This window comes from Drosophila takahashii, chromosome X (genome assembly GCF_030179915.1).
Source record: "Drosophila takahashii strain IR98-3 E-12201 chromosome X, DtakHiC1v2, whole genome shotgun sequence".
Classification (NCBI taxonomy): Eukaryota; Metazoa; Arthropoda; class Insecta; order Diptera; family Drosophilidae; genus Drosophila; species Drosophila takahashii.
The window spans coordinates 13,963,070-14,236,979 of NC_091683.1; the positions used below are offsets into that span (position 1 = coordinate 13,963,070).

Genomic DNA, 273,910 nt, shown 5'->3' on the forward strand with positions numbered 1-273,910 from the left:
TTTAATTTTTTTATAAGGGGGTACCCCATGATTTTTTGCGAAAAATTAAAAATGAATAAATTGTCAAGGTTTAAATGCCAATCGTTAGGAAATTTAATAACGAGTTCAGAAAGGTATGACAATCCATACTTTGAATCAGTATTTGCTTTGTTATAGCGAAAAAACTGCAACGTTTTAGCGAAAAAACGGGTTTGGTTTTTTTTTTGGAAATTCGCGATTTCAGTTTTTGACAAAAATTGGAATTTTTTCTTTTGGTTTTTTTGCTGTAACTTGGGCAAAAATGGTCCTACACCAAAAATTCATACTGTTTTGAACAGATAACAAAATTTGCTATAAATCCATAAAACTTTCCGTGTAATTTTGGAAAAATAAAATTTTCGCCAATTTTTAATTTTTTTATAAGGGGGTACCCCATGATTTTTTGCGAAAAATTAAAAATGAATAAATTGTCAAGGTTTAAATGCCAATCGTTAGGAAATTTAATAACGAGTTCAGAAAGGTATGACAATCCATACTTTGAATCAGTATTTGCTTTGTTATAGCGAAAAAACTGCAACGTTTTAGCGAAAAAACGGGTTTGGTTTTTTTTTTGGAAATTCGCGATTTCAGTTTTTGACAAAAATTGGAATTTTTTCTTTTGGTTTTTTTGCTGTAACTTGGGCAAAAATGGTCCTACACCAAAAATTCATACAGTTTTGAACAGATAACAAAATTTGCTATAAATCCATAAAACTTTCCGTGTAATTTTGGAAAAATAAAATTTTCGCCAATTTTTAATTTTTTTATAAGGGGGTACCCCATGATTTTTTGCGAAAAATTAAAAATGAATAAATTGTCAAGGTTTAAATGCCAATCGTTAGGAAATTTAATAACGAGTTCAGAAAGGTATGACAATCCATACTTTGAATCAGTATTTGCTTTGTTATAGCGAAAAAACTGCAACGTTTTAGCGAAAAAACGGGTTTGGTTTTTTTTTTGGAAATTCGCGATTTCAGTTTTTGACAAAAATTGGAATTTTTTCTTATGGTTTTTTTGCTGTAACTTGGCCAAAAATGGTCCTACACCAAAAATTCATACTGTTTTGAACAGATAACAAAATTTGCTATAAATCCATTAAACTTTCCGTGTAATTTTGGAAAAATAAAATTTTCGCCAATTTTTAATTTTTTTATAAGGGGGTACCCCATGATTTTTTGCGAAAAATTAAAAATGAATAAATTGTCAAGGTTTAAATGCCAATCGTTAGGAAATTTAATAACGAGTTCAGAAAGGTATGACAATCCATACTTTGAATCAGTATTTGCTTTGTTATAGCGAAAAAACTGCAACGTTTTAGCGAAAAAACGGGTTTGGTTTTTTTTTTGGAAATTCGCGATTTCAGTTTTTGACAAAAATTGGAATTTTTTCTTATGGTTTTTTTGCTGTAACTTGGCCAAAAATGGTCCTACACCAAAAATTCATACTGTTTTGAACAGATAACAAAATTTGCTATAAATCCATTAAACTTTCCGTGTAATTTTGGAAAAATAAAATTTTCGCCAATTTTTAATTTTTTTATAAGGGGGTACCCCATGATTTTTTGCGAAAAATTAAAAATGAATAAATTGTCAAGGTTTAAATGCCAATCGTTAGGAAATTTAATAACGAGTTCAGAAAGGTATGACAATCCATACTTTGAATCAGTATTTGCTTTGTTATAGCGAAAAAACTGCAACGTTTTAGCGAAAAAACGGGTTTGGTTTTTTTTTTGGAAATTCGCGATTTCAGTTTTTGACAAAAATTGGAATTTTTTCTTATGGTTTTTTTGCTGTAACTTGGCCAAAAATGGTCCTACACCAAAAATTCATACTGTTTTGAACAGATAACAAAATTTGCTATAAATCCATAAAACTTTCCGTGTAATTTTGGAAAAATAAAATTTTCGCCAATTTTTAATTTTTTTATAAGGGGGTACCCCATGATTTTTTGCGAAAAATTAAAAATGAATAAATTGTCAAGGTTTAAATGCCAATCGTTAGGAAATTTAATAACGAGTTCAGAAAGGTATGACAATCCATACTTTGAATCAGTATTTGCTTTGTTATAGCGAAAAAACTGCAACGTTTTAGCGAAAAAACGGGTTTGGTTTTTTTTTTGGAAATTCGCGATTTCAGTTTTTGACAAAAATTGGAATTTTTTCTTTTGGTTTTTTTGCTGTAACTTGGGCAAAAATGGTCCTACACCAAAAATTCATACAGTTTTGAACAGATAACAAAATTTGCTATAAATCCATAAAACTTTCCGTGTAATTTTGGAAAAATAAAATTTTCGCCAATTTTTAATTTTTTTATAAGGGGGTACCCCATGATTTTTTGCGAAAAATTAAAAATGAATAAATTGTCAAGGTTTAAATGCCAATCGTTAGGAAATTTAATAACGAGTTCAGAAAGGTATGACAATCCATACTTTGAATCAGTATTTGCTTTGTTATAGCGAAAAAACTGCAACGTTTTAGCGAAAAAACGGGTTTGGTTTTTTTTTGGAAATTCGCGATTTCAGTTTTTGACAAAAATTGGAATTTTTTCTTATGGTTTTTTTGCTGTAACTTGGCCAAAAATGGTCCTACACCAAAAATTCATACTGTTTTGAACAGATAACAAAATTTGCTATAAATCCATTAAACTTTCCGTGTAATTTTGGAAAAATAAAATTTTCGCCAATTTTTAATTTTTTTATAAGGGGGTACCCCATGAATTTTTGCGAAAAATTAAAAATGAATAAATTGTCAAGGTTTAAATGCCAATCGTTAGGAAATTTAATAACGAGTTCAGAAAGGTATGACAATCCATACTTTGAATCAGTATTTGCTTTGTTATAGCGAAAAAACTGCAACGTTTTAGCGAAAAAACGGGTTTGGTTTTTTTTTTGGAAATTCGCGATTTCAGTTTTTGACAAAAATTGGAATTTTTTCTTATGGTTTTTTTGCTGTAACTTGGCCAAAAATGGTCCTACACCAAAAATTCATACTGTTTTGAACAGATAACAAAATTTGCTATAAATCCATAAAACTTTCCGTGTAATTTTGGAAAAATAAAATTTTCGCCAATTTTTAATTTTTTTATAAGGGGGTACCCCATGATTTTTTGCGAAAAATTAAAAATGAATAAATTGTCAAGGTTTAAATGCCAATCGTTAGGAAATTTAATAACGAGTTCAGAAAGGTATGACAATCCATACTTTGAATCAGTATTTGCTTTGTTATAGCGAAAAAACTGCAACGTTTTAGCGAAAAAACGGGTTTGGTTTTTTTTTTGGAAATTCGCGATTTCAGTTTTTGACAAAAATTGGAATTTTTTCTTTTGGTTTTTTTGCTGTAACTTGGGCAAAAATGGTCCTACACCAAAAATTCATACAGTTTTGAACAGATAACAAAATTTGCTATAAATCCATAAAACTTTCCGTGTAATTTTGGAAAAATAAAATTTTCGCCAATTTTTAATTTTTTTATAAGGGGGTACCCCATGATTTTTTGCGAAAAATTAAAAATGAATAAATTGTCAAGGTTTAAATGCCAATCGTTAGGAAATTTAATAACGAGTTCAGAAAGGTATGACAATCCATACTTTGAATCAGTATTTGCTTTGTTATAGCGAAAAAACTGCAACGTTTTAGCGAAAAAACCGGTTTGGTTTTTTTTTTGGAAATTCGCGATTTCAGTTTTTGACAAAAATTGGAATTTTTTCTTATGGTTTTTTTGCTGTAACTTGGCCAAAAATGGTCCTACACCAAAAATTCATACTGTTTTGAACAGATAACAAAATTTGCTATAAATCCATTAAACTTTCCGTGTAATTTTGGAAAAATAAAATTTTCGCCAATTTTTAATTTTTTTATAAGGGGGTACCCCATGAATTTTTGCGAAAAATTAAAAATGAATAAATTGTCAAGGTTTAAATACCAATCGTTAGGAAATTTAATAACGAGTTCAGAAAGGTATGACAATCCATACTTTGAATCAGTATTTGCTTTGTTATAGCGAAAAAACTGCAACGTTTTAGCGAAAAAACGGGTTTGGTTTTTTTTTTTGGAAATTCGCGATTTCAGTTTTTGACAAAAATTGGAATTTTTTCTTATGGTTTTTTTGCTGTAACTTGGCCAAAAATGGTCCTACACCAAAAATTCATACTGTTTTGAACAGATAACAAAATTTGCTATAAATCCATTAAACTTTCCGTGTAATTTTGGAAAAATAAAATTTTCGCCAATTTTTAATTTTTTTATAAGGGGGTACCCCATGATTTTTTGCGAAAAATTAAAAATGAATAAATTGTCAAGGTTTAAATGCCAATCGTTAGGAAATTTAATAACGAGTTCAGAAAGGTATGACAATCCATACTTTGAATCAGTATTTGCTTTGTTATAGCGAAAAAACTGCAACGTTTTAGCGAAAAAACGGGTTTGGTTTTTTTTTTGGAAATTCGCGATTTCAGTTTTTGACAAAAATTGGAATTTTTTCTTATGGTTTTTTTGCTGTAACTTGGCCAAAAATGGTCCTACACCAAAAATTCATACTGTTTTGAACAGATAACAAAATTTGCTATAAATCCATAAAACTTTCCGTGTAATTTTGGAAAAATAAAATTTTCGCCAATTTTTAATTTTTTTATAAGGGGGTACCCCATGATTTTTTGCGAAAAATTAAAAATGAATAAATTGTCAAGGTTTAAATGCCAATCGTTAGGAAATTTAATAACGAGTTCAGAAAGGTATGACAATCCATACTTTGAATCAGTATTTGCTTTGTTATAGCGAAAAAACTGCAACGTTTTAGCGAAAAAACGGGTTTGGTTTTTTTTTGGAAATTCGCGATTTCAGTTTTTGACAAAAATTGGAATTTTTTCTTATGGTTTTTTTGCTGTAACTTGGCCAAAAATGGTCCTACACCAAAAATTCATACTGTTTTGAACAGATAACAAAATTTGCTATAAATCCATTAAACTTTCCGTGTAATTTTGGAAAAATAAAATTTTCGCCAATTTTTAATTTTTTTATAAGGGGGTACCCCATGAATTTTTGCGAAAAATTAAAAATGAATAAATTGTCAAGGTTTAAATGCCAATCGTTAGGAAATTTAATAACGAGTTCAGAAAGGTATGACAATCCATACTTTGAATCAGTATTTGCTTTGTTATAGCGAAAAAACTGCAACGTTTTAGCGAAAAAACGGGTTTGGTTTTTTTTTTGGAAATTCGCGATTTCAGTTTTTGACAAAAATTGGAATTTTTTCTTATGGTTTTTTTGCTGTAACTTGGCCAAAAATGGTCCTACACCAAAAATTCATACTGTTTTGAACAGATAACAAAATTTGCTATAAATCCATAAAACTTTCCGTGTAATTTTGGAAAAATAAAATTTTCGCCAATTTTTAATTTTTTTATAAGGGGGTACCCCATGATTTTTTGCGAAAAATTAAAAATGAATAAATTGTCAAGGTTTAAATGCCAATCGTTAGGAAATTTAATAACGAGTTCAGAAAGGTATGACAATCCATACTTTGAATCAGTATTTGCTTTGTTATAGCGAAAAAACTGCAACGTTTTAGCGAAAAAACGGGTTTGGTTTTTTTTTTGGAAATTCGCGATTTCAGTTTTTGACAAAAATTGGAATTTTTTCTTTTGGTTTTTTTGCTGTAACTTGGGCAAAAATGGTCCTACACCAAAAATTCATACAGTTTTGAACAGATAACAAAATTTGCTATAAATCCATAAAACTTTCCGTGTAATTTTGGAAAAATAAAATTTTCGCCAATTTTTAATTTTTTTATAAGGGGGTACCCCATGATTTTTTGCGAAAAATTAAAAATGAATAAATTGTCAAGGTTTAAATGCCAATCGTTAGGAAATTTAATAACGAGTTCAGAAAGGTATGACAATCCATACTTTGAATCAGTATTTGCTTTGTTATAGCGAAAAAACTGCAACGTTTTAGCGAAAAAACCGGTTTGGTTTTTTTTTTGGAAATTCGCGATTTCAGTTTTTGACAAAAATTGGAATTTTTTCTTATGGTTTTTTTGCTGTAACTTGGCCAAAAATGGTCCTACACCAAAAATTCATACTGTTTTGAACAGATAACAAAATTTGCTATAAATCCATTAAACTTTCCGTGTAATTTTGGAAAAATAAAATTTTCGCCAATTTTTAATTTTTTTATAAGGGGGTACCCCATGAATTTTTGCGAAAAATTAAAAATGAATAAATTGTCAAGGTTTAAATACCAATCGTTAGGAAATTTAATAACGAGTTCAGAAAGGTATGACAATCCATACTTTGAATCAGTATTTGCTTTGTTATAGCGAAAAAACTGCAACGTTTTAGCGAAAAAACGGGTTTGGTTTTTTTTTTTGGAAATTCGCGATTTCAGTTTTTGACAAAAATTGGAATTTTTTCTTATGGTTTTTTTGCTGTAACTTGGCCAAAAATGGTCCTACACCAAAAATTCATACTGTTTTGAACAGATAACAAAATTTGCTATAAATCCATTAAACTTTCCGTGTAATTTTGGAAAAATAAAATTTTCGCCAATTTTTAATTTTTTTATAAGGGGGTACCCCATGATTTTTTGCGAAAAATTAAAAATGAATAAATTGTCAAGGTTTAAATGCCAATCGTTAGGAAATTTAATAACGAGTTCAGAAAGGTATGACAATCCATACTTTGAATCAGTATTTGCTTTGTTATAGCGAAAAAACTGCAACGTTTTAGCGAAAAAAACGGGTTTGGTTTTTTTTTGGAAATTCGCGATTTCAGTTTTTGACAAAAATTGGAATTTTTTCTTATGGTTTTTTTGCTGTAACTTGGCCAAAAATGGTCCTACACCAAAAATTCATACTGTTTTGAACAGATAACAAAATTTGCTATAAATCCATAAAACTTTCCGTGTAATTTTGGAAAAATAAAATTTTCGCCAATTTTTAATTTTTTTATAAGGGGGTACCCCATGATTTTTTGCGAAAAATTAAAAATGAATAAATTGTCAAGGTTTAAATGCCAATCGTTAGGAAATTTAATAACGAGTTCAGAAAGGTATGACAATCCATACTTTGAATCAGTATTTGCTTTGTTATAGCGAAAAAACTGCAACGTTTTAGCGAAAAAACGGGTTTGGTTTTTTTTTTGGAAATTCGCGATTTCAGTTTTTGACAAAAATTGGAATTTTTTCTTATGGTTTTTTTGCTGTAACTTGGCCAAAAATGGTCCTACACCAAAAATTCATACTGTTTTGAACAGATAACAAAATTTGCTATAAATCCATTAAACTTTCCGTGTAATTTTGGAAAAATAAAATTTTCGCCAATTTTTAATTTTTTTATAAGGGGGTACCCCATGAATTTTTGCGAAAAATTAAAAATGAATAAATTGTCAAGGTTTAAATGCCAATCGTTAGGAAATTTAATAACGAGTTCAGAAAGGTATGACAATCCATACTTTGAATCAGTATTTGCTTTGTTATAGCGAAAAAACTGCAACGTTTTAGCGAAAAAACGGGTTTGGTTTTTTTTTTGGAAATTCGCGATTTCAGTTTTTGACAAAAATTGGAATTTTTTCTTATGGTTTTTTTGCTGTAACTTGGCCAAAAATGGTCCTACACCAAAAATTCATACTGTTTTGAACAGATAACAAAATTTGCTATAAATCCATAAAACTTTCCGTGTAATTTTGGAAAAATAAAATTTTCGCCAATTTTTAATTTTTTTATAAGGGGGTACCCCATGATTTTTTGCGAAAAATTAAAAATGAATAAATTGTCAAGGTTTAAATGCCAATCGTTAGGAAATTTAATAACGAGTTCAGAAAGGTATGACAATCCATACTTTGAATCAGTATTTGCTTTGTTATAGCGAAAAAACTGCAACGTTTTAGCGAAAAAACGGGTTTGGTTTTTTTTTTGGAAATTCGCGATTTCAGTTTTTGACAAAAATTGGAATTTTTTCTTTTGGTTTTTTTGCTGTAACTTGGGCAAAAATGGTCCTACACCAAAAATTCATACAGTTTTGAACAGATAACAAAATTTGCTATAAATCCATAAAACTTTCCGTGTAATTTTGGAAAAATAAAATTTTCGCCAATTTTTAATTTTTTTATAAGGGGGTACCCCATGATTTTTTGCGAAAAATTAAAAATGAATAAATTGTCAAGGTTTAAATGCCAATCGTTAGGAAATTTAATAACGAGTTCAGAAAGGTATGACAATCCATACTTTGAATCAGTATTTGCTTTGTTATAGCGAAAAAACTGCAACGTTTTAGCGAAAAAACGGGTTTGGTTTTTTTTTTGGAAATTCGCGATTTCAGTTTTTGACAAAAATTGGAATTTTTTCTTATGGTTTTTTTGCTGTAACTTGGCCAAAAATGGTCCTACACCAAAAATTCATACTGTTTTGAACAGATAACAAAATTTGCTATAAATCCATAAAACTTTCCGTGTAATTTTGGAAAAATAAAATTTTCGCCAATTTTTAATTTTTTTATAAGGGGGTACCCCATGATTTTTTGCGAAAAATTAAAAATGAATAAATTGTCAAGGTTTAAATGCCAATCGTTAGGAAATTTAATAACGAGTTCAGAAAGGTATGACAATCCATACTTTGAATCAGTATTTGCTTTGTTATAGCGAAAAAACTGCAACGTTTTAGCGAAAAAACGGGTTTGGTTTTTTTTTTGGAAATTCGCGATTTCAGTTTTTGACAAAAATTGGAATTTTTTCTTATGGTTTTTTTGCTGTAACTTGGCCAAAAATGGTCCTACACCAAAAATTCATACTGTTTTGAACAGATAACAAAATTTGCTATAAATCCATTAAACTTTCCGTGTAATTTTGGAAAAATAAAATTTTCGCCAATTTTTAATTTTTTTATAAGGGGGTACCCCATGAATTTTTGCGAAAAATTAAAAATGAATAAATTGTCAAGGTTTAAATGCCAATCGTTAGGAAATTTAATAACGAGTTCAGAAAGGTATGACAATCCATACTTTGAATCAGTATTTGCTTTGTTATAGCGAAAAAACTGCAACGTTTTAGCGAAAAAACGGGTTTGGTTTTTTTTTTGGAAATTCGCGATTTCAGTTTTTGACAAAAATTGGAATTTTTTCTTATGGTTTTTTTGCTGTAACTTGGCCAAAAATGGTCCTACACCAAAAATTCATACTGTTTTGAACAGATAACAAAATTTGCTATAAATCCATTAAACTTTCCGTGTAATTTTGGAAAAATAAAATTTTCGCCAATTTTTAATTTTTTTATAAGGGGGTACCCCATGAATTTTTGCGAAAAATTAAAAATGAATAAATTGTCAAGGTTTAAATGCCAATCGTTAGGAAATTTAATAACGAGTTCAGAAAGGTATGACAATCCATACTTTGAATCAGTATTTGCTTTGTTATAGCGAAAAAACTGCAACGTTTTAGCGAAAAAACGGGTTTGGTTTTTTTTTTGGAAATTCGCGATTTCAGTTTTTGACAAAAATTGGAATTTTTTCTTATGGTTTTTTTGCTGTAACTTGGCCAAAAATGGTCCTACACCAAAAATTCATACTGTTTTGAACAGATAACAAAATTTGCTATAAATCCATTAAACTTTCCGTGTAATTTTGGAAAAATAAAATTTTCGCCAATTTTTAATTTTTTTATAAGGGGGTACCCCATGATTTTTTGCGAAAAATTAAAAATGAATAAATTGTCAAGGTTTAAATGCCAATCGTTAGGAAATTTAATAACGAGTTCAGAAAGGTATGACAATCCATACTTTGAATCAGTATTTGCTTTGTTATAGCGAAAAAACTGCAACGTTTTAGCGAAAAAACGGGTTTGGTTTTTTTTTTGGAAATTCGCGATTTCAGTTTTTGACAAAAATTGGAATTTTTTCTTATGGTTTTTTTGCTGTAACTTGGCCAAAAATGGTCCTACACCAAAAATTCATACTGTTTTGAACAGATAACAAAATTTGCTATAAATCCATTAAACTTTCCGTGTAATTTTGGAAAAATAAAATTTTCGCCAATTTTTAATTTTTTTATAAGGGGGTACCCCATGAATTTTTGCGAAAAATTAAAAATGAATAAATTGTCAAGGTTTAAATGCCAATCGTTAGGAAATTTAATAACGAGTTCAGAAAGGTATGACAATCCATACTTTGAATCAGTATTTGCTTTGTTATAGCGAAAAAACTGCAACGTTTTAGCGAAAAAACGGGTTTGGTTTTTTTTTTGGAAATTCGCGATTTCAGTTTTTGACAAAAATTGGAATTTTTTCTTATGGTTTTTTTGCTGTAACTTGGCCAAAAATGGTCCTACACCAAAAATTCATACTGTTTTGAACAGATAACAAAATTTGCTATAAATCCATTAAACTTTCCGTGTAATTTTGGAAAAATAAAATTTTCGCCAATTTTTAATTTTTTTATAAGGGGGTACCCCATGAATTTTTGCGAAAAATTAAAAATGAATAAATTGTCAAGGTTTAAATGCCAATCGTTAGGAAATTTAATAACGAGTTCAGAAAGGTATGACAATCCATACTTTGAATCAGTATTTGCTTTGTTATAGCGAAAAAACTGCAACGTTTTAGCGAAAAAACGGGTTTGGTTTTTTTTTTGGAAATTCGCGATTTCAGTTTTTGACAAAAATTGGAATTTTTTCTTATGGTTTTTTTGCTGTAACTTGGCCAAAAATGGTCCTACACCAAAAATTCATACTGTTTTGAACAGATAACAAAATTTGCTATAAATCCATTAAACTTTCCGTGTAATTTTGGAAAAATAAAATTTTCGCCAATTTTTAATTTTTTTATAAGGGGGTACCCCATGATTTTTTGCGAAAAATTAAAAATGAATAAATTGTCAAGGTTTAAATGCCAATCGTTAGGAAATTTAATAACGAGTTCAGAAAGGTATGACAATCCATACTTTGAATCAGTATTTGCTTTGTTATAGCGAAAAAACTGCAACGTTTTAGCGAAAAAAACGGGTTTGGTTTTTTTTTTGGAAATTCGCGATTTCAGTTTTTGACAAAAATTGGAATTTTTTCTTATGGTTTTTTTGCTGTAACTTGGCCAAAAATGGTCCTACACCAAAAATTCATACTGTTTTGAACAGATAACAAAATTTGCTATAAATCCATTAAACTTTCCGTGTAATTTTGGAAAAATAAAATTTTCGCCAATTTTTAATTTTTTTATAAGGGGGTACCCCATGATTTTTTGCGAAAAATTAAAAATGAATAAATTGTCAAGGTTTAAATGCCAATCGTTAGGAAATTTAATAACGAGTTCAGAAAGGTATGACAATCCATACTTTGAATCAGTATTTGCTTTGTTATAGCGAAAAAACTGCAACGTTTTAGCGAAAAAACGGGTTTGGTTTTTTTTTTGGAAATTCGCGATTTCAGTTTTTGACAAAAATTGGAATTTTTTCTTATGGTTTTTTTGCTGTAACTTGGCCAAAAATGGTCCTACACCAAAAATTCATACTGTTTTGAACAGATAACAAAATTTGCTATAAATCCATAAAACTTTCCGTGTAATTTTGGAAAAATAAAATTTTCGCCAATTTTTAATTTTTTTATAAGGGGGTACCCCATGATTTTTTGCGAAAAATTAAAAATGAATAAATTGTCAAGGTTTAAATGCCAATCGTTAGGAAATTTAATAACGAGTTCAGAAAGGTATGACAATCCATACTTTGAATCAGTATTTGCTTTGTTATAGCGAAAAAACTGCAACGTTTTAGCGAAAAAAACGGGTTTGGTTTTTTTTTTGGAAATTCGCGATTTCAGTTTTTGACAAAAATTGGAATTTTTTCTTTTGGTTTTTTTGCTGTAACTTGGCCAAAAATGGTCCTACACCAAAAATTCATACTGTTTTGAACAGATAACAAAATTTGCTATAAATCCATTAAACTTTCCGTGTAATTTTGGAAAAATAAAATTTTCGCCAATTTTTAATTTTTTTATAAGGGGGTACCCCATGATTTTTTGCGAAAAATTAAAAATGAATAAATTGTCAAGGTTTAAATGCCAACCGTTAGGAAATTTAATAACGAGTTCAGAAAGGTATGACAATCCATACTTTGAATCAGTATTTGCTTTGTTATAGCGAAAAAACTGCAACGTTTTAGCGAAAAAACGGGTTTGGTTTTTTTTTTGGAAATTCGCGATATCAGTTTTTGACAAAAATTGGAATTTTTTCTTTTGGTTTTTTTGCTGTAACTTGGGCAAAAATGGTCCTACACCAAAAATTCATACTGTTTTGAACAGATAACAAAATTTGCTATAAATCCATAAAACTTTCCGTGTAATTTTGGAAAAATAAAATTTTCGCCAATTTTTAATTTTTTTATAAGGGGGTACCCCATGATTTTTTGCGAAAAATTAAAAATGAATAAATTGTCAAGGTTTAAATGCCAATCGTTAGGAAATTTAATAACGAGTTCAGAAAGGTATGACAATCCATACTTTGAATCAGTATTTGCTTTGTTATAGCGAAAAAACTGCAACGTTTTAGCGAAAAAACGGGTTTGGTTTTTTTTTTGGAAATTCGCGATTTCAGTTTTTGACAAAAATTGGAATTTTTTCTTATGGTTTTTTTGCTGTAACTTGGCCAAAAATGGTCCTACACCAAAAATTCATACTGTTTTGAATAGATAACAAAATTTGCTATAAATCCATTAAACTTTCCGTGTAATTTTGGAAAAATAAAATTTTCGCCAATTTTTAATTTTTTTATAAGGGGGTACCCCATGATTTTTTGCGAAAAATTAAAAATGAATAAATTGTCAAGGTTTAAATGCCAATCGTTAGGAAATTTAATAACGAGTTCAGAAAGGTATGACAATCCATACTTTGAATCAGTATTTGCTTTGTTATAGCGAAAAAACTGCAACGTTTTAGCGAAAAAACGGGTTTGGTTTTTTTTTTGGAAATTCGCGATTTCAGTTTTTGACAAAAATTGGAATTTTTTCTTATGGTTTTTTTGCTGTAACTTGGCCAAAAATGGTCCTACACCAAAAATTCATACTGTTTTGAATAGATAACAAAATTTGCTATAAATCCATTAAACTTTCCGTGTAATTTTGGAAAAATAAAATTTTCGCCAATTTTTAATTTTTTTATAAGGGGGTACCCCATGATTTTTTGCGAAAAATTAAAAATGAATAAATTGTCAAGGTTTAAATGCCAATCGTTAGGAAATTTAATAACGAGTTCAGAAAGGTATGACAATCCATACTTTGAATCAGTATTTGCTTTGTTATAGCGAAAAAACTGCAACGTTTTAGCGAAAAAAACGGGTTTGGTTTTTTTTTTGGAAATTCGCGATTTCAGTTTTTGACAAAAATTGGAATTTTTTCTTATGGTTTTTTTGCTGTAACTTGGCCAAAAATGGTCCTACACCAAAAATTCATACTGTTTTGAACAGATAACAAAATTTGCTATAAATCCATTAAACTTTCCGTGTAATTTTGGAAAAATAAAATTTTCGCCAATTTTTAATTTTTTTATAAGGGGGTACCCCATGATTTTTTGCGAAAAATTAAAAATGAATAAATTGTCAAGGTTTAAATGCCAATCGTTAGGAAATTTAATAACGAGTTCAGAAAGGTATGACAATCCATACTTTGAATCAGTATTTGCTTTGTTATAGCGAAAAAACTGCAACGTTTTAGCGAAAAAACGGGTTTGGTTTTTTTTTTGGAAATTCGCGATTTCAGTTTTTGACAAAAATTGGAATTTTTTCTTATGGTTTTTTTGCTGTAACTTGGCCAAAAATGGTCCTACACCAAAAATTCATACTGTTTTGAACAGATAACAAAATTTGCTATAAATCCATAAAACTTTCCGTGTAATTTTGGAAAAATAAAATTTTCGCCAATTTTTAATTTTTTTATAAGGGGGTACCCCATGATTTTTTGCGAAAAATTAAAAATGAATAAATTGTCAAGGTTTAAATGCCAATCGTTAGGAAATTTAATAACGAGTTCAGAAAGGTATGACAATCCATACTTTGAATCAGTATTTGCTTTGTTATAGCGAAAAAACTGCAACGTTTTAGCGAAAAAACGGGTTTGGTTTTTTTTTTGGAAATTCGCGATTTCAGTTTTTGACAAAAATTGGAATTTTTTCTTTTGGTTTTTTTGCTGTAACTTGGGCAAAAATGGTCCTACACCAAAAATTCATACTGTTTTGAACAGATAACAAAATTTGCTATAAATCCATAAAACTTTCCGTGTAATTTTGGAAAAATAAAATTTTCGCCAATTTTTAATTTTTTTATAAGGGGGTACCCCATGATTTTTTGCGAAAAATTAAAAATGAATAAATTGTCAAGGTTTAAATGCCAATCGTTAGGAAATTTAATAACGAGTTCAGAAAGGTATGACAATCCATACTTTGAATCAGTATTTGCTTTGTTATAGCGAAAAAACTGCAACGTTTTAGCGAAAAAACGGGTTTGGTTTTTTTTTTGGAAATTCGCGATTTCAGTTTTTGACAAAAATTGGAATTTTTTCTTTTGGTTTTTTTGCTGTAACTTGGGCAAAAATGGTCCTACACCAAAAATTCATACTGTTTTGAACAGATAACAAAATTTGCTATAAATCCATAAAACTTTCCGTGTAATTTTGGAAAAATAAAATTTTCGCCAATTTTTAATTTTTTTATAAGGGGGTACCCCATGATTTTTTGCGAAAAATTAAAAATGAATAAATTGTCAAGGTTTAAATGCCAATCGTTAGGAAATTTAATAACGAGTTCAGAAAGGTATGACAATCCATACTTTGAATCAGTATTTGGTTTGTTATAGCGAAAAAACTGCAACGTTTTAGCGAAAAAACGGGTTTGGTTTTTTTTTTGGAAATTCGCGATTTCAGTTTTTGACAAAAATTGGAATTTTTTCTTTTGGTTTTTTTGCTGTAACTTGGGCAAAAATGGTCCTACACCAAAAATTCATACTGTTTTGAATAGATAACAAAATTTGCTATAAATCCATTAAACTTTCCGTGTAATTTTGGAAAAATAAAATTTTCGCCAATTTTTAATTTTTTTATAAGGGGGTACCCCATGATTTTTTGCGAAAAATTAAAAATGAATAAATTGTCAAGGTTTAAATGCCAATCGTTAGGAAATTTAATAACGAGTTCAGAAAGGTATGACAATCCATACTTTGAATCAGTATTTGGTTTGTTATAGCGAAAAAACTGCAACGTTTTAGCGAAAAAACGGGTTTGGTTTTTTTTTTGGAAATTCGCGATTTCAGTTTTTGACAAAAATTGGAATTTTTTCTTATGGTTTTTTTGCTATAACTTGGTCCTACACCAAAAATTCATACTGTTTTGAACAGATAACAAAATTTGCTATAAATCCATAAAACTTTCCGTGTAATTTTGGAAAAATAAAATTTTCGCCAATTTTTAATTTTTTTATAAGGGGGTACCCCATGATTTTTTGCGAAAAATTAAAAATGAATAAATTGTCAAGGTTTAAATGCCAATCGTTAGGAAATTTAATAACGAGTTCAGAAAGGTATGACAATCCATACTTTGAATCAGTATTTGCTTTGTTATAGCGAAAAAACTGCAACGTTTTAGCGAAAAAACGGGTTTGGTTTGTTTTTTGGAAATTCGCGATTTCAGTTTTTGACAAAAATTGGAATTTTTTCTTTTGGTTTTTTTGCTGTAACTTGGGCAAAAATGGTCCTACACCAAAAATTCATACTGTTTTGAACAGATAACAAAATTTGCTATAAATCCATAAAACTTTCCGTGTAATTTTGGAAAAATAAAATTTTCGCCAATTTTTAATTTTTTTATAAGGGGGTACCCCATGATTTTTTGCGAAAAATTAAAAATGAATAAATTGTCAAGGTTTAAATGCCAATCGTTAGGAAATTTAATAACGAGTTCAGAAAGGTATGACAATCCATACTTTGAATCAGTATTTGCTTTGTTATAGCGAAAAAACTGCAACGTTTTAGCGAAAAAACGGGTTTGGTTTTTTTTTTGGAAATTCGCGATTTCAGTTTTTGACAAAAATTGGAATTTTTTCTTATGGTTTTTTTGCTGTAACTTGGCCAAAAATGGTCCTACACCAAAAATTCATACTGTTTTGAACAGATAACAAAATTTGCTATAAATCCATAAAACTTTCCGTGTAATTTTGAAAAAATAAAATTTTCGCCAATTTTTAATTTTTTTATAAGGGGTTACCCCATGATTTTTTGCGAAAAATTAAAAATGAATAAATTGTCAAGGTTTAAATGCCAATCGTTAGGAAATTTAATAACGAGTTCAGAAAGGTATGACAATCCATACTTTGAATCAGTATTTGCTTTGTTATAGCGAAAAAACTGCAACGTTTTAGCGAAAAAACGGGTTTGGTTTTTTTTTTGGAAATTCGTGATTTCAGTTTTTTACAAAAATTGGAATTTTTTCTTATGGTTTTTTTTGCTGTAACTTGGCCAAAAATGGTCCTACACCAAAAATTCATACTGTTTTGAACAGATAACAAAATTTGCTATAAATCCATAAAACTTTCCGTGTAATTTTGGAAAAATAAAATTTTCGCCAATTTTTAATTTTTTTATAAGGGGGTACCCCATGATTTTTTGCGAAAAATTAAAAATGAATAAATTGTCAAGGTTTAAATGCCAATCGTTAGGAAATTTAATAACGAGTTCAGAAAGGTATGACAATCCATACTTTGAATCAGTATTTGCTTTGTTATAGCGAAAAAACTGCAACGTTTTAGCGAAAAAACGGGTTTGGTTTTTTTTTTGGAAATTCGCGATTTCAGTTTTTGACAAAAAGTGGAATTTTTTCTTTTGGTTTTTTTGCTGTAACTTGGGCAAAAATGGTCCTACACCAAAAATTCATACTGTTTTGAACAGATAACAAAATTTGCTATAAATCCATAAAACTTTCCGTGTAATTTTGGAAAAATAAAATTTTCGCCAATTTTTAATTTTTTTATAAGGGTACCCCATGATTTTTTGCGAAAAATTAAAAAAAAATAAAATGTCAAGGTTTAAATGCCAATCGTTAGGAAATTTAATAACGAGTTCAGAAAGGTATGACAATCCATACTTTGAATCAGTATTTGCTTTGTTATAGCGAAAAAACTGCAACGTTTTAGCGAAAAAACGGGTTTGGTTTTTTTTTTGGAAATTCGTGATTTCAGTTTTTTACAAAAATTGGAATTTTTTCTTATGGTTTTTTTTGCTGTAACTTGGCCAAAAATGGTCCTACACCAAAAATTCATACTGTTTTGAACAGATAACAAAATTTGCTATAAATCCATAAAACTTTCCGTGTAATTTTGGAAAAATAAAATTTTCGCCAATTTTTAATTTTTTTATAAGGGGGTACCCCATGATTTTTTGCGAAAAATTAAAAATGAATAAATTGTCAAGGTTTAAATGCCAATCGTTAGGAAATTTAATAACGAGTTCAGAAAGGTATGACAATCCATACTTTGAATCAGTATTTGCTTTGTTATAGCGAAAAAACTGCAACGTTTTAGCGAAAAAACGGGTTTGGTTTTTTTTTTGGAAATTCGCGATTTCAGTTTTTGACAAAAAGTGGAATTTTTTCTTTTGGTTTTTTTGCTGTAACTTGGGCAAAAATGGTCCTACACCAAAAATTCATACTGTTTTGAACAGATAACAAAATTTGCTATAAATCCATAAAACTTTCCGTGTAATTTTGGAAAAATAAAATTTTCGCCAATTTTTAATTTTTTTATAAGGGGGTACCCCATGATTTTTTGCGAAAAATTAAAAATGAATAAATTGTCAAGGTTTAAATGCCAATCGTTAGGAAATTTAATAACGAGTTCAGAAAGGTATGACAATCCATACTTTGAATCAGTATTTGCTTTGTTATAGCGAAAAAACTGCAACGTTTTAGCGAAAAAACGGGGTTGGTTTTTTTTTTGGAAATTCGCGATTTCAGGTTTTGACAAAAATTGGAATTTTTTCTTTTGGTTTTTTTGCTGTAACTTGGCCAAAAATGGTCCTACACCAAAAATTCATACTGTTTTGAACAGATAACAAAATTTGCTATAAATCCATAAAACTTTCCGTGTAATTTTGGAAAAATAAAATTTTCGCCAATTTTTAATTTTTTTATAAGGGGGTACCCCATGATTTTTTGCGAAAAATTAAAAATGAATAAATTGTCAAGGTTTAAATGCCAATCGTTAGGAAATTTAATAACGAGTTCAGAAAGGTATGACAATCCATACTTTGAATCAGTATTTGCTTTGTTATAGCGAAAAAACTGCAACGTTTTAGCGAAAAAACGGGTTTGGTTTTTTTTTTGGAAATTCGCGATTTCAGTTTTTGACAAAAAGTGGAATTTTTTCTTTTGGTTTTTTTGCTGTAACTTGGGCAAAAATGGTCCTACACCAAAAATTCATACTGTTTTGAACAGATAACAAAATTTGCTATAAATCCATAAAACTTTCCGTGTAATTTTGGAAAAATAAAATTTTCGCCAATTTTTAATTTTTTTATAAGGGGGTACCCCATGATTTTTTGCGAAAAATTAAAAATGAATAAATTGTCAAGGTTTAAATGCCAATCGTTAGGAAATTTAATAACGAGTTCAGAAAGGTATGACAATCCATACTTTGAATCAGTATTTGCTTTGTTATAGCGAAAAAACTGCAACGTTTTAGCGAAAAAACGGGGTTGGTTTTTTTTTTGGAAATTCGCGATTTCAGGTTTTGACAAAAATTGGAATTTTTTCTTTTGGTTTTTTTGCTGTAACTTGGCCAAAAATGGTCCTACACCAAAAATTCATACTGTTTTGAACAGATAACAAAATTTGCTATAAATCCATAAAACTTTCCGTGTAATTTTGGAAAAATAAAATTTTCGCCAATTTTTAATTTTTTTATAAGGGGGTACCCCATGATTTTTTGCGAAAAATTAAAAATGAATAAATTGTCAAGGTTTAAATGCCAATCGTTAGGAAATTTAATAACGAGTTCAGAAAGGTATGGCAATCCATATTTGGATCAATATTTCCATTGTTACGATCAAAAAACGAAGTATTGAAGGCATATTTTGATTATTACTTTCTTTATTTAAACTGGAAAAAAATACATATGATATATGCTACACAACTGAGGCCTTAAAAGATCAAAAATACATAGGCTAGCCAACTGTTTCCCTAGACAACGATATACATATTTACTTGAACAGTTGAAAATCGGTCCGCCCGATTCTCTGCTTCTCCAGCGGCTGTGTGGCCTTGTCAGCTCCTCAATCCGCTCCTGCGCCGCCGGCTCCGTCCACCCGCGGCTCCATCCGCCCCGAGATCAGCCAGCTAAATGCCGCGTCTGACCGGCTTGGGGGCGAAGAGCACCTTGGCCGGCTTGCAGAGCTCCAGCTCGCTGCCGGGGCGAACGGCCAGGCACAGCTGGATCTCCACCAGCGAGGACTCCGTCCAGACGCTGTGCGAGAGCAGGATGGTGGTGCGCAGGCGCACATTCGTCTCGTGCTCGCCCTGCTCCGTCATGATGGGCTTGAAGTCGCTGCGCTTCGGCACCACCGTGTGCATGTGCTGGTCGGGGTACTTGATCTTGATCCGCATGTCCGCCTTCTGCGACTCGAGCAGGTTGTCGATCTCGGCCACAAAGGGAACGGCGGCAATCAGGCCGGCCGTCACCTTGATCACATTGTCCTGCGACTGCAGCGGACAGGGCTCCAGGATGTTGGCCACGCAGCGGCGTATCTTCTCGTTGGCCGGCGGCAGCGCCAGCGGCGGAGCCTGCTGGACGAGCGGCAGGATCTCGCGGAAGACGCGACCCGGCTTGGGATCCGAAATGGCATCCAGCTTGCCCAGCAGCTGGCGGGTGAAGCTGTCCGGCTGGGCAGTGTCCCTGCTGCCGCTGCTGCTGCTGCTGGACTGCTTCTCTGGCTGCTCCAGCGGCGGTTTTTCCTCCTCCTCCTTTGTGTTCGCCTTAATGAACTCGGCAATGTCGCCGGCGGTCTGCAGCAGCATCTGGCAGGGACCCAGGGCGCTCTGCGAGCGATCCCTCACCACGAGCACCAGGTGCAGGGCGCAGGCCCTTAGGCGCAGCTGCTTCACCTGCAGAATGTCGCCGTAGTTGAGGCCCGAGAAGGTGTGCTGCAGCTTGAGGCAGTTGCGGATGAGCGCCGCCAGCGATTCCTTGAGCGGCACGCGGCTCCTCTGCGTGCTGGCGCAGCGCTGCATCTGCTCGATCTGAATCTGGGCAGCCAGGAAGGTCTCCAGGAAGTTCGAGGTGCCGTACATGCCCGCATCGATGGCTCCCAGGCGCTGAAAGCAGAAGAGAGGTGTGAATTTTAGGATATTTTAGGATTCTAAGGCCACAACGAGACAAAACCCACCTGCAGGTTGGACTGGGCCGTCTGGAGCAGCTCCACCCGCTCGTCGGCCATCGTGAAGATCTCCTCGATGTGGCTGAGTATCATCTGCAGGTACTCCGCCGAGCTGCCCGCCTGCCGCATGGCCGAATCGATGCGCGAGGAGGCGCCCTCGATGGGCAGCTGGGGCACCAGATGCGGCATCGAGTCGCGCAGATAGGCGTAGTGCCGGTGCGTCGCCGTGGGCAGCAGACTGATGATGGGCACCAGGTGCTCGGCCGCATTGAAGACCAGGATGAGGACGCACAGGTACGAGGGATCCTCGACATCCCGCTCGGGCGTCTCGAAGAAGGGATGCACGTAGAGCAGGTGAACGGCCACCGCCATCACGAGATGCGGATGCTTCTGGCCGATCTTGCGCATGCAGGCGTACGTGGAGTGCCGATCCTGCGGATACTTGGCCAGCACATCCAGCAGCTTCTGCACCACCATCAGCAGGCACGTTTGCGTGGAGACGCGGCAGGCGCCGAGCATGAGATGCAGTCCCTCGCGCACCTCCACCGAGAAGTCCTCCAGCGAGCCGAGCATGATCTCCAGCTGATCCTCGCGCAGCACAATGTGCCGGGCAATGGCGGTCAGACTGTAGATGGCCTTCAGCCGCACGTCCTCGATCTCGTCGTTGAACATGTCCACCAGAAAGTCCAGGCTGGTCACCGCAAAGTCCGGCCGCGACAAGGCCAACTTGCACATGGAGGCCACCGCCGCGGTGCGCACCTCCAGGAACTCGTCCTCCAGCCCGTGGATGAGGGCGCCGCACGCGCCGCTGGCTATGATCGAGATGCTGCGCGCGTCCAGGTGCTCCTGCGGCGCATCGTCGGCCCAGCGCTTGCCGGAGGACCACTCGCCGCTGGTGACCAGCCGGGCGCCGCGCTCGTGCGCCGTCCGCTTGCGGCGCAGATTGCTCATCAGCTTCTTGTCCAGCGTCTGATGCAGAAACTCCCGGCTGACGGCCGTCATGCCGCCCAGCAGCTCAGCCGCCAGCACGCGTATCTGCAGCGAGAGATCGCACAGCGCCTCGCAGACCTTGCTGAAGGCGGCGTCTATCATGCGCAGCTCCTCCTGCTGGCGATCCGAGGGTATCACGTAGTCCGGATGCCTGTTGCCCAGCATGAAGACCAGGCGCAGCGCCTCCTTCCTCACGCACTCGTAGTCATCCTTCATGGCCTCGACGGCCCGCCTGTAGAGCACCGCCGGCAGCTGGGATCCCCGCTCGCCGAGGGTGAGCAGCGCGTGCAGCGCCTGGGCGCGCACACCCGAGTCCTGCGAGTCAATGTAGAAGGCCAGCTTCCAAACGTAGTGCCGTTCGCCCTCCATTTTGGTGGCGAACCGTCCAATCACCAGCATGGCGTTCTTCTGCGTGTGCGTGGAGCCGGAGCGCAGCTGCTCCTTGGCCAGATGAGCCACCTGTGTGTTGTACGAAATGGGCACTAGGTGCTTCCGCCGCTCGCCAATTCGGAACAAGCACATCATGCCCTGGGCGAGCACCTTCTGGGAGCACTCCTTGCGCAGCAGGTAGATGAAGTAGTCGATGATCAGCGTGACCGCCTGCTCAGTGGCGCACTCGCATCCCAAACCGGAGAGCAGTTCGAGCAGCTTCACCCGGATGGAGGTGTCGCTGTCGCTCGCCTGCAGCTGGTACAGCTGGAAGATCTTGTTGGCCACCTCCTTCAGCTCGGCCAGCTCGACGTCCTCGTAGGATATCTCGTCGGTGATCTTCACCAGCAGCTCCAGCAGTTCCCGGCTATTCTGCGTGGTTGGCGTCGCCACGACGGCGGCGGAGGAGGTTGTGGCGGGGGCAGTGGGAGGAGCAGTTGGTGGCCCCGGCGGGACAGCCGCTGGCAGGCTGCCCACATAGGCGTCCAGTTGGCTGAGCGCCGTCAGCTTGCGCTCCGCATTTCCCGCTTTTCCGGCTTTCCCGGCCTTCGCATCGGCGGCCAGGGTTTGCAGGCGCAGCTTCTTCACCGCCGGCGCCCCGTCCACCGTCTCCACGTAGGAGCCGAAGCGCTTCTTGATGGCCAGCGCCATGGTTTCCAAATGGAGTCGCAGTCTCGTCTGCCACCTGTTGGCAGTTCCCAAGAAATCTGATGAAATCAAAAATCCGCTCCCCGAAAAGTTGTGGTCCGCAAATTAGAGATGGCACTCTGTCGATAGTCTGACGACAGCCGCCGCTAGCGATGGCCTCGTGACAATCGATACTGTCACTACTCAAAACCATTGGGGGGATTCCCCAAACTGTTGAATTGCTGAATTGTTGAAAATTCAACAAATAATTTCAGCAATTAGGGGAAAAATGGTTCCTGTTGAATTTTCAAACAGCTGTTATTTGTTGAAAAATTTCACGGAACTTAAAGCATGTACAATTTTATTTATTATTGCTAGTTACTGTCTAAAATGGTTACCAAGCTAAAAAAAACCACAAATATGCTTTCTAAGTTGATTTTTAAATAAATAATGCATACTGACGATACTTAAACGTTACTGAGTTGCCATGACTTTTAATAAAGAGGTGACAACTCTGGCTTTTCAGCAATTGAAAATTTGTGAAATTTCTGAAAGTTGACTTTGTAACAGCTGATTAACAGCTGACCAAAATTCAACAATTCAGCAATTCAACAGTTTAGGGAATACCCAGAATAGCTCCCATAGACTTATTCATCTACATTTTGGACTCCTTAGCAGTCAATAGTCAATATACTAATTATTTGTCCAATTCCACGTCCAAAAAGGACAGAGGATCCTCCTCACCGACCCTGCTCTTGTTTTTGCAAGCGTAGTTCTTAACGCATCTCATTGCTTTGGACAATACCCTTTCGGAAGGCTCCTTGGTCTCAATTTGACCGATGGCATCTGAAAATGGAAACCAAGTGTTCAAAGAATATCGTAAGCTAGGCCTGAAAACCTACCCATCAGAGCGCGAAACAGATATGTATGGTCCTTCAGTCTTTTCTTGTTCTTCGCTCCGTCAATATTATAGGCTAAAATGATTTCATCGCCGAAAATTAGTCTTATGGTTCGGCTTGCCCTGCCCCGGCTCAACAATTTCTTAATGGACGTGACCTACGAATATGAAAATATAACGATATAAATGTGTACTTTGGGGGGCTAGGTGAAAATGCACATAGATCGTGGAGTCCTGGCTTATCTTCTCGTCCACTTCGACTAGCTCCTCCTCCGTTTTAATGGGGAAATCGTCATCTGCATTGACCGCTAATTCCGGTTTCATCGTCCTGATCGTCTTCTTTACGATGTCCGTAAGCGTAGCTACCGCCTTTGTCAATTGCCGGATTTCTGCGCGCTGGGCCAATACTTCGGTCTGGAGGTCTATTGTTTATTGTATAATATATTGAATTAGCTGAATTACTGCAAACCTACCGCATATCTTTGCAATCAGGAGATCGTTTTCTTCGCCTAGGCTGTGCACGTTTTCGTCGCCAAGGGTGCGAACGCTTTCGATGCGAATCCGTTTGGTCATCGGCCCTGATTCCTTCTTCATTGTGTGCATATTAATACTGATAATATCCCGAGGGCTTGCTCTGCAGTTTGGCAGCTGCAATTCATCGATGCTTCATCATTCCTTTCAGCAAGCAAACAGGGCTGGAGCGATGAAACAGTGATGACAAAAAAAATAAACATTAGAGCGGTTCTTTTCAAAATGTATTCGCATAAATTCGGATGGTCCCCAGTTAAGGCTAACACAAATAATATTCTCTTTTAATTTGTTTCTATACAAATATTTATGTTTTTATAAATAAAATTATAAAAAGCAATACTATCGATATATGGCTGCAGCGCTGCTAGCATTCCTGCGATAGGTGGGTGTACGGGCTAAGTCACATCGAAAATCGAACGATAACTTTTCTGTCATTTCTTAGTACCTTTTTGAGTGCACTACTATTAAATAAAAAAAACATATGTTCCCAATTAATTCATCAAACCAACAATCGTGCGAACAAGTTGTCTGCGGGCGGACGTGGTGCACATTTTGTTTTGTTTTTATTTAGGAAATAACATAACGTAAGCCTGCCACTCATAAGTGTTAAACAAAAAGTTCATAAGCTTTGGCCGATAAAGGGCAAGTGATAAACAAAAACAAAAACAGGAGTGCGAAAGGCGGCGCACACCCACACACATGTGCGATTGGATAACACTGTGAAATAGATCGGGTTTTACTCTTGCAAAAACGATCCAAGCCATTATCGTGATTGTTTTTGTTGCTTTTTTTTTTTTATTGCAACGGAGATGCTGCAGCCGGCTGTCTCTCTCGCTCTCAAAGCTTAGCATATGTGGTGCGTGTGAGTGTGTGATGTGATTTAATGCAAAAAGCAACAGCAAAGCAATAAACACAAACTGTGATTGTGGATAAGAGTGAAGAGGGTGAAGGGGGAGGGAGCGGGACAGCTGCTGCAACCATTGTACAAAATGACAATCGTTGGTTTATTGGGATTAATTGTCGACTCTCTGTTTTTAGCCAGACATTCCGTTGAATTCGCCACTTAAACCGGCATTACAACATTGTTGCAACAAATCGCCCGCCCAATTGCAGTGAGTATGAACAAACAACGATAACATAAGCAAAGAACCAAAGAAATACTATTAATTAAACCAAAAACAAAGCTTAACAGTCCTTATCGATAATCAGCGATTGCATACCGATTGCGATTATCAGTGCCAATCGCTTATCAGTCAATTATACCGTTACAAGCACAATTAACCGACTATCTGTGTGCGTGTCGGTGTGCTTTGATTGATATATGTACGAATTTAGATCAACAAACTCTCGCTCTCTGTTACACTATGATATAACAGCTCCCCCGCCCCCTTAAAAAAACACACGCACTAAACGAAAATAATCACTCTCGCTCTCCTGTTTGTTTTTGTAATACACCACAATCACGATTTGACATTTCGTAAACGTGCAACTGTGTGTGTGTGTGGAGCCATAGAAAAGGATGGAGCTCTCTTTGCAGAGATCAGCTGATGAACTGAAGCAACGGTTAATGCCATATGTCCATGCAAATATACAGAGAGAAAAAATTAATTGACTTCCTATTTTGTATACATTTACTTACAATTGGCAAGAACCGCATATTTTAAAAATGAATAATAAAGCTGAATCAGTAGTCTCTCAGCATGTTGATCTTAAAATTCGACTTAATTATTATAAATAATTTAGTATGTAGATATTTTGCTGATTAATCGCTCGCTACATAATAGAGCTAACAAAGAGTTTTTTCCAAATCTTTGCTGATTCATCGTGTAACCCTAGCTTTAAAAAAAGAGAATGGATATTTATTAAAAAATAATCCCCGTCTATTTTCTCTGTGTACGCATAATGCAGGCGACTAAAAGCGAGAGTGTCAGAGATAGAGGTACAACCGGTTTGTTCGCTTATCAGAGGCGCAGTCAAGGGGGTCTAATTCACACCACCACCGAGAATTCCCAAATATATTATATAGGAGGAGGATTCCGAAGAAACCAAACAAACCACAGCCTTTAAAACAATGTTATCTAAAAGCAAATGTTCTTATCAAAGTCATTATTAATTAATCTGCATATCTGTACATTGTACATTATATTAGTACAAAGAAATGAATTTCAAGTGATAAAATATTTAAATTTTAAATAATAAAACAAAGTTATCAAAATGATACAATCCTCATATTTCATCAAAAACCCCCATCAACATTTTATCTGCCCCGCCCATGTTCAATAGGTATTGCAAAATCCAAAAAACATTGCTGCATCCAAGAGTAGCAATTATGTATTGTATGTTCTCTTTGAATGGGTTATTTTGAAAGTCTCCGCGGGTTTCCGTATCGATCTTTGGCTGCCTAGAAATACCGCAACATAGCTAATTTTCCTTTCGTTTGGGCCAAATACGAAAAAAGAGGCAAACCAACCAACCAGTTAACCAGTTGTGCCAGTCCAGTTCAGTTGGATAATTATTGAGTCCATCGCTCCAAGGCTAAAGCATTCCATTCCCCACCAGATCTCCACATCAAGAGGTTTTAACTGTGCACTTTGCTACCTATTTTCATAAAGATTTCGCCGCTTAGAATACGAAGAATTCCAGCAAAACGGGTTTCTATCGCGATTGTATCTAAGCACTCGACTGCGGTTTTGGTTTTTATTTTATTTTTACGGATGAGATTATTTACGAGTACAAAAAAAGGGGAGGAGTACGTGTTTTAACTATTCAATGAAAGCTTGTTGGCGTTCTTCCCCGCAGTTTCAATAAATTATTAATTATCAGACAAAAATACAATGTTAATGCAAGCTGGGAATGTTATGAAAAACAAGATTACGTTGTGTTTTGAGATTTTATTTAGTGTGACAAGTGGGTTTTTACCAAAATGCACGCGAACAACCCCAATACCCATTATATTTATTATCATCACTTGGGATCCTTTTGAGGTCTTTCAGTGGTAGCCCAAGTCCTTGACCCTCGACCGCACTTCCCGCGATATCTCAGCTGGCTTTTTGCACTTTGCATGCCACAAGTGGCTCGACTCGAACATGTTTTCCTGATTACTTTGTAATATGTGGTCTCGCACCACCACCTTATCACTCGACTACGATATGAACTACGAATGCGGTGAACCACAGAGACAAACAAAAGTAAAAAAAAAAGTTCCCAGCTCGATTCGTCTGTTTCAATTCAGGTTCGCAGTGTTCCCATTCGCAGAAGTGGAACAACAGTTGGAGGAGTCGTAAGCGCCCCCCATTACAATCCAGGTTAATCCAAGGTCAGACGTGCGTTTGGGGTGGGGGAAAGTGGGCGTCGCAGTTTCCCCCTTATCCGGTGGGTGGGGCACGCGGAGCAATGTCTGGTATTTTCATTTCACATTCCCCATTTCACAGTTCGCATTTCGCATTTAGCATTCCCTTCGAAGATGTGAAAGGGAAAGGGCGGAGGTTGGATTGTTCGGAGATTGACTTTCTAATTGAAATATCGCTTTGAATGGGATTTTTGGGTTGGGCAGAGCTTGACCCAAGGCTCACGTTAAATGGAAAAAATATATAATTATTAAGAGTTTTTTTTTTACACCTACAAAGAGTGGCAATAACCTATCGCTAGTTTTTTTCTTAACTATATTTCAACTATTACAAGTTAGGATTAATGGTTAAATGGAAAAAATATGTAATTTTTAAGAGTTTTTTTTTGTAAACCTACAAAGTGTGGCAATAACCTATCGCTAGTTTTTTTCTTAACTATATTTCAACCATTACAAGTTAAGATTAATGGTTAAATGGAAAAACTATATAATTTAAAAAAAAAAAAATTTTTTAAACCTACAAAGTGTGGCAAAAACCGATCGCTAGTTTTTTCCTTAACTAAATTTCAACTATTACAACTTAAGATTAAATGCTGTCCCCATTACTGCTATTATTTTGACCGCCTTTGTAGCCATTCATATCACTTACTTGTATACCCACATTGTTTTATAGTTCACTTACCAGTGGCAAAGATTTAATGCGACTTTCACTCCGTTCTCTCTCCTTCGCAGTCATTAATCGCGAATTCGCAGTGGGAAGACATCAGCAGTTATGGACCACGCCCATCATCACGGTGGGTTTGGAACTCAGGAAAAAACCCTGCTGATTCCTAATAATCCCTTATGATCCACAGATCATATGCACCACGCGGCAGCGATGGAAACCACCTCGCCCAGCACGGCCTTGAATGACATGATTCCCGACGACAGTGATTTGCAAGCAGCTCTGGCGGGCGGTCACGGTCACGATCACATGAGTCACGAGCACATGGGTCACGGAATGGGTCACCACGGTGGCTCCGGCACGGGAATGGAGCACATGATGCCCATGGCGGTAGGATAAATGATTTGCTAGTGAAACTCACTTGATTTTCCCGATATCACCCACAGTTCCACTTTGGCTACAACGAGACGATCCTCTTCTCCTGGTGGCACATCGAAACGGTGGCCGGTTTGGTGGGCTCCATGATCGCCATCTTCCTGCTGGCCCTGATGTACGAGGGCCTCAAGTACTATCGGGAGTATCTGTTCTGGAAGACGTACAATCTGCTGGAGTATCGCCCGGTGACGGGGCCCCAGAGGAACCCGGAGGCGCCGCGGATTCCCTCGCCGGCGGCAGCGGCTCCCTCGCCCGTGCAGTGAGTTGTGGGGATTTGCCTTAGAGATAACCGCCTTTTTAAGAAGTTACTGCATGCTTTCTGCCCTTAGCTTTGTATCTCTGCGTATTTCGTTCTGTATATATTAATCTTAATGCCTTCTTCTTTCTTCTCGTTTCGTTTTCGTTGCGCCGTTACCCGTTAAATCGTACAAATCCTGCTCTCCATCCAATATCTACATTGTATCTACATTATATCTACATATCATCACAACGCGTCGCTCTTCATTTGTAAATTGATCCATCCAAAAACGCTAAACTCATAACGCTACGCCGCTCTGCCTTTTTGTATAATTGATTCTGTGATTCACGCGATCGTAATCGAAACTATATCTATATATATTGTAACTCAAATCTGATTCTGTATCTGCATCCGCAATCGTGATACCTCCCCCGGCACGCTTCGATCGAACCTTTTTTAGATACGTGGGCGAAGTTGTGCACAAGCAACCGTAAGTATCGCTCCATTTCCCCACCACTTGACCACTTGACCACCTGTATAATTTTGTATGCCTCACTTGAGTTTGCGTTAATTTCCTACGACGTTTGGCTATCCGATATGTCCGTTAATGAGAACTTGCAAGCTGCAACACCTGTGCTCCATTTGCGTATCGGCTGGCAAATTGCCCCGTAATTTGTACAGATATCTGGACCAAAAGATATAGTATTACACTTGGTTACACACCTGTAAACAGCACACACAGTAGTTGAGTTCAGTAGAGTCTAGAGTCTAACCCTAATTTATATATTCAGTAGTTTAATCTAACCCTTAGAGCAGGACAACCGCCCACCGAGAAACCGAAGGATTACAGCGCTATATCTTTATGTTCTGTAACGTTTTGTTCTGTTCTGTTCTTTGATTTTTGTGACGTTCAGTTGTGTACTTTCTGTTGTCCTGCTAATTTTGTCCGATACACTATAATACTATCTTGTTGTATTCTATAACTAAGAAAATCTCTTTCGATGAACAGACCTTCGATGCTGTCGGTTAACCACCTGCTCCAGACGCTGCTGCACGTGCTCCAGGTGACCCTGTCCTTCCTGCTCATGCTGATCTTCATGACCTACAACGTGTGGCTCTGCCTGATGGTCGTCCTGGGCGCCGCCGTGGGCTACTTCCTCTTCTGCTGGAAGAAGTCGGTAATCGTGGACGTCACCGAGCACTGTCACTAACAGAGGACCGCCGGAAGCCTCAGCCGGCGATGTCTCACGGCGGAGGAGGCGGAGGCAGAGGAGCAGCTGTCCATCTGAACGGAAGGCGGAGGCGTTGGTGCTAGGCTTACCACCGGAATCACCGGAAGCTCGCGGCCCCACAGAAAACCCCACACACTTCAACACACACCCCCTGCCACTTGCTATTCTCTATAACTACTCCTAAACTCTTTAAGATTTTGTAAGTCGAAAGTGTAAAGTACGCAAGAGAGAACAAATTGAGCGACTGGCGAGCGAATTGTATAAAGTTAAGCAATGTTAGTACTCAATCTATGTCGCAGGATTCCCCGAAAAGCAAATACTTTTTTTTTATCATTATTATTATACACCATTTTGTATCCCTATTATACGATCATGATTATTATTATTTGGTAAATAAAATCCAACCTCTTTTATATTTCGCTCTTCTTTGTTAAAACCAAAAAAAAAAGACATGTTTGTTAAATTCGGCCTTCTTGTGAAATAATGTTGAACCAGCCGCGAATGTTGTAAGGTTTGAAGATGTGCTTCAACAGTGCGTTTCACAAGTGTAATTTGGTTACGGAAAAGATTGAAAGCCGCAGAAAACAATCCATTTAACATGGTTGGCATTGATTTACGCTTGCATTTACGTGTTGTTTAAACAACTGATATTACTTTAGGCTCGAAAATTGTTTCAGTCGGTGACTCTATTAGCTAATTCATTTGAACAGACTTTTAATTGTTGTCTGTTCTTCAAACTGACTGTTTGGCTCACTTCATTTTTGCTCAACTTAAAAATTGACTTTGTAAATTTCTCTCAAAACTACAGAAACTGACTTCCAAAGCGGCCACTTATACTGCCTTATGGTCCCGAAACGCACTGTATCTAGCATATGTTCACTCACTCGATCAGCATGCATAAATAGATGTTGTAGATATTAAAATTAAAGCAAATACATACAGTAAAACGGCAACAAATTTATAAATATTATTAATATTAAATCTATCTATACATTAATAAATGTACAAACAGAATATTGTTATAACTGAAAAGGAGAATGACTTTAAAACGGGAAGTGTTGGGAAATTAAGCAAGGTTTTTTAATACAAAAATTTAAGAAGATCGTAAAAAAATTCTTAAAAAATCATACTTCCAGAATTCAACACACTTAATTTATTTACCCAAGGTAGAGTTAAAAAAACCACACTTTCGATTTCGTTTTCGGAATTTACTTTGATCTTTATTAGAAAATTATTGCGAGTCTCTCAATAGAATGTTGTATCCTTACTCATATCGTAATTCATAATTAAAAACATCTTTACATGACTACAGGCGATCGATCAAATTTTATTGACTGGTTACACTATACTTAATTCTGCATTCGTAAACGTTTTTTTTTTTTAACTTTTGCTTGCCCGATGGGAGTTCAATTCAATTGATTAATTTGCTAGGTGATCGTAGTAAACAAAATAGGGGGTGATGGGGATTAGTGGATAGGAACTAGGGGTTACTAAGGGGGCATATGAAGTCCTCGCAGGCAGGGAGGATAAAGGGAGCTGATCCTGCGAGGACACAAAACTAAAGCGGCCCATACATTCGTATATATGTACGGTTCGAAGGGTTAAATATTATTAACTGATTAACTGACAACCCGCGCGTGTTCGCTCGATTACGATATCAAGACTGATCGAAGGATGGGTAATGGATATTGGAGTTATATAGTATATAGTTATAAGTAGATGAGAGAAATGGAAATTCACCTCGTCTGTATTGTATCATGCCTAATACAGTTCTACACGAGTGTCTCTCTCTGCCTTCTCTTTCACTCTTCTCTCTCTCATTCTCTGATCACTGATCACTGATCGTTCGTTGATCGCCGATAGCTGATTGCTGGTTGCTGATGATCGATGATTTCTGGATTTCTGGTTATCGGATAGTGGATTTCGCCTTGTCTGTCGTGAAGAAACATTTATGTGGGGAGGTGTGGCATAGAAGTTACCTGGTTGGTTCTTCTTTCTCTATATATATATCTCTCTCTCTCTCTTTTTCCATTTATATATATCCCTCTCATTCATTTCTATATATTTTCGGGTTCCGTTCTTCAGTTGGCGGCTCCTGCAATGTGTTTGCGGAAGGAAAAAGAGTTAGTTAAGTGAGCCAGACCAAAAGTTCGAGGAGGTATAAAAGTGGGTAGCGCATCTTAGTCTAAATTTCGAGCTGATCGTGTGTGGTTTATTTATTTATTATTATTTTTTGTGGCACGAACAGTTGAGAACATACATCTACGAGGGGTTCTTTTAGCTCTGAACAGAGATTGAACCGCAAGAATAGGCTTAATCAATGTGATTATTTAATTTTCGGGGTCGGGGGTCAGTCACAATTTACCTGTTGGTGAAGAGGAGGGGGGAACATGAACATACACTTGTGTATGGGTTTAGGAACTCTCGAACTCGAACTCGAACTCTCTCGCCCTCTCTGTCTGTGCTCTGTTTGCTGTCTCCCTCTGCTCTCTGCCTATGCTTGTTTTTATTTTATTTATTTTTTTTTTTTTTGATTATAATTTAATTTAGTTTAGCAAAATCAATTACCTCGTGGTTTTTCGTGGGTGTCTTGGAATCTTGGCTTGAAGATTTCGCTGGGGTTAGTTTTTTTTTTTTTTTTTGTAATCTTAAGAAATACCATAGTGCAGGGGGGATGGGAGGGGCATAACACCACAACAATGAGAGAAGGATACAAAAAAAAGGAATATGTAGAGCTACGACGGCAAGCCGAAGCCTCGAGATCCCCTTCCAAGGGAATAGTTCTCTAAACTCGTAATATTCTAATGTAAAATGGAGAAATTTAATTTGATTTTTTTCTTTTTTAAGTTTAAAAATTTACAAAATGTTTTAAAGAACTGGGAGCAAATAATTTAAATATTTTTAGAATCGGACTCTTTTTAGGGATAGCTATCTTTGAAAGCTTCATCCTTGGAAAGGGACTTTCGGTGGTTTAATTTCATCGATTGATCAAATGTACCTCTCTCTCTCTTTTTCACGCCCATAGTCCGTCACTTTCTCTCTTTTTCGGGATTTCCGTTTTTCCTGTTACAAGGCACTACGACTACGTACCTCTTCTTTGAAACTTTGGAACTCGAAACCCTTCCCATAGCACACAAATGACCCAGCAACCCAGTCGCCAAGCCAAGCCAAAAAGCACATGCAGTACGAGTCTCTCTCTCTAAGTCTCTATATATATTACTATATATACATTTATCATTTATGGGTCTTGAGGTTTGAGGTGTGTGTGTGTGGGGGGGGTGGTGTGCGGATTGGGGATTGCATGAAATGCGTGGATCTGTTTCTGTTGGGTTAGTTAAGCGCATAGAGATAACAGTAAGGCTTGGTAAATACCTGTTTCAGTCACTGTCCCACTCCCAATTGCAAGGGTAGCGTCCGTATCGCCCTAATCCCCCGACTATCTCCTGGTCTTAGCGAGTATAAATGGAATATATAATGGAGTATATATCTGAACACTTGGAAAAATATAATAGCGAATTTTATGGATAAAAGAATAGTTGATCTATAAGCTATGGAACATATATCACCAACTGAATAAAGCTTGTTCAACTCCTCTAATATTTATTTAATTTCTCACTATCCTTTATATGTTTATTTAAAAACTTTTAAAGTTATAGATTTGGATATAAACAAAAAATAGTATGAGTTTAGGATAAGTTATAAAAAAAACTAAAGAAGTAATTTAAAATACGTTTTAGTAACCCATTCCCTATATACTACATTTCGTTGGTCCGTCTGTCCACTTAACCTTCGTGAAATCCTCGATGGATCGCAACCCAACTGGGTACACAGATAGAGATCGATATGGTATATATACGAGTTATGGCACGAAAACGAGTATGTCTACGGAGTGTGGAGTGTTTCGCTTTACGGGTCTATCAAGTGTGTTCGACTCACCTCAGCGCACTCGATCTGCCAGCTCGGAAACTGTTTCTTTTAAACTGTTTTTTTTTGATACATATTATTTTGGAAATTGTGTTAATGATTTTTTGTTTTTTTTTTTGGGGGGTACCTCGATGCTGCCGTTTCTTGCCCAGGCAGCAGCTGCTTACTGAAGATCTTGATCGTATATATGTATATATATTTTGCGGGGCTTTGGGAACTGCTCCTGACTTTCTGCTTATGTGGTGCTTGCTTTTCACTTGGTTTTCATATATTTTTGGTCTCTAGTAGCGGCTGCGACTCCGGCTGCGGCAATGTCGCTCGCGGCTGTCGTGGCGGTAGTGATTATGATTGTGATTGTGGTGGCTCCGGTTGCTTCGGTTGCCACCGCCGCCTCCACCTCCTCCGCCGCCGCCACTCCGCGAGTACGAGTGATGGGAGCTGTGGTGCGACTTGTGGTGATCTGGAACAAACAAAAGGCCGAGTTAAATCAAGTCCAGAGTGCCGTGTGCAAGGGCAAAGCTCGAAACTTACGGTGACGCCGATCCGAGGGCTGGCGATTCTGGACGTAGTCGCGACTTCGCTCTCGGTACTCGTTGCGCGGCTCCCTGAAAGGATTCCCAAAGAGATAATCAGCAATTAGATACTTAAACATTTAACTATTCAATACAATATAGAACATTCTATGACATCACATGGTCTGGCAATAGAATCTAGTCAATTTCAGTAGCCAAGTGATAAAATAGACGCATTACTCATAGTCACATTGAACGGCAGAATGCCAAATTTTGTTGTAATTAAGTAGAAAAAGCAAACAAATGGGATGTAGCTGGATTGCAGACTATGTAGCAAACATAATTGATATATATTACTAGCTTAAAGCCTCTTAAATCTATTTTAAATCCTCACCGTCGGTTGTCGTAGGAGTGGAAGCGCTGAACGCGACCCTCGCGCCGCCGTCGATCCTCCTGCTCGCGCTCCTTCTGCCGCGCATCGTTGATCTCGGCGACGGCGTTGCGCAGCTTGGAGTAGCCCAAGTGCTGTTTGCCCATCAAATGGTCCTCGATCCGCTGCTGGGCATCGCCGACGATCAGAAAGGCGCCGCAGATCTCGCACACCTTCATCTGTTTCTCGGGCAGCGAGTCGTGCGACCAGCCAGCCGTTTTGTTCTCGCTTTTGTCTGCTTTATCCTCGGTTGCAGCGGTTGTAGCGGTTGCCTCGCCCTCGCCCGCTTCCGCCGGAGTGGCTTCTCCTGCAGAACTGGGAGCAGCCTCCGGAGGCTCGTCACTGGCGGGGGTGGCAGGAAGTGGGGTGGCTAGCGGCTCCTCGCTGGGACTCGAGGCCCCCGGACTGCTGGGCAGTTGCTCCTCCGGCTTGTTCAAACTAATCCCACTGATGGCCTTGTTATTGGCCTCGTGCTGCTGCACCAGCTGCTCCTTCTCCTCCTTCAGCTCCTCGCAGAGGGTCATCAGATCCTGGGCCTGGTCGACGTCGCCCCGAATGCCCGCCTCCTCGGCCTCGGAGAGCAGCTTGCTGATCCTCGCGTTCAGGTTGGCCAGCTGCTCCTGGTGCCGGCTGAGCGGAGCCGGGGCATTCGGCTGATCCCGCTGCATGAGCAGCAGGCGCTGCTTGCCCTTCTGGATCTTCCTGTCGACGTCGTGCAGCATGACATTGCAGAAGCGCAGGAACTCGTCCTCGTACTGCCGCTTGCGCTGCGAGGGACGGGCCTCCTCGTAGAGATGGCGGGCCTCCTCGTCGTGGATGCGGGCACAGGGACCCAGATCCGCGCGGGTATTGATGAACAGATCGTGCGGGCAGAACTTGACGTTGTAGAACTGGCAGAACTGCGGGCGGAATATAGGAATTACTGAGGGACGGCCCCTTTTGCATGCAAACTCACCTCGGGATCCTCCCAGTTGACCTTGGCGCCCGCCTCCGAGGGATGCAGGTTGCGGTTCCTGCCCATCAGCTCGTCGAGCATTTGCCTGGCGGCGTCCACCATTTCGGGAATCTCGAAAAACTTGCGCTGGGAAAATCTCCCTCTCTCAACTCCAAAAAACGGGGGGTGCACCCAGAAACTGGGCTCCAGCGACTCCAGGGGCGCCGCGCACCGGGTTTCCTGGCCTGGCGGACAGCTGCAGCCACTCAACGCACGTGCAGCGTTGCGAAACACGTGTTTGTTGGCTGTTTAACCGACAAATTCGCCAAAATAGAATCAATAAAATTATTTCACAAAATTCGTGGGCTATCGATAGCTTTCTTTATGTTTTCGATATTATCTTCTTTTCAAAGCAGTTTCTTTTTCGATTTTAGCAAGCAGTGCTTAGCTATCGGTATCGGCTATTTGAAAAGAGGCGCCAAATAATTTAGTATTTATTTAATTCATATTATATTTAATGTTTCTAGAAATTTTAAAGAGGAGTTTAATTCATTAATATCATTAGGGGTATTTTGATGCACATACATTTATCTTGAGAAAGTAGTTTTAGAGCTCTTGTTTTTTGAAGATATTCTAGATTTTAATTAAAAAATGACAAAATTTTAGAGCCAAACATACATACATTTATCTTAAGATCTATCTGTCAAGCTTTTTTGAAATGTAGTTTTAGAGCTCTTAGTTTTTGAAGATATTCTAGATTTTATTAAAAAATGACAAAATTGTAGAGCCAAATCCTTATATTCTCCTTAATTCACACTTATTGTTATATCCGACAAGCATGTAAATTGAAGATTACCTATGCTTGAAAACTGAATTCAAAAGGGCGAATAAATAAATAAAGAGGTATATAAAAATGAAAATGCCTTAATTTTAGGGTGACCAAAATGCAACTGAGACCCTAGCGAAGTGGCATCCCCGGGGACCAGCGTTGCCACCCCCTCGCAACTGTCAGAAAAAGGCGCCAAAAGTTGGCCAAGCACGCAGCTGTAAACATTCGCGAAAAGCAAACCGAAACAAGCGCCTTTCCCGCCGTTCATTACCCAGTTTAGAGCAAACATCGACCCGAAATGGATGTGGCAGATGCTCAGGTCGGCCAGCTGCGCGTCAAGGACGAGGTGGGCATACGGGCGCAGAAGCTGTTCCAGGACTTCCTCGAGGAGTTCAAGGAGGACGGCGAGATCAAGTACACGCGACCGGCGGCGAGTTTGGAATCCCCTGATCGCTGCACCCTGGAGGTGAGCTTCGAGGATGTGGAGCGGTACGACCAGAACCTGGCCACGGCCATCATCGAGGAGTACTACCACATCTACCCGTTCCTCTGCCAGTCCGTTTCCAACTACGTCAAGGATCGCATTGGGCTGAAGACCCAGAAGGACTGCTATGTGGCCTTCACGGAGGTGCCCACGCGGCACAAGGTGCGCGATCTGACCACCTCCAAGATCGGCACCCTCATCCGCATCTCCGGCCAGGTGGTGCGCACCCATCCCGTCCATCCGGAGCTCGTTTCGGGCGTCTTCATGTGCCTGGACTGCCAGACGGAGATTAGGAATGTGGAGCAGCAGTTCAAGTTCACCAATCCCACGATCTGCCGGAATCCCGTCTGCTCCAATCGCCGCCGCTTCATGCTGGATGTGGAGAAGAGTCTGTTCTTGGACTTCCAGAAGATTCGCATTCAGGAAACGCAGGCGGAGCTGCCGCGCGGCTGCATTCCGCGCGCCGTCGAGATCATCCTGCGCTCGGAGCTCGTGGAGACGGTCCAGGCGGGCGATCGCTATGATTTCACGGGCACTCTGATCGTCGTGCCCGACGTGAGCGTGCTGGGAGGAGTGGGCACCCGGGCGGAGACCAGTTCGCGGCACAAGCCGGGCGAGGGAATGGAGGGAGTGACCGGGCTAAAGGCCCTCGGCATGCGGGAGCTCAACTACCGCATGGCCTTCCTCGCCTGCAGCGTTCAGGCCACCACAGCGCGCTTCGGTGGCACCGATCTGCCCATGTCCGAGGTCACGGCGGAGGATATGAAGAAGCAGATGACGGACGGCGAGTGGCACAAGATCTACGAGATGTCCAAGGACCGCAATCTCTACCAGAATTTGATCAGCAGTCTCTTCCCCTCGATCTACGGCAATGACGAAGTGAAGCGCGGGATTCTTCTGCAGCAATTTGGCGGCGTTGCCAAGACCACCACCGAGAAGACCTCGCTGCGCGGCGATGTAAACGTGTGCATTGTGGGCGATCCCAGCACGGCCAAGTCGCAGTTCCTCAAGCAGGTCTCCGATTTCTCGCCGCGGGCGATCTACACCTCTGGCAAGGCCTCCTCGGCGGCGGGACTCACGGCGGCGGTGGTGCGCGACGAGGAGTCCTTTGACTTTGTCATCGAAGCGGGCGCCCTGATGCTGGCGGACAATGGCATCTGCTGCATCGACGAGTTCGACAAGATGGACCAGCGCGACCAGGTGGCCATTCACGAGGCCATGGAGCAGCAGACCATCTCGATAGCTCGCGCCGGCGTTCGGGCCACTCTGAATGCCCGCACCTCCATTCTGGCCGCCGCCAATCCGATCAACGGGCGCTACGATCGCTCCAAGAGCCTCCAGCAAAATATACAGCTATCCGCGCCCATTATGTCGCGCTTCGATCTGTTCTTCATCCTCGTCGACGAGTGCAACGAGGTGGTGGACTATGCCATCGCCCGCAAGATCGTCGATCTGCACTCGAACATCGAGGAGTCCGTGGAGCGGGCCTACACGCGCGAGGAAGTGCTGCGCTACGTGACCTTTGCGCGGCAATTCAAGCCGGTAATTGGAAAGGAGGCGGGCCGGATGCTGGTGGAGAACTACGGGCATCTGAGGCAGCGGGATACGGGCACCTCGGGCCGGAGCACCTGGCGCATCACCGTGCGGCAGCTGGAATCGATGATCCGGCTGAGCGAGGCCATGGCCAAGCTGGAGTGCTCGAATCGGGTGCTCGAGCGGCACGTGAAGGAGGCCTTCCGGCTGCTCAACAAGTCGATTATACGCGTGGAGCAGCCGGACATTCACCTGGACGACGACGACGCCGCCGACGAGGGACTGGAGATGGACCTTCAGCAGCAGGACATCGATATGGAGAACAATGGGGCGGCGGCGAATGTGGATGAGAGCTTGGATACAGAGGGTGCTACGCAGCGGGAGCAGAAGAAGAAGTTCACGCTGTCGTTCGAGGACTACAAGAACCTCTCCACCATGCTCGTGCTGCACATGCGCGGCGAGGAGGCGCGCTGCGAGGTGGAGGGCAGCGACACGGGCATCCGGCGCAGCGACGTGGTCACCTGGTATCTGGAGCAGGTGGCCGAGCAGATCGAGTCCGAGGACGAGCTCATCTCGCGCAAGAACCTCATCGAGAAGCTGATCGATCGGCTGATCTACCACGACCAGGTCATCATTCCGCTCAAGACCTCCACGCTCAAGCCGATGGTTAAGACGATTCCGGAGGACGAGCAGGCCGAGGACGATCCCCTGCTGGTCGTCCATCCCAACTACATTGTGGAGTAGTTAAACTAGTTACGTTTCTGTTGCCACATGCTTTTTTTTGGTCACCTAATCTTTGTATTTTTCTACTTAGCCGTAAGTTTAGAGCCTAGAATTCCAAATCATTCATGTTTTCGCCTAAATAAACGTTCATCTCAAGTTTAGCTGCGTTTCTTGTTATTTTTGGGAACTAATCATCGCTTTACCTTAAATAAGCCATGTTTTTCACGCTGTTTCCCTTATTTTTTAAATGTTAGGCTGCAAAAAATCCATGTTTTTCTATTTAGCTGTAAGTTAAGAGCCAAATCATTCATGTTTTCGCCTAAATAAACGTTCATCTCAAGTTTAGTTGGGTTTCTTGTTACTTTTACTCCAAACAATCCTTGTTTTTCAAGTTGTTTCCTTTATTTTTCGGGACCATTGGCTAGTTATCCATATTTTCTTTTCAATTTAATTGTACAGATGCGTTGATAGATGGCCTATGAACTAAAAACGAGGCCATCCTACTTCTCGAACGTGTAGTGCTTCCTTCCGTCGCCCGGATATTGCTTGGCGGCCACCGGGCGGTACATCTTCTTGTCCTCCAGCCAGTAGTAGAGGGCCAGGCAGCCGGACATGACGCCCAGGAAGCAGACGAAGTAGTAAGAGTTCTTGTAGCGCGGCTGTTCCGCCTGCGAGTAGCGATCCTCGCTGTACAGATCGTGATTGGCAGAGATCTACGAAGGGGGAATTCGAATTTAGTAGGTATCTATGGATCTAGAAACCAGTAGATCCCCTTTACCGGCTCGTGCTGGTTGCGCTTGTGCTCCGGATAGTCCCAGGGATAGTAGTTGTCCTTGGCCTCCACGCCCAGGCCGCCGCCCACCTGCGGATAGTCGCCGTAGCCCAGGCCGTCGTCCGCGTAGGGTTTGTACTCCTCCGGCAGGAGGTAGTACTTCTTGGCCGCCGCCAGGCGCTCCTTCTCCGTCTGCGGATAGGGCGCCGGCTTGTAGTCCTTGTTCCAGCCAGCCACTGAAGGAGAAAATCGGGTTATTAGCTGGTTTTAGTCCGCATACAAGAGTTACGTAAACAAAACAGGGGAGCACCGGATTGCTGGTCTCCTGGCTCTCCCCCCACTGCCACTTACTGCTCCTGACCGCCTGGCGAGCCACGGCGGGATTGGCGGCGCACAGCTTTTGGGCCAGGGCCACGGTTTTCACAAACGCCGACATTGCTGGCTCGCTTCAAAATAAAAAGTTACAAATTTATTTCCGATTCCGATTTCAGCAGAAACAGCTGTTTGCCTGCCGATGCGCAACAATCGTGCTTGGCCAGCGTGAGCTATCGATAGTTGGCGAGCGATAGTTATAGCGCGTGCAGAAAAGTTTAGAAATTTAGAATACAGTAAAAGCTTAGTGTTCTCAGGTATTTTACACCAAAATACATGTGAATTTGATTGAAATCATTTAGAATGCTGCTTTATTTTTTTATAACTAGTTTTCATAAAATGGAACTTTACCAACTATCGATGCCACCTATCGATACTCGCATTCTGCACCCGCGCCTCGAAGTTTTGTTGTTGTTTTTTGTTGTTGTTGTGGTGGGCTCGTCCGCGAAAGATCACTTGGCAAACTTAATTTATTTATTAACTACCGATCCGACTAAGAAATAAGCATAAAGATGGTGCTACCGTTATTGCAGCGTTCCAGCCTTCGCGGCGTTCAGCAGATAACGAAACCATGGGCTGCCATCGGAAGTTTGCGTCTGGTAAGGAATCGAAAGTATATATTGGATATATATTTCCCTTGGATATGCCAGATAAAATGGGCCTTATGTAACTCTTGTTTCGCTCGTAAACCGCCTAAAAAGTGCAAAAAATGCATTTATTTGTAAACATAACAAGAGTCGTAAAGAAGTGCAAAGGAAAATGCATAAAAACCGAAAACCGGCGTTTCGTAATCGTCGTTATACAATGGAAAGTGGAAGTGACCGCCTTCCAGCCACTGGAATACTGGATTACCGATTCCACACAACTTCGACCACTTGTGGACAAACTCCAATTGGAAGCGGCTTCATTGATTTTTCCGCTCAATTTTTCGCACGTTTCTTTTTTTTACTTCTTTAACTCGCACTCAAATCACATGATAGAAAAACAAAACCAAAACAAACTCACACCGCGATAAAAAAACCCACGAAACGAGTTGTAATTCAAGAAATTGTGCTGCTCAGCAAATTCTTGTTTTCGGCAATTCAATTAAAACCGGTTAATTTTCATATATTCGTAGGCTTGGTTATATCCATTTGACGACCACTGTAATACACTCCCCTGGTACTTTTGATAATTCAGATAACTAACTATATGGTAGAACCAGATAGTAGGGATAGTCGGTCATAAATAACACCCATAAACCCAAGGAATATCACACTGGTGGTCAAAGTTATAGCATCGAAAAGAAAAAGATTTCAAACTATTAAATTATATTCAAAAATTCAAAAAAGCTTTTTATAAACTTGGTACCCAAATTCCAGATTTGTAGAAGTATCTGGAAATATGGGATTTGCATACTGCTTAATTGAGGGAATTTTTATTTTATTATTTAGAATCCTAAAAGTTTCCAAGTTCTGTAACATTTTTAATATTTTTTTAAATTTTTGTCAATAATCAATAATATCAATAATTTAAAAAAGCTATCAATAAACTTGGTACCATAATTTCAGATTGTAGAAATGTCTAGAAATATGGAATTTGCATACAGCTTAATTAAGAGAATTTTTTTTATTATTTAGAATTCTAAAAGTTTCCAAGTTCTGTCAGATTTTTCATATTTTATTATTATTATTTAGTTTTTTAATAGAAATTCTATGCCTACCAGAAAGTTATCTTTTCTTTGAAATCTCCTTGGTTAATTTTAAGTTTCCATTACTATTTATGTGCTCTGTGCTGTTTGTTGTGTGCCAAAGCGCAGCTGATTAGCAAAGCACCCCATGCCAAGTAGGGTCTTCAGAATTCCGAATTCCGTATTCAGTCTTCCCCCTCTTTTTACACCTCCACCGCCACAATTCCCTATACTTTTCGTTGAGAGCGCTCTTTCAAGAATCTCACACTCGGGTTTCAGTTGGATTTTCTATAGGGTAGAGTCGGCGCCCGGTCTTATCGCCTCAGTTAACTTTGAGCAGCAGCCGTCGTCGAGTGTCGAGTCCTCTGATTTCGGGTTCTCAATTGCGATTGCTCCGTTCTGATTATCTGCCATCTATCTCACCTAAAATGGTCATATACACATTCGTTATAGGCCCCTCTTTTAATCTGGTAATTTTCCCCAACAGGCCTCCCAGGAATTTCGCGTGGAGAGCGACACCTTTGGTGAACTGAAGGTTCCGGCGGATAAATACTATGGCGCCCAGACGATGCGATCCCAGATCAATTTCCCCATCGGCGGAGCCACCGAACGGATGCCCGTAAGTATTCCCATTCCCCTTAAAATATAATCCCCATCGTAACTCTCAAAAAGTAATTAACTCACGTCGTTGTGACAATTAAAAGTTGTTTATCTAACATGATGGAAGATTTGCAAAACAAATGGGTTCTATCATTACTTACTAGAATCTCCAATTCATTGCTTGCCTTTTTTTTTTAAGATTCCAAATGGAAAAACACAAGTATCAATCATTTTAATTGCATTTTCAATGACCACATATCTTTTTTACTTATATTTAAAAATAAACTTTCGACTGATAGTTACTTCTTTAACTTCTATTAAATATTCAAGGCTGCAAAAGTAGCGAGGTTAAGCTAATTACAAAGTATAATAATGTTGAAACTTGGCTTTGCTTACAAAAGAAAAAAACACTTTACTGCATTCTTATTTAATATGTTTATTCAAGGTTTAAAAATAGCTGCAATTCCTTGTAATTTATGTAAAATTGTTTAAAAAGAGCTTGAGAGCTTAAAAAGGAAAAAAATATAGGCGAAATATTTAATTTAATTATATTAAGAAATATGCTTTAAGATATTAATTGAATTTAATTTCAAGGCTTAAAAAAGCTGCAATTCATTGTAATTTATGTGAAATAGTTTAAAAAGAGCTTGAGAGAAAGAAATATGCTGTGAGATAATAATAAAACCACTTGAAATTCCAGAAACCCGTCGTCCAGGCGATGGGCATCCTGAAGAAGGCCGCCGCCGAGGTGAACAAGGAGTTCGGACTGGACAGCAAAGTGAGCGAGGCGATCTCGAAGGCAGCGGACGATGTGATCTCCGGCAAGCTGTACGCCGACCACTTCCCGCTGGTCATCTGGCAGACGGGTTCCGGCACCCAGAGCAACATGAATGTGAACGAGGTATGTTTGTATAGCTCTTAAATAGTAACTTCTTTCTAAAACCCATCTCTTTACCCAACCAGGTAATCAGCAATCGCGCCATCGAGCTGCTGGGCGGCAAGCTGGGCTCCAAGACGCCCGTGCATCCCAACGACCATGTGAACAAGTCGCAGAGCTCCAACGACACCTTCCCCACGGCCATCCACATTTCGGTGGCCCTGCAGCTGAACAACAACCTCAAGCCGGCGATCAAGACGCTGCACGATGCGCTGCGCGCCAAGTCGGAGGAGTTCAAGGACATCATCAAGATCGGGCGCACGCACACGATGGACGCGGTGCCCCTGACTTTGGGCCAGGAGTTCAGCGGCTATGCCCAGCAGCTGGCCTACGCCCAGGAGCGCATCGATGCCTGCCTGCCGAGGGTCTACGAGCTGGCCTTGGGCGGCACTGCGGTGGGAACGGGTCTGAATACGCGCAAGGGCTTCGCTGAGAAGTGCGCGGCCAAGATTGCCGAACTCACCAACCTGCCCTTCGTGACGGCGCCGAATAAGTTCGAGGCTCTGGCCGCCAGGGATGCCATGGTGGAGGTCCATGGAGTGCTGAACACCATCGCCGTGAGCCTGATGAAGATCGCCAACGATATCCGCTTCCTGGGCTCCGGTCCGCGTTGCGGTTTGGGCGAACTGTCGCTGCCGGAGAACGAACCGGGCAGCTCCATCATGCCCGGCAAGGTGAATCCCACGCAGTGCGAGTCGCTGACCATGCTCTCCGCCCAGGTGATGGGCAACCAGGTGGCGGTGACCATCGGCGGCTCCAACGGGCACTTCGAGCTGAACGTCTTCAAGCCGCTGATCGTGTCCAATGTGCTGCGCTCCATTCGGCTGTTGTGTAAGCTTGGGCTTTAGCCTGTCTATCTGTATCAGTTGTATATTATATTATATATTTTATTATATTTTCCAGCTGATGGCAGCCGTACCTTCACTGCCAACTGCGTGAACGGCATTCAGGCCAATCGCGAGAACATTGCCAAGATCATGAACGAATCCCTGATGCTGGTGACGGCCTTGAATCCGCACATTGGCTACGACAAGGCGGCCAAGATCGCCAAGACGGCGCACAAGAACGGAACGACGCTCAAGGAGGAGGCCATCAACCTGGGCTACCTCACCGAGGAGCAGTTCAACGACTGGGTGCGGCCCGAGCAGATGCTGGGACCCAAGTAGTAGGCCATCTGTCAACCATTTCATCTAGCCTGTCGGGCTTAAGTTCGTTCGTTTGTCAAGAGATCAGAGATCAATCAATAATAACCGAAAATGCTGAAGCAAATCCAGGGATTAGGCCTGGTTAGGCGCCATCTCTGGGTGGCCTGCGGTGGCCTGCGGGCCAAGGAAGTGAGTAGTGGTGGCAAGGGCAAGGGCAAGGAGAAGGAGAAGTTCCGCACGGAGAAGGACACCTTTGGGGAGCTCAAGGTGCCCGCCGACAAGCTTTATGGCGCGCAAACGATGCGATCCAAGCTGAACTTTCCCATCGGCGATATAGCCGAGCGCATGCCGGTAGGAATGGGAATTGGCAACTGGGGAATTAGGGCTGGCACTCCTAAATCTAAACTCTCACCCAGATGCCGGTCATCCAGGCGATGGGCATACTGAAGAAGGCCTGTGCCGAGGTCAACAAGGACTACGGGCTGGACAGCAAGATCTCGGACGCCGTCTCCTGCGCCTGCGACGATGTCATCTCCGGCAAGCTGTACAAGCAGGGCCACTTCCCGCTGGTCATCTGGCAGACCGGCTCCGGCACCCAGTCCAATATGAACACCAACGAGGTGAACGGGAATCTAAAAGATATCTTCGGGCTAAGTATTTGGGATTATCTCTATTTTACGCCTAAAATACTCCAATCTTTGGTCTAATAGTGGTCGGATTTATTCATAGATTTATTTATGATCTTGTTATCTGTTCAAAGCAGTATGTATTTTTGCTGTAGGACCATTTTCGGCCAAGTTACAGCAAAATAACAAAAAGGAAAAATTCCTTTTTTTACCAAAAACCTAGATCCCAATTTTTCACAGAAAAATAATTAGTTTTTTGACCATAGCAAGGGAAATATTGATCCGAATATGGATTGTCATACCTTTCTGAACTCTTAATTAAATTTCCAATCGATTGGCATTTAAACCTAAAAATTTTATTTTTTATTTAATTTTTTGGAAAGAATCATGATGTACCCCCTTATAAAAAAATTGAAAATTTGCAAAAATTTTATTTTTTCAAGAGCAGCCGGACAGTGTTATGGATTTATTTATTATATTATTATCTGTTTAAAACAGTATGTATTTTTGCTGTAGGACCATTTTTGGCCAAGTTACAGCAAAAAAACTAAAAGAAAAAACTTTTTTTTTACCAAAAACGTAGATCAAAATTTTTCACATAAAAATAATTAGTTTTTTGACCATAGCAAGGGAAATATTGATCCGAACATGTATTGTCATACCTTTCTGAATTCGTTATTTAATTTCCAATCGATTGGCATTTAAGCCTAGAAATTAAAATTTTTGTCAACTTTTTGCAAGAAATTGTGATATCAAAAAATTAAAAAATTTAGGGAAATTTCCTTTTTTTAAATCATCCGACATTGTTTGCTGTCAGCAAATTTGGATTTAATATATAATACGTATATTTCTAGGAGCTTTAAAATAAACTCAATTTATTAGGTTTTGTTAAATAATAATTCTTTAAATACCTGATCTCTCAGGTAATCAGCAATGCGGCCATCAAGATGATGGGTGGCGAACTGGGCAGCAAGAAGCCGGTGCATCCGAACGACCACGTGAACAAGTCGCAGAGCTCCAACGACACCTTTCCCACGGCCATCCACATCTCGGTGGGCATGGAGCTGAACGAGCGGCTGGTTCCGGCGGTGACCCACCTGCGGGATGCGCTCAAATCGAAGTCGGACGAGTTCAGGGACATCATCAAGATCGGACGCACCCATCTGATGGACGCAGTGCCTCTGACTTTGGGCCAGGAGTTCAGTGGCTACACGCAGCAGTTGACCTATGGCCTGGACAGGATTAAGGGCTGTTTGCCGCGGGTCTACGAGTTGGCCTTGGGTGGAACTGCCGTGGGAACGGGCCTGAATACCCACAAGGGATTCGCCGAGAAGGTGGCCAAGCGGATTGCCGAGCTCACCTGCCTGCCCTTCGTGACGGCCCCGAATAAGTTCGAGGCTCTGGCCGCCCGGGATTGCATGGTGGAGGTGCACGGAGTGCTGAACACCATCGCCGTGAGCCTGATGAAGATCGCCAACGATATCCGACTGCTGGGATCGGGTCCGCGTTGCGGACTGGGTGAGCTGATGCTGCCGGAGAACGAACCGGGCAGCTCCATCATGCCCGGCAAGGTGAATCCCACGCAGTGCGAGTCGCTGACCATGCTGTGTGCCCAGGTGATGGGCAACCAGGTGGCCGTGACCATCGGTGGCTCCAACGGGCACTTCGAGCTGAATGTCTTCAAGCCGCTGATAATATCGAATGTTCTTCGCTCCATCAGGCTGTTGGGTGGATATATCTCTATATATATCTACATAATTCCCTCTTAATCCTAATAAATATCTTCCTTTTAGCCGATGGCAGCATGACCTTTAGCAAGAACTGCGTGGAGGGACTGCAGGCCAACAAGGAGACGATCGACAAGATCATGAACGACTCCCTGATGCTGGTCACCGCCCTGAATCCGCACATCGGCTACGACAAGGCCGCCCAGATCGCTAAGACGGCCCACAAGAATAAGACGACCTTGAAGGAGGAGGCCCTGAAAACGGGCATCACCGAGGAGCAGTTCAAGGAGTGGGTCAATCCCAAGGAGATGCTGGGGCCCAAGTGATCCTATGTGTAGTTGCAATCAACGTTATCAGTTAAAATGAATAAATTCCTCATGTATAGTGCTTAAAAAGATGTAACGGTTTGGTTTTCAAAATTAAAAATGGTTCGAGTCCCAGCTAACCGCTCTTCCGGTTTGTGTCAGCGTTATCGATTTTCAAACCGCGATATATCGTAAATCGTAACGGTCACACTGGCGCCTCTCTGTTTTTGGTCATTTCTTTGTTTTTATCGTAAATTCCAGCGTAATTAGCTGCTTTATTACAGCGGAATATAAGCCTAAAAAAAAGATAGACAAGTGTTAGCTTCGGTGGCCTTTTTCAGTGGTCCAAAAATATTCGAGCTGGCAGCGATTATCTAACGACAAAATCGAAACGAAACGAAGCAGTAGGCGGAGATAATAAAAATAAGGCAGCCAGGCAAGTTGGCTTCTTCGTAAATTATCCGTTCCGTCCAGTTGAAAAAAAAGAGCAAAATCTAGACCAGCCCGCAAGGAATCGAGAAGGCGACATAACTTTTGAGTCAGAGGAAAACCACCATTTCGATTTGCGGATTTTGCCTTGTAGTTGCACCCTGCCCACACCCTCCCCCTGCAAGCCACCCACTTGCAGCACCACCACCCACAAACAAAATATAAAATATATTTACGACGCAAAAACAAAACAATCGAATCGGCGCACCAGCTGTTCGGCTATCGAACCGCACTATCGATCTCACGCACATGAGCAACGTTGGCGAGGAAGAAGAAGCAGCAGCAGCAAGGAACCTAAAAAAATAACGTAATTTAATATTTTTAAACCCAAAATAATAACAATGGGCGTTTTTAATCAGTCCTTCAGTTACAGGCACTGGTAGCCGAGCTCTTTGTGGGCCGAAAGATGTCTGTGAGACTGCTGACCGTGCGACTGATCAAACATGGTCGCTACATTTTGCGCAGCTACTGTAAACGTGATATACACGCCAACATTTTGGACCAGAATCAATTGAAGACGAGAAGCAAGCGCGGCTTTCCCCTACCCTCCGCCTCCGCCGCCCATGTGCCGCGGGTGAGTATCAGGAATCCTCCTTGGTATTACTGATAATCTTACATACTAATCTCCTGCAGACGACGCCCCAGCAGGCGGCCAAATCGGTGGTCAATGTAGTGCCTCCTAGTGCAGGATCTCCGTTGGGCGGGAGGAGCCCCTCCAGCGGCCTCTTCCGCGTGGGCCAGCATGCCCGCAAACTGTTCATCGACAACATCCTCAGCCGGGTGACCACCGCCTACTCGGAGGATCTGCGCCAGCGGGCCACGCGACGCCTCTTCTTCGGCGACTCGGCTCCCTTTTTCGCCCTGATAGGCGTGAGTTTGGCCTCCGGCGGCGGTGTCCTCAGCAAGGAGGACGAACTGGAGGGCGTGTGCTGGGAGATTCGCGAGGCCGCCGGCCGATTGCAGCGGGCCTGGAACCAGGACGACATCTCCGAGACGCTGGACAGCAGGTTCAGCATCGATGATTTGGAAATCGGGCCGCCCATTGCCAAGGGCTGTGCCGCCGTCGTCTACGCGGCGGGATTTAAGAAGGATGCGGATTTAAGCAGCCAGCCCTCCGATGTGGAGACACCAGCCGTTGCTCCAAATAGCTGGAGTGGCCAGGAGATGTTGATGTCGCCGCTGCAGAACATGTCGCGCTTCGTGCACAACTTTGGCGGCTCTGTGGACAACATCTTTCACTACAGTCAGCCCTCGGCGGCCAGCGACTTTGTGGGCGCCCAGGAGAGGGAGCAGCAGCAGGAGCAGCAGGATCCCAGAAGCAGTGCCTTAAATGAGGTAAAAACAAGAAAGGAATATATTATATACCCTTGCAGATTATTTCTATTCATTTACAAATCGCTAAATTGTTCAATTTCCCATTATTTCTCATTCATTTTCCGATCGTTCCTATGGCAGTTCAATTTTGATCAAATTAAAATCGAAATTCGGAAATATTTAAAAAGAGGCATATAAAAACCAGCAAAGCAATAATTTTTTTCCTATTAATTTGCATTTAATTTTCCGACCGTTCCTATGGCAGCTATATGATATGGTGTTCCGATTTTTTCTACATTTTATTCGAAATTCATAAACATTTAAAAAAAATTATTCCCAAGAGTGAAAGCTAATATTTAAAAAAAAACCCAAGCTAGAATTTTTTTTACGTTTTTTTTCCCATTGTTTCTATGGCAGCTATATGATATAGTCGTCCGATTTTTTAAATATTTAATTCGAAATTTGGAAATATTTAAAAAATAACATTTCTAAGAGTAGAAGGTTTTATTTCTAAAAACACCGAAGCTAGAATTTTTTTAACGTTTCCTTTCTATGGAAGCTAAAAGATATAGTTGTTCGATCCGGCCGGTTCCGATTTATGTACTACCTGCAATAGAAAGAAGACTTTTGGGAAAGTTTCATCGCAATAGCTTAGAAACTGAGAGACTAGTTTGCGTGGAAACGGACGGACAGATAGATCGACTCGGCTAGTGATGCTGATCAAGAATATATATACTTTATGGGGCGGAAACGTCTCCTTCACCACCCTCTGCAAGGGTATAAAAATATAAAAATGATTAAATTAATTTAATACTAAACCCAAACCCCTTGCCTTGCAGAATTCCCCGCGGAACAGTTCGAACAACTATCCACTGGCCCTGAAGATGATGTTCAACTACGACATCCAGAGCAACGCCTTGTCCATCCTGCGCGCCATGTACAAGGAGACAGTACCCGCCCGCCAGCGCGGCATGAACGAGGCCTCCGGCGAGTGGGAGCGCCTGCTGCAGCGCCAAACGGTCGCCCTGCCGCCGCATCCGAATATCGTCTGCATGTTCGGCTTCTTCTGCGACGAGGTGCGCAACTTTCCCGACGGCCATCTCCTGTATCCGGTGGCCCAGCCGCCGCGGATCAATCCGCAGGGCTACGGCCGCAACATGTCGCTGTATCTGCTGATGAAGCGCTACGATCACAGTCTGCGCGGCCTGCTCGACAGCCAGGAGCTGGACACGCGCACCCGCATCCTGCTGCTGGCCCAAATGCTCGAGGGCGTGAACCATTTGAGCCGCCACGGGGTGGCCCATCGGGATCTCAAGTCGGACAACGTGCTGATCGAGCTGCAGGACGATGCCTCGCCGGTGCTGGTGCTCTCGGACTTTGGCTGCTGCCTGGCGGACAAGGTGCACGGCCTGCGGCTGCCCTACGTCTCGCCGGACGTCGACAAGGGCGGCAATGCGGCGCTGATGGCGCCGGAGATCTTCAACACGCTGCCCGGTCCCTTTGCCGTCCTCAACTACGGCAAGGCGGACCTGTGGGCCTGCGGTGCGCTGGCCTACGAGATCTTCGGCAGCCGCAATCCCTTCTACGCGAGCGTCGGCGAGCAGACACTGTCGCTGCGGAACAGCGACTACCGGCAGGAGCAGCTGCCGCCGATGGGCGACGCCTGTCCGCCGCTGCTGCAGCAGCTGGTCCACAACATCCTCAATCCCAACCCGTCGAAGCGGGTCAGTCCGGACATTGCGGCGAATGTGGTGCAGCTCTTCCTGTGGGCCCCCTCCAATTGGCTCAAGGCGGGCGGCATGCCCGGCAGCTCGGAGGTGGGTTTAATCAGTTTTCTAGCCTGTCTTGTAGCTTACCTATCGAACTCCTTTGCAGATCCTCCAGTGGCTGCTCTCGCTGACCACCAAGATCATGTGCGAGGGCCGTCCGCAGCTGGCGGCGGGCAGCTGGGCAGCCGCCGCCGCCGCCGGCAGACGCGCCTACGTGGAGTACCTGCTCATCTGCAGCTTCCTGGCGCGCGCCCGCCTGCGTCGCATTCGCGGCGCCCTCAACTGGATCCAGAATGCGGTGGTGGCGTAGGCGCTGCCTGCCCATCTATCTACCTGTTACCCTGAGAAAATCAAATGGAAAAGCGTGTGATACCTATATTTTACATATGTATTTATAAATCAAAAATCGAAATTGACTATTCATCCTGGAGGCGCTGCAGCTGCAGCTGCTGGCAGAGCATCTGCTCCTCGGCCAGTGCGTCCTCGTAGTCGCCGAGCAGCTGCAGGATGGTCTCGTTCAGGGCCAGGTGCACATCTTGGGGGGATTCGTCGGGGTTCTCCCTCAAGTCGGTCATCAGGATGTCCACAATTTGGCTCATCTCCGCGATGCTCTGGAGCGCGCGATCTAGTCGATCTTCGGCAGCCATCTCGACCTTGGGGCTCTGGTTCAGCTGGGGATGCTGGTGGGGATTGGAGGAGAGATTTATGGAAAGGCTTTGCTAAACAAACTTGACTAACAATTACCATGACTGAAATTCCTTTCAAATTCGAAATTCGAATGTTTTGTTTACTGCACGCGCATTGCGATAACGATTGGTCAGGGCTGCAGTAATCGATTGCCTGCCAGGGATGGGGAAATTTAAACAAATTTAAAATTAATTAATTAGATCTTTGGATTTTATTTTTAACTCATAAAAAATAAAATAAAAACTTCCAGATTATTTATTTGTAAATAAATTTGAGTAAAATAGAAAGTTTTCTCATATTATATTATTACATCTTATATGCTAGAGCTCTTAATTTAGTTAGCTCATAGTTTTAAGTTTTAGTTAGCTTTATGTAAATAAATATTATTAACATTAACATTTATTTACGAATTTTATTTTCACATTTTTTGTTGGTTTATTTAAACAAATCCGTTTTAAAAACCATTCTGTATAAATCAAATCAATCATAAATCAATTGGTATTTATTTTCAACAAGCTCATAAAAAAATGCCTTATTATTTATTTGTAAACTATTAAGTAAAATTGAAAGTTTTGTCTAAATGTTATTAACATTCACATTTATTTAAAATTTGTATTTAAAAAACAATTCCCTATAAAACTACACTTAAATCAATTTAAATACAAAAAAATGCCAACTTATTTGCCAATCTCCACGCGACTGACGCACAACTTGTGATCGTAGAAGGAGCAGGTGGCCATGGTCAAGGAGCCGTCGTCCCTGCTCCGAAACGGAGCCCAATCGGCGCCGTAGCAGATGCTCGCGTGCTCCTCGTAGGCGCCCAGCAGGCTCAGGCCGGGCGCACTGGCGTCCAGCTGCACCACACTGAAGTTGGTGTACATGCAGGCGGCCAGGAGGAGATCGCTGGCCAGGGGATGCGGCTTCAGCCGCCAGATGCCGCCGCCCAGGTTCAATTCGGCCAGAGGTCGCCTCATCGCCCGGGTGTCGAACAGGCGCAGCTGCTCGTCGTAGCTGCCCGTGAGCAAATGGTGCTCGTGCCGCGGATGACTCAGCAGGCAGGTGACGCCGGCCATGTGCGTCCGGTTGCTCCAGGCGCGCTGCTCCGTGCGCAGGTCGTGGGCCAGCAGGAGCATGTCGTCGCCGCCGCTGTACAGGAGGTGCGGCGACCAGCGATCGAAGGCGCAGGTCCAGGCCTCGAAGCCATGTCCAGATGACCACGAGCGCTCCCGGATAATCTCACCCTGCGGGGAGCACTTGAGCAGATGCAGGCCACCCTTGGAGTCGGAGACGGCCAGCTGGATCGCCTGCTCCCGCCGCCAGTCCAGGGACAGAGCCAAGGGGGCTTCCTGATCCTGCTCCTCCGCCAGGCAAAAGCACGTGCGCCTCTCCAGCTTCTGCTCGTCCCGTAGGAATTCATAGGTTTCCAGCTGACCCAGCGAGTTGACCGTCGCCAGGTGGGCAGCTCCATCATCCCTGCAGGCCGGCAACCACTTCATGTCCAGTATGGCCGCCGTTTCGATGCACTGCAGCCGCTGCAGGCGGGAATTCGAGTCGGCGAAGTGGTACAAGTAAACGCGGCCCTTGCGTGGGCACTTGGGTGACGCCTCCTGCTCATGCTCCCCCTCCTCCTGAACCAGCTGGTAGGTGCCGCAGGCAAAGTAGCCCTCCTCCTCCGGATCATCCTGCGGCAGGAACTCCACGGAATCCGCCGAGTATTCCGTGTCCTCGCTGTGGAGCGTTGTAAACATGCTGGCAGTCGGCTATCGATAATTATCGGCCATCGATGCTTCTTCTTCTCCGCTTACAAATACATCGCCCCGCCAATCGACCGTTGCCTTTTGATCTCTCTTATTAGATTTATTTGTTATTTTCGCTTTTTTTTGCTAATTTAAAAAATTAATAGTTAATACATACAACTACTTAGTGCTCTGTTTACGCGCTACATATTCTTGATTAGGTTTAGTTGATCTCGTCCCTCCTCCGTAGTTGTTAGCTGCATATTTCTTCGACTTTTTTCGGGGCGTCACAGTGTTTCGTTATCTTAGGGGACTTGGGGGCTCTTCGGAGGGCCGCCAGGCATCCTTCTTATTGCACTTGATCCTTGATCTCCGCTTCTCTTCTCCTCGCGCTTTTTACAAAATCTATCTTTCAAGTACCTCGCGTCACATATTAAAAAACATATTTAAAAAAAAAAACAAACCCTTATTGATAACTATAGACAATCCCTACGCAGATCTCATCTGTGCCCGTGGCCTGGCTGCCGCTCTACTCCACACTACTCCACACTAATCCCCTCTAGCGATTGCTGCTGCGACTGCGACGCCTCCGCGATCCTCATTTGGTCTTCATCACAATGATTGGCTCGAGTATCTTGAGCATGTCATTGTTTTCGGGTGCTCCGGTTCCATTGCCGCCGCCAGAGCCAGGAGCTCCTCCTGCGCTGCCTCCTCCGCTGGCCACCTGAAGTTTGCTGAAGCCGGGATGCGACTGCTGCTGCTGCTGGTGGAGATGCTGCTGCTGCTGACTGATGGTGACCAGTCGGTGCTGCTGATTCAGCACAATCGCCTCGTGATGCTGCTGCTGCTGCTGCTGCTGCACCAACTGCTGCTCAAGCTGCTGCAGCTCGTGGTGCTGCAGCTGCAAGGAAGGCAGCTCGTGGTCATTGGAGACATCGCCCGGTGATCCCTCATCCTCGTCGTCATCCGCCTTGACCACCGTCACGAAGCCGCCATCGCTGCCCGTGCCAGTGACCGAAACGGCCTCCGCATCTCCGTACAGCTGTTGCTCCTGCTCGTCCTCGTTATCCTCCTCGTCCTCCTCCTCGGTCTTGGCCCGGAACTCGGTGCTGGTGGCGCTGCTGCTGCGCGGCGTGTGGCTGCGCATGCGCCGCATTCGCGCATACTCGGCCTGCTTGGACAGCCGCTCCTTGCGCTCGTCCGTATTCTCGGTGGCCCTGATCTGCGCCCGCTTCAGTCGCGCCCGCTCGCTGAGCTTCTGGAGGCGCGTGGCCCGCTGCTCGGGCGTCTCGTTCGCCCGCACCGCCCGCTGATGGGCGGCCATCTTGTCCAGTCGCAGGCGCTTCTCCTCCTCCGTCTCGTACTTGTTGGCCCCGCTGCGTCGCGGCGTCGTCGTCGTCGTCGTCATCGGTGTCACCTGCGTTCGACTGTCGCCATCGGCCGTGGAATGTACATGAATCTGGCTAAGATGATCCGATGAGTGGCTGAGCGGCCTGCCGCGACGCGGCGTGCTGGTGGCCAGCTGCGGGGCCGCCAGCATCTGGTTGAGCTCCTGCTCCAGCAGGCTGTTCACCTTCAGCTGCTCCTCGCTGGCCAGCGGATGCTTGCGCGGCCTGCCCCGACCAGCAGTGGTGGTGGTGGTGCTGCCGGTGCTGCTGACGATCTGCGGCGGAGGCTCCGCCTGCTGCTGCTGACCCAATCCCGTGACCGTGAGCGTGGGATTCGCCGCCAGGATGTTGTACTGGCCGCCGGAGGGACTGTGGCCGCCGCCGCTGGCAAAGTTGACGGGCGTGAAGGGCGGCGGCACCGGATTCGGTCCGATGCCGATCTGGAAGCCATTGTGATACATCGGATAGTAGGTGGTGCCGCCGGCTGCCGTCGTGGTGCCCGCAGTCACGACATTGTTCCCTCCTCCGCCGCCTCCACTGGTGGTGGTGGTGGTGCTGGGGCTCGGGAAGGTGGCCAGGTAGGGGAACTGCTGGTACAGCTGCTGCGCCTGACCGGGCGTCGCCTTGAGCAGCTTCTGCTCCCCGCTGGCCGTCGTCACGATCACCTTGGTCTCCTGGTTGTGGCCCAGACTAACAGACCCGCTGTTATCGTTGCCGCCCGCCGATCCCGGAGCATCGCCGTCCGACTGCAAGAGGGATGGAGGAGATTGCAGATTGGAGAGCCAACGGGTGAGTCGGTTTGGTTTGGGTGGGTTAGCGGTTAAGGGTTAAGGATTAGGGGTTATATATTAATTGCCTAAAAATCGATCCACTGACTGGATTTATTTGAATAAAAATATTTATATTTAAAAAAAATAAATAAAGTTTAGAAATTTTGTTATAATAATTTACATACTTTTTTAAATAAATCCAGTTAGTTACTCTACATTCAAGAAATATCTAGTAAATTATAGAAAATATCTAATATAAACATAAAATAAATTTCTATTTGCTTAAAAATCAATCAACTAACTGGATTTATTTGGAACAAAATATTAATACCTAAACAATTTTGTTATAATAATTTTCATACTTTTTTAAATAAATCCAGTTAGTTACTCTACATTCAAGAAATATCTAAGAAATTATAGAAAATTACTAATATAAATATAAAATATATTTCCATTTGCTTAAAAATCGTTTAACTGACTAGATTTATTTGGAAACTATAATTTAATTCAGAAAAAGTAAGTAAAATTTAGAAATTTTGTTATAATCAATTTCATATTTTTAAATAAATCCAGTTAGATACTTTACATTTCAGAAATATCTAGTAAATTATAGAAAATATCTATTTCTCGGATTTAAAATGGGTTTATAGATCGGATTTTGAAAAGAAGTGAGTGCGTGCGATAGAGTGAAAGAGATAGGAAGAGGACACAAACACACACACACCGGCACTGATTAAATTTTTGCAAATTAAAACCACTTTTTTGTTTGTTTCTTGTTGGTAAAAGATTCTTAATTTACTACATGACATATGCATATCTACACTCTAAAATGGTTAATTCGTTTAATTCTTTCCGAATAACTAAAATAATACAAATAAACCAATAACAACAAGAAATAAAAATAAAAAAGAAACAAATTTTCTTTTAGTGAATGGAGGTGGTAAAAAGATTTTTTCAGTTAAGGAACAAACAAAAAAATGTCCTTCCGCCGTTTCTTCTTCCCATTTCCATTGACTTTTTTTCTGGGGAATTATGTGAATTCTACATTTTCAAAAATCCTACTTTCCAGTTTCAATCATTTTCCCTTTCGAGGCAGTTGATTTCTTCAACTGCAAGGAAAATATTTGAGTTTTATGGGTATTTGCAAAAGTTTGATATTTTACCAGTGCTACGAATTTGCTTTCGATTCCAAATTTCTCTGCAATTGCAAAAATCATTAATGGTTATTGTTGAGTTTAAAGAGCTTTTCCAGATTTCAACGCTTGAATACTTTGAAAATGATCGAAAATCGATTAATCGAAATGCAGCGCTAATTTTTTGAAGTATATATATCAAACTAAGTTGAAAAACTACGAAATATTAATTACAACAGGATTCTTTATAATAAAGTTATGGAAATGTGAAAAGGACTGTACTTCCGGGTGCTTTAAAGTTGCTAAACGATGCAGCGGCACATTAAATATATCGATATTTCAAACATTTCATCGCTGCATTGCTTACAAACAGAATTCTTGACTTCTTTCCTTGGAATTTCGAGTGGGAAGCGGTTGGTGTGTGTGCTGCCACCTCTTGAGATCATTACCCTCCATTACCCACCTGAAGTTCCTGCTTCTTGGCGGCATATTTGTGCGGGTACAGCTCCAACTGGCCGCCGGCGATGCTGAAGTGGGGCACATGGGCCTGGAGCAGCTTGGCGGTGCCCTTGCCCCCGTCATCGCCGTAGATCTGCTGGACAAAGATGCTGCCCGGCTCGGTGCCCTCGAGCAGGGCGGCGGTGACCTGTTGCTGCTGCTGCCCGGTGATGGTGTACCGCTGATGCTGCTGCTGCTGCAGCTGCTGGTTGATCTGCTGCTGCTGCTGCTGCTGCGGCGTCTGGGGCTCCTGCTTGAGCTGCATGGGCGGTCGCAGGGAGCCGGGGGCCAGGAACATGCCCGAGCCCATGTACTCCACGCCGGCGAGCGCCTGATGCTGCTGGTAGGCGGCTGCCGTCACCAGATGCTGCTGCTGCTGCTCCTCCGTTGGCTGCGGGGTCCCAGCCTCGTCCGTCGTCGTCGTCGTCGCTGCGTTGCTGGCCGCCTGGTTTAGATTGATAGTGTGTTCGTTAGTACAATTGGCTGCCGCCGCTGCTGCGGCCGCTGCTGCAACAACGAGCACCTGCTGCTGCTGCTGCTGATGTTGTTGCTGCTGCTGCTGCTGTTGCTGCTGCTGTTGTTGCTGGTGTTGCTGTTGCTGGTGGTGGTGCTGCTGGTCCGTTGACGACGAGGAGGATGTCGGCGTTGAGACGGCGACCACCGACGACGAACCACCGTGCACCACAACATGCTTCAGTACCTTCTTCTTTTCTCTGACCTTTTTGGCATAGTCGTTCAGCTTTCTCAGTCTTTCCTTGCGCTCCTCCGGCGACTCGTTGGCGATCCTCTGGCGCGCCCTCGCCGCCATCTCAGCCAGTCGCTGCTTCCGCTGGTCGTTCGTCTCGCTGGCCCGGTACATGCGCATCCTTTCGGCCAGCTTGGCCAGCCGCTTGGCCCTCTGATCGGGCGACTCCATGGCCCTTCGCAGCCGCTGCCTGGCCGCATTCCTCACCAGCCGCATGGCTCGCTCTATGTCCGATTCGTTCTGGCGCCTTTGCCTATTGGCCTCCGCATTCCGGAGCAGCCGCTTCCGGTACTCGTCCTCGCTCTCGCGCTGCCGTCGCTCCCGCATCCTCTCAGCATTTCTGGCCAGACGGCGCTGGCGAGCCTCGGGACTCTCGTTCCACCGCTGCTGGTGGCCGCCAGTGGTGGAGGCGCCTGTAAGGGAGGCGCTGCTGGCGCTGCTCGTGGGTCCCAGGGGAGTGGGCTCCTGTTGCTGCTGCTGCTGCTGCTGCTGTTGCTGTTGCAACTGTTGCTGCTTCAGTGGGGTGTGGGCATAAAGCTGGAGGTGCTGTTGCTGGAACTGCAGTTGATCCTGCTGCTGCTGGTGGAGATGCTGCTGCTGCTGCTGTTGGAACTGTTGCTGCTGCTGCTGCTGCTGGTGTTGCTGCTGCACGTGCTGTTGCTGCTGCTGCTGCTGTTGCTGCTGTTGCAACTGCAACTGGTGATGCGAGGAGAGGGGTACCAACAATGCTGAGGGATGCTCGATGAGGAGGCGGGCATTGGAGCCATTGATGGCCAGCACATGGGTGGCGTACTGCTGCTGATCGAGTGAGGGCTCTATTTTTATCCCATTGGGATCTGGTTCCATATTCTTGGTCAAAAGCCGGGGGCAACAACAATCGCAATTGTCGTCTATCGGTGGCTCAGGAGTGCAGTGGTGTGTAGTGTGGTTATCGAAAGGATGAGCGCAGTCCTTCCGATTGTTTCGATAACATCTAGGGGCCGCGCTCTTGCTCTCTCCCTCGCACTCTCCCGCTCTTTTGCTGCCAAGTTATATAAATATGTGCTTCTGCTGCTGTGTTATTCCTCTCTCGCTCTCGCTCTCTCTCAGCGGGACTTTGCGGCGATCCGATCGCTGACTTTTGCTAAATCGATCATTTCTTTCCTGCTCCTGCTCCTTGATTTGATATGCGTTCTGGGTTCTTTAGCTTTTTTCGCGTTCTTTTGAAAAAGCGTGCTTCTTCTTTCGAGTAAGTGACAATTGGCGCCGCCGCCGCGCTGCTGCTGCGCTGCCAATCGATTTTTCACATGATTATACACACACACCCATGCGGCACGCACACACACGCACTGCCGAGCACACACACTCACACATACGCCGCCGCTGCGTGTACGTGTGTGCGAGTTTTTTTCCGCTCCTTATTTTGCCTTTCGCACAAACCTTAACCCTCTGCGATTTAGTTCCATTTAAGCGTTGTTTTCGCAGCCTCTGGTGGGTTAAGAACTGGACTGGCGGCGCTTCTGTCGCTCGTAGCTACCGACTTTGGCTGCAAATAGCGGGGATTTACCACACAGCTGGCATATATATCTTCCGCTTCCACTTCCGACCGGATCGGATTGTCTCTGATTTGCACTCTATTTTGCTGCGCTTTCGCAGGTCGTGGCACTGTTCTGTTCTTTTAATTGAATTTACTTAGTTTTATATCTGTTGTTTTCATTTTCTTTTTTTTTTTGTATTAATCCATCGCGTTTGGTCACACTGCCAATTGACCAACAGCTAGTGGTTTGAGCGCATGTGCGAGCCAAGGCACACGTCGATAGGCGCAAAAGTTGGTTCCGATCCTGGCTAAGAAAAGCTGTGGCATAGCTTTTCACTTGTTTAAAATTCTTTTAAAGTCACAACCGATTTTTTACTACTTGGTTAAAATGCCCAAGTGCATATTCATAAGAACCGCCTTATCTTTTTCATATATTCGTTTTTGAAATTGCCGTATTTCCTGCCAAATTGTAGTTCCGATAGTGCAGTTAAGTTAACTTTGCGATCGATATATATCGGTAACTGTAACAGTTGACTGTTAGGTTAACAGAAAGTTTACTGGAAAGTTCGAAATCTAAACTTTTTGAAATCCAAGAAACTTAAAACCTTGACTTTAATTAAATGAAAACTTAGTTTTATAATTATTTTGTATGCTTTACATAGTTTTGAAAGCACCTGTGCGATCAAAAATGAATCTGTATTTAAGATCAGTTCCGAATAGTATCTGAAAATCATCCCCGCATTGGAGTCCTGCAGGTGGTTTCAGTTTCAGTTATTTGTTAGCGGGAAATATAAGCTGAGCTTTCGGTTGATTTTTTTACCTCTTTACCTACCACCCCACAAAAATTCATTTCCCGCCCATTTTCAAAGCGCAACATTTAAAAATTGTGAATGCAACTTTATTCAAGTATATTCATTTTGTTATTCTCGTTTTTTTTTTCGCTTGTTATGTTTCCTATTCTTGTTTCGCTTTGTTGGTGTTGTATGTTTTTGTTTTTTGTTCTTGTGTGTTGTTATTGTTAGTGTACACGAATATTACAATACACAAAAATGTATCTCAATCTTAAGTCTTAAGGCAAAAACAATTGATAAACGTATTTAGACAGGAGAAAAACAATTTGAAATTTCGACTAGAACTTAATGGTTACGGTTTATTAATAATAATTAGCATAATATATATAGGTATAAATATATATCATGTGGGTCCTTGCGGAAGTCAAAGGACATGGGCGTGGGACAAGGGGTGATAAGGGGATAAGGATAAGGATAAGTGGGAGGAAGGATTGCGTGCTATAACAAATATTGCGTTATGTGCCTGGCAACGGATCATGTGTGTATGCTCCAAATACATGTATATATACAATATATATATACACATATGTGGGGCCTGTGTGTATATCCTTATGCGAGTGGCGCTGTCCGTTTTGGGTTACATGCTTTTACCAACTACACACACATATGGGGGTTGATTGTCGCCAGGGTGCCTCAGTGGCTTTGGAAAAATACTAATAGATTTTCGGTTTTAGCAATTTTCGCCCGAGGATTTGCTGGAAAGGCACTTGTTGCCTCGTCCATCTGCGAATTTCATAGGGGTTTCTTGGGTTTTTGGGAGGTGCTCCTCAGTCGTTTTGCGATTTTTATGTACAGTGAGGCACCCTGGCGGTGTAAGCTTCCCTTTTGCCAGGGGTGGGGTGGGGGTATGTTGGTAAAGGGGGGGGGGACTCTATATATATGTGTGTGCTATGACTATGCTAGTACATGTGTGTGTGTCGTGTGTGTATACATACATATCGTACGAATATAATGCATGCACTATAAAAATACTTTACTTTATGATTACTTTACGTTTCATCTGCTCATCTCTTCGTCTTGTTAAAGTTAAACTTAAAAAAAAAATTGCCTGGCTTTAATCCTAGAGTGCCTGCTGCCCATTATTTCTTCATCTTCGTCTTCCTCTTCCGATTTCTGTGTTATAGGCTGTATACAATATATATTATTTATGGGGGATGTGTGTTTGTCTCTCTGATCCTGAAGGAAGTTCGTATCCGGATGGGGATCGTGATGAGAGCTTGCTTCTCTCCGATATTTCATTTGTGTTTTATCGGGAGTATCGATAATTTGCAAGCTCTCATCGGGATCCGGCTCGACCTGACCAACTTTCTCGCCGGAGAGCCAGCTCCTGAAGGTTTCGCCTCCCATTCCGGGAATTAAGGATCCCCTCGCTTAGTAACCCTTTAGCCTGTCGGCCAGCGGCGGCTTGATGACCTTGGGCGCACTGGCCCTGGCCACCCGCATCCTTTCGGCGGCCTTCGCCAGCCGCTTCTTGCGCTCCTCGCTGGTCTCCGAGGCGCGTCGCAGTCGCTGCCGCGCCGCATTCTTCATCAGTCTTAGGGTTCTTTGTACTTCCGTTTCGTTCTGCCGCCGCACTCGATTCGCCTCCGCATTCTTGGCCAAACGCACCCGGTACTCGGCCTCCGACTCCTTGGACCGCTTGTCCCGCATCCGGGCGGCGTTCCTCTCCAGCCGCCGCTCCCTGGCCTCGATGCTCTCGTTGCTCCGCCGCCTGGCGGCCTTCTGGGCACGCGAGGATTGGGGTGCTCCTCCTGCTCCACCTGGTTGTGTGCTGACTGACTGCTGCTGCTGATGCGGCACGCCGAGATTGGCCAGGCCGGGTATGCCACCTAGTTGGCTCGCCTCGACCACCACGCCGGCGGATAGGTGATGATGCAGGGGATGCTGCTGCTGCTGCTGCTGCTGGAGGACCTCCTGGTGGGGATTGCCCCCCTGCTGCTGCTGCTGCTGCTGGGGGAAGCTGTTTTCACTGGCGGCTGCAGGGGTTCCTGATCCCGAACCTGCTGCTCCTCCCGAGGAGGAGGTGACCACCGAGGAGGCAACGGCCGCCGCCGCCGCCGCCGATGTGGTGTAGTTGTTGTACTCTAGGAGGCCCCGGTTGCCCGGATAGAGGGCATGGTGCATGGGACTCTCATAGCTGAGATACTCCGGCTTGATGAAGAACGGATCGCGGGCGGTGAGGGGGGCCGTCGGCGAGTTGAGGAAGTAGAGGCGACTGTGGTGCTCGGTGGTAATGCTCCCTCCGCCACCCACACCCGCGGACATCGGGGGATATTTGCGCGCTCGCTGGGCGACTTGGGTTTGTGGTTATCTTTCGATGCTTTACCGCTTTTCCCGCTTTTCCCGCGCACCCGGGTATATTAAACACAATTAACTGGCCTGGGCAAAAAAAATGTGGCGAGTAAACAACAAAAGCGACATAACTAATCAATATGAAAAAAGCTGCCAATGGTCTGGTCCGCAAAAGCTTTTGTTGCGATTTTTGGCGAAAAGCTCTGCGCAACACTGTTATGTCTGGCGAATTGGCGTCGAAAGTGGAACGGTGGAATGAGGAACAAGTGGGCGCCAATCCGGAGACTAGAACCACTGCGAAGCAAGGACAGGAACCATGACATTAACGGCAACGGTAATTTTTCAATTTCATCCCCAAAAGAGCAAGGAAAACTCTCAAGTAAAAACAGCCCCCACGTTCCAACTTTCCAGCATTCCACTTTCATGGCCAATTTATCGACGCCAATTTGACGAACATGAAAAGCTTGCACTGACGTTTCGCAACACTCCGAGAATTTGAATATTTTTGAAAACTTTTAAGATTTTAGAAATTACAAACATTTCTAACTCCATTTCTTCAGGTCTAAAACAGTCAGTTTTATTCTTATTTTTTTATGTTGACAGCTGAAAGATTTGACTTCAAGTTTTAAAAGCTTAATTTTAACAATACGCGTTTGTAAGATTGATAATTAAATAAATTATTAAAAAGCTCATTTAACTAATAACTTTAACTTTACATATATATGTTTTTATCCTTTTTTTGTTTTTTATTTTATATAGCATAAATATTAATTTATATAATTAGTTATAATTTTAAATAATAATAATCATTTTTAAGCCCCTTCGAACATCGTGACGTCACAGCCAACGTGCTGCGGTTGCAAGTAGAAATGCGCGCGTGCGCAGACTTTAGTTTTCTTTGATTTCAGGAAAACATATTACTAAAAGAGAATATTATCCAATTAAAAAAAAATACTGAATAAAATAAATGTTTATCATAACTAAAGAAAGTAATGCCTTGTCAATAAATTTGTAAAACACTTCAATAAATAATTATGAGCATATCGATGTATCGTGACACGAGCGCCGATGGCTTATCACGGGCGCATCTTCAATACAGTCTTCATTTCATAACCGTAATTTCAATGATTGGAGCGCGATAATTAACCTATCTTTGCAACTAAATAAACGTTAATAAATATAAAAAAAAATAAAATAAATTTTTAAAAAGAGAATTAATAAAAATAAACCCACCCAAACACGTTCGTGCCAGCGAGGTTCGACTGCGGTCGAGTGAATGGCGGTACAAGTGGAAATGCCATGTTGTACCGCATTTTTGTTTTGGTTCTCGACGTGAACGGACGTGTGTGCTCGTGTGATGCGGCGCCAGTTGGCAGGTACGGTACAGGTAGCGTAGTTTACCTTTGCCGCTCTACAAAAGTCAAATAACAATAACAACAACAACAACAACGACGGCGATAATCGCAGCAACAACAACGACAATTGCAACAATAGGCGCATTCTTAATTGTGTTTACCTTTGATTGTCATTCGCCAGCGTTACATACACAGACTCACAGAGATAAACATACATTTTATAACTGCGATTTGACTGCGTGCGTGTGTCGTCGCGTCTCCTCTCGCCCCCCGCCCGTCGCCCCTCTATTTTGTTTGTTTGTTTTTGGTTCTTGTTCTCTCGGGTTTTCCTTCAATTGGAATGTGCAGCGAAAAGAACGACGGCAAGAAGAAAAGCCAGGCGCAAAGAACAAATCAAATCAGAGCAACGGTTTTAAAATTTATATAAGCACTAACATAATTTACTATTCTCGCAAACACACACACACACATCGACGACCACAGACATTCAAGGCAACTACTTTAAAAAAAGCAGTAATAAATACAATTTTACACATTCACATTCCATTTTGATTCTGTTGTGTGTGAAAAACTTATAAGAGAAAAACAACAAAAACAACGAAAACCAACGGCAAATAACAAAAAGTATCAACGGCAACAATAACAACAACAACAACAGTGAGCAGCATAGCAAAGCAGCGAAGTCAACGTCAAAACCGAAGAAGAAGAAGCAAGATAAATACATAGCAATTTCGACTAAATAAAGGTATGTGCGACGATTTACTTGACTTTATTATTACTATACTATTCGCTAGAGCGAGAGAGGGAGAGCATGCATACATACACTACATACAATCGGAGGCAAACACACATGCACACACATTTTCATTATTAGTTTAACTCTTCAATTTATTATTGTTATTATTGCTATTGCCCCGTATCCCTGTCCCGCTCGCACGCTCCTTGTGCTCCCCTTTTTGCTCTCCTTTGCGCCGCTCGCTCTCTATTGCTCTCTCGCTCTCCGCCTCCCTGTCATTTTCTCTCATTTTTCTTGGCCCTCTCTTTCTCTGCTAGTTCTTATTAAAATAGTTACGTTAAATCAGTGCGTTAACTTGTATTTGTGTGTATGTCTGCTGGTGTCCGTATGTATGTCGGTATCTGTGTATCTGTATGTCTAAAGATTACGTTTTTTTTTTACTTTTTGAATATGCCTACGAAAATGTTTAAGAAACCGAGAATGTGTGTGTTTATTGTTCTTTCGTATTTGATCACCCGCTTGATAAAATAGAGAAAAACAACAAGTCAGGTTGAAACGTCCGAAGTCTGTATGTTTTGTATCTGTAAGTGCCCTCGCATATGCACGTGTATGTGTGCGTTTGCATTGTACATAAATTGAATTAAGTGAAATTTTTGTTGTTGTTTTCGCCAGCGGAAATTTCTACACCGCATGTTCGTCGATCACTAAAAAATGGAACTAAAAATCAAACACGCACACGCATGCATAACGGTTATTCCGATAAGTTTTTACTGATGTTCGACAAATTCTGATTGGAATCTCGGCCGTTATGCAACATTTGTAGATGTATAGCTCTCGAAAAGATCCCAAGTCTCGAAAATTAATTACATCCCCACATCGAGATTGCTTAATGTTTTAACCATTAGTTTTGTTATATTTTTTGCTTATTTTTATTTTAATCGTATTGAAGATATATTTTTCTAATATTGTTACCTAATAATATTTATTATTTATTACAATACTTTGTTTTAGGTGGTATTCCATTTCGAATCTAAAGCTTTGTATTTAGTTACATCGCCCCAGATTCCATGCTACATGACACTTGTTTGGGGCAAATTAAATTGTTTATCTGTACCATGTGAAAAGTAGCTAATTGCTGTAGAAATAATATTCAATGTTATTTATTTGATTGTAAAATAATTAAGTACCAAAAAAAGAACTTCGAATCATAAATTTGCATTCAATTTAAGTTGGCAAATAAATCGCAGTCTAATATTTTATTCTTTCTCAAAGGCTGCAGAAAATGCGATAATTTGATATTCTGCCATTAAAAAGATAGCAGATTCCAGTTTTATGCGAATGATGATCACCTACCCCTTTTTTTTGTGATCCTGTGCCTGGTTTTGGCCCTTCCCTTTTTTCTATAGCTGCCTAGCTGGCATTTGCAGAAAAAGAAGACAAAAACCCACTAGACGAGTGGAGCTGCACATATTTGTTAACATTACCATTACCATATCCCATTTCCAATTTCCAAGCTTGCTTCTCTGTGACTCAGAAACAACAACCGAGACAACAACCAGAGCTTAAACAAAAACTGCAACAACAATAAGACGAAACACACACCTATTTACAGCTGTGTTCAAGGGAATAGTAGTTCTTTAGAAACACTATAAAAAGTAAAGTGTATACAGGTTAAAAAAAAAATAATAATAAAAAAAAAATTATTTTTTTTTTAGTCTAATTTAAGAATATGAAGATAGTACTATTATTGCGGACATAGCTGTAAGGTGGTGTCACACACACAGGTACACTCAAAGAAACAGAAAAAAAACAAAGAGTTACCGATATGCATATGTAACTACTCGAGTATCATTAAATGCAGATCTCTATAAAAGCATAAAAAACGAAGTCGAAGCGGAGAAGTGACTTTTGAGTGCGGTTTTTGTTTTTTTTTTATTTTTATTCGTATCGTTTCGTTTCGTTACCAAGACACAGGCAGACAAGACACACAAGACATACAGCCAACAACAATCCATAATAATCTTCCCGTAATTTATAGTCCAAGACAATTTATGTAATTTACAAATACCAAAAACGAAGGAGACGGCAAAAAAAGAAACAAAAGACGATGAGAGCGAATGCAACTGCTGCAGCCAACTAACGATAATAACAATAACGAAAAAAAATATAATAAAAAGAGAGAAAAACACACGGTGGAAAAAAAACAACAAGGCAACAGCAACACACACGGCAATAGCAATAAACAGCTACAGAAACAGCAACAACAACAACAATAGAGCAGCGCACTAAATAAACAATTCAACAAATTTGATCCGAGGCAAGCACACAAACATAAAACTATACACACACACTCGCAATCATAGACAACTCACACGCACATAAAAATGCATATGAAGAAAAAATATGTAGGTATGTTTGAATAAAAAAAAAATATATACGACAAATGTAAGTGCAGTAACAGAAATCAAAAGCAAAGGCAAAGAAAACGCAAAGACAAAGTGCAAAGTCAAATGTCGTTCAAGTTCCAAGTTTTTTCTTTCTTTATTTGTTTTTGCTTCTCAAGTTTGGTGAACGCATAAAATACATAAGTAGTGCTGGACAATGTCCTAGAATTCGACTATGGGATACCCCCTCGCAGTGAAAATTTTGAAAGGATTGTCCAGATATCAAATCTCGTTTCTTTTTTTTTTCGAGTATACTTTATCATGGCATATCATTTGGGTTATACAATAATAACTTATACTAACGTGTGCTAAAAACTGGTTTTATAGTTACAGCTTACGGAAAACTAAATAAGTATTGAATTTAGAACCTTTCATTTTTCAAATGTAAGACAATTAAATCTACTGTTTTTTTAAAGATACATTTTGCAAGATTTTATGCTGATTAGGTGTAATAACCAATCTACCCTTGGTACCCCTTATATAAGAATCGTCTATAAAAGTCTGTAGAAAATGTACAACTTGAACCCATAAACTCGCACACTCACACACACACACACATGGAGACAGATGCTAGCTTGAATGTGGTAATTGCATTTATTGCACGTGCTCTTGCTATCTCCTTTGCACTCACCGCACCCCCGTCTCCCCATCTCCCTCCCCCTCTCGCACTCAAGATTCAAGCACAAAATGTAAGGCCATAAAAATATTTTTCAAGCTGTAAACTTTTCTATGCTGCACAGTTTCTTTTTCTTTTGGTTCTTTTTCTTTCTCTTTCTGTGGTTTTCCCGACTACGGACCAAACGCCAAACCGCACCAAACGATCTCCCTCTTCCCGAACCACCCAAAACAGCCCCCTCTTCCACCCAACTACAGGGTATCAATCAAGCGAGCTCTTGTGGTCGGAGGATTTCCACTGCCACTGCAATTCCCCTTGGGACTTATGTACGACTTACAAATGAGGTCAAAATAATAGTAACCCTGTTCTCATTGTCGATCCAATTTGCTGAATTTATATATTTAAATTCTTCCAGAAGAGTGTCAAAGTAATTCTTCTAAAAATATTATTCAATTGCTAACCACATTTGGGGGCTACAGCCATAGATATTAGAGGTCGTGAGATCTTCTTTAGTTCTCCTGAGATTCTACAGATTCTACATCCCCAATAATGGATTCTTCTGGGTACAAAAGCATTATGGCCTATCCCTTGGGCTCCTATTATTTTGTGCACATCTGTTTTTGTTTTTGCAACGCTGATATGGAGATGTGAAGAGAGAGAGGGCGCTGCATCTTTGATGCTTTTATGGGCAAGTTGCTGGATATGAAACTTGTCTATTGAGCGCGGCTGGTTCTTTCTTCTGGCTGGTTTCTTCTCGTTTCTGGGTTCGTGGTTCTTTCTCGGTTCTCTAGATTCCCAGTTCTCGGTTCTCTTTGGCTTATCTCTGGCCATTGCCAAGTTTTTCATCTAGTTTTTGGCCTGGCTTTTCCCCCGTCGCTCCCAGTTTTGATATTCCAGTTCTTCTCCGGTCCTCTGGTCTTCTCAAGCAGTTCCTTTTCTTCTCTCGGCACTCCCACCCGCCCACACGCATCTCCTTTTGTGGAAGCGGTCGGTCGACTTGGTTTAGGTTTAGGTTTTTGTGTTTGTTTTATTGTTGACTTAATATCCTCGCCGCTCTCCATCATCATCATCATCATTGCCGCAATCTTCATTATCAGAGCGAGCGTTTATTTGTTTTCTTCGAGCTTTTCTTTGTACGCATTCTTCTGGTCTTCTCAGCTCTTCTGTTTCTTCAATTTCTTTTCTTTTTTCCTTCGAATTCTGTAGAAATTATAATTGCAATATTTATTCGGGTATTTCGGCGAAACGAAAACCTCAGCGTTTATCTAGGTATTATTTCTGAGTATGTGAGCATTTAATATCGGGCCATATATAGTAGTTGGGCAAATTGTTTACATAATCAGGTAAACCTGATACCACCGGGTACCGGGTTCAGCTATCGATATCGAGCGACTATCGAAATTAATATCTCGTCAACTGACGGCAAAGAAACAGCAAACAAACCGAACAAACAAACACATTCCAATCTTCTCTTATTTTTTTTTTATTATTATGCTTGAACTTACAGATGTTTGTAAGTGTACATTTCCTCACACAGACTCTGAGGCGACTGTAATCACTCGTGTGAGTGTGAGTGTGTGTGTGTGCTGGTGTGTCTTCTTCCGGAGCTATTGTTATTGCAAGTACACGTAAAATTATTGTTCACGTCGCACATTGTCGTGAGTTTGTAATTACCAACCTCACCTCACCTCGATCTCCCACCTCTTTTCTTTGCCACCGTCCACCGTTTATATGAGGTCTTAATATGCAGCACAGTGGTCGCTAGCTAAGTGTAATAACCTGATTAGGAGTACTTTAAGACCTCTAATATATTCGACGAGATGTAGATGGAAATAGATAGTATTTTAAGATCTCTGTCGAAAATATCTACTTATTCTCCCAGTTAATATATACAATATAATACCCCCTCTCTAAAAGTACCTGCTATAAAAATAATAAACACATCTGGAAATCGGGCCTTGCGATTAGTATATCATTATTTATTAACAGTGTGAGTTCCAGCAACAAATTTCCACTTGTAAAGTCAGAAAACGGGTTAGCACTCTGCACACAAGCACTCTGGACGACACTTCGTACCTATAGGAATGTTTTTGCTAATTTTTGTTGAGCATAGTCGATTGGAATTTCTGGTCTTTAATAACTCCAATCGAATATCTTCGATATGGAGGCGATCACTGTGGCTGCCCGTATGCATGTTCATACATATGTCTGTGAGAGTTGTAGATACGAATAATGATATTCTTTTGGGGCCATTGCATAATTAGTGTAATCTCTTCAGCTTGCACCCCTCTTTTTTCCGCTTTCTTCTCGAACTCAACTCTCTTCCTCTTTGGCTCTCTATCTTTCTTTTCCCAAAGTGTTGCATGCAGGAGGCCCAAATCAATTATGAACAGCCATTTGTTATGCAAGGCCATGGAAGGTTTTCTTGCACATTTTCTCCACTGCTCGGGGTTCTTGATCTGTGATCTTAAGAATGAGAAAAAAGAATGCTGCTAAGCTGACAGAAGAATTGCCCGCTTCTTGTGTGCTTCTTTTATTATTTGGAATACTTTCTAAGTCAACGACAGCATTTAGAATTTATCTAGTACTTGCGCACACACGGTACACGAATACCGATACATAAAGTTTACTTTGTCATTGCGCGTTTCTGTCTTCAATTCTTCTAGATGTGCTCCATCGTCTTTTTCAGCGTTCTTCTGCTTCTATTCTATTCTATACCATTCCATAGCCGTCCGCAAATATGCTCACAAATATTAAATTCTGTATGGTATGGTATGTCTGTGTGTATAGTAAAAACCCACCATCCACCGTACACCACCCACCTCCCACTGCCCCCTTGTAAGTTGGGTCGTTCGTGTGCGGTGTATAAATTTTCTGTGGAACTGTACAATAGCTAAAATAATCATAAAAAAGAAATAACAAAGTTTTAAGTCTCACAGTGTGAGTGGAGGTAAACCAACAAGCAAAGCCAAAGGCAACCAAAACCAACACACATGTCTCTTTTCTCTGGGATATTATATGGGATAGTAAGTGTAAGTATAAGCAGTGTGTATTTGCTTTTCTCGACGCGACTTCTTGAATAGTTATACCCGTTACTCGTAGAGTAAAAGGGTATATTAGATTCGTGCAAAAGTATGTAACAGGTAGAAGGAAGCGTTTCCGACCCTATAAACTATATATATTCTTGATCGGGATCACTAGCCGAGTCGATCTAGCCATGTCCGTCTGTCCGTCTGTCTGTCCGTCTGTCTGTCTGTCTGTCTGTCTGTCTGTCTGTCTGTCTGTCTGTCTGTCTGTATGAACGCTGAGATCTCGGAAACTATAAAAGCTAGAAGATTGACATTTTGCATGCAGATTCTAGGAGTTCCAACGCAGCGCAAGTTTATTTCAAAAGGGTGCCACGCCCCCTCTAACGCCCATAATCGCTTATATACGATTTTAAAAATTTCAATATTTTGGAAAAGTAAAAATGCAGTTTTATTGTGTTTATCAATACCTATCGAAATGTAGAAGCAATTTTTTAAATCGGACCATTCGTTAAAAAGTTACGGCGGATCAAAGTTTTTCTCCATCTCTTTCGCACTCCCTTTAGCTGAGTAACGGGTATCTGATAGTCGGGGCACCCGACTATAGCGTTCTCTCTTGTTGTGGAGTAGAGTCGTTCAGTTCAGTTCAGTTGAGTTCGGTTCGGTTTCGAGTTCGGGTTCGTTGGGGTTCGTTTTAAGGTTCGTGTTGGGGCTCGCCTCGGTTCGTTTGAAGCTTCGACTTCTTCGGCTCGGCGGCCTGCTCTACGAAATCTTCTCTCTCTCCTAGCCTTGTCTTGTGTGCAGAAACAGAAATCTCGAGTTTCTTGACTTTTCTGCCTGCTTTTCCGCTCGACTCTTACGCACTAACCACCTCCCCACCGCCTTCCCACTTCTCTCATAAGTAATAAGCATTTCGTTTGTTATAAAGTTTTTTCTTTTTTTTTTATATATTTCCTCATACACATGTGTGTAAAACCGCGACGTTTCCCACCACCATTCCAACATCACGCGCCTTTATATGGGTTCCCATTTTATTTAATTTTTATTTTAAACTTTAAACAATGTCTGGCTCTGACTTGAAATGGTAATTGATAGATAGAGGTGGTGGCCAGAGGGGTAGCTCCATATGCGGGCCTCTTACAGACATGGAAACTATTCATATACAGTCGAACTTCCATAATTCCAACCACCATCGCCATCTGTCTCATAAAAATTCAAGTTTCTTTTAAAGATTATTTATGGAACGCAAACAAGTTTTGTTTCTCGAATTATTTGTAATAAAAAAAGTGGTTCCAGTTTTAATAGTATACAAACGCTTTGACTTTGACATTTTTGTACTTTGAATTCGTTATAAAGTTACAATAATAAATTAATATTGGAATTAAGCTTAAGCAAGGACTTTCAAATATTACTTAGGCCCAAAAATATTAGTTTCCTTACATAAAATCAGGTAGTACCGCAAACAGTATGCAATGAATTTTATAAACTGAGGTTCAGATGTTGTGTTAGATGCTATTACATATTTAAATTTTATGAAGTTAATTTCTTCATAAGGATATAGATCTATAGATCCTTTAAAGGATATTCACAATTATGATCTGAAAGTACAAATTTCGTATTCCTTATATTAAGATTCTTTGGTTGGAGTTACAGAAGCTCGACTGTGTTCTCTTATCTACCTATGCATTATGTTTCTTCAAGGAGTGGGAGGGGTGAAGGGGGGGCTTAGTACTCGTTGTACAAATATGTATTGCAAATTGCTTTGGTAAAAAGCAGTTCCAGTTTCCAGGTGCTATTCCCCTCTCTTTTGCGCTCTCGCTCTCTGTGCATCATTATGCGAGAGCTTATTCTTGTTCTCTTTCCATGCAGATGGGGGGAAAACAGAGAGAGATCGCGCAGAAGATCAAAACAGAATTTCAATTTGCAAACTCATGTGCCTAGGATTCTTAAACCATTCCCCCCCCCCTGTGAATTTTTTTTTTCTTTTTTGGATATGAATTTTTTGCAAAAAGTTCTCGGGAGAAGAAACTGGTTGAGAATTTTTGCATTCCGTTGCTGAACTTGAATTGCATTTGGAATTTGTTCGTAGTTCTCTGAGCTGTGTGTTCCACGCATTTTCCATTTCCGTTCGTTCACCTTGTTCTTTTCTAGTAGTTGTAAGGGGAGGGCGGTGGGGGATAGAGTTAAATGGAATGGTAACGTCGATAGTTCGATGACTTTTTGCCGCTGGCTTATCGATGACGCTGGTGATTTATTGATCGAGATGCGTTTATCGATGGAGCGAATATGGCAAACTGAAACTTAATTGCTTAACTAAATTACAGCAATTTTTCCCATTCCATAATGAGCGAAAGAGACCGAGCATGAATTTATCGTACTTTGTGTGCTTTGTCTTCCGCCCTATCTCCGCTGTAGACCCCTCTAAACCCCGTCAACCCTCTCAACCCCCCCATTCCAAACTTTTGTAGATATAAAGTTTTATTTCATTTCGTTTCGTTACGATTTTTGCTATTATTATTTGTTCGTGTCTCTCTGTCATTGTATCTGTGAGATACCTCTGTAACTGTGTGTGTATGAATGTTATTTTTTAGTTTCGACTTGTTTTCTTTTGTGTAATTTTATTTTTATATGTGCCTGTGTGTGTGTGTATCAAGTTCATAACTTTTGTATGGCGGCTACGACAGTAAGAATTGTTTTGTTGTTTTTGTTGAAATCCACACAATAAATATACGTATGTATCTTTGTGTGTACGGAACGGGCAAGGAGTGTGTATGTTTGTATCTGTGTGCCATTGTGTTGTCTGTATGTTTTCTTATTTTTTTTATTTTTCACATTTATTTTCTAGTTTGCTCGCTCGTTGTTTTGTTAACTCTTATTTAGTTTTCTTTGCGTCTTGAGCGTTTCTCTGTCTTCGTATGATACGTCTATGTATATATTCTTTTTTTCCGTACCGTACACACATTTTTCGTTTATGCCCCATTATTAATAAATAGTTTTCTTGTTTCTGCTCTGCATTCCCATTTCAGTTTACCAAACGTCGTCGGTACAATCGGAACGTTCCGTTCCTGCGTTTCAGTTCTTCCTTTCCGTTCGTTCCGCGCGCTCCTCTCTCGCGTGAGAGAGAGTGCTGCCACTTGTTGCCGGCTCGGCTTGGGGACACTCTCTCTTCCCATTCCATCATTCCATCGAAGCACGGATACGATAACGCTACCGATTGATCCAATCCGATCGGATCCGATCTGTTCGATCCACATCCACCCACTACCGGCGGAGATTTGGAAGCAGTAGACGCCTGAACCATTGGAAGAGGCATGCAGTTGATGGCCAGCGGTTACTCCTGCAGCAGCTCCATCTCCTTCAGATCCTTCAGTTCCAGTTCCCTCCGGTCCAAACTCTCGCGATGGAGAGCGATGAACAGCAGCAGGAGGTTGTGGGCGGAAGTGCACCGTTATGTCGCATCTGCATCACCACCCACCATCAGCAGCCGAACAACAACACCAACAACACGACAGCATCCCCAGCCAACCTGCCAATGATACCCATCTTCGGGGAGGATGCGCTCTGGCAGAAGATTACCACGCTGGCCAACGTCAAGGTGAGTGGAAAGAGCGAAATGGGGAGCAATCTTAGCACTAAGACGTCGGAAGCGAATAGGTAGAATAGGTAGAACCGAAGGTCAAGAACTGCAGACAGTGGTAACTCGTCAAATGAAATATTATTCTTAATAATATATCATTTATGGGAACTACCAAGCGGAAAACAAGAAAAACTTGTATAATATCTGTTCTATACCATTTTGTTGTTCATAATCAATCTTAGATTTCAAAATGTACCCACCTAGTCAAAGTAAACCAGCTTAAGTTTATTGGGTTTGTAGAACAGAACTTGTAGTTCTCTCCATTTACATAGCCCCCTTATCATCCTGAGAACGTTTACCATCTCTTTGATAAGGAAATTTTTAGGGCTGCTTTCATAATGGCTGATTAAAATAGACGCTATAATAATAAAATAGCACGTGTTTTAGTACAGCTGAGTACGTTAAAATTCATGGAAATTTTCTGTTTAAAAAGACGTTTTCATAAGGCTAAGGATTTTAGCTAGCGACCACTGTACTTATTGATTTTAATGTTTAGCTGCGAATGGCTTGTTTTCTCTTCTATCCCATTGAATCTGAAGAGCTTTTGCAAGCTGTTTGCATATAAAATCGATCCTAATTTGTATTCCATACAAGAGCGCTTAGAATATATCAAAACACATTCTCCACTACAGGCAGGAAGTTAATTTTTTATTTTTATCTTATTTGGCAAATACATAGTTGAATGGGTGGACCGAAGTGAAACATCTTTTTTGGGTTGGGGGTCTATATTTATTTTTAACGAGGTGTGTCGAAGACTATTTGAGCCCACTGTTTTGTGTGTAATCCAAGATTGTTGTTGTATTTTTCTTCGTGGAATACTAAAACTAAAATAAAAAAAAAGCAAACACATGAAAGTTATTCACACCAACACAGGGGCACTCTGCGTATTTATTATTCATATTAATTTTCATACACATTCGCCGTACATATAAGTATGTACGTATTATTATATCTTGTATATCCCATATGTGTGTGTAATTTGGAATCAGTTTTCATTGCTTTGTCTTGTTGCTCCACTCCTCTTTGGCCATTTATTCTGTTTATTTGTTCGGTGGAATGGTTTCGGCTTCGGCTTTGGTTAGTTTATTTTATTCATATTGTGTATTGTGTATACAATTTTTTCCAACGAGCGTTTCATATTTTTTCCATCGCCGCTCGATGGAATTTCTTGGGGCTCTGGCTCCCTTGTCTTCTTGTATTTTGTATTTCTTCATTCATTTCATTTCGTTTCGTTTCTCGGCTTCTTTGGCTTTTGTAAAATAATTTACCGTTTGAATTGCTGTGTTTAGAAGTGTTTGTTTTTGTTGTTGTCGTCGGTATGTCGGTATGTATGTGCTTGGCTTAATTCCATACATTTTTCCTTTACTTAACTTTACAATCTTGGCTCTCTTGACTCTCTTTCGCCAGCTCCTCCTAATCTTTGTCGCTCTCCTACACAAAAAGAAAAACAGATAATACAATGTAAAAATTACATACTCAATTATCATTATTCTCAATCATAATTTATGATATTAAACTGAAGAAAAAATGAACAAATTCATTGGAGACTAGTGGGATTTGAACTCGAGCTTTGAAATGATGACAAATGATAAACAATTGGATTTCATAATGGAGCCACTATTTCTTTTTTTTTCTTCTGTGTATTTGCTCTTTGCCCATTTCCCACTTTATGTTCGGCTTAGACGTTCGTTGGCCCCTCCATTCTGGGGCGAAGTAAGGGGTGAAGTAGGGGGCGAGGAAGGGGTTGGAGGTGGCACGTGAATGTGAATGGGGTGGCTCTGTGTGTTTTCGTTTTCTCGCCCGTGTGTCTTCGCCCTCATATTCGCATTGGTGTTTTTACAAATTCATGTGCATATTTCAATTTGATTTTCTCGTTATGTGTTTTTCCTCCTCAACCGTTGAAATGCTGCAATTTTCTGGTTTATTTCTGCAATTTTCCCACTTGAGTAGATTATGTTGCCAATTCAAGGAATTTTATGTTATGTCTTGGGGCAATCTGGCAACGCTCGGAAATCAGGAAACCGTTATTTGGGGAGAATGAAAACAGAATGGTCCTTTAATAAAATTTTGAATTTGTATTATAATTAAGATTGAATTTGGGAGTTGGCCATTTCCGTTTGGGGCTATGAGTAATAACAGTGATTCATCAAGAACTACATATATTAACTTTGGGTGACTATTTTTCAACGATATGGCAATCCTGCTAGCCGTTACATTTGACCAAGGTGAACATTGAATTTAAAAACCGTTCTTATTTAAAAAAAAACATCATTAAAACATTAAAACTTAAAATGAAGCTTTCGGTATAGAATTTAAGGTACAAAGATAAACTTTACAATAGTTAGTATGCAATTTATACTACAGAGTAACGTAATATTATTTAGTAAAATATTTTTAAAGCAACGAGTGTTAAAAATTGTGTTTTTTGTTTTCTTTTGGGTGCAGATCAGCAAGAACGACACTCTACCGCAACAGGTGTGCGTCGCCTGTGCCAAGTCGGCTATTTCGGCCTGCGTGTTCAAGAAGAAGTGCGAGGAGGCGGACCATTTTTACCGCCAGCAACTGAGGCTCCAGAAGATCGAGGGCGCGGATCCGCTGGAGACGAGCGCCTCCGCCGGCGACCAGGCCAAAAGCAGCGGCTGCAGCAGCGGCAGCGGGAGCAGCAGCGCCAGCGGCAGTGGCAGCGGCAGTTCCTCCAGCAGCAGTTCCTCCTCCGACGACGAGGACGAGGACAATGATCAGGATCAAGAGCAGGATCAGGAACAGGAACTGGATGAAGTGGAGGCCGGGGAGGCTGGCCACAAGCGGCTGCAGAATGGCTACAGCCCGGTTATCAATGGCCATCGAGGTGATGGCGTTCAGGAGGAGGAGCTGATGGATGACCATCATCACGCAGCTGGCCACGAAGAGGAGGAACAGGATGAGCAGGATCACCATCGCAATGGGCTGGAGTTGGCGGAGGTAAATCCCGAGGATGAGGACGATGACGACGTGGAGGAGGTAAATCCAATGAACCACCACCATCACCACCACGATAATAACGACGACGATGGCGAAATAACCGGCCATGCCGGGCATCCCAAGGAACCGTTCGACTTCAACTCGATTCGCCTGATGCAGGAGTACATGCAGCATCAGATGAACAAGTTCCCCAATGGCTCCGCCGCCGGTGGTCACCCGGATATGGAGCTCGATCTCGACCAGCAGCAGCATCATCATCATCATCATGATGACGATGACGAGGACATGTCGCTGCCGCTGATACCCGAGATCGAGTTGATCACACCGGGCGATGAGGCGCCAGCGGATGCCTCGAATCACAATGACTTGGACTTGGTCAATGGCGTGGGCGTGGGTGTGGGCGTGGTCCAGGGGATGCGGGGACCGGGCTTCCAGTGCCCCCACTGCTATCAGATCTTCGAGATGAAGCAGATCCTCAAGGCGCACATGCAGAGTGTCCATGGAGCACCGGGACCGGTGTACGAGTGCAGCAACTGCCGCAAGACCTATTTCTACAAGCGTTTCCTCGAGAAGCACATACGACGTGGTCGCTGTGTGAAGAAGCGTCGCAATCAAACGTGAGTTTTGGATTGATTCCTTACCTACAGATTGTATTTAAACTTGATCTCTTTTTCAGTCGGCCCATGCAGTGCTCCGATTGTCATGTCCTCTTCCCCACGGGCCACCATTTGGGCTGGCATAAGCGCACCGGCTGCCCCTCGAAGGCGGCCAAAATGTGAGTGTTTGGAGCTTGGAATGATGAGAAATGCTGATTACCTGATTTATTTCGCACCAATTTAGGCCCCTGCAGCAGCTTTTCAAGCAGAACATTGTGCAGTTCAACAATTTCCCCAAGCGGATTGCCGCCGGCGGAGGAGGAGGAGGAGGAGGGGGAGCGGCACGCAAACCAACGGCTCCCGAGCTGCACATCAACAATCGCAAGTGGGTTTTCACGAAATATATTGTAGTTATCCATGTGACTTTAACGTATCTTTCGCCCCCGCAGACTGGGCTTGGCCAACAAGCGAAAGGGACGCACTCGCATCAAGCTGGACGCCAAGAAGATTGCCCTGGCCAAGCAGTTGATACTGCGCGAGGCCACCACCACGGTGATTGCCAACGAGCTGAACATCTCGCGCACCTTCGCCTGGCGCCTGCGCAAAAGCCTGGTCAACGGTGTCAGTCTGCATGAGCGCGTCGTGGATCCCTCGCAGGAGGAGCAGCACCTGCAACAGCTGCAGCAGCAGCAGCATCATCACCATCAGCAGTTGCAATTGCAGCAGCAGGAGGAACAGCAACAGCAGCAACGCGAACGGGAACAACATCACTTGAGCAGCCTTCCCTACAGCCACCTTGGCCTGGGTCTCATCAAAGAGGAGCGGCAGGACAGCGAGGATGAGGAGCAGCAGCAGCAGCAGCGGCAGCATCACCATCACTCGCTCGGTCTGGTGGACGAGTGCGGAGCGGATGAGATTGGGGCCGAGGAAACGGCTGGCTATATGGGCGATGAGGATGCCGTGAGCGGCCTGCTCCACAATGGAGGCTACGACCCGGATCCCGATTCCGATCCCATCGAGCACGATCCCTTCGAGGGCACCGAGAACCATGAGCATCCTGCGAACGGTTCGGTTTCGCCCGCAGCGAAACTTGTGCCGCCATCGGGGGTTCCGGTACCGGTGCCTGTTCAGGTCCATGCTGCTGCCGCCGCCGCCGCCGCCGCTCGGAGCGATGTGGAGGTCTACAAGCGGCTGCTGGCCGAGTCGCAGCACTTTCCCCACATCGTCAACGCCCAGCAGTTGCAGATGCAGCAGCAGCACCGCGAGCGGGAGAGGGAGCAGCGGGATCGCGAGCGGGCAAGGGAAAGGGAGAGGGAAAGGGAGCAACTGCAGCAGCAGCAGAAGGTCCACAACGGTGGAATGCCGATGCTCACTCGTTATCCGCCCGCCGTCATGTAAGTTTATTTTCGGTCATTTAAGAACATTTAAGATTAAATAAGCTAGCAGGTTATTTTATAGTTGCTAGCCATCTATAGTATTTGAGAAACCATAAATGTATAAATACTCTTATCTTACCATTAGTCATAAATATTTCAGCTTAAATAATATGATTAGCAATCGGTCCTATCAAAAATATACTTAAATATGTATGAAGGCCAATCGTGGTCAACCGGAAAATGTTTACAAATTTATTTATAAAGCAATTAGCAAGAGATTATCATAATTTTGAATTTGTTTAACTGTTTATTTTATTTATTGAATATTTTGTATGAAACCTTAGAGAAAGCAATCGTTAAAAAAGAGATAGGTAGAGATAAGATACAATTTAAATTAGTTTGCAGATCTTATCGTGATTCTTTTTTATTCTTTTATTCCATATGCAATAGGCACGCCCTGCCCGTCAACCTGTCCCTGCGCTCCATGCCCCCCCACATGAATAGCAACGAGAGGTGAGTTGATTACTTGTTTCAATAGAACCATCTTTAATAATACAACAATAAATCTCCTGCGCAGCAACGGCAGCTCCAGCAGCAACACGGCGGCCCCAGTTCCCGTTCCTGTTGCCGGCTCATCGGCAGCCACCTCGACTGGCGCCACGCCGACTGGCAAGAAGCCCCGCAAGCCGAACGTTTTCATCGACGACGAGAAGTACGCCATGGCCAAGTTGTTGGTGGCCCAGAACTCCTCCACCATGGAGATAGCCAGGGCCCTCAATGTATCCCAAATGACGGCCTGGAAGGTGCGCGATGCCATTCTCAAGGGAGTGCCGCTCTCCTATCGCAACAAGCGATCCGATGGCAGGCATTCGGAGGAGTTTAGCGTCAAGGAGCAGCAGCAGCAACAGCAGCAACAACAGGAGCAACAGCAACGCCAACAGGAGATGCAGCGACAGCAGCAACAGCAAATGGAACAAATGGAGCTAATCAAACAGCAGCGTCAGCAACAGGAGTTGCTACTCCAGCAGCAGCAGCAACAGCAACAGCAGCAGCAACAACAGCAGCAGCAGCAGCAACAACAACTGCGTCATCACAGCACACCGGCGGACACATCACACTATCAGCAACAGGCGGCGCCAAAGATGCTGCATCCTCGCCGCCGCCTAAAAGCAGCGGAACGCGAGCTGCGCGACAAGGAGATCACACGCGAAATACTCGAGCTGATCAAGGAGGACAGCAATATACAGTACTGGAAGGTGTCGGCTCGCCTGGCCGAGAAGGGCATCAATATATCGCCCTCGTCCGTCTGCCAGAAGCTCAAGTCGATGGGCATCCACCGGCGCTGGAAGCCGGGCGACAAGCCACCCATGCTGGCGATAAGTCAGCTCAAAGCGGCCACTGTGGCGGCCGCAGCGGCGGCAGCTGGCCTGGCCGGCGTCGGCGGAAGCGCCGGATTGGCCGGCAACAGCTTTGGCCTGGCAGACGACGGCTACGAGCAGCAGCAGTTCGACATGGGCGGGCACTTTCTCAGTGCCTTTACGCGCTAGACCAGAAGTCCTGCCCATCTGGGCCTACATTTAAATACTACAGTGGATTGTAGGCATCGTAGGCATCATTTGACTGGGAAATTGTAGGTCTAAAGAGCTGAGTTTTAAGTTATTGAAGCCTTTGAGGGTTGATTTTGGTTTAAGATACATTTCTTTTATGAACAAAATTATAAGTAGCCAATATAAAAATAATTCTACTCGGCAGCTGTTTAGTTTTATGTTGAATGTCATTGAGAAATTCATTGCAGATCTACCATTTCCCAGGCGAAATGCCTAGAAATTTGCCCACAATTACCACTGTGAGTTTAACATATATACATTTTTGTTTTTCGAGCCACCCTAATCCATATGCATAGACCAGCACAGCAACAACAAGGTGTATTTTTTATATAGTATTTGAAAGAGAGAGAGCGCGCTTGAAATGTATTTGTATTTGTAATCGTTATGAGATAGCATATATTGTATGATTCTGTATTAGATTTATATATCCAATATATATGCTAAGCATTCCTAGAATGTCACACACACACACACAAAGAAAATGAAAAAGAAAAACGCCCATTCCAAGCGAGGAAATGATTTCCTTTCTTTAAGTTCAGTAGCTTCCTTTTCCTCTTCCTCCATCCACACACACACACACAAACACACTTAGCTGATAATGTAATAATTTAATTAACATATTTATTGATCGTATGTCCTTGTGAGTGTGTGTGTGTGCGCTTTAACTGAGAAATGTATTTAAAGATTTTCACCATTTTTAATTTATTTATTTTACTCACGCATACACACACACACACATATAAGCAATTATTCAGTACTGAACTTTAATTTAGTTAAATTAATGCATCAAACGAAGAAATAACAATCAGAACAAAGCAAACGGAAGCAGAACAAACAGCAGCTAGAGAGAAAGTTAAGAAAGCTAGCAACATAAGTGCAATTATAAACTACATGTGTAAACCTAAAGAACCAGAAGAATGTAAAATGTTTTACGTGTGACCGAAATAGAAGATAGGAGAGCGAGAGAAGGGGAGAAAGAGAGGGAAAATTGTCTATCCAATTTAAGACCTTAGCACCACTGAACATTTTAGAACCAACTTTCATATCTTCAGATATCCTAAACTAAAAGATATCTTCATTTTAAAACGCTAACTGATGAAAAACTTGTGTTTTTTGGTTAAAAGTGTAGAAAGAAATGTTCAAATTTAAAATAAGTTTAGGTCAATTAAAACAACATTTAGTTTTTACTTTAGAACGACTTTTATACATTCCCAAAGACATACCAAAATTTTGTTTAGCACTATAAACAGGCTGAAAATCGAAACATCACCCACAAAAAGTTTGTTTTTTGTGTGTGTTTACAGTGGTGTTGAGCCATTAGTTAATAACTTTGATTGGGAGAACCAATTTAAGGTTTACACTTCACTCCCCAACTTTCCTCCTCTTCTTTCTCCTGGTCGTTTTCCATATAGACAGCTACTCCGAATCCATCCTCCCAACCAAGCCCCAATTTATGTAAGAAAGCTATGGAAACAAGGCAAACGATCAATTTTTGAAAACGTCGTAGCAAATTGTTAGTTAAAAATGAGAAGAAAACTAAATAACACAAAAGATCAAAAGAAAAAAGATGGAAAAATATGAAGACAAGCTGAGGACTCAGAACTGTATTTATTTACAGTCAATTTTAGGAACATTTATTTTATTATTATTATTTTTTTGTTGTTGTGGATGAAATTCTATTCGTCTGCGATTTATTTTTGTATAGCTTTTAAGGTCCGAAGTTAGAGCAAAAGAGATAGCAAGAGAGAGCGAGTGAAGGTTGATATAGTATTTTTTTTATATTTTTGTACAATTTGAAATTGTAACTGCTTTTTATCAATCAATCAATGAATGATTCCCTCCCTCCACCAACCCACACACACACACATACACACGCATACTGTGCAAAGTATTTTCTATATTCATTACATATAAATATATCCATATATAACTAAACTAAATTTATAAAATAGTTTTTTTTTGTTTTTTTTTTTTACATCATATATATATTTAGCCGCAGCTTATAAAATAGATTTAAAAATAAAAAATGATTACAATTTTTTTGTATGAAATGCAAAGAATGATGTCTATGAAATATAATTTACTATACATAAATATACATATATTTTAAAGCGTATAATAGTAAGGATCCATTGCAAGCAGCATCAACAAATAGAACTGACGTGCCTATGTAGCGATTAAATCTGACTAAACACCCACACACGGATACACCCAAAATACACACACACACATACACCTAGAGACAAGCCGATGTAATGCATTAATAATCATTCCAAAATGTCATATGAAGGAAAAGAAACGAAAAAAAACAAGCAACATTGTATATTTTTAAATGAATAAATAATATTTCAAGAAAATGTTGAAGTTTCAATTCGATTGGGGGAAATGTATTTCTTTGATTCCATTATTTAAAATCTAAAGATACAAGAGCTTGAGACTTTTCTGAGTGCAAAGCACTCTGTCTTTATTTATGGTTCCTAAAAGAAGGCAATATCTTCTTGAACTGCGTAGCGAAAGAAAAGCTTTCGCAAATTGTTTGTGTAACCTATACATTATTATAGTATATATAATATTTCCATTCTTACGGTCAAAAAAAATTGTGGAAAATTGAGATCGAGTTTTTTGGTAAAAATTTGAATTTCTTCTGTTTGTTTTTTTGCTGTAACTTGGCCAAAAATTGTCCTACGCCAAAAATACATACTGTTTTGAACAGATAACAAAATAATAAATAAATCCATAACACTTTCCGGGTGATCTTGAAAAAATAAAATTTTCGCCAATTTTCCATTTTTTTGTAAGGGGGTACATCATGATTTTTTACGAAAAATGGCAAAAAAAATAAAATGTCCAGGTCTAAATGCCAATCGATTGGAAATTTAATAACGAGCTCAGAAAGGTATGACAATCCGTATTTGGATAAATACTTCCATTGTTACGGTCAAAAAAGAAATTATTTTTTGTGAAAAATTGGATCCTGTTGTAAAAACAAAGAATTTTTAAATAAAAGAAAAATCTGAAACCCATAAGTCAGTAGCGTCTTTGCAAATGTCTAGAAACTTTGTCGCATAACATTTCTTCAACAGTTTTTGGATTTTTCCTTAGAGATTTATGTGACACCAAAAAATCTTTTGTATTTTCCAACAAATTTCTTTATCTATGGCATTTCAATTTCGAGAGAGGAACTTTTTTATTATTAATATTTCACATAATGACGCAAATCAACATTGCTAATCTATTTTTATGGTTCCTCTTTTATTAGAACTGGTGCACGTGTTGATCCATCTCGAAACCTATACATTGTATCATATATTTTTGCTGTATTTTTTGCTATACTTATTTGTCGGCAAATTTCTTTGAGACATGCACGTTCAATTCTGTTTAGTTTAGGTACTTTGTACTTTTGTTGAATCTGTGAGTCTGCGGATCTGGGCAATGTATTTATTTAATTAACGCTAATTCTGGCCTGTTGGCCGGCTCCTCGGTCCTAGTCAATATTTTTCATTCAAATAAACATGAGCAAATAAACATTAGCCAAGTCGCGTGTTCTATTCGAAATCCGCAGATGCGCGACTGATTAAACCGATCTTGAATGGAATTGAATTTTAGTTAGATATTCAATAACCCCCCAGGTTCCAATGAAAAACGACTTATTTGTGGTTTGTTCTTTTTTTGTTTATTAGTTTTTTGTTGTATATATGTAGCGTAACTTGTAATAACGTAACTAAATTTTACAAATATTCTTTCACTTCCTGTGCTTTGGTCCTACATGACGAAAAAAAAAAACAAAAAAAATTTTGGTTTTGATATATGTTTAATATATAGATAAAGTTATATACGTATGTGTTTTACATTGGATGCATTAATAATAGCAATAATAACAACAATAACGGACAGCAGGGTGGCGAGAACGATAGCGATACTATAGACCTCCCATAAGATTATTTTGGGTTCTGCTTCTCGGGTCTTTATCTTTATCTGTATCTTTACCGTTACCCAGCCCCTCTGCTGCTGCTTCAGCCGGCGCCGGCGCTTGCCAAATATATATATTACTCTCTACATATCGTACATAAACATATTCATCGATTTGCATCGATCCTACCTGCTATATCTTCTCGCTGGCTTGGGGTTTTCTTTGCTTATCAGTTTGGTATGCCCGTTTCTGATTTTGGTTGGTTCGTTTAAATTCCAAATAGTTAGATAGATATTTTCGTAGGGGTGGGGAAGGGGAGAGGGGGGCTTTTAAAATTAGACACACAAAGAAAATCGTTATCGCTATCGTTAAATAATTACTGACGATACAAATAATCGTGTATTGTAGCACACACATACCATATATACACAGATAAACCCCGATCCTCTGGCGGGATTGGGGCGAATGGAAATTACTTGAGGGGAGGGGCATTCTATGGCTGATTTTTTGAAGGGGAAAGTGTTTGAACTCTTTAAAAATCCTTGTTAAGTTGATATTTGTAGGTTGGAAAAAAAAACTTTTTCTTTGTGACATGAAAAAGTATCAAAATCTCAACTCAAAGCAAGGCAAATGGTTTTGATTCTATGGGTCTTTTTGTAATCTGGGTGTACGGGAGCTATCGTTAGTTATTTAGGCACATCTAATTGAGTTCCTTGCGCGTCGTATTGGGTAAGAGGAGGCACATGAGACCGCCGCCAATGAGCAGACCCGACACAATGAACGTGGGCGAGGGACAGTAGTTGTCCAGCAGCTGGGCGATCACGATGTTGCCAATGATGCCGCCCAGGCGGGCGGCCACCATCGAAATGGCCACGCCGGTGGCCCTCAGCTTGGTGGGGAATACTTCGGTGATGAGGCAGTCCAGGGCGGCATTGGCCGCCGAAATGGCGCCACTGAAGATGGCCGAGACGACGAGATTCTGGACGGAGTTGCGCACAAAGTACATCAGCGCCGAGCAGATGCCGGCGGTCATGGTGCCGGCGATCAGGAAGAACTTCCTGCCCAGCATGTCCATGCCGAGGATGGCCAGCAGATTGGCGGGCAGGGCGCTGGCCAGCGATATCAGCGACTCCATGAACACCGACTGCGGAATATCCGAGACGCAGGTGCCGTTCTTGCTCTGATCGTGACCCAATTGGACCACATAGTCGGTGACGTCGCAAACGCTCGCCGAGTTGTGGGGGAATTCCTTCTCGTACTCCTCGAAGCGATTGAAGAGCTCCGGGAACCACATCAGTAGGCCGTAGTAGCCAATGTGGAATGTAAAGTTGATCGTGATCGAGACGATGGTGAATCGCAGGATGGGCGACTTGAACAAGGCGCGGCTGTGGTCGACCATTCCGGAGATCATGCGGCTGTACTTGTTCTTCACACTGCCGTTGCTCTCCAGCAGCTTCTCGTCGACCTCCAGGTCGTAGACCATGTACTCGTCGGGACGACGCTTCGTGTTCGTCACGAAAATGCCACGGAAAATGGCCAGGGCGCGATCCTTCTTGCCGCGCGTCAACAGGAATTTCGGCGATTCGGGCAGATAGAAGAGCAGGAAGCCCACCAGGAACGAGGGCAGTGAGCAGACCAGCAGGAAGATCCTCCACGAGTTGTAGGTGAAGTACGGCGTCGTCACGCCGATCGTTCGCGGTATGATCAGCCAGGCCAGGCTGGCCACGAACAGGTTGCCGAACGTCCAGAAGGCGGCCATGAAGCTCAGCATGGAGCCGCGCTTCGCCTTCGGTTGGAATTCGGCGAAGTACGACCAGATCACAGGACCGCTGCCGCCCAAACTGCAAGGAAACGTGGAATTTGTTATCGATGCGTAATCGTAAGTGTATCGAAAATAAATCGAAGCTATCTATCTATGTGGTTACTGATTACTCGTTGCTGTTTCAATGGATTTAATGTCCTTAAAAAATTATTTGACCTATCGATTAAATCTATCGCTTAAATCGATAATTGATATTTGCTCTGATTTAATATGCCTTTTTTATGTATTGCGTATACGCAATTTTTCGGAATAAACATTAAGTATACGCACTGTATACCACATATTACAACAAAATATTTTACAATTTTGAATGCCTTTCGATAATTATAAACAAGCAAAAAATGTGTAGCCACCAATACAAAGAACAACCAATATGGCAATTGCGAAATAATTGTTGTCAGTTCGCTGGGGTAATTAGCAAACGATTGGCAAAAATGTTAAAAAATATGGGTGAGCTTGAGGGGAAACCGGTGACTAAGCGTCAATGTAACCCAAAATCAGGGGGGCCAAGGCCTGAACTGAGATTTTCCATTTGCTTGTGGTGCTTTTGGCTTGACTTTTTCGTGTTTTCGTTCGTTCGTTACATTTTTCGGGGCATTTCGATCGGACCTGGGGATTCGAACCTTTAATTAGCATAAACAGTCACGATATTGCGGCTCAAATATTTTGTTGTTATTTATAACAGAGGTAATTGAATTAACACTTTGCCCCGGGTCCGGGCCCGTGTGTCACTCGATCCACACAAATCATCGATCGCAGAGCGATGATCCATGGCTACGGAGCATAGAGCGGTAAGATCACCTCATCGATGGGCTATTTTTGCAGGCCAACGAGGCTCGGAAAAAAAGAAGAATATCATAGAGAATATCTATAGAGTATCTAATAAAAAAAACTGGAAACTAATGGGATGTAATAAAGATATTATAGAGAACTGTAAACAAATTTGATATCATAAAGAACTGAAAACTAATGGGCTATTATAATGAGCTGAAAACTAATAAGGATATGATAAAGATTTTATAAAGAACTGAAAACTATTATGATATTATGCAGATATTATAGAGAACTGGAAACTAATTTGATATCATAAAGAACTGAAAACTAATGGGATATTATAATGGACTGAAAACTAATAAGGATATGATAAATATATCATAAAGAACTGAAAACTAATGGAAAATTATAATGAACTAAAAACTAACAGGATATCATTAAGATATCATAAAGAACTGAAAACTAATAGGCTATCTTAAAGATATAATAGGGATCTGACTTAATAGCATTACTGATTTTCTTCTTATAAGTTGTAGTTTTAAATATTTCCGAGTTATCAAAATAGACTACTTACGCTGCACCATTGAGGAACCGGAAGAGCATGAAGAAGCTGTAGGACTGCGAGAAGGACGAGGCGACGATGCAGAAGGCGTTCATGAACGAGATGACGATGAGGACCTTCTTGCGACCGAAGCTGTCGGCGATGCTGCCCCAGAAGTAGGCGCCCACCATCATGCCGATGAAGATGATCGAGTTCAGCCATCCCTTGGTCTCCGTATTCAGATTCAGATCACACTCCGCCGACGGCAGGATGAAGGACATCGAGATGACGTCCATTTCCTCCGATGTGCTGACCAATCCGCAGATGGCCAGCAGTATATAATGGAACTTGCCATAGCCGCACAATTCGATGGCCCTCTCGAAATTGGCGCATATCGGAGCGGTCGGTTCCGGCAAGGGTATGGACTTCTTCCGGCCCTTTCCCACCTTGCCCTTGCCATGACCCCCGTGACCCCCGTGACCCCCGTTATCGGGGGCGTCCCGCTCTACGTCCTGCTGCTTGCCATTGCTGGCATGGCTATCGGGCTCGTATGCCCGATTGTCCGCCGCGAACTGATACTCCGGCTGCTTGGCTCCTTGGCCCAAGGAGTACGGCTGGATGATCGCTCGGTTGTCGATGTGCGAGGTCGCGTTGCCGGTGGCTGAGGAGTTAGCCAGTTGGCCAGTGGGATGGTTGCTTGCTTGGTTGCTTGCTGCGCTCTGGTTGTAGTTTGGTTGTAGTCCAGCTTCTACATTATAGGCTATACGAAAGTTGAAGGTAAATATTATTAAATTAAATTATTACAATGCTCGTAAAAATTACGAGAGGTAATAAAGTGGCAGCGATCAAAAGTTATAGTCGATTTTAATTTTTAATAGTGAAAGAATCTATTTAATGCAAGTACAACAACAATAAATTACAAGTTTAATATTATTGCAAGTCTTTAAGTTTTTTAAAAATTTAATTCTTTACAAAATACACACAAAACTTGTACTTACATTCGCTTTTGCCCTTTGCGGAATCACCTTCTACCATTCTATAGTTCAGGGGTTTTTTGGCTTCTTGTGCGCGTAGCAAAAAGGAAATTGGGATTATCTTGCGGGGTTTTTTGTTGGCTTTTTGCTCTAAGCTCTGCTTAGATGGGTACAGTTGTGTCTGCCTCGCTTAACGGTCTGTAGAGAGAGAGAGAGAGAGAGAGAAGGCGAGTGTTATCGATTGGCTAACCACACACATACATCGATTGATCGATCGATCGTTTCGACATTTCGAAGAGCAGAGGGAAGTGGGTTAATTTAACGCAATTGGGCGGCAATTGAGCTGAATGAATGAACGATCTGCTCGTCGCGCACAAACAACATCGTAATTGATTAATAAAAAATTATGCCCGAAATAGTCGCGAGCACAGAAATTAACCGAAAGTGCTGAAGGCGTGAAAAAACCCCCATTTCGGGTCGACATTTTTATTAATAAATAATTGGGCGAGATGAATTTGTCGAATATTTGAATGTCACAGGGGTGGGCGTTAAATATATAGATATTACAATAATATTTAGGCACTCAAAAGTAATGAGGCTCTATTGAATATAATTATTTTGGGGCATTTTATTTTATAAAATCTAAATGAAATGAGGAAAATAAATCGAAGCGATTTTCTTTTGCTCTCCCGTCGAATTTAAAATTCAATTCGTGATTTATAGCGGCTATCTTTCACTTTATTCATTAGACAGGAGCAACAACAATTGATTCGCATTCGCATTGAACCTGAACCTGAACCTGCCGTACGCATGCGCAATGAAGGAGAACAGGAACCAAAAGCGCAACGGCAAGTGCACTGCGAGAAAATATGGTTATTAACCGAGTTAAGATAAAGCCTACATCTTGTCTCTTTAAGATATTTATTAATATCTAAGCCTTTGTTTCAAGATCCATTCTTTATAGACATGAAACCCACAACACAACCCATTTCGTTTTGTGTAGACACTCGTGGGTGGTTGTGTTCCATTGCCACTGCGTTCCGTTCCGCACTTTTCCTCTTTGAAAGCTAAAGATAATCGCCAGCAATTAGCCATGTTTTATTATGAATATATGATTTATGCTGATTTATGCCCTGGACGATGAGTAAACGTAAGGTAAACGCCTACACTTCCGCAGTCCGGAGTTAAAGGCCCTTCACCTGGCCTTCGTACCAGTCCCAGTTCCATTCCACTCCCGATCTTATTCCCATTCCCATTTCCATACCATTTCCCGCCATAAAAAGTACAGTCACACCTCCGAAAGCTAAGGCATTCGTATATTATGATATTAAAGCGTATTCAATGGAGTTTAGAAAAGGTTTCTAGCCATAGAAGTACGACTGTTTAGCTCGGCTATGCCATGCATATTGGCGCCATAAAAAAAACGCACTTGTTTCCAGTTTTGTGCCGCTGAACAAGTCGCATTATATATTTGATTGTCTTTTTCAGGCGCAATTAAAGCAGCGCAACTGGAAAAACTGCGTGTGAATGGAATACCCCGGACTTGACTTCGTCTCCCAGCTTTATACTTAATACTTTATACACGGGGCCTCAATGTCATCCGATTCCGATTCCAATTCCGATGCATGTACAATATATATGTATCGGATCGGATCGAATCGGATCGGATGCCCAAGGGAAGGGGGGGGCTAGGGGTCTATAGGCTATGGAAAATGGGGATTGAGTGGACCGTTTCGTTCCGTTTATGGTGAACACTACTTGTACAGTGCTTTGTTTTTCTGCGCCTTTGCATATCTCAGATTAATTAGCACATAAAACTGAGACCGAGACTTCGGGGCACTCAGCCAGATGATATATCGGAAATAGTTCGGTTCGAAGTCTGAATGAACCCATAAAACTACAGATTTAAGCAAAACATTTGTGAGAAACTGAAGCTGAACCACTCAATCGATTACCAAACCAGTGCGAAAAAAGTGACTCAGAGAAATTGTTTAGATTCTCCTAAAAAAAAACGGGGATATGTAAGCAAAACATTTCCCAAGCACACAGTATTTCAGGTTCGAGGCCCTTAAGATACTTAAAGTGTAATATTCTAAGCAATGTGATGTCTTTTGAAATAATTTATATAATATATGGGCTTTTTGCTATCTTCCTAAAATGTCTTAATATTTTTGTGTGTACAAACGTAACAAAAACATTCCTTCTTTAGTAATTTCCTTGTTTCTTAGATTTTAGAATGTTAATTACAAAAAATTGGCAGTCGTAGATAATAGAAGCTTGCTTTTTATTTATATAATCTTCCTACGGTTTTTTCTACTTTTTGTAGTGCAAAATATTGAGTTTGTTAATTGGCAGGTCTGCTAATTTGCCCCAACTTTGTTTTCGATGATTGGCATTCCGTTATTACCTGTTGGCTGTTTTTTTTTTTTTTTTGGGATTGTTGGCTCGTTTCTGACCTGGAGATCTTTTGGGGTATGTTGGCACCTGTGTTTTGTTCGAGGCTCGATTGTTTGGCAATTAATTTTGTTATTTTGTTTTTTGTTTTTTTTTTTAATAAAATATGTATTCTCTTTGCACCGTTAAATATTTGCCTTTACTGCGCGCGGTTACGCCCTGTATTATATTTTTCGTTTTTGCACTTGTTTGGTGTTTGTTTTGCTTGTTTGGTTTGTTTATTTTGACTTTTTGTTGTTGGTGGATCAAAATTTGCATAAAATTGCTCGTCAGCTGAAAGTGGTGGACTGTTTGTGTTTTTGCTTGTAGTGGATCTTGGCGTTCTTGGTGCGCGGAGTTCTCGGCGAGGTTCGGTTTGGATTGTTGCAAACAACTGGCGAAAACATTAAAACCGTTGGCTGGCACACAGGGGGCACATCGAAATCGATATAAGGTCGAACCAAAAAAAATTGGGATTTATTTCAGGCGGCAGATTTGAGGGGTCGGCGTTACTTTTGGAGCGGTCTCTCGTCTCTCGATCAACGTTCGTGCACTTCAAGCGGTGGAAAGTATCTGAGCGGCGTTTTCACGTCCGCTTAAATACACAGAAATCGCATCCGCGGAACGGGCGGCAATGGAACGTGGCTTATCAGCCGCTCAGCCGTCAGCCCACCACCCCCTTTTACCGTTTTCTCCACCGCCCACCGATCGGCGTTCCATTCCGCTTCGTTCCCCCGGCTGCGCGCGCGCTCACTAATTGAAATTCAAATTGCGATCATCATTGGCAAGTGCGACCAGCAATTGCAAATCAATTAAATGATAACACCGAAGAAAGCAAATCAAAACAAGAAATGATCAATGATCAACGATCGGCGATCAGCGGGGAGTGGCCGCGATTCGATTGAGTTCCCCCAGAGATCAGGATCCCAGGGAACCCACTTATCATACAACGACCTCTTGAGCACTGTGCATAATTTCAAATGGAATTATAAAATTAATCCTCTTAAATACTGGTTAATTATCATGATAATACTAATAGGAAATTATTATTAAAATATTTCCGAAAATGTTGAAAAAGTCTTTTTGTTTTAAATCTATAAATAAAGAAACCGATTACTAGTTTGGACCATGGCCAAAATTACTCAAAAAACTGAAAATGTCTCATAAATCAAGTTTATGACCTCGAATATTATTGAGTTGTCACGGCAAAGAAACATATTTTTCTGTTTTCCAACTGAGTTCTCTATTCTAAATAATTTTTAACGATAAAAAATGCCTTGCGTAATTCTGAATGAATCAAATTCACTAGAACTATGATATAGGGTTTTTTAAAAACGATAACGAAACATGACTCGGAAAGATCCAAGTATTATTAATTGAGGAAACCGATGCGAAAATCGTTAACGGATCGTGATCTACCTTGATCCCTGTGAAAACAGTTCGGGTGAGTCAAGTTCAGTATGATCAACGATCGCATAACGTAACTTTCCGATCGATCGGGTGACAAACCCGATGAGAATTCAAAATTCGACTTCGGATCCCTTTTTTGCGAACAATTAACGGCAACAGGCATCGGCTTAAGTGATCAAAAGAATTATACTTGAGACTTAATAGCGGCATTATCATTATTATTGTTGATATTGTTACATATAGCGAGAGCACATATACGTATATATGGATTATACGTATTGTTGTCATGGCGATTACTGATACTACCACTCGATTGCGGCGAGCAATGATCGTGTAAGCTGGCCATGTGACTTGTGATCCTCGAATAAACGAAATAAACACACAAAAAAGTGCTCTTCAAAACAAATATTAAGAACGGAACGATCTATTAGCGGTTTCGAAGTGATGCAATTAGAGGAGCTCATTTATCATTATATTATATGATGCGAAAAAATGCCATAAAGTCGATCGACTTCTGTCTAATTGCTTAATTGTTAGCCGCATTTCGGTGGGAGTTTTTCGCTCAGTGAGTCATCTGTTTTTGGGCAGTTTATGCGGGCCTCAAGAACGCGAACAAAGGAAAACCCAGATGGTCGCTTTCCCAGAAGACGATGTGACTCTCTCCCGAGTTATTAGCAAATTTAGATTAAGGCCTTGCATAATGGGCGATTAGTTCAGAAGGTAGTCGTAACCTGACGCTAATTTCTGGTTTTTTTCGTTTGCGAAATTATCGCACCTCTGACCCACAGAAGAGACCAGCACAAAAAAGATTGGATGTCAATGGGGTGCAGTACGTGTACGTGTTCTTTGTTCGCTTCTCATTTTCGCTTAATATTTCGCTAACCGTTTGTTTAAGCCGCCCACAATTAATTTAATTAGACATTGTTGTCACGGAACCGAACACGGCTAATTGAAAATTATGCTGGACGAAAGACAGCTTAATTACGATCGTAATAATAAAATAGCCCCTTGCTATAGAATCGAATGGTATAGAATTCAATGAATACAAAATAGTACCCTTAAGGGTTGTGTCTGGGCTAAGGGTCCAATGGTTGCGGCCCTCGCTAAGTTCAATTTGGGGCGTATGTGGCCATGGGTGAGTTTAATCTACAAACAATAACGGAGCCGATGAGCACAGATGGGCCTATATATATAAATAACATGATTTCCTACATATATGTATAGTAGACTAGAATATATATATTTATCTGTTCATATATGTACTGGCTATTGTTGCTGAATGTTAATCAAACTGCGGGTGCTCGAAACTCGTTCGAATCGGTTTTATTATTTCTTTTTTTTTCGTATTTCCACATCTTCAGTTTATCTTCAATTGAAGAAACCAGCATTTTTGTACTGCTCTCGCGATCGCTGCACAAACATTTCAATTAATTGACCACTTTCAATTAAAGACAATGTGCGAAACGAAAACAAAAGTCGGGAAGAGAGCGTGAAAATAACGAATAGGAATTACGAAAAAATCGCAATTCGGAATTCCGAATTGGGTATCCAATAAACAACGGATGGGATCGCATCGCTCTATGTCTGATAATTCAAAACAAATAAACATGACTAAGAGATGGCTGGAGATTTTGTTGTCGAGAGAGTGTGACTGTGAGCCACAGTGAACCCTCTCCGGAGGCGAACTGGCGACCCAGCAACAAGACTTTAAAGCTATTCCCGATTTGTATGATTCAGCGGACCTACGAACTGTATGATGAATAACCCGACTAAGAAGTGAGTTTCGTCACGAGTTTTTGGCAACATTTTTTGGAGAAAAATTCCATAGATATTTTCTAGCATTTTTATTAAATACAAAATATATCCTTTTCTTGGAAAACTTTTGGTCAACTTTAGATCAGAATTTTTGAGACATTTTTTTTAAGAACTTTTGCCTTAAGCTCACTTAAATGCTCTTCAAAAATTCCAGAATATTTTGGAGTACCCAAAAGAGGGCCTGAAATTCGAGGATTACGAATATTTGCATTAATCGGGCACAGGTGTCTGTCTGCCTTCCGTTTTTTTGTGCCTTCTGATCTGATATTCACTTTGGCAAACGTACAATATGTTAATATCGCGATTTCTTACTTTTTGCTTATTCCACTTGATCTTTTTTTTTTGAGATTCGCGGGCGCGCGACAATTTAGTTTGCATAATTAATTTATGCGTATTTGTTATTTTCAGCTGTTACAACGTATTTTGAGCGGTAAAAAAATGTACAAAAAATTTATTGGAATAAAGAATGTGGAATAATGCCCCTGGGCGGCAGAAAATAATTTGTTTTCTGAATCTGAATCTTATTTATGAGCAACAGGAAGACGACAACCTGCGCTGTCTGCTGAATCACCTTGCCCATTGTATTTTATCCTTGGGGCAGGGGGAGGTTTTTCTTAAAAAAAAAAAAATAAAAAAAATCTGGGGGATGGGGGTTACGCACCTACTACTGCTGTCCTTGTCGACGATGTCGACGGTGTTCGAAAGAGTGTTGCTTGGCGAAGAAAGTTCGATGCGCGGCGAGAAGATGGATCGGGATACTATAGATCACGATACGGTATATCACTGGTTGGAGGAGCTCCACGCGGCTCCAAGAGCGATTGGACAATGCGTTCCAAGTTTCGTTGGGCCGCAGCTTTTATAAGCGATTTTACCCTGCGATCATCGGCGGCCCCTTTTTTGTTGTTCTTATTTTCTCCTCTCGGGATGCTGACTGTTCGCTCTTTTCGCGATCGCCACAATCTGTGTGTGCGCCTGCCACTCTCGGGGGCATTCGGTTCTTAACTTGTGTACACTCAGCTGCTTCTGTTTTTTTGTTGCTACTTTTTTTTCTTGACGTTATCGCCCAAAGATCGGAAAACAAAAAAAAAAATAATAATAAAGATGAGATGTGGCAGCATCAGCGATGTCGCCCTGCGATGCTTATCACTTGGCTCTCAGCGGGTCTTATCTTCCGACTCTACTCTACTCGTAATCGCAACAAAGTGTGCGGGGTACACGACAAAAACACAAGACTTGCAATCTTTATGGCTCGCTGCGAATGCAATGCTCTTCCTCGATTGCAAAGCTTGCAGTTTGTAAACACTTCTTGGTCCTTCGCGGCAGATCGGTTGCGAATCGGTAATGAGCGGGTAAGGGTTTGGATCTCGGATGGCAGGTTAATCATCGGTTATGTAGCGGTTAAATCAAATATTATAGATTGTATAGGCTGTCGAATCATAACTTCAGACCAAAACCGCAATGGTTTTCGTAAGGCTCATAGGGATTATAATTAAATAGCTTATGAATTGGTTAAAAATTGTTTTGCGCACCGAGCGAATCGCTTAGTCATGGGCATAGCTGCATGGTCCAGCTATGGGAATGATTTCGAAACGGGTCTGAACCAGTTGAGCGATCGGTATGGACCAGCTAGGGGTTGATAATGCACTTTGGCCTTTCATAAGTCCCGTAATATCGCCGCAAATACCGCGGTTAAAAACCAATCGAAATCGTTGCAGGGTCCCAGAAAGAATCGCTCGTCAACAAATATCCAGGCGATACAGAAATAGATCTCTGCGAAGATATATATATTAAATATATATGGTCATATGGTAAGTGTGCGTGCGAATTCAGTGCCTCTCTCGCGTTTTTTTGTCGCCTCACATGTGTCGGAATTATTTGCGTGCTGGTCTTCCGCCCCCTTAGTGCCCCCAGAGCCCCTTTGGAGCAGCCCCCCCCCCTCCTCCTCCTCCTGCTCCCCCCGGGCGGCGGCAAAAGATCTACGTAATTTTTTCAGTTTCATAAAAAAAACGAATATCTTTTTGTGTGTGCAAAGGTTTTTTCCGCAGCCCACAGCCATGAAAAGTCCAAGATCAGCAAAATGCGAATGCTAGACGGTTTTCCATATAGATGTTCGGGGAATAATTGCAAGGAATTTTTAGTGGTTTAACAGTTTTCCTTTTCTAGGGATACCAAGAAGGATCTTTTATATCCTACTTACATATAAAACATGTTAACTCTTCGATAATGTTAAACTAACTTAAGAATATGAAGTATAAAATATTACTAAAATAATAATACCTATTAGTGAGAATTCTACATAATAAAAGTAAGTTATTTTGGGTCTTCAACAGGTGATTCTTAAAATATAAACAAATAACATTAAAGGAAGGTTTGTTCTTCAAGGTGCCTGCCCTATAATCCATTGCATTCGTGTTGATTGGGCGGCCAATGCAATGTGGATCAGCTAAAAATAAGCGACTTTTTATTTTCGTCACTCATCTCTCTCTTCTTTTGCAATTCGGAGTGGACCCCAGGCAAATATTGGCCCAGTCGCCCAAGTTCAGTGATGTTTGCCCGCCTGTCATCACTTCCACTTGGCTGTCATCCCCTCGTGACCAGTCACTTGATGATTTGTTTTCGGACAACCGACTATCCTTTGACTGTCAAGGTCCAAGCCGTCTTAACTCGTCTTCAAACGCCATCAAAGTCAAAGTCAACGAAGCCCATCCCATGTCATCACTCGGCTCCTCCTGATCTTGATCTCTATGTACACTGGGCTCCTCATGTGGAGCTAACTGACTGACGTCAGTGGAGATTTGTGTAGACTTTATGAGGCTGCGGCTTAAAGTCTGTTGATGTTTTTTTGTGACTGCTGCCACTGGGGATTTATGGGCCACCCACACGGAGATATTACGCTTATCACGCTTATCGGGGATACCAGATACCCAGATAAACGGGGCATAAATCAGCCTACTCTGGCATTTCTGCGACGGAATCTGGCTTCTCTCGCTGGTGGCTTAGCTCAAAAGTATGCAGAATGTGTGTGTGTATCAAGCAAACCCCTAAGAAAATCAAGAACTTTAAGAATTTCCCCTGTATACTCCTCAATTAATAGCGAAGAAGGCAGGAATCTCAATCATTTCTAGTGCTATGCACTGCACTGAACCTGCCTTGAACTCTCCACACATAAATAGATTCAAGATCATGAGCGAATTCCTGATTGTTTTCCTACTCAATAGGTAGGTGAGAAGGCCTCCAAAAGAATCTTGACTTCAGAGACAAGATCTTAAACTAATCTCGGCCATTAGTCTGGCTTATCACCCACTTTGATGGTCTATCTTTAGCTTTACGACCTGCCATTTCGCTGAGCCGCAACATTATAACGTTCAAAACATCAACACTATAATTGGCTTAACCGGGGGCTTTTTCCTAAGGCGCTTGTTTGAATTCTCCAAGAGCTCCACTGACGCACAGAGGAACTCTTTGGGTCACGTGAATCGAAAGTGCCAAGTCACTTTTGGCTACGCAGTGTCTATGGGTCCAACTGGTCCGGTTTTTTTTGTAGCCCCCTGCGAAAGCCCCTCCGAAAAACTCCCCTTGAAAACCCCTTCCTTCTTTCCAATCAGATGGAAACCGAATTGAACGCGGACTTGATTAATCATTGCATGCTCAATATCAATTAAGACAAGGGGAAAAATACAAGATGGGTTCTCCAAAATGAAAAGAAAGGGAGGGCGAAGCCCGGAGAGAATTGGATAGAAAGAGAGAGGGAGCATAACCGATGACTAACCATGGGCTTAAGCAGAAATCAATTCAATGTCCAATTTCAACAACATCGACAGAGAAACGAAAACAACAACATCGGATGGGATGGGATGCGATGGATCGAGATTGGATCGGAGATCGGATGGAGAAGAGAGTGCGGCACATTCTACACATTCTGCATTCTACAGTCTACAGAGTCTCCAGTGCGAACCGGTTAGAACCGATGCCAATCAACCCGCTGAACCTTTAAGGCTGCTACGTCATCGGAATTAAAAAGGGGCGACACCGAGATCCATTCGGAAGTTGTTCCAGAGAAGCGTCTTTATTGGATATAGACATGTGTCCAGTTCCTCCGATCATTCCAAAGAATTCAATAATACCTTTTATTAACGAGTGATCAAGATCTACAGTCCCTTAAATTATTTCGAATATGGTTTCCAACTAGGTTGAAGAAATCTCAATTTATATACCCGCCCATCAATTCCCCATTCATTTTTCCTGTATATCTGAAAATCATATTTATTCATAAATAAATCAAGAAAACACGTTCTCAAAGTCGAATTATATCATTTCGGAAATATTGAAAATAATGAGTCTCAATTTCATATTGCATTTTCTCTGCTATAAACAATTGCCGTTTTGTAAACATTTCGTTCTTTATTCAATCATATACACAGACTACTTTATCTTAGTTTAGGTTGGATTATTTATTGTTGTTCTGTGTGCCTTTTATTTAAGGTCGAATATTGACTGCACGGAGAAAAAACACTTTGAGCTCATTTAACTGGCATATAAATAATCTTATTGTATTAAATTGATTTCTTTGACTTTGAATAGATATTAATCATTAGCTAGCTTTCTTTGCAGAATTTCTTAATACATTTAGGTAATACATTCTCAAGATCCCTTCCTATAAAAGCACCTAGATATTTCTAGTTTCCCCTAGTTGATCGGAAGCTGTTATTGCATCGCATCAATTGGAAGACGATCTCGTGGAACTGAGGAACTGTCTGCTTGAGTGCCTTTCCATTGCGGAGACTCTTTCCATTTTCCATTTTAATTTCCATTTTGACTTTGATTTAATTCCATTCGCAAACAGGTTTGTGGCGCCCGAACAGGTACAACAATGGATATGACAACAATTAGAGGCTCTTTGTTCGCTTTTCTCTATGCAAAATAGATATGGCAAATAGAAGCCGAAAAGCACTTGTTTTGTTTAGTTCTACGCGGCTTTTGTTTGTATTCCCTGTTTTATTATTATTTTGTTTTTTTTTTCTGTCCAACTGTCTCGTGGAGAGTTTGATTTAAGAGGTTTATCTGGATTAGGGCTCTCGGCTGCTAGTGTAATCGAGGCATTATATAGCCACTACTGGATATAGCTACTTGATATAGCCACTGGATCAACAATGGCGCGACACGAGCCAAACGAAGGGCCATAAAGAATTAAACAAGCGAACGAGTCCCTCAACTCAACTGGATGACTTTCGGCGAAAAACATTTTAAATATATATGCACATTTATTGTATATGCACCTCTAGAGATATTTGCATTCTGGTGACCCCGAGCAGGCAAAAAAATAATGTATTTATAAGACTTCCCACTTAAATGTATTATTTGTTTGCTAAATACTGGCAATAAGGTGGGCAAAAGCAGAAACGGAAAATCAAAAAGGGGTAGGGGGAGGGGGTGGGTGAAGGGGAGAGAGAGGAAAGAGCAGAGAGATCGGCGGTGCTAGAGAAAGTGTCAGATTGGTGACCCCGAGCAGCCTGAAATTGTGCTTACGTGGCAGGTTTTTATGAGATTTCCCTGTCTCGTTTATTATTTGTTTGCTAAATGCACAGGAATAAAACATTATCAACGGCGATATATTGATGTTAACTGCTCAATTTTCGCATACTGTTCAAATAAATGATCTCGATTGAGTTTAATCAATATTTTATTTATTTACGTTTTAGTTCTTGGTTATTTAAAGCTTAGACGAAGTACGAATCTTGATGGGTAAAGGTAAATTTACCTATTTACAAGAATATTTTGTTTTAACAACAATACAAGTTTAAAGAAAACCCAGGATTTTATTTTTTTTACTTTTTACCCAAAAAAAAACAATATTTTGTCCCAATCGATTGGCATTTAAACCTGGACAATTTATTTTTTTGTAATTTTTCGTACAAAATTATGATGTACTCCCTTATAAAAATTTTTAAAATTTGCGAAAATTTTATTTTTCTAAAATTACACGGAAAGTTTTATGGATTTATAGCAAATTTTGTTATCTGTTCAAAACAGTATGAATTTTTGGTGTAGGACCATTTTTGGCCAAGTTACAGCAAAAAAACCAAAAGGAAAAATTCCAATTTTTGTCAAAAACTGAAATCGCGAATTTCCAAAAAAAAAACCAAACCCGTTTTTTCGCTAAAACGTTGCAGTTTTTTCGCTATAACAAAGCAAATACTGATTAAAAGTATGGATTGTCATACCTTTCTGAACTCGTTATTAAATTTCCTAACGATTGGCATTTAAACCTTGACAATTTATTCATTTTTAATTTTTCGCAAAAAATCATGGGGTACCCCCTTATAAAAAAATTAAAAATTGGCGAAAATTTTATTTTTCCAAAATTACACGGAAAGTTTTATGGATTTATAGCAAATTTTGCCATCTGTTCAAAACAGTATGAATTTTTGGTGTAGGACCATTTTTGGCCAAGTTACAGCAAAAAAACCAAAAGGAAAAATTCCAATTTTTGTCAAAAACTGAAATCGCGAATTTCCAAAAAAAAACCAAACCCGTTTTTTCGCTAAAACGTTGCAGTTTTTTCGCTATAACAAAGCAAATACTGATTAAAAGTATGGATTGTCATACCTTTCTGAACTCGTTATTAAATTTCCTAACGTTTGGCATTTAAACCTTGACAATTTATTCATTTTTAATTTTTCGCAAAAAATCATGGGGTACCGCCTTATAAAAAAATTAAAAATTGGCGAAAATTTTATTTTTCCAAAATTACACGGAAAGTTTTATGGATTTATAGCAAATTTTGCCATCTGTTCAAAACAGTATGAATTTTTGGTGTAGGACCATTTTTGGCCAAGTTACAGCAAAAAAACCAAAAGGAAAAATTCCAATTTTTGTCAAAAACTGAAATCGCGAATTTCCAAAAAAAAAACCAAACCCGTTTTTTCGCTAAAACGTTGCAGTTTTTTCGCTATAACAAAGCAAATACTGATTCAAAGTATGGATTGTCATACCTTTCTGAACTCGTTATTAAATTTCCTAACGATTGGCATTTAAACCTTGACAATTTATTCATTTTTAATTTTTCGCAAAAAATCATGGGGTACCCCCTTATAAAAAAATTAAAAATTGGCGAAAATTTTATTTTTCCAAAATTACACGGAAAGTTTTATGGATTTATAGCAAATTTTGCCATCTGTTCAAAACAGTATGAATTTTTGGTGTAGGACCATTTTTGGCCAAGTTACAGCAAAAAAACCAAAAGGAAAAATTCCAATTTTTGTCAAAAACTGAAATCGCGAATTTCCAAAAAAAAACCAAACCCGTTTTTTCGCTAAAACGTTGCAGTTTTTTCGCTATAACAAAGCAAATACTGATTAAAAGTATGGATTGTCATACCTTTCTGAACTCGTTATTAAATTTCCTAACGTTTGGCATTTAAACCTTGACAATTTATTCATTTTTAATTTTTCGCAAAAAATCATGGGGTACCGCCTTATAAAAAAATTAAAAATTGGCGAAAATTTTATTTTTCCAAAATTACACGGAAAGTTTTATGGATTTATAGCAAATTTTGCCATCTGTTCAAAACAGTATGAATTTTTGGTGTAGGACCATTTTGGCCAAGTTTTGCCAGCAAAAAAACCAAAAGGAAAAATTCCAATTTTTGTCAAAAACTGAAATCGCGAATTTCCAAAAAAAAACCAAACCCGTTTTTTCGCTAAAACGTTGCAGTTTTTTCGCTATAACAAAGCAAATACTGATTAAAAGTATGGATTGTCATACCTTTCTGAACTCGTTATTAAATTTCCTAACGTTTGGCATTTAAACCTTGACAATTTATTCATTTTTAATTTTTCGCAAAAAATCATGGGGTACCGCCTTATAAAAAAATTAAAAATTGGCGAAAATTTTATTTTTCCAAAATTACACGGAAAGTTTTATGGATTTATAGCAAATTTTGCCATCTGTTCAAAACAGTATGAATTTTTGGTGTAGGACCATTTTTGGCCAAGTTACAGCAAAAAAACCAAAAGGAAAAATTCCAATTTTTGTCAAAAACTGAAATCGCGAATTTCCAAAAAAAAAACCAAACCCGTTTTTTCGCTAAAACGTTGCAGTTTTTTCGCTATAACAAAGCAAATACTGATTCAAAGTATGGATTGTCATACCTTTCTGAACTCGTTATTAAATTTCCTAACGATTGGCATTTAAACCTTGACAATTTATTCATTTTTAATTTTTCGCAAAAAATCATGGGGTACCCCCTTATAGAAAAAATTAAAAATTGGCGAAAATTTTATTTTTCCAAAATTACACGGAAAGTTTTATGGATTTATAGCAAATTTTGTTATCTGTTCAAAACAGTATGAATTTTTGGTGTAGGACCATTTTCGGCCAAGTTACAGCAAAAAAACCAAAAGAAAAAATTCCAATTTTTGTCAAAAACTGAAATCGCGAATTTCCAAAAAAAAAACCAAACCCGTTTTTTCGCTAAAACGTTGCAGTTTTTTCGCTATAACAAAGCAAATACTGATTCAAAGTATGGATTGTCATACCTTTCTGAACTCGTTATTAAATTTCCTAACGATTGGCATTTAAACCTTGACAATTTATTCATTTTTAATTTTTCGCAAAAAATCATGGGGTACCCCTTTATAAAAAAATTTAAAATTGGCGAAAATTTTATTTTTCCAAAATTACACGGAAAGTTTTATGGATTTATAGCAAATTTTGTTATCTGTTCAAAACAGTATGAATTTTTGGTGTAGGACCATTTTTGGCCAAGTTACAGCAAAAAAACCAAAAGAAAAAATTCCAATTTTTGTCAAAAACTGAAATCGCGAATTTCCAAAAAAAAACCAAACCCGTTTTTTCGCTAAAACGTTGCAGTTTTTTCGCTATAACAAAGCAAATACTGATTCAAAGTATGGATTGTCATACCTTTCTGAACTCGTTATTAAATTTCCTAACGATTGGCATTTAAACCTTGACAATTTATTCATTTTTAATTTTTCGCAAAAAATCATGGGGTACCCCCTTATAAAAAAATTAAAAATTGGCGAAAATTTTATTTTTCCAAAATTACACGGAAAGTTTTATGGATTTATAGCAAATTTTGTTATCTGTTCAAAACAGTATGAATTTTTGGTGTAGGACCATTTTTGGCCAAGTTACAGCAAAAAAACCAAAAGAAAAAATTCCAATTTTTGTCAAAAACTGAAATCGCGAATTTCCAAAAAAAAACCAAACCCGTTTTTTCGCTAAAACGTTGCAGTTTTTTCGCTATAACAAAGCAAATACTGATTCAAAGTATGGATTGTCATACCTTTCTGAACTCGTTATTAAATTTCCTAACGATTGGCATTTAAACCTTGACAATTTATTCATTTTTAATTTTTCGCAAAAAATCATGGGGTACCCCCTTATAAAAAAATTAAAAATTGGCGAAAATTTTATTTTTCCAAAATTACACGGAAAGTTTTATGGATTTATAGCAAATTTTGTTATCTGTTTAAAACAGTATGAATTTTTGGTGTAGGACCATTTTTGGCCAAGTTACAGCAAAAAAACCAAAAGGAAAAATTCCAATTTTTGTCAAAAACTGAAATCGCGATTTTCCAAAAAAAAAACCAAACCCGTTTTTTCGCTAAAACGTTGCAGTTTTTTCGCTATAACAAAGCAAATACTGATTCAAAGTATGGATTGTCATACCTTTCTGAACTCGTTATTAAATTTCCTAACGATTGGCATTTAAACCTTGACAATTTATTCATTTTTAATTTTTCGCAAAAAATCATGGGGTACCCCCTTATAAAAAAATTAAAAATTGGCGAAAATTTTATTTTTCCAAAATTACACGGAAAGTTTTATGGATTTATAGCAAATTTTGTTATCTGTTTAAAACAGTATGAATTTTTGGTGTAGGACCATTTTTGGCCAAGTTACAGCAAAAAAACCAAAAGAAAAAATTCCAATTTTTGTCAAAAACTGAAATCGCGAATTTCCAAAAAAAAACCAAACCCGTTTTTTCGCTAAACTGTTGCAGTTTTTTCGCTATAACAAAGCAAATACTAATTCAAAGTATGGATTGTCATACCTTTCTGAACTCGTTATTAAATTTCCTAACGATTGGCATTTAAACCTTGACAATTTATTCATTTTTAATTTTTCGCAAAAAATCATGGGGTACCCCCTTATAAAAAAATTAAAAATTGGCGAAAATTTTATTTTTCCAAAATTACACGGAAAGTTTTATGGATTTATAGCAAATTTTGTTATCTGTTTAAAACAGTATGAATTTTTGGTGTAGGACCATTTTTGGCCAAGTTACAGCAAAAAAACCAAAAGGAAAAATTCCAATTTTTGTCAAAAACTGAAATCGCGAATTTCCAAAAAAAAACCAAACCCGTTTTTTCGCTAAAACGTTGCAGTTTTTTCGCTATAACAAAGCAAATACTGAGTCAAAGTATGGATTGTCATACCTTTCTGAACTCGTTATTAAATTTCCTAACGATTGGCATTTAAACCTTGACAATTTATTCATTTTTAATTTTTCGCAAAAAATCATGGGGTACCCCCTTATAAAAAAATTAAAAATTGGCGAAAATTTTATTTTTCCAAAATTACACGGAAAGTTTTATGGATTTATAGCAAATTTTGTTATCTGTTTAAAACAGTATGAATTTTTGGTGTAGGACCATTTTTGGCCAAGTTACAGCAAAAAAACCAAAAGGAAAAATTCCAATTTTTGTCAAAAACTGAAATCGCGATTTTCCAAAAAAAAAACCAAACCCGTTTTTTCGCTAAAACGTTGCAGTTTTTTCGCTATAACAAAGCAAATACTGATTCAAAGTATGGATTGTCATACCTTTCTGAACTCGTTATTAAATTTCCTAACGATTGGCATTTAAACCTTGACAATTTATTCATTTTTAATTTTTCGCAAAAAATCATGGGGTACCCCCTTATAAAAAAATTAAAAATTGGCGAAAATTTTATTTTTCCAAAATTACACGGAAAGTTTTATGGATTTATAGCAAATTTTGTTATCTGTTTAAAACAGTATGAATTTTTGGTGTAGGACCATTTTTGGCCAAGTTACAGCAAAAAAACCAAAAGGAAAAATTCCAATTTTTGTCAAAAACTGAAATCGCGATTTTCCAAAAAAAAACCAAACCCGTTTTTTCGCTAAAACGTTGCAGTTTTTTCGCTATAACAAAGCAAATACTGAGTCAAAGTATGGATTGTCATACCTTTCTGAACTCGTTATTAAATTTCCTAACGATTGGCCATTAAACCTTGACAATTTATTCATTTTTAATTTTTCGCAAAAAATCATGGGGTACCCCCTTATAAAAAAATTAAAAATTGGCGAAAATTTTATTTTTCCAAAATTACACGGAAAGTTTTATGGATTTATAGCAAATTTTGTTATCTGTTTAAAACAGTATGAATTTTTGGTGTAGGACCATTTTTGGCCAAGTTACAGCAAAAAAACCAAAAGGAAAAATTCCAATTTTTGTCAAAAACTGAAATCGCGATTTTCCAAAAAAAAAACCAAACCCGTTTTTTCGCTAAAACGTTGCAGTTTTTTCGCTATAACAAAGCAAATACTGATTCAAAGTATGGATTGTCATACCTTTCTGAACTCGTTATTAAATTTCCTAACGATTGGCATTTAAACCTTGACAATTTATTCATTTTTAATTTTTCGCAAAAAATCATGGGGTACCCCCTTATAAAAAAATTAAAAATTGGCGAAAATTTTATTTTTCCAAAATTACACGGAAAGTTTTATGGATTTATAGCAAATTTTGTTATCTGTTTAAAACAGTATGAATTTTTGGTGTAGGACCATTTTTGGCCAAGTTACAGCAAAAAAACCAAAAGGAAAAATTCCAATTTTTGTCAAAAACTGAAATCGCGATTTTCCAAAAAAAAACCAAACCCGTTTTTTCGCTAAAACGTTGCAGTTTTTTCGCTATAACAAAGCAAATACTGATTCAAAGTATGGATTGTCATACCTTTCTGAACTCGTTATTAAATTTCCTAACGATTGGCATTTAAACCTTGACAATTTATTCATTTTTAATTTTTCGCAAAAAATCATGGGGTACCCCCTTATAAAAAAATTAAAAATTGGCGAAAATTTTATTTTTCCAAAATTACACGGAAAGTTTTATGGATTTATAGCAAATTTTGTTATCTGTTTAAAACAGTATGAATTTTTGGTGTAGGACCATTTTTGGCCAAGTTACAGCAAAAAAACCAAAAGAAAAAATTCCAATTTTTGTCAAAAACTGAAATCGCGAATTTCCAAAAAAAAACCAAACCCGTTTTTTCGCTAAACTGTTGCAGTTTTTTCGCTATAACAAAGCAAATACTAATTCAAAGTATGGATTGTCATACCTTTCTGAACTCGTTATTAAATTTCCTAACGATTGGCATTTAAACCTTGACAATTTATTCATTTTTAATTTTTCGCAAAAAATCATGGGGTACCCCCTTATAAAAAAATTAAAAATTGGCGAAAATTTTATTTTTCCAAAATTACACGGAAAGTTTTATGGATTTATAGCAAATTTTGTTATCTGTTTAAAACAGTATGAATTTTTGGTGTAGGACCATTTTTGGCCAAGTTACAGCAAAAAAACCAAAAGGAAAAATTCCAATTTTTGTCAAAAACTGAAATCGCGAATTTCCAAAAAAAAACCAAACCCGTTTTTTCGCTAAAACGTTGCAGTTTTTTCGCTATAACAAAGCAAATACTGAGTCAAAGTATGGATTGTCATACCTTTCTGAACTCGTTATTAAATTTCCTAACGATTGGCATTTAAACCTTGACAATTTATTCATTTTTAATTTTTCGCAAAAAATCATGGGGTACCCCCTTATAAAAAAATTAAAAATTGGCGAAAATTTTATTTTTCCAAAATTACACGGAAAGTTTTATGGATTTATAGCAAATTTTGTTATCTGTTTAAAACAGTATGAATTTTTGGTGTAGGACCATTTTTGGCCAAGTTACAGCAAAAAAACCAAAAGGAAAAATTCCAATTTTTGTCAAAAACTGAAATCGCGATTTTCCAAAAAAAAAACCAAACCCGTTTTTTCGCTAAAACGTTGCAGTTTTTTCGCTATAACAAAGCAAATACTGATTCAAAGTATGGATTGTCATACCTTTCTGAACTCGTTATTAAATTTCCTAACGATTGGCATTTAAACCTTGACAATTTATTCATTTTTAATTTTTCGCAAAAAATCATGGGGTACCCCCTTATAAAAAAATTAAAAATTGGCGAAAATTTTATTTTTCCAAAATTACACGGAAAGTTTTATGGATTTATAGCAAATTTTGTTATCTGTTTAAAACAGTATGAATTTTTGGTGTAGGACCATTTTTGGCCAAGTTACAGCAAAAAAACCAAAAGGAAAAATTCCAATTTTTGTCAAAAACTGAAATCGCGATTTTCCAAAAAAAAACCAAACCCGTTTTTTCGCTAAAACGTTGCAGTTTTTTCGCTATAACAAAGCAAATACTGATTCAAAGTATGGATTGTCATACCTTTCTGAACTCGTTATTAAATTTCCTAACGATTGGCATTTAAACCTTGACAATTTATTCATTTTTAATTTTTCGCAAAAAATCATGGGGTACCCCCTTATAAAAAAATTAAAAATTGGCGAAAATTTTATTTTTCCAAAATTACACGGAAAGTTTTATGGATTTATAGCAAATTTTGTTATCTGTTTAAAACAGTATGAATTTTTGGTGTAGGACCATTTTTGGCCAAGTTACAGCAAAAAAACCAAAAGGAAAAATTCCAATTTTTGTCAAAAACTGAAATCGCGATTTTCCAAAAAAAAAACCAAACCCGTTTTTTCGCTAAAACGTTGCAGTTTTTTCGCTATAACAAAGCAAATACTGAGTCAAAGTATGGATTGTCATACCTTTCTGAACTCGTTATTAAATTTCCTAACGATTGGCATTTAAACCTTGACAATTTATTCATTTTTAATTTTTCGCAAAAAATCATGGGGTACCCCCTAATAAAAAAACAAGAGAGAACGTTATAGTCGGGTGCCCCGACTATCAGATACCCGTTACTCAGGTAAAGGGAGTGCGAGGGAGATGGAGATAGAGATAGAAAACTTTGATCACGAATAACTTTTTAACGAATGGTCCGATTTAAAAAATTTCTTCGATAGGTATTGATAACCACAATAAAACTGCATTTTTACTTTTCCAAAATATTAAAATTTTTAAAATCGTATATAAGCGATTGTGGGCGTTAGAGGGGGCGTGGCACCATTTTGAAACAAACTTGCGCTGCGTAGGAACTCCTAAAATCTGCATGCAAAATGCCAATCTTCTAGCTTTTAAAGTTTCCGAGATCTCAGCGTTCTTACAGACAGACAGACGGACAGACGGACAGACGGACAGACAGACGGACAGACGGACAGACGGACATGGCTAGATCGACTCGGCTAGTGATCCTGATCAAGAATATATATACTTTATGGGGTCGGAAACGCTTCCTTCTCCCTGTTACATACTTTTGCACGAATACAATATACCCTTTTACTCTACGAGTAACGGGTATAATTAAAAATTGACGAAAATTTTATTTTTCCAAAATCACACAGAAAGTTTTTAGGATCTATTGATAATTTTGTTATCTGTTCAAAGCAGTATGTATTTTTGGTGTAGGACCATTTTTGGCCAAGTTACAGCAAAAAAACCAAAATAAAAAATCAAATTTTTGTCAAAAACTGAAATCCCAAATTTCCAAAAAAAAAAACAAAATGGTTTCTTCACTATAACAAATGTATACATATCTGTTTAATAAATGTGCACCTCTTTTTACGCCCTAAAAGTCCCCCTGTAATCTGTGATCATTCAGAGCATTGCAATTATGCAGCTAATTGCACAATTAAAGCAGTTAAGTTGCCTTGTTTTTTCTCAAAAGAGAAAAAAAGAAACAGAAATATCTGCACTGCCTGTATTTGCATCTGTATCCGAATACCTGAACATCCGAAAGCGAATCGGAATCCGAATCTGAATATCCGTGAATATATGACGCTATATCGAGGAACTTTGCGCTGACCCAAACCAATTCGAATTGGTTATAGCCGCCCCCCGAAAATCAAAATCAGAATCAGAAAAGAGCGAGGGCAAGGCAGAAAATAAACAAACAAATAAATAAATAATTATTGCGGAGAGCGCGATCTATATGCGCTTTATTTTTAAGCATGCCTCTCGAACTCGAAGGAAATGTTTGCTGTTTGCCCATTGAGCGGCCAAAAATAAAGCGGCTCGCGATTTTCGAATTTCAAATTGGTCGCGTTTCAGGTTCAAGAACATTTGTGCGTTGCCTTAGAATGCATTCATTTAACTTTAAGGTAGCGATGATATTGCATATCTAAGCCCCACTTTTACAAATTTTGGCCACTTCCCGGTACTATTAAAATTTTTGCTCGCATTTGAGCATGTGGCGCCAGCTGGCTGACCTTTTTACTTCCTCCTCAGAACCCCATAACCATTATAAAATTCTCCCCTTAAAATCTTAAAACGCCGACACGTTTCTCTTGTCTTATCTGCGAGCAAATAATGTGATTTAATTGTAATTTTTTCTGTTATATCTTCTTCTGTCGTAAGATATGTGATTTAACTTGTTTGATTGCCGACACATCAAATACAATTTTGCATGTTTTCGATGCGATTTCCAAGCACAATGGCGAATCAAATGCAATCAGAAACGATTGAATGGCCAATTGGGTGTGAGCATGGAGAAATCGATAGGGAAATCCAAAGAGTAAGTAAACTCTGTTTTGAATATGTACACCACTTTCTGTCACTGGGCGTATACGCAATTTATTTAAGGTGGAAAAATAAAAGGTGAAGATCTGAAAAACATATTTCTATATTATTTCAGTGACCCTAACACTCAATAAAAAAAACACCGACAAATGGATTAACTATTATATTTGTTCTTCAATTTTAGTTGATTTTCCAGAAAGAATATATTTCTTGTGTCACTGGGCGTATACGTAATTTATTATAGGTGGTAAAAAAGGTTTTTCCAAAAATAAAATATCTTAAAATTCCATGAGAGAGAAAATCACAGAGAATCACCTTGACTTTGAACTCACCTCTTCTCGGTAGCGGTGGGCGTGGCAATGCACAAGTCTCGTTATCGGCGCCTTTTCTTCCACGTCCTTGCTATCGGTTTTATCGCTTTGTGGCCGATTGAGCTGCGATATTGCTTCCATTCAAATAGTTATCGCTGCTTTTTGGTGTCGCAGACTATGTTCTTGGCTCTCGGGCGCCTTTTCTTTTCCTTATACTCGAAATATTATCGATCGGGCAACTGATTGGCGCTGAAACCCATAGAATAGAATCAGGTATTATCATCGGACTAATCGAAATTCATTCTTATCCCAGCATCCGGATGTGCACATGCGATCGAAAGATCCACAGCCACACGATCGGCACGTTTCACCCAATTTCCTACCCAAGAGCCAAAATATAAACAATACCGCCACACGTGAATCGAAAAATCGTGGATACTCAAGTGGTGGCCCCCAAAAAGCAAGAAAGCGAAAGTCTATCGTGCGAAAGGGTGGGCAATACTTGGCGCGGCGCAAAAGAGACCGAGCGAGAGGAAAATTTGTTTTGCCAAAAATGAAAATGGAAAAACTGATTCCATCTTGTTTATTTCGGACAGCCAGCGGGTGAGTCTGCCTGTTATTTCGATCGTTTTTAGTACTCAAATACTACACACAAAAAAAAAACTTGGTAAAATCAACTGTAATAATTGTCAAACAGGCCCCAACCAGCAAAATTGTCAATTCTACTAAGTAAATAGTCATTTCACAACAACAAAATACACACAATTAGCAAAGACTCAAACCCAAAGCAAAAACAAAATACACGTAACAATTTTAATAGTTACGTAACTATCTTTGTTGGTCAATTTTACCAATCAAATTTTTTTGTGTGTAGGTTCCGTTTTGTTTATGTTTTTTATGCTTTTCTTCGTTCATTTTTTTTTTAAATTTTCCCCCACGCACAGAAAATGTGCCTTGTCTGCGATTCTTTTCACCCTATTGACAAGCTATTATGCGAACCATTTGAAATTTGTCCCATATCCAAGGTATCGCTAAAATTTTCCTACAGCACAAGCGGTTGAGGTTCCCGTTTCCGTTACCCGTTGCAACCGGTTAAACCGGTTCAGAGTGTTCTTTTTGTTTCGTTTGGTTTTGAAATAGAACAAATATAACCGAATCCCTGGAACTATGAGGTTTTTAAACTGTTGCCGAGAGGTTTTTCCGTTCTTATAAGCGAATGACGCAGCACCTTCGGAAGGATGATATATAGCAATATTTTTAGACGGGAAATCTGTCTGTCCTTCTGATGCCAATGGGAGGTCAATGGGGGTTGGTCTGCCGACAGAGTGCCGAAAGTTCCGAAAGTGCCGATCGGATAGAGAAGATTGAGAATTCGAATTCGGAAGGTGGACCAGACCTGTTCGGTCTGGAATGGGGCAGATCAGACCCACCGCATGGGCCAGACCGCCATGAGACTGGGGTAAAAATACACACTCTTTTTTAGTGAGAAGGGGGGGGTCCGAAATGCTGACGTTGACATTGGATGACGTCTCCCCCGAATCGTAGGTGTATGCCATATGCTACAGCCTATACATATATATGCCGAGTATATCCACCAGATCGCTGCGTGATGTCGACCAATGTCGGGCCAAATGAGTTAGCCCAGTCAGTCTACTGGATTCGGATTCGGACATTCCTGATTCGGACGGACGGACACGTGCGACTTGAGAGTACTTCCCCTGCTAAAACAGCTTATATTTATCAAAGGCGGCGCTGTTCCAATTCAAAATTAGCATGTAAATGCGAGAGGAGAAACAACGTCCAAGTGAAAATATTCCCACAATTTAAATGCAAATTTCAAGTAAACAAAACCAGGCGCACACAATATTTACTTGTGTTATTTTCCATGCTGAATATGAAATGATTTATCAATCAAATTATATGCAAATATTAGAACAGTTCGCCGCACGCCCTTTTCTATTTAGCGAAACGCGATCGCAGGAGGTACAGTCTGCAAGGCGAAGGGTCAATGCTGCGATAACGATAACCCTTTGAGTCCGGGCCATTTACACTGCGCATTTCGGAGTACGATAACCCATCTACACTACGCAATTTCGGGTTTGGATCCTTACTTTCTGGCTTTTTTCCACTTCGGTTAACGTGACTCGCATTCCTTTTGATTTTTCTTTGTTTTTTATTGATGCTCGGAATTGGAAACAAAGTTTTCCGCTGTTTTTTCCAACTTGTACGATTTGTTGATGCTTTCGACGCTGCAAAATGTGTGTTTATAATTTGGACTCTTGCCAGGTGCTTTAGTGGTTCGATTTTCCTTTTATTTGCTTGGTTAATGCTGGTTAATTTTGTTGTATATATTTTTTGTTTAGCCTTTTAGTTTGTAATTCATTCAAATTGAACGCTTTTCACGCTCTAGAAATTTCAATTGGTATTTGGCAACGCCTGGGAATCGCAATAGGCCTGGGTATCACTAAACGATTTATTTTATGTGTAATTTTTATTACGCTTTATTGGGATTCTTTATTTTTTTTTATTAGTTTTATTTATTTTTTTTTTTCTGTATCGGATAATCGCAGATTTCGTGTGCTAATGTCGCGGCTTGAACTTTAAAACTGAAAACGAACGAATTTCAGATGTTTCGCATTGTGAGAGCTCTATTGTTGTTGTTGTTATTGTATTATGTTTACTACTGGCTAGGTGCAGCACGGCAGCACGGCAGCGACGCCGGCAGAATCCGAATCCGAGTCCCACCGATCCCCAAAAGGCACCCGCCCCCACCCCATTAAATCCATGGAACCCATCGAACGTCTCCCCACAATGGAGCGCTCAATGAGCTTGAGTGTCATCCACTTAGGAAGCGCCAACCACTGAACTCGCCACAACAGTACCGAAAAAAAAGGCACAGAAAAAAGTAAAAAATTAAATAAAAAATAAAAATGAACTGGGGACGGCGGCAGAGGTCGATGTCGACGTCGTCGGTGGCAGATGATTATAATACAATGGACGAGATAATGCGAGCGATCATGTAAATTAGATTTGTCTCAGTTTTCAGTTTTTCAGGCGACGTTCGTTTTGTTCGCTAGGTGCCCGAATACGAAATACGAAATACACGACTTGAACCCGAATCCGAATCTGAATCTAAATCCAAGCTCAAGAGCCCATGGCAGATCTTAAAGATCTCTGCCCAGAGGAAAAACCGAAGAAACAAAACCCACCATTTATTGCATTATTCCCGCTCAAGTGACTCTTCGTTGAGTTTTCGTTTTATTGTCATTTAGTTGTTTTTCCCCTGTTTCTAGATCTTTTCTATGGAATTGATATCAAGCCGTTTTGTGGGCGTGGCACTCCGGGCAGTGATTCAGATTCAGTAGGTTCGCCCAGAAAAAAAACAGGGAAACCGAAATAATACGAAACGCTGGCCAGAGCCCAGAAGCAGAATCGGAAGCACAGAATCACAGAGGCAAATTGAAATAATTCAATTAATTTGCATTGTAAGTATAAGTACGGCTGAATTGTAATCAAAGAAAATAAACGAGTGCGCTACAATGAAATCAGTTTAAATGAATATGCCAAGTGGCCACTCGAAGGCAATTGATATTGATGCAAGTGAATGCGCGCAAAAGCCACCGAACATTCCACAAGAGCGTTCTGCGGAAGGAAATGAACACAAAGCTAGTCGTCGTTCGTTCGGCAAAACGTTTTTCAAATTTTGAATTCAAAGCGCGCGCAGCTAGCTGAAGTATCGATATCGAAATGGCAAAGATCGAAAAAGGTTCGTGTCTTTACTTCACTGTCGCTTGATATGGTTTGTGTTCTTACTATTTTAGGGTGGTTGTATTTTCCGCATTTCGGTTTAAACTCGCACTAACTACTTAGCCAAGACTCCCACTGAGTTTCTAACTTATTTAGAAACCAACCTAAAAACTTGTGTTAAAAGTGAAACTTTTAGTTTTATGGAACGTTTGAAAAGCCAATTAAAGTTCTTCATATCTTAACTAATTTAACAGTTGCAAACGTTTTTTAAAAACCTGTAATATTTTTAAAGGACTAGCCAAACGTCCATATTTTGACACCCTGCAGATAAAGATCGAAAACCCTAAAACCCAAGTCAGATTTACGAAAAATAATTTCATTGCTCTCCTAGCCTAGCAAAAAAAGAAACGTTAGAGGATTAAAAGCAAAACGCAAGACAATTTCCAGGTGGTCAAATCTCTGGGCTTTCGTGCTCTGTATTCTCCACACACTTTAAACTTCTCTAAGTTACAGGCATTATCTTTAGGGGGGGATACATAAAAAAAAGAATGGAGCTTCAGTTGTTGTTGTCACCGGCTTGGGCGGCTGGGCCCAGAACACCCACTTTATTCAGAACGCAACATCTTCTCCTTCTGGCGCTGCAGCTTCTTCTTGGAGAGCTTCTTCTTGGTGGGCTCGTCGTCGGTGGCCTTGGAGACGACCTCCTCCTTCTCGGTGAGGATCACCTCGACGTGGCAGGGCGAGGACATGTAGGGGTTGATGCGACCGTGGGCACGGTACGTGCGGCGACGCAGGCACTGGGCGCGGTTCACCTGGATGTGGTGGACGACCAGGCGGTCGGCATCCAGACCCTTGCAGTCGGCATTAGCCTCGGCGTTGCGCAGCAGCTGGAGCAGGAACTCGGCGGACTTCTTGGGCCAGCGACCCTGCGTGGTCTTCCACTGCTTGGCCTGGGCGCAACGGCCCACGCCGCCGTTGAAGCGGCGGAAGGGCACGCACTCCTTCTGGTCGATGACGGCCTTCAGGTAGCGCTGGGCGCGGCGCAGGGGCATGCGCTTGATGGCCTGGGCGGTCTCATGTGTGTTCTGTGTGGGGAAATAATCAACTTTAGTTTTTGTTTACTCTATAGGAGTTGGTAAGACATAGGAATTAGCTATAGTATTATGCCAAAGTTCAGGTAGAGACGCGAGCATCGAGGGCCAACACGCCGCTGTTTTACAATGGCTGGGGTTTGCTCTGGGCACAGCTTTTAAGCAGTGATCTTCCATTAAGAAAGACCACCTGGTTTTAAAACTGTGCCTATAAAGGGGAAGGCTAAATCCAAGGGCATATCATATAATAGATCATTTAAACTAAATAAGGTATTTATAAGGATTATTCCATAGAAATATCATTGTAAATGATTAAAACTCAACAAGATATTAAAGATATCTACAGAAATGCTATGAATTATGATAGATTTGCATTATTGATTAACCAACTAGTGATATGACTTGGATCTTAGCGATTCCCTAAGCGATTTTCCATAGACTTTTAAGATCTGTGCCAGGCTACAGGTAGAGACTAGCTGATGGCGAACAGCAGGCCGCTGTTTTAGCAAGGCTTTGGCTTCTTTCTGGGCACACGGATCGTCAGCAGTTGTCCACGGGTGGAGCAACCGCCTAATAAGTGGGCATGCCGGGACAATTTCGTTTATAAGATGTAGTCGAGATTTTAGAAGAGGGCGTCCAGGGATTTTTGGGGACAGCACTCAGCTGATGAACTCGTCCACTTGGGGAATTCCTCTAGCAGCAATGCAAAAGCGATATGCTGCACAATCGGCTGGCATTCACTGATTTAAGCTGCACAAGGGCTCTAGCTCTATAACTAAGTGGGGATGGGGATCCTGATCCTGATCTCACCTTGAAGTGCACACGTAGATTGGGCCCGCGCGCCTTGCACGACTTGGCCACGTTGTCTGACTCGCGAGAGTAACGGCCCATTTTTCAATATCTGCAAGAAATATTCGAAATTAGTACAAATTTCAGGCATTTGTATTTGAAAGAAGAAAGTCAAGATAATAGTGTTTCTTTGGGATAAAGCTAAATACTGATTTAATTGTTGATCTTAGGAGAAATATAAGGTAGTTTATATTATTCTTAAGGGCAACAAATTATTATTTTAAGGGAAAATATAAATACAAATTAGGATCAGTCTTCAAGAAGTGATCTTATTTATAGGGGTTTTTATTTTATAAACCAGTATTATTATGAACTTTATGAAGTGCTACTATTATCTTGACCGCCATTGTGTGTTAAGGCTAGAAGTCTACAAAAACAAGAATTGCCCTGAGTTTTAGGCCCTCTGCCCGGCTTTTTGTACGCAAATTACGCTGCGGTCGTGTAATCTTAGTTTTAAACAATATAAACCAATTTCTAGTATGATTCTGAGATAAAAACGCCGCTAAAAAGGCGGAAAACCCGAAACACGTGCAAAATGAGCGAGAAAAAAAAACCTAACCAGCTGTCTCTGTATGTGTGCGTGCGTGTGTGCATGTGAGCTCCTGTAAACAACAACAATTCGAGGTGATTTTTGAATTAAAGTACCCCGAAACCTCATTCAAATTATCCAGTTTCTTGCGAAAACAATGGAATTCAATAATTTAAAGAGTTTTAGGAAACACATTTGCGCTATTCGCTCACACACACACACACACACAGCCACAGAGGCACAACGATAACACGCATATTTCTGGCACATTTTCCACAATATTTCACAGAAAAAAAATATGTATTCAGACATATATTGTCATGATCCGCAGATCGGATTTTGTTTACATGGTGTAAACTGGGTAACTTGCATCTTGTCACAGTAAAAAAATATGTAAGAAAAAAATAGAGTTGGACCGCATTTTCTGGCCGGCCAATTGGCTGGCTGGTTTCGCCCTTTGCCAGCCAGAATATCGGGCTGCAAACACTAGTTACACGACCGCAAACGTACCGCAGGGCCCTGGGCTACAAGTAAATGAATTGAAATACAATTTAACTGGCAGTTTTCGTGAGAATTCGAAAGGCACATGCACTCACCGCAAACGTGGAACGGAAAAGAAAATGTAAGGTTAGGTCTAGAGGTGGCAAACGGCAAACATCGCATCCATTCATCGATTTCTCGACACGGCAGGGTGGCTACGCAGTCGTGAGTCGCAAAAGACCCACCACTGGGGTGGGAAACTTGGAAAAGGGTGCGGGCGTTGCCACCGGTCATGTATTTGCAATGGTCTGGCAGCCCGGTTAACTGATGGTTAAAAACTAAAAAATATTTTTAATTTAATACCAACATAAGAACAAAGTGCGATATTTAAGAGCTAGTGAGCTAAAAGGATATTAGTGAAATTGTAAAAAAAAATTTGCTTATTGCCGAAACCCGGGATTGAACCGGGGACCTTTAGATCTTCAGTCTAACGCTCTCCCAACTGAGCTATTTCGGCACTTGGAGGATTGCAGACTTTTAGACCATCGATTGATAAGAAATGCAGTGGCGAACACTAATCCTGATTTGATATAATCAAGAATCAGCTTTTAAGTAAATCTTCCCAGAGCCCCTGCATATATTACTCAATTTACCTAGAAACAATAGAGCCGTTCACTCGGACCCAGAATTCTCATAGATTTAAAATCAAATAAATTTAGTTAAATCATAAATATTTCGTATAAATTATATTGGTCTATATTAAACAGTGGGAAACTGTTCGTTTATTAAGAGGTGTTGTTCACAGTTGACCCGAATTTGTGGTTTACCGTAATTGGTTAAATCACTTGGGTAAAAAACGGATTTAAGCCTGGGAAACTTCCAGTGTTTTTTTGTGGTTTTCGGCTATGGGGGCAATGCTTTTTAATTAAGCGACCCGATAATTCAGATCGAGGTGGAAGTGGAAGCCATAAAATTAGCTGGACACCAACCGCATTGCATTGTCCCTTTTCTGTTACTCATTTATTAGCGACTGTTGCCAATCGGCCAGAGATCACAAAAAAAGAAAAGAAAAGAATGCGGATCAAACCGGTCGACGGAGAGTGGCCCCAAAAATCCTGCGAAAAATCCGAGTTCTTTGGGCAGTCAAGCAAAAAACGAACCTTTATTGCTTTGTAATTTGCCCGAATTTAACACTCGAGTATTTTTAGAGACCGTGTACCCATTCAATTTATTCATGATTCACGCCTAATTGCAGGTGTCTCGATCGCTTGGATTTCCATCTCTTGAGGTCAAGTGTCGAGGAACTGAAGTGTCGCGAGTAGCCGTTGCACGTGCCGTAGTCCGCGTCGGATCTTTCCCTTCTCCCAAGGATCCGGTTCCACACACACGGGGTACTCGACTACTTAACTGGAGCTGCCAACCGGGGCTGCCTTGGGATTCGTGGTTCGTGGGCGTTCAGGCGAGACCATAGGCGAAAAAAGACCAGCACTCCCAGAACCAAATGCAAGCGAACCAAGTCGAATCGGACCGAAGCCGAAAGCAAAGCAAACGACGCCCAACCACCCACAGCACAGCCACATAGAAAGAAATCTGGGGAAATGTAAAATCTATAATATCAATACCACAAATATTAAAAACAATGGATAAGAGATAAAGTTACAGCAAAAAAACTAACAGAGACAAATTCAAATTTTTACCAAAAACCCAGATCCCAATTTTTCACAAAAAAAATGTTTTTTTGACCATAGCAATGGAAATATTGATCCAAATATGGATTGTCATACCTTTCTGAACTCGTTATTAAATTTATAATCGATTGGCATTTAAACCTGGACAATTTATTTTTTTGCCATTTTTCGTACAAAATTATAATGTACCCCCTTATAAAAAAAATTAAAAATTGGCCAAAATTTTATTTTTTCAAGATGTTTCAAAAAGTTATGGGGGTCGTTAGTCGTTGGCTATTCAAAACAGTATGTGGTTTTGATTTGGGACAATTTTTAACGAAATTACAGCAAAAAAACTCAACAAAATATCCTGTTTTTGACAAAAAACCCAAAGCCTTATAAAAAATTCAAATATTTGCGAAAATATTAAATTTACCCGTTAGTTTAAGTTGTTAGCTGTTAAACATTATATTTATTTATTTTTATTTATTGACAAAAACCATACAGAAATTTACCTGTTTCTACCCTAAGTTCCTAATCCTAATATTGAACAAAAACTTCAATATAAATAATGCAAGAAATAGCTAAAACCTTTCACTATTATATCTAAATTGAGTTGTTTTGTTTTTCTATGTGCACTCGAACTTGACACTCCTAGAGCCGCCGAACCACCCACACCACCCACTCCACCACCTGACGTCACAGCGTGTGGTGTTCCGTTGACCAAGACCGCGCGAAATTAGCATCGAAAAAATTACCCGAAAGACCAAACACCAAACACCTGCAGGCCAAAAAGCACAAACAACTCGAGAGGCGTACAAAAAGCACCATGGAAACTGGTTCCGCGGGGAAGCTGAGATCGAGATCAGTGGTATGGGGAAAGAGGGACTGTAAGACCGGAGATCCGTGAGTCAGCAGCCGCCTATCAAATGCACCGATTTATGACACGCACATGAGTTTCCTTGGTAATGATAGGATGAGAATGAGGAGGCGAGTACCGAGTACCGGCGAAAAAATCCCCCCAAATTGCAGTCTTGGACGTCAGGCTTCGCTGGCAACTGGATTTTGCAGCGAACTTTAATGTGTTCCCCGAAACCAAGAACCGAACTGAGAACTTAACCCACTGTAGTTTGAAATTCAAGGTTTTTAATAAATATTAAATAAAATATTAAATACATTTTTGTGACTAGCGCATTAATAATAAGCTCGAAGCTTGTAGCGTTGGGATGAATTATAAAATAAATAAATAAAAAAATAAATAAAAAAAAATATTCAGCAAAACTTATTTTCAAGAACTGTTTTTCAAGTTATAGACCTGGCATTGATATAGAAGTGATGTGAGGGATGTGGGTTAAGCAATTTTAACTCGGGGGTCAGGTCCCAGGGATCGTCCGCATAACATAACACAACATGGCACAGACAAGCACCACTCATCATCGGCATTCTCGAATCGGATCGGATGGGAGATCTCTCGGGAGAAAAGAAAAGAGACTATTGGCGGAACGGCAGAGTGGGGAATCCACCGCAGTCTCGAGATTATGCGTGGATTTTCCATCGCCGCTAACTGGTTTTCTCAGTGGTGATTCGTTTGTTTTCGCTGCCTTTCGAGAGAACAACAACAGAACAGATCGTAAACAAATCTCTGAGGATGGATCAAGGGCAGCATGACGATCATGATCACAGAGCATGCAGCCAGAATCTATTTCAAAAGTTAATTTTGTATAATAAATTTCCAAAATGTAACCACAATTGTGGAAAAAATTTAAGTACTAAGTAATTAAATATATATTTTAGGGGCGTTAAGTTTTATATATATTCTATAGAATATTAGCACTGATTTTATGAGTGAGAGATGCCAAGTGCCTGTAGCAAAGGTACTTAAATCTTATAGCTTATAATAGTTACGATCTCTACTTAAAACCCAAATAATTGTTAGAGTTAAAAGACATCCCATTTTTTTTATCTTAATTTTGATTATCTTTTTTTATTATTACAAATTCGATGAGTTGACAAGTGGAGAGCACCTGCGGTCAGTTCAAATGCACCGCCAGTGGAAAAAAAGGAGGCACGGCCGATGAAAATCGGGTATTCGGATTAATCAGTCCTTTGTTCGAACTGCAGATACAGATACAGATACTATTTTTGGGACTGGTATTGGTATGGGTTTCGGTTTCGGTTTCGGGATGCAAGGGTTATGTTCTGTGTTCTTGACTAAGCACTCAAAGCCAACAAAGAGCGCTCGCTCTTTCTGCTTTTCTGCTTTTGCTCTCGGCCTGCCCGACTGCTTTTGCTTTGCTGATTTGCTGCTTTGCTTTTGGACTTCTCTCGAGCTGAAAGCTGAAACTTTGCATTGTTTGGCCGGCGATGGCAGCGCTGTCGACGTCGCCGTTTGGGCGGTTTTCCTTTTTAAAAACGACGATGGACTGAGCCGTGTTTTAGTTCTGTTTGCAAAACGCAGTCACTTGGACGTGCCCCAAAATAAACAGCGATCTTGGAGTCCAGTGATATTTTTTCGAATTGTTTGTTCAGTGTAAGTGTCGTCTTGATTCTTGAGTTTTGAATCTCGTGTCGCGCCATCTGCTCCGCTGATTGAAAACTATAAAGACTGTTGAGATATTTTCAAATAATAAATATTAAAAACGCCTCGACAGCACCCAATTGCTCGCCGACGCGTGCTTGTGTGCAATTAATTTGAATTTAAATCCATCGAGGGGTACCATATTTCGAATTCTCGATAGTTTTTCTGTGTCAGTGCCAAAGCGATCGATCGATCGATCGAACCAGAGAATTACCCCATCAGATCTCGAAGCAGAGTGTAAGTTGGCCGGGGAATATGAATCAGTTTTGAGTAGGGGAAGACCAGGAAACCGCAGAGTTATTAATTGAAAAAATTCCCATGAACAAGATGGGTAATTAAAAGTCCTCAGTATAATCTGTAGGAATCAAGGAAGTATAAAGGAAATAATACCTTAAAATCGAAGAAGAGGCGAAGAAATCTTAACGATCATCTCCTAACTAGCCGTATAAAGCTCAAAAACTCTCATTAAAAACCCACTAGTCCCATTGAGACTGCCTTCAAAGCGATGATCCCGCCAAATATACACCCATATTACGATCCAGTGAAAGCCAAGTGCCAAAAGTAAACAATCGTGATTAGGCTTCTATGCAAAAAAAAAAAAAAATAAGACTTGCTTGTCATTAATAAACGGCAATAAGCTTCCACATTCGTTTGAAAAGATTTCAGGGGGAATTGCGGGGAACTTGGGGCACTTGAAAATACAACGCAAACCATTAAAAGAGTCTGTTTGAGCTACAAAATATTGACGCAACTCGGTTGCTGTCAACAAATTACAAAAAGCGACACTCCCACATCCGAGAGCTAATGAAGCCCGAAGTTTGGACTATCTTATCGGCCGAGAGCAGGAAGGAAAACCCCCCCAAAAAAAAAAGAAACCTACAGACTCCCAGTTCCAGACGAAAAAATCGATCCAACGATCGATTGGTTGAAACGACGTGAATAAGGTAGCAAGCGGGCAATTTGTTCGAGCGTGTTGTATAAATTTGGCCTTATCTCGAAAAATTGAAAGCTCGCTTTAAATAGGAATTTATTAAACAAATTCTGGCAATCATTTAATTTCGCCATCGACATCGACACGATTCGTATTTGTTCTCACATATTGCAAGCAGAATTTCTGGTGGGCGTCTTTTGAGAAGCCCCCAGTCCCCCCAGAATGGGAGGTCATATTGTTGTGGGCAGTCACGAAGATCCGAGATCCGAACGGAATGCAAAAATCTAGAAATATATTATGGAAAAGTTAAAATTGCTAATGAACACTGGCACTTGCATAAGTGTGTCTGATTTTGATTAACATTCCCTTTTCAATAATTTATATGAGCTCTTTCCGATATTAGCAATGCACTTGGAAGGTCGTTTGATCTATCTGTTCCCTATTGGGAATATCACTTCATTTCTTTGGGCACATTTCTATAATATATCAGAATGTCAGAATCTTTAGTTGAGCAATTAGAAAGGTTGCTCAGGTGTCGCAGATAATTAATTTTAATTGATAACTCTCGTTGGCATCGCTAATTGTTTGACCACTCCAATTATGCCTCAGAACCAAGATAGTCCGGCTATCTGGCATTTGATATTAATGAGTAATTTATGGCCCAATCCGTATGACTATTAAGTCTAATTGGAGACTGGATTGACTGCTGAAAGTAGGGTATCTCTGCTGTCGAAACCAGATGCCCTGTATCCCCATTTAATCGTCGTCCGCTTGATTTGCATTTGTCGAACAAGCGGAGACGACGTAATTACCCGTAATTCGGGTTATACAGTCCGGCAGTCAGTCATTTTAGTCGCTTTAGAACCCAAAGCCCCTCGAGATTGAGCAAACAGAAAGTCCGAGACGAGACGATGATGACTATCAAGTTTGCTTTTGTTGCACTCGGACTTGCTTTTATTTTCATCGGTTAGTTTATAGTGGTCGATACTCGTATTAATTTATGCTAATAGCGGAACGGTACGAAACGAAACGGATCGGTCGCATCGGTAGCCCTAAAGGTTCAGGTTCACTTTGGATCACGATTTGCGAATCCGATCGGCATTTGCATTTAGCATCTGGGTTCGAGACTGGGGACAGTTGCCAGGTGCGATCGCATTGACAGTCTGTAAAGTGTGTAATTCATTAAGTTCAGTTTCCGAACACCTGGCGTTAAGCACCGGAGAAATACCGAATACCAAACACCGGACCTGATTCATGGCCAGTTAATCTTCGACCTGCCAAATCCTCGCTTTTCAGTTGGGGGAGTGTCAGATCGAAGATCTCTTACTTGGTTCTATAGCTTTATAGTATATGATCTACTAAACCCAAAAAAAAAAAATAGTCATAAAAACAAAACTATTGTTACTGAGTTCTACACTATTAAGTGTCATATTTGTCTTAATAAGATGAGTTACTTTTCAAAGTATTAAATTGAAACTTTCGGTATAGAAATGAAACTACAAAATATGAAAAAATATGAAATTAATACTACTGAGAATAAAATTTGTATTTAGTATTAGGTCAATACCACGTTTTTATACAACATCTATTATATTTTTAGTACAACGCTTAGGGGAAGGGACCTGCACTTTCTCCCCTGAACACTTCAATTTATCCCAACTTTTGCCTGATTGATCCCCCCACTTATGCAAGCCTGGTCCACAGACATCCGGCATTTCTTCAGGTGGCGTCGCTAGCACTTAACACCTGGCCCATAATGGCAATGCAAACCATGTGATACGCCTGGCACTTAGCATTTGCTAACTGACCACACTCAATGGCAGTTCGCCAGCTGATGGCTTCATTTCAGGCGAGTGCCGTGAATAAATCAAATCAGAATCTGAATCAGAATCAGAAGCCAAAGGGGCGTTACCTAGTAACCCAGCAGAATTGAAATGTTCACACCGACAGGTGTCAAGGTCAACCCAATACGAACTACGTCACGGCATCTTAAGTGGCCCTAAATATCTCCCTCCCACAAGCCATTCAATTTAATTCCACTAAGTGGCTAATAATTGTGGGCGAAAACCAAGAGACACCTGCCTGGGCAGTAAATTAAGAATATTTATTCGCTATTTATTATTAAATCAGCATCTGGCTTTTAACTTCGGCTGCGAATATATCACCAGACAGCCCATTCATAATTGCTGGCCAGGTTAACCTTGACTGCGGTTACAAGTCGGGCTGATAAACCGCATTGTAAGCCAACTTAATTCAATTGTATAGTGTGCATAGTGCATAATGTGTAATGGGCATGCTTGACTGTCAAAGTGCTTTGCATAGACGACTTAAGAGGCTTATTAGTCGCAAGCTAATCGAATCGGGGTTAAGCATGACTCGAGCTTACCTATATCTCTATATCTACTCGTACAGCTAGAAAAATCCCAGAAGTACTTGGCTTTAATTGCCCGGGCCCATTGAGATTAAACGAGATTTTAATGGCAGTTTAAGGCGGCAGTCGGTGGAATTACCAAACTCAAGCGCCCACATATCGAATCAGAATCGGATATTCGCACATTAGTTAGTCATTCGAGGCAGCCAAGCCTGACCGTTCTTGGTCTAATCTTGTCACGAACATTAGCCAGGTCTGTAATGCTGTAAAATGGGGGCTCCGAGACATTCAAAGGCCCCATAATTTGGCATTGCGTGATGGGGGAGGTCAAAGTGGAGTATAGACATGGGTTCCAAAAGCGGAGCACTGACTTGATTCGCAAAATGCAATATTAATTGCGCCCAGGGCAATAATTAAATGCAAATTAGCAGTTTTATGCTTCGAACAATTCCATTTTCCACTAATTTCATTGTTCGAAAGACATATATTTTTCCTAGAAGTAGGTTCTAAGCATTAACGCTTCAATGAGCCCATAAACAGCGACTCAAATAGGTGTGGGCCTTATTCGATAGTTAATGCACGAACTGTAAATCCGATGGCCTTGCCAAAGAAAGCGAAAGAGGCTAGTTTTTCCAGTCACGTTCGCTCGGGAGTCCGGTTTTCGGGCTATTACGTTGGGAGCCTTGACATTGAACTGGAAATAGAAAACAAGATCTGTAATGGTTGATAGAATCCAAATAGGATCCACATAAGACGCTCCATTCCATCCGCACAATAGTCCAATGCCAAGGTTCTGTCTTGGTATTTCGCTAAGCCGACAACAATGACGAATAATGCCCCGCTTCCTACATCGAATCTGCATAAGACTTTAGACCAGGCCCAGACTCACGTGTGAGCTTTAATAGCCTTATATAATAGTACCCAAAACGGTGATGCTCGTATTTATAGCTCGATAAATGTCAACGCGCATCACGAAGCGATCAAGGTTGAGATATTTACAATGCTTTAATGGCTATTATTATTAAAATTGCAACGAACATTGGGCCAAAAACCCGCCTCGCTGCTCAGAGTTCCGAACTCGGAAGACAAAGACGGTTCTTTGTAAACATTTAGAGTTTGATTCGGTGAATCGATGCCCAGACAACGAGCAAATAGAGAACCGCTTTGCAATAGTCAAGCGGTCAATACACCGAGCATCCGCATTCTCGAGACCTTTTGTTCCACCGCATATCCGTCGGATAGCAAATGGCCATAGACCACTACTTACTATTTCTCCACCCATGTTCTCTGGGATTCTTGGGCCTGACCTTGGTGCTTTTTGACAGCTCGGCAATTGTAAGACACAAAAACTGAGAAAAAAAAGAAAGACAAAGAACAGCAAAAGCAAATTAACTTGATTGATTAAAGGAATTTCGGTACGCATGTTGGCGGGGCGGGTGTTTGACTGTCAAAAGTCTGAAGTTTTGGGCTTAGCCACAGACAACGATTATTATGAGGCTTTGCTTAATGGCGATTTGCCAAAAATTAACTTGCCGCCTGCGAGAATGGAGGGAATGGGAATGGGAAAGAAGCCAAATTGATTTAGGCACTTTACCGGGTAGCGCAGGTAAACGTTTTCGGATCATTTGGGAACCCATAGATATCCATAATTTTGCCACGTTTCCCTCTTTCGATTTCCTTGAAAGCTTTGGAGCTTGAAATATTAAGTCTAAGGTCGCCAAGAAGGCACAAATTGCTTCCTCAACTTGATATATTTATAATAATAATAACGATGCCTTTCCATTAACTGATTTATCATCAGTACAAGTACTTTATTCATTTTATAGTGAAATGCATGCGATCTTAACTTAATTGTCACCACCTGCATTGCTCCAATTGGAGATCATTATGCCCGCAAAGTATCCGGATAATGCTCGTTAGATACAGATATAGATATAGACCGCCCTCGTATCACGTACGCGTAATTGCCTTCACTTTCGTTACGCTGCGAGGGAGAATTATGGACGCTGTGCCAAGTTTTCAAGTTCCTTTCGAAATTCCAGTCACGACGCCGATCCGATCAGTCAAGTGCTATTGCGAGATTGCATTATGCAGCTGACCTGCGAGGCTGGTAGACTGGTAGACTCATTAATTGAGTGCCCGCAGATTATTTGTCATTATGTCGCGGCACTTGATTTTTAATTTTCTTCTTTATTCAACACTCCCGGTACAAATGAGAAATGAGGGGTAGATAGCCGGCCAATTGGGTTTGTGTACCTCCTTGTCGCGTTTGAATTGCTATTATAGAGATACTAATCATCCCTATCTCTCGCCCGCAGTCAACGGCCGCAAGATGATACCGGTTCTGGAGAAACTGAGCGGGTTCTACAACTCCTATGTGCTGGCCGTCCTGACCATCGGCTACATCCTCGGCGAACTCGGGCACTATCTGATCGGTGTGACCTCCAAGCAGACGGCCATTGAGCTGGACTACGGCGATCATGCCTGCCAGCAGAACACCTCCATGTTCAATCGCCACGAGCTGCCCACCCAGTGCTCGGCGGTGGGCAACGAGTCCAGCTGCTATGCGCTGGACTTCAATGGCACCGGCTACTGTGAGTGGAACTACAATGGCCTGGGCATCGACTACCAGATCCTGGCGGGACCCACGTTCATCCTGATCTTCACCATCGCCGGCGTCTTCATGGGCTTCGCAGCGGACAAGTACAATCGCGTCAAGATGCTGACCGTGTGCACGGTGATCTTTGGCCTGGCCATGATCCTGCAGGGAACCGTCAAGGAGTACTGGCAGCTGGTCCTGCTGCGCATGGTGATGGCCGCCGGCGAGTCCGGTTGCAATCCCCTGGCCACCGGCATCATGTCCGACATCTTTCCCGAGGACAAGCGCGCCCTGGTCATGGCCATCTTCAATTGGGGCATCTACGGGGGCTACGGCATCGCCTTCCCCGTGGGCCGCTACATCACCAAGCTGAACTTCTGGAATCTGGGCTGGCGTGTCTGCTACCTGGGCGCCGGTGTCCTGACCGTGATAATGGCCGCCCTGACGGGAACGACTCTGCGGGAGCCGGAACGCAAGGCCATCGGCGAGGGCGACAGGACGACGGCGAGCGGCAAGCCGGTGAGCCTGTGGCAGGTGATCAAGAGTCCCGCGATGATCATGCTGATGATAGCCGCCTCGATCCGTCACTGCGGCGGCATGACCTTTGCCTACAACGCCGATCTCTACTACAACACCTACTTTCCGGATGTCGACCTGGGTTGGTGGCTATTCGGCGTCACCATCGGCATTGGCAGCGTGGGCGTGGTGGTCGGTGGAATTGTGTCCGACAAGATTGTCGCCAAGATGGGCATTCGATCACGCGCCTTTGTGCTGGCCGTCAGCCAGCTGATTGCCACACTGCCCGCCTTCGGATCGGTGTACTTCGATCCCCTGTGGGCCATGATCACCCTGGGCCTGAGCTACTTCTTCGCCGAGATGTGGTTCGGCATTGTGTTCGCCATTGTGGTGGAGATTGTGCCGCTGCGCGTCCGCTCCTCAACGATTGGCGTCTTCCTGTTCGTGATGAACAACATTGGGGGCAATTTGCCCATCCTGGTGGACCCTGTGGCCAAGGTTTTGGGCTACCGCGGATCCATCATGATCTTCTACGCTGGATTCTACGGCATCAGTAAGTTAGCATGGTTACTTTTGCATACCAAAGGTAGTTACTCATCGTTATTTTCGCTTTTTATTTCAGGTTCCATCCTGTTCTTTATCACCTGCTTCCTGCTGGAGGGAAAGGCGGATGAGGAGCAGCAGCCGGAGTCGCCGAAGAGCCATCCGGACGCAGTGCTCAATGCACGCCACATGCACGGACATGATAATTCCGTGTTCTCCGTGGACGAGACCCTGCCCTCCAACGGACGTCCCGCCCAGCTGCCGCAGCATCTGCAGATGTCCGGCAACGGCTACGACAAGTCCCAGATTTCTCCGCCGCGACAGAACGGCGCCGAGAGCAGTAGACTATAGTTTAGCTTAGAGTCCAGAGAGCGTGTGTGTGTGTTTTTTTTTATTAACTACTATTATGGAATTATTACTTTGGGGGTGGTATGACCCCCCAAACATAGTCCTAAGTGAGGGGTGAACTCCCCTCGGAACACTGTATTTTTAGCGCGACAAATGTGTACTTAATTCGGCAGGCGATGACAAGTGTACAACTTTAATAAAGTGCTGTTTTGTTAATATCAATCTACTGCTTCTCACTCGCGGAATAATATACTTACCCAGTGTAGAGGACCCACAAGGTCGTCTATTGCCGCCTCTTGCTTTGCTATCCGAGTGCAAACAGTGAGTTGGTGTGTGTGGCAAAGTCCGCAGCTATCACACACTCCTTTTTTCACTGTTTTCTCAGTATGACCGTGCCGGGCAGTGGCGAGAATACTCGCAATCGATAGTCTTGAACATGCCATAAATTTGTAGGCTGTTGTGAAAATAATTGACAAACTTTGTGTACAAAATATATCTGTTTTGTGTATCTATAGTAAGCCCACAACTATCGATAGGTATCGATAACAAATAAAAACACCTATTGTTTTAATTTTAGTTATCAAGGAACCTTTGATCTCGATCTGTCACTTGTAAAAGTTTACTTGAAGGCTAGAATGTGAGTTTCAGTCATTCTAGAGCTGCTGTCCGTACGGAAACACCGAGAAAACGATAGCTAAAGCAAATTATCCAACTTGCACATCTTCCAAAAAAATATAATTCCGTTCCAAGAGCAGCAGTGATCATCGCTGTTCTGGTTGCGATACTCGCGATAGCATAGTTGCGGCGAACTCGGCGCGGCGAATTGAACCCGTAGGCGTGTCGGTGTGAGCACGTGCGTGTATCGGAATCGGCGCTATCCAAGGCTGTGTGGGTGCCCCGTATCTCGCCGGCAAATTGTGTGCTGCTCGGCGACAGCCATTTCAGCGTCAACTTTGGAGGTGTTCGCATCGACGCGTTTTTTTTTTACCAAGTCACAAGGCCAAATTGCACAGGAATAACGGAACAACGAAAGCGGCCGAGCTGAGGTAAGTACAGTTGGCCATTATTGTTTGTAATGCCAGTTAAGTTGTCCATAAAACGGGAAGTGAGCTGCAGAAAAAAGAAGAAAAAACAACCAACAACAACAACTGTACAGGCCAGCAACAAAACGGCATGCTCTCGTGTGATTTTATGTTCGTTTGTGTGTGCGTCGTATGTGCTTGAGCTTTTACGGGTGTGTTTTGTGTAAGTGTGTCTGCATAAGTTTCGCGCAGAACTTATCGTGAAGAATTATTTGGCCTAAAATGTGAACATGGGCCAACATTGCTGTCTTTATGGAGCGAAAAAAGGACGAAAAGGACATTCGCAACCAATTGATGGTTGATGAAAGCCAGCATGTGTTAATCGATAAATCGATTACACCTATCGATAACACACATTCGTTAAACGGCGAGGATAATTGAGGGTTTTTGGTTAGGGTCGGTACTATTGCTACACATTTAGTAAAAAAAAAAAACAAGAGAGAACGCTATACTCGAGTGCCCCGACTATCAGATACCCGTTACGCTGCCAACCAACTTTAAAACAATCAATAGTCAATCTATAGGTAAAGACAAAACAACTACATTTCAGCTTAAATCAGCGGTCGGCACACATACGATGACATTTTGTTTTATATATGTGTGAGTAATTTGCACTGGGCAGCTCATCGATGTGTGTGTGCAGACCGCTGTTCTACAGTGTACGTGAGCGAGCAGCGGCTGGGCAGAACAAAACCCTATGCTCACTTAATAGGACGCTGCCGACCGCTGGTTTAAATTAACATTCTGGTACCGAAACTGTGGGTACCAGTGGGCGTTAGAGTGATCGGGGAACCTTGATAAAACGAGCTTGCGCTGCGTATGAACCCCTAGAATCTGCATGCTTATTTCCAATCTTCTAGCTTTTATAGTTTCCGAAATCTCTGCGTTCATATGGACAGACAGGCGGACATGGCTAGATCCATGGTACAATTATAGAAGGTAGTCTCGTCGGCAAAATGTAGTCCGTTAACGGTACTGTCAGTCGTGCGAGTGAAAGGGATAGCGATACGAACGATTAGGCAGCCGACAAGACTACCTTCTATAGTTGTACCATGGCTAGATCCACTCGGCTAGTGATCCTGATCAAGAATATATTTACTTTGTTACATACTTTTCCACGAATACGATCAGGGTATTCCCTAACATGTTGAAAATGGTTCCTGTTGAATTTTCACACAGCTGTTATTTGTTGAAAAGTTTTACGAAACTTAAAACATGTGAAATTTGATTTATTATTGCTAGTTACTGTCTAAAATTGTTACCAAGGTAAAAAGAACTACAAATATGCATTCTAAGTTGATTTTGAAATAAATAATGTGTTCTGGTGATACTAAAATGTTACAGACTTGCCATGACTTTTAATAAAAAAGGTGACAGCTCTGGTTTTTAACAACTCAACAAAAATTTTAACTGATTAACAGCTGACCAACAACAATTCAACAATTCAGCAATTCAACAGTTTAGGGAATACCTGCGCTTGATATGCAGTATTTCAGTATGAGAAAGAGATGGCAATATCGCTCAAGCACGTTAATGGACTAAAAGCCGAACGATTAAGAAGCCGACGAGATTTCCTTCTATAATACCAAAATCCGTTGTGGTTCTTACGTACATCAATGCACAAAACCAACCGTTATCGCTTGGAAAAGATTTGTAATGTTACAAGGACATTTTGGTTTTGGAAACTATTTGCTTAAATACTAGCTTTTTTACTCTTGCATAGGGTATTATAATTTCAGTCAAAAGTTTGCAACGCTTTCCGACGTTTCCGACAACATAAAGTATTCTTGATGAACACCAAAAGCCGAGTCCATCTTGCCATGTTCGTCTGTCCGTTTGTATGCGAACTAGTCTCTCAGTTTTAAAGCTATCTCGATGAAACTTTTCCAAAAGTCTTCTTTATATTGCAAGTAGTACATTTGTCGGAAAGAGCCGGATCGGACCACTAATAGTAATAATAACTAATAGTAATAGTAACTAATTGTAACTTTGTAGGAAGTAGGCGTTTTGATTTTTGACAATTTAACAAAAACAAATTTTTTGAAAAGGCTGAACTGCAAGGGTATATAAATTTCGTCTGACCGAAAATAACTTCCTTTCTTGTTTACTCTAAAACAAGTAGATTTTAATTAATTATGCATTTTTTGACAAAGACCTTTAAATCGTTCTTGATTTAACTATTTTACTCGTAAAACTCATACCGGGAGTGTCAAAGAAATCTCTTCCAACCAAATTTCAACCTAAATCAAGTCTCGGTGTCACAGAAACCGTCCCAAAATCAAATGGGCGATTAAAATCAACTGTGTTAAAATGTAAAGTATTCCAGCGAATCTTTGGCTGGCATTGTTCTTCTTCAAATCCTCTTCAATCATTTTATAAACCAGTTGAATGTATTAACAGCTTAATTCAAGTATTATACACGCTACTCGTAGAGTAAAAGAGAAAACTGTATTCTTTAATGTATTACTGGTAAAAGAGTATATTCTTTGTCTGGATTATCGGCCGATTCGACCTAGCCAAGCCTAAACTTCGAGATCTCGGATTTTTTTAAATTCATTTATAATATAATTGCATCCTTCGAATAGAGTAGTATGATTTCAGAAAACAAACAACCTTAATCATTTTATTTATTTATTTTTTAAAAATACAAAGCTCTTTTTTAACTTAAAGTATAAATTTTCAATTTCTATATCGTTATATCGTACCTTTTAATATCCAAAAATATCGAATTATTCGTTCATTTATTATTTATGTTTAATGGCATCCTTTAACATTATGGCAGTATTTATTTGTATTATAATAATTTCCTTTTAAATTGGTTCCATTGGTGAAAACAATACCAATTCTAATTCTTTTTCATTCATTACTTGATTGGCATCCTTCATAACGTGTCCTTTCGTTTATCCAATGTGTACTAAATTAAATTATTTCGATTGGTGAAAACAATACCTTTTTATATCCATAATTCCAATTCTTTTTCATTCATTACTTCATTGGCGTCCTTCATAACGTGTCCTTTCGTTCATCCAATGTGTATACTGGAATAAGAAGGATTTAAAAAAGTTGATATTCAATAGGAACTGAGATAATAGTTTGCGTAGCAATTGACATTGCTGTTGACGCTGATGAAAAATTCCTTATTGCGCTATCTTGACCTGTTAACCACTTCATTACTGGTCGATTATAGATTTCTAGAAGGTTCCCGATTTCCGTTGTACAAGTTGCGAGTTGCGTTTCTTCATCCGTAACAACCCCTTTGAAAAGAAACTGCACCCTCCTTTCCTTTCATTTTGTTCGATCATTTCAACATCTTTGGCCGTCTTGATTTTGTGTGTGTATACTAGTTCGGAATTTCGCTGTATACACACGGTTCGTCTTTTATGTATTCGGTATTCTCAGATCTTTTAGTCAGGCAAGAAGGCGGATTTAAAAAGACGTATGTATTTCGCAATACAGTAGAATTAAGCAAGCTAAATACGATTGCTATTGAGTGAGTGATTGTTTAGAGGGTAAAACCTCCGAAACTCAAGCGTCGAATAAAATCTAGAAAGGCAGAAATGTAAGGAAGATCAGCAAGCTTGAAGCAACTTTTGATAATGCTGGGCAAATACTTTGGTATTATCAGCAGTTTTGGCTCGGATGTGCTCAGTAGGAATCGGGATTTCAATTCTTTCGCAACTTCCGATCGTACATATAGATAATCTATATTTGAGATCTGGACTGCCACGTCGATCTGGAATTCCCGGATTACTCGGACTGGTAGATCAGCACCAGGGGTCGCCTGAGGTTTGTACGTCGTATCAACGGAACTACGTATTTTCTTTGCGCCGTCCGTTCGTTTGTTATTTGATTTCGCTAGTTTTCCATGTACTTCAAGCAGACTTGTTGGGAAGACGAAGACCAGCTGTGAGCACACATGTTTAAGTGTATATTGTGCACTCGGTTGTTGTTGTTGTGCTCCAAACTTCGTTTCAAACCGCCGTTCAGGTAGGGGATTTGTGAAATACATATGCATGTATGTATGTACGATCTTCTGTTTGCCCTGTTTTTAATTGCGTTGCCGAGATCGCAACACCGTCAGATTTTTTTTTCTCTGCAAAAGCAACAACAACAGCGAAAATATCGATCGCCCTACGACACTAATACACTGACACTTGGGCAACCGCCACACGCACACCACTGCAGCTTGCGGCGAATTGAGTTCGCCGCAGTTAAATGCGCATTTCTTTTTCTCCTTGGCGCTCTCCTCTTCACTTATTTATTCGTAGATATTCTTGAAAGTGCTCGCTTGTTGTTGCATTCCTTGGTTTTGTTTAATGACTAATTTAGAGCGTGCGCGTGAGTTCGATGTCAGACATCGCAGAGTATCGCACTATCGATAGACGGGCGGGCGGGCGCAAAAATACTACAAAGTCGCAGTTGTTATTTTCAAAAAGGTTGCAAGCATTTAAAGTAAATAAATTCGTGTATTAAATTGGGGAGTTTTGTATGTGCCAGTACCTTAAGATAAATACAAGATAAAAGATATCGATTGTTATCGCATCCACCCGAATTCGGATTCGGATTCGGCGCCACAGTTGTTGTTGTCATTCGATTTAACGACGCCGTGAACTTTACATGTGTGCTGCTACAGCTACCCTTCCATCGAATCGAACGGTTAATTGAGTTGCGAAAAGAATGGAATGGCGTGGAAAGCGTAACGGTTTGGTTCTCTAATGTAGCTTCCAGATTACCGGTTCAATGATATAAAAGTGAGTGATGGATAGTTAGGAACCCCGGAAAAACCCCATTCCTGCCGCATAATAACCCCTAATCCCAATCCCGCAGAGGAGGAGGAGCACAGAATGGACGAGATCGAGGACGACGTGGTGGAGGTGGCCTGCGAGAGCAGCGGGATCGAGGAGAAGGTCAAGGCCAAGCTGCTGGAGATCCGTTCGTTTGTGCCCTTCATCCAGCGTGTGCGCATGGAGTACCAGAGGACCCTCTCAAATGTCCAGGGCCACCGGCTGGATTCTTTGATTGGTCTGCTGGAGCGCGAGTAAGTAGTGTAGTATATAGGAGTTATATAGGAGTAATCTCATACTCCTCCGTTTCAGCAATGTATCCATGAACACTCTAAACAAGATCGAGCGGATTGTGGAGAAGCTAAAGAACAGGTTCGAACCGGTAAGTGTGGATAAATCTTCATAAATATTCATATCCTAATCCTTGCATCCTTTGCATTCGCAGAGGATATCGGGGGAAGTCATTGAGATCAACGACCAGGCAGAGCCCGTGGCCAGGATAAAGTCGAGTCCCGGAGCACGAGCTTCCAAGCCGAACGGCCTAACCAACTCCCCATTGAATAGGCCAAAGGCCAAGCCTTCGCCCATCCCGCCTCCAGCAGCTGCCTCCCAGGCCAAGTCAAAGTCTGGAGCCTCCTCCTTGCCAGCGAAAAAGCCACCAAGACAGCAGACAACAGAGGAGCAGAAGCCCCCTGTCCAGGTTCCGGCTAAGCCAGTCCAGGATGCCAAGCCACCTGCCATTCCAGAGCTGCCATCGGCTGCCATCAAGTCATCTCCCCTCAATCGCGGAGTCCTGGCCGCCATGCAGGAGGCCCGCCTGGCGGAGAAGAAGCAGCGGGCCAGTGCCCAGCAAGCATCGCCGGTTAAAGCTCCGCCGGCAGAGTCGGATTTCACGCGTCGATCCGGTCCAGCGTCGCCGCAGTTCAGCCGCCGTTTGCCGGAGAAACCGCTGCAAACGGAAATCCCCGACTTTGTGCGTCGCAGCGCACCCTTTGTGCCCGGACTTTCGGTTCAGCCGGAGAAGGAGAAGGAGGCGGCCGACTCACCGGCTGCCCATTCGCTGGAGGAAGCCCGCAAGAAGCTGGCGGCGTTGCGGGGAGGAGCACTGATTGTGCCGGAAATGCCGCCCCTTCTCTCATCGAACAATAATGATCCGCGCGGCAAGAAGAGCAATCTTGGCGAGGCTAATCTCGGCCAGCCACTGCGGACGCCGCCACTGCATACGCCGCCACTGCGGACGCCGCCTTTGGTGACTCCGCCTCTGCAGACTCCTCCGCCCATTGTTCGCACTCCCTCGCCCATTCCGCCGCCGCCGAGCATGAGGATCGGCACTTGGGCCCCCTTCTCGAGCATTCCCCTGGCTGCCGCCGCGGCGAGGGAGCCCAGCATCGAGCCACGCGATCCTCGCGATCCTCGTGATCCTCGCATCTGGCAGAACAAAGCCTCCGCCCATTCACAGCAGAAGCCAAGCGCTCCAAGCGTCTACAGCGGCTACGAGGAGCCAGTCTCAAATGGCTGGCAGTCTGGGAATAGCAATAATAGCAATGTGAATGGGAATCCAAATGGAAATGGAAACTACAACAAGTCCAGCTGGAGTGGCGGTCAAAAGGGGAGCAGTGCGGCCAATGCAAGAGGATTTAGTGGCCATCAAAACGGTGGCTTTCGAGGCGGCTATCGTGGCGGTCACAGCCGTGGCTTCGGTAATCCAGGCAGCCGCTTCGAACGACCCGCCAACGATGTGCCCCGCACCTACGGCGAGCACCGCAAGGCCAAGGCGCGCGCCGAGGCGGAGGCCAAGGCCAAGGCGGCGGAGGAGGAGCGCCAGATGATGGCCGACATTCAGCGGCAGCTGGACGCCGAGGAGAAGCGCAGGCAGCGACTGCGAGAGGAGAGCGAGGCGGCGGCGGCGGCGGCGGCGACTGTTACACCGGTGCCGGAACTGGACACCTCCTACCGCAACGTAACGCTCGGTCCGTTGACCAAGAAGCTGGACTTTCGGATACCCAAGAAGACGCCGGCAGCAGCGGCAATCTCGGGAAATGGGGAAGGTGACAGCCCGGCCTCCGCCTCTCCCGCCTCCATTTCCTCCAGTTCCCCCGCAAGCAAATCCTGTGATGCCAGAAAGGACAGAGATACGGATAAGACTAAGGATAAGCCTAAGGATAAGGAGAAGGACAAGGACAAGAAGCATCACAAGTCGCAGGATAAAAAGTCCGAGAAGGGAAAGGGCAGCAAAGCCGAGAAGAAGGAGAAGAAGCGGCTGGAAAAGGAGAAGGAAAAGCAGAAGGAGCAGGAGAAGCAGAAGGAGCAGGAGAAGAAGGACAAGGACCAAACTCGCGACTTGGTGGACACGGAGAGCGTGGTCAGTGTAAACAGCTCGGAGAATACGGACAATGCGGACAATGCAGACAATACGGACAACCTGGAGAACGAGCCGCCGGTGAGCGAGGCCAACTCCTCGCCCGTTTCAGAGCTATTAGCCCCTAGTACTCCCGACATCAACCAGCCAGGACAGACGGGAAGCAAGGCAACGTCTTCAAAGCAACGGGAAGATGATAAAGACGAAGACGAAGACGAGGACATCTTTGACTCGCTGAAGAAGAAGCGCGCGGTAGCCACTGCTTCAGAGGAAAAGCCGGAAAAAGATAAGGAAAAAGAAGAGGAAGCTAAGCAGGAGGATGCCCTCCAGGCGGCGGAGGAGGAGGATAAACCGCCCAAGCTGTCCAAGCTAAAGATAGTCCTGGGTCCCAATGCCCATGCGCTAATTGTGCAGCCAGGCAAAGACGAACTGGAGGCCAAGGACCACAAGCCAGAAGAGCTAGAGGATCTCCACGATGAGCACGACGACGAGGAGGTGCCCGGCCCATCTCCCCAGCTCCTGCGCCGCATCATGCAGCGGCGCAACTCGATGGCTCCCACCGCCAGCAAGCCGCTGGTGGACAAGGCGGACATCTTCACGCCCAGCCTAATGTACGAGGATCTGCAGGAGCAGCGGCGCAAGTCGCAGAACGCCCGCAGTTTGGCCAATATGTTCGAGAGGACGAACGACAACTGCAGCGTGTCCACGCAGAACATCATCACTGGGAAGCGACGCACGCGCGGCCTGGAGGCAGGAACCTCCTTCAACGAGGTGCAGCTGAGTCGCAGCTGCTTTGGCCTGGGCCAGATTAACAGGACCCGGACGGCCAGGGCCAAGACACCAGCTCCAGCTGCTCCAGCTCCAGCTGCTTCTCTACCTGCTCCTGCTCCCACTCGCAAGCGGAGGAGGCAAACCACCTACAAGGAAACTCCAGAGGGAGATCCCAAAAAGCCACGTTTGGAAGGCGAGGAGGCGAAGGAAACTCCTGCCCATATGGAAACGGAAGAGATCTCCGCGGAGCCCGTGATCCCACCGCCGCCGGAGCCACCCAAGCCGCGCGCCAAGCCCCGCGCCAAGAAGCGCAACGAGCTGGACAAGCTGAACGAGGACATTGCGCAAATGTACTACGGCGAGGAGGTGCTGCGGGCCACCGGACGCAGGGCCTGCACGCGTCGCTCGCGCACTCCCTCGCAGACGCGATCGAGTAGCTCGCGAGCCTCGCCGGCGGGCGACAGCATCTCCAGCGTTTCCCTGGAGCGGGCCAGTCCCATCTTCATCCGGAATGTGGCGCGCAGGGGCAAGGCCTTTAGTCGCGGCGGCCTCAATCGCTCGTCCTTCCAGAAGCCACCTGTGATGAAGAAACAACGCTGCGAGGTGAAGATGAAGCGGTGTAAGCAGCTCAACGAGATGATGAAGAGGGAGGAGGAGAAGGAGCAGCAGGAGCAGCTGGAGAAACCAGCCAAGAAAGCCAAAAAGAAAAAGAAGAAGGAGGAAGTGCGCAATACGAATCCCGAATGGCACGCCAAGTCAAAGGCCTGCATCAAATGCGTCGTCTGCTCGAAGCCCGTGAGAAGGAGCCCCCTTTGCCACTACCTGCTGCATCACGCGGAGCACTACGCCGCCCGCCTGCCGCCGGGAGTGCTGGAGGAGCTGCGACTGGGACGAGGATGCCAACCCGACTACAGCATCTCGCTGAGAGGCCTGCACTCCCTGCACTTCACCTGCCCGTTCTGCCAGAAGGCCCTGCTCCTCACGCGCCAGAAACTGGGCGAGCATCTGGCCAACCACATGGGCGAGCCGCGCTACCAGTGCTCCCGCTGCCACTTCCCCCAGAACCGGCTCATCCGGCTCCAGGCCCACACGGCGTCCTGTGGCGCGGATGCCCAGCCGCAGAGTCATCTCACCAGTGGCCGGCTGCCCATGCAGGTGCACGTCTGTCATCTCTGTCAGTTTGTCCAGCAGGACAGGGGGAACATGGACAGGCATCTCTCGGAGCAGCACGGCCTGACCAAGGAGCAGTTGGAGAGCGTGGAACGGGAGGAGCTGATGCTCTGCTCCACGGAGGATGTGCCGGCTGCGAAGACACGGGAGGAAGGCAATGCCATCGTGAGGGATAAGCTGAGTGGCGGCTCCTCCTCCAGCACAACCATGGTGGCCAAGAAGCCGAGCAAGCAGCAGAAGAAGATCAAGATACGGTTCAAGAATATGGTTAAGAAATCCGTGCGTCTGGTGAAGCGGGAAAGGGAAGAGCGGGAGGAAGAAGAGCAGGAGGAGGAACAGGAGGAGGAGCCGGAGGAGGCAGAGGATCTGCACATGGCGGAGCTGCCGCAGCCGCCGCCCGAAAAAGAGCCCCTTTTGGTCATCAACGAGTGTCTGATTGACGAGGAAATGGAGGAGGAGCCGGCCATGCAAAACAAGAGCTTGATGGTGGATGAGAAGCCGCTGGTGCTGCGCGATTTGCTCGCTGACCTGGTGGAGTCATCATCTCGGCGAAGCGAGGAGGAAGAAGCAGTACCACCGCCAATGGAGGAAGAAGAAGCCGCCGCCGCCGATGAAGATGAAGATGTGGATGTGGATGTGGAGCAGGTGACGCCACCGCGACCGCCTTCCGTTGAGCTCGCTGCTCGGGCGGCTCGGGCCGTCAGCCTGGCCGAGTTGGACGCGGATCTACTGGATGGCATTGGCAGCGATGGCAGCGATGGCAGCGATGTTTCCGACATGGAGATTGAAGACGAACCCAGGGTGGCGGTGGTGGAAAATGAGGATGATGACGACGACGATGCGCTCACCGACGAGTGGGTGGATTTGGAGACGGCCAAGAGGGCCAAGGAGGCTAAGGCAACCAAGCCAACCAAGAGCATCTTCCAGAAGTTCAACCGCTTCTGCTCGCGCTTGAACAAGGCCACTCGGGTGGCCAGTGGCAAGTCGGTGGCCTCCAATGCGAGTCACAGCAGCGATGGCAGCAACGATGCGCCCGATCCCAGCGAGCTGATGCCCCGCATGCGACCTTTGGAGCCAGAGGAAGTGGCGGTTGATCCTCCAGCTGCTGCAGCATCTCCTCCAGCAGTAACTCGTCCCAAGGCGCCACCGCAGCGCGTGGAGAATGTGGCCTTTCGGAAGTCATCTCCTCCGGATGAGGAGCAAAATCAACAGGCTTCCTATTACTGCGTTCGCCCCGGTTGCACTTTTCTCTTCTCCAACGAACTCGAAGGCCTCGAGAATCACTTTGCCCGGGAACATCCCTCGGTTCGCTGGAGCGGCCAATGCGCCATCTGTCCGGAGTCCATGGTCCATCCATTGGGATCGGATCGCAGTATTTCCGAGGAGCTGCGTCACATGAGGGAGGAGCATATGGTGGAGAAAACTAATATGCCTCCTGAAGAGCCTCTCGTAGAAAACGCTACGATTGATCTTTCGGCAAGCGAACCTTTAGCCGTAGAACCTGATCCCGAACCAGAACCAGAACCCAATCCTGAACCTGTTCCCGTGCTTCCCAAGCTGCGGGTTCGTCGCTTCACTGGCGATCGCCTGGTGCCACCACCTGCGGAGCAGCAGCAGGAGGCAGAGAATCCACCCGCTGTGGAGGAGAATCCCCAGAGCAAAACGCCGAATGGAATGCTAAGGCATCTGCTGGCGGCGGAACCACGGCCACCCAACCAGCAGGTGGACTTGAATGCGGCCGGATTGGGCGAGTTCCTGTGCGCCAAGCCGACGGGAGAAGTGACGCCGCCGGCCGAAGAGCAGCCCGTGATAATCAACTACCAGAGTGGATTGGGCCTGTCCATCAGCCAGGTTTACAGCCGGGCTCAGATGAGCGCCGATCCCGGGCTGCTGCCAGCCGTGGAGAATCCTCAGGATCCCCAGGAGCCTCAGCAATTGGCCACACCGCCTGCACAAGTTCCAGAGGCGAATCGCAATCGATTCCGTTGCATGGCCAGCGGCTGCTCCTTCACCGCCTTAAAAGTGATGTTTGTGCGCGAGCACATGAAGTTCCACAGCTTCAGCTTCAGTACGGGCTACCTCAATTGCTCCTACTGCTCCCACGTGGCCGTCGATGTGGATGACTATCTGCGGCACGGCGTGATCATCCACGACCTGGCACCGCGCTCCGATCTGGAGGGCGACTCGGGTCCGCCCTCGGTTAGCCAGCAAATCCGCGACATGCTCAATCAGCGGAGCGGACGTCTGCCAACTGCCAGCGGAGCGGGAGCTCAGCAGCCCAGTAATCCGGAGGAGGCAGGAGGAGAATCAGCAGCAGCAGCAGCAGGAGGAGCAGCAGGAGGATCGGGAGCCGTCGGTCCGAATGGTCTGGTCTCCGTATCTGTGGCAATCACCGATCTGCTCAGACCCACGGGATACACTGGTGAGTAAACTTGTAAAGCCATACTGTAAAAACCGCGAATTCTTTAGGATGTTCATTTATAAATTTGCAAGATTACACGATTCAAAACCACGAATTCTTTAGGCGATAATGGTCACTTGTATAATTACTCGTACAACGCTGTCACTTTATCATACAATATAAAAAACCTCGAATTCTTGAGGAGATGATGGTCATTTATATATTTACTTGAATAACAGCATTCCCAATTGGGCTTTATCATAAAAGATGAAAAACCGCATATTCTTTATTCATATAACAGCATCACGGGAAATAGTTAGTGATATATTATTCTCTGATAGGTATAAACAAAACAGCGATGTACGAGACTAAAGTAAACGACTTGTTGTACATGTCAGAATGAAATAAATGTTTTTTTCTCGTGTCTTTTATTTAAATAGAATACTTCATATTTTATTTCTTGAGGAGATGATATATTTACTTAAATAACAGCATTCCCAATTGAGCTTTAACATAAAGGATGAAAAACCGCGAATTCTTTAGGTGATATGGTCATTTATATAACAGCATCACGGGAAATAGTTAATGATATATTCTCTGAACAGTGATGTCTTTTATTTAAATAGATTACTTTACATTTTATTTCACACATGTATAGTGCGTTAGAAATTTTCTTGTACTATATTTATGTATTGTTTTCCGAACCATGCTATGAAGTAAACTAATCCCCAATCTCCTCCTCCTTCTCCTTCTCAACCAGAGGACAAGCTGTATGCCTGCCCCCAGAAGGGATGCATCGGGCGGCTGTCGGAGGAGCAGTTCGTGAACCACCTGCGCTACCACATCCGCAGCACCCACCAGGGCAGCGAGCAGGTAAGGTGCAAGTACTGCACCAAGGAGATGCAGCCGCCGGCCCTGCGCACCCATCTGCAGCAGGCCCACGCCCGCCACACCATCTTCTGCGGCGTCTGCCTGGCGACGGCGGTGAACAAGCGCCTGATGCTCTACCACGTGCGCAACGAGCACGCGGATGCCTACGAGCTGGTCAACCGCCAGCTGCAGTTCATCCAGTTGCGCATGAAGCCCGATGCTCTCGCCAAGGGAGCCGCCACCGCCGTCCAGGTGGATTGCTATGTGGCCGCTGTGGAGCAGCCCTTTGGCGCCTACCAGATGCACAATTTCCAGCGCAAGCTCTTCGAGGAGCTCGCGCTGCGTCGTGACGGCACGAAGAGGGTCTTCCGTGGCTCAGAGGTTCGCCTTCTGCCTCGCATGCCGATCTTTGCCCAGCAGATGCGCTGTGCCGAGTGCCAATTTGCCACGACAGTGCGTACGGATCTCCAGGTGCATCTGTACAGGCACAAGGAGGAGGCCATTGCACAGGCCTACCAAACAGAGGAGCCGCCAGCTCAGTTGGAAGCAAACGAGGCGCCTGCCGAGGATTTACCAAGCACTTCCCAGGCCGCCGTGCAGTCGGATCCCCAAGTGCCCGGCAAGCACAGGATATTCAAGCCCCCCTACCAGTATGTTCCCTCCACAGCCCGCCACCGATGCGGCTTCATCCAGTGCCAGCGGCTGTTCGCATCGGAGACGGCGCTGCGCCAGCACATGGTCCAGCGGCACAAGTACTCCGAGGTGATCTACTGCCCCCACTGCCAGATGCGGCCCGGCCAGGTCAGCGTGGAGAAGTACCTGGCCCATCTGCTGATGCACAAGCGGCATGTCTACCAGTGCGGCGCCTGCAATCGCCACAACAGCAGGCGCGTGGCCATCGAGAAGCACATCCAGGACAGGCACTACAACCAGAACGTGGACGTGGTGGTGCATCGCCACAGTAGCTACGACAATTCGGTCTCCGCCCGCTGGCTAAAGACGCGTAAGTAATAAATCCTTAAATATAAACTTTATAAAAAGAGAAGAGAAAGTATCCACACACAATCAGCTGCTCTTCTTCTTAAGAATTCGCGTTTTTTGAAGAACGGATTTAAATATCCAACCAAGTATAAGTCTAAAAATCTAAACTTTTACTTGTTCCTAAGAATTCTAAAAAATCTATTTTAATATCGAACCTTTTCTTATACTTTGTTGGATATTTAAATCCGTTCTTTAAAAAACTGTGTGTCGATACTTTCTCTTCTCAGCTAAGCACATTTTTCTAATAGTTCATTAGATTAAAATGTCTAAATCGGTTCTCAATAACCGCGAATTCTTAAGAGTAAGAGGATACTTTTTCTACCTAAATTTCACGATCCTAGTGCTTGATTTTTTGGTTCAAAAAATAGATCAATAATCATTACTTACGGTCCCTGATAAATAGCCGTGGTCGTTACGACTTAAAAATTATTTTAAAAAAATTCTCGATGAAGAATTTTGTTGAGCCACACACTAATTTTATTTTATTTTTGATCGAAATAATAACAGTCAATTATTTTTCAACTTTTTTCCTTCTCCAGCCAAACTGGCGCGCCACGCCCTCATGGAGTACACGTGCAATCTGTGCCTGCTCTACTTTCCCACGGCCGTGCAGATCATGGCCCACGCGGAGTCCGTGCACGAGCGGAGCCACCAGTACCACTGTGCCCACTGCTCCTTCGGCGGCAACGAGGCCACCCGGATAATCGACCACATCCGGGCCGAGCATCCCGGGAAGCTGGTGCAGCCGGTGCAGGTCTACCACCGCATCGTGTGCAAGAACAAGCAGACGCTGGGCTTCCACTGCAGCCTGTGCCAGGAGTCGGCCAACAGCTTCCAGAAGATCTCGGCCCACTGCGAGGAGAAGCACGCGTCGCGCTTCAACTGGAAGTGTCCGCACTGCGACGTGGGCCACCTGCAGGAGCGCCACGTGGCCATACACATCACGGCAGCGCATCCCCAGGAAGTGGGGTTGTCAGTCAGCCAGTTTGAGCGCGTGGCCAACGAAATGCCGGATGATCTGAGCTGGGAGCTGGGCCAGCCCATTGAACCTACGGCTGATGAGGAGGAGGAGGAGGTGGAGGATGCTCAAGAGCAGCCGAAGGAGCTGGTGGCGGATAAGACAGGGAAATCTGGAGAGGAATCGGTAGAGAAGCCGTTGCCAGAGCAGCCACTGGTCGTGACGGAGGTGGTGGACCTGCTGGCCTCCTCCGACGAGTCCGAGGAGTCGGGCGAGAGTCAGGATGAGCCGGTGAGTTTGTAGAGCCCTGCATGAATGAATTCAATGAATTATTTTGTTTTATATAAGAAGGAATAATTAGAATTTTGAGTTTAATAGAATTGAATGAATTTGAATTTTGAGTTTACTAGAATTTAATTATGAATTATTTTGAATTTTTTGTTTTATATAAGAATGAATGAATTTGAATTTTGAGTTTAATAGAATTGAATGAATGAATGGCATGAATTCCGAATTAATTCAAACGACAATTTCATAACAAGAAGAAAGGGCCATAATTTTGTGATTAAATCTGCATGAATTTTATTTTCCAAGCAGTTAACATTGATTTGTTACAAATTTTCCACTTTTTGTTCTTAAAAGAAAGAACAAAAAATCGATAAAATTCAAAAAATTCATAAAAATGATTTCTTTATTCATTCAATTCGAAATGAATAAGGAAATAATTGAATTTATTTCACATAGAATAGAAACAAAATCAGAAATTTCATGGCATACTATGATAAAACAAAAATTTATTATCATAATACCTCGAAAAAGCCCAAATTAAGCTCAAAATCTAAATTAAAATAATAAAAATAAAAATGTATCTAAATCAACACCTTAGACGAGCTGAAGGCCTTAGCTGCTAGAGCTCTTAATCTCAGTTAGCTTATAGTCTTAACTTTAAGTTTGCTTTATATAAATAATTAAAATATTATCTTATCCCCCTAGAAAATCGTGGAGTTCGCCTGCACGCACTGCGACGAGACGTACCGGAACCTGCAGGATCTGCGCACCCAGCACTACGCATTGCGGCATCCCGAGCAGCCGTTCTACTTCCGCGTGCAGCCGCAGCTGCTCTGCACCGAGTGCAAGGACTTCAAAGCCAACGCGAAGGTGCTGCGCGAGGAGCACCTGGTCCGGGTGCACGCGGTGCGTCACTTTGTGGCGGCGGACATCCGGAAACCGGCGGAGTGCGCCTACTGCGACTACCGCTACCGGCACTGGCAGGATCTGGCGCAGCACATCAGCAGCGTGGGCCACATGCCCAACGACCTGAAGCACGTGACGAACGACGAGCTGGACGCCCTGATGCTGCTCAGTGCGAGCGGCAAGGGCGGCGCCCCCAACGAGTACTACCAGTGCAGTTTGTGCAGCGTGGTGATGCCCACGATGGCGGCGATTGCCCAGCACGGCCAGGTGGAGCACAGCAAGCCGGGCGAGCGCTTCTGCTTCCGGCAGCTGAAGGCGCGGGTGATCTACCACTGCTTCAAGTGCATGTTCACCTCCACCAGCGAGCTGACGACGCTGCGGCACATGGTCGAGCACTACGGTCGCTTCAAGGTCTGCCACTTTTGCACGCGGCCCCAGCTGGGCGGCTTCGATGAGTACATCCAGCACTGCTACACCTTCCATCGCGACGACGTGCATCGCTTCCGCGACGTGCACACGTTCGGCGACCTCAAGAAGTTCCTCATGCAGATGTACTACCAGTTCCAGAACGGCCTGATCATCACGAAGAGCAGCCTGCGCTACACGCGCTACAATTCGGACGCCATGATGCGCCGGCTGGTCCAGGAGCTGATGGCCAAGGCGCAGCGTCCGCCGATCCCGCGGCTGCACATTCGGCTCAAGGAGGCGCAGGAGGTGGAGGCGCAGACGGAGGAGGAACAGCCGCCGTTGGCTCGCATCGCCAAGCGGCGAAAGACGCTCAATCCGGACGAACTGATGCGGATATCGCGGCAGGAGGAGCAGCCACCTCAAGCTAAAAGGGTGGTCGTTATTGGCGCCTCCTCGTCCACTTCCTCACCGGCGACTGCCGCCAGTCGTCTGAATCTGCCTGCGGGAATTCCGACCGTCTCGCTGGTGGGCAACCAGGTGCGCGTCCTCAAGCGACGCAACAGCCACGTGGTCCGTTCCGGACCCTAAAAAAGCGACAAGCGAGACTAAGACCACATCATTATTACCATTTACTTTGGTTTACGATTACGATTACGATTATGTTTAATCAATTATTTGCGCTAGTTCCAAACTAATCGAGCATTGAAAAACCTTTTTTTTAATCCTAATTAAGAGCATATATTTACTACATTTGTAAGAGCAAAAGGAGGAGAGCAGGAGAGATAGATTTCGGAGACTATTACGCGTACGTCGGCCTCAATTAATTAAAGATATCGTTTTAAATATGCAAAGAGAAGGGTTTTTTCATCTATAAATTATATATATTAATAATTTATGTATATCTTAGCAAGCACCGTCGTGTTGGTACTGAAAGATGGGCGCCGAATGCCCCTGGCCGCGGCTCCTCTGCACGCTGGCGCAGCGCACCTGGTTGTGGAACTCGCAGGGCGTGGCGAAGGTCACCGGGCGTCCGTTGCGCAGCACGCAGACGGGTCGATAGTACCGTGGACAGCTGTACTCGCAGCTCTCCTCGTCCTCGTCCAGGTTGGCTTGGATCTGGGAGAGCAGCTCCTCGGCATCCTCCTCTTCATAGTCATCGTCATCCTCTTCCCCGTCCAACTGCGTGGAGTACTGATAGCCACCGGAATCCCCGTTGCCCTGGCTGTCCCGCCAGCTCCATTCCTCGACAATGGTGTGCTCCGTTCGCACCTCCACTCCTCCGGCGGACAGGAAGAAGATGGCCAGTAGAAGGGTCACGAGCATGTGACGCATGTTGCTTCCGCTGCCAAACGCTCGACTGGATTCGTCGCCACCCCGCAGCCGGAGCCACTTAAATAGACAATTTCACGGCAGTTGTTCAAATAAGTTCCGTACTTTTCGGTGCTTTCGATGTGACGCCACATATCAGCGACCGAATAATATGAATATTCAAAAGTGAATCAAGGCCACGAGCCGAAAGTTAACTGGGTTCAGTCCCAAAGCAGGCGGAGATTGGGAATGCCGCTGCATCGGATTGTTTAATATGAGCCAGAGCCCTGCGTGAATCATTCAATTTTTGTTTTATCATTGTGAATTTTTTGATTCGTTTAATTCAATTCTATGTGAAATTGAATGATTTTCTAATTCATTTCGAATTGAATGAATGAATGAATAACTTGCATTTAAGAATTCGCGGTCTCATTGTGTTGATGAATTCATGTATGGGTTCAATTTGTTTAGCAAACAAAAAACTACAAAATTTTTTAGGATGGTCAATATTCGTTCCTCTTGCCCTAAAGAATTCGCGGTGTCGTTGTATTAAAGAATTCATGTATATAGGTAAATACAAATTGCCACCATAGGAACAAACATAAGTACAAATTCCAACCGAATTACAACAGATGAGATTTTGTGACGTCATTGGCAAGAGATATTTTGGACTTTTTTGTGTTACAGTCACAAAATAACAGTTATTTTTAGACTTCTATTATAAAAGTTAAGGGTAAAAGTTACGGAAGACTTTTATTTCTTTGATCAGAAAATAACTCTTATTCTTTGACTTTTATTTTAAAAGTCTGAAATAACAGTTACTTTATGGACTTATAAATAAAAAATGGTGAATAACGATTAATCGATGACTTTTAAAGTAAAACTTATAACTGTAACGGTTCCTGAAATAAATTGAATGATTTTCTAATTCATTTCGAATTGAATGAATAATTTTTATGAATTTTCCAGATTTTATTTGTGCTTTCTTTTGAGAACAAAAAGTGTAAAAATTTTAAAAAATCAATGTTAACTGCATAGTAAATAAAATTCAGGTAGATTTAATCTATATCTCGTCCATGTAGCCATGCTCGTAGGCGTGCCGCACCGTCTTGAAGATCTCCTCGTTGGCCGCGTCGCCGCCAATGTCCAGGGACAACTGATAGAAGGCCTGGCCATGCATGTCCGTGTCGCAGAGCCGGGACAACTCGGCGCAATCCGGCTCGCTGCCCAGCATCCAGGGCATGAAGTGCATGCAGACCATCACCCCGTAGAAGGCGTATCGCTTGAAGTGCTCCTCGAATCGTTCGAAACTGGAAATACAAGGGAAATGAGTAACTGAATCCCCTGAATCCTTAACCCACCTGTAGTCCTTCAAGAGCTGCTCCACCCGCTCGTCGCTCAGCTCGTCCCGGTTGCGATGCAGAACCAATTCCAGCATCTCGATCATCCGTTTGTGGTACTTCCGCAGCAGATCCGCAAAGATCTCCTCCCTGCCCGAGGACGGCGTGTTCATGTACATGAAGAAGCTCAGGTCAATGGCCGTCGAGCTGAAGCGCAGCTCCTGGAAGTCGATGGTCTTGATGCCATCCACCTGGCCATCGTCGCCGTAGTGGAAGAGCACGTTGTTGCGATTGAAGTCGCCGTGCTGGAAGGTGGCAAAATAACTCTCACAGGACGTGGTGCGAATCCGCTCCAGCAGATGCGTTGGCCGGTCGAAGTACTTCTCGCGCAGACGCTCGATGGCCAGGGAAAACCCCTCATCCGCTTGCGAATCCCTGAGGAGCTGCTCCCGCCGGCGGTCGTAGAACTCGTAGAAGCGATCGAAGGCCACGCGATAGAGCACATCAAAGCCGGCCTTCCCTGAAGTGGAGACAAAGGACATGTCCAGGAGGCCCGAGCGCAGGCGGGCATGCACCTGCGGCTGGAGGATGCGGGTGGCATAGCCCAGGGCATGGAAGGGCCCGATCAGAGCCACCATGGCCTCCAGTTGATCGCGGCGGAGGATGAGGCGCGGGCCCAACTGGTAGCCGTCGCCCTTGAGATGCTTGAGGGCCAGCACGGATTCGCGACCGCTGCCGAGACCTGAAATTAACTAGGAATTAGTGAGGAGGAAGAGGAGGATCACTTATCCACCCACCTCTGACCAATCCGAACCGGGCAAAGTAGCAGCTGGGCACCCAGTTGGCCACCAGCTCGCTGGACAGGTGGCTCGTCCGCAGCAGATGCTCGTAGGCGGGCAGGATCTCGGCGTAGGCGAACACCTCGTTGGCGAACTGGATGTACGAGTTGCTCTGCTCGCGGAACTCCTTCTCGCCCTTCATCAGCTTGACCAGGACGACCTCGGTGCGGCTGCGTTCGCCGGCAACCAGATCCAGTTGCACCGTGTACAGGGCCGACATGAAGCCGTCCAGCCCGGTGGAGCACTCCACCCGGTGGCCCGCCAGGGAGACGCCCGATCCGAAGTACTTGAAGATCTCGTAGACGAGATGCCGCTCAATGTAGTCCAACTGCTCTTGCTGCGTCGACATTTTGCAATGGCGAGGAGAGTTGATTGTTGATTGCTTTCACGAGCCAGTGGGGCGTTGACCCGACCGCCAGTCCCCAATCCCCGATAAACGACCCGTCCTCCAGCTCCAGCAACACCAACCAGTTACTGCGTTACTGCGTTAATTGGGATCTCAATTGGTGGGCGCTTCTTATGTAGTAGCCACTTGCCACCTCCCCCCTCCCTGGAGGGAAAATCGGGGATTATCTGGGTAAAATTCATTAAGATCCACGTAAGATAACCCGGGAACGGGAACCGTTAAATCGCAATCCGAATCCGATCACTTGGTTTTTTGAATTCCGCAACAGCTGATGTGCGTGACTGTCAAACTATCGACAGCTGATCGACCAGGGCTGCAAAGCTGACTAAGGTCAGTGGGAAAATGTTATTTAATGTTGGCCAGTGTGAATTGGTCACAGTGCGAAAACTTAGTTTAGGCAACACCCAGTTTAACATTAAAAACAAATATAAAAGGGGAAATTTAAAAGGTACACCTATTTGAAATTAAAAATCTGAGGCATATGCCTGTTTATTTAGTGTATTTCATCAAAACGGCGCAGTGTACTTTTACTTCTAGCCCGTGACTCACGACCGTGACTCGCAACATGTGATTTTTCCCGTGACCGGCGACCGGCTGCCCAGTGCTTGTCCCATCCCTGGTTGCATTGCGCAAAAAATAATAAACAGAAGATCTCGTTTTTGCTCGCCGAATTGGATTGCTATTCATTTTACCATTTATTTACCAAATAGCACCCGAGCAAAGCTGCAGATTTGTGATGAGTAAGTAGAGGGGACTACCAACCAACTAGATCCAGGGGCCCATCAACTCTTAGATTTCGTGTTTTATTTAAAATTGTTATGTTAAATTACAAAAAAATTTTATCACAATTAGAATTATTTTCGTTTCATCCTTTTGTCGCTGTTGTTGTTGTAGTCGTTGTGCTTTTTAATAGAAAAGTGTGTAAAGTTGAATGGATATTACGATGGATCCTAGAACTTGGAGTCGTCGTTTCGGTGGACATGTCGCTGCTTGCCTGGAATTGATGGGGTTGTATATGTGAGGATGAGGATCAGGATCGATAGTTCCACTTACGGCCGTTGCAGTGGCGCCCATAGAATCCCGGATGGCACTTGCAGTGCTTGTGGGAGGTGCAGGTGCCATTGCGGCACTTGCAAATGGAGCGCTGCTTGCGTCCGATCTCGCAGTGATCGCCCCGCAATCCATTGGGGCAGCGGCACAGGTTGTTCCCGATGCAGCGACCCTCGTTCTTGCAGGGAATCACGCACTTGGCTGTGGGGGAAATCAGGGAAATCAGGCTGCCTATCTACATATTCACATCCCCTTGGGGATCACAGTACTCACAGTACTCGCAGCGCAGGCCGTAGTATCCCTTGGAGCACTGGCACTTGTCCTTCTGTATGCACTTGCCGCCATTCAGGCACTTGTCCTTGCAAATACCTGTGAAGTAGCAGGGGGATTGGTGGTTATCTACCCACTTTAAAGCACTGTTACAGCCCACTTAATACCCTGTATTTTCTTCAAACCAGGGACCGTAACTGTTATGAGATTTATGTTATAAAAAACACATTTTAACAGTTACTTTCGGATTCGTAAAGTAAAACTCAAAGAATAACTGTTATTTTTTGAGTTTTATAATAAAAGTTGACAAATAACAGTTATTCGTCGTGATCAAAAATAAAACTCAAACTTGATTTATGGCGATTTAGTGGGTAAAATAAATTTAAAAAAAATATAGTTATAAAATATGCGCGGTTGGCTTTTTTTTTAAAGATTTTTAGTAAGTTATATAAAACTCGGTTAGCATGTTTTTTTTAATTATTTCAGTTTTTCAAAAATGTCAAGGGACAAATAACAGTTATTTTTTGAGTTTTATTATAAAAATCAAATAAATAAAAATCATTACTAACAAAAATAATGGTGTATTTAAAAAAATTGTAGGACCTTTCTAAGTTCGTGATTTTTTTGGTAAGAAAAATGTACAATAACAGTTATTTTCGGTCCCTGCTTCAAACACCCATCACTAATCCTATTCTACATTCTCCCTTGCAGCCGGAATGCTGAGAGGAGTCCTCTGTGCGCCGCAGCCGCGTCTGCTGTCCCTGCGTCGCTGCCTCAGCTCAGCGGCTGGAGGATCTGCAGGATCGGGAGTATCGGGAGGCTCTGGAGAAGGCACTCCCCTGCGCCCACGTCCAAATGCCCTGACTGACGAGATAATACGCGTCGATCATGCCGGCGAACTGGGCGCCGATCGCATCTACGCCGGCCAGATGGCCATTCTGGGCAACGGGCCGCTGGGCAAGACCATCGGCCACATGTGGGAGCAGGAGAAGGAGCATCGCCGCCAGTTCGAGCAGCTCATCCAGCAGCATCGCGTCCGTCCGACGATCATGACGCCGCTGTGGAACGTGGCCGGCTTTGTGCTGGGCGCCGGAACAGCGCTGATGGGCGAAAAGGCGGCCATGGCCTGCACGGTGGCCGTGGAGACGGTGATTGTGGAGCACTACAACGATCAGCTGCGCCAGATCATGGAGGCACCGCATCCGGACAAGGTATGAGGTAGCCGAAACCCCCACTTTAACTAGCTGATTTTTTTTCTGATTTTACAGGAGCTGCTGGCCACGATCACCAAGTTCCGGGACGAGGAGCAGGAGCACCACGACACCGGCATCGATCACGGGGCCGAGCAGGCGCCCTTCTACGCGGCCCTGACCGAGGTGATCAAGTTCGGCTGCAAGACGGCCATAGCCATCTCGAAGAAGATCTAGATCTAGATCTAGATACATAAAGATCCCCTGTATATACCACACACTATAAGCATTAAAGATAGAGAATCCACTCACCACCTTCGCACTGGGTGCCCTGGTAGCCCTCCGGACAGGTGCAGATCGACGGCGCCGTGCAGTTGCCCCCGTTGAGGCACTGCGGGAAGCAGAAGGCCGTCTCGCAGTACTGGCCCGTGTAGCCCACGTTGCACTTGCAAATGTGCTGCTCGTTGCAGTAGCCGTTCTTGCCGCACTTCAAGCTGCATTCTGGATCGGGAGCTTAAGTTTTTTTAGTTTAGTTCAATGTTCAATGTTACACCGTTCGCAGGCAAGACGAGGCATTAACACTCATTTAACACACACAGTACACAGTACACAGTTCAGTCACATCTAGACTCACACTAAACGGAGCACATTGGAGTGGAAAGTGGATAGATCGGCAGATAGATAGAAAAGCGGTTGGCGGGGTTGGAGTAATCTAATCCCTGGGACTATCAAGAACATGTAGTGCTAAACTTTATTTGAACCCATTTCAAGAAACCTCGAAATAATGATTGAATCGAACTGGCAAGGAAAACATTGATTTGTGAGTATGTTACGCACCCTATAAAGTATTATATTCGAGTCGATCTAGCCATGTCCGTCTGTCCGTCCGTTTGTCTGTCCGTTTGTCCGTATGAACGTTGAGATCTTAAAGACTTCGAAAAATTTGAAATGCAATTTTGTAGGGCCTATTAATACCTATTGAAATGTAGAGGACATTTTTCAAATCGGACCATTCATGAAAAAGTTGTGAGCAAATAATGGAATTCAATAGTATAAACAATTTATTGATTAATTGTAAACCAAAGTCTTAGTTAATCGCAATTAGTCAGAGTTTGTAAATTCCATTTTGAAGGCTTGTCTTGCAGTCGTTTTGCCATGTGGGTAAGGTGGGCTGGGGGAGTTGTGGAAAGCTGGGCGCGGAAAAGCCGTGAAAAGCGACTACATTGTGGCGAATGGGAACGGGAATGGCATGCTGGATGGATGGAAGGAGTCGGAGGAGTGTTGTGCACAACATGTAGATGCTAAATTACAATTACTATCGACTAGATAAAAGCATTGCTTGATATTTCATATACACTACCTTGCAAAGTTGTTAGTGAAGTAGGGTTGGAAGCGTCTATATCATACACACCTCTGTGGGCGCATTCCTTTTTGAAGTTGAGTCGAATGGGTGTGCCTGAGAGCGGCTTGTTGTGGCGCGTCTGGATCTTGAGGCCGACGTTGAAGGACGCGGTGCCGGAGCTGTTGCCGGTGCAGGGCAGGAAGATGCTGAAATCTGGCTTGGAATGAGTGGGTTGGCTGGATGAGCCCGGCTCCGGACCATACTTACTCTTCTGCTCCTGCGGAATGCGGCCGCTCTTGCGGATGGACAGCGTGGGCGCCTTCAGGATGCTCTCGTCCATCGTCTGCAGGCGATCGAAGTCGTAGAAGTACTTGCGCCGCCCCGACTTCCACGTGAAGTTCACGTAGTTCACCTCGGACGGGATCACCAGGAAGTTGTACAGCGTGGTGTCGCGCAGATCGTTGGTCACCCGGCTGTTGTGGATGGCGTACAGGCGTTCCGAGTAGCCCTGCGGGAAGTAGAGCGCTGTGGAGGAGCGGTTCCGGTAAGAAGAACTAATTATTTAATGCACACAACAAAAAAATGTCGTCGTAAAATCGATATGTCCATGTGAATTTCACTTAATTCATACTCATATCGTTTTTACCTGAAATATTCATCAAATTGATCTTAAATAATATCATTTGGTCGAATTCTCTCTCTCGGAGATTCTCTAAATTCGAAAAAGAGCGCAAGAAGCAATATGGCGATCAAAATTACGTGAGTGGAAGTAAGAAAGCGACTATGCCAAGTAAAATTGATATTACGGAAATATCGCTTTTACGGTTCGACCATATCAAGTTAAAATTGATCTTAAATAAGGTAAAATGGACCCACGTTTCATATCGATTTTTTTTTTGGTCAACAATGTTATAGATTTCACCACCTACCAGTGAGCATCTTGAGCTGCTGCTCGTTGATCCACAGCGAGATGCCGCTCTCCTCGTTGCGGTTGTTCCGGTTGCCACCGCCTCCTCCGTTTCCGTTTCCTCCTCCTCCGCCGCCGCCTCCTCCTCCTCCTCCTCCGCCGCCGCCCTGGTGTTTCTTCCGCTGACCCCGTCGCGGCTGGGGACCACCAGGACCACCGATGTCGTGGTCCGCATAGTTGTCCAGGCCATCGCTGGCGTTGCCGTGGCTCTCCTCCGAACTGGACGAGTCCGATCTTCTGTTGTTGTTGCTATTGTTATTGTTATTGTTCCGATTGTGCTGGTGCTGGCGACACTCGAGCTGGCCGATGCAGAGGAGCGTGTGCACGATCAGCACCAGATAGAACCACTTGACCAGGCAGCCGATGCCCTGATGGCTCATAGTTTCCCCAGCTGCCAAAGCAAACAGAACAGAAACAGAAACGGAGATCGAAATTAAAAATAAACGTTGGCGGGTCTCCAATCCCCTCCAGATATCGGATATCTGATTGCTTATTGCCGATCACTGATTGCCATTCCCATGCCCACACCCGTGCAGTTTGTTTATCTTTGGCCATATTTGCAGACCCTCGATCTCTATCTATTTGCGATTCGGTTTCGCTGCTCTGGACGCGACGTATCGCGGGTATTATCTATTTGCCCAAGGGGATTGAGTGCTAGGACTTAAGAATTCCAGGAAAAGTGTTTAAAAATAGCTTTAAATTATTTTGTGAGACCTAAATATGCCATGATTTCACATAATATCAGAAAAATTGTAATATCACATGTTTATTATTTGATTACAATGTTTCAAACTATTTTTCTTTAATTGTAAATCATATTTTACTGATGATTCCTTGAGGAATTTCGGAAAAAAACCCAAACCCAATGGTTAGATATAAATTATCTATATATATATATTATGAAAATGATTTCTAGAGACTGCAGTGATCTAAACTTGGCTCCATTTATCATTTCAGCTCCTTTTGGCTACCCTGCCCCCTGGTCGCACATAAAACCTATAAAGCACAAGCGAAGCGAGAAGATGCCAGCCACAAATTGAAGTGTCCCCATTCCGGTGCATCCCCTGCCCTCGGCTAAAAAACCCCCAACTTCGGCCAGCTCAGCCAGATTGAAGCGGTAAAGGGCAGACTCTCGAGTGAAGGGGCAGCGGTGGAGGGAGAGCAGGTACAAAGTCGTTAGCACTTTGCCTGGTGTGAAGTTACCCAAGTCAACGAGGGCCAGCCCAGTCTGCGATCTCCATCTCCAACTCCAACTCCATCTCCATCTCCAGGCAGCCTTGTTACACGGCAGACCGGACAGCCAGAAGCCAGTCGTTTAACACGGCCAACAAGTGAACGGACAAAAGAGCGGACAGCCGTTCAGTGCTGCCGCTTAGGCTTCTTTTTCGTCTCACCAACTTCAGTGGATCTCAGTTGGGTGAGTACAATATTGATTTAATACCCTGTATATTATAACATAAATAATGAATTAATTACAAAATGTATGTGGTTAACCCCTTACATTTTAGAGAAAAATAATAGTAGGGTTTAAACCTTGGGGTAACATCGCATACAAAGCATTATAAACTGAAGAATTCGCGTTTTATAAGAGTGCAAATCCTTATTGGTTTTATAGTGCATTTAAAATTTGAGTTTCCCGCTAAGAAACAGCTCCTTTGGCATCACTGCGGACTGGACAAGCCATCGATCGACGTTGTTGTCCGTCCATCACGTATGAATGGGTTGCTCTGAGATTCGGGGACAGGGCAAACGACGATGATGGGCCAGAAAACAAGTTAAGCTGTCTTAATAAGATCAAACATGGCGATTATGAGGAATTACTTGGAGATAATGACATCGGCCAGAGCGTCTCGAAAGACTCTCGAAGATTCTGCCCTCAGTTGGGGAAGTGGAGAGATCGGAGATCAGCAGAACTCAAACTCAGGCTCAAACTCCTCTGCAAAACGGCCTGGGAAACGATTTCGTCAAGTGAACTAATTGCTACTTCTGGACTCCCAGGGCTCCCAAGGCTCCCACGTACATACAGCCGATTTGTAATTGAATCAGTGCTTTGGAGGACAGAGGATCGTAGGCGGAAGTACTGCTTTTGGCATGGAACAACGCAATATATGTATATGGTACGACTATAGTACACGAGATTGGCACCGAAATCGGGACCGCTGTGGGGATCTCGGGATCGGGACCAGGCCAGACCTCGATTTCCTATAAATACAGCGTTCACGCTTTGTTTTGAAATTATTTTTATTTCGTGCTAATTAATGGTCGCCGATAAGCAGGCACATGATGGCGATAGCCGGCTCCGGCGCATAGATAATCCCACTCATGGTCAAATCTAAGTCCGAATCTGAATTGGAATTTCCAGCTACATATATCGCACTACCACTCAAGCTTAGTCAGCTAAGTTGGGGTTAATAAGAGTGCATTAGGATATTATATATTGGGGATTTTCCCGTTATAAGGTAGCTTGTAAATGTGCTACACAATATCAACTTAACCTAGAGATGATCTCAGTTTTCTGTAGATTTGCAAAGTTCAAAGATGAGATTTCTCAGGGGCTGGCAATACTGCTGGGAAATTCCAACCATATAAAATGTAATAGGTTAGTGATACATGGGTTTGGATCATCTAAAGTTCAAACTATTGTTAGTTTGCCTATATTTCATCTGAAGAATTCGCGTGTGAATATTTCTAGTTCTCAGTGTAGCTGTCTCCGTTGGAAGATCAGGTGTAAAGTTCAAAGATGAGCAGTACTATTGGGAAATTTCAACCATATAAAATGTATAAGCTTAATGATACATATTTGTTTGGATCATAAAACTATCATTGATGCACTTTAGTTTGCCTATATTTCATCTGAAGAATTCGCGTTTTGTGTGTGAATATTTCTTGTTCTCAGTGTAGCTGTCTCCGTTGGAAGATCAGGTGCAGTAGGAGAAGAAGAGGACGGCATTATTATCAAACTCCATATCAGGTCGATGGAATGAAGATGAGGCCATGTATTGTTGTTGTTGCTGCTGTCGTCAACGATATAATTGCTTCAACTTGAGAGAAAGGGACAGATTAACATTTTAGCGTGAAACCGGCGACAAGACAACAGCCGGAGAAAGAGGCGAGAGGGAGATGGCGATCGTGGAGGAGGAGGAGAAGGAGGAGGAGGAGGACGATGAGAAGGAGGAGCAGTAGCAATCAAAGTAGGAACAGCAGCAACAACAATTTGTTAGCTCTTTACGATTATTGCCTTTCTCACACCTTATTACCAAGAAAATAAAGAAGCAGCATCCACAGGGGCAACAACAAATACGCAACGATGAGACGTGAAAAAAAGAATACAAAAAAAAAAAAAGAAAAACACACACACAAGGCACAACAAAAGGCAACAACAACGGCAACATAGCCGAGAACAAGAAGCTGCCCCTTCGCAGTGGACTAAACCTGGAGTGGAGAGGAGTGGACTGAGTGAGTGGAGTGGGAATCGGAATTGAGACTGGAAAAGGGAGTGGGAGGGACTGGAAATCGCACACTCACAACCATTCTCGCACACCCATAAACGGTGTACTGCAAGTGCAAGCGAGAGGTGAGCAGTTCATAAACAATCTCTACACAAAAAATTAATATACACCAAGAGGGTAATCATTTAGATTATAAATAAAGATTATAAAAGGATTTCAATGCTAAATCATAGGTTTACTCAAAAAATTTCAACTAAATACATCCTACAAAAAAAGCTTTCAAAAAGATTTAAATGATTATACGAATTTCATTAACAATCTTGTGTTTTTCCCAAGAGATTATAAATCACATGAAAAATCACAAAAACTTCAACTAAATACATCCTAGAAAAAAGGTTTCAAAAAGATTTAAATGATTATACGAATTTCATTAACAATCTTATGTTTTTCCCAAGTGTATTATATAAGGAGAGTACCAACAACTTGTTGGCTGAAAAAAAGTCAACGGCTAAAAGGATTTCAAATGAAAGAGCGAGCCAAAGGATGAGCGAGGGAGACGGTGATATCGGGAGAGGGAGAGTTACTTTCCCGGCTACCGATTTGAATGAGTTGTTGAGTGCTCAACAGCAACAACAACAACAAGTGGCACTTGTAGCTCTGTTTGTTTAATGAAACAACAGTCGCACACACACACACCAACACCTTACACCCAACACCAACGAGACTTTGTGAAACACCAACAAAAACACCTTGGGCAAATAAAGCAGACAGGACGGCAACAGTCGACTGGCCGATACTCTGCACCGCTCTAACCCTGGCCAATTGGAGGCTTGCCCATCGGATCTCTGAAGATGATTTGCATGGAAAGAAAATAGTTTCTAAAAACAATAGTATCTATATATTATCTAAGGTTCTAAAAGTACAACAGGTACTATAAACCATTCTAAAATGTATTTTGAAAATGATTATGCCACACAGTATAGAACTTTATATTATGTTCCGTATAAGTTTTTTCTTTAAAAATAATTCTAGTTCAAGATATACCTCTATTAACTTCTACCTCTATTTAACATTTGTATGCTTTTGCCTTAATATGCTGCCTATTTTTGTTCTCTGTGTAGGTCAACCTGTGAACCCTGACCTAGAGGGTGCTGGCCCATTCGTACTTCGGCCGACTGGCACAACCCATTAATCCTGGCTGCTACTCCTACTGATGATAACGATCACCAATTGAGTGGCAGAGGAGCAGGAGGAGGAGGAGGAGGTGGGGCAGAAGGAGGAGAGCCAGACAACAGGCGGATAACAACGCCTGTCTCCAAGTGGGCTCAAGTGCCGCAGGAATTGGAGTTGGAGGAGGAGGAGGAGCAGCAAGAGAAGGGGCAGCGAGACACGCAGGCTGTGGCAGCAGAAGCAGAAGCAGAAACAGAGGCCAAAAGCAGAAGCAGAAGCTACTTGAGAGCCACAGAATTCCGATTCCGATGAGGCGATCGTGTGTCTATATGCATGCTGAAGAGCCAGGCAACGCGCAGTCGCACAGCCACCATTCCACTCCATTACCAGTTCGCAGATCGCCGCTTCCAGCATCCAGCATCCAGCATCCACCAGCCAGCATCTACCGTCCACCAGCCAGCATCTACCGTCCAGCTCCCAGGAGCTGGCAATCAAATGGCCAACGTTGGACAATGACTTTCACGCCTTTCGAGCGCGCCAAAACGGACAAGTCATGTACAGGCGGCCAAGAGGCATCCCAGATACCCTACCTACCTACCTACAGTACCTATTTTTATTTAATCCAGGTAAGTTAAATATATTTTGTTATTAGTGAAAATCCTTGAAATCCGAATACTTTTTCTGTAAACATCCAATTATATAGTATATCTTTTAATTGTTAGGGAAGTTTGAACTAGGATCTTTTATATGATAATGGTTCAGTTAAATTATTTTAAATTTGATTTATTTGTGTATTATATTTTGTCCATGCACTTTTCACCCAGAAGCCTCTCGTTTTCAATTTCCGTTACGATCGATCAGCACTCAAGCCTTCAATTTGAACTTCAACTTTCGAGTGGGTTGACAGCGCAGGGGGAGGGATATTAATTGCTAATTGAAACCGAACGGACAATCGCCCCAATTGATATGGCAAAAAAACTGCAAGTGTTTTCGCTCTTTGGCGGTTTAGTTAGTTCTTATCGCTAAATTACGCTTGTGCGCGATTAACCCTGGATGTCTGGAGTATTCACAACAATCACATAAAGTTAAGATCGCAGGTTAGTTTTCAAAATTTCAAATTTGCACACTTTACGTACTCGTTGGCCGTCGCCGGACCCAAAAAAAAAGGCAATAAACAGTCGCTTCGGTTGGATTGGCCGTTGTTGACTCGGTTGACAAATCAAAAATGGTTGACAAGTCCACAAAAAATATATACACTTTTATTTGCCGAATTCCTTGAGCCTTCGATTTTTCACGAATTCCGTAGCGTCGAAGCTTTTTTGTTTGGACACAAACGCGAACAGAATTGGCCTCTGAGAATACAATATCGCGCAGAGTTTCGGGTGCGACCGTCGCGCTGCAGCTCCTTAGCTGATCTGGACAGTCCAACGAAACCCGGGGAACGTTTCGCTCGAATCCCAGTGATGCCTACTCCTCAGTCAGAGCACCAATAAAACGCTAGAAAAGGTAAAGCGGTTGATTTCCTTTCAGTTTTAAAGCAGTAAAAAAAATATATACTTTTTTAACTGGTTTAAAAAATATTAAATTATTATAGTGGACCATTGTCATTAAATTTTATTAAAAATCGTTAGATTAGGCCTCTTTGTTTAGGGCATGATTTCTAATAGTTAAATACTTTTTGAGGCATAAATTTCTCTCTACAATCAACCGTTTCAGTGTTTCACAATTGAAACATTTTAAGCAACTTGGAATTTTTTTTTAAATATTAAAAAATGTTGCTGAAAGTATTTATTTATTGAACACAGAAAATAGCCAAACTAACAACACTACTCACGCTGCATCTCTCGCCTCTCCATTGCTCTCTCAAACCTCTTCCAACCGCAACCGCGCTCTTAAATAATGTTTACTTAATTATTAAGGGAAGATTCTCTATCAATTCGTATTGTCAATATTGGTTTGTATTAATTTTCGCAAAATTAAAGTATTTTTTTTTATACATTCTTTGCGAAAAATGACAAAAATTAAATATTTCTAGATTTGAATGATAATCAATTGGAAATTTAATAACGAGTTCAGAAAGGTATGACAATCCATACTTTAAATCAGTATTTGCTTTGTTTTAGCGAAAAAAGTGTTTTTTTTTGTAAATTCGGGATTTCAGTTTTTGACAAAAATTTTGAATTTTTTCTTTTGTTTTTTTTTGCTGTAACTTGGCTAAAAATGGTCACACACCAAAAATGCATACTGTTTTGAACAGATAAGAAAAGAATAAATAAATCCATAACACTTTCCCGGTGATCTTGAAAAAAAAAAATTTTCTCCAGTTTTTAATTCTGGGATCTGGGTTTTTGGTAAAAATTTGAGTTTGAATTCTGAGTTTTGATCCAATTAGGGGGATAACGGGCCAATTGCTCGATTTTTTGCCTTTAAAATGTAGCATACTTTTCAGCTTTGCTGATTTTGGCGGATTTCTTGACTCTGAGGACCATGTGAATACTTATTTTTCGGAATCCTCTGGATATTTTTATACTCATATTTTCCAAGTTGGAAAACCCCACCTGTTGCACCCAATGTCCCCCAAATAAAAAGTCAGTTTGCGGGTAAAGGAAAAATACATTGATTGTGGTAGCTATTTTCATTCTTCTTACGAATACACGCATAACATTTAGTTACAAATACATACATTTACAATTGAAAATTTTCTCTACATATACAAAATATTTAATTTAAAAATAGGAGAAAAAAAAACGAATAAATTGTTATCCTTAGGTTCGTTAGCTTAGTAAAAATAATTTATGCGCCAGCGGCAGCGGAAGCAGCAGCAAAAAGAAGACCGAATCCACTCAACACAAATGAATTTATTTACTTTCAAGTAAGATGGCTATGGTGATCGGGAATTAAATTCTTCAAATAAGCAGCCTTTTTTCTTTTTCCCATTTCTAATTAAGAAGACAATATTTTCAGTTTTCAGACGAGACAGAGTTTTGCTTTTTGCATTTTGCTTAGTAAAAACAACTAACTTGAGGTCGATTTAATTTCGATTTCATTCAGTTTTGACTCTGCTCCAGATTTGTTCTCTTGTTCATTATTTTTACACGCAATATCAATAGATTTATTCCTTGCAGGATCGAAAGGAGGAGTCAAAAGCTATATTTAGAACTATTATTACATGCCCATAAATATTTTTTATGTTAGTCGTACATTTAAAAGCAAATTGAATTTAGGTAATCTCCCATGGGTTTTGTTTTTTTTTTGTTTGGTTTTTTTTTTTGTAACTTTAAAAGTTTCTTCGATTAATTGAGTCGCGAAATAATTTTTTGATTGATTTGATCGGCACCGCTTCTGTTATCCATTTTTCTGATTTCTGATTTTCAATAACTTCTAACACACAAGGATAGGGTATTCTATATTTTGGGTGTTTTAAGAGAATTGCATAATACGCGCTGTGTGCTTGGTTGCTTGGTGTTCTGCTCGTGGATTGCATCGATTCATAGTCCGAGATATCGCTCTATATATATCGTCGAATATAGTTTGTCAGTTTGTCGGTTGGCCTCTACGTTCACACGTAGCTTGTTTCCAAAAATTCGTTGTGTTCTTGTGTAAAAAGAGATCTCAAAACAAAAGCGAAAATTGCTGATTTCTTGATTGGTTGTTCATCTCTGGTGGTTCTTAAGTTTGGTGTTCTAGTGCTGGCGAATTTCCCGATGAAAATTCCGGGAGCCGTATAGATAGGGACTCGATTATTGGTGGGGAGTTGTTAGCTTGTCACAGAGCTTAATAGTTAAACTACAGATCGGCTCGTTATTTGTTAGTTGTTATTTGTACGCGGCTACACGTGCATCTGTATCCGTATCTGCTTCGCTATATCTTATGTAAGTATATGTATTTCTGATCTATAGCTAGATATCTTGTATAATTGTATATATGTAGACAGAGAATAGCGAACGTTATTGCTCAGACCCATTAGAATAGTTGTCGGCTGCTCCTGCTCCTGATGATGACGATGCTTCTCCATCCTCCAAGACGCGGCAACCGTTTTGCACTGTTTAATTAATATTGTATATATATGTATATATTTCTTCTTGTAATATATAATATTGGTGTTTTGCTCTTGCTGCTTGAAGACTAATAGTTAACGGGGCGGCGGCCGCGCGGCTTTATCTTCTCGGATATCTGCCACATCTCCTCCTCGCCCATAAAGTCCTTGAAGTTATCAAAGAAGCGTATGATGCGCTCGTTGCGTCGAAATGGATAGGCACTGTAGAGTATAGAGTTCGAAGAAAGCATAAGAATTAGTGGGTTGAAAAGGGTACTTATTGTTACCATTTCTTAAAACGTTTCATGTTGTCAATTATGTTGTACTGCTGCCAGCGCTTGGAGAAGTTAATGACGCCCTTGGACAAGTAATCCTGGTTGCCCACATGCACAAACGTCAGATCCTGAAGAATTAGGCCGCTGAAATGTACAGAGTTTGTTAGTCTTGTATGGTGACCTTGGGGGAGCCTAGCTTCCTTACATATAGGGTATGCAGGGCGGATTAGTTTCGGCCAGGGCCTGGCGATAGGCCCGAAAACTGGAGCTGGAATCGATGAGGGCGCAGAAGGAGCGCACCTCCTCGGTGATGCCCTTTTGCCACTCCAATCTGCAGGATAAACGAGGGTTATTAGGCATTTATCAGGCTATTTGAGAGGACCTCAACCCACCTCCTTATGGGACCCGAATCGAGGGCAGACAGCAGCGCCAGATACGAGTTGTAGTTGTTCATCTTGCGCAGATGCTTCATGATCTTGATGAACTTGTTCACATGCTTCTCCCGCTCCTTGGCATCCTGCAGGCGCAGAATCTTGGAGCGCGCCCAGTAGGACATCTTGTTGAAGTGCTCGGTGAACTTGTTGAGGTTGGGCGACTTCTCCTCGCACTGATCTTTGGCAAATAGTAATACTTCTGGTATCTCGATCTTCGTGAACAGCTCGGCGTCCAGCAGCGTCATCTGTTCGGCGATCTCCAGTGACTTGAGGTCGAGCAGGCTGGGCTGGTTGGCCCCACCACCACCTCCTCCTCCTCCTCCCCCTCCTGCCGCACTGCTTCCACCGCTCCCGGCGATTCCCGCTCCGGCGCCACCACCGCCGGCTCCACCCAACTCGGCCCCAATGAAGCCGTACACCTTGGGCTCCTTGTACAGCGTCACCTTCTCCACGAACTTGTTGCGCAGCAACTTGGCCAAGTAGAGCTGGCCAGAGCAGACCAACTGGTAGACAAACTCCACCAGCAGGCTCAGCAGCTGGCTGGTGAGATCCGTCGACCTGGATGGAAGGTAACACAAGGGATTAGCGGTTGTAGATTTACCTAGTTACGACTACTTTTCAAACTAAATCAATCGCGAATTCTTCAGAACTGTATACTTTTAGATTTAACCAAGGTTTTATCATACGTGAAGAAAAATTAAGCCGCGAATTCTTTAGAACAAGAGGAACTACTTTTTAAACTACATCAATCGCAAATTCTTCAGAACTTAAAAAAACACTTTGTAGATTTAACCAAGGTTTTATTATATGTCAAAAAAAATTAAGCCGCGAATTCTTCAGAACTTTATAAAATACTTTGTAGACTTTTAACCAAGGTTTTGTCATACGTGAATACTTAAAAAAATTAAGCCGCGAATTCTTCAGAACAACAGAAACTTATATTTAAACCAATATTTTTAATAGATTTAATTATATAGAGCCAATAGTTTGATTAATTATATAGAGCCAATAGTTTGATTAATAAATAAAAAAAAGACCGCGAATTCTTTATATTATATCTCAATGCTTGCAAACTTAAGTTAAAAACGGTTTGTGAACTACTCACGTTAGATCGTTGACGACTCGGACCAGCAGCGCAAAGGTCTCCTTGGCGGCCTTCTGCTTGTTGTCCTGCACTTGACAGAAGAAGTATGTGTAGCGATGGGTCAGCTTCTCGATCACGTCGATCGGCTGGATGAAGGTGCGGAAGGTGGTGATGAAGGCCTCGCAGAATGCTGCACGCACGGAATGGAAATGGACAGAGACAGAGACAACAGAGGTTGTGGGTAAATGGTTATGCGAATGGGATTTGGATTTATGCATGTGCTGCTTCTGCTGCTTGCGCTGCAATGCCGCTGCGGAATGCCTACCATTGTCGGCGACCTTCTGGACGCGGCTGGCGTGGACGATGAGTGCGTCGATGTGGCCGCCCTTCACCTCGGGCCCGTCCTCCTCCCGCTTCTTGAGTATCAGGTACCGTGTGATGTTGACCTCCTCCAGCATGTTGATCAGCATCTCCTCCTCCTCCTCGGCATCCTCGGCGGGGGCAATCTCTGGCTTGGCAGCGGGCAGAATCTCGCTAGGGTCATCGACGGCCGAGACAGCTGACTCCTCTGCCATCGTGGCTGGCTCCTCCTGCTGCTGCAGCGGCTCCTCCTCCTCCTCGAGCACCTGTGGCGTGCTGATCGGCTGTCCAGAGCCGTCCTCGCCCACGACCAACTCGCCGGGCAGCTGATGCGAGTGGCAATAGAAGGTCTGGCCATCGCTCACGTTCTCATTGCTGTCCAGCACGGGCATCGCCTCCTCACCGACCATTCCATCGTTGAGCTCCTCGCAGACGGTGGCCATCCGGCTGTCCGGCCTGCCCGTCGTCGATCCGTTCTCGGCCAGCGGCGGCTTCGGACTCGGCGGCGGCGTGGTGGTCACTATGATCGGCTGCAGCGAGGGCGACGAACCCATGCTTGTCGCCATGCGCTGCTTGTAGTTCTTTGGCGGCAGCGCAGGCGGTATCTCGAGCTCCGGCGAGAGTTCCTTGCTCATGGGCATGATGCTGCAAGAAGAGGGTATCAAATCAAAGGAGGGCCTTGCAGGGATGCTAAAACTTTACTCACTTCATGGTCTGGCTGTGCGAGATGTTGCGACTAATGTTGTAGGCGTGCATCGTGTGGCGGTGCTGCTCAATGGATCGCGTGGACGCCGAGCAGATCTCCATGTAGGCCAGAACTGTGTGGTAAATAGCAAATCATTAGTGATTTTCATCCCCGAAAAGAGTAGAGAGCAACCAAAACTAAGCCGATCCGATCCGATCGATCGATCGATGGATGGACCCTTGGACCCACGCGCGGAGGTGGGATATAGATATTAGATATACATATATGCACCGAAGGTCTTGTCTACCGGGATTCACCGGGTCTACAGGAGTCGCATCACAACAAGAACGAACAGGAGTAACGGGATAACAACACACAGCGGGATATTTATAGAGCGGTGGGCGGGCTTCTGAGGTTGGGACATATATAGATGGAAGTTGGGACGTGGGACAGATGGACGGGGTTAGGCGGAGCGAAATGGAAGCCAGAGAACTGTAACTAAATCTAGGACTAAGGCTTATTAACTGAAACTGCAAACAGGTGGCTGCTCGGGCGCCATGTAAAAACCAAAGCGGCGCAGCAGCAAAATTAACAGCGGAGCGGAAAGCCAGCACAGGGAACTCGAAATGCTCTTTCTTTCTTTTTTACTTTAGATATGATTTAAAGATTACTAAAGTTAGAAACTATCAAAATAAATAAATTTTAGAAAAAAAGTCCAAAAAAGAAAGTCTATTTAGAGAATCAGTAGGGTTTAGATCATATATAACTATTTAAGTGAATGTAATATTTATATATATATTTTGTTTAGCCTTTTCTGTGGGAAATAATACAGAATCTTTGAAAGATGTCTTCCTTCAGTCTACGATTAACCCAAGGAAATCCCTGATATATAGTTGGTAGGTTATATTATTTATAGACTGAAAAAGAGCATTGCGAGCTCTCCAAGGGCTTTGAAAAATTTGTATTTTGTGGGTGATTTTGTTTCGTTTTTGTTTGGTATACGGTTTATGGTTTTTGGTTTTTGGCTGTTGGCTGTGGCTGTTGGCATTTGGCAGCAAAAGTTGGCTTAGTGTTTTTGTTTCGTGTTGGTCCTCTAGTAACACACACAGACTTACCCGAAAAGGCCACACTTTGAAACACTAGATGTTGGTTGGAACGATAATTTAGATGGGTTAGACTCTTGCGTACAACAATTTGGCAAACTTTCTTGTCGCCAGCATTTCTAAGGGGTTTGCGATAATGCGGGTGGTTACTACATGTGCTATAAATAAAGTGGTCTTAAAGAAACAAACGAATCTCTCACTACGGCTACCCATAGAAGGTGATGACTGATTGATTGGCTGACTGATTGACTGACTGGAGGTCTGATTATTGTGGAGCAGTGTGGTTCGTCTGATTTTGTCACTGGGAATCGGAGTTACCTACTCGATGGATGTGAGATGTGTGATGGCACAACAAAAATTTAAAACCCTTGAAATGCGCTCAACAAAAAACCCATTAACTTACCGCTCGGACAGGCCTAAGCGGTACCAAAAAATAAAATTAAAATAAAATCACAAAATACACAAGAAAGTACACACAAATAGACACACAACCAGACACACACACACGGCAGTACACCGAGTACAATTACGAGGAGATGCAGAAGAACCAACCGAACCAAAAAGGAAAAACGTCAACGGAAAATATAAAAAAAGAAGGAAAAAAAAAGTAAAGGGGAAAATCGATGTAAGTAATGTGTGGGCAGTGGGCGAACCGACTTACTGTGCTTCTTCTTCATCGGCAGCGGCGGCGGCTCCTGCTCCAGGTGGTCACCGACCAGGTGACGCTGGTCGAAGGCGCCGCAGCTGCCGCTGCCCTCGATCAGGCTGCGATGCTTCGAGGGCCAGTGGTGCTGCAGCTGGGATGCGGCATGCGGATGATGGCCCATGAGGCCGAGCTGATGGTGCGGCGACAGCTGCCGCATCTCGGGCATCTCCGACTGGCTGGCCCATCCGGAGGAGGCCTCGTCCAGCTCGTCACCGGCTGCAGTTCCACCGCCCGTCGACTCGTGGCGGGTCAGGCTGCTCCTCTGTATGCTCTTCGGCGGCAAAGCGGGCGCCGATTGCTCCAGCTGCTCGCTGCTGCTGCTCCCATAGCCCGTGGTGGTGCTGCTCGTGGTGGTGGTGGTGCAGCTACTGCTGCTCGACGAGATCTGCCGCGACTGGCTGTGCGAGACCACCGACGACGACGACGACTGGTACTCGATGGTGCTGCTGCTAATGCTGCTCCCTATCGCAATCTCCGAGTTGCTGCTGGAGGACTTTGTGGAGGACTGCACACTCTGGAACTCGCGCATCGAAACGAAGCCTGTCGGTTGGAAGGAGGAGGAGACTGGGTTAAAAATAGAGTTCTAAAAGGAGGCGACGGGGGGAATATGGAGCCAAAACCAAGCGGAAATTAAGCAGTATACACAGAGAGAGCAAGTTGCACAGAAAAAAAATTATAAAAATGTGATTAATGTCAAATTTACGATTCAAGCATATCAACTTGATATTTTTAAAGCTATAAAAATACTCTTTTAAAATACCAAATTTAGTATTTTTCGAAAAAAATATCGTAAAATAAGATAAACATAATCTTTATTCATATCATTTTGATATGAATAACTTGATCATTAAAAAATCTTAAATTAACCTTATCTTGAGTCTATTTTATTTCTGTGCGGAACTATTTACAGCAGCTAACGATGTGTATAAACAATATATACATATATACAGCAGAAAGCCCAAAGGCTTAAGCTTACAACCTAAAACTTAATGCAACATAATACAAAGTATAAAATATAAAGCATAAAGCGGGCTTGTAACTACGATGATAGATGTATTTTTTTGGGTACCCGATTCGTTTGAGTGGCGATTGCTGTTAGTTTCCCCGCCACCAGTCGCCGCTGCAGCAGCTGCTCCTCCTCCTCCGGGGGCAGCAGCATTCCCAACACCACCATTACCACCGATCGGAAGCGGAAGCGGTGTCTCCATGGCGGCGCCTGTACGAAATTCGTTGATTGGTTTGTTTGGGGCCACCACTTGAGTTGAGCGGAGTGTGGAAAGCGGCGTGGTAGAATACTCACTGTAGCTGACCAGCTTGTCCATCTCCTCGTTGTTGTCCATCATTCCGGGCATCTTTGGAAACTGCCGCTGCTGCAGCTGCTGATTCTGCTGCTGCTGCTGGTCCTCCTCATCGCGCGAGTGATTCAACGCCGAGTCAAAGGAGCACTGACTATTCTCATCCGGTGACCGCGAACGCACCGATAGGCTGTGAGTGATAATACATAATATATATAGAAATTCCCCTATTCCTATTCCTATTCCCTATTCCAACTCACCGATCCACGCCGTAGTTCAGCAGCGAGATGTTTGAGCTGCAGTCCAGGTCCGAGTTGATGCTGATATTCGTCGACTGATTGGCGGTGGAGGTGGTCGACGAGGAGGAGCCCAGTCCCATGCCCAAACCCATGCCCGTGCCCAAGGGCTGACTGCCCGGCTGACTGCGTCGCTTGGGCGGCAAAGGTGGCGGATTGCTGGCCCGGTTGGGCAGCGGTGGCTTCGGCGGTGGACTCGTGTCGCGCAGGATGCTTTCGGTGCTGTGGGAGCCGCGCATGGGATTCACACTGTGCTGCTCCAGGATGTCGCGGTCCTTGGGCGTGAGTGCGATGTCCGGCAGCGAGGTGCGCTGTGCGATGGCCGCCGATTCGGCGGAGACGGCTGAGACGGCTGAGACGCGCATAATCCCGCCACCGCCACCGGCACCACCGCCACCGGGCAAATGACTACCCATCATGACGCCCGGCGAGGCCGTCACCTTGCCCATGATCTCGGCCGCAGCTCCGATGCCGCCCAGGCCAGTGCCGCTGTAGCGAAACGCGCACTGATCCTGCTCCTTCAGCTTTCCCTGCGCCAGCGTAACGAGATTCTGAGGAGGGGGGTATATAGAATATAATTTAATATATTTATACCCGTTACTCGTAGAGTAAAATGTATGTAACAGGGATAAAAAAGCGCTTCCGACCCTATAAAGTATGTATCAAATATATGATATATCCGTATTAACGCTGAGATCTCGGAAACTACAAAAGCTAGAAGGTTGAGATTTTCCACACATATTCTTGGGCTTCCTACGCAGCGCAAGTTTATTTCAGCGTAGCGCCACGTCCACAATCGCCCACTAACAATTTTAAAATGTGTCTGGCGCCCACACCTTTAAAGATTTCGCAGAAGTATAAATGCAATTTTGCTGTGTATATTTATACCTATCGAAATGTAGAAGACATTTTTCAAATCGGACCATTCATTAAAAAGTTATGCGCAATCAAAAGAATTTTATATATCCATCACCCTCGCACTGCCTTTAGCCGGGACACCAACCCGACTATAGCGTTCTCTCTTGTTTTTTATTACAATTTAATCCCAAGCAATACTCACCCTCACTGCATCCTCCAGCAGATCGATCACCTCCCGCACATTCTCGTTGCTCAGGGAGGCGCACTCGCCGCTCTCCTCGGAGAGCATCACCTCGTCGCAGAGCTTGATGAGCTTGCCCAGGCTCTGGTAGACCTGCTGCGTGGCGCCGCTCATGATGGCACTGTTTTCGTTCAGTGTATAGGTTTGGATAACTGTGAAAGATGGATTGGTCAGTCAATCAATTAGTTGGATGGTAAGTATAGCTACCCACCGGAGTACATGCTGGCTATGGTCTCCAGGATGACCGTACCGTTGCCCGGCAACACCTCCAGCTTCTTCTTGAGTATTACATCCCGGAAATGCTTGAGCGCATTCGAGATGTCCTTGACATGCGTCTCCAGCGTCTGGGTGGAGCGCTGCACCTCCTCGGTGGTCGGCGGCGCCTTCGATCCGTGCTTGGTGCGCGGACTGTGCGGCGAGTGGGAGCGACCCAGGGTGTTGTTGGTGGTCCGCATCAGGGAGATCTTCTCGATCAGATCGTCCTTGAAGGAGCGCGCCCGGCGCGCTAGCTTGGTGCCCTTTAGGCTGTTCTTGTGGCCCGACGATCCCGCACTGGGCGGTGCCGGTGGTGGCACTCCACTTGCTCCTCCCGATCCCGCTACCGATCCTCCTCCCCGACTAGATCCTCCGGGCGTTCCCTGATGCTGCTGATGCGACGTGGGTGGTGGCGGGGTGCAGGCGGCGGAGTAGCCGCCGCTGTTGATGCTGTTGTTGCTGCTGCTGCTGCAGCCGCCACCGCCCACTCCGATGCCACTGGAACAGGTGCCGGGCGTGGATGGAGAACTGATGCTGCCGTCTGCAAGGAGAGCAAACAGATGCGAGTCCATTAATCAGAGGTTGTAATATTAGGTAACAATAAGTCTGGGCATAATATACTGATACAAAGAGCAGTAAATTTAGATATATTCCTCTACGATGTTTATACAGTGCGATTTTTATTCAAATACCCTCTTTTTTTTTTTGCAGATTTTCAAGTCAATAAAAGGCGCACAGCTAAAAGGCCAACTTTCCGGAGCAGTTAATGGACCCAAAATAACGATCCCCGTCAATAAATCTTAAAAATGTTATTTTCGACCAATTTTTGCAATTTTTCATACTTTTTTTTTGCAAAAAATGGTCAAAAATAAAACGATCCAGCTTTTAATGCCAATCGATTGAGAATTAAATTACGAGCTCAAAATAGTATGACACTCCATATTTCGTCCACTTTTTGCAATATTTTGCCCAAAATACTAATTTTTTAGGGCGTACAAATTTTTCAACGGTCTGGAGATTTCTTAGGAGCAATCGTTGTACAAAATATTAAAATAAAAGACTCATTAGGTTTATTTGTATTTCTGGACCCTGACTTTTATGACTTGTTTGGTGTGCAAAAATAAAATCTTTCCTGTTTGAGCAGCATTCTTGAATGCCAATTTTAAAATCAAAAGTTGCCACATTCATAAACCACAATCTTCTGCAATATAAGGCAATGTATACTAGGTGTTGTTTTTTTATAGTTTTCTTCATTTGGTTAAATAGTATAAAAAAAATAAAAATGGTAAAAGTTCCATAAATATAAAAATTTAATTTTTACAAGAAATAAAATGATTTTAAATTGCTTTACGGAGATTTTGACCAAATGGAATTTCTGTATGCACCCATTTAACTCCACGGATTAATGAGTAACGATGAAAAGTGTAATAATTTGCCATAAAAACATTCCCAACATTCCCGTATCGCAATCGTTCATGCATGGGTTCAACCAAGCATTTTAATTTCGGAACTTTTGGTTCAGTAAAAGTCGAAGCCGAAAACCCAAAGTGCACAACAACCACCACCACCCACCGAGCGAAAGAAACCCCCAACGAGTGTCGGCGATTGAGTGGCTTTCACTTACGGCACACCGCATTCTTGAGCGGCACAGGTGTGTCTTTGTCTGCGTCCATCTCCATATCGAACTCCCTATCCACAACCACATCCATATCCATCTGCCGTGGAATCGCTGGCGTTGATAGCGCCAATCGTGCCAGCTTTTTGTATTTGCGACGTCTGTGGAATTTGATGCTATGCAACGTGTTGCCGGTACTGATGTTGCAGGTGTTGCTGTTGCCGTTGCTGTTGCCACTCGGACTGTGATTATTGTTGCCGTCGGGCGGTGACCACGATTGCCGGTGCGTCTTCCAAAGGCAGCGATGGTGATGATGTTCATCTTGGCTGGGATTTGTATTTGCAGTTAGATTTGGATTCGAACTCAGATTCAGATTCAGTTTCGGTGGCAATTGCTTGACCGTGTACGAGTAGAAATGCCAGCGATCGGCCAGCGCACAGTCGCTCAAAAAAGATTCATCAAACTGCGGCATATTGCATAATGGCCAGCTAATGCAGCAACATCAACAACACGCATAACAATTTGTTGTGGTTAAAATGTTTGGCCAAAACGAATGTGCCGATAGCAAAACAACGACAACAGCAGCAGCTTAACGTGATTTCACCAAATTCCGATAAGCGATAGCAGCAACATCAATTTCGTATAAGTTTGTTGATTTAAGCGATTGCCGTCGATTACAACATCATTTTTGGGGCATGTTTTACATTGATTATTTTTTCACTTTCCATTCGGTAAGTTGGCTGTATATTTTTAGGGAAATAGCCACCGATAAAAACGATATACGATAAGTAATGATTACTGATTGTAATATTTTTTAATCACGTCTTTTTTCTTTCTTTAAATATTTCACCGATTTGCAATTCAAGCGATTACCGATTTATCCGATTACCGATAGAATTTATCCTTTCTTGCTCTCTGAAGTATCAAGAGCTACTCAGACTAAATTTCCTGTTTGTGGTAAGCTCCACTTAATCCACTTTAAGAGCCTTTTTCCTCTTGGCACCAAGTGCAATTTCTAATCACTCGCCATTCACCAACAGCACACTTTTGGCCGTTTTTAATATCAACAGGCTAACTGGCTAAAAGGCTGATTGATTCAATCACCGATAACCGATAAGCAAACACTTTGTTGCACTTTCTGTGCAATTTCCTTCACTTTCAAGAGCAATTTGCCGCTCTTTTCTTTGATTTTTCCATCTATCTCGTTGTCTGCGTCGTCGTACCGCCCCCGCAAGTCGCCAATCTCGCTGGTTGGCCTCTGGGTGAGATGTTGATTAAATAAATCACAAATAAAAATGATTATATTTAGATGATGCTGTTGGGTGATGGTGATGGTGATGCCGATGTGATGTTGCTGCTGCTGTCGTCAGCTGTCGCCGTTGTCGTCGTCGGTCGTCGTCGTCCGTTCGCGTTGTCGTTGTCGACTGGAAAGCGCACTGAACTATGAAAATCCGCAAACGGGCAAAAGCAAAAGACCCAGGCAAAAGCGAGTGTCCGAGACTTGGAGACCCGCTAACCGGCCAACGGCAATGGCAACACATTAGCGATATAGCAATAGCAATATAGCAACAGCAACAGCAACAGCAGCAACATTAGCAGATACAGCAGCAACACGAGAGTCGCCGAGGAAAAAGAGCCCCAAATGGCACTTGCCCACCTAACCATCGCCCTCTCGCCATCTCTCCTGATCTCTCCTGATCTCTCCTGCTCTCACCACATCTCTCTTTCTCTCCCGTCCAATATCAAAATCAATATCAAACAAAATTAATACCCATAGCCTACAAAATTTGTAGTACAAATTAATTCCATATGTGATTTACCGATTTTGATTAATTTGAAATTGATCTGATTCCATTTAAATGCTGTTAAGATATTTTAATAAATAATAAAAAAAAAATACTTATTATTTTAAAAATATAAATAAATAAATAATGATTCGATTTATTTTAAGAATTTGATATTTGCAAAGATTGATTCAATTAATTCGATAAAGATTTATCCCCTTTGATAAAGTGATTCAATCTGAAGTGAAAAATTTTGTTTTGTATTTTTTAAAATAAAATATTAAACTACAACAGATTTCTCTCAGTGCAGCAAGCGGTTTGCGGCTCTTTCGCCCGGGAGGCTGCTCTCCATCTGCAGAGCTCTCCGCCAATTATCAATCAGCTGGCACACCTGAGAAAGAGCTGAAGGAGCCACAGGGCAGGGCGGAAAGGGGGGAGGGCGGCGAGGTCAGGCGGGAGGGAGGTAATTGGGGGCCGTAAAGGGGGCCAAGAGACGACTCTGGGCGGATTTCTTCAATTTGCAAGTGCCGCTCGTGACTTGCCTTGGAAATGAACTAGCTGCTGCGCAAATGGGCGAAAATCGAAGGCGTCGCCAAAAGTAAATACAATACAAAAAAAAACAGAAAATATAATGAAAACAAAAAATAAATATCGCAAGCAAAGGCATACAAAAACACAAAACGTAAAAATCCCCAGTACCTGAAATGTATATGGAAAGCAGAAAAAACCCAAGTGGATCGGGTTAGTGGCTGAAAAGAAAGGTAATCATTGTCGCCGGTCAGTGAGTTAAAACCTAAACCTCGGCCTAAGGTTAAGGTTAAGGTTAAGGTCAACCCTAAATGCGGATTTCGGAATCCTGCCCTATTTACTATGGAGTGGGAAGTTCTGTTCCGTTTTCCGGTTATCAAGGTCAGTGGCTTTCGCTTATCAAAATCGTATTTCACTGCCCCTTAATAGAGCTTTAATCGAGTGATGAAATATTTACGATACGCGTATAAACGCCTTTGTTTCGATTGCTTAATTTCCGACCGGAATTTCGGAATTCCGATCTTATACAACAAAGTAAGTAATAATATAAGATAATACTAGAAGGAATGATTAAGTTGATCCATAAAACAAATGATGTTAATGCAAAATTAAAAATATCTAAAAACTAGTCATACAGAATTTCCATAGTCAACAAAAAACCATTTAATCATTTTTAGAGTTTTGAGTAATTCAACAAAAAATAAATCCATTATCAATTATCAAAAATAGTTCCAGTAAATTAGGTTGAAAAGTTTCAAAAAATAATAAAAACAAATCTTAGTTCTGGAGAATCGAATAAAGAGCTTATCAAGAAGTATTTTACAAAAGTTCCAAGAACTAACAATTGTAATAACATTTTGAATTCGAAATGACCTAGTGCCCGAAATGGGCATTACTTATACACGGTCCCCCGTTCCTAGTCCCCTATTAGCACCCACTCCATTACAAGCATTAGAAGTCACGTTCACCCAATTAATTTGGCACATCGCAGAAATGGGGAAATGCAAAGAGCAGACAGAGACCTAAAAACCAAACCCGATATCACTGGGAGGCGACTGCAATATCGAGTCGAGAGTCGAGAGCCACTTTGCATGATTAGGAAATTGGATCAGGCAACGGACCCAGCGAGTTTGGAGCCACCGAGCGGGTTGGACGGGTTGGAGTCGATCAAGAGGTGATTTCAATTCTGGTTCTGGCCAAAAAAGAAAAAAAAAGCCAAAAGGAAGGCACACACCAAAAGAATTGGCACAGTAGATCTTGCCTAATGCGAACTGGCAAAATAAAAGACCATAAAAAACACCTCAAATAATATTATTCAATATCAAAGGAATACGCGAATTCTTTAGAAATAAAATTTTTTTTTCTATCAATATAACGCATGGCTCTAGTCTATAAAGTTTTATTATTTTAATCACAGATTGTAAGGAAAGTTATGGTAATGCCTATTAGCTAGGTTCCACTGTGGCTAAAAAGAGCCGCAAACTGGGCTAGGCGGATTTAAAGCAACTGTCAAATAAAGATATAAAAGGGGTGGGGATCGAAGAGGAGGAGTTGACACCAAAATTGGTAATTGGCACACCCGATGAAGACGACGATAATGAAGATCGTTCATAAAATCATCGGAGGCATCATCATCGCAATGCCGTTGGCTCGTAGATCGTGTATGCAAAATCCTCGCGGGCCTGTAAACTTGACCAATATTTGCGAGTGTCGTCCCCCTCGATTGCTTCTCCCATTTCCCGACCAGTTTCAATGTTGCCCGTTTATTGTTATTATGCAGTGAAAACAAATATTTTCACATTTCAATGTCACAAATAAAAGATCAATGAGGAAATGGTTCTAAATAAATGTCAAACATACACGAATCGAGATATTATAATAACAAGTTTTAAGATCTTAGATTTTAAACTAGATATTTAGTAACTAAGATTGTACGCAAATTCTTGAGATCTTAATAATTGGTAGAATTGGTTTGAGAAATAATAGTAAGAAATATACAGAATAATGTTATATTTTATATGTGCCAGACAACTCTTATTTTCTCCGTGTATCTTAATCTTTAACCAGTTTGAAGATAGAGAGACCGAGAGTAAGCCTATTTAGCGAGAGCAGCCACGAAATCGCGAAATGTAAAACGAAAATAAAACCAAAACCGCACAAAATGCGAAATGACGATTGAATGAGCACACAGAAACAACAAATAAATAAAGCAAGAGCCGAGGAATTTTGTGTTTGCCTTTTTGGAATGCTATGCTTTCTAACTGCCGCGATCGCGATAGTTCCTGAACATATAAACACATAACACATGGGTGTACTATACTATGCTATATATATAACGAAGACCTGCACGCACATGGGTGCCCAATGAAATAATTAAGGAAACAAAAATAAAAAAAAGAGGAAAAATCTGCTCCACATTGAGCGGAGAGCAATAAAAATCAACTAAATGACATAATCTGTTGGAAAACAAAAAAACAGAAATAACAGAAGCGACAAATTTTCATGCAAATTGCCCATTAAAAAACAATCTCAAGTCGAGTAGTGAAATAAACTAAACGATTGAGGCTGAAATGTGCAGAGGAGTAAGTAGTTAGTTACATATTAATTGGCAGCAGCAATTTAAGCAGCCATTGAAGCAATGTTTCAATGAACCCCGCCACTCGTTTGACCTCTACACTCGTGGTCACAATAATGGGGATACTGTTTATTTTATAGATTAATCTATTCAAAAAACTTTTAACTTTTGTTAAGGCTAAGCCTTGTTTTTTTTTTAGTTTTTAAAAAAGCTACTATTGTTTTAACCCCTGCTGTGAAAAACAGCAGATCCCTGTTAATGCCGTATGTTAACATTTCAGCTGTTAACATTGCCGAGCACATGCTAATTTATACAAAGAGAAGCGAAATTACCAATTTTGGTGATCGAATCGGTTGTATTTCACACCACAATAGCTTTACTTTGTGACACACCAGCTATCCAGTGGCATTTAAATAACAATTTAATATCTTTAAGATCGATTTTTAAGCCACTTCTTTTTTTTGTTTTTTATTTTTTTAAAAAAATGGTACCACATTTTCTTCCAGTGCAGCTGACAATCAGGTGTGTCTGGTGTAAAGGGCTCATGTGGATTCCATTTCATTTGACAGTCTCTGATTTATGCATGGGCATGGGTCATCAAGTGATCACGACAGGTTTTCATGCCGGTAAAATGCATCGCATAATAATACACATACACCCACACGAGTGGGCAACATGTGGGTGCACTGAGAGAAATAGTGCAGTTACTTTAAGACAACTTAAGTAAGTATTTATATTTCTAAGTACCATAGATTACAGTTAAATTAAATATTTATTTTAAGAATCTTAAATTGTTCTTTCTGTAACAGTATATTACAAAATAAAATACTCATATTCACATTTCATAGGTACTTTAGTTTGTATTATACCTTGCTAATAAAATTCTCAAACTGTTGATGTATATATTATTTCTCTCAGTGCAATCTTATGTGGTGGGTGTGAGAATGGAACCCAATGGGAACTCCTTTGCCTTTTACCTTTCACCATTTACCATTTGCCCTTTGGCCCCCGCCTTCCTAACCCCTCCCTCCTCCCCCTCCCCCTCTCCACTGACGATGACGTCACTCACAGGTGCTGTCATCGGGCAAGTATGTGCATTTGTTTTCATTTCGTACGGTGTGGTTTCGCCGCAGAGAGAACTCACTCAATTGGCACCCTCCGCGTATGAGTATTATTTGCCCATTGAATTGCTGAATTATACATCATCGTGTGTTTATAATACTTGCTTCTCTTCTCTTCTCCATTCGATTACTCACTCAAGAATTGTCGCTTCGCCCTTTTTACTTGTATCGCAGCTAATTTTCCAGTTGCCGTGTATTATTTAACTTTTCACCTCGCGCAAACAAGCGAAGAAAACAAAAACAAAAGAACTACACACCTTAATATTTGGGCACTTGAGTTCCGATACGATTTGTCTTATAAATATATGTATATTTTTGATATTTTTGTTTCTTATTCTTTTTTTTTTGGTTCTTTAGATGGAGTCCGTTCGTCCGTTCCCGGCGACGGTTAGATAACTTTTGAGCAGCCCGTCGTCATAATTAATAATGCGCTGCAAACAAACAGCCAGAAAGCAGCGACAACAACTAAGGAATGGCACAAACAAAAAACAACCAACAAAAACCGAAAAAAAAAAAAAAAACAGAAAGAAAACTCTGAACGCAGCGTAAACGAAAACGAAACTACAAATTTTTTTGGCGCACTGAGAACAAAAGCTCTGCCCAAATCAAGAATCAAATTCGTACTAAAACATATTTGTTCATTGCCCCTTGGCATCCTAGTTTATTAGAGTGTTACTCACGAACCGATAAAACATATGACGAATTAACATATTACACATAATCGGTCCAGTGGGTATGTATGTTCAAAAATATTTCCAAAATTATAATGATTCATTCCAAGAACCGCAATTAATAATATCCAAAGTTCCCAAAATAGAAATGCAGTGATTGCATTTAGAAATAACCTAATGGGGAAATACCAAACACGTTTCTTGAACACTTAAACATTCCCAACTCAACAACAGAATAAAGGAAAATCATTTTCTCGCCGTGTAGAAGAGTGCGTGACCTATTTTACTTATTGCTGCCCCTTTACAGAATATACAAAATGATTTTCTGTTGATGTAAGAATAAGAATACCTAGCCGAATACTTTAAACTTTCGATACTCGTTTGTTTACCTTCCAAAACGACTTCTTTTTCTCTGTGTAGAAGGGGTGTATGGGGTTTTTTCCCTGTTTTTTTTTGTGTGTTTTTTTTCTGAATGCCTACTCCATAAACAGAGAAACGAGCGACAACGAAGCGAGGCTGAGAAGCCTATGGAGAATTGGGAGCGATGACAGTATGATGGTATTATATTATGGTGACCACAACGATGACGATGTCGCCTGGTGTAACTGCTGTGCGTGAGTGTTTGTGAGTGGTGTGGGTGTGGGAGTGGGTGTGGGTGCCAGGGAGTCACCCACTACTTTAAAAACTAGATGGGATGAACCAGGGGCCTCCAAACTAAGCATTTAATCCATTGAGTCAGGAAATATTGAGCAGGAAGTGCAGGGATTACTACTATTTATTTTTATTTTTTATATTATTTTATACTATTTATTTTGATATACTATCAATATTATCTATTTCAATATATCAATACATATACAATCTATTTCGATATCTCAATATCGATACAATCTATTTCGATATACTGAATACTATCAAAAGTACTATTATTACTATCTAAGGAATACTGCCTAATAATTAAGAATTGGAATAAGTTTATTGACATACATAAACTTTCAGAAAGAACTAGATTTATGATATCTCTTACTCGTAAATCTCTCAATCTTCAAGTTATAGATAGACCTTTATATTGACCATAAAACTATTTAATATCTTTCGTTATTATAGCGATAATTATTCACCAGTTTTTATCTTTTATCCCCCGTAAGTTGTGCAAATTAATCGCTTCAATAAATCTGATTATCAACTAAAGGGAAACGGTTAAAAGTGATTGGGCGGGGTGAATACCCTCCAATTAATATGGATTTCTCAATTCTCAATGAAAACTCTTTCACTTTCGAATGGAATGGCCCGCCGCCGAATGAAATCTTCAATTCAGTTCAAGCAGGTGGTTGTGTTGTTATAATAAAAATAAAAAAGTAGGGGGGGGGGGGCTTACAAAAAATTCAAAACAACTGCAACAATGTAACTGTCCAATAGACACGCTTCAGATACTCTTGGTCAGAAAGCAAGACAGAAAGATAGAAGAATGAAAGTTTCGCACCCGAGAAGAAAGCAAAAAAATAAAAAAAAAACCAGGGGGGGGGTAAGATTGGGCGGCCAGGTGAACAATTATGACATAGAGCGTTGAGTTGGCGACGATATATGTAAAAAAACGAAATTAAATCCATAGGAAAGCAAAAGTGCAGAATGGCAATTGTGTAAGTGAAAAGCAGAGAGCACAAAGCACAAAGCACACAAAATACAAAACACTAAACAGTTTAAAGAAGCCCACAATCGAGTTGACATAAACAAACATTTGTGGGGGCTGCCCCAGGGGGGGTGAGAGGGAAAGCGGGAAATCGGGAAAGCGCCATGTCATACGTGACCATAGATCCAACAAATCCAACAATGGCCACCGGCCACAGGTACATAAACCCAGTCAAGATTTCACTCGGGCGCCACTGAAAACCATCTGCCCACCACACATAGAGATTAAATCCATTAAAGCTTGGTCAAGATACGATGACTTTCCCAACTTTATTCAACTCTGACCCCAAAGGGATCTCTTCATTCGAAAGTTTTACCTTTCAACTTTTGTTTCCAACTTCCTCAAGTGCAATTCTGAAATTTCATAGCTTTTCGGGTAATATTTATCAGTTTTATGAAGATTAGAAAAGATAATACCAAATATTTATTAGATCTCTATTTATAAAAACTAATAGATCTAATAATAGATGACTTTCCCAACTTTATTGAACTTTGACCCCAAAGGGATCTCTTCATTCGAAAGCTTTACCTTTCAACTTTTGTTTCCAACTTCCTCAAGTGCAATTCTGAAATTTCATAGCTTTTCGGGTAATATTTATCAGTTCTATGAAGATTATAAAAGATTATACCAAATATTTATTAGATCTCTAGTTATAAAAACTAATAGATCTACCACCTTTATTTGTTTGGCCCAAACATGGGTCCATTAGTTGAATAACTCAGCTACACAGGCAAAAGTTCTATTTATACTCAAACATTGCCACTTGCCATTTTCCCTTTGACTCGGCCGCTATCTCTTTTAATCGCTGCTCATTTCAATTAAATAATTTTCAACTCGAGCGAGTCTAAAGACCGTATATATACATGTACCTATATATAATGAAATAAAGGCATCTGTCGGCGGACACTCACTTGGTCAATTAAGAGCTTTTTAAGGCCCTTCTTCTTCGGTCGCTGGCTCGCTTAAATGGCAAAAATGGAACAGAAATTGAACCAGAAACTGAAACTGAATAGAACCAACTGTACTGTAGAGAGACGCACGCCCCCAATGGATTTTTCTTTAAGGTCAGGGTCAGGAGGCAATCGAGCCAATTCCCGGTAACCATTGACCTGCCATCTCGCATCGCATGTCACCTATCAGCCGCAAGCGGACGCATATTATTCCCAGGAATCGGAATCGAAATCGAAATAGGAATCGGAATGGGAATGGGAATTCTCCTTTGACCAGGATACTCTCCATTCTGCATGCTCCATTCGCTTCCGTTTGGTGTCCTGGCCACAAAGCCATCAATTCCCGACACTTGTTCCCCCCTTTGTTTGGCCTGAATGCGAATTGCGAATGCGAATGCGAATTGCGACTGCCACTGCGAATGTGACAAACAAACCGCTCGGCAAAATGTTTATTCTTTGAAAATCTCTTTTCAGCCCCAGCACATGTGTATATTTTCAAAGGAAAAACAGTAGTATAAAAATCAAGGTGGTAAATGCAATTTTTCTGCTTGTTATTTTTTTTTTTCTTTTATTTATATCCTTGTACATTTGTTTCCCACTAAATGCTGAACTTATTTCAACAAAAAGGCGCTTTTCGTGAAATCACCTAGCATATGCAATATTTATAGGGAGTTTATGGTGCTAATGAGAAAGAGTTATTGATTTATGGTGGGCGTCCCCGATGTACGGAAATAATCTAGTATTTCCTGCGGCTTTTATAACTATTTATAAATATTTGAACAGCTGGTTGTGGCTTGATATTTTCCGATTGATTTATTTTATTAGTAACTTAAACAAAAATACTAGAAATACTAGTATCCTTTCTTAAGTAAGCAAACATTGGGAAACAAATAAATATTAATAAGGCTACCTAGATTTTCTCACGGTGCAGTTGCCTTCATTTATCTAAATTCGAGTTGCGGCAACAGGTGACTAGTCAACAGCTTCCCCCTCTTCTCCTCCTTTCTCCCTTCTCCCAGTTAGAAAGTGCAGTGAAAGCCAACACGAAATTGTTCAATCAACAACAATTAAACAAAACCCTTTTCATGTATACAAAATTCCCATTTACATTTGCATTTACATATCCATCTCTCGCCAGTTAGAGAATGTTTTCATTCGTTTGCGGCATGCCAAAATGTCGTAGGCAAGCACATCGTACAGATATATATATATATATATATAGGTATGTATATATCCCAAATGCTGGCAATCCCAACAATGTGGACATGTGTTGACGCAGACATGGAGACGGGCGATTAGATTAGATACTGACGAGGTGGGCGAGATATCCGATCGGGTTAGGAACATCCAACGACCACAACTGCGGCAGTACAATATCTAGACTATAATATCTGGGGAGCCAGAAAGTCGGACTATATCGGTTTTATGGCCCAGCATCCTGTTCTAATCAATATAAATACCTCTATCTGATATATAAAACTACCAACTATACTCGAACGATCCACTAAAATCCATACTATCCTTACTATAATTTAAATATTAAAGAGAAACAGGAAAAGGAATATAATATAGTAGAGTTAGTAAGACTTATTTCCATTCATTTTCCTTTATGATACATTTGAAAGGGTTTCCCCTACTTCAACTGAATCACTTCCCTCTTCCGTTTCAATGTAAAAACGTAATATATCTCAATAAGTGTGTTGCCCAATTTATCGGCAATTGATTCATCTTCTGCCTGGGATTCTGATCAATTTGGCAATTTAAGCGATTATGCTCGCCTAATTTGAGGCAATTGCAATTGCAGCCAAGCTAGCCGAGAATGAGAATGAGAATGATAAAAATGATGATTTGTCCGTAGTGGCCATTATTCTATTATCTCGACCAACGATCGCATTCCACATCGGCATTCCGCAGAGCTATCTCTATATATTTATAAGTATAGCTATCTCTGTCCCGAGCTCAAGGCCATTTACACATTCAACTGGAACTGAAAACTACTGGCAAACTGGAAACGGAAAACTGAAATCTCAAATTGTTCTGTTTGTTTGTTGAAATTGCACACAAAAATGCACATGAAACAAAAAGTAATCTAACAAGATCTATTAGTTATTTATGTTTGGATCCCATTTCATGACTTTGATCTTGAAACTTATCTACATAAGCACTCTGTCTTAAAAAGGGTTATCAAGTTGGATGGTTCTCGTGATAAGAGAGTTGATAAATTAGTTTGTTAGCCCTTGAATTTCGGATGTTTAAAATAATTATTTAAGCAAGAAATTCAAATCCCACCTTTGACACTAGCTAAGACTGTCGGGACAAATAGTAGTTATAAAGAAAGCGCGGTGATGGAACCCGTGTATTTTTAAAAAAACACCTTATCTAGCTATTCGTAAATCCAGATAACAAGCTTGCAGTTCTTAGCACCTGGGATTATTTTACTATTTTACTATATGCAAACATAATTAAGCCACTAGATGGTAGTAGAATACAATTGCAAGTAGAGATAGAGATAGACAAAGCGAATAAAATTCATTAGTCATCAAGGTAAATACAAAAATAATGGTTTTTTAATGGGAAAAAATATTATATAGTACCTATTATATTATTATTATTTATTTTTCTTTTAATCCCGATATTAGGGATCAATATTTTGATATTGGCTCTATTTTTTTCCTAGTGCCCACTCATTCATGATACGTACGCATACTGATGGCTCCATTCAGGCGCTGATCGAGTGGCGTCAAGGGGGTCGAGGGGGTTGTAGCCCCCATCCCATTTGCAATCCCCATTCCCATGTCCATCATCGCATCATCGGCACTGGCAGCACGATTAAAGGGTCGCGGTTTGCGATTTTTGAAGCGCAGGCGCAGCTCCGTGTTGAGAACTCGCATTTTGTTGACCGGGAAAACGGCGGAAATAGATGGAAATAGATGCTACACAAACACACACTATCACACACCTCCTCCTCTATAAAGAGGGGATCGGGGATCTTTCTGGGCGGGCCTTTTGTTATTGTTTAACTGGGAATTGGAGCAAACGCATCAACGACTCCAACTCAATTTGTGGCCCGCATCGATCGCTTTTCGATCACTGATCACTGATCTGATCGCACAATCAAGCACTCGAAAAAAAAACTGAATGAATCAATGATTTCGGGGATCGGGAATCGCCCCTATATGATATCACACACAAGTGTGGGGCAAATGCGAATAACGAATCACGAATCACGAGCTTTTCATTTGTACAACTTGACTCGATATTTGATATTTCTGTTTCCGCAGCCACACACCGATGTTGTGAAAATTTCGCGTGCGACTGACTGACCGAGCTGAGCCACCCAACTCAATTCAACACAATTCAACCCAACCCAGCGAAACCCAGCGACCGAGCGAACCACTGAGCGGTAAGCGGTAAGTGGCTGAGCGGTGAGAGGTGAGCGGTGAGCGGTAAGCGGTGAGCGGTAAGCGATGAGCTGCGAGCGTACAACTTTTACAATCTAATCGCGCGACCACTGGGCAAAGGCAGAGCTGACAGTCTGGCTACTTTCCCAGCCCCACCTGCTATCGAAAGCTCTAAAAGTGATAATAGTATTTATTTGCATATTATAATATCATATAAGATGTATTAGGGCCTAAAATATATATCTTTAAAGTCATCCTAGCTCACATTTGATATAATATGATTAGAATACCTTAAATAATCTATACAGCCCCATCTTAACCCTAAAAATCCAAGAAATAAAGATATTGTTAAATCATATTACTTATAATATTATATGGGAATTCATTAATTAGGAATTAATAATGTTCTTAAAGTATTACCCTAAAAACTAATAAAATTGAGATAATATCTGCCAGCTGTTGTTGTTGTTTTTTTTTCTTTTTTTGACCTACTGAAGAGCCCTTAGCGAATGGACGCGAGTGTGACACCCAGTGACTGTTATCATCGTCAAGGGGCTCTTATCAGGCCAATGGAAACATTCAAGTCAGCTGGCGACTCTTAGATTTTGCACTCGCTAAAAAAAAAGGTAAACACCGAACGGACTGCCGAGCACACAAAGAATGACAGACGTTGTCCAAAAATGTGTTGGGTTTTCAAAAATGAGAATTAGCATACAGTCTAAAAAAATCAACAACAGTGAAACCGAAACAATCGAAACCACACACATAAAATACTTGTTTTTTATATAGATTCCAGAATTTAATAATAAAATATTTTCGAAAATATTTATTTCCTTCAGTGTTCCGTAACATCCTGTTTATTTGGACCTTAAGCTGTATTAAGTACAAGGAAAATGAGCCAAAACTCAGATGAAGGGCAAACTCACTTTTCACTAGGCAGCTAAGCAACAAGTTGGAATGCATTTTCCTCGAAATCGGAGCTCTGCTCATTAATTAAAAGCAAAGAGTTGCCGAGCTGCCGAGCTGCTGAGCTGCATTGAACCAGAATCAACAGGATAATGGTGAAGCAAACAAAAGTCCAATTAAAATGGAAGCTAGACGGCAGGAATTGCGATTTCCCGGAATTAATTAAAATGGGAACGGGATAGGGGATAGGGGTTAATATGCATTTCCAACTATACCGCCCACGCATTGTGCAAACAATAATTAGAGAGTCCATCGTATTGCTTACATTTTCACTTAGACAGAATCAACAGGATAACGATAATGCCAAGGTGAAGCTGTAAATTCCGGGAACCAATTAAAATTCGTAAAGTCAATATGCGTTGCAAATCGCAGTTGCCACTTGATTTGGGCGAAATCAACAGGATAATGCCATAATGCCAAATCAAACAGAGCGTTTTCATAATTATTTTGGCATTTAATTAAGGTGGCCAGCAAAGTGCCAAGCAGAAGTTCATGAGCGCAATTGAAATTGCAATGGCAATTGCATTTTCCTGGAACCAGAAATCAAGAGCTGCCTGCCCGCCTTCACCGGAATCAGCAGGATATTAATAGATGAGGGTGAATCCCGACAAAGGACCAAATGAAAGCGCTGCAGTTAGTAGAATTTAATTAATTTGTGAAAAAGGTGGACGATTGTACAGTTTCCCGGGAATCAACTACGCTCTGCCGCCCACTCACAAAGGACCATGGCCATGGACCATGGCATATCCATTTCATCTGGCCAAAGCACAAATGATTTGGCTGGCATAGACAAAGGCCGGCCAAAACCGAAGCCAGCGGTTTGAAGACAAGTGATTATGCCTCTCTATATGGCTCGAAATCGAAAAGTGCACGAATATAGTCAGCGCACCATGGGGAGTACTTTCCCGGAAATCGGATATTTGACGAATTTTTGACCATTCAAAATCTTTCTTCGAGGAAAATCAGCCTTCTGTGATTTTTGGGAAATAAAAGTAGATAAATACTTCCTTTTAAGTAGATTTTTAGATTTAAATAGAAAGTAAGTAATAATTATTTGATGAAATACTAAAATACTAAATTGAGAATCTTAGAAATAGTCCTATAAATGAGTTTTAAAAATATCCATAAAATATCCAACGTGGAAAGTGATTTTTGGGAAATAAAAGTTGATAAATACTGCCTTTTATAACTAGTGATTTAAGTGGAAAGTAAGTAATAATTATAATCTAGAGATCCTTAATAATAGAGTCCTTCAAATGCGTTTTACAAATCTAAATAAATTGGTAGTTTGAAATATATGCAAATTGCGATTTTTACTCAAATACTTTAAAATGCTTGCCTACTTTTTAGCAAAACCCCAACACAATTCATAGTAAGTTAACTTAAACCAATATTCACAGGACTATTGTGAGAGGTATGCAAACAATGATTAATTTGAATTGCTAATTTCCGGGAATCAATCAAAACGAGGTAAATAATTTGAGGCATGATTATGATGGCTTTTAACCAATATGCATTTTCCTCGAACTTCCATTTAATTAAACCAATTTGCACAGGACAACAAAAACAAGGCCCGAATGCAATTGAATAATTCGGGGAATTAATCAAAGATATGCCAGTTTTCAGGGGGGTTACCATACCATTCGATAATGAAATCAGGACAATAGGATAAATTTCAAGTGAATTTGGGAGGAATTTCGGGAGGTGGGCGGCGATTAGGAGTGGAAATATGGGAAGAGAAAGTGGGAGAGGGAGAGAAAGAGGAAAATTAAAATGTTTCTCCTCCAGTGCTTCACACTTCTGGAAGAGGCGCAACTGCAACTGCAGCATCTAAAAGTCTAAAAATAGACTTGTTGACAGCTCCCAAAACGAGCAGCAGCAGCAACAACAACAAAAGGCGTGGGAGGAGGATGAGCTGGAGGAAGAGGAAGAGCGAGAAGGGGAGCAGAAGCAAAAGCAGAAGGAATGTGTGGAAAGGAAAGGCAAATGCAAACGGTAAAGTGGAAACTAAAAAAGCGACTCCTTCGCAAAACGAAGAGAGCGCAGGCGAGAGTTTATAATATAAATACTAACCGATTTTCTGCAGTATATTCATGGTGGGGCCGTCTGCTTTCGCCAGGATTCACAGATTCTCCTCTGGGCAACGGAGGAAATGCTCATTCTCCTTTTTCGCCATAGCCGAAAATACAACACAAAAAAAAAAACACACACACACACTCTTCTCCTTCTCTTTCTCTCACACGCACATTTTCAGTTCTCCGCCTGCTGCGTTGTTGTTGGTGTATCGCTCACACACACAGTACTGTATTTTTATTTGATATTTCGTCCCGTCTCGCTCTGACCACACACATCTAATCTAAGCGGGTGTGTTTACGATCCGCCTGGCATGTTCACTGAAAACCGAAGCTCAATCGAAACTCAATTCGCACCGCACTTTTGGCCGGCGTTTGAAACAACACCCGTTCGGAGGCGAGGCAACAAAAAAAATACAAAAAAATAACAATACAATTTGAAACGCGCAACACAACAACAAAATGCGTTGAGTAGCTGTTCCAGCCAGTGTGCCCGTGGCGCAGTGCGGCCGAAAACCCTTGCGGTGTGCGTGCCAATGGCGTAGTGACGAATGCTGAGTGTGCTCGACTGAGCTATCGATATTTAGCGGGGTCACGCTCCACTTTAGCGAGGACACGCTCCGGCACTGTGATTTTACTGATTTCACTATAGTCTATAACTAAAATAAATAAATAAAAAAACTCTAAATAAATGTTATTTACTTTTTGACAACGTTGGTTTTTTTTAATTTTATTACCCAAATGTTTGGAAAAAAACACTAAATATTGTGACTTCCTAGAACATTTCAAAACTATCAAAACTTTTTTTTCGAGTACACAGATTTTTCCAATCTCAACATTTCTACAACGTCAAATTGAGATATTTTTTAATTTAATTTATTTTGGTTTTATCCCAGTGCTACAGGCTAGGTGAAGCCTTTTAGTTATTGGCACCAGTCACTTTGGGTACAATATTTTGACATTAATCATTTTGTTTTACTTGCTAAAATTATAAAATCTTCAAAGTAAACATTTTTTGTACAATTAAAAAATTTAAAGGGTAATCATTTGAAAAACAAAAAATTAGAACGTACAGGAAGTTGAAATATTTCTAATTTATTGTACATGCTCGAAATGAACTGATTTTTTGCAATTTAGTGGGAACTATCGATAGTTTGAGATTTTTTAGGGTTAAGCCTAACTTCGATCTGGCAACACTGCGACGTGAGGCCACCTCCAGCCATTCATTCCATTCATTCCTGCAGCGAAGAGTCAAGCGAGCTCCAAGTTTTCAGTTCTCGGAAATGTGCGTCAGGGAAGCGGCCACTATTCTGTTCGCGGAACCCGAACTGGTGCTCGGCCATGGCCGCAGGGTGCTGTTCGTGAACCCCGACGACCTGCAGATATTCAAGGAGATCGAGCTGCCGCCCGACCTTGGCCTGAAGAGCGATTCTGCCCGGGAATCCTCTGCAGCTGCAGCAGCGGGCCCTTCTTCGGGCGGCAAGGAGCAACAGCTGGCCAAGGAGGCGGGAGGATCCGGATCCGGATCCATACCGGGCAACTCCACCGCTCTGGTGCAGAATGTGGCCTACTCCCCGGACGGACAGCTGCTCGCCGTGACCACCAGTGGGGGCCAGAAGGCTTTGCTGCTCTATAAAATGCGCCCGGAGAACGCCCGCCTGCTCTCCGCCCGCCCACTGGCACGGGCGGCCAGCGCGCTGCGCTTCTGCAGCGACAGCAGCTCCGTTTTGGTCACCGACAAGACGGGCGACTGCTATCAGTACGACTGCGTCGAGGCGGAGGCCACTCCGCGCCTGCTGCTCGGCCACCTGAGCGTGGTGTACGACATTCTGTGGTCCGAGGACCAGCAGCACATCATCACCTGCGACCGGGACGACAAGATACGCGTGACCAACTATCCCGCCACCTTCGACATCCACAGCTATTGCCTCGGCCACCGGGAGTTTGTCTCTGGTCTAGCGCTGCTCTCGGATCGGCACATTGTCTCTTCGTCGGGCGACAAGACGCTGCGCGTGTGGAACTTCATCCTGGGCAAGGAGCTGCTGCAGCACGAGCTTCCCGCACCGGCGGTACGTCTCCAGGTGCGACAATTGGAGCCGGAGAAGGTTTACCAGGCGGCCGTGCTCTTCTACGACCATGTGGATGCCTTGGGGCTGTATCGTTTGGAGCGCAGCTCCTCCGAGGACGAGGACAAGTGGAGCGTGACGGCCAGCCAGTTGGTGCGCGCAGAGGCGGGCTCGTGGAGCATAAGCAACTTTACTTTAACCGCCGATCGGATCTATGTCACGGGAGCCGAGGATCAGCGATTGAGCCTGCGGGTCTACGACATCGCCACGGGTCAGCCGGTCACCAGTGGAGTGCCCGAGGGCTGGCTACAGATGGTGCTGGAGGGGCTGGGCGCCAACGAGGCGCCTTTCGTGCCCGAGGATCTGTCCGTTTGGTTCAAGAAGCGCTTCGACAACGTCAGCGACTATTTGGAGCGCAAGAAGCGGCGCATCGAGGAGCAGCAGCAGCAGAAGTGCGGCTAATCAACCCAAAAAGGGAAATTTAAATCTTTACATAGCATTTAATTAGCATATGGAGCAGCAGAGCAGCATCTAATATATATATCTGTATATGTGTGTAAAAGTGGTTTATCTCTATGGGCGGGCGGTTCTTCCCTCTCCTTTAGACGGGCTTGTAGTCCAGCTTGCTCTCCAGCTTCTTGTTGTCCGACACCTTGCGCACCGCCTTCATGAAGTCCTCCTGGATGACGTACTCCCGCTCGGCACTAAATTAAATGAGATAGTTAAGAGAAAAGCCACCAAAACAAGCAGATAAACCTCACCGAATGGCAAAGAGACCCGCCTCCGTGCACACATTACGCAGATCGGCGCCATTGAAGTTGTCCGACAGCTTGACAATGGCCTCATAGTCAATCTCTCCATGCTTGGCGATCTTCAGAGCGTGGATCTTGAGGATTTCCAGCCTTTAAAAATAGATAAATTAGCAAGTAAAGGGATACGACCCAAGAAAGACAACCCACCTCGCCTGCTCGTTGGGCAGCGGAATCTCGATCTTCCTGTCCAGGCGACCCGGACGCAGGAGTGCCGGATCCAGGGTGTCCGGCCGATTGGTGGCCATGATCATCTTCACCTGGCCGAGCGAATCGAAGCCGTCCATCTGGTTGAGCAGCTCCATCAGCGTGCGCTGGATCTCGCGATCGGCGGAGGTGCCCTCGGAGAAGCGCCGCCCGCCAATGGCGTCGATCTCGTCCATAAAAATGATGCAGGGCTGGTGATCGCGGGCATAGTTGAACATCTCGCGAATCAGGCGGGCACTCTCGCCGATATACTTGTCCACGATGGCCGAGGAGACGACCTTCAGGAAGTTGGCGTCCAGCTGGGAGGCAACAGCGCGGGCGAGGAGCGTTTTGCCCGTGCCCGGCGGTCCGTAGAGCAGGCAGCCCTTGGGCGGCGTGATGCCGACGCGCAGGAAGAGCTCCGGATTGAGCAAAGGCAGCTCAATGACCTCGCGCAGCTCGCGAATCTGCTCGGTGAGGCCGCCGATGGCCGAGTAGGTCACATCGCCGGGATCCTCGTGCGACATGTTGTACACCAGGGGATCCACTTCGCGCGGCAGGTAGCGCATGATGGTCAAAGTGGTCATGTCGAGGGCCACACGGGTGCCCGACTTGAGCTTCGCTTTGTCCAGCTGCCGGCGGCAACCGACCACGTAGCGCGGTCCATTGGTGGCCTTCACAATGACTGCAGGAAGGGATTGGAGCAAGGGAAATTACAATATTCGAACAGGAATCCAAGGGAATCTTACATTTATCCTCGGTCAGCTGCTTCAGCACCTCGCCCACAATCTGTCCCACGCTCTGCAGGGCCTTTAGGTCGTTCTCCGACTTGTCGTACAGCTTGGTCAGCTCCTTGATCTCCTCGCGCTCTGAAAATAACCATTTAATCGAGATTTCTCGAGGGGATTAACTAGGTAAACGCACTTTCTTTGAGGCGTCCCTCGATCTCCTTGTGCTCCAGCAGCTTCTTTCGGTAGTCGGAGAAGGCTTTCACCCGCAGATTGTCGGGCAGCGGCGTGGCGGTCACGGTCATCTTGTTGGCGGATTTACTTTTGCTACTTTTGCTTAAATTCAATTCAATTAAATGCCCAAAGTTTCGGTAGTGAATTGCAGTTTTTTGTGTAGTGCAGTGTGGCGATAGCGATGAAAATACCAAGCGGCCCGGCAAGAAATACTAAATACTAGTAAGTCTTGGGAAATACCAATTAAATACCACTCAGTTGAAGAAATAAATTAATAATATAAACTGTACATTATAAAAAGAATACAACTTATATTTGATAATTATTAATATTAATTTATTATTCTTTATATTTAATAATTAATAATTTGTTTAATTAGCCATGCAACCGTTAAAGGAATACCCTTTATAACCGACTACCCTATATTTTGGTATATACCGAATAACCGGCGAAATTCTTATAGCCAAAATAGAGTTCCATTATAATGTATAATCTCCGTTTGCTGCGGCAAATCCTGCCCAGCGCCGGTCACGCCCACCCCGCCCACCTCCGCCCCCGGTGGCTGGCCAGCCAGCACAAGCGGCGCCCCCAGCCGGGCAGCCTGCCGCCCGATCGGCTGGAGCAGCTGCGCAGCGATCTTCTCGAGCGGCGCCAGGAGCTCAGCGGCGAGGAGTGGACGGAGGTGCGCCAGTCGCTGGTGGACACGTACAAGCACATCAACGGGCGCAACGTGGACGCCGTCATCCTGGGCGTCTGCAGTGGTCCCCAGCAGCTGCCGCTGGCCAAGAACTATGTGGAGTTCCTGAGGAGCAGCGGTTCCCGGCCGAATGCAGCCACCCTGGGTCGCCTGCTGAGGGTCTACAATGCGGCCTACCACGCGCGACCCCTCAGCCGGGAGGAGCAGGCCGAGATCCTGCTGATCTGTCGGGATCTGCAGGCGGAGCACGAAACTCTGGACGCCACCAGCTGCGAGCACATCATCCACGGCCTGGTGGCCATGGATAGCAGCGATTGGCGGAGGGCACTGCCCCTGCTCGAGATGATGAAGGTCACCACCAGTGCGCCCAGCGTTGCCGCCTACTCGGCGCTGGCGGAGAAGGCCTTCAGTGTGGAGCAGCAGGAGCAGGAGGATCTGGAGCTGGCCTGGCGCCTGCTGGAGGAGATGGCCCTGGCCCGCAAGCTGCCCAAGTGCGAGGTCTACCTGGCACTCCTCAGCCGCCTGGATAGGCTACCTGCCCAGCTCAAGCTTCTCCTCGAATTCCTCGAGCGCCACGAGATCCTGGTGAGCCAGCGGGTGGCGGAGCGCTTCAAGGAGCTGGCCCAGCAGGTGCCGCATCTCCTCGAGGCCAGGGCCACCAGCCTGGGGCCGCTGGGCAGGTGCCAGGCATGCCAGCAGCACCTCCAGCCGGTGGCCATCGGCGATGAGCAGTTCCGGGCACTAAGAGATTGCTTCCTGGAGCGCGTGCTCATCCGGCGCGACGTCTTCCAGCGATCCACGCCCGCCGAGGTGGCCAGGTTCAAGCAGTACGTGGAGCGGACGGCGCCCTACGACTGTGTGATCGATGGCCTCAACGTGGCCTACTCCACGGGCACCAAGAAGTCGCCGCAGCAGCTAGCCAAGCTGGTGGCCACCGTGGTGCGGCACTTCCGGGATCGGGACAAGCGCGTCCTGGTCCTGGGACGCGAGCACATGCGCCAGTGGTCCAAGCAGGCCATGCACTACGTCCAGAGCAACGCCAGCCTCTTCCTCACCAGCAATCTGTAAGCTATATATTATATATGCATATTAGAGCCCTGCTAACGTGATCCACTTGATCTGATCTAAAACCCCATGACTCCTCTAGGCTATAGCTCTTGTTAATCACAGAAATAACTATATTTTTATTTTTGCAAAGGCAGGATAAATATTTTTTGTATGGTAGAAGATCCTGAAGAATTTGCGAACTATTTGACCTAAAGAATTTGCGAATTATTTGACCTGAAGAATACCCGAATCACTCGACGCGAAGAATTCGCGTATTATTTGACCTGATGAATCCGCGTATTATTTGACCTTAAGAATACCGAACCATTCGACGTGAAGAATTCGCGGACTATTTGACCTTAAGAATACCTGAATCATTCGAAGTGAAGAATTCACGGATTATTTGACATGAAGAATTCGCGGATGATTTGACCTTTAGAATACCTGATTATTTGACATGAAGAATTCGCGCACTATTTGACACATAGCTGAAAATGTATCTTAATTATCACCATGATAATTATAAATTAGGAATAAATATTTTTCACAAAATCAACTTTTTTATGTTGACTATGAACCCTATGAGCTACTAGGTGAGCTTTACCAGTCAGCCGATGAGCTATAGGATTCATGACTCAAAAAACATAGATAGATCGACTGGCTCATGAAATCAAAGGGAGCTACGACTCTACTCATGCAGGGCTCTAATACATATATATGCACCAGAAAGAAAGAGACAGACTAACTACCCAGTTTATTCCCCCACAGATCGCACGACGATCCCTTCCTGCTCTACGCCACCCTTCGCAGCGGCCAGGAGACGGATTTCTTCTCCCGCGACCTCATGCGCAGCCATGCCTTCCATTTGGGACCCGAGCTGAAGCCCATCTTCCGCCGCTGGCAGCAGGAGCACCAGTTCTCGCTGGTCACCCAAACGCAGACGGGCCGGATAATCGTGAAGGAGCCCATCCGCCACCGGCTGAGTGCCCACCAGGTGGGAGGCACCTGGCATGTGCCCTACTGCGAAGCGTACACCCAGCATCCCACGGACAGCTTCGAGGTGCCCGCCAACTGGCTGTGCCTCCGGCTGAAGGAAAACACTCTTAGGGATAAGCAATGATAGCCAAATATATATATACTGGATGAGTCATCCTAATCGCAATCGTAGCGGGTGCACTTCTCGAAGGCTCCAATGGCCTGCGCCTGCGAAGGCTTCATCTTGCGCCTGCGCTCGTACAGCAGCTTCTTCTCGGCGGCGCACATGAGCCGCCGCTTGATGTGGTTGTCCATCTCGAAGTCCATGTCCGCCGGTCTAGCCAGCTCATTGGGATCCCTGGTGGCCGCCGAGTCCAGGGCCTTGATGATCAGGCTGAGCAAAGCGTGGGCCAGGCGATGGCACACATCGTACTCGATGGCATCCTGGCTGGTGTAGTAGATGGCCGACTGCGAGGCGGGCTGCACGCCGATGGCCAGCAGGATGTTGCAGAAGATGCCACGCTGCATGCGGGCATACGGATCGACCAGCTGCGGCGGAATGCGCATCGTGGTGGCCAGGTGGGCGATGAACTTGGCGAACTTCCTGATGAGCACGTTCAGGTACTGGGTGCGGCACTGCCGCTCCAGCTTGGTCAGCATGCTGTAGTACAGCTCCTGCTTGCGCTTCAGCAAGTTCTCCTTCTTGCGCTCCTTGGTCTTGTTGCTCTTGAGGATCTCCTCCAGCTGTCTGTTGGATATGCACGGAAATGAGTATGGGCATCGGATGCACCTGACTGTAGTGTTGGGTTGCTCATGGGTGAATGAACAAAAAAGAGTTGCTCACTAAACTGAACTCTTTATTGTTCACTTGTTCATTTTTGCTCACTTGCTCTTTTTTGTTCCCTTGTTCATTTTTGCTCTCTTACTTGCTCTTTTTTTTTACTTGTTCAGTTTGGCTCTCTTATTTGATCTTTTTAGTTAGTTTAGTGAGCAAGTAAGCAAGTGAACAAGTGAGCAAGTGAACAAGTTAACAAGTGAACGAGTGAACAAGTGATCAAGTGAGCAAGTGAACAAGTGAGCAAGTGAACAAGTGAGGAAGTGAACAAGTGAGCAAACTGAGTGAGTTCACTTCATAGGTAAAAAAAAGAACAATTGTTCACCCAAATGAATACCCAACACCACCTGACCGCACTTACTCCGTGGTGATGGCATTGTACTTGCCCAGCATCCGCTTCATCCGCCTGGCCCGCAGCCCGGGGTCGTAGACGTCCTTGAACTGCTCGTAGTTGTCGATCAGCGTGTGCAGCTTCGGCTTGGACAGGGCCACGTCGTAGGGCTTCGCCTTGGGCGGCATGGCCGGCTGGTAGGCCATGCGGCGCACGTAGGACTGCAGCCTGGCCAGGTTCTCCGCCTGCCGCCGCCTCACGTTCTCCTCGGCGCACACATCCGGGTCCTCCTCCGCGGGCAGCGAGTCCGTCGACGTCGGCAGCGGCTCATCCCAGTCGGACACATTGGAGCTGGCCATTGGGATTTAGGGTGGCCCAGTTAATTTTAAAAATTTGTGCGTTTTTCAAACGGAATAATTTTCTGAACACTTTTTTTCGTACGTAAAATTTTGGAAAAACGAGAGCACTAACAATTTGATGTATTCGCGTTGGGAAAGCTGAACACCTTATGAGCAGTCCCAGTTGAAAAGGCTGCGAGGGGAATCTTCCGGACTACTAGACTGGAGGTTTTAGAGGGGAATTTGGAAAAATTGGGTACTTTGGAAAAGTAGTTATATCTAATGCGCAAACTGATAAGGATTATAAATATAGTTTTTTAAAAAATACACATCTTTTATTCATTAACAATACGAAATATTTTTTTTAAAAGATCGAACATTAAAAAAGGGACTCAATGGGGTTATTATAATTGGGAAGAAAATTATTTATCCTTAATACCATAATGAAATATTACGTTTTTTATGTAGAATAGATAGTTTTAAATAACATAATAACATATAAAAATAAAATTGTTTATTTAAATAAGAATATAAAATCTAGAGTTCCCGAAATGTAAACTTGGGAACAAGTTAAGTAAAATAGAAAACTCTTTAAATATATAATATATAAGAAAATATCCAACTTCATTTCTATAAAAAAAAAACCTTATGATTCATCTATATAAAACCGGGAATCCCCTTAAAACACATTTAACTACAGAATATGGTTAAAATGGTTGGATCTACATACTTTTCCACAGAGTTTACAATTAAATAGGCAACGTTTTATTATAATAACCAGTGAAATGAGTTAAGGACTAAGGCTAGTAGCACTCGTTCTGCACGGATCTCTCCAGGGCGAAGGTGTACTCCTCGGCCAGCTCGTCGACGGACATTTGGCGCGTGAGCAGCGCCAGGATGCTGTCCACCTGCATCTGGGTGCTGGCATAGCGGTCCTTGGTGGCCAATTCGGGCGCCAGCTCGAAGGGAATGTCCTGCAAGTAGTTGACGGGTCCGGGTACCTGGGCGCCGGGCAGCTTCGCCGGCGATCCCCTGGCGCCCGGCATGGGCGGGTAGGGCAGGTAGCCCGCCGGCGGCATGGGCGGGTACATGGGGCCCGGGGAGGCGAAGGGCAGGGCGGATGGCGGCGGAGCATCCGGTCCGGGCTTCCGCTCTATGAAGACGAAGTCATCGCCACTGGTCCCTGGCCGCGGCCCCTCCGCCGGACCCTGGATGGGCTGATCCTCCGTCGGCGTCTCGGCGGGCTTGCGCTTCCCAAAGATCGAGAACATGGCACTATTTAATATAATTCTATTTCTATTGCCTTTGTAAATTGGCAAATTGCGTCGTCGGCCAGCTGAGATGGGGCTTTGGCGGTTTTCTAGCCAAGTGCGTGAGTGACTATTTGAATTTTTATATTTGTGACCTTAGGAACCAGCCTACTTTTTTGTTATTACTATTTTAAATTTTAACTTGACTTTTATTGTATTACCTCTAATACTAGCTATATTAGCTTGAATGGTTTTTACTTTACCAAGTGCGTGAGTGACTATTTTGAATTTGTATAAGCTGTATTTATGATCTTAGGAACTGGCCTACTTTTTTGTTATTACTATTTTATATTTGAACTTGACTATTATTGTATTACCTCTAAATTAGGCTCTAATACTAGCTATATTAGCTTGAATGGTTTTTACTGGATTTTCTAGAATTGTATACTGAAACTGAAATTATTAAGTTGAGTTTTGGATTTTAGTACTCATTCTTTGAATAAATAAAATAAAAACTAGCTAGTTCTGGAGTGAAATGGCGTCAGCACTAGCTAGCCGTTAATGGACTGCCTATCGATAGGCATTCAGTGTGACCAGTGGTTCAGGGGATGCGCAGGGCTGCACAGTGAAAATACCATAAAAATACCGAATACCGTCGCCCGCCTCCGCCTCCAAAGAAAGTGAAGAGTTGCTTGCCGAGATTGATTGTGTACACCGGATACGAGGAGTACTCTACGAAAAAGATGTCTAAAGTGGACCAGGACCCGAACGCCTCGCTGAGCATCATGGAGGTGAGTGGAAGGCTCCCGTGAGCTCCTGCCTCCTGCTTCCTGCTCCCTGCTTCCTGTTCCAAATTTCCTATTGGCTGGAGATGCCACAAAGCACGCTAATCTGGAAATTCACTTTTCCCCATTCCCACAGCAAATCAAGCAGCTCATCCGCCCGCCGCCCAACGAGGACGAGAAGCTGGTCCAGCGGAGCACCAACACGAAGCATCCGTACTACAGGCGGCCGGGCAGAGGCCACAATCACGACTACTGCGACGCCTGCGAGGAGGGGGGCAATCTGCTGTGCTGCGACCGCTGCCCCTCCAGCTTCCACCTGCAGTGCCAGTGAGTATAGGTGGCTCTTGATCCCCTTAACCCCTTTTATCATCCTCTTATCCCGCAGTGATCCCCCCCTGAGCGAGGAGGACATCCCCAGTGGCCAGTGGCTGTGCCACAGCTGCCGCATGGCCAAGGTCTCCCAGCCGCCGGCCTCCTCCTCCTCCAAGGCGAGCTCCGTGGAGCGCGTGGATCGGGTTCCCTCTGCGGGCAGCGGTTCCCGCGGCAATACGCCCTCCTCCTCCGGCGATCTGGAGTCCATACCGCTGAAGATCCGCAACTTGCGCAAGCGCAGCAACAGCGAGCGCAACAGCACCGAGAAGCTGCTGGCCAAGATGCCGCTGGCCATACAGCGTGCCCTGGATCCGAACAAGAAGCCCACGCCGCTGGACGATGTCATTAGGGCGGCCAGCATGCTCAATCCGCAGCAGTTCTCGCTGCCGCCGGAGCTGGAGCTGCACACCCAGTTCCCGGGCAATGGCAAGGTGCAGCCCGTCCAGCAGTCGCAGCCGTCAAGTGGCGGGGGAGGCACTGGAAATGGCGGTGGAATTCGCAAATGCGCTGGCAATCAGCGACGCAACTCGAAGCCCTTCGAACTGGACGCCCAGGGACTGGTGCCGCTGCCCGCCAAGACCTGTTTCTACTGCACGCGCAGCTGCAAGCGGGCGCCGCTCATCTCGTGCGACTACTGCCCGCTGTACTACCACCAGGACTGCCTGGATCCGCCGCTAACAGCGCTGCCGGCGGGCCTCTGGATGTGCCCCAATCATGCCGAGAACTTTATAGTAAGTTTGCAAACCCTTTAGATGGGATATACAAAAGGTTTCTCCTTGCAGGACGCCAACATGACCAGCAGCATTTCGGCCACGGAGCGCGTGCGCCTGTGGAACCGCTTCCACCAGCCGCTGGACCACGAGAACGTCAAGCTGGAGTTCTTCCGGCGGGTCAACACCCGCCATCCGCCCTTCCGCACCAGGATTGCCCTGCGTCCGCGTGCCCACATCGAGGTGCCGGCCACGGTGCGCCACCACTACGAGCATCCGCCCGCTCTGCTGCCCTCGATGCGCCAGACGCTGCGCTACGATCGCGTGAAGCGGCGCAAGAATCTGCCCACCGCCGTGGAGGAGATATCCCGCGAGTCGGTCACCGAATCGCTGCTCAAGGATCTCGAGGCTCTGCGCTCGGCCCGCGCCAAGTTCCGCGAGATCCAGCGGGAGTACGGCAGCCTGGAGACGGCCGTCGAGGGCGACAGCGATAGCGATGAGTGCGAGAGTCTGAAGGTCCGCGAAAGCGACCAGGTGAATGGCCAGTTGGAAACGGAAACGGAGGAGCAGCAGCCGTCGGTGGTGAAGGTGGAATCCAAGGCCACTTTGGAGCTAGAGATGAGCTTCGAGGAGGACGAGGAGGACGGCGGCAAGGCGGGCATCATCGATGCGGACCTCTTTCACCTCGATGTGGACATAATCAAGAAGCTGGCGCACCAGCGACTGCAGCAGCTGGTCGCCGAGCATCCGGAGATAGTGAGGCAGTACAAGAATCGCACGGCTGCCCGGCGATTGCGTCAGTTGGCTGCTGCTCCAACTACCCAATCAACTGCCCTGCAGGATCATCTTTCGCCGGAGGACATGAGCCGCTTCTCGCTGCTCTTCACCAGCGAAACGTCCTCGATATTGGCGCAAAAGAACGGCAATGCCGCCGACGAGGATCCCGCCATGGCCCTGCATCCCGCTTTGGCCACCGCGGCGGCCATTGCAGCCGCAGATGCAGCTGCCGAAAGCTATGTGCCGCGCACGCGCAGCGATACGGAGAAGGCCTACGAGCTGGCCTCGCGCCTGGAGCTCAAGCTGCTCCAGTGCAAAGTGCAGGCAAGGGCTGTCATCACCCCGCTGGGCGATTTGCTCGAGGACAGCCGTTGGTTTAGTTCCCTAAGCCTCGACCATTCGATCTTCATGCGCTACCGCTCGCTGTACATCGGCTACGGCGGCCACTACTCCCCGTCGACGACGCTGAGTCAAATGGAGACTGTGGACCTCTCGGCCATCGGCTACTGCTGCCGCATCTCGCCGCAGCACGCCATCGTCTTCTACGACGAGTTCTCCAAGTCCTACGAGCTGATCAACTACTCGGAGTTCGGCACCGAGGTGAACGGGCAGCTCTACGCCTGCGACCTGGCCGACAGGATGCCCACGCACGCGGGCAAAAGGATGCGGCCCGACGACGCCGAGCTGAAGAGGCGCGTCGACGATCTGCTGGACAAAAGGCGGCACATCCAGCGGCAGTTCGAGCAGAAGCGGCCGGGCAAGGAGCGGTTTGTATTGTATTTTAGTTTAACATTTTAAGAGTATACAAAAAAAGTTTCAAGTCAATCTGACAAAAACTTTACAAGTTATGCTTCAATTAGTACCCTAACCTCTAAGACTTTGGGTACGTAAAGTGCATCTTTAAGCGCATTTTTCTCGAATCCGTGATCATCGCCACTTCTAAACGGCTCAACCGATGGTTTTCAAATTAGTCGCATATTTTTCTGATATTTTTTTAACTTTAAATAATTTTTTTTTAAGCCCAAAGTCAAATTTTTTAGGTGAAAAACGCATTTTTGATTTTAGACTATCGAAAAAAAATTCTTAAAAATAAAACATTAAAAAAAGGGCTTCATAGGGGGCGGGCTTTTTAAATTCTTAAGCAAAGTGTAAAAGTGATCACCGTAAAACGCCTTTTTTAATAGTGTTCCAGCAATCGCCTTGCCACCGATATATTAGCCGATAGTATCGGCTATAAAAATTAGTGGATGCTATTTAAATGGCACTTAAAAATATATTAAAGGTTTAAATTAAATCTATGCAACCAGTTTTTATAGAAAAAATCGCAAAGTTACTTGATTTTTTGATGCCAAATTAATATTAAACTAATGTATTTTTTTCTAATTCTTTATAGACTGGCTCCCATTGTGAAGCCCGCCTGCCGCTGCACGAACGGCGCACCCGTGCCCATGGTGGCCGGCGCCTGGGAGGGATCGGCGGTGCTGGCCCACGGCAGCCTGCTGCGCTTCGGCTGCCTGTCGTTTGTGTTCTCGGTGCCGTCGGCGGATCGGCGATCGTAGAGGAGATCCCTCCTCCTCCTCCTCCCTGGAAGTTAGTTTAAGGCAGCTAGCAGCTTAGGATTAAGATTAAGTTGAAGCATCATCATTGCCGCACTCACATAAATCCTCCCATTAATTGTACTTCTAATTGTATAAATAAAGTGAAATAAAATTGTAAGAATTAAGAGTGAATGTTTACTTTTTATAACCAAGGCATTCTAGAGAACGAGAAGAGTATACACAATAGAGGCGTAAGTACAATCGGTATTCGGTATGGCTAATAGGCAAAAAATATATATATATAAATCCTAGAGAGCTCCCGGCTGAGCCACATCCTGGACTCCAGCCTGGCTGGACTGACTGGACGCCTTGGCCGCCGAGCGCGTGGCCCGCGATCGCTCCCACTCCGCCTTGTGCTTGCGCTTCGTGTGGTGATACATGTTCGACTTGGACCGGAACTCCGTGGGACAGAAGGCGCAGGTGTGCAGCTTGACGCCCGTGTGGGTGGCAAAGTGCTCCTGTTTGGGATAGAGGTTAATAACTGGGAAAGATGGCATACTGAATTGAAAACCCACCTCCAAATAGCGCTTCATCTTGAAGCACTTGCCGCACACATCGCAGGCATATTTGGGCTTGCTCAGGCAGCGGTGATTCTGGCCGGGAAGCTCGCCGCAATTGAGACAGATGGCCGGGGAAACTGGAGCGACAGGGATAAGGGCAGACGTCTCCGCTGGCGGATGGCTAAAGAGCGTCGTCATCGTTGTTGCGCTACTCGTTCCTGCAAAGAGCTGATCCTGCTGCAGTCGCTGCTGCAGGCTATCGGTGGGCTGGCCAACCGGCGGAGGAGGATTACTAGCGGAAAGGGCGGCCACTGCCGCCGCCACCGCATTGTAGTTGGCCAGCATCAGCTCGTTCTCCTTGAGCCGCTTCTGCGGCGACTCCTCCTCCTCCGCGTCGCTGGCATCGCTGCCCTTCGTAGGCTGCACCTTCTTGGGCGAGTGCGTCTTGCGGCGACTGCTGCGGTTGGTCGGGGTCTTCGCCAGGCTCAGGTTGATGGCCACCTCGCCGGGCTCACTGTGGATGACGGACAGCGGTAGGGGAGCCACCTCCGTGGCCGCGTGACTCTGACCCGACTTGGCCGCATCCCGCTCCTCGCGCGCCTTTAGCCACTGGCTGGTGTGCTTGCCCTTCACATGGGTGTACATGTTCGAGCGGCAGCGGAAGGCCATCTCGCAGTAGGGACACGCAATGGGCCGGTCGCCCGTGTGCGTGGCTATGTGCTCCTCCAGGTAGCGGCGCATCTTGAAGGATTTCTCGCAGAACATGCAGGGGAACTTGTTGGCCGTCGTGGGCGTGACCACCTTGGGCTCCGGCTCCAGCTCCACGGGAGCCACCAGAGGCTCCTCCAGCAGCTCGGTGCCCTCCTCCGACCAGTTGACATCGCAATCGATGGCCAGGAACTGGCTGCACAGCGTCGTCTGCTTGAGCTCCACCAGCTTCCAGAAGTTGTGGAAGCTCTCCAGCTGCGAGCAGCACTCGGTGCAGATGCAGGTGGAGATGGCGTCGTCGCGGGAGAGCTGGCGGGGATTGGGATCGGATTAGATTAGATTCCAGGAGCGGAAGTGACAACTTACGCAGAGGTACAGGTGAATCGAGATCAGCTGGACCAGGTAGCTCTCCGGCAGCTCTCGCTTCGCCCCATCCTCCTCGTCCTCCGGCGGATGCTCCGCGGATGCACTTGCTCCGGCGGCGGCGGAGGAGGAGCCAGCTGACCCGCCGAACAGCACCACCGCGCTCTGCTCGTCCAGCGCGTTCAGACACAGGCGACAGATCATTTTATTCGCTTCTGTTCCGTTAAATCGAGTTTTACTCTATTCGTTTATTTTATTCCATTGGTTTGTGTTCCCCACGATCGCACGGTCACACTGGCCTAGCGATGGCACACCCACTCACCTATCGACTTCTTCCGTCTGTGCTACGTGACGTTAGCGCAAAGCTCACGTTACGTTACGCTGTGTGAAACGTAACAAAAACCGTTATTAAAGTCTAATTTAAAAAGGAAACTTGTAGACTTTGTAAACTTCCCACTCCATTGATTCGGTCCAAAAGCGAGTTATTTTTTTGAGGCAAATTGAGATTTGGGTTTTTGGTAAACATTTTAATTTTTTCTTTTGTTTTTTTTTTTGCTGTAACTTGGCCAAAAATTGCCCTACACCAAAAATCCATACTGTTTTGAACAGATAACAAAATTTGCTATAAATCCATAAAACTTTCCGTGTAATTTTGGAAAAATAAAATTTTCGCCAATTTTTAATTTTTTTATAAGGGGGTACCCCATGATTTTTTGCGAAAAATTAAAAATGAATAAATTGTCAAGGTTTAAATGCCAATCGTTAGGAAATTTAATAACGAGTTCAGTAAGGTATGACAATCCATACTTTGAATCAGGATTTGCTTTGTTATAGCGAAAAAACTGCAACGTTTTAGCGAAAAAACGGGTTTGGTTTTTTTTTGGAAATTCGCGATTTAAGTTTTTGACAAAAATTGGAATTTTTTCTTTTGGTTTTTTTGCTGTAACTTGGCCAAAAATGGTCCTACACCAAAAATTCATACTGTTTTGAACAGATAACAAAATTTGCTATAAATCCATAAAACTTTCCGTGTAATTTTGGAAAAATAAAATTTTCGCCAATTTTTAATTTTTTTATAAGGGGGTACCCCACGATTTTCTGCGAAAAATTAAAAATGAATAAATTGTCAAGGTTTAAATGCCAATCGTTAGGAAATTTAATAACGAGTTCAGTAAGGTATGACAATCCATACTTTGAATCAGTATTTGCTTTGTTATAGCGAAAAAACTGCAACGTTTTAGCGAAAAAACGGGTTTGGTTTTTTTTTGGAAATTCGCGATTTAAGTTTTTGACAAAAATTGGAATTTTTTCTTTTGGTTTTTTTTGCTGTAACTTGGCCAAAAATGGTCCTACACCAAAAATTCATACTGTTTTGAACAGATAACAAAATTTGCTATAAATCCATAAAACTTTCCGTGTAATTTTGGAAAAATAAAATTTTCGCCAATTTTTAATTTTTTTATAAGGGGGTACCCCACGATTTTCTGCGAAAAATTAAAAATGAATAAATTGTCAAGGTTTAAATGCCAATCGTTAGGAAATTTAATAACGAGTTCAGTAAGGTATGACAATCCATACTTTGAATCAGTATTTGCTTTGTTATAGCGAAAAAACTGCAACGTTTTAGCGAAAAAACGGGTTTGGTTTTTTTTTGGAAATTCGCGATTTAAGTTTTTGACAAAAATTGGAATTTTTTCTTTTGGTTTTTTTGCTGTAACTTGGCCAAAAATGGTCCTACACCAAAAATTCATACTGTTTTGAACAGATAACAAAATTTGTTATAAATCCATAAAACTTTCCGTGTAATTTTGGAAAAATAAAATTTTCGCCAATTTTTAATTTTTTTGTAAGGGGGTACCCCACGATTTTCTGCGAAAAATTAAAAATGAATAAATTGTCAAGGTTTAAATGCCAATCGTTAGGAAATTTAATAACGAGTTCAGTAAGGTATGACAATCCATACTTTGAATCAGTATTTGCTTTGTTATAGCGAAAAAACTGCAACGTTTTAGCGAAAAAACGGGTTTGGTTTTTTTTTGGAAATTCGCGATTTAAGTTTTTGACAAAAATTGGAATTTTTCTTTTGGTTTTTTTGCTGTAACTTGGCCAAAAATGGTCCTACACCAAAAATTCATACTGTTTTGAACAGATAACAAAATTTGCTATAAATCCATAAAACTTTCCGTGTCATTTTGGAAAAATAAAATTTTCGCCAATTTTTAATTTTTTTATAAGGGGGTACCCCACGATTTTTTGCGAAAAATTAAAAATGAATAAATTGTCAAGGTTTAAATGCCAATCGTTAGGAAATTTAATAACGAGTTCAGTAAGGTATGACAATCCATACTTTGAATCAGTATTTGCTTTGTTATAGCGAAAAAACTGCAACGTTTTAGCGAAAAAACGGGTTTGGTTTTTTTTTGGAAATTCGCGATTTAAGTTTTTGACAAAAATTGGAATTTTTTCTTTTGGTTTTTTTGCTGTAACTTGGCCAAAAATGGTCCTACACCAAAAATTCATACTGTTTTGAACAGATAACAAAATTTGCTATAAATCCATAAAACTTTCCGTGTAATTTTGGAAAAATAAAATTTTCGCCAATTTTTAATTTTTTTATAAGGGGGTACCCCACGATTTTTTGCGAAAAATTAAAAATGAATAAATTGTCAAGGTTTAAATGCCAATCGTTAGGAAATTTAATAACGAGTTCAGTAAGGTATGACAATCCATACTTTGAATCAGTATTTGCTTTGTTATAGCGAAAAAACTGCAACGTTTTAGCGAAAAAACGGGTTTGGTTTTTTTTTGGAAATTCGCGATTTAAGTTTTTGACAAAAATTGGAATTTTTTCTTTTGGTTTTTTTGCTGTAACTTGGCCAAAAATGGTCCTACACCAAAAATTCATACTGTTTTGAACAGATAACAAAATTTGCTATAAATCCATAAAACTTTCCGTGTAATTTTGGAAAAATAAAATTTTCGCCAATTTTTAATTTTTTTATAAGGGGGTACCCCACGATTTTTTGCGAAAAATTAAAAATGAATAAATTGTCAAGGTTTAAATGCCAATCGTTAGGAAATTTAATAACGAGTTCAGTAAGGTATGACAATCCATACTTTGAATCAGTATTTGCTTTGTTATAGCGAAAAAACTGCAACGTTTTAGCGAAAAAACGGGTTTGGTTTTTTTTTTGGAAATTCGCGATTTAAGTTTTTGACAAAAATTGGAATTTTTTCTTTTGGTTTTTTTGCTGTAACTTGGCCAAAAATGGTCCTACACCAAAAATTCATACTGTTTTGAACAGATAACAAAATTTGCTATAAATCCATAAAACTTTCCGTGTAATTTTGGAAAAATAAAATTTTCGCCAATTTTTAATTTTTTTATAAGGGGGTACCCCACGATTTTTTGCGAAAAATTAAAAATGAATAAATTGTCAAGGTTTAAATGCCAATCGTTAGGAAATTTAATAACGAGTTCAGTAAGGTATGACAATCCATACTTTGAATCAGTATTTGCTTTGTTATAGCGAAAAAACTGCAACGTTTTAGCGAAAAAACGGGTTTGGTTTTTTTTTGGAAATTCGCGATTTAAGTTTTTGACAAAAATTGGAATTTTTCTTTTGGTTTTTTTGCTGTAACTTGGCCAAAAATGGTCCTACACCAAAAATTCATACTGTTTTGAACAGATAACAAAATTTGCTATAAATCCATAAAACTTTCCGTGTAATTTTGGAAAAATAAAATTTTCGCCAATTTTTAATTTTTTTATAAGGGGGTACCCCACGATTTTTTGCGAAAAATTAAAAATGAATAAATTGTCAAGGTTTAAATGCCAATCGTTAGGAAATTTAATAACGAGTTCAGTAAGGTATGACAATCCATACTTTGAATCAGTATTTGCTTTGTTATAGCGAAAAAACTGCAACGTTTTAGCGAAAAAACGGGTTTGGTTTTTTTTTGGAAATTCGCGATTTAAGTTTTTGACAAAAATTGGAATTTTTTCTTTTGGTTTTTTTGCTGTAACTTGGCCAAAAATGGTCCTACACCAAAAATTCATACTGTTTTGAACAGATAACAAAATTTGCTATAAATCCATAAAACTTTCCGTGTAATTTTGGAAAAATAAAATTTTCGCCAATTTTTAATTTTTTTATAAGGGGGTACCCCACGATTTTTTGCGAAAAATTAAAAATGAATAAATTGTCAAGGTTTAAATGCCAATCGTTAGGAAATTTAATAACGAGTTCAGTAAGGTATGACAATCCATACTTTGAATCAGTATTTGCTTTGTTATAGCGAAAAAACTGCAACGTTTTAGCGAAAAAACGGGTTTGGTTTTTTTTTGGAAATTCGCGATTTAAGTTTTTGACAAAAATTGGAATTTTTTCTTTTGGTTTTTTTGCTGTAACTTGGCCAAAAATGGTCCTACACCAAAAATTCATACTGTTTTGAACAGATAACAAAATTTGCTATAAATCCATAAAACTTTCCGTGTAATTTTGGAAAAATAAAATTTTCGCCAATTTTTAATTTTTTTATAAGGGGGTACCCCACGATTTTTTGCGAAAAATTAAAAATGAATAAATTGTCAAGGTTTAAATGCCAATCGTTAGGAAATTTAATAACGAGTTCAGTAAGGTATGACAATCCATACTTTGAATCAGTATTTGCTTTGTTATAGCGAAAAAACTGCAACGTTTTAGCGAAAAAACGGGTTTGGTTTTTTTTTGGAAATTCGCGATTTAAGTTTTTGACAAAAATTGGAATTTTTTCTTTTGGTTTTTTTGCTGTAACTTGGCCAAAAATGGTCCTACACCAAAAATTCATACTGTTTTGAACAGATAACAAAATTTGCTATAAATCCATAAAACTTTCCGTGTAATTTTGGAAAAATAAAATTTTCGCCAATTTTTAATTTTTTTATAAGGGGGTACCCCACGATTTTTTGCGAAAAATTAAAAATGAATAAATTGTCAAGGTTTAAATGCCAATCGTTAGGAAATTTAATAACGAGTTCAGTAAGGTATGACAATCCATACTTTGAATCAGTATTTGCTTTGTTATAGCGAAAAAACTGCAACGTTTTAGCGAAAAAACGGGTTTGGTTTTTTTTTGGAAATTCGCGATTTAAGTTTTTGACAAAAATTGGAATTTTTTCTTTTGGTTTTTTTGCTGTAACTTGGCCAAAAATGGTCCTACACCAAAAGTTCATACTGTTTTGAACAGATAACAAAATTTGCTATAAATCCATAAAACTTTCCGTGTAATTTTGGAAAAATAAAATTTTCGCCAATTTTTAATTTTTTTATAAGGGGGTACCCCACGATTTTTTGCGAAAAATTAAAAATGAATAAATTGTCAAGGTTTAAATGCCAATCGTTAGGAAATTTAATAACGAGTTCAGTAAGGTATGACAATCCATACTTTGAATCAGTATTTGCTTTGTTATAGCGAAAAAACTGCAACGTTTTAGCGAAAAAACGGGTTTGGTTTTTTTTTGGAAATTCGCGATTTAAGTTTTTGACAAAAATTGGAATTTTTTCTTTTGGTTTTTTTGCTGTAACTTGGCCAAAAATGGTCCTACACCAAAAATTCATACTGTTTTGAACAGATAACAAAATTTGCTATAAATCCATAAAACTTTCCGTGTAATTTTGGAAAAATAAAATTTTCGCCAATTTTTAATTTTTTTATAAGGGGGTACCCCACGATTTTTTGCGAAAAATTAAAAATGAATAAATTGTCAAGGTTAAAATGCCAATCGTTAGGAAATTTAATAACGAGTTCAGTAAGGTATGACAATCCATACTTTGAATCAGTATTTGCTTTGTTATAGCGAAAAAACTGCAACGTTTTAGCGAAAAAACGGGTTTGGTTTATTTTTTGGAAATTCGCGATTTAAGTTTTTGACAAAAATTGGAATTTTTCTTTTGGTTTTTTTGCTGTAACTTGGCCAAAAATGGTCCTACACCAAAAATTCATACTGTTTTGAACAGATAACAAAATTTGCTATAAATCCATAAAACTTTCCGTGTAATTTTGGAAAAATAAAATTTTCGCCAATTTTTAATTTTTTTATAAGGGGGTACCCCACGATTTTTTGCGAAAAATTAAAAATGAATAAATTGTCAAGGTTTAAATGCCAATCGTTAGGAAATTTAATAACGAGTTCAGTAAGGTATGACAATCCATACTTTGAATCAGTATTTGCTTTGTTATAGCGAAAAAACTGCAACGTTTTAGCGAAAAAACGGGTTTGGTTTTTTTTTGGAAATTCGCGATTTAAGTTTTTGACAAAAATTGGAATTTTTTCTTTTGGTTTTTTTGCTGTAACTTGGCCAAAAATGGTCCTACACCAAAAATTCATACTGTTTTGAACAGATAACAAAATTTGCTATAAATCCATAAAACTTTCCGTGTAATTTTGGAAAAATAAAATTTTCGCCAATTTTTAATTTTTTTATAAGGGGGTACCCCACGATTTTTTGCGAAAAATTAAAAATGAATAAATTGTCAAGGTTTAAATGCCAATCGTTAGGAAATTTAATAACGAGTTCAGTAAGGTATGACAATCCATACTTTGAATCAGTATTTGCTTTGTTATAGCGAAAAAACTGCAACGTTTTAGCGAAAAAACGGGTTTGGTTTTTTTTTGGAAATTCGCGATTTAAGATTTTGACAAAAATTGGAATTTTTTCTTTTGGTTTTTTTGCTGTAACTTGGCCAAAAATGGTCCTACACCAAAAATTCATACTGTTTTGAACAGATAACAAAATTTGCTATAAATCCATAAAACTTTCCGTGTAATTTTGGAAAAATAAAATTTTCGCCAATTTTTAATTTTTTTATAAGGGGGTACCCCACGATTTTTTGCGAAAAATTAAAAATGAATAAATTGTCAAGGTTTAAATGCCAATCGTTAGGAAATTTAATAACGAGTTCAGTAAGGTATGACAATCCATACTTTGAATCAGTATTTGCTTTGTTATAGCGAAAAAACTGCAACGTTTTAGCGAAAAAACGGGTTTGGTTTTTTTTTGGAAATTCGCGATTTAAGTTTTTGACAAAAATTGGAATTTTTTCTTTTGGTTTTTTTGCTGTAACTTGGCCAAAAATGGTCCTACACCAAAAATTCATACTGTTTTGAACAGATTACAAAATTTGCTATAAATCCATAAAACTTTCCGTGTAATTTTGGAAAAATAAAATTTTCGCCAATTTTTAATTTTTTTATAAGGGGGTACCCCATGATTTTTTGCGAAAAATTAAAAATGAATAAATTGTCAAGGTTTAAATGCCAATCGTTAGGAAATTTAATAACGAGTTCAGTAAGGTATGACAATCCATACTTTGAATCAGTATTTGCTTTGTTATAGCGAAAAAACTGCAACGTTTTAGCGAAAAAACGGGTTTGGTTTTTTTTTGGAAATTCGCGATTTAAGTTTTTGACAAAAATTGGAATTTTTTCTTTTGGTTTTTTTGCTGTAACTTGGCCAAAAATGGTCCTACACCAAAAATTCATACTGTTTTGAACAGATAACAAAATTTGCTATAAATCCATAAAACTTTCCGTGTAATTTTGGAAAAATAAAATTTTCGCCAATTTTTAATTTTTTTATAAGGGGGTACCCCACGATTTTTTGCGAAAAATTAAAAATGAATAAATTGTCAAGGTTAAAATGCCAATCGTTAGGAAATTTAATAACGAGTTCAGTAAGGTATGACAATCCATACTTTGAATCAGTATTTGCTTTGTTATAGCGAAAAAACTGCAACGTTTTAGCGAAAAAACGGGTTTGGTTTTTTTTTGGAAATTCGCGATTTAAGTTTTTGACAAAAATTGGAATTTTTTCTTTTGGTTTTTTTGCTGTAACTTGGCCAAAAATGGTCCTACACCAAAAATTCATACTGTTTTGAACAGATTACAAAATTTGCTATAAATCCATAAAACTTTCCGTGTAATTTTGGAAAAATAAAATTTTCGCCAATTTTTAATTTTTTTATAAGGGGGTACCCCATGATTTTTTGCGAAAAATTAAAAATGAATAAATTGTCAAGGTTTAAATGCCAATCGTTAGGAAATTTAATAACGAGTTCAGAAAGGTATGACAATCCATACTTTGAATCAGTATTTGCTTTGTTATAGCGAAAAAACTGCAACGTTTTAGCGAAAAAACGAGTTTGGTTTTTTTTTGGAAATTCGCGATTTAAGTTTTTGACAAAAATTGGAATTTTTTCTTTTGGTTTTTTTGCTGTAACTTGGCCAAAAATGGTCCTACACCAAAAATTCATACTGTTTTGAACAGATAACAAAATTTGCTATAAATCCATAAAACTTTCCGTGTAATTTTGGAAAAATAAAATTTTCGCCAATTTTTAATTTTTTTATAAGGGGGTACCCCACGATTTTTTGCGAAAAATTAAAAATGAATAAATTGTCAAGGTTTAAATGCCAATCGTTAGGAAATTTAATAACGAGTTCAGTAAGGTATGACAATCCATACTTTGAATCAGTATTTGCTTTGTTATAGCGAAAAAACTGCAACGTTTTAGCGAAAAAACGGGTTTGGTTTTTTTTTGGAAATTCGCGATTTAAGTTTTTGACAAAAATTGGAATTTTTTCTTTTGGTTTTTTGCTGTAACTTGGCCAAAAATGGTCCTACACCAAAAATTCATACTGTTTTGAACAGATAACAAAATTTGCTATAAATCCATAAAACTTTCCGTGTAATTTTGGAAAAATAAAATTTTCGCCAATTTTTAATTTTTTTATAAGGGGGTACCCCACGATTTTTTGCGAAAAATTAAAAATGAATAAATTGTCAAGGTTTAAATGCCAATCGTTAGGAAATTTAATAACGAGTTCAGTAAGGTATGACAATCCATACTTTGAATCAGTATTTGCTTTGTTATAGCGAAAAAACTGCAACGTTTTAGCGAAAAAACGGGTTTGGTTTTTTTTTGGAAATTCGCGATTTAAGTTTTTGACAAAAATTGGAATTTTTTCTTTTGGTTTTTTTGCTGTAACTTGGCCAAAAATGGTCCTACACCAAAAATTCATACTGTTTTGAACAGATAACAAAATTTGCTATAAATCCATAAAACTTTCCGTGTAATTTTGGAAAAATAAAATTTTCGCCAATTTTTAATTTTTTTATAAGGGGGTACCCCACGATTTTTTGCGAAAAATTAAAAATGAATAAATTGTCAAGGTTTAAATGCCAATCGTTAGGAAATTTAATAACGAGTTCAGTAAGGTATGACAATCCATACTTTGAATCAGTATTTGCTTTGTTATAGCGAAAAAACTGCAACGTTTTAGCGAAAAAACGGGTTTGGTTTTTTTTTGGAAATTCGCGATTTAAGTTTTTGACAAAAATTGGAATTTTTTCTTTTGGTTTTTTTGCTGTAACTTGGCCAAAAATGGTCCTACACCAAAAATTCATACTGTTTTGAACAGATAACAAAATTTGCTATAAATCCATAAAACTTTCCGTGTAATTTTGGAAAAATAAAATTTTCGCCAATTTTTAATTTTTTTATAAGGGGGTACCCCACGATTTTTTGCGAAAAATTAAAAATGAATAAATTGTCAAGGTTTAAATGCCAATCGTTAGGAAATTTAATAACGAGTTCAGTAAGGTATGACAATCCATACTTTGAATCAGTATTTGCTTTGTTATAGCGAAAAAACTGCAACGTTTTAGCGAAAAAACGGGTTTGGTTTTTTTTTGGAAATTCGCGATTTAAGTTTTTGACAAAAATTGGAATTTTTTCTTTTGGTTTTTTTGCTGTAACTTGGCCAAAAATGGTCCTACACCAAAAATTCATACTGTTTTGAACAGATAACAAAATTTGCTATAAATCCATAAAACTTTCCGTGTAATTTTGGAAAAATAAAATTTTCGCCAATTTTTAATTTTTTTATAAGGGGGTACCCCACGATTTTTTGCGAAAAATTAAAAATGAATAAATTGTCAAGGTTTAAATGCCAATCGTTAGGAAATTTAATAACGAGTTCAGTAAGGTATGACAATCCATACTTTGAATCAGTATTTGCTTTGTTATAGCGAAAAAACTGCAACGTTTTAGCGAAAAAACGGGTTTGGTTTTTTTTTGGAAATTCGCGATTTAAGTTTTTGACAAAAATTGGAATTTTTTCTTTTGGTTTTTTTGCTGTAACTTGGCCAAAAATGGTCCTACACCAAAAATTCATACTGTTTTGAACAGATAACAAAATTTGCTATAAATCCATAAAACTTTCCGTGTAATTTTGGAAAAATAAAATTTTCGCCAATTTTTAATTTTTTTATAAGGGGGTACCCCACGATTTTTTGCGAAAAATTAAAAATGAATAAATTGTCAAGGTTTAAATGCCAATCGTTAGGAAATTTAATAACGAGTTCAGTAAGGTATGACAATCCATACTTTGAATCAGTATTTGCTTTGTTATAGCGAAAAAACTGCAACGTTTTAGCGAAAAAACGGGTTTGGTTTTTTTTTGGAAATTCGCGATTTAAGTTTTTGACAAAAATTGGAATTTTTTCTTTTGGTTTTTTTGCTGTAACTTGGCCAAAAATGGTCCTACACCAAAAATTCATACTGTTTTGAACAGATAACAAAATTTGCTATAAATCCATAAAACTTTCCGTGTAATTTTGGAAAAATAAAATTTTCGCCAATTTTTAATTTTTTTATAAGGGGGTACCCCACGATTTTTTGCGAAAAATTAAAAATGAATAAATTGTCAAGGTTAAAATGCCAATCGTTAGGAAATTTAATAACGAGTTCAGTAAGGTATGACAATCCATACTTTGAATCAGTATTTGCTTTGTTATAGCGAAAAAACTGCAACGTTTTAGCGAAAAAACGGGTTTGGTTTTTTTTTGGAAATTCGCGATTTAAGTTTTTGACAAAAATTGGAATTTTTCTTTTGGTTTTTTTGCTGTAACTTGGCCAAAAATGGTCCTACACCAAAAATTCATACTGTTTTGAACAGATAACAAAATTTGCTATAAATCCATAAAACTTTCCGTGTAATTTTGGAAAAATAAAATTTTCGCCAATTTTTAATTTTTTTTGCGAAAAATTAAAAATGAATAAATTGTCAAGGTTTAAATGCCAATCGTTAGGAAATTTAATAACGAGTTCAGTAAGGTATGACAATCCATACTTTGAATCAGTATTTGCTTTGTTATAGCGAAAAAACTGCAACGTTTTAGCGAAAAAACGGGTTTGGTTTTTTTTTGGAAATTCGCGATTTAAGTTTTTGACAAAAATTGGAATTTTTTCTTTTGGTTTTTTTGCTGTAACTTGGCCAAAAATGGTCCTACACCAAAAATTCATACTGTTTTGAACAGATAACAAAATTTGCTATAAATCCATAAAACTTTCCGTGTAATTTTGGAAAAATAAAATTTTCGCCAATTTTTAATTTTTTTATAAGGGGGTACCCCACGATTTTTTGCGAAAAATTAAAAATGAATAAATTGTCAAGGTTTAAATGCCAATCGTTAGGAAATTTAATAACGAGTTCAGTAAGGTATGACAATCCATACTTTGAATCAGTATTTGCTTTGTTATAGCGAAAAAACTGCAACGTTTTAGCGAAAAAACGGGTTTGGTTTTTTTTTGGAAATTCGCGATTTAATTTTTGACAAAAATTGGAATTTTTTCTTTTGGTTTTTTTGCTGTAACTTGGCCAAAAATGGTCCTACACCAAAAATTCATACTGTTTTGAACAGATAACAAAATTTGCTATAAATCCATAAAACTTTCCGTGTAATTTTGGAAAAATAAAATTTTCGCCAATTTTTAATTTTTTTATAAGGGGGTACCCCACGATTTTTTGCGAAAAATTAAAAATGAATAAATTGTCAAGGTTTAAATGCCAATCGTTAGGAAATTTAATAACGAGTTCAGTAAGGTATGACAATCCATACTTTGAATCAGTATTTGCTTTGTTATAGCGAAAAAACTGCAACGTTTTAGCGAAAAAACGGGTTTGGTTTTTTTTTGGAAATTCGCGATTTAAGTTTTTGACAAAAATTGGAATTTTTTCTTTTGGTTTTTTTGCTGTAACTTGGCCAAAAATGGTCCTACACCAAAAATTCATACTGTTTTGAACAGATTACAAAATTTGCTATAAATCCATAAAACTTTCCGTGTAATTTTGGAAAAATAAAATTTTCGCCAATTTTTAATTTTTTTATAAGGGGGTACCCCATGATTTTTTGCGAAAAATTAAAAATGAATAAATTGTCAAGGTTTAAATGCCAATCGTTAGGAAATTTAATAACGAGTTCAGAAAGGTATGACAATCCATACTTTGAATCAGTATTTGCTTTGTTATAGCGAAAAAACTGCAACGTTTTAGCGAAAAAACGAGTTTGGTTTTTTTTTGGAAATTCGCGATTTAAGTTTTTGACAAAAATTGGAATTTTTTCTTTTGGTTTTTTTGCTGTAACTTGGCCAAAAATGGTCCTACACCAAAAATTCATACTGTTTTGAACAGATAACAAAATTTGCTATAAATCCATAAAACTTTCCGTGTAATTTTGGAAAAATAAAATTTTCGCCAATTTTTAATTTTTTTATAAGGGGGTACCCCACGATTTTTTGCGAAAAATTAAAAATGAATAAATTGTCAAGGTTTAAATGCCAATCGTTAGGAAATTTAATAACGAGTTCAGAAAGGTATGACAATCCATACTTTGAATCAGTATTTGCTTTGTTATAGCGAAAAAACTGCAACGTTTTAGCGAAAAAACGGGTTTGGTTTTTTTTTTGGAAATTCGCGATTTAAGTTTTTGACAAAAATTGGAATTTTTTCTTTTGGTTTTTTTGCTGTAACTTGGCCAAAAATGGTCCTACACCAAAAATTCATACTGTTTTGAACAGATTACAAAATTTGCTATAAATCCATAAAACTTTCCGTGTAATTTTGGAAAAATAAAATTTTCGCCAATTTTTAATTTTTTTATAAGGGGGTACCCCATGATTTTTTGCGAAAAATTAAAAATGAATAAATTGTCAAGGTTTAAATGCCAATCGTTAGGAAATTTAATAACGAGTTCAGTAAGGTATGACAATCCATACTTTGAATCAGTATTTGCTTTGTTATAGCGAAAAAACTGCAACGTTTTAGCGAAAAAACGGGTTTGGTTTTTTTTTGGAAATTCGCGATTTAAGTTTTTGACAAAAATTGGAATTTTTTCTTTTGGTTTTTTTGCTGTAACTTGGCCAAAAATGGTCCTACACCAAAAATTCATACTGTTTTGAACAGATAACAAAATTTGCTATAAATCCATAAAACTTTCCGTGTAATTTTGGAAAAATAAAATTTTCGCCAATTTTTAATTTTTTTATAAGGGGGTACCCCACGATTTTTTGCGAAAAATTAAAAATGAATAAATTGTCAAGGTTAAAATGCCAATCGTTAGGAAATTTAATAACGAGTTCAGTAAGGTATGACAATCCATACTTTGAATCAGTATTTGCTTTGTTATAGCGAAAAAACTGCAACGTTTTAGCGAAAAAACGGGTTTGGTTTTTTTTTGGAAATTCGCGATTTAAGTTTTTGACAAAAATTGGAATTTTTTCTTTTGGTTTTTTTGCTGTAACTTGGCCAAAAATGGTCCTACACCAAAAATTCATACTGTTTTGAACAGATTACAAAATTTGCTATAAATCCATAAAACTTTCCGTGTAATTTTGGAAAAATAAAATTTTCGCCAATTTTTAATTTTTTTATAAGGGGGTACCCCATGATTTTTTGCGAAAAATTAAAAATGAATAAATTGTCAAGGTTTAAATGCCAATCGTTAGGAAATTTAATAACGAGTTCAGAAAGGTATGACAATCCATACTTTGAATCAGTATTTGCTTTGTTATAGCGAAAAAACTGCAACGTTTTAGCGAAAAAACGAGTTTGGTTTTTTTTTGGAAATTCGCGATTTAAGTTTTTGACAAAAATTGGAATTTTTTCTTTTGGTTTTTTTGCTGTAACTTGGCCAAAAATGGTCCTACACCAAAAATTCATACTGTTTTGAACAGATAACAAAATTTGCTATAAATCCATAAAACTTTCCGTGTAATTTTGGAAAAATAAAATTTTCGCCAATTTTTAATTTTTTTATAAGGGGGTACCCCACGATTTTTTGCGAAAAATTAAAAATGAATAAATTGTCAAGGTTAAAATGCCAATCGTTAGGAAATTTAATAACGAGTTCAGTAAGGTATGACAATCCATACTTTGAATCAGTATTTGCTTTGTTATAGCGAAAAAACTGCAACGTTTTAGCGAAAAAACGGGTTTGGTTTTTTTTTGGAAATTCGCGATTTAAGTTTTTGACAAAAATTGGAATTTTTTCTTTTGGTTTTTTTGCTGTAACTTGGCCAAAAATGGTCCTACACCAAAAATTCATACTGTTTTGAACAGATTACAAAATTTGCTATAAATCCATAAAACTTTCCGTGTAATTTTGGAAAAATAAAATTTTCGCCAATTTTTAATTTTTTTATAAGGGGGTACCCCATGATTTTTTGCGAAAAATTAAAAATGAATAAATTGTCAAGGTTTAAATGCCAATCGTTAGGAAATTTAATAACGAGTTCAGAAAGGTATGACAATCCATACTTTGAATCAGTATTTGCTTTGTTATAGCGAAAAAACTGCAACGTTTTAGCGAAAAAACGAGTTTGGTTTTTTTTTGGAAATTCGCGATTTAAGTTTTTGACAAAAATTGGAATTTTTTCTTTTGGTTTTTTTGCTGTAACTTGGCCAAAAATGGTCCTACACCAAAAATTCATACTGTTTTGAACAGATAACAAAATTTGCTATAAATCCATAAAACTTTCCGTGTAATTTTGGAAAAATAAAATTTTCGCCAATTTTTAATTTTTTTATAAGGGGGTACCCCACGATTTTTTGCGAAAAATTAAAAATGAATAAATTGTCAAGGTTTAAATGCCAATCGTTAGGAAATTTAATAACGAGTTCAGAAAGGTATGACAATCCATACTTTGAATCAGTATTTGCTTTGTTATAGCGAAAAAACGGGTTTGGTTTTTTTTTGGAAATTCGCGATTTAAGTTTTTGACAAAAATTGGAATTTTTTCTTTTGGTTTTTTTGCTGTAACTTGGCCAAAAATGGTCCTACACCAAAAATTCATACTGTTTTGAACAGATAACGAAATTTGCTATAAATCCATAAAACTTTCCGTGTAATTTTGGAAAAATAAAATTTTCGCCAATTTTTAATTTTTTTATAAGGGGGTACCCCACGATTTTTTGCGAAAAATTAAAAATGAATAAATTGTCAAGGTTTAAACGCCAATCGTTAGGAAATTTAATAACGAGTTCAGTAAGGTATGACAATCCATACTTTGAATCAGTATTTGCTTTGTTATAGCGAAAAAACTGCAACGTTTTAGCGAAAAAACGGGTTTGGTTTTTTTTTGGAAATTCGCGATTTAAGTTTTTGACAAAAATTGGAATTTTTTCTTTTGGTTTTTTTGCTGTAACTTGGCCAAAAATGGTCCTACACCAAAAATTCATACTGTTTTGAACAGATTACAAAATTTGCTATAAATCCATAAAACTTTCCGTGTAATTTTGGAAAAATAAAATTTTCGCCAATTTTTAATTTTTTTATAAGGGGGTACCCCATGATTTTTTGCGAAAAATTAAAAATGAATAAATTGTCAAGGTTTAAATGCCAATCGTTAGGAAATTTAATAACGAGTTCAGAAAGGTATGACAATCCATACTTTGAATCAGTATTTGCTTTGTTATAGCGAAAAAACTGCAACGTTTTAGCGAAAAAACGAGTTTGGTTTTTTTTTGGAAATTCGCGATTTAAGTTTTTGACAAAAATTGGAATTTTTTCTTTTGGTTTTTTTGCTGTAACTTGGCCAAAAATTCATACTGTTTTGAACAGATAACAAAATTTGCTATAAATCCATAAAACTTTCCGTGTAATTTTGGAAAAATAAAATTTTCGCCAATTTTTAATTTTTTTATAAGGGGGTACCCCATGATTTTTTGCGAAAAATTAAAAATGAATAAATTGTCAAGGTTTAAATGCCAATCGTTAGGAAATTTAATAACGAGTTCAGAAAGGTATGACAATCCATACTTTGAATCAGTATTTGCTTTGTTATAGCGAAAAAACTGCAACGTTTTAGCGAAAAAACGGGTTTGGTTTTTTTTGGAAATTCGCGATTTAAGTTTTTGACAAAAATTGGAATTTTTTCTTTTGGTTTTTTTGCTGTAACTTGGCCAAAAATGGTCCTACACCAAAAATTCATACTGTTTTGAACAGATTACAAAATTTGCTATAAATCCATAAAACTTTCCGTGTAATTTTGGAAAAATAAAATTTTCGCCAATTTTTAATTTTTTTATAAGGGGGTACCCCATGATTTTTTGCGAAAAATTAAAAATGAATAAATTGTCAAGGTTTAAATGCCAATCGTTAGGAAATTTAATAACGAGTTCAGAAAGGTATGACAATCCATACTTTGAATCAGTATTTGCTTTGTTATAGCGAAAAAACTGCAACGTTTTAGCGAAAAAACGGGTTTGGTTTTTTTTTGGAAATTCGCGATTTAAGTTTTTGACAAAAATTGGAATTTTTTCTTTTGGTTTTTTTGCTGTAACTTGGCCAAAAATGGTCCTACACCAAAAATTCATACTGTTTTGAACAGATAACAAAATTTGCTATAAATCCATAAAACTTTCCGTGTAATTTTGGAAAAATAAAATTTTCGCCAATTTTTAATTTTTTTATAAGGGGGTACCCCACGATTTTTTGCGAAAAATTAAAAATGAATAAATTGTCAAGGTTTAAATGCCAATCGTTAGGAAATTTAATAACGAGTTCAGTAAGGTATGACAATCCATACTTTGAATCAGTATTTGCTTTGTTATAGCGAAAAAACTGCAACGTTTTAGCGAAAAAACGGGTTTGGTTTTTTTTTGGAAATTCGCGATTTAAGTTTTTGACAAAAATTGGAATTTTTTCTTTTGGTTTTTTTGCTGTAACTTGGCCAAAAATGGTCCTACACCAAAAATTCATACTGTTTTGAACAGATTACAAAATTTGCTATAAATCCATAAAACTTTCCGTGTAATTTTGGAAAAATAAAATTTTCGCCAATTTTTAATTTTTTTATAAGGGGGTACCCCATGATTTTTTGCGAAAAATTAAAAATGAATAAATTGTCAAGGTTTAAATGCCAATCGTTAGGAAATTTAATAACGAGTTCAGAAAGGTATGACAATCCATACTTTGAATCAGTATTTGCTTTGTTATAGCGAAAAAACTGCAACGTTTTAGCGAAAAAACGAGTTTGGTTTTTTTTTGGAAATTCGCGATTTAAGTTTTTGACAAAAATTGGAATTTTTTCTTTTGGTTTTTTTGCTGTAACTTGGCCAAAAATGGTCCTACACCAAAAATTCATACTGTTTTGAACAGATAACAAAATTTGCTATAAATCCATAAAACTTTCCGTGTAATTTTGGAAAAATAAAATTTTCGCCAATTTTTAATTTTTTTATAAGGGGGTACCCCACGATTTTTTGCGAAAAATTAAAAATGAATAAATTGTCAAGGTTAAAATGCCAATCGTTAGGAAATTTAATAACGAGTTCAGTAAGGTATGACAATCCATACTTTGAATCAGTATTTGCTTTGTTATAGCGAAAAAACTGCAACGTTTTAGCGAAAAAACGGGTTTGGTTTTTTTTTGGAAATTCGCGATTTAAGTTTTTGACAAAAATTGGAATTTTTTCTTTTGGTTTTTTTGCTGTAACTTGGCCAAAAATGGTCCTACACCAAAAATTCATACTGTTTTGAACAGATTACAAAATTTGCTATAAATCCATAAAACTTTCCGTGTAATTTTGGAAAAATAAAATTTTCGCCAATTTTTAATTTTTTTATAAGGGGGTACCCCATGATTTTTTGCGAAAAATTAAAAATGAATAAATTGTCAAGGTTTAAATGCCAATCGTTAGGAAATTTAATAACGAGTTCAGAAAGGTATGACAATCCATACTTTGAATCAGTATTTGCTTTGTTATAGCGAAAAAACTGCAACGTTTTAGCGAAAAAACGAGTTTGGTTTTTTTTTGGAAATTCGCGATTTAAGTTTTTGACAAAAATTGGAATTTTTTCTTTTGGTTTTTTTGCTGTAACTTGGCCAAAAATGGTCCTACACCAAAAATTCATACTGTTTTGAACAGATAACAAAATTTGCTATAAATCCATAAAACTTTCCGTGTAATTTTGGAAAAATAAAATTTTCGCCAATTTTTAATTTTTTTATAAGGGGGTACCCCACGATTTTTTGCGAAAAATTAAAAATGAATAAATTGTCAAGGTTTAAATGCCAATCGTTAGGAAATTTAATAACGAGTTCAGAAAGGTATGACAATCCATACTTTGAATCAGTATTTGCTTTGTTATAGCGAAAAAACGGGTTTGGTTTTTTTTTGGAAATTCGCGATTTAAGTTTTTGACAAAAATTGGAATTTTTTCTTTTGGTTTTTTTGCTGTAACTTGGCCAAAAATGGTCCTACACCAAAAATTCATACTGTTTTGAACAGATAACGAAATTTGCTATAAATCCATAAAACTTTCCGTGTAATTTTGGAAAAATAAAATTTTCGCCAATTTTTAATTTTTTTATAAGGGGGTACCCCACGATTTTTTGCGAAAAATTAAAAATGAATAAATTGTCAAGGTTTAAACGCCAATCGTTAGGAAATTTAATAACGAGTTCAGTAAGGTATGACAATCCATACTTTGAATCAGTATTTGCTTTGTTATAGCGAAAAAACTGCAACGTTTTAGCGAAAAAACGGGTTTGGTTTTTTTTTGGAAATTCGCGATTTAAGTTTTTGACAAAAATTGGAATTTTTTCTTTTGGTTTTTTTGCTGTAACTTGGCCAAAAATGGTCCTACACCAAAAATTCATACTGTTTTGAACAGATTACAAAATTTGCTATAAATCCATAAAACTTTCCGTGTAATTTTGGAAAAATAAAATTTTCGCCAATTTTTAATTTTTTTATAAGGGGGTACCCCATGATTTTTTGCGAAAAATTAAAAATGAATAAATTGTCAAGGTTTAAATGCCAATCGTTAGGAAATTTAATAACGAGTTCAGAAAGGTATGACAATCCATACTTTGAATCAGTATTTGCTTTGTTATAGCGAAAAAACTGCAACGTTTTAGCGAAAAAACGAGTTTGGTTTTTTTTTGGAAATTCGCGATTTAAGTTTTTGACAAAAATTGGAATTTTTTCTTTTGGTTTTTTTGCTGTAACTTGGCCAAAAATTCATACTGTTTTGAACAGATAACAAAATTTGCTATAAATCCATAAAACTTTCCGTGTAATTTTGGAAAAATAAAATTTTCGCCAATTTTTAATTTTTTTATAAGGGGGTACCCCATGATTTTTTGCGAAAAATTAAAAATGAATAAATTGTCAAGGTTTAAATGCCAATCGTTAGGAAATTTAATAACGAGTTCAGAAAGGTATGACAATCCATACTTTGAATCAGTATTTGCTTTGTTATAGCGAAAAAACTGCAACGTTTTAGCGAAAAAACGGGTTTGGTTTTTTTTGGAAATTCGCGATTTAAGTTTTTGACAAAAATTGGAATTTTTTCTTTTGGTTTTTTTGCTGTAACTTGGCCAAAAATGGTCCTACACCAAAAATTCATACTGTTTTGAACAGATTACAAAATTTGCTATAAATCCATAAAACTTTCCGTGTAATTTTGGAAAAATAAAATTTTCGCCAATTTTTAATTTTTTTATAAGGGGGTACCCCATGATTTTTTGCGAAAAATTAAAAATGAATAAATTGTCAAGGTTTAAATGCCAATCGTTAGGAAATTTAATAACGAGTTCAGAAAGGTATGACAATCCATACTTTGAATCAGTATTTGCTTTGTTATAGCGAAAAAACTGCAACGTTTTAGCGAAAAAACGGGTTTGGTTTTTTTTTGGAAATTCGCGATTTAAGTTTTTGACAAAAATTGGAATTTTTTCTTTTGGTTTTTTTGCTGTAACTTGGCCAAAAATGGTCCTACACCAAAAATTCATACTGTTTTGAACAGATAACAAAATTTGCTATAAATCCATAAAACTTTCCGTGTAATTTTGGAAAAATAAAATTTTCGCCAATTTTTAATTTTTTTATAAGGGGGTACCCCACGATTTTTTGCGAAAAATTAAAAATGAATAAATTGTCAAGGTTTAAATGCCAATCGTTAGGAAATTTAATAACGAGTTCAGTAAGGTATGACAATCCATACTTTGAATCAGTATTTGCTTTGTTATAGCGAAAAAACTGCAACGTTTTAGCGAAAAAACGGGTTTGGTTTTTTTTTGGAAATTCGCGATTTAAGTTTTTGACAAAAATTGGAATTTTTTCTTTTGGTTTTTTTGCTGTAACTTGGCCAAAAATGGTCCTACACCAAAAATTCATACTGTTTTGAACAGATAACAAAATTTGCTATAAATCCATAAAACTTTCCGTGTAATTTTGGAAAAATAAAATTTTCGCCAATTTTTAATTTTTTTATAAGGGGGTACCCCATGATTTTTTGCGAAAAATTAAAAATGAATAAATTGTCAAGGTTTAAATGCCAATCGTTAGGAAATTTAATAACGAGTTCAGAAAGGTATGACAATCCATACTTTGAATCAGTATTTGCTTTGTTATAGCGAAAAAACTGCAACGTTTTAGCGAAAAAACGGGTTTGGTTTTTTTTTGGAAATTCGCGATTTAAGTTTTTGACAAAAATTGGAATTTTTTCGTTTGGTTTCTTTGCTGTAACTTGGCCAAAAATGGCCCTACACCAAAAATTCATACTGTTTTGAACAGATAACAAAATTTGCTATAAATCCATAAAACTTTCCGTGTAATTTTGGAAAAATAAAATTTTCGCCAATTTTTAATTTTTTTATAAGGGGGTACCCCATGATTTTTTGCGAAAAATTAAAAATGAATAAATTGTCAAGGTTTAAGTGCCAATCGTTAGGAAATTTAATAACGAGTTCAGTAAGGTATGACAATCCATACTTTGAATCAGTATTTGCTTTGTTATAGCGAAAAAACTGCAACGTTTTAGCGAAAAAACGGGTTTGGTTTTTTTTTGGAAATTCGCGATTTAAGTTTTTGACAAAAATTGGAATTTTTTCTTTTGGTTTTTTTGCTGTAACTTGGCCAAAAATGGTCCTACACCAAAAATTCATACTGTTTTGAACAGATAACAAAATTTGCTATAAATCCATAAAACTTTCCGTGTAATTTTGGAAAAATAAAATTTTCGCCAATTTTTAATTTTTTTATAAGGGGGTACCCCACGATTTTTTGCGAAAAATTAAAAATGAATAAATTGTCAAGGTTTAAATGCCAATCGTTAGGAAATTTAATAACGAGTTCAGTAAGGTATGACAATCCATACTTTGAATCAGTATTTGCTTTGTTATAGCGAAAAAACTGCAACGTTTTAGCGAAAAAACGGGTTTGGTTTTTTTTTGGAAATTCGCGATTTAAGTTTTTGACAAAAATTGGAATTTTTTCTTTTGGTTTTTTTGCTGTAACTTGGCCAAAAATGGTCCTACACCAAAAATTCATACTGTTTTGAACAGATAACAAAATTTGCTATAAATCCATAAAACTTTCCGTGTAATTTTGGAAAAATAAAATTTTCGCCAATTTTTAATTTTTTTATAAGGGGGTACCCCATGATTTTTTGCGAAAAATTAAAAATGAATAAATTGTCAAGGTTTAAATGCCAATCGTTAGGAAATTTAATAACGAGTTCAGAAAGGTATGACAATCCATACTTTGAATCAGTATTTGCTTTGTTATAGCGAAAAAACTGCAACGTTTTAGCGAAAAAACGGGTTTGGTTTTTTTTTGGAAATTCGCGATTTAAGTTTTTGACAAAAATTGGAATTTTTTCGTTTGGTTTCTTTGCTGTAACTTGGCCAAAAATGGCCCTACACCAAAAATTCATACTGTTTTGAACAGATAACAAAATTTGCTATAAATCCATAAAACTTTCCGTGTAATTTTGGAAAAATAAAATTTTCGCCAATTTTTAATTTTTTTATAAGGGGGTACCCCATGATTTTTTGCGAAAAATTAAAAATGAATAAATTGTCAAGGTTTAAATGCCAATCGTTAGGAAATTTAATAACGAGTTCAGAAAGGTATGACAATCCATACTTTGAATCAGTATTTGCTTTGTTATAGCGAAAAAACTGCAACGTTTTAGCGAAAAAACGGGTTTGGTTTTTTTTTGGAAATTCGCGATTTAAGTTTTTGACAAAAATTGGAATTTTTTCGTTTGGTTTCTTTGCTGTAACTTGGCCAAAAATGGCCCTACACCAAAAATTCATACTGTTTTGAACAGATAACAAAATTTGCTATAAATCCATAAAACTTTCCGTGTAATTTTGGAAAAATAAAATTTTCGCCAATTTTTAATTTTTTTATAAGGGGGTACCCCATGATTTTTTGCGAAAAATTAAAAATGAATAAATTGTCAAGGTTTAAGTGCCAATCGTTAGGAAATTTAATAACGAGTTCAGTAAGGTATGACAATCCATACTTTGAATCAGTATTTGCTTTGTTATAGCGAAAAAACTGCAACGTTTTAGCGAAAAAACGGGTTTGGTTTTTTTTTGGAAATTCGCGATTTAAGTTTTTGACAAAAATTGGAATTTTTTCTTTTGGTTTTTTTGCTGTAACTTGGCCAAAAATGGTCCTACACCAAAAATTCATACTGTTTTGAACAGATAACAAAATTTGCTATAAATCCATAAAACTTTCCGTGTAATTTTGGAAAAATAAAATTTTCGCCAATTTTTAATTTTTTTATAAGGGGGTACCCCACGATTTTTTGCGAAAAATTAAAAATGAATAAATTGTCAAGGTTTAAACGCCAATCGTTAGGAAATTTAATAACGAGTTCAGTAAGGTATGACAATCCATACTTTGAATCAGTATTTGCTTTGTTATAGCGAAAAAACTGCAACGTTTTAGCGAAAAAACGGGTTTGGTTTTTTTTTGGAAATTCGCGATTTAAGTTTTTGACAAAAATTGGAATTTTTTCTTTTGGTTTTTTTGCTGTAACTTGGCCAAAAATGGTCCTACACCAAAAATTCATACTGTTTTGAACAGATTACAAAATTTGCTATAAATCCATAAAACTTTCCGTGTAATTTTGGAAAAATAAAATTTTCGCCAATTTTTAATTTTTTATAAGGGGGTACCCCACGATTTTTTTCGAAAAATTAAAAATGAATAAATTGTCAAGGTTTAAATGCCAATCGTTAGGAAATTTAATAACGAGTTCAGAAAGGTATGACAATCCATACTTTGAATCAGTATTTGCTTTGTTATAGCGAAAAAACGGGTTTGGTTTTTTTTTGGAAATTCGCGATTTAAGTTTTTGACAAAAATTGGAATTTTTTCTTTTGGTTTTTTTGCTGTAACTTGGCCAAAAATGATCCTACACCAAAAATTCATACTGTTTTGAACAGATAACAAAATTTGCTATAAATCCATAAAACTTTCCGTGTAATTTTGGAAAAATAAAATTTTCGCCAATTTTTAATTTTTTTATAAGGGGGTACCCCACGATTTTTTGCGAAAAATTAAAAATGAATAAATTGTCAAGGTTTAAACGCCAATCGTTAGGAAATTTAATAACGAGTTCAGTAAGGTATGACAATCCATACTTTGAATCAGTATTTGCTTTGTTATAGCGAAAAAACTGCAACGTTTTAGCGAAAAAACGGGTTTGGTTTTTTTTTGGAAATTCGCGATTTAAGTTTTTGACAAAAATTGGAATTTTTTCTTTTGGTTTTTTTGCTGTAACTTGGCCAAAAATGGTCCTACACCAAAAATTCATACTGTTTTGAACAGATTACAAAATTTGCTATAAATCCATAAAACTTTCCGTGTAATTTTGGAAAAATAAAATTTTCGCCAATTTTTAATTTTTTTATAAGGGGGTACCCCATGATTTTTTGCGAAAAATTAAAAATGAATAAATTGTCAAGGTTTAAATGCCAATCGTTAGGAAATTTAATAACGAGTTCAGTAAGGTATGACAATCCATACTTTGAATCAGTATTTGCTTTGTTATAGCGAAAAAACTGCAACGTTTTAGCGAAAAAACGGGTTTGGTTTTTTTTTGGAAATTCGCGATTTAAGTTTTTGACAAAAATTGGAATTTTTTCTTTTGGTTTTTTTGCTGTAACTTGGCCAAAAATGGTCCTACACCAAAAATTCATACTGTTTTGAACAGATTACAAAATTTGCTATAAATCCATAAAACTTTCCGTGTAATTTTGGAAAAATAAAATTTTCGCCAATTTTTAATTTTTTTATAAGGGGGTACCCCATGATTTTTTGCGAAAAATTAAAAATGAATAAATTGTCAAGGTTTAAATGCCAATCGTTAGGAAATTTAATAACGAGTTCAGAAAGGTATGACAATCCATACTTTGAATCAGTATTTGCTTTGTTATAGCGAAAAAACTGCAACGTTTTAGCGAAAAAACGGGTTTGGTTTTTTTTTGGAAATTCGCGATTTAAGTTTTTGACAAAAATTGGAATTTTTTCTTTTGGTTTTTTTGCTGTAACTTGGCCAAAAATGATCCTACACCAAAAATTCATACTGTTTTGAACAGATAACAAAATTTGCTATAAATCCATAAAACTTTCCGTGTAATTTTGGAAAAATAAAATTTTCGCCAATTTTTAATTTTTTTATAAGGGGGTACCCCACGATTTTTTGCGAAAAATTAAAAATGAATAAATTGTCAAGGTTTAAACGCCAATCGTTAGGAAATTTAATAACGAGTTCAGTAAGGTATGACAATCCATACTTTGAATCAGTATTTGCTTTGTTATAGCGAAAAAACTGCAACGTTTTAGCGAAAAAACGGGTTTGGTTTTTTTTTGGAAATTCGCGATTTAAGTTTTTGACAAAAATTGGAATTTTTTCTTTTGGTTTTTTTGCTGTAACTTGGCCAAAAATGGTCCTACACCAAAAATTCATACTGTTTTGAACAGATTACAAAATTTGCTATAAATCCATAAAACTTTCCGTGTAATTTTGGAAAAATAAAATTTTCGCCAATTTTTAATTTTTTTATAAGGGGGTACCCCATGATTTTTTGCGAAAAATTAAAAATGAATAAATTGTCAAGGTTTAAATGCCAATCGTTAGGAAATTTAATAACGAGTTCAGTAAGGTATGACAATCCATACTTTGAATCAGTATTTGCTTTGTTATAGCGAAAAAACTGCAACGTTTTAGCGAAAAAACGGGTTTGGTTTTTTTTTGGAAATTCGCGATTTAAGTTTTTGACAAAAATTGGAATTTTTTCTTTTGGTTTTTTTGCTGTAACTTGGCCAAAAATGGTCCTACACCAAAAATTCATACTGTTTTGAACAGATTACAAAATTTGCTATAAATCCATAAAACTTTCCGTGTAATTTTGGAAAAATAAAATTTTCGCCAATTTTTAATTTTTTTATAAGGGGGTACCCCATGATTTTTTGCGAAAAATTAAAAATGAATAAATTGTCAAGGTTTAAATGCCAATCGTTAGGAAATTTAATAACGAGTTCAGAAAGGTATGACAATCCATACTTTGAATCAGTATTTGCTTTGTTATAGCGAAAAAACTGCAACGTTTTAGCGAAAAAACGGGTTTGGTTTTTTTTTGGAAATTCGCGATTTAAGTTTTTGACAAAAATTGGAATTTTTTCTTTTGGTTTTTTTGCTGTAACTTGGCCAAAAATGGTCCTACACCAAAAATTCATACTGTTTTGAACAGATAACAAAATTTGCTATAAATCCATAAAACTTTCCGTGTAATTTTGGAAAAATAAAATTTTCGCCAATTTTTAATTTTTTTATAAGGGGGTACCCCACGATTTTTTGCGAAAAATTAAAAATGAATAAATTGTCAAGGTTTAAATGCCAATCGTTAGGAAATTTAATAACGAGTTCAGTAAGGTATGACAATCCATACTTTGAATCAGTATTTGCTTTGTTATAGCGAAAAAACTGCAACGTTTTAGCGAAAAAACGGGTTTGGTTTTTTTTTGGAAATTCGCGATTTAAGTTTTTGACAAAAATTGGAATTTTTTCTTTTGGTTTTTTTGCTGTAACTTGGCCAAAAATGGTCCTACACCAAAAATTCATACTGTTTTGAACAGATAACAAAATTTGCTATAAATCCATAAAACTTTCCGTGTAATTTTGGAAAAATAAAATTTTCGCCAATTTTTAATTTTTTTATAAGGGGGTACCCCATGATTTTTTGCGAAAAATTAAAAATGAATAAATTGTCAAGGTTTAAATGCCAATCGTTAGGAAATTTAATAACGAGTTCAGAAAGGTATGACAATCCATACTTTGAATCAGTATTTGCTTTGTTATAGCGAAAAAACTGCAACGTTTTAGCGAAAAAACGGGTATTTTTTGCGAAAAATTAAAAATGAATAAATTGTCAAGGTTTAAATGCCAATCGTTAGGAAATTTAATAACGAGTTCAGTAAGGTATGACAATCCATACTTTGAATCAGTATTTGCTTTGTTATAGCGAAAAAACTGCAACGTTTTAGCGAAAAAACGGGTTTGGTTTTTTTTTGGAAATTCGCGATTTAAGTTTTTGACAAAAATTGGAATTTTTTCTTTTGGTTTTTTTGCTGTAACTTGGCCAAAAATGGTCCTACACCAAAAATTCATACTGTTTTGAACAGATTACAAAATTTGCTATAAATCCATAAAACTTTCCGTGTAATTTTGGAAAAATAAAATTTTCGCCAATTTTTAATTTTTTTATAAGGGGGTACCCCACGATTTTTTGCGAAAAATTAAAAATGAATAAATTGTCAAGGTTTAAATGCCAATCGTTAGGAAATTTAATAACGAGTTCAGTAAGGTATGACAATCCATACTTTGAATCAGTATTTGCTTTGTTATAGCGAAAAAACTGCAACGTTTTAGCGAAAAAACGGGTTTGGTTTTTTTTTGGAAATTCGCGATTTAAGTTTTTGACAAAAATTGGAATTTTTTCTTTTGGTTTTTTTGCTGTAACTTGGCCAAAAATGGTCCTACACCAAAAATTCATACTGTTTTGAACAGATAACAAAATTTGCTATAAATCCATAAAACTTTCCGTGTAATTTTGGAAAAATAAAATTTTCGCCAATTTTTAATTTTTTTATAAGGGGGTACCCCATGATTTTTTGCGAAAAATTAAAAATGAATAAATTGTCAAGGTTTAAATGCCAATCGTTAGGAAATTTAATAACGAGTTCAGAAAGGTATGACAATCCATACTTTGAATCAGTATTTGCTTTGTTATAGCGAAAAAACTGCAACGTTTTAGCGAAAAAACGGGTATTTTTTGCGAAAAATTAAAAATGAATAAATTGTCAAGGTTTAAATGCCAATCGTTAGGAAATTTAATAACGAGTTCAGTAAGGTATGACAATCCATACTTTGAATCAGTATTTGCTTTGTTATAGCGAAAAAACTGCAACGTTTTAGCGAAAAAACGGGTTTGGTTTTTTTTTGGAAATTCGCGATTTAAGTTTTTGACAAAAATTGGAATTTTTTCTTTTGGTTTTTTTGCTGTAACTTGGCCAAAAATGGTCCTACACCAAAAATTCATACTGTTTTGAACAGATTACAAAATTTGCTATAAATCCATAAAACTTTCCGTGTAATTTTGGAAAAATAAAATTTTCGCCAATTTTTAATTTTTTTATAAGGGGGTACCCCACGATTTTTTGCGAAAAATTAAAAATGAATAAATTGTCAAGGTTTAAATGCCAATCGTTAGGAAATTTAATAACGAGTTCAGTAAGGTATGACAATCCATACTTTGAATCAGTATTTGCTTTGTTATAGCGAAAAAACTGCAACGTTTTAGCGAAAAAACGGGTTTGGTTTTTTTTTGGAAATTCGCGATTTAAGTTTTTGACAAAAATTGGAATTTTTTCTTTTGGTTTTTTTGCTGTAACTTGGCCAAAAATGGTCCTACACCAAAAATTCATACTGTTTTGAACAGATAACAAAATTTGCTATAAATCCATAAAACTTTCCGTGTAATTTTGGAAAAATAAAATTTTCGCCAATTTTTAATTTTTTTATAAGGGGGTACCCCATGATTTTTTGCGAAAAATTAAAAATGAATAAATTGTCAAGGTTTAAATGCCAATCGTTAGGAAATTTAATAACGAGTTCAGAAAGGTATGACAATCCATACTTTGAATCAGTATTTGCTTTGTTATAGCGAAAAAACTGCAACGTTTTAGCGAAAAAACGGGTATTTTTTGCGAAAAATTAAAAATGAATAAATTGTCAAGGTTTAAATGCCAATCGTTAGGAAATTTAATAACGAGTTCAGTAAGGTATGACAATCCATACTTTGAATCAGTATTTGCTTTGTTATAGCGAAAAAACTGCAACGTTTTAGCGAAAAAACGGGTTTGGTTTTTTTTTGGAAATTCGCGATTTAAGTTTTTGACAAAAATTGGAATTTTTTCGTTTGGTTTCTTTGCTGTAACTTGGCCAAAAATGGCCCTACACCAAAAATTCATACTGTTTTGAACAGATAACAAAATTTGCTATAAATCCATAAAACTTTCCGTGTAATTTTGGAAAAATAGAATTTTCGCCAATTTTTAATTTTTTTATAAGGGGGTACCCCATGATTTTTTGCGAAAAATTAAAAATGAATAAATTGTCAAGGTTTAAGTGCCAATCGTTAGGAAATTTAATAACGAGTTCAGTAAGGTATGACAATCCATACTTTGAATCAGTATTTGCTTTGTTATAGCGAAAAAACTGCAACGTTTTAGCGAAAAAACGGGTTTGGTTTTTTTTTGGAAATTCGCGATTTAAGTTTTTGCCAAAAATTGGAATTTTTTCGTTTGGTTTCTTTGCTGTAACTTGGCCAAAAATGGCCCTACACCAAAAATTCATACTGTTTTGAACAGATAACAAAATTTGCTATAAATCCATAAAACTTTCCGTGTAATTTTGGAAAAATAAAATTTTCGCCAATTTTTAATTTTTTTATAAGGGGGTACCCCATGATTTTTTGCGAAAAATTAAAAATGAATAAATTGTCAAGGTTTTCGCCAGTTTTTAATTTTTTTATAAGGGGGTACCCCACGATTTTTTGCGAAAAATTAAAAATGAATAAATTGTCAAGGTTTAAATGCCAATCGTTAGGAAATTTAATAACGAGTTCAGAAAGGTATGACAATCCATACTTTGAATCAGTATTTGCTTTGTTATAGCGAAAAAACTGCAACGTTTTAGCGAAAAAACGGGTTTGGTTTTTTTTTGGAAATTCGCGATTTAAGTTTTTGACAAAAATTGGAATTTTTTCTTTTGGTTTTTTTGCTGTAACTTGGCCAAAAATGGTCCTACACCAAAAATTCATACTGTTTTGAACAGATAACAAAATTTGCTATAAATCCATAAAACTTTCCGTGTAATTTTGGAAAAATAAAATTTTCGCCAATTTTTAATTTTTTTATAAGGGGGTACCCCACGATTTTTTGCGAAAAATTAAAAATGAATAAATTGTCAAGGTTTAAATGCCAATCGTTAGGAAATTTAATAACGAGTTCAGTAAGGTATGACAATCCATACTTTGAATCAGTATTTGCTTTGTTATAGCGAAAAAACTGCAACGTTTTAGCGAAAAAACGGGTTTGGTTTTTTTTTTGGAAATTCGCGATTTAAGTTTTTGACAAAAATTGGAATTTTTTCTTTTGGTTTTTTTGCTGTAACTTGGCCAAAAATGGTCCTACACCAAAAATTCATACTGTTTTGAACAGATTACAAAATTTGCTATAAATCCATAAAACTTTCCGTGTAATTTTGGAAAAATAAAATTTTCGCCAATTTTTAATTTTTTTATAAGGGGGTACCCCATGATTTTTTGCGAAAAATTAAAAATGAATAAATTGTCAAGGTTTAAATGCCAATCGTTAGGAAATTTAATAACGAGTTCAGTAAGGTATGACAATCCATACTTTGAATCAGTATTTGCTTTGTTATAGCGAAAAAACTGCAACGTTTTAGCGAAAAAACGGGTTTGGTTTTTTTTTGGAAATTCGCGATTTAAGTTTTTGACAAAAATTGGAATTTTTTCTTTTGGTTTTTTTGCTGTAACTTGGCCAAAAATGGTCCTACACCAAAAATTCATACTGTTTTGAACAGATTACAAAATTTGCTATAAATCCATAAAACTTTCCGTGTAATTTTGGAAAAATAAAATTTTCGCCAATTTTTAATTTTTTTATAAGGGGGTACCCCATGATTTTTTGCGAAAAATTAAAAATGAATAAATTGTCAAGGTTTAAATGCCAATCGTTAGGAAATTTAATAACGAGTTCAGAAAGGTATGACAATCCATACTTTGAATCAGTATTTGCTTTGTTATAGCGAAAAAACTGCAACGTTTTAGCGAAAAAACGGGTTTGGTTTTTTTTTGGAAATTCGCGATTTAAGTTTTTGACAAAAATTGGAATTTTTTCTTTTGGTTTTTTTGCTGTAACTTGGCCAAAAATGGCCCTACACCAAAAATTCATACTGTTTTGAACAGATAACAAAATTTGCTATAAATCCATAAAACTTTCCGTGTAATTTTGGAAAAATAAAATTTTCGCCAATTTTTAATTTTTTTATAAGGGGGTACCCCATGATTTTTTGCGAAAAATTAAAAATGAATAAATTGTCAAGGTTTAAGTGCCAATCGTTAGGAAATTTAATAACGAGTTCAGTAAGGTATGACAATCCATACTTTGAATCAGTATTTGCTTTGTTATAGCGAAAAAACTGCAACGTTTTAGCGAAAAAACGGGTTTGGTTTTTTTTTGGAAATTCGCGATTTAAGTTTTTGACAAAAATTGGAATTTTGTCTTTTGGTTTTTTTGCTGTAACTTGGCCAAAAATGGTCCTACACCAAAAATTCATACTGTTTTGAACAGATTACAAAATTTGCTATAAATCCATAAAACTTTCCGTGTAATTTTGGAAAAATAAAATTTTCGCCAATTTTTAATTTTTTTATAAGGGGGTACCCCACGATTTTTTGCGAAAAATTAAAAATGAATAAATTGTCAAGGTTTAAATGCCAATCGTTAGGAAATTTAATAACGAGTTCAGAAAGGTATGACAATCCATACTTTGAATCAGTATTTGCTTTGTTATAGCGAAAAAACGGGTTTTGTTTTTTTTTGGTAATTCGCGATTTAAGTTTTTGACAAAAATTGGAATTTTTTCTTTTGGTTTTTTTGCTGTAACTTGGCCAAAAATGGTCCTACACCAAAAATTCAAACTGTTTTTAACAGATAACAAGATAATAACAAAATCCATGACACTTTCCGGGTGATCCTGAAAAAATAAAATTTTTGACAATTTTCAATTTTTTTATAATTGTCCAGGCTTGAATGCCAATCGACTGGAAATTGTATAACGAGTTCAGAAAGGTATGACAATCCATACTTTAAATCAATATTTCCATTGTTATGGTCAAAAAACGAACTATTTTTTTGTGAAAAATTAGGATCTGGGTTTTTGGTAAAAATTTGAATTTTTCTGTTGGTTGTTTTGCTGTAACTTCGCCAAAAATGGTCCTACACCAAAAATACATACTATTTTGAACAGATAACAAAACAATAAATAAATCCATGACACTTTCCGGGTGATCCTGAAAAAATAAAATTTTTGACAATTTTCAATTTTTTTATAAGGGGGTACATCATGATTTTTTACGAAAAATGGCAAAAAAATAAAATGTCCAGGTTTAAATGCCAATCGACTGGAAATTTTATGACGAGTTCAGAAAGGTATGACAATCCATATTTGGATCAATATTTCCATTGTTTCGGCGAGATTTTTGGGTTGGAAATCACTTTCTGAGGGTTATGTATAAAAATATTTTGATTCGATTTTTTGGCCAATTAAGAAACTGACATTTAAGCATTGAAAAGCAATGAACAAGTTTAGATCGCGTTCGAAAATTTAACTTGGTTGAAACGAAATCAATTGCAGTGAATTGGCGAAAAAGAATAGAAAACGCAGACTCAAGATTGATGTCCCAACATGTGAGTTGAAATATTTGACTTAAGTATTGAGAAACAAACTAACAACTTCAAAAGAGTTGCAGAATTCGAAGTAATGAGCGGTACTTTATTCAGTAAAAATCGTAGACTGCCGAAAACCTTTTCTCGACTGACCACCAGTTGCACCATGTCCAATGATAATTAATTTTTCTTCTTTTTGGTGACTGAGGGATTTTAGCAACGACTTGTGCGAGTGGTTTTTGCCTTATCTGAAAATGCATACAGTGGTGGTCACGAGTTTAGCACACTTTGCTCGCCCATCGTATTTTCGCCATATCTCCTTTCTCGTTAGAGATTTCGACTTTCTGTTTTCACCCACCTTCGTGCTGGAAATAGAGCAACTTCCACTGTTAATATTGTCCCATTCGCTTTTACCGTTCTTCTTTGGCGATATTTTAAGTTGTGCAACCTCCAAAATGAGCTGGACACGAGTTTAGCACACTTTAGCACATTTATACCTTTTCACCCTTCTGATCATTTTTTTTCGACTTTTTACTCCTTATTGTTATTAGTGAACCTTAGTAAGGTACAAAAATAAAGAAACGAAAAATCTAGATAAATCGCAGGGACTCTGGTACATAAATAACTAAAATTATCTAAATATCCCATTTTTAGGCAGGATAAGTGTCCTAGTTGATCCTTGTTGGTCCTAATCAATTATATTTACTTGTTTTACTTAAAATTAAACAATTATAAGATAATGCGGTTGAAAACATAGAGCTGGGACCTGATACAGTGACTCCACATTGCATGGCATTTCAGCAGATCCTGATTTTCGAGTCCCTTCAAATTTTCTAAAAATCTCCGGACCACATATTTTTGTAGCCAATTAAAAGACAAACAAAATGAGGTATATATCATTAGGATCGGTTAACAACTTCCTGCGACACGCATAAAGTTCTAAATAAAAACATTACAGCTTTAACTTAAAGCACGATTTGCATACAAAATTTCATAGAATCGAAACTTGAATCTTAATATCAAAGTGTTGCTATGTCTTTGCCTACGAAGTTGTTAACCGATCTTAATGATATATACCTCATTTTGTTTGTCTTTTAATTGGCTACAAAAATATGTGGTCCGGAGATTTTTAGAAAATTTGAAAGGACTCGAAAATCAGGATCTGCTGAAATGCCATGCAATGTGGAGTCACTGTATCAGGTCCCAGCTCTATGTTTTCAACCGCATTATCTTATAATTGTTTAATTTTAAGTAAAACAAGTAAATATAATTGATTAGGACCAACAAGGATCAACTAGGACACTTATCCTGCCTAAAAATGGGATATTTAGATAATTTTAGTTATTTATGTACCAGAGTCCCTGCGATTTATCTAGATTTTTCGTTTCTTTATTTTTGTACCTTACTAAGGTTCACTAATAACAATAAGGAGTAAAAAGTCGAAAAAAAATGATCAGAAGGGTGAAAAGGTATAAATGTGCTAAAGTGTGCTAAACTCGTGTCCAGCTCATTTTGGAGGTTGCACAACTTAAAATATCGCCAAAGAAGAACGGTAAAAGCGAATGGGACAATATTAACAGTGGAAGTTGCTCTATTTCCAGCACGAAGGTGGGTGAAAACAGAAAGTCGAAATCTCTAACGAGAAAGGAGATATGGCGAAAATACGATGGGCGAGCAAAGTGTGCTAAACTCGTGACCACCACTGTATATCATTCTTTGCTTTGCCGAAATGACTTGTATTGACCGCTTGTAGTTTGTATTTCGTACTGATGATGCTGCGACTGCAATTAGCAGCCAGTGCGAATATTCTAGCTAATTGATTTGCAAAATTATGCAAGCAAAGTTGGCAAACAGCAAGTGTATTATTACTAAATGCACTTTGCCGCGATTGACACACTCTGCCTGATCAGAATTCAAATTCTCCACTCCCAAATAAACGACGACATTTTTCATTGCTGTTTTATCAGAAAAATAATAAGTTAATTTATGATCCTTATTTTAATAATAGTAAAGATAGTAAAAATACTTTACAATATATTAATTCAAAAACTTCAGTTCGAATTATCCTTTCAGAGAACAGATTATAGTATCTTCTAATATATAAATTTAATTACAATAATGTTGCTTTTCAGAATAACTTAAAATGTGATTTTTCTTCCAGTGCACAACCCTATAGCTAAGGTCGCTGAAAAGTTCCAAGAACGAAGACGTATTCACATGACCATAATTCCCTAACTCCACAAAAATGTATAATTCGAATGGTACGTTGACCATTTTAATTTGTCAGTTAGCACTTTTTTACCCAAAACTCCGAGTTGGGCTTTGTTTTAAAACATTTATGGGCCGGCTAAGTTCCATTTTCAAGGCCACTCAGCTGTTTTCAAGAGACTTGAATAAATGTGAACTTGTGCGTGTTTTTCGCTGCGTTTGCTTTTGCTTTTGCGCTTAATAAGTTTACAACTGCATTAAATTGGCCGCTGAAAGATACAGTCAGACTTCCGTAATTTAAACAATGTTTACTTTTAACTTGTCGAAAAATGGGTTTTAAATTTACGACCCACGTGTCGTATGATTAATTTTTGGTAGTAATTTTTAAAGGATACTTCAAATTAATTATTACTTAGTTTAACTATACATTTAAAGCAAATCAGTTGTTAACTTTGTTATGAAAATAAGAATACAAAATGAAATATATATTTCAGAAGGACAACATGTCGTATGCGCAATTTTCTAGAATCTAGAAAAGCATTAGGCAAATTAAAAGTATATTATTAATATTCATCCAGAATATTCAAGGTGTTTTTAGAGTCACAAATGCTTGTCTATTAAAGTTATAAAAAAATTATTTTTACTAATAGTTTACTTTAAGAAAGCAAATTTTTTGGAAAAATAGATTTTGAACTGCATATCTTAGAGCTATTTTGAGGGGTTTTCACTGTAAAACTCAAAGGGAAATACGATCGCAGTTGTGTTCTGTGGGCCACTAACAAAAATTGGTATCCAAATTCGCTTTCGCCGCTGCTGCTTCTTTTTGACAGTTTTGTTTTAATTCATGCTCATGCTTTGTTGTCGCCGTTCCAGCGTGGTCGGTTGTAAATAGTTTGGTTTTGGCTTCGGTTTTGGATTGGGCTTAACTTGCGAAACACGTCCGAAGCCAGTTCAGTTGGCCAGTTCAGTTGGCTAGTTCAGCCGGGAGCAGAGCAGCATAACAAGTGGAGCGCGACTTCGCCTTGCCGAAAATTGTTTGCCAATGTCGCGATAAAGCTAAGGAAAAAAAAACTTAAAAAAAATCCAAATCCAAAGCGAACGAGTAAGTGGTGGAAAAAATGCCGCCAAACATGGCAATACGGCAATGGCCTCAACCGCCGGGTGGAAAGCCGGAAAAACCGCACAGCACCCACGCAATACGCACACGCAAAAAAGAAAACAACACACCTGGCGGTTTTCGACCTTCTGACATAGTGGAAATTACTCAACAGCAACTGAATAATACAAATATGGGACAAGTAAATTTTACCATTTATTTTAGTTGAGATATCAAATTTTAAGATACACGTTTTTTTTGTGTGTGTACAAAAATTAGCATACGTATGTGTTAAACTAAAACTAAATTAATGAAAGCAAATCTAGATCAACGATTGGAGTCAGCAGAAAATAAAGAAAAGTACAGAAAATCAAAAGAAAAGAAAAGTATTTCCTGGCATTATTATTATAAAAAGTTATATTAATATTATTTCTATTTATAACTTGGATAATTTTTAAGGATTCTTTTCCTTATAAGTAGATCCCTTTAAACGGCGAGATGGCAACGCCACAAGGCAAATACGTTGCATGATCGCACAGCATGTTGCCAGACTTAACCCCCATGTCCTCCCCCCTTTTCGCCGTTATTCAAGCACTTATTATTTGCGATGCCGGCAGAGGCAGCGAAGTCGGCAGCGGCAGCGGCAGAGTTCCAGTCGACGAAAAGCCAAAAAAAACCAAGTTCCAATCAGTTGCAGTCGCGAATTAGCGTCGCACAGACGCGCTGTCTCGCTTAAAAATAATACACAACTCCGTCTCGCTCCCTCCCGGAAGTCCGATAATTCCGATAGTTCTTGTGGGTGCTAGCGATACCGCTTCAAAATGGTCCAATCGAACGAGAAAAACGAGGATCAACTGATGGCCAAGCGGATCTCGGATCTTCAGGAGTGGCTCAAGTCGCAGCCGCAATTACCGCAGAATATATGTTCGTATTTCGTGTAGTTTTAGTGGAAGTGGATCGCAAAAGTCCACTCTTCATCTTCTTCGTGAAGAAAGCACCGAAAGAAATTGCCATCGTTGCGGATATCTCAATCAAAGTGACTTTTTTTCTTGTGCTTTTTGTAATGATCGATTTTTGTCGTATCTGAAAGTTATTTCCAATTGGAAATATTATAAAGTGATATCATGAGGATATTACAAATATGTCATTAAATTATATTACAATTAAATATCAAATACTGTATTTAAATAATTCAAAGTGATAAACACAATATTAAAATGTTTTTAATATTTCCTTTAAGATAATTATATTTACGGACTATTATTTTTTCTTTAAAACTTTAGTAGTGGTCGTAATTAGTTCTTATAAATTTTGCACTGTGTGACTATCGTGGAATTGGCCAACTTGCTTTATAGGTCAATTGCCTGAGCGATGGGAACCGCAGCCAGTTGCATAACCATCGCACCGCAGTGACTTATGAATGCACCTGTATACAGCTGTACAGCTCCCCTGAACTCACTACTCAACTCAATATTTATCCGAATCCTCCTTCTCCTTCTCCGCAGCCCGTCTGCTTCTGCGACGCTTTCTGCACACGACTCGTGGCGATCCATCCGCCGCCCAGCGCCTCTTGGAACTCAATTACGGACTGCGCAACAAGCATGCCCACATCTTCATCGATCGCGATCCTCTGGACGACAGCTCTCAGCAGCTGCTGCAAGTCGCGTGAGTACCATGATATAGGATATAGTTAGGATCGAAAAAATAGGGAACCTTACGTCCCTCAAGTATTCCAAAAAGCGAGTTAGGATCACTATCTTCAAGAAAAGGACTCAGTTCTGGACTGTTTTTAAAACCATTAAAAATCTGAACTGATCCTAAGTGTTATAAATATGATAAATATGATATGTTATAAATATGATAAAAGATTTAATATGGTACCAGAAACGAGAATTTAGATTACAAAACAAACAGGGACATTACTACTTATAAAGCCTTCTGAGCCATTTTCTGTATACCTACCAAAAATGTTAATGTACCCAAAAGTTACCTTTAAGTTAATAAAAAAAAATTAAGATTTATATATGCATTTGTTCAAAGCAATTGTTCATGTGCTTAAGTTAATGGCCAAAACAAAAAGAAAATAAAACTGCCCGCTTAGGTAATAAATTTAAAACCTTAAAAAAATGTTTATTACCAAGTTAGACGTGTTTATCAGCTTAAGGAATTAACAGAATAAAAAATACAAAAAAACTGCAATTAAAAATAAAAAACCAACCAAAATGTAGCCATTTAACAATGTTTAGTTCCGGAAAATCATAATTTGCTTCGCAAGGAATCAAACCAAGTTTACAATCTACTTAAAATCTCCAGCAGAAAATCAATAAAAATGAGTACCGGCAAAGAAAAAGCTATAACAGAAATTTACTGGCAGATAAACGCTTTAATACAGACATTAAGCACTGATTGAGACTTTGAGACTTTAGTGGCGGCAGTCCAATCAACTTTTAATTAGCTGAGATTCCTGTGAAATTGGGAGAAACCTATGATTTTCAGAGGTGATCTCTGAGCTCTGTGAGTTTTGCAACTTGCAGTGTTGATTTTCTGCCCAGTGTACACAGAGTGCATTGGCTTGCAATATCCAAGCAACCGGTTTTTCGTTGGGATGGACAATATAATGGGGTACCCAGAATTATGTTAACCGTTTGCCTGTCGCAATTCACTTACTTACTCAGAGATCTGGTGCCGTTGCCCGGTTTGACCCCGGAAAACAACAAGCTGCTCTTTTACCGCCTGATCGACTTTGATGCGGACAAGGTGAGTTGAAATTAATTTAAATTTAGAAATTAAATAAAATTATATACTAATCCTTACACATAAATAATCCAAATAAATCAGTAAGAGCTTAAAACCACTTATAAAGGTGTCTAAAAGTATATAGCGATAAAAAATCATTGACTTTCGTTATAAAATTTTAAGACTTTCAAATTATTGCACACTTTTCTAGTCATTAACCTAATTTCTTTGGTTTTAAAAAAGCTAATAAAAGTGTCTAAGTGTTACTGAAACCTTAAAAAATATGTTTGCATCATATTTGACATGTTTTCAATTTTTTCATGTTCCTTCTTTCGTTTTTAGTTTTTATACCTTTTTATTTTCCATATTTTGGGATCCCATCTGAGTATATATAGCTTGAAAGAATATCGACAGTTTGCTGTTTCTCGATAATTAAGAGGAGCTTCCCATAAAAACATCGATATTATCGTATCAAAATGGCGAAAATATCGAAAATATCGATAATTTTCAATCTCTCTATCTAAGGATCTCATAAGCTTACTTTCTCATGAGAATTGTTCCTTCTGACAGTTCAACTTCACGGCTGCGATCAAGGTCTTCTTCATGGTGGCCGACTGTCGCTTTGCGACGGAGGACGAGGAGCGCCTGTCGGATGGGGAGATACCCGTCTTCGACATGGCCGGCTACACGCTGCGCCACCTGACCAAAACCGCCCTGGGTGCCCTGCGCGTCTACATGAAGTTCGTCCAGGAGGCGCATCCCGTGCGGCTCAAGGAGATCCACGTGCTGAACTGCCCCTCGTTCGTGGACAAGGTGATGGCCGTCGTGAAGCCCTTCATCAAGAGCGAGGTCTTCAAGCTGATCCACTTCCATCTGCCGGATGCCGAGACCCCGTATCGTCACTTCCCGCGCTCCATGTTGCCCGAGGAGTACGGCGGTGAGGCCGGGAAAATGTCCGACCTGAAGCTCCAGTGGATGCAGTTGCTCAAGGAGCAGAGGTGGCTGCTGTTAGCTGTTTCTTAAGGATCTTACTCACACATATATTCTTATTTATACAGGGACTATCTGATGGATGTGGAGAACTGGCAGATAAACAAGACCAAAAAGAATGGTCAGCGAAAGTCGAGTGATTCGGGCGTTACACAAAGTCTTCGAGCCCTGGAAATCGATTAGTCGCCGTGCGCACAACTGTACCTTTGGGTGTTTTCACATTCTTCTGGGTTTTGCGATTTCCCCTGAGTTACCTTTTGGGTTATAGTTACATAATTCCAATTATTAGCCCAGAGGCACTTTTTCCAAATCCTCGTGAATGTGAAAATCTATTGTATTTCTTTTTGTTCTCGTTTTCGTTCTACGGCTCTATGTAAATATACGCTATGCTTAAAGAGAATGCTCTCCATTTTTCACACTCCCCTTTCGTATTCGTTTTCATATTCACATTCATACTCATATTCAGTTTCACACTCCCCATCTCGTGTAATTGAATGCTCTATTGAGGCGAACGGAGGGCCAGAGTTACACAAGTTGGCGGGGTATATGGGGTATATACGGCATTATGACGCGCACAGAATTTACATTTTTAATGCAACAGCATAATTCCAATCACTGCCGGTGCATTCGATGCCGATGCCTGCGACTGATGCAATTAACTCGCAACAAAAAGGGAAAACGGCAGGCAAAGGGAAAATGTAACTGGCCTACACTGAAACAAACAAATTTTCAGTTTCCATGGAAAAATTTTGATAATTTACAATTTTATTCTTTATACTTGGGTTACAATTTGGATGATTTTTTTTAGTTTCTGTAATATATAATAGGTTATATAAGGATCCATTTTAGATGAAATAGAATAGAATCTTTGTCAGTGCATAGAACTGGCCTAAAAATATTATGCGAGTGTGCGTATCTGTCTGTGATCTGGTCGAGTGGGTGAGGTAAGTGGTGAGGTAAGTGGTGAGGTAAGTGGGTGAGGTGAGTGAGTCAGTGTGTGTGGGTGTTCAGGAAGTGGAAGTGGCAGTGGCAGTAGAAGTGGAGCAACAGCAACAGCAACAGCAACAACAAGAACAACAGCAATGTGGCAACGAAAGTGGAGGCCGAAGGACCCTTGAGGCATAATGCGCATATCGACACATCCGTTCGGTTGGCCAACCTGGCCACTGGGTCGTCCAAATACCCAGTCTGCAATCCGCAATCCGCAATCCCCAATCCGCAATTCGCAATTCGCACAGTGACACTTGGAGTTGTGCGGCTGACACATTAAAGTGTGGCCTGGTACAAAAAAAAGTGGGCTTACATCCTATTCTCCATCATCTGTATTCTGTATATGTACCTAACACCCCCTTTCTCCGTTTAGCTGGCCATTGCTGTCCAGTCCCATGACATATTAGTCTTAGTGCCGGGCTACACGGAAAAAATCAATTTACAAGTGAAGCAGATCAACTGTTGAATATACCTAAATATATGGATTTTTTATCAAAAAATTTTTTTTTTTACTAAAGTTCAGAAAAGAAAAGTTGTTTAAAATAAATTAATTTATGTTTGATTTTTTCTCTAAGATATTTTGAGGATCTAAACTACCTTGATTGGTATTTCATAGTTAGTATTAGCTAAAAGAGAATTACTTTGTAAGCCACTTAACTTTTTCTCGCTGTGCATGTCTTTCTATATACATATATTTGCCTTATATGCAAACACGATGGTCCCCCCGCTCCGAATTCCCCGATTTAACGCCACTTAACGCTGCGACTCATCCATCAGTGCGGTGCGTGCCACTCCCATTTCGAGGGGCAGTGGGCGGTGGGCGGTGGGTGCTGTGGGACTTACGCTTTTATCCAAAACCAGATGTGCACTGCATGCGATTGCAAGTACATATATGTATGGTAATCGAATTATGTGGCAACTCTGCCTGTTTCAGGGAGGGATGAGTGGGAGGGGAGGGGGAGGATGCCTGCACACGAGCACAATAGATGTGGGTGGGTTAGTGGGTGGGCTTCTGTCGATCCCCTCTCGTTGGTTGTGTGCGGTATATGCTACTTGGATACCCTGTATTACAGAGAGTTGGGAACAAAATCTTTTTAAATGAGTAAAAAAATTACAAAAAATTATATAATTAAAAAAAAAATTTTTACAGGATTTACTTTCTTTTCAAAATTGTATTTAAGACCTTGTTTCTTAGGAGACCCCATATATTTTATTTCTATTGTTTACCACAGAAATACTTAGAGCTTTTTAATAATTTCTTAATGATTTACATTCTTTATATTTTATTTATTTATTTTTTTAAATATATTTTCTAGAGAGATTTTATAGAAAGACCATCATGTCCATCTGATGACCAGCAGTCCACCCTTCAATTGCATTATGACTGCCAACACAATTAGGGCGTTCGGCGGTGGCCAAAACCTCGGCCCAGTCTGCGTTTTCAAGTCCCCGGGAAGTGGGCATAAATTATACATATTTGCACATGATGGGCGGAAAGAAAATCAAAGTGGGGGATGGACCGGAATGGTATGGGTATGGGTATGGGTTTTTCCTGGCCATCAAAGACAGAGAGCGAGAGTCCCTGCCAGACTTGACGCCCAAATTGATCAATTTTACATTTTGCCACAACAATCGCAGCTGTAAGGACGGGGGCGAATTGAGTGGGCGTGGCAGTGGTGACCCCATTAACATGCCCAAGCCCCAAAAAGCTTACGCTGCACTCTATATATGGACTGCAGTTGGCCGAGGATTTCCCCTTGGCTCCTCCGTTAGTTCCTTTGCCTCTCTTTCTCTCTCTCTCTGTCTGTCTGTTTCTCCGGCTTTTCCTGCACTTCCCCTTCGCTTTGCCGGAAGAGGAAGAGCCAGAAGCTGGGGGCGGAGGACGCAGGGGGGCGGGGCAGGGGCAAAAACAGAAGCAGAAGCAATAAACGAAATGTGCAGTCAACAATAGTCCGCCTGTCCACCGTGTTCGGGGTTCTTGTGTGTGTGTGTGTCGGAGTACAGTGATCCCCACGAAGAAGAACTGTTTCTTTATATTACTTAATGAGTTTAGCTTGGTTAGTTATAACACTCCTTGATCGGGATATGTTTTGACACGTTTTACTCCAACTTTGGATTTGGTGACCCCAATATATTCCGCTTATTTTCAAGAAAAAACTTTCTTTTGGTGCCTTACATTAAAACTCAATGAGCTGAGACTCGAAAGGTGTAAAACGTGATGATCCAACTATTTTTAGCCAGTTTATGTGTTCAATATGAGCTTTGGTGACCCCAATCAGAATCCTTTCTTAAGTGATTACATAATTCCAAAGACTTTTAGGATATAATTTGCGGTTGATAGGTATAAGACTCCAAGACCCAAATATTCTTAAATGGGCTTTGGTGACCCCAATTTATTTATTTCTTTCTTCAGTGATAAGTTAACTTCATAAACTAAAGAAATGCATGTGATAAAGAAAGTTACCCATTTTAGCTAGAGACCACTGTGGCTGCCTGTGTGTGTGAGAGGTCCAACATGTTGTTGTTGCATGCTCGTTGTCGTCGCAACACCAACACACACGCACATAGGGATTTGCAGCTGTAGTTGTTGGCCGGGTCGCTGTTCAGTTGAGTGACTGATAAGTTCAGTCGGCGTTCGTTTGGCGCCGAGAACGGTTATCGCGTCTAATCGAATTTGGCTTAAGTTCGCAGGCAAACAGTCGAGCTGTGTGGAAAATCGCTGGAAAACCCAGAGGTTCGCGGAATAGCGTCCGAAAATTCCACCGAAAAGATGTTCGCCTCAATGTTATTGTTATATCTTTTTGTTCGAGTGTAAGATCCGGCAAGTGAATAACTTTCATCAACGGATTCCAGACTCCGAATTCCCGGACTGCCGGACTCCCGGAGGTATGCAATGAATTTCGCCTGCAGTTGGTGAGCGGCTTTTCTTAGCTCTTAGCTGTTGCATACATATAACTACATATTCTGCATGTGTGATATTGTATATCCTTGTTCCGGCGAATGCTTGTTCAATTATGTAAGGTGGAATTCATGACTGCACAGCCTGTTACCAGGCGACGGCCGTAAAAATCCAGGGGACCAGCTATTCTGGCGAAAATAATAAATGAGAATGCAAGGAAAAGCAGGGACTGAACTTTAAATACACCTATTTGTTCGTTCTGTTATTGTTATTATATGCTTAGAAAGGATTATCACCCCAATCATTATTTCAAAATTCAAAAAAAGCTTTGAAATATGCAATATTATTTATTTAGAGCATTAGCAATACTATACCAAAAACAGTTTTCTTATTTCCCAAAGTCACTCTGAACGGTAAAAAAAAAGTTTTGACAGCCTTAAATATTTGATTAACTCGCGAAAACAAAGCTGTAAATATTTAATGGTATTTTTTAGGGAATTTTTGTAAAAAGGTTAATCATTTTCAGGCTTCAAAGGATAAGTTCCCTACCAATTTAGCCCGCCCCTCACTATTTACATTACATATTAGCCATTAATTAAAATGGAACTTTTGGGGTATTGGTAATTCCTTCGGAATGATTTCCAATTAGTCCGTAATTGCCATTACATTTTTGGACTTATCCCATACGTGTTGTGGCAGTCCCCGATAATTGGCGACCTCAGCGAATAACCCTAATGCCACCCCCTCTTAACCCACTATACCCAGTGTATGTGTGCCATTACTTAACACCTACAAGCTGCCGCCAGTCGGCACGCCATTACACTATTACAGCGAAGGCAGCGAAATGGGGGAATACGAATAAAAACGCTGAGAAAAACCGGGGGGGCCGACGGCTTTGAACTACCCCCAAAAGACTTTAACCTCGCCGAAGAACGAGAGGCGAGAGACCCATATTAGTCATGCCCGGCCCGACGACCTCACGCCCCCTTTTTGGAGACCTCAAGCGAATAAAACAGAACAGAAACAGAGCCGAACCCCCCACCCCCACCTCATTGTTATTGCATGCTAATTCTCTTCTTCTCTTGGTGCCCCACTCGAATTCTCGTTTCTTTCACATTATTGCTTTTGGCTTTTGCCGTTCAAGAAGTCATTTTCCTGCGACTGCCTGAAAGTATGCAGTGGAAGAGGTATAATCGCATTTGGCACACAGAGAAAAAAATATTGCCATCCCTGAAACAGCGAAAGGTTATCACAAAGTAACCCAGAAATCAGAAATCTTTAGAAATATTTGGGAAAATAATTGGAATCCAACTATTCTTACACCTAAGCTACTAAGTTGTCTATTAAATCTCCATGTACTGGTCCTTCGAGCCGGATTTGATTTGATCTAGCTCCTTTCTTTCTTTTCACCCGAAGGGTGTCGAATTAAAGTAAGTTGGGTATTACAAAATCCAAAATCCAAGTTACTAAACTAACCTTACCGTAATATAAAAGACACACTTTGGTCCTTCCAGCCGATATTTTTCGCTCAGTGCATTGTTTACTGATGGGGGGGACGAGGATGGATTGGGGCTGCCTGGTCAGCATCGTCGGTGCTCCACTTTTGCGGCTAGACAAAGAAAAGTCACCTGTTCTTCTAGCCCTTTTTTGCCGGTGGCCCAAATTCCCGGCGACAAGTTTGAATGAGTCAGCTCAACTTGGTTACAATGCACAATGTATAATGCATAATGAGTGCGAGGGAGAGGGAGAGAGAGAGAGAGAGAGAGAGAGAGAGTGACGAAATCTGATTCACTGGCAGCAGCAAAGGAGGTCCTTCCCCCGGCTCGTCCTTTCCATATCCTCGGTGCTCAGTGCACAGTGTCTGTGTCATTGACGCTTATCAAAAGCCACCGATCAAAGGCAGCAGCAGCAGCGTTTTGTTTCCATTTTGCCGTTTCTGCTTCTCGCCTTCACCTGTCTGTCCCAGATTTCCCCCAAACTGATAAGCATCGGGAAAAACTCATGGAAGCAGCACAGTGGGCCATAAATGGCACTCGATTTGAATTGTTATTCGTTTAATGTTCACAATGGATACCATTTAAAAAAGGGTTTTTCCTTAAATCTCCAGAAAGAAAAGTTTCGTTTTTTATTTGTGCTTATAATGGCTACGATCGCATCCACTGTCTATCTGTCTGCCTTCTGTTTTTCCCAGTCTGTTCGATTCTATTCCTTTACCTCAGAAAGTGCCCACATCCTTTAGTTACATACATTGAACATCCTCATTGAATTTATTCCCATTGGCGTCTGGTGTTTCTCCCGTTTCTGTTAATCTCCACCACCCACAATCCAAAGCCATCAAACCCCCTCCCCATCCTCAATGACAAGCAGTTTAGCTGGGGAGCGATGAGCAACGAGCAGGCATTAATAACTTTCTTGTTGTTGTATTTTTAGTTCGCTTTTTCGTGCAGAGAAAGAAACCGCCTATTGACTTTCGGGGAAGTATAATAGTTGGTCCTTCGAGCCGGATTTGCTTAATAATGTTTTGTATTTTCGCTTCTTCATGCAGAAAAAAACCTCTTATTGAAAAAGTATTATTAATTAACCATATTAAGCTTATGGGGTTGGTCCTTCGAGCCGGATTTTTGTATTTGTGGTTTAATGAAAACTCTAAGAAGATTGTTTTCTGTGCAGCCAGCACTAAATGGCCGCCGCCGTCCTTTGGATGCCAGTTTTTGGGGTTTGCGGTGCCGCCAACCCCACTGCCCCCTTCTGGTTTCTTGGCTGCCCCCTTTTTTTTGTGAGCCTCTTCTTGGACAATTTATGAGGTCAATGAAATGCTTTTCCCGCCTGGTGAGCGCCTCCCGCCGCTCGCTGTGGGAAATTCTGCCAGCAACGACAGCGGCGACGTCTCCAACGGCCTCCCTTTTCTCTTTTTTTTTTCGCCTCCGAAAAACCCCCTCCCCCCGTGGGCCATCAATGTCATTGGGGGCAATGTGTCTAAGGGCTTTTGCCTATTGCCTTTGGCCGCAGGCCATGAGCCATTTCCAGCCGAAGTTGCCAATTCAAAAGGCCTTTTAGAGAGGAAACCCCTAAAAGAAGGGATTAAAATATTTAAAAATTAAATGAGATTTAGAAATTACTGGTTCATAAATGTAAGTGATGAGTTTATTCATAGGCAACCCGATGAAGGGCAGGAATTCGTAAGTTTATAAAGGTTATTGGGATCGAAGTCTGAGACTCCCAGTATGCTGTAAAGATTTGTAAATGTTTATTTTATGTTCGGCCCGACAAAGTTTTGTTTTCTTACTCCAATTCCTCTTTTCATAGTTTAGCCTAGCAAAGTTTCACTGAAAAGGGGAGGGAAAAGTGTGGGTGGTGGGTTGCTCAGTCAAGTCTTATATACAATATCGCCAGGGAGAACAGTTCTTTAAGCTGTTTGCCAAAGTTGCGCGCTTATGCTGACATCCTTGTCGCCTTTTGTGCACCCTCCTCCACTTTCTGGCGCTGATTCCATCGATTTTCGATGCTCCTTCTGTGCTAAAGGCCATCGAGTAGTTTAAAACGAAGGGAGGAGGACAGAAAAAGGGGGTTTCCCGAAAATAACAAAAACTTTTGACTTCAGATTTAATTACACAAAGGGGGATATTTTAGTTTCTGTTCAGTAATGTCATAAAATTTTAAAATGTATATGCATATGTGCAATTAATTGAGACAAAGGGAAGCCCGAAAATAGTGGTACTCTCCACAAATTGTGTCTAATGAAATAGAATTAATTAGTGGACTTCAGGTACAAAGTGAAACAAAGTAAGGTATGTGCAACAAAATGTAACAAAATGTGTGTTGCAAATGTGCAACTAATTGGAATAGATTCAATATTGTTTGACAGAATTAAGGAAAAACTTTGGCATGGTAAGCAAAAAGCCAAGCACAAACATAATTCGGGTTTCCCTGGGGAATGGGGAAGTTAATAAAACTTTCTACAAACTAAGGGAAAATAATTGAAATATTTTGTAAAAATTTAGGTATGCCTTATTTTATTCCCATTTCATATTTATTTATTCATCAGACACCGCAGTTATGTGTAAACACAAATAATTGCATTCGATTTAATACTGTTTGTGTCAATTATGATTGTTTAATTAATTTTATAAAAATGCAGGCTGGTCAATTAATTACAGGAATTTCGAACTTATGTTTGCGCAGTGCAATTAATTAGTTTCATGTTTGCATTCATATTTTTGTCACCAGGGTTTATACCCTTCAAAAGCAGCTGAATTATGTATGCATATATGTGTACCAAGTGCTTGGCCTTAGCTTTTCAGCGTTTTTATCACAACCTGACAGTGATGAGTGCACTCATTTGTATTCATTGCCTAGATACTATGGGTTCCATGGGCAAATTACGAAAAATTGCTGCTAAACGTTTTAAATTTAGAACCGCGCCAGCAGAAGGTCAAATATGGGGGTCGATGGGTGGGGCTGGGGGGTTCAAGGCTATCGCCGGGGGTGGTGGTGGGAGTTCGGTGGGTGGTGGGGTTGGATTGCGGAAAAGGGCGCTGACAAGTTTATTAAAAACTACGTCAACATTGGAATGGGTATTGGGTGTTTGGGTTCGTTGTGTGTTCGTGCTTGAGGTTGAATCGAGACCCTTTGAAAGGTTTGCTGATCAAGAAGGTAACAAAAATATGAAATACTTGGATATTTTTCCAAACCTAGAAAATACCCAATTGATTTTTTAAAAACTTTAACCCAAATCACAAAGGTTTTATGTGAATAATTCAGAGGTGTCATGGATTTCATGGATAACTTTTTTTGACTTCTATTTCGATATCGAGTCGTTCAAACATTTGCTTAGACGAACACCGAACAATTCGCCATCGGACTCCCGTGGATATTGTATATTGTACAATATATATATCCGCATGTCGATGAATAATGCACCGAATTCATTTCGATTCGCAGCTCCCCAATCAATATGCATTCCCCACAGGACCACTCCCACTTTTTTTCCACTGCCCCAATAACCAGAACAAACTGCAGAATAAAAGTTTCCAACACAAGACACCCCCTCGCCCAAAAAAAAAAAAAAAAGAAAAAAACTTTATACCAGGCAGCTGCAATAATCATGTTTGCGTCAGGATGTGTGTATATATCTATATATATGTGTGTGTGTGTGGTTCAAGGATGCTCGAGTTTTATGTCCTATTTCGTTTTTCATTTTTTTTTTGGCCCCAGAAAATCGAGGGAGAAAGGAAATATTGTCTTTTTGTGTATTAAAATGAAAGGTAGCAATTGCTTTTGTGCTTCTCGGAAAATCTGAAATAACAGATTCCAAGACCTCACTTATTTGAAAATCAAAAAAATAGTAACTCTTATTGGCTTTTGATTAAAGTTTCAACACAATTTTGTACCAAGCAGACGAGGCAGATTTGATGAACTCATGGAAAATGGATTATTTGTTGATATTTACTTTGGTCCTGCGTCATCTGATTGACCTAATTTGGTTAGGAAAACGAAACAACTATTGTTGGGTAATATTACTCCGGCATTTTCGATGTTTTTATGAGGTTTCATTTATAGGAAATGAAGTTTATAGCTCATAGCTTGTGCCTATAGTTAAGTGTCAACCCTAGCAAATGTATTTTATTTGTATTAAAGTTTTAGGCTTTTATAAATATATAGATATAGTGGCACTACGAAATTAGAAAGTGCTGTAAGCCACGATGCCCGGTGTAAGAATAATAGCGCTGAATATTTAATGGGGAATTTCCTAGAATTACATGACAACCCTGGATGGCCGACTCTTTAAATATTCATCAATTGTTGATGTTATTATTTCACTTCCGGTTCGCTTGCGGCTGCCACGCGGTTCAATGAACTGTTGACACGGAATAAAACCCCCTCATACCTTCATCTCTCCCTCTCTCTCTCTTTTTCTGCGCAGCTGTCTCGCTCGCTCGCACTGGCGAATTATTCGCTGGCAATGCAGACACGTATTGCCTCATGTATATTTAGTTTGGCTTATTTTTTCCAAATGATTCCCCAATGATTGATGGGGCCCAACGCGAGCAACAGTAAAAGCCAAGTGATATGTGATTGCAACCGTTTGGCTGTAGTTGCTATGCACTGGACAAAAAAATCATTTCTAGTGACCAATGATGTTTTTAGATTCTTACCAAGAAAGTTATCCATATTATCGATACATACTTTATACCCCCAAGTTACAGCAAAAAAACCAATAGAAAAAAATGCAAAAACCCAGATCCTAATTTTCCACAAAAAATAATTCGTTTTTATAATAATATTATTAATAAATTGCATTTTTTTCAAATATAAATATTTTTGGTTGGTAATAACCAGTAGCAATTATTGTTTTTTTTTCCAGTTCAATATTGTTGCCACAGGCAATTATGAAAAGCCACGCCAAGAGAGAAATCGTGCCAATGGCCTTCTAATGTGTGTCTTTCCCCTTTTTTTTTTCTTTGTTCTCCTTTCCGTAGTTGGTGCTCCATTTAAAGGATATTCCATGCCGATGCCGTGGTGCTCCTGCCGGAATAAATAGCATCGAGGAGCGGTACTGGTACTGGAGAACGGTTGCGGAATGGACGCGCGCCGGCAGAAACGACTTGGCCCAGCGCCAATTGCATCCTTCGAAAAGTCATTCGAGGACAATGCCACGACGACTGCACAGCTGCAGAGCCAACATAGCCAACAGGAGCAACAGCATCACCATCTCCATCAGCATCCTGGCCATGCGGCGGTGAGTCCTTTAGCCTATTTACCAAACACACTACAACAATGTACAGAGAACACTACTCTTAAAAAGAAAATAATATGTACAATTGCCATATTATTTGAATATTATATTTAAATGCAACTTTAAAAGATTTAAATTTTAAACTCCCCTACAACGAAATAAATAATATTAGAACAAATAAATATAATAGATGGGTGGTGTAGAAATCTATACCCAATTAATCTTATGATTGTAGATAGGTTTCCTACTGGTCGAGGTCATTTATCGAGTGACCACCGTAAGTGTTGCTGGCTCATGTCACATGCACATAATGCAGGGCTTAAATTAATTAACCAAAACATGAAATCAACTAAAGCGTTACTGGGCGCTGTAAGCTTGGCCAAAGCTTTCCGCTCTCCAAAAAATATGGGTGTACAGATGGGGGTGGCAATGAGGAGGAGGAGGAGGAGAAGGAGGTGGTTCAGCCGATGGTTCAAGGGTAGGGGGATGTATGCAGCAATCATGCAAATGGCCACTTAAAAGGCAGGCAGGCCAAACGCTTGTGGCTAATAAACAAAATGAACCTTAAACGGCAGAAAGAAAAGCAACAGAAACACCGAAAACAATATTGAAATTTTGACAGCTATAGACACGCGTCGCAGAAAGCCCGTGAGTTCGGCATGCGTTGGAAAATATTTTGAAGTGAAGTGCTCTAAATAATGTCATTTAGCCAGCGGCAAAAGGGACAGAAGTCGGAATGAGGAAACAGTGAGGGAAAGGGATGTAGAACAAGGTGTAGGTATTTAGGAGATGTCCTTGTTTGATATACTTCGAAACATGAACTATTGGAACTTTAATTGAGAAGTTAAATGCCTTTAATGTTAGTTACATGTTGACTTAAGCGATATCAATACGATTTTGAAAAGTTTCTCATTTTAAAATCTTATTTTTGGTAAAAGAATAAATATTTATTTTATTTATTCTGCCAAATTGTAAAAATATATTTACAAAACAATATTTATATTTATTTTATAATAACTATTAATTAATCACTATTTATAAAACTTGTTTTTAAGCCAATTTGTAATCAGTTTCATTGTTGATCCACCAAGTGTAACTAGTCATTTGGCCGCCGGTGTAATCCCCGTCGCACTCGCACCCGCACTCACATGGCAAGTTGACTCTTGAAGCTTCGCAGGCGCCACAGCTGAGTCCTTCGAGCTTTCCGGCCTCTCTCTCCTCTGGTTTCCTTTTGCTCGAAGCTTTCGATGCGAATTGAAGCGAGAGGAGCGAGAGAGCGGGACGAAGAGGGGGAGAGAGGAGAGGCAAAGGAAAAGCGAAAACGACGAAGCTTTCGTCGCATTCCCATTCACATTTAACGCTAGCATACTTTTCGGGGCAGTTCGACGCTGGCGCTGCGTGCGTGCGGTCTAACGGTAAACGGTGCTCCTGCGAGAGAGGGAGAGCGCGTGTGTGTGTGTTCGCCAGCCAGACAGAGATAGCAATAGCAGCAAGCTGAAGTGAGCAGCCAAACGCAGATAAATCAAAAAACGAATGATAGAAGGCAGAGTCCAAGAGAAGAGGAGCAGAAATCACAATCACACTTGCTGGCATTTACCGTTCAACTTTTTTTTTGTGTGCAAATTGATGCGAAATTAATAAGGACAAGTAATACACACATACGCACACGTGGAGAGGACTTTTTGGGACCGCGGTGAGTGAGTGTGTGTGTGTGTGCGGGTGTGTGTGAACAATAAACAGAAAGCAAGCCACGCGGCTCTCTCTTATCCTCTTTCTCCCCCCCCCCCTGCTCTCTCGCTCGCTCTCTTCTCCTTAAGCTGCTTTTTATTTAAATTTTAATTAATTTAATCACACATTTGTGTGACAGCCTCTCTGTTGGCTTGTCTCTCTCTCTTTCTCTCTCTCTCTGTCTCTGTCTTGTTCTACTCCTCTTCCTGCACCTTTTCCACTTCTTATGCCGAGAATTATGTTACGATTTGTCCCAAAACACTTGCCCATATTTCCTGCCTGCCTTCCAAAAAAAGAAAGAAGAAATATACGTTATTTTCTTTTCTGTACACCACAAAAACAAAAGGCCAACATTTTTGGAGCAGGGGTTTTTTTTTGGGTCTTTCGGAGTTTTGGGAAGTTTTGGATTGCACGGTGGTTAGAGAAATCACATGTTTTCAATGGGGCTTGACTGAGGTTACGATGGGTTTTGATAAATATTATATTCTAAAAAAAAATTGTTATCATTGTTTGGGTATTTCTAAGCGTTTTGAGGGATATTTGGTCATTACAAGGCATTTGCAGGCTTAGAACTTCTTATTGGGGCTTATAGATTTAAGGATGTTTCGGTATTCCTGGGCCTTTCAACTGGGTGGCGTGTTTGCCGCACAGCATGCCTTGTGGGCCTTCAATTTCGAAAATCGTTGAATAGCGGCAGCGCCAACTTTAAATTAATTTGTGGCCCCAAGGTCCCGCAGAGACAATAAACGATATCCCCAACCCCTATTCGGGCGCCATGTGTCAATCATACGATTTCCTAACGCCTAGCCCCCCAGCAACTATATATCAACATATATATGTACAATGTACATACATATATCTCTTTATCGCCAATATACATATACGCAACCCAAAACCCCACTTTTTGCGTGTGAAAGGATTTCTCCTTGAGCGCTTTTAATGCGAGTGCAGCATCATCACAGGAAAAACTGCAGCAAAACCCATCCCCCCTGCCGACTGTTGCTCCAGTAAACTTAGGACCCCACCCCACTCCGCATTTCCATTTCCCTTCCAAACAGCTTGAAAACTTAAAGCCCGCTAATGGTGTTAGCCAAAGACTTTGAGGAGCAGACGAGAAACTTATTATCCCGTACCTCCGATTTGCAGTTATTTAAAGGAGCTTCAAGAAAGGACAAAGAGGAAATTTTTATTTCCTATAAGAAGAGTTTTTTAAGTTACCCAGATGACTCTGCACAAAACAGAATATATATTTAGGGCAATAGAAAATAGGTGGCCTGAATAATTTCTGAAATAAATACCATTTGTCATTCTATTATCGGAAAATTGCCAAAGGCCTCTTCGAGTTCCTGGGACTTTGGCCAGATGGTCGTGTTTTGGGTCTTGTTCAATGCAAAACCAAAGGCCAGAAGCCAGAAGCCAAAACCAAAACCAAAACCCTTCAATTATGATAGCCGCCAAGGTTATGAAAACCAAGAAGACAAAGAAACTCAGCGTTTCATTTAAAATTCACATGTGGGAATAAGCTAAAATGAAAAGCGAAATGTAGGGAAATCCGCAGAGAAAACGCCGCGGGTTCCAGCTTCACATCACATTCATGCAGATACAATGTACATACATATATAGCGGAAACTGTGTCGAAAGCGTTTGATTTCAATTTGCAAAATGCAATCCGAGGGGAGACTCCAGTGGGTGTTTTCTGCTCCACTTCGTTTCCCCCGGGTTTTCCCTAATCTAATCTGGGGTCCCTTGATGTCCCTGCGAAAAACAATTAGTTTTCAGATTTGTCGCATTCAAATGTAAAATACTAGACCTATATAAGCCTAAAGACTAAAGACCTATTCTAGTTCATGTACCTAATATATAGAAAAAGTTGCATATACTTTACTTTGTATGAAGAGTTTTAGGTGCCAGGCTGTGAAATTTTGCAACACTTTTAGGCAAATCTGCAATAAAGTTGCAAGAACTGCAGAAACTTGCAACTAAAGTATGATCGAAGCTGAACAAGCTGTCAATTGATGTTGCAACTATGTGTATTGCAAAACGCACTTTTTGGCAGTTCAAAGTGACACTTTGTACAGCTTTGCAACTACATTGCAGACAAATTGTGGTCGACCAAAGGCAGTTAGAAATGTGACTTGGAGTTTATGGTTATTTTTCTAAATTTCGAAAATAAATTGAAAAAAATTGTCAGCACCTAAATAACATGTTGTTGCCTATTTCTTAAATTCGGGACTAATATTATTTTGTGTGTAGTAGAGTGCATGATTTATGATTAATTTGTTTAAATAAATTGACATATTTATTTGTTTTTAGATGATGGAGCAAGGTGTGCGAAACCAGACAACGATGTCGACGACGACGAATCGCAATAGAACCGCCGGCGGCATAGAAGCGCCCAGCATAGCCACGGCATCCGCATCTGCATCCGCGTCCACATCCGCTACATCCGCAGCCTCTGCGGCATCCGCATCCGCATCCTCCTCCTCGTCGTCATCGGTTTCATCGGCCACTTGCTCGGCAACGATTGTCCAGGCGAAGCAGCGACCTCCGCCTTTGAAAACGGCAACGACCACGGTGACCACCACTTTGGTGAGCAGCAGCGAGGGCGGCCAGCCCATACCACCCACCGCCCATTCGGGTGGGGGTCCAGGTGGTCCAGGTGGTCCTGGAGGTCCTGGTGGTGCCAGTGGGAGTGGCAGTTATCGCGGTGCCGCCACCCTGACCACGCCCTCAACGCCCCGCATCGAGCTAAGTCGCGCCTCCAGTTCGTCGCATCACGAGGAGGACAGCCGGGAGAGCAGTCCGGAGAATGTATTCGAGCAGGTGAGTCAAAGGTTGAGGATACTCCCTTCGGATGGGGCATAAGGTATATATACATTGTATAATCCTAATAGAAATCAAATTCAAGCATTCAGATCAGCTAGCGAGTTTTTATAGCCATATGACACTAGCTAACTGATTGGGTTTATGTAAAAAATGCATGCCAACCTATAGCATATCCTTAAAAATTATGGTTTTAGTGTAATATATAAAATAGACTAATAAATAAGATTTTCTTTATAAATCCCATCAGTTAGTGGACATTTTCGCAAGTGTTATATGGCCATAAAGAATTTTAATTAAAAAAAAACTTTTGACTCCAAGTTTTTAAAGAAATTAATTGAAAAATAAATTGACTGGGAAATACCTTATGCCCCAAAAATTGCTATATCCTTCCATCAATGGAAAGTGGGTGGCTTAGGCTTAAGTTTTAGGCTCTAGGGAGGCGATAGAATCATCTGGTGCTAATTATGTTGTACTTTGCTCTCGTTTGCTTCCTTTGGATTCGTGTGATTCTGTTTTTCTTTGCCGCTTTTTCCATTGCAAACATCAATCAAACTATCTTAACCATTCATCGATATGTATATCATCGTATATATATGTGTACATCTGTCTCTTTCTCTGTCTGTAACACTCTGTGATGCGCTCGCTACCCCTTGCACACACACAAACACCCCCTAACATCCAACCCCTGACCTATAACCTACAACCTACAACCTACCTACCGAAAAACGAAACCAAAATCCCGACCGAACCACAAAACGAATCCTGCACACAAATTGGCTGTTGATTTGTTGATTTCGTTTCTGTTTTCTGTTTTCGACTTTTTGCTCCACTCCCTTAACCATCGTGCATGCTTCTTAACCCCCTAACACCCCAACCTTCATCCCCATCCTATCACCTGGCCTAATCCCCAATCCCCAACGAATAAACCAAATCGAAAAACAAAAAACAAAAAACAAAAAACCAAACAAACTATCGCTCTGACAAAACGAACTGCTCGACTCGATGTGTGTGTACTGGCTGGTTTATGTGGTTGAACTAATGCTCTGAAGGTCGGCACTGGCACCCTACAGGAAACGATTGGCCTTGGCTTTCGGGAGGAGGGCGCCCTCGAGCTGCGCAGCTCCACCGAGGAGCTGTACTTCATGGATCCCGAGCAGAAGAAGGAGGAGCAGGAGCGGATCCAGCAGCAGCAGCAGCAGGTGAGAGCGGGAATCGCAAGAATCGATCGATAATTATCGAAGTGCACACGATTAACACACAAACAATTCGATAGCAGCCGCTAAAGTAGATGGTTTTTATTGAAAGAATCGATATCTGTTACAATGCATACGATAAATAAACACGAAAATCCGATAACTCGCTCTGATTTCGATTGTATAGTCATTTTTGGCAAGGACGATTAATTGCAACATCGATAAGTATCGGAGTTCCCACGATAATTACACAAAAAATGCAATAACAGCCAATTGTTCGATTGTTTAATGATACATTATCGAAGTTCACTCGACATTTAACTAGACCCCTTAGTTATCAACTAAAGACCTCTAAAGATATTACAACGTCTGTTTAATACCTCCCTTCCTTCTCTACGAAAAGAAACCGTTTCTTTTAAGCACATTTGCAATGAGGAAGCTCGTTATTTTTTCAAGTTGCTTCGACATTTCCTATCAAACAAGCGGATGGGCATGACATTGACGGGGTGGCAAGGGTTCCAGGGGTTCCAGAGGGGGTCAAAAGGGGGGGTTGGCCGGATGGGAGACAGTAACCGCATCGCAAGTTGAATTAATAATGCAAAATTGCATTCGAGTGGCTGGGAAGTGCAGCAGCAGTAGTGAAATCAACGGAAATGGGCAAATGGACGGGGCGGATGGACGAGTAAGCACCGAGTGACAGCTGACAAGTGTAGCCACCCGACGAAAAACCCAAAGACCCCCCTTTTTCAACCCCCCTCTTCGCTCACTTTCCACGCCACTGCAGCCTCAATTTCCCCCCCGAGTTGCGATTGTTTGGCAAAAGTTTATTCCTGCGCTCGGGCGCAAAAGTTTGTGGGAATTATTTTTGTACCCCCCGGAACAGTTTTTCCCCGGGAGAAATGAGTAACTCTGGGTAACTTATCAATTGCTGTAGTGAAAACTAACCAAGATGGGGTGGATGGGTGAAATTCTCCTGGTTAATTGCAAAAAGTTGCAATTGATTAGTTGGACGCGTGACTGCGTTAATTGGCCCCCAGGAAAAGCTGTAATTATTAGAAGGGCGCTTCATATGAAATATAACAACGATATTACCGGAATGAAATCTCTAAAAGGGTTTAAGGGCACTTTAAAAAGAAATATTTTAGCATACTTTTAAGCAACCGCCTTTAAAATCTTTTTTTTCCAAAGAACCAGGTAATAGAATCTGATGGTATAAATATCTCCCTAATTAGCAAATCTAATGGTATATTGAGAGCCTGACAAAAAACCAAAGCTAATTAATTAGGCAGCGGTTCGAGGAGAAAATCTGAAGTCCTGCTCCCCAATGGCAACCGAAATGCAATTCTATCTCGTTTTTCGCCGCTTTTCCTATTTCCCATTTCCCACTTTCCACCGGCACTCGCAATTGCTTTCCTTTGTGCTCTCGCTCTGTTTGCCTTGCTTGATTGGCAGCCGCGGGAAGTGAGTCCAGATTGAAGAGCCGCGATTGACGTGGAGCCGAATGGAATCCCATGATTGCCAGTGGACCAGTCGACCAGTGTCCACTGCTTCAATTTCCCCTTCTTTCAATGCATACACTGCACTTCTTTCCGTAACTTTCAATTTGATAAATATAGCTTATAAGTATTCTGCTTATTCTGTAGTGGTCACAATTTCTTATTTTACCATTAGCACATTTCTATGCACAATCCTTTTCAACTCTGTCCTATCTTCTCTATAAAGATACTGAAATTTCTTGTTTAATTTAAACTCAAGATCCCCAGAACTCTTGCCTCTCAAGTAATATATTTTCTTCACTCTACACCAAAAAAAAAAAAAAAAAAAAAAAAATAGAGCCGGCCGACGGACTTCAGTTTCCAGTGCCATTTTTCCATTAAATTTAGTATTGTATACTAGTTTTAATTTGACAAAATAAAAAAATAAAAAAAAAAATAGATATGATATATCGATTTTACATTATTCAAGATCAATTTCAATTTGATATGCGGCCAGGTAAATTTGACCTGGTCGGAAAGAGTATTTCATGTAAATGAAATGGTCATGGTCATATCGATTTTACGGGAAAATTCCTTTTTTTGTCTGGTTTAAAATTTCCCTTGGCCATTATAAATCATGCTACACAAGTGTTGAAGTGTATCTCTATCCACACTCTCTGTTTCCAGGCCAAGCGCTCCTCGCCGCACATCTTCAAGTTCGACGAGCACCAGAGCTACCTGCAGCAGCACCAGCGCAAGGACTCGGCCTCCTCGGAGGTGGCGGCCCTGCTCTGCATCTCGGGTCGCACCAGTCGCATCTCGAGCGTGGGCAGCCAGGGATCGGCGGTGAGTCGCCTGTCCGCCATATCGGGTGTCTCCCGTTCGCCCTCGCCGCATCGCATGCTCCTGGAGACCTCGTTCTGCGGTCCCAAGCCCGTCGAGCTGGGCACGTCCTCAGCTGGCGGAGGAGGCGGAGGAGGTAGTGGTGCCTCCACGGCGGCCAGTTCCTCGCACAGCCAGGCGGATGGAATGCCGGGTGCCGGCACAGTGGCAGCCAATGCGGCGCTATTGGAGCAACTACTCTTGGCCCGCAAACATGATCCCACCCAGGCGGTGCTCGCCGAGGGCATCAAGGTCCTGCCCCCCGCTCCCGCTACCGCTTCCGCTCCCAGTCGCAGCAGCAGGAGCAGGCAGCCAACGGCGAATGGTGAACAGAGGGCAGCGGAGAAGGTGAAGCCCACAATTGGCGGACAGCGAAGGAGCACCAAGAGTCCCGGCCAAATGGTGGTGGGCAAGACGGCCAGCGGCACGGAGTACATAAGGATCAATCTGCGGCCGGATCACATGTACAGCGACAAGGGCATCGCCTCCAATGAGCGGGTGGTGGAGGCGCCCAATCAGCTGGCACCTGTTTACTCCAAGCCCGCCTCGCTGAGTCTCCAGGGAACGGGTACCGGTGGCATCGAGGAGCACCGCCTGACGCCCACGGCGAGTCCCAAGCCGGGCAGGCGGCTGACCAGCAGGTCACCCTCCCCGGCCACTGGAGGAGGCGGCGGAGCAGGTTCATCCGTTTCTAGAAAGAGCTCTTTCAGTAGCCTCTTCCGCCTGGGCAAGGACTCACCGGATTCGCCCAGGGAGACGGCTCGTTCGAGGAGCAAAAGCAAAGAGCGACCGGCCACCGCCTCGGCAGGAGGTGCCCCCGGAGGAGGTGGCTCCCAGAACGTAACGCCCAGCAAGCAAAAGTCCGTGCTGGCCATCTTCAAGCCGGGCAAGCGGGGCAGTCAGAGCAGCAAGAGCTCCTCGCCCATTGAGAGCAGCTTGGAGCCGACGGCGCCACCGCCACCACCGCCGGCACCAGGCTCCTCCGCCGCTGGCAATCGGATTCGCACTCCAGCCGGTTCCCGGCCAGGATCGCGTCTACGCTACTACGACGAGCCCGTGGAGGGGGTCATACATATACCGCTGCATACGCCGCCGGAGGAGCGCGAAGCTCGAACCCTTCTCCAGGGCATCCAGCAGCTTACCCATGCGGCGCAGGCCAGCATGGATCCCTCGCCGCTGCCCACCCACCGTGGCTCCTCCGCCGCCGCTGCCCAGGCTGCGGGAACCCAGATCACGGCCACCCAGCTGGCGGCGGCGGCGGCTGCACTGCGTCCGGTGGCCCAGCGCAGGCAGGTGGCCCAGCGGCCCGATCTGGATGCCATCCAATCGCTGCCCAGCCAGGAGGAGCCGCCGGGAATGACTCCGGGAGAGGAGCAGGCGCCTGTGCCGCTCCAGCAGCCGCGTGGAGAGCAGACCAACTGGAGCCTGGAGGTGCAGCGACACAGCTCGCAGGACTCGCAGGAGACGACGGCCGAGTCCGTGGGCTCGGTGGTCAGTGCCAGGGCCGCCAATCTCGCCCAGCAGCGCCTGCCCTCGGTGGAGAGCACGCAGAGTGCCTGCGAGCCGAGACTGGTGCACACGGTGGCCACCGTCAATCCAGCTCCCCATCCCAATCCCGACCTGGAGACGGCGGCCGCCAAGGAGCGCAGGCGCCTCCTGTTCGCCACCCGCCTGGGTTCCGGCAGCCAGGAGCAGCTCTTCTCCACCCAGTTTAGTATCTCCAAGACGGAGAGCCAATCCAGTCAGCTGTCGGAGCAGGTGGAGCACTCCGGTTCGGAGACAACGACCACGGATGGGTTGCAGCGCCAGGGAACCGTAATCCGGAGGATGGAGACCTCGGCACCTCCGCCGCCACCGCCACGGGGAGTCTGCAGCTCGGAGGAGGAGCAGGGCGGAGGATCAGGAGCAGGAGTATCAGGAGTGGTGATGCGTTCCAAGCACAAATCGCGTCCCAGTTCGGAGGACGAAGCTGCTCCGGCGGATCTGCGCCATTCGCGCTACTTGGAGAACTTCGATGTGCGTCGCAAGCTGCACGAGAATCTCACGGAGGCGGAGAGGGGACGAGTGGCCGAGCTGCCAGGTGGTGGTCAGGTCACCATTCCCCGCAAGCCGAAGCGTCAGAGTGTCCCGGAATCAAGACGTAAGTGATGAACCCATTGGTTTTCGATCTCCAAAGATATTTTGAGTCATCGATGCGAGTTGAAATCATCACAGGATATTTCAAATCATTTCAAGTCTCTCAAATTTATGATGATTCTAAACCTGTGATTTCGAGTCTTTTATTATGAAATCTTCTGTGACGTTTTTAAATCTCCAAAGATATTTAAATCGTTAATAAGAATTAACATTATCAATAGACATTTCAAATCATTTATGATGATTCTAAACCAGTGATTTCGAATCTTTTATGATGAAATCTTCTATGATGTTTTTAAATCTCCAAAGAAATTTTAAATCATTAATAAGAGTTGAAATCATCACAAGATATTTCAAATCATTAATGAGTGTTAAAATCATCAATAAATATTTCAAATCATTTATGATGATTCTAAACCTATGATTTGTAATCTTTTATGCTGAAATCATCTGTGATGTTTTTAAATCTCCAAGGATATTTAAATCATTAATGAGAGTTAAAATTATCACAAGATATTTCAAATCATTTATGATGATTCAAAGTCTCTCAAATCATTTACGATGATTCTAAACCTGTGATTTCGAATCTTTTATGATGAAATCTTCTATGATGCTTATTAATCTCTGGAGATTTGTGTCTTTATTATGTATTTCCTTCTAATTGGTGAAACTCCTTTTACCTTTTAGGTGAGACCGCAAGCTATAGTTCTGGCACAGCCACGCCCACCACTCCCACACCCACGCCCACGCCCCTGGGTCCAGTGGGTCCAGCCAAGCAGCCACCGAGCGCAGCCACCACTCCAACCACTGGAGTTCCTGCAGTGACCTCTCCACCCGCCGCCGGCACCGCTCAAGCTTCCACCTCCGCCGCCTTGAAGGAGTCACCCAGGGAGCCACCTTCCCACAGGGATCAACCCATGCCAATGCACGATCCTCTGACCTCCACCACTCCGCCGAATGCCACGCCGCCGCCGCCGGAACGTCGTCACTCGCAGTCCACGGACGAGCACGAGCCCATCGAGTCGTCGGAGAGCGAAAGGGACTCGGACATGGCCGGCAGCTCGTCGGTGACCACGGCAGTGCCGGCGGGCGGAGAGGCCGGGCGGCGGCACCACAACTTTCCGCGCAACGTGTGCGTCATCGAGGAGCACGAGAGCACCGGCCTGGTGTCCCAAGAGTCCTTCGAGGACGAGCTGCCCTACATACCCACCACGCTGCCCGAGGAGCGGGCCCAGGGCGTGCCCATCATCCCGATGCGCGAGCGGGCCAATATGGAGCTGAAGACCTGTCCGGTGGACAGGCCGCGATCCACAACGCCGCTGAATCCCTCGCATCTCGAGGAGTACTGCACGGGCATAATGACGCCGCAGGAGGTGCAGCCGCAGGAGATCGATGCACCAGGCTGCGTGGCTCCGGTGCGCGGCGAGAAGCTGCGGATCAGCCTGCCGCGTAAGGAGTCCATCGGCAAGGAGCGCATCCAGAACTCCAAGTCGCCGCGTCGCGTCTCCAACACCAGTGGCAAATCCTGGTTCGAGTTCGCCGAAGAGGGTTTGCGTGGCAACAACAATCTGGAGCGCAAGGACTCCGGCAAGCAGCTGCTCCCGGTGGTCACGCCACCTCCGCCGCCGCCGCCTGCTGCCTCGAATCTGGAGGAGCCCAAGCCGAAGGCATCCACCCAGCGAAAGCTCTCCGGCCATTGGATCGATTTCGAGAACATACCCGAGAAGCGGAAGCCCGCCAAGCGGATCACCACGCTGCCCAAGGAGACGCTGACGAGCAGTGTGGCCGCCACGGCCACCACCGCCTCCTCCGCCGCCGCCTGCGGCAGTGGTCACCACCGCTCCGGCCACCATCACCATCATCAGCAGCTGGGATCGAAGGCGAATGCCGAGGGCGGCGACAAGCTGCACTACAACTACGTGAAGCCGGAGGACTGCCAGTGCGAGTGCCACGAGGCGGAGCGCGGCGAGTCGTCGATTGGAACGACGGGAACGGCAGGAGCCGGCGGAGATACCAGCACGGAGACGGGCACTGGCACGGGAACCGGAACGGGCAGCGAGTCCCTGGCCTCCGTGGAGATACTGCAGCAGGGCGAGGACATGTTGCCGCTGCTCGAACCCGACACCTCGACGGAGGGCAGGTGAGTGCAGTCCACAGTGTAGAGTCTCTCTCTTTTATTTCATACCTTTCGATCCCTCAGGATTTACGGGGACGAGGAACAGGTGCCACTGGTGCGTCACTCTGGCAAGGGCATCTCCAATCCCAGGGTAGGTGCACCCACAAAAATATTGAGAACGGAAAAAAATCATTCTCTCGATTTCAAGGAGAAAATACCCTCAAATTCTCTCTTTTTTGAGATTAAGTTGAGAGAGAGAGCGGTTTTATTTCCGAGTCTTTTGCAGTTTAAGTTGCAATCCTATTTATTAACCAACACATAATTTCTAGACTCAACACGAGGAGTTTCCTCGTCGGGATGACGGATCAAGTCCTCGGAATCGTCGGTTCCCCGACAGAAAGTAAGCAGTCTCATTTCGATTCTCGGACTGGATCGGTTCTTTATATAGATCTTCAGGGTAGCTAAGCCGGTAATCTATCTCTATGTAAGTCGAGTCACTAAACTAAGGGCCTCCTGGCCTATATCCTTAATGTACCTCAAGCAGAGTGGTTGTTAAACGTTCAGAGGCCGAGGGACAATGATCGCTAGACAATGATGCGTATTACCTTTCGACTCGATTACTCGTAGCTAAAGAAAAATAAACAAAACAAGACGTAAACGCTATATGGAAACTCTATATACAAAACAAAAGAAATATACTTTAAAACCACATACGATAATATGCATACGATACTCGGAACATACGATACATATTTAGCTCATGAATGTACATGGTTAGGGTAATTTTTTTGATAGCAACAATTACAAACACTCACTCTACATACATATATAGCAATCCTGACTTTTCGCTGGCAATTTTTACTATATGTGATCTCAGATAAAGTGTTGGACATCCGATCGGATTCTCTAGCTGTAAGTCGGTGTATTTGTGTGTAGTTTGTTAACTAGCTCCGGAGTCCGGAATCCAGAATCCAGAGTCCCTAGGCTTAGTCACTCCAATCTTGACATATATATACATTTGTATATCGTCGTCTGTGCCCGTTTGTGTGTGTGTGAGTGTGTGTGTTTTGGAGATCTATAAATAGATATAACTCTCTGTAACACCACCTTCGCGATTTCGACCCATATCTCTAGGATCTCTTACGATGAAACACACTGAACGATCTATGAAACGAGTTGTAATCGTTTTCAGTTGATCAAAGTCAAACAAAGCAAAAAAAACACAAAAAGTAGCCTGATGCATAGCCTTTAGTTTAGTTGAGTTCGAATTCGAAGCGTTAGTTAGTTAGTCAGCCCCGATTTTGCCGGGCGTGTTGTAAATACATAAGTCTAAACTAGAGAACAGTATTCGATACAAAGGGTTTTTGGCATTTTTTTTCCGCCAAAAGTTTGTGAACTTTAAAATGAGTTTATTATATATACATGAATATTACTATAAAGCCAACAAACTGCCAGCACACACACACTTGCCATAGGAGAAGTTCCTTTTTTGCTTTTCGTTTTTAGTTTTTTCGGGGGTAACCTGTTTGGTGACCCCGACCCCGGTTTATGCGCCCCAAGAAATCACGATACGAATACGACCTATAAACTAGCTTAGCCGAAAGATGTTTTCCCTCACTTACTATCATACGAAGTAAAAAAACACTACCTAGCTAGCCTTTGAAATTCCTAAATACTTTATTGAACTTAGCGGACAACGGACATTCATTGAATTGAAGCAAAATCAAGCAAATAAAATTTAAATTAATATTAATGCAACTTAAGGAAAAACATATAGGTAAATTATACAATACATAAACTACACTCAGAAAATGAATCGCCCTGAATTTTAGAAAATCGCCTATGGATTTGCTTCACTGGCGATTTTTTTCTTTAAAATAAAAAAATTTTCTACTGGTAAAGAAAATTTTCTTCCAATTAATCAAAAGTCATTAAATTCAAGAAATATTCCAGAAATATAGAAAAAAATCGCCAGTAAAGCAAATCCATAGGCGATTTTCTAAAATTTTTTTTTGAGTGTACATTGAAAATGTGCAATGCAAATGGTCAGAATAATTGGGAGCTTGAATCAGAGAACTTTACCAGTTTATCGAAAGAATTTCAGTGCCCCCCCATAAGCGTAGTCCCAATAAGGTAAAAACGTAATGGAAACCTTTTTTGTATTTTTTTTTAGTAGCAAAAGCGGTGAAGCACAAAATGCACTCGAGACATATACGATATATAGACGTAATGACGAATTCAAGCAAGATCTTAACAAATTGTACAATAATTTCCACAATACATTTATGTGAGGATAAATATATATATATATTCATATATATACAAGTCTATATGTATATGCATTTAAACATAAGTTGCGTTCCAGTTTCCGAATCTTGTTCTCTATACTTTTCTAATCGTTTTCGGATACACTTTTTTTGTATAACTTAGAGAAACCACGAAAAATTGTTGTTAAAAAATGCATTTACATTTCAAAAAAGAAAGATGAAAGAGTTGAGCGTTTAAATAAGAAATGGAATATGAAAAAATTGTTACCAAAAATGAAAAGCCAGATGGTTTTGAGCAAAAGGAAATAAATTAATAAATATATATGTATGCACTTTCATTATTTAACGATTTCATATAGGCGAAAATGATGATTAAGAATGAAGAGCTGACAGAAAATTAATTGAAAACTATTCATTAAAGTGACAAACAACATATTTAAACAATCTGTGTGCCTTTTTATCTTGGGCCTCATTTCGGATATCATCGGGGTTTATCGAACCGCGCACGTTAGCATGCGACTTTTGGACATGAGAATTGGACTCTTATCACAATCTGGGGCTTAAACAGCCCACCGTTGGCAATCGATCATGATTACAGCTATTTAAAATGCATATAGGGCTTAGCCGTAAGGCAGCTTTACGATTTCAGATACCGATTTTGCACGTCAAATGCTGACGACTTCTTTTTATGGATCTGCACTTCCTGCTAAGTTAATGGTAAGCGTACTATTTATAGAGAGTTTTTATTAAAAAAAAAACATTTATACAAAATAGTTTCTTACTTATTCACGTTATTTTGTAATATTTATTACTTTACCCTTATCACGTTTTGGCGACACGTGTAAACGTGTTGCACTGAGCGCTGTTCTCTGCGCATGCGCGCTCTCTTTTTTCGTTGGAGAGTGAGAGCACCATCCATACACTTAGAGAAATTGTCAAGGCAGGTTGTAGGTGCAACAAGGTTTTTATTTTTAATAATACAATAAATGATAATAATATAAATAACCTTTTTAATAGCAATATTATAGTTTACATATTCTTATTATTACATATCCTTATTTTTAAATTTCGTGAATATAATAAAATATTTTTAAAAAAGCATAACAAGACATGATTGTGTTTATGTGTGTTCAATGTTTAATGAGTCAAGTGTCCAACAGGGCGTATGGGTGATATATTTGTAAGGCCTTTTGAAACCGACTTAAATCAAGGGACCAATAATTACTTTGAACTGTATTTAATTGATCCGAAAATACAAATAATTGTTATTATTTCAACTTGACTGATTTAAAGTAAAAACAGTTTTGCGACGTACAACAGTGCGTATGAGTGACTTCAATTAATGCATGATTTCTCACAGTGTACTCTCCCGCCTGCCGGTCAGCGTATAAGTAGAGGCGGCCAAAGCGGGACGGCCTCAAAACGAACGGAGCCATCGAACGGTGAAGGTGTACGCGCACATTAAGATTCTCCCCCACAAACCAACTAAGAAAAAAAAGTGAAGAACGAAACAAACAAGAAAACCAAAACAAAACCAGCGAAAACGAAAACGAAAACAACCGTTTATTTCTTTTTGTTTTGTGTGTTTTTCGAGAGAGAGAGCTAGAGATTTTCCGATTTTCGAGATCGAAAGAGAGAGCCGAAAAAAGTGATCGAGACTTCGAAATGGCGTTCATGATGCCCGTGATGAAGAACAATTACGATATTTACAAGGACACGCGTTCCCGCAAAACGTCGGAATGTTCGAATGCGAGTAGTAACGGTACAACGACATTGGCCACCGCTCTTGGAACGCCCGCCCAGGGACAACAACAGCAACAGCAGAGCCAGCGGCGTCGCAAGGTGTCCGAATGCAAGTCGGAGAGTTTCGCCACCTCACCGTCACACGGGCAACTGGGCGTTGCGTCCGCCACCCACCAGAGGATGCAAATGCAGCGCTGCCACAGTTCGCGGGCCTTTCCGCGCAACGCGTCGCGCAGCTCGCACGGCGGCTCCATGCAACAAATTGTGTCGCCCACGCGCAGTAGTCCGCCCAGCCGCTCGCATACCGCTTCGGCCCTGGAAAGGCAGGCGGCCGCCCAGGCGGCGGCCATTAATCAGAAGCAGCAGCAACAGGGAACTGGAAATGGTGAAACTTCCAATGACTATACGAAATTCCATCTCCGTTTGGTCGACAAGCTGCGCAAGTCCTTTCGCAAGGATAGCGGTAAACGGTCATGAGATCATCACAAACACAATCAAAATCAAAGTCAAAATCACAATAGCAGCAACAGCAACAGCAAAAGCAACAACAACTTCGACAACAACAATGCCAGCAGCAGCAGCATGGCGCTCCTTTCCATTAGCAACAACAACAATAGTGAAAGAGAAAGAGACGAGGCTAGCGGGGATCTATCCTCGATTTCCAGAGGAAGATCACCTGGCCGCCATGCGGGTGAGAGCAGTGCAGCTACTGAGGAGGAAGAGAGCAAAGAGCAGCCACAGAGAGCTACTTCCTGGAAGAAAGGAGCGCGACCACCGACTTCCATGAGTGAGAGCAGGGAAGAGAGAGGCAGAGAGAGAGGCATGGTCAATCGGTTGGGGCGACGCTTCCGGCGCTACTGTAAATTCCTGGCCGCCTCTCACGGAGCAGCGACGTCGGCGTCGCCGGAGGACGAGGCAGAGGGAGAGGAGATGAGCTCCATGGAGCAACTGACCGGCAGCAGGAGCAGCAGTCGCAGTCGCGGCCGGCGTCGGCGCAGCAGCAGCATTGGAAGCGCCAGCAGCCGGCTAAAGATGCGACTGCGGCGATGCACTTCGTCACCAGGATGAGAAAGAGATGGCCAGCTATAAACTTGGTCGGTGCGAGAGAGATAGCAGACTAGACAGGAAGTGAGGGGAGTTACACAGAGCGAGAGAGAGAGAGAGTGCAGCGGCGTAGCCAAAAGGGGGGTCACAAAAAGTCACTTAACCTAGTTATTGGCGGGAAACAGAAAAGTTGACAAGTTGTTGGTGCAAATTTGTTTGAGCATATTTCACATTATCTATAAAAATTTCGGTGTACATATGCAAACTATTTAACTATATGTATAAAAAAAAATACCTACATAAAAATGTCCCAAATGTATGATTACATTAATTATATGTATATTATGTATGCCAGGCTTCCAAATATAGAAAATAGAACATAGAACCTGTCCCAAAAACAACCAAAACCCTCTCCAAAAATAAATAACCTTTCTTATTTTGTAACTGCGGTTTCGCGACAAGAGGAAAACAGAAATTGCAACTGCCAATTGCATTGTATAACGAAGACCACATCAGCAACAACAACCCAAAAACAAAGAAAAAACAAGACAAAACACTTGACAAAATAACAAACTAACTAGAAAAAGTACCACGGATTTTTACCCCTTCATTTTGTAATTGCATAAAAACGAAACGCAATTGACAATATACGTTTAAAAGCATTGTGAACAAAATAAAAACACAAAACTAAAAATAAAAAATAAAAATGCGAAAAAACGAAGCAGCTGAAAACAGACTTAATATTATATCGTATAACATATACACACACATATACTTGTATTAAAAGATATACATATATATATATATACAAAATTGTACCTAGACGACAGCTACTTTTAAGCAACAAATTAATGTTATTCGTTTTTTTTTCATAGCTAGTAATTTTGTAATTACACAAACATACACGGCAAACGAAAAACTAAAAAACTCTGACAAAAAACCAACAAATAAATAAAAAGTAACAAAAAGTATATGGAAAAAAAAACCAAAGACTATGTAATTTTATTTGCACGCGAAAACATTTAAATGTCAGCAGGGGGAGAGAGAGTGGGAGAGAAAGTGAGAGAAAGAGAGAGAGAAATTGCAGCTGCAGCCAAGTGCGCAGAAAATGCGTTTCGTGGGGGAGGGGAAGCCCCCAATTCGGCCGCAATTAGACCCACTCTCGCCATCCCGCTCATCCGCCCTTTGCCTCTCCCTCGCGCACGCTACTCTTCATGGGAATTGAGGCATGCGGAAGCAGAAGAAGCGCAAAGCGAAGAAAGGCAAAAGCAGAAGAAAGATATAAGAGTACAGTGATCCCTCGCAAAGAAACGGTTATAATATAGTTTATATATTTTTTAAGATAAAGCTTTAAAAAACTTGTGAGTACTCGATCACCAATAATATTTAAAAACATAATTAAAACTTCGTCCCAATGATAATATATTTTGAATACTTTATGACAGTACTATAATAATATTGAAATTCATCTTTAAATTTATTTACTTAAATCAATAAATTGAAAATTTTTGAAAAACATTCATATGACAAACTAATCAACTGAGCCATGAAGTTCGGAAATAAAATCCAAAACTTATTTGTTCTGTTTCGTAAGTCTTCATTTGGTTTTAAAGTTATTGGCTAATAAAGCACATAGTTTAAAAGTAGTTGGGTAATAAGAAAAACTCAATTAAGTTAACCCCTCCTAAATATTCCCAATCATGAAGCATACATTGAACGGGACTTTATTTTACCCCCAAAGTCAAAACGAGCCGAAAGCCAACTGGGGGCTTTACTTTTACGACTGCAGTGGCGCAGTGGCATGGACACAAAGTATCTTCTGGCATGGTTCACACCCAATCTCGTATACCCGAATCAAGAGCGTCATGGCAGTGGAGCAACCTTGACCTTTGGACGCAGCAGCGAATTGAATTGAATTGCCTGAAACAATTTGGCGTGTGTGTCATATATTGTTAAAATCGGTTGGGGAACAAAGGGATGCTTTTTCACCGGGGGACTTGTGGGGATCCACTGTGGCACACATTTTAAAACTAGGCGAACCTAGAAAAATTCTAACATTCAATTTCAATTGAGGAATAAATCAAAAGTCGATCGAGCAAAGAAATTCAAAAAGCGGACTTTACTCATTGGCATTTTTATGTGTGAGTCAGTCGATCTCTTTCAATTTCGAGGCGTTGACGATTTTTTCAATTTTGATTTGTTGCGATTTTGCGCATGCAGCAAATTAGCGGAAATAAATCGAAATTTTAGCATGCTAAACAGGGCATACGTGTAATGAACAGCTGTCCCCGTCCAATCGTAACTAAATATAACTATAATTGAAACCGTAATGGCAACAGATAAATGCAAACACAGTTGCGCTTGAATAAATATTATTAAGTATCTCTGCGAAAATAATAATACCAGGGTTTTATGACTTCAGTTTTTGAAGATGTATTGAAACTGCAATAGATCCTTTAGGTTTAAATCATTATTTTTACAATTTATATCCAATAGCTATTAAAATAATTTATGATATCAGATAATAAAAGTATATCATCTTTAGAGATCCCATCAGTTTGGAATCGTAGGATTTCTATTGCTTGGTTCCCTTATCTTTGTTTATCCCCCGCTTTTTTGCAGAGTCAGTTCTTATCTTTTATGATATTCCGGCGGTCTCTGAAACCGGTTCGAGTTGGCTAACTGACAGATTTTCAAGTTCACACGCCTCTACAAAAGCCGATACGCAGTTAGCCATCTAGATATCATCGTAAATAGCGCAGATAAACTAATGTTATGCATTCATAAATGTCAACTAGACGATTTAATAGCCCTTCTTCGGTTTTGGGTTTGATGGAATGATTATGTAATATCATGTGTTTGAGATTTCGATGCAATAAGTATGTGCATACATACATCATATATTGTACATATGTAAGGCGAGATGAGATGCCCCCATGCACTGTCATCGGTTATATCACCATTGTTGTTGGTCTGTGGTTGTGCAATTCCTTTTGCCAATGTCAATCGAATACTGCATCTATATATCTCTTCCTACCCATTGCATTTGCCCCCTTCGCAGTTATTTTCTTGTTTTCTCCATTGTCAGCATAAACAACTCACTCGACAT

The 273,910-nt window shown here is 41.2% G+C and overlaps 33 protein-coding genes, 4 long non-coding RNA genes and 1 other non-coding gene across 72 annotated transcripts; 18 read left to right on the plus strand and 20 right to left on the minus strand.

Annotated features, from left to right (window-relative positions):
- Positions 1-19,086: 19,086 nt before the first annotated feature.
- IntS4 (integrator complex subunit 4) lies at positions 19,087-22,635 on the minus strand. The gene is made up of 2 exons (XM_017157106.3): positions 20,399-22,635; positions 19,087-20,327 (listed from the first exon to the last, which is right to left on the minus strand). The coding sequence occupies exons 1-2, from the start codon at positions 22,457-22,459 to the stop codon at positions 19,353-19,355; spliced, it is 3,036 nt and encodes a 1,011-aa protein (XP_017012595.2). The 5' UTR covers positions 22,460-22,635; the 3' UTR covers positions 19,087-19,352.
- Positions 22,636-22,771: 136 nt separating this feature from the next.
- LOC108067453 (uncharacterized) lies at positions 22,772-24,027 on the minus strand. 2 transcript variants are annotated; one of them, XM_070218281.1, is made up of 4 exons: positions 23,807-24,026; positions 23,553-23,747; positions 23,338-23,491; positions 22,772-23,281 (listed from the first exon to the last, which is right to left on the minus strand). In XM_070218281.1, exons 2-4 carry the CDS (start codon positions 23,655-23,657, stop codon positions 23,133-23,135), a joined length of 408 nt encoding a protein of 135 aa, XP_070074382.1. In that variant the 5' UTR covers positions 23,658-23,747; positions 23,807-24,026; the 3' UTR covers positions 22,772-23,132. The 2 variants fall into 2 exon arrangements, with proteins under 2 accessions (XP_070074382.1, XP_017011965.3); XM_017156476.3 differs by having other exon boundaries at positions 22,773-23,281; positions 23,553-23,755; positions 23,807-24,027.
- Positions 24,028-24,293: 266 nt separating this feature from the next.
- Ctr1A (Copper transporter 1A) lies at positions 24,294-30,194 on the plus strand. Of its 5 annotated transcripts, none has more exons than XM_070218277.1 (7): positions 24,294-24,448; positions 24,903-24,976; positions 27,943-28,004; positions 28,065-28,264; positions 28,321-28,568; positions 29,008-29,037; positions 29,557-30,194. In XM_070218277.1, exons 3-7 carry the CDS (start codon positions 27,983-27,985, stop codon positions 29,756-29,758), a joined length of 702 nt encoding a protein of 233 aa, XP_070074378.1. In that variant the 5' UTR covers positions 24,294-24,448; positions 24,903-24,976; positions 27,943-27,982; the 3' UTR covers positions 29,759-30,194. The 5 variants fall into 5 exon arrangements, with proteins under 5 accessions (XP_070074378.1, XP_070074381.1, XP_017012463.2 ...); XM_070218278.1 differs by having other exon boundaries at positions 24,326-24,448; positions 24,907-24,976; XM_070218280.1 differs by lacking the exon at positions 29,008-29,037.
- A 778-nt stretch (positions 30,195-30,972) lies between these two features.
- LOC108067795 (luc7-like protein 3) lies at positions 30,973-35,971 on the minus strand. Of its 2 annotated transcripts, XR_011419680.1 has the most exons (5): positions 35,601-35,971; positions 34,610-35,544; positions 34,235-34,308; positions 33,831-34,163; positions 30,973-31,874 (listed from the first exon to the last, which is right to left on the minus strand). XR_011419680.1 is itself a non-coding variant. In XM_017157000.3 (4 exons), the coding sequence occupies exons 1-4, from the start codon at positions 35,700-35,702 to the stop codon at positions 33,985-33,987; spliced, it is 1,290 nt and encodes a 429-aa protein (XP_017012489.2). In that variant the 5' UTR covers positions 35,703-35,971; the 3' UTR covers positions 33,742-33,984. The 2 variants fall into 2 exon arrangements, 1 of the variants encoding a protein (XP_017012489.2); XM_017157000.3 differs by lacking the exon at positions 30,973-31,874 and having other exon boundaries at positions 33,742-34,163.
- A 394-nt stretch (positions 35,972-36,365) lies between these two features.
- Positions 36,366-39,309, plus strand: Mcm6 (minichromosome maintenance 6). Its single transcript, XM_017156759.3, has one exon. It carries the CDS (start codon positions 36,707-36,709, stop codon positions 39,167-39,169), a length of 2,463 nt encoding a protein of 820 aa, XP_017012248.1. The 5' UTR covers positions 36,366-36,706; the 3' UTR covers positions 39,170-39,309.
- A 219-nt stretch (positions 39,310-39,528) lies between these two features.
- ND-ASHI (NADH:ubiquinone oxidoreductase subunit ASHI) lies at positions 39,529-40,523 on the minus strand. Its single transcript, XM_017156829.3, has 3 exons — positions 40,272-40,523; positions 39,927-40,156; positions 39,529-39,861 (listed from the first exon to the last, which is right to left on the minus strand). The coding sequence occupies exons 1-3, from the start codon at positions 40,354-40,356 to the stop codon at positions 39,649-39,651; spliced, it is 528 nt and encodes a 175-aa protein (XP_017012318.1). The 5' UTR covers positions 40,357-40,523; the 3' UTR covers positions 39,529-39,648.
- A 176-nt stretch (positions 40,524-40,699) lies between these two features.
- Fum1 (Fumarase 1) lies at positions 40,700-44,767 on the plus strand. 2 transcript variants are annotated; one of them, XM_017156809.3, is made up of 5 exons: positions 40,700-40,891; positions 42,449-42,580; positions 43,262-43,462; positions 43,525-44,329; positions 44,402-44,767. In XM_017156809.3, exons 1-5 carry the CDS (start codon positions 40,805-40,807, stop codon positions 44,662-44,664), a joined length of 1,488 nt encoding a protein of 495 aa, XP_017012298.2. In that variant the 5' UTR covers positions 40,700-40,804; the 3' UTR covers positions 44,665-44,767. The 2 variants fall into 2 exon arrangements, with proteins under 2 accessions (XP_017012298.2, XP_070075001.1); XM_070218900.1 differs by lacking the exon at positions 40,700-40,891 and adding an exon at positions 42,245-42,392.
- On the plus strand, positions 44,755-47,398 carry Fum2 (Fumarase 2). Its single transcript, XM_017156799.3, has 4 exons — positions 44,755-44,994; positions 45,060-45,263; positions 46,193-46,997; positions 47,063-47,398. The coding sequence occupies exons 1-4, from the start codon at positions 44,755-44,757 to the stop codon at positions 47,320-47,322; spliced, it is 1,509 nt and encodes a 502-aa protein (XP_017012288.2). The 3' UTR covers positions 47,323-47,398.
- A 157-nt stretch (positions 47,399-47,555) lies between these two features.
- Pink1 (PTEN-induced putative kinase 1) lies at positions 47,556-51,285 on the plus strand. Of its 3 annotated transcripts, none has more exons than XM_070218899.1 (5): positions 47,556-48,097; positions 48,150-48,364; positions 48,424-49,125; positions 49,944-50,921; positions 50,980-51,285. In XM_070218899.1, the coding sequence occupies exons 2-5, from the start codon at positions 48,197-48,199 to the stop codon at positions 51,181-51,183; spliced, it is 2,052 nt and encodes a 683-aa protein (XP_070075000.1). In that variant the 5' UTR covers positions 47,556-48,097; positions 48,150-48,196; the 3' UTR covers positions 51,184-51,285. The 3 variants fall into 3 exon arrangements, with proteins under 3 accessions (XP_070075000.1, XP_070074999.1, XP_070074998.1); XM_070218898.1 differs by having other exon boundaries at positions 48,164-48,364; XM_070218897.1 differs by having other exon boundaries at positions 47,557-48,097; positions 48,158-48,364.
- Positions 51,286-52,154: 869 nt separating this feature from the next.
- LOC108067749 (diphthine methyltransferase) lies at positions 52,155-53,612 on the minus strand. The gene is made up of 2 exons (XM_017156936.3): positions 53,475-53,612; positions 52,155-53,407 (listed from the first exon to the last, which is right to left on the minus strand). The coding sequence occupies exon 2, from the start codon at positions 53,306-53,308 to the stop codon at positions 52,238-52,240; it is 1,071 nt and encodes a 356-aa protein (XP_017012425.2). The 5' UTR covers positions 53,309-53,407; positions 53,475-53,612; the 3' UTR covers positions 52,155-52,237.
- A 281-nt stretch (positions 53,613-53,893) lies between these two features.
- LOC108067728 (uncharacterized) lies at positions 53,894-59,570 on the minus strand. Of its 3 annotated transcripts, none has more exons than XM_017156915.3 (3): positions 57,804-59,570; positions 57,051-57,530; positions 53,894-55,430 (listed from the first exon to the last, which is right to left on the minus strand). In XM_017156915.3, the coding sequence occupies exons 1-3, from the start codon at positions 58,674-58,676 to the stop codon at positions 53,895-53,897; spliced, it is 2,889 nt and encodes a 962-aa protein (XP_017012404.2). In that variant the 5' UTR covers positions 58,677-59,570; the 3' UTR covers position 53,894. The 3 variants fall into 3 exon arrangements, with proteins under 3 accessions (XP_017012404.2, XP_070074480.1, XP_017012396.2); XM_070218379.1 differs by having other exon boundaries at positions 57,609-59,570; XM_017156907.3 differs by having other exon boundaries at positions 57,051-59,570.
- A 652-nt stretch (positions 59,571-60,222) lies between these two features.
- Positions 60,223-62,635, minus strand: LOC108067859 (mediator of RNA polymerase II transcription subunit 12). The gene has a single exon (XM_017157118.3). It carries the CDS (start codon positions 62,460-62,462, stop codon positions 61,569-61,571), a length of 894 nt encoding a protein of 297 aa, XP_017012607.2. The 5' UTR covers positions 62,463-62,635; the 3' UTR covers positions 60,223-61,568.
- A 1,127-nt stretch (positions 62,636-63,762) lies between these two features.
- On the plus strand, positions 63,763-82,900 carry LOC108067704 (uncharacterized). Of its 4 annotated transcripts, none has more exons than XM_017156855.3 (9): positions 63,763-63,865; positions 64,328-64,589; positions 73,693-74,261; positions 76,749-77,881; positions 77,941-78,039; positions 78,105-78,245; positions 78,310-79,254; positions 79,687-79,749; positions 79,814-82,900. In XM_017156855.3, the coding sequence occupies exons 3-9, from the start codon at positions 74,067-74,069 to the stop codon at positions 80,781-80,783; spliced, it is 3,546 nt and encodes a 1,181-aa protein (XP_017012344.2). In that variant the 5' UTR covers positions 63,763-63,865; positions 64,328-64,589; positions 73,693-74,066; the 3' UTR covers positions 80,784-82,900. The 4 variants fall into 4 exon arrangements, with proteins under 4 accessions (XP_017012344.2, XP_044252193.1, XP_017012352.2 ...); XM_017156863.3 differs by having other exon boundaries at positions 63,861-63,876; XM_044396258.2 differs by having other exon boundaries at positions 63,798-64,589.
- A 1,596-nt stretch (positions 82,901-84,496) lies between these two features.
- On the minus strand, positions 84,497-113,201 carry LOC108067716 (synaptic vesicle glycoprotein 2C). 3 transcript variants are annotated; one of them, XM_070218631.1, is made up of 5 exons: positions 112,747-113,201; positions 110,657-110,884; positions 88,889-89,062; positions 87,924-88,650; positions 84,497-86,594 (listed from the first exon to the last, which is right to left on the minus strand). In XM_070218631.1, the coding sequence occupies exons 3-5, from the start codon at positions 88,923-88,925 to the stop codon at positions 85,454-85,456; spliced, it is 1,905 nt and encodes a 634-aa protein (XP_070074732.1). In that variant the 5' UTR covers positions 88,926-89,062; positions 110,657-110,884; positions 112,747-113,201; the 3' UTR covers positions 84,497-85,453. The 3 variants fall into 3 exon arrangements, with proteins under 3 accessions (XP_070074732.1, XP_017012365.2, XP_017012376.2); XM_017156876.3 differs by lacking the exons at positions 110,657-110,884; positions 112,747-113,201 and adding an exon at positions 95,184-95,361; XM_017156887.3 differs by lacking the exons at positions 110,657-110,884; positions 112,747-113,201 and adding an exon at positions 91,272-91,861.
- A 1,621-nt stretch (positions 113,202-114,822) lies between these two features.
- RpL17 (ribosomal protein L17) lies at positions 114,823-117,386 on the minus strand. Its single transcript, XM_017156559.3, has 3 exons — positions 117,362-117,386; positions 116,284-116,374; positions 114,823-115,467 (listed from the first exon to the last, which is right to left on the minus strand). The coding sequence occupies exons 2-3, from the start codon at positions 116,362-116,364 to the stop codon at positions 114,988-114,990; spliced, it is 561 nt and encodes a 186-aa protein (XP_017012048.1). The 5' UTR covers positions 116,365-116,374; positions 117,362-117,386; the 3' UTR covers positions 114,823-114,987.
- Positions 117,387-117,775: 389 nt separating this feature from the next.
- Positions 117,776-117,848, minus strand: TRNAF-GAA (transfer RNA phenylalanine (anticodon GAA)). The gene has a single exon. It is a non-coding gene; the product is annotated as a tRNA-Phe (tRNA).
- A 3,525-nt stretch (positions 117,849-121,373) lies between these two features.
- On the plus strand, positions 121,374-129,106 carry LOC108067498 (putative metabolite transport protein HI_1104). Its single transcript, XM_017156539.3, has 3 exons — positions 121,374-121,528; positions 127,197-128,546; positions 128,616-129,106. The coding sequence occupies exons 2-3, from the start codon at positions 127,211-127,213 to the stop codon at positions 128,885-128,887; spliced, it is 1,608 nt and encodes a 535-aa protein (XP_017012028.1). The 5' UTR covers positions 121,374-121,528; positions 127,197-127,210; the 3' UTR covers positions 128,888-129,106.
- Positions 124,685-129,566, minus strand: LOC138913896 (uncharacterized). Of its 3 annotated transcripts, XR_011419769.1 has the most exons (3): positions 129,142-129,566; positions 126,146-126,227; positions 124,685-125,572 (listed from the first exon to the last, which is right to left on the minus strand). It is a non-coding gene; the product is annotated as an uncharacterized lncRNA (long non-coding RNA). The 3 variants fall into 3 exon arrangements; XR_011419767.1 differs by lacking the exons at positions 124,685-125,572; positions 126,146-126,227 and adding an exon at positions 128,887-129,075; XR_011419768.1 differs by lacking the exons at positions 124,685-125,572; positions 126,146-126,227 and adding an exon at positions 128,887-129,088.
- Positions 129,562-146,778, plus strand: sov (small ovary). Of its 2 annotated transcripts, none has more exons than XM_070219052.1 (7): positions 129,562-129,930; positions 134,794-135,004; positions 135,063-135,132; positions 135,196-141,472; positions 142,212-143,324; positions 143,902-144,611; positions 145,314-146,778. In XM_070219052.1, exons 2-7 carry the CDS (start codon positions 134,811-134,813, stop codon positions 146,508-146,510), a joined length of 9,561 nt encoding a protein of 3,186 aa, XP_070075153.1. In that variant the 5' UTR covers positions 129,562-129,930; positions 134,794-134,810; the 3' UTR covers positions 146,511-146,778. The 2 variants fall into 2 exon arrangements, with proteins under 2 accessions (XP_070075153.1, XP_070075152.1); XM_070219051.1 differs by lacking the exon at positions 129,562-129,930 and adding an exon at positions 134,457-134,717.
- LOC138913895 (uncharacterized) lies at positions 132,585-134,314 on the minus strand. Its single transcript, XR_011419766.1, has 2 exons — positions 133,578-134,314; positions 132,585-133,509 (listed from the first exon to the last, which is right to left on the minus strand). It is a non-coding gene; the product is annotated as an uncharacterized lncRNA (long non-coding RNA).
- Positions 146,635-147,341, minus strand: LOC108067520 (uncharacterized). The gene has a single exon (XM_017156570.3). It carries the CDS (start codon positions 147,252-147,254, stop codon positions 146,826-146,828), a length of 429 nt encoding a protein of 142 aa, XP_017012059.2. The 5' UTR covers positions 147,255-147,341; the 3' UTR covers positions 146,635-146,825.
- Positions 147,342-148,205: 864 nt separating this feature from the next.
- Positions 148,206-150,081, minus strand: LOC108067448 (uncharacterized). The gene is made up of 3 exons (XM_044396071.2): positions 149,368-150,081; positions 148,592-149,312; positions 148,206-148,540 (listed from the first exon to the last, which is right to left on the minus strand). Exons 1-3 carry the CDS (start codon positions 149,756-149,758, stop codon positions 148,294-148,296), a joined length of 1,359 nt encoding a protein of 452 aa, XP_044252006.1. The 5' UTR covers positions 149,759-150,081; the 3' UTR covers positions 148,206-148,293.
- Positions 150,082-150,406: 325 nt separating this feature from the next.
- Coq7 (ubiquinone biosynthesis protein COQ7, mitochondrial) lies at positions 150,407-152,627 on the plus strand. 2 transcript variants are annotated; one of them, XM_017156736.3, is made up of 3 exons: positions 150,407-150,555; positions 151,847-152,346; positions 152,404-152,621. In XM_017156736.3, the coding sequence occupies exons 1-3, from the start codon at positions 150,552-150,554 to the stop codon at positions 152,560-152,562; spliced, it is 663 nt and encodes a 220-aa protein (XP_017012225.2). In that variant the 5' UTR covers positions 150,407-150,551; the 3' UTR covers positions 152,563-152,621. The 2 variants fall into 2 exon arrangements, with proteins under 2 accessions (XP_017012225.2, XP_070075158.1); XM_070219057.1 differs by lacking the exon at positions 150,407-150,555 and adding an exon at positions 151,745-151,762 and having other exon boundaries at positions 152,404-152,627.
- On the minus strand, positions 150,598-160,665 carry shf (WNT inhibitory factor 1). Of its 4 annotated transcripts, none has more exons than XM_017156725.3 (8): positions 160,390-160,665; positions 154,597-155,025; positions 153,935-154,192; positions 153,737-153,880; positions 152,638-152,826; positions 151,139-151,234; positions 150,869-151,066; positions 150,598-150,809 (listed from the first exon to the last, which is right to left on the minus strand). In XM_017156725.3, exons 2-8 carry the CDS (start codon positions 155,012-155,014, stop codon positions 150,766-150,768), a joined length of 1,347 nt encoding a protein of 448 aa, XP_017012214.1. In that variant the 5' UTR covers positions 155,015-155,025; positions 160,390-160,665; the 3' UTR covers positions 150,598-150,765. The 4 variants fall into 4 exon arrangements, with proteins under 4 accessions (XP_017012214.1, XP_017012207.1, XP_017012199.1 ...); XM_017156718.3 differs by having other exon boundaries at positions 152,638-152,838; XM_017156710.3 differs by having other exon boundaries at positions 153,686-153,880.
- Positions 154,087-159,871, plus strand: LOC138913897 (uncharacterized). Its single transcript, XR_011419771.1, has 3 exons — positions 154,087-154,211; positions 155,592-156,051; positions 159,205-159,871. It is a non-coding gene; the product is annotated as an uncharacterized lncRNA (long non-coding RNA).
- A 1,189-nt stretch (positions 160,666-161,854) lies between the features above and the next one.
- Positions 161,855-188,773, minus strand: C3G (C3G guanyl-nucleotide exchange factor). 9 transcript variants are annotated; one of them, XM_070219056.1, is made up of 15 exons: positions 188,256-188,773; positions 170,838-171,422; positions 170,588-170,778; positions 169,492-170,078; positions 169,237-169,421; positions 169,006-169,152; positions 167,892-168,476; positions 167,243-167,266; positions 166,149-166,260; positions 165,408-166,087; positions 165,104-165,272; positions 163,957-164,556; positions 163,770-163,895; positions 163,577-163,708; positions 161,855-163,511 (listed from the first exon to the last, which is right to left on the minus strand). In XM_070219056.1, exons 1-15 carry the CDS (start codon positions 188,275-188,277, stop codon positions 163,379-163,381), a joined length of 4,278 nt encoding a protein of 1,425 aa, XP_070075157.1. In that variant the 5' UTR covers positions 188,278-188,773; the 3' UTR covers positions 161,855-163,378. The 9 variants fall into 9 exon arrangements, with proteins under 9 accessions (XP_070075157.1, XP_070075155.1, XP_017012100.2 ...); XM_070219054.1 differs by lacking the exon at positions 188,256-188,773 and adding an exon at positions 184,517-185,158; XM_017156611.3 differs by lacking the exon at positions 188,256-188,773 and adding an exon at positions 172,506-173,062.
- LOC138913929 (uncharacterized) lies at positions 185,663-186,327 on the plus strand. The gene is made up of 2 exons (XR_011419814.1): positions 185,663-185,842; positions 186,056-186,327. It is a non-coding gene; the product is annotated as an uncharacterized lncRNA (long non-coding RNA).
- A 658-nt stretch (positions 188,774-189,431) lies between the features above and the next one.
- wuho (tRNA (guanine-N(7)-)-methyltransferase non-catalytic subunit wuho) lies at positions 189,432-190,882 on the plus strand. Its single transcript, XM_017157041.3, has one exon. The coding sequence runs from the start codon at positions 189,538-189,540 to the stop codon at positions 190,780-190,782; it is 1,245 nt and encodes a 414-aa protein (XP_017012530.2). The 5' UTR covers positions 189,432-189,537; the 3' UTR covers positions 190,783-190,882.
- On the minus strand, positions 190,801-192,449 carry Rpt4 (Regulatory particle triple-A ATPase 4). Its single transcript, XM_017157055.3, has 5 exons — positions 192,240-192,449; positions 192,065-192,184; positions 191,280-192,000; positions 191,082-191,222; positions 190,801-191,024 (listed from the first exon to the last, which is right to left on the minus strand). Exons 1-5 carry the CDS (start codon positions 192,346-192,348, stop codon positions 190,922-190,924), a joined length of 1,194 nt encoding a protein of 397 aa, XP_017012544.1. The 5' UTR covers positions 192,349-192,449; the 3' UTR covers positions 190,801-190,921.
- A 282-nt stretch (positions 192,450-192,731) lies between these two features.
- On the plus strand, positions 192,732-195,183 carry mldr (mitochondrial ribonuclease P catalytic subunit). The gene is made up of 2 exons (XM_017157069.3): positions 192,732-194,038; positions 194,790-195,183. The coding sequence occupies exons 1-2, from the start codon at positions 192,762-192,764 to the stop codon at positions 195,139-195,141; spliced, it is 1,629 nt and encodes a 542-aa protein (XP_017012558.2). The 5' UTR covers positions 192,732-192,761; the 3' UTR covers positions 195,142-195,183.
- Positions 195,132-196,674, minus strand: LOC108067832 (uncharacterized). The gene is made up of 2 exons (XM_017157082.3): positions 196,193-196,674; positions 195,132-195,744 (listed from the first exon to the last, which is right to left on the minus strand). The coding sequence occupies exons 1-2, from the start codon at positions 196,519-196,521 to the stop codon at positions 195,174-195,176; spliced, it is 900 nt and encodes a 299-aa protein (XP_017012571.2). The 5' UTR covers positions 196,522-196,674; the 3' UTR covers positions 195,132-195,173.
- Positions 196,675-197,242: 568 nt separating this feature from the next.
- LOC108067842 (zinc finger and BTB domain-containing protein 45) lies at positions 197,243-197,908 on the minus strand. Its single transcript, XM_017157093.3, has one exon. It carries the CDS (start codon positions 197,769-197,771, stop codon positions 197,304-197,306), a length of 468 nt encoding a protein of 155 aa, XP_017012582.2. The 5' UTR covers positions 197,772-197,908; the 3' UTR covers positions 197,243-197,303.
- A 403-nt stretch (positions 197,909-198,311) lies between these two features.
- LOC108067803 (PHD finger protein 12) lies at positions 198,312-202,117 on the plus strand. The gene is made up of 5 exons (XM_017157014.3): positions 198,312-198,541; positions 198,672-198,862; positions 198,921-199,638; positions 199,690-201,161; positions 201,788-202,117. The coding sequence occupies exons 1-5, from the start codon at positions 198,494-198,496 to the stop codon at positions 201,951-201,953; spliced, it is 2,595 nt and encodes an 864-aa protein (XP_017012503.2). The 5' UTR covers positions 198,312-198,493; the 3' UTR covers positions 201,954-202,117.
- LOC108067811 (gastrula zinc finger protein XlCGF26.1) lies at positions 202,105-203,866 on the minus strand. Its single transcript, XM_017157027.3, has 3 exons — positions 203,567-203,866; positions 202,508-203,509; positions 202,105-202,450 (listed from the first exon to the last, which is right to left on the minus strand). Exons 1-3 carry the CDS (start codon positions 203,765-203,767, stop codon positions 202,241-202,243), a joined length of 1,413 nt encoding a protein of 470 aa, XP_017012516.2. The 5' UTR covers positions 203,768-203,866; the 3' UTR covers positions 202,105-202,240.
- Positions 203,867-239,716: 35,850 nt separating this feature from the next.
- Positions 239,717-243,166, plus strand: LOC108054795 (alpha-tocopherol transfer protein). Its single transcript, XM_017137868.3, has 5 exons — positions 239,717-239,964; positions 240,546-240,705; positions 241,716-241,797; positions 242,347-242,774; positions 242,835-243,166. The coding sequence occupies exons 1-5, from the start codon at positions 239,862-239,864 to the stop codon at positions 242,947-242,949; spliced, it is 888 nt and encodes a 295-aa protein (XP_016993357.2). The 5' UTR covers positions 239,717-239,861; the 3' UTR covers positions 242,950-243,166.
- Positions 243,167-246,614: 3,448 nt separating this feature from the next.
- LOC108054789 (uncharacterized) lies at positions 246,615-267,555 on the plus strand. Of its 4 annotated transcripts, none has more exons than XM_044395798.2 (8): positions 246,615-246,642; positions 253,135-253,394; positions 257,433-257,942; positions 258,995-259,144; positions 261,301-263,635; positions 264,319-265,771; positions 265,832-265,898; positions 266,077-267,555. In XM_044395798.2, the coding sequence occupies exons 2-8, from the start codon at positions 253,236-253,238 to the stop codon at positions 266,149-266,151; spliced, it is 4,749 nt and encodes a 1,582-aa protein (XP_044251733.1). In that variant the 5' UTR covers positions 246,615-246,642; positions 253,135-253,235; the 3' UTR covers positions 266,152-267,555. The 4 variants fall into 4 exon arrangements, with proteins under 4 accessions (XP_044251733.1, XP_044251738.1, XP_016993351.2 ...); XM_044395803.2 differs by having other exon boundaries at positions 259,016-259,144; XM_017137862.3 differs by lacking the exons at positions 246,615-246,642; positions 253,135-253,394 and adding an exon at positions 254,788-255,084.
- Positions 267,556-269,439: 1,884 nt separating this feature from the next.
- LOC108054794 (uncharacterized) lies at positions 269,440-271,791 on the plus strand. Its single transcript, XM_017137867.3, has one exon. It carries the CDS (start codon positions 269,680-269,682, stop codon positions 270,232-270,234), a length of 555 nt encoding a protein of 184 aa, XP_016993356.3. The 5' UTR covers positions 269,440-269,679; the 3' UTR covers positions 270,235-271,791.
- Positions 270,340-270,825, plus strand: LOC138913789 (uncharacterized). Its single transcript, XM_070218540.1, has one exon. It carries the CDS (start codon positions 270,340-270,342, stop codon positions 270,823-270,825), a length of 486 nt encoding a protein of 161 aa, XP_070074641.1.
- Positions 271,792-273,910: the final 2,119 nt, after the last annotated feature.

What these genes read in the sequence shown, in the direction of transcription:
- IntS4 (XM_017157106.3), bottom strand. Translation starts at nt 22,459, where the DNA reads ATGGCGCTGGCCATCAAGAAGCGCTTCGGCTCCTACGTGGAGACGGTG. An exon ending in CGGCCCAGTCCAACCTGCAG is followed by an intron (nt 20,328 to 20,398) that starts GTGGGTTTTGTC and finishes TTCTGCTTTCAG; the next exon opens with CGCCTGGGAGCCATCGATGC.
- LOC108067453 (XM_017156476.3), bottom strand. Translation starts at nt 23,936, where the DNA reads ATGCACACAATGAAGAAGGAATCAGGGCCGATGACCAAACGGATTCGC. An exon ending in GCCAGGACTCCACGATCTAT is followed by an intron (nt 23,492 to 23,552) that starts GTGCATTTTCAC and finishes TCATATTCGTAG; the next exon opens with GTCACGTCCATTAAGAAATT. An exon ending in TCTGTTTCGCGCTCTGATGG is followed by an intron (nt 23,282 to 23,337) that starts GTAGGTTTTCAG and finishes TTCCATTTTCAG; the next exon opens with ATGCCATCGGTCAAATTGAG.
- Ctr1A (XM_070218277.1), top strand. Translation starts at nt 27,983, where the DNA reads ATGGACCACGCCCATCATCACG. An exon ending in GGACCACGCCCATCATCACG is followed by an intron (nt 28,005 to 28,064) that starts GTGGGTTTGGAA and finishes TATGATCCACAG; the next exon opens with ATCATATGCACCACGCGGCA. An exon ending in AGCACATGATGCCCATGGCG is followed by an intron (nt 28,265 to 28,320) that starts GTAGGATAAATG and finishes TATCACCCACAG; the next exon opens with TTCCACTTTGGCTACAACGA.
- LOC108067795 (XM_017157000.3), bottom strand. Translation starts at nt 35,702, where the DNA reads ATGGTGGACGCCGCCAGGCAAATGCTCGACGAGCTGATGGGCAGGAAC. An exon ending in CACTCCTACGACAACCGACG is followed by an intron (nt 34,309 to 34,609) that starts GTGAGGATTTAA and finishes GAATCCTTTCAG; the next exon opens with GGAGCCGCGCAACGAGTACC. An exon ending in GCCCTCGGATCGGCGTCACC is followed by an intron (nt 34,164 to 34,234) that starts GTAAGTTTCGAG and finishes TGTTTGTTCCAG; the next exon opens with ATCACCACAAGTCGCACCAC.
- Mcm6 (XM_017156759.3), top strand. Translation starts at nt 36,707, where the DNA reads ATGGATGTGGCAGATGCTCAGGTCGGCCAGCTGCGCGTCAAGGACGAG.
- ND-ASHI (XM_017156829.3), bottom strand. Translation starts at nt 40,356, where the DNA reads ATGTCGGCGTTTGTGAAAACCGTGGCCCTGGCCCAAAAGCTGTGCGCC. An exon ending in TCGCCAGGCGGTCAGGAGCA is followed by an intron (nt 40,157 to 40,271) that starts GTAAGTGGCAGT and finishes TTTCTCCTTCAG; the next exon opens with TGGCTGGCTGGAACAAGGAC. An exon ending in AGCGCAACCAGCACGAGCCG is followed by an intron (nt 39,862 to 39,926) that starts GTAAAGGGGATC and finishes CCCCCTTCGTAG; the next exon opens with ATCTCTGCCAATCACGATCT.
- Fum1 (XM_017156809.3), top strand. Translation starts at nt 40,805, where the DNA reads ATGGTGCTACCGTTATTGCAGCGTTCCAGCCTTCGCGGCGTTCAGCAG. An exon ending in GAGCCACCGAACGGATGCCC is followed by an intron (nt 42,581 to 43,261) that starts GTAAGTATTCCC and finishes TTGAAATTCCAG; the next exon opens with AAACCCGTCGTCCAGGCGAT. An exon ending in GCAACATGAATGTGAACGAG is followed by an intron (nt 43,463 to 43,524) that starts GTATGTTTGTAT and finishes TTACCCAACCAG; the next exon opens with GTAATCAGCAATCGCGCCAT.
- Fum2 (XM_017156799.3), top strand. Translation starts at nt 44,755, where the DNA reads ATGCTGAAGCAAATCCAGGGATTAGGCCTGGTTAGGCGCCATCTCTGG. An exon ending in ATATAGCCGAGCGCATGCCG is followed by an intron (nt 44,995 to 45,059) that starts GTAGGAATGGGA and finishes ACTCTCACCCAG; the next exon opens with ATGCCGGTCATCCAGGCGAT. An exon ending in TCGCTCCATCAGGCTGTTGG is followed by an intron (nt 46,998 to 47,062) that starts GTGGATATATCT and finishes TCTTCCTTTTAG; the next exon opens with CCGATGGCAGCATGACCTTT.
- Pink1 (XM_070218899.1), top strand. Translation starts at nt 48,197, where the DNA reads ATGTCTGTGAGACTGCTGACCGTGCGACTGATCAAACATGGTCGCTAC. An exon ending in GAAGCAGTGCCTTAAATGAG is followed by an intron (nt 49,126 to 49,943) that starts GTAAAAACAAGA and finishes CTTGCCTTGCAG; the next exon opens with AATTCCCCGCGGAACAGTTC. An exon ending in GCATGCCCGGCAGCTCGGAG is followed by an intron (nt 50,922 to 50,979) that starts GTGGGTTTAATC and finishes ACTCCTTTGCAG; the next exon opens with ATCCTCCAGTGGCTGCTCTC.
- LOC108067749 (XM_017156936.3), bottom strand. Translation starts at nt 53,308, where the DNA reads ATGTTTACAACGCTCCACAGCGAGGACACGGAATACTCGGCGGATTCC.
- LOC108067728 (XM_017156907.3), bottom strand. Translation starts at nt 58,676, where the DNA reads ATGGAACCAGATCCCAATGGGATAAAAATAGAGCCCTCACTCGATCAG. An exon ending in CCAAGAAGCAGGAACTTCAG is followed by an intron (nt 55,431 to 57,050) that starts GTGGGTAATGGA and finishes TCCCTCTTGCAG; the next exon opens with TCGGACGGCGATGCTCCGGG.
- LOC108067859 (XM_017157118.3), bottom strand. Translation starts at nt 62,462, where the DNA reads ATGTCCGCGGGTGTGGGTGGCGGAGGGAGCATTACCACCGAGCACCAC.
- LOC108067704 (XM_017156855.3), top strand. Translation starts at nt 74,067, where the DNA reads ATGGAGAGCGATGAACAGCAGCAGGAGGTTGTGGGCGGAAGTGCACCG. An exon ending in AAGAAGCGTCGCAATCAAAC is followed by an intron (nt 77,882 to 77,940) that starts GTGAGTTTTGGA and finishes TCTCTTTTTCAG; the next exon opens with TCGGCCCATGCAGTGCTCCG. An exon ending in CGTTATCCGCCCGCCGTCAT is followed by an intron (nt 79,255 to 79,686) that starts GTAAGTTTATTT and finishes CATATGCAATAG; the next exon opens with GCACGCCCTGCCCGTCAACC.
- LOC108067716 (XM_070218631.1), bottom strand. Translation starts at nt 88,925, where the DNA reads ATGGTAGAAGGTGATTCCGCAAAGGGCAAAAGCGAAT. An exon ending in CGCAAAGGGCAAAAGCGAAT is followed by an intron (nt 88,651 to 88,888) that starts GTAAGTACAAGT and finishes ACTTTCGTATAG; the next exon opens with CCTATAATGTAGAAGCTGGA. An exon ending in CGGTTCCTCAATGGTGCAGC is followed by an intron (nt 86,595 to 87,923) that starts GTAAGTAGTCTA and finishes GTTTCCTTGCAG; the next exon opens with TTTGGGCGGCAGCGGTCCTG.
- RpL17 (XM_017156559.3), bottom strand. Translation starts at nt 116,364, where the DNA reads ATGGGCCGTTACTCTCGCGAGTCAGACAACGTGGCCAAGTCGTGCAAG. An exon ending in ATCTACGTGTGCACTTCAAG is followed by an intron (nt 115,468 to 116,283) that starts GTGAGATCAGGA and finishes TTCCCCACACAG; the next exon opens with AACACACATGAGACCGCCCA.
- LOC108067498 (XM_017156539.3), top strand. Translation starts at nt 127,211, where the DNA reads ATGATACCGGTTCTGGAGAAACTGAGCGGGTTCTACAACTCCTATGTG. An exon ending in CGCTGGATTCTACGGCATCA is followed by an intron (nt 128,547 to 128,615) that starts GTAAGTTAGCAT and finishes TTTTTATTTCAG; the next exon opens with GTTCCATCCTGTTCTTTATC.
- sov (XM_070219052.1), top strand. Translation starts at nt 134,811, where the DNA reads ATGGACGAGATCGAGGACGACGTGGTGGAGGTGGCCTGCGAGAGCAGC. An exon ending in CGCCCGCTGGCTAAAGACGC is followed by an intron (nt 143,325 to 143,901) that starts GTAAGTAATAAA and finishes TTCCTTCTCCAG; the next exon opens with CCAAACTGGCGCGCCACGCC. An exon ending in GCGAGAGTCAGGATGAGCCG is followed by an intron (nt 144,612 to 145,313) that starts GTGAGTTTGTAG and finishes TTATCCCCCTAG; the next exon opens with AAAATCGTGGAGTTCGCCTG.
- LOC108067520 (XM_017156570.3), bottom strand. Translation starts at nt 147,254, where the DNA reads ATGCGTCACATGCTCGTGACCCTTCTACTGGCCATCTTCTTCCTGTCC.
- LOC108067448 (XM_044396071.2), bottom strand. Translation starts at nt 149,758, where the DNA reads ATGTCGACGCAGCAAGAGCAGTTGGACTACATTGAGCGGCATCTCGTC. An exon ending in CCGGTTCGGATTGGTCAGAG is followed by an intron (nt 149,313 to 149,367) that starts GTGGGTGGATAA and finishes AGTTAATTTCAG; the next exon opens with GTCTCGGCAGCGGTCGCGAA. An exon ending in CAGCTCTTGAAGGACTACAG is followed by an intron (nt 148,541 to 148,591) that starts GTGGGTTAAGGA and finishes TTGTATTTCCAG; the next exon opens with TTTCGAACGATTCGAGGAGC.
- Coq7 (XM_017156736.3), top strand. An exon ending in AGGCACCGCATCCGGACAAG is followed by an intron (nt 152,347 to 152,403) that starts GTATGAGGTAGC and finishes CTGATTTTACAG; the next exon opens with GAGCTGCTGGCCACGATCAC.
- shf (XM_017156703.3), bottom strand. Translation starts at nt 155,014, where the DNA reads ATGAGCCATCAGGGCATCGGCTGCCTGGTCAAGTGGTTCTATCTGGTG. An exon ending in CATTCCGCAGGAGCAGAAGA is followed by an intron (nt 153,881 to 153,934) that starts GTAAGTATGGTC and finishes ATTCCAAGCCAG; the next exon opens with ATTTCAGCATCTTCCTGCCC. An exon ending in TTCACTAACAACTTTGCAAG is followed by an intron (nt 152,839 to 153,685) that starts GTAGTGTATATG and finishes AAAAAACTTAAG; the next exon opens with CTCCCGATCCAGAATGCAGC.
- C3G (XM_017156611.3), bottom strand. Translation starts at nt 172,968, where the DNA reads ATGCCGCAGTTTGATGAATCTTTTTTGAGCGACTGTGCGCTGGCCGAT. An exon ending in TCAAAGTGTGGCCTTTTCGG is followed by an intron (nt 166,261 to 167,242) that starts GTAAGTCTGTGT and finishes TTTACCACACAG; the next exon opens with TTCTGGCCTACATGGAGATC. An exon ending in CCAGAAGGTCGCCGACAATG is followed by an intron (nt 165,273 to 165,407) that starts GTAGGCATTCCG and finishes CCGTGCGTGCAG; the next exon opens with CATTCTGCGAGGCCTTCATC.
- wuho (XM_017157041.3), top strand. Translation starts at nt 189,538, where the DNA reads ATGTGCGTCAGGGAAGCGGCCACTATTCTGTTCGCGGAACCCGAACTG.
- Rpt4 (XM_017157055.3), bottom strand. Translation starts at nt 192,348, where the DNA reads ATGACCGTGACCGCCACGCCGCTGCCCGACAATCTGCGGGTGAAAGCC. An exon ending in GCAGCTGACCGAGGATAAAT is followed by an intron (nt 192,001 to 192,064) that starts GTAAGATTCCCT and finishes CCCTTCCTGCAG; the next exon opens with TCATTGTGAAGGCCACCAAT. An exon ending in CTGCCCAACGAGCAGGCGAG is followed by an intron (nt 191,223 to 191,279) that starts GTGGGTTGTCTT and finishes CTATTTTTAAAG; the next exon opens with GCTGGAAATCCTCAAGATCC.
- mldr (XM_017157069.3), top strand. Translation starts at nt 192,762, where the DNA reads ATGTATAATCTCCGTTTGCTGCGGCAAATCCTGCCCAGCGCCGGTCAC. An exon ending in CTCTTCCTCACCAGCAATCT is followed by an intron (nt 194,039 to 194,789) that starts GTAAGCTATATA and finishes ATTCCCCCACAG; the next exon opens with ATCGCACGACGATCCCTTCC.
- LOC108067832 (XM_017157082.3), bottom strand. Translation starts at nt 196,521, where the DNA reads ATGGCCAGCTCCAATGTGTCCGACTGGGATGAGCCGCTGCCGACGTCG. An exon ending in TACAATGCCATCACCACGGA is followed by an intron (nt 195,745 to 196,192) that starts GTAAGTGCGGTC and finishes CATATCCAACAG; the next exon opens with ACAGCTGGAGGAGATCCTCA.
- LOC108067842 (XM_017157093.3), bottom strand. Translation starts at nt 197,771, where the DNA reads ATGTTCTCGATCTTTGGGAAGCGCAAGCCCGCCGAGACGCCGACGGAG.
- LOC108067803 (XM_017157014.3), top strand. Translation starts at nt 198,494, where the DNA reads ATGTCTAAAGTGGACCAGGACCCGAACGCCTCGCTGAGCATCATGGAG. An exon ending in ATCATGCCGAGAACTTTATA is followed by an intron (nt 199,639 to 199,689) that starts GTAAGTTTGCAA and finishes TTCTCCTTGCAG; the next exon opens with GACGCCAACATGACCAGCAG. An exon ending in AAGCGGCCGGGCAAGGAGCG is followed by an intron (nt 201,162 to 201,787) that starts GTTTGTATTGTA and finishes AATTCTTTATAG; the next exon opens with ACTGGCTCCCATTGTGAAGC.
- LOC108067811 (XM_017157027.3), bottom strand. Translation starts at nt 203,767, where the DNA reads ATGATCTGTCGCCTGTGTCTGAACGCGCTGGACGAGCAGAGCGCGGTG. An exon ending in CGATTCACCTGTACCTCTGC is followed by an intron (nt 203,510 to 203,566) that starts GTAAGTTGTCAC and finishes AATCCCCGCCAG; the next exon opens with CTCTCCCGCGACGACGCCAT. An exon ending in AGATGAAGCGCTATTTGGAG is followed by an intron (nt 202,451 to 202,507) that starts GTGGGTTTTCAA and finishes TATCCCAAACAG; the next exon opens with GAGCACTTTGCCACCCACAC.
- LOC108054795 (XM_017137868.3), top strand. Translation starts at nt 239,862, where the DNA reads ATGGTCCAATCGAACGAGAAAAACGAGGATCAACTGATGGCCAAGCGG. An exon ending in CAGCAGCTGCTGCAAGTCGC is followed by an intron (nt 240,706 to 241,715) that starts GTGAGTACCATG and finishes TTACTTACTCAG; the next exon opens with AGATCTGGTGCCGTTGCCCG. An exon ending in TCGACTTTGATGCGGACAAG is followed by an intron (nt 241,798 to 242,346) that starts GTGAGTTGAAAT and finishes TCCTTCTGACAG; the next exon opens with TTCAACTTCACGGCTGCGAT.
- LOC108054789 (XM_044395798.2), top strand. Translation starts at nt 253,236, where the DNA reads ATGGACGCGCGCCGGCAGAAACGACTTGGCCCAGCGCCAATTGCATCC. An exon ending in CGGAGAATGTATTCGAGCAG is followed by an intron (nt 257,943 to 258,994) that starts GTGAGTCAAAGG and finishes AATGCTCTGAAG; the next exon opens with GTCGGCACTGGCACCCTACA. An exon ending in TCCAGCAGCAGCAGCAGCAG is followed by an intron (nt 259,145 to 261,300) that starts GTGAGAGCGGGA and finishes CTCTGTTTCCAG; the next exon opens with GCCAAGCGCTCCTCGCCGCA.
- LOC108054794 (XM_017137867.3), top strand. Translation starts at nt 269,680, where the DNA reads ATGGCGTTCATGATGCCCGTGATGAAGAACAATTACGATATTTACAAG.
- LOC138913789 (XM_070218540.1), top strand. Translation starts at nt 270,340, where the DNA reads ATGGCGCTCCTTTCCATTAGCAACAACAACAATAGTGAAAGAGAAAGA.